Source organism: Sphaerodactylus townsendi, linkage group LG09, assembly GCF_021028975.2.
Source record: "Sphaerodactylus townsendi isolate TG3544 linkage group LG09, MPM_Stown_v2.3, whole genome shotgun sequence".
Lineage (NCBI taxonomy): Eukaryota > Metazoa > Chordata > Lepidosauria > Squamata > Sphaerodactylidae > Sphaerodactylus > Sphaerodactylus townsendi.
This window is the reverse complement of record NC_059433.1, coordinates 13,151,640-13,439,997: the sequence shown is the minus strand read 5'-3', so window position 1 is coordinate 13,439,997 and position 288,358 is coordinate 13,151,640. Positions and strand designations below refer to the sequence as shown.

Below are 288,358 nucleotides of genomic sequence, written 5' to 3'. Positions count from 1 at the left end.
ACAGGGTGAAATAATCTGGATTCCCCAGATAAGCCTCCACAGCTCAGGTGGCAGAGCTGGGAATCAAACCTGGTTCCTCCAGATTAGATACACGAGCTCTTAACCTCCTACACTACTCCTACACTACTCCTCTTAACCTCCTACACCACAGTATCTACACTATGAAAGTGTAGATACTGTCCAAATTCTCTGGCTACTTTGACAGCTTAATTAGGCAATGCGGGGCAATGATATATCTAGACTTTAAAATATCTTTGCAGTCTCCCTCTTGGCTACTCCTGGTTGACCAAAGTGGTCGTGCCCTCACTTGGTGATTAATGCTGCAATCTTAAGCACATACACATGAAGTTGCTTTATATTGAATTACACTACTAATCCTTCCATCAAGGTCAGCATTGTGCACTCTGAGCAACAATGGCTCCACAGTAACAATCACCTAGTTCCAGGCCAAATCAGGATAGGGGGTTTAAGAGGTCCCCCAGGCAATGGTCAAAGAGGGGAGGGCAATGGCAGGAGGTGGAAGAGGCTGAATTGAACAGCAGAAATGGCTTGTTGGGCACTGCATGCCACGTTATCCCAGTTGGGCTGCTGCAAGGAGATGGGGGAGGATCACTTGCCCAGTAGAGAAGGCTAATGGTGGAGTGCACACATCCCATTCCCCAAGTAGGCTGCTGCTAGAAGGTGGGGGAGGCTCAAATGCATGGAAGAGATGGCTTGTTCTGGAGCACACGTGCCCCATTGCTCCAAGTAGACTGTGTCAAGAAACCGAGTCCCTTAATACAGTTCTCTCCTACATTGGTCCAGGCTTCAGGCCTAAAATGGAATTAAGTTGAGAAATACTTGCGCTACTGTTTGGGATTCAGCAAAGCTTTGACCTTTTGCAACCAAAATAAAAACCCAGGTGCTGGGAGGAGGCAGTATTTACCCTGACTCTCCTCTAGGGCTCCAAGGTTGAGAACAGAGCCCTTAGGGCAGTGGTGGCAAACCTTTGGCACTCCAGATGTTATGGACTACAATTCCCATCAGCCCCTGCCAGCATGGCTAATTGACCATGCTGGCAGGGGCTGACTGGAACCAGTCCTGGAGATCCATAAGTGCCAAATGCTCCCTACTGACATAGAGAGAATGAGGGCAGTATATACCAAATCTAAGAAAGAAAGAAAGAAAGAGAAGAAAGAAAAAAAAAAGAAAGAAAAAAAAGAAAGAAAAGAAAAAAAAAAAAGAAAAGAAAAAAAGAAAAAAAAAGAAAGAAAAGAAAAGAAAGAAAAGAAAGAGTAGAAGCATACATTTCCATTTAATTCAGCAAATGGAGCTCCTTGAAAGATCTTGACACCTGAGAGATATGGGCGGGTTTAGTGGCTGATAGGCTTTTCCATCTCACCCTAGGGGTCACCTGCTTAGCAACAGGGTTACACAATTAGTTGACATCACCAGCCATGAACTTGATTGGTCAGATGAGCTCAGGCCAACTTAGACCCTTGGCCATTTAATTAGGCATTTTCAGTCTAGTTTTGTTCTTGGCGCCTTATTTATGGCTTCTTGATCCAACTTTTGACCTCTTGATTCTCTATCTGCTTTGTGGGTTAGAAATCACATACCAATGCATAGTTCCTTATTTCTCTTTTCAGAAACCTTGTGGTTGATTTCCGAATCATCTTTCAAGATTATTGGGTTTTTTAACCTTTAAGACCTTACTTGCAGCCTGGGACCCCTCATTACCATCGGGACCGCATTACCCCATACATGTCCCGGTTCTGACCTCTGGCGTTCGGCAGAGGCCAACTTTATTGGAGATCCCTGGCACCTTATAATGGATGTGGTTGGCCTCCCACTGAGCTTCGACAGGGCCTTCACGAGAAACAGCTTGGTTCCCTGCCTGAGTGGGAACCACTTCCTCCAACTGTCCAGGGCCCTGCAGGTTTCTTGGTGACTTCCATAGGAGCTCTTGTAAGACTGAGCTTGTTCCACTGGGCCTTTGGAGAGAGACCAGCTCGGCTGAGTGTGCCCCCCCCACTATTCTCTGGATCCCTCCAATGTCATCAGGGACTCATTACCTCCCCCTCCTCCTCCTTTGGCAAGTAAGGCTTTTCGTTTAAAGTGGGCTTTTTTTGGAAACAATTATTGTTTTAAGCGTTTTTATGGAAATTGTATACATGCTGACTTTATATATACTATTTTATGTTGTACACCGCCCAGAGCCCTTCAGGGAGGGGTAGTATACTAAATCAAATAAATAATAATAAAATAATTCCACAGGTTAGAAAAGGCAGCACCCAGTCCAAAAGAAAGCCACCATGGTTAAATAAAGAGAGGTTGAGGAAATTATCAGAAAAAAAAAGAAAATGTCTTTTAGAAAAATGGAAGTCCCTAGTTTGGCTGATATAAGAAGAATATGAGAGGGAATCACAAATGGTGGCAAAAGAGAAAGCAAGTTAGCTGTAAGGGGAGGCTAAAAAGATTATGAGGGAACGCATGGCTTTCTGCGAACATCAAGACCAGCAAACAAGTAGTTCTTCAAGTACATCAAAAGCAGGAAGCCAGCAAGGAAGCCGTAGGCCCGCTAGATGACAAAGGAACAAAGGGTGTGCTAAAGATGGCAGGGAGATTGGCAGAGAAGCTGAATGAATTCTTTGCATCTGTCTTCACTCCAGAGAGGAGAGGCAAGGTGAGGAACATTCCTGCACCTGAACCAAGCTTCTTGGGAGGTGAATCCGGTGGAACTAAGCTAAGATAGTGGTAGACAAGGAAGAAGTTCTGGCAGCCATTGATAAACTAAATGGGGTTACCAAATCCTATTGGCCCAGATTGCATTCTCAACCCAAGGGGACTCTTAAAGAGTTCTCAAGCATGAGAGTGCTGATCATTCTACACTTTAATATGCAACTTATCCCTGAAATTCAGGCTCCATCCCTGAAGACTGGAAGATGGCCAATGTCACACCAATCTTTAAGAAAGGATCTAGGGGGGACCGAAATTCAAGCAGAGCCAGTCAGTTTGACATCTGTTCCTGGTAAATTAGTAGAATCCTATCATTAAAGATAAAGAGTATAAAACATGTGAAAAGCAAGACCTGCCTGAGAAAGAGTCAGCATGAAAACTTTGCAGAGTGCAACAAATCCTAATATACAAACTTACTAGAGTTCTTTTTGAGGGTGTAAACAGGCATGTGGGATGTGAGGGTGAACCCAAAGTGGACATTGTCTTTACTTTGGATTTTCCAAAAGGCTTTTGATTGGAAAGTTCCTCACCAGAGACTGTTGAGAAAACTCAGCAATGAAGGAACCAAGAGGGAAGTCCCTCCTATGGATTAAAAAACTGGTTGAGAAGAATGCAGGGGAAACAAAAAGAGTGGGTGTAAATGGGAAGTTCTCTACAATGGAGAGAGATGTCGAGAATTGGTGCCCCCAAGGATCCGCTTTGGGACCCTCAGTGCCTTTTCTTTAACCTATTTATAAAATGACAAGAGAAATAGGGGCGTGGAGTAGCGTAGGTGTAGGGCCAAGTTTGCAGATGATACAATTATGTAGGGTGGTGAGAACCACAAAGGATTGGCGTAAGAGGCTGCCAAGGGACCTTGATTAAATTAGGTGAGTGGGCTCAGAAATGGCAAATGCAGTTCAATGTAGCCAAATGTAACAAAGTGATGCAACATAGGGGCAAAAAAATCCAAACTTCACATACTGCGCTACAGGGTCAGTGCTATCAGTCTGTAGACCAGGAAAGGGATTTAGGGCGTCTTGGTTGATAGTTCCATGCCCAGAATGTCAACTCAATGCATGGTAGCTGTGTGAAAAGGGTGCAAACTCTATGCTGGGGATCTCATTAGGAAAGAGGTTGTTGACCAATAAAACTGCAAAGATTGTGTCATGCCCTATATACAAAGCAGTGAGATGCTGACCGCGCACTTGAGTACTGTGTCCAGTTCTGGTCGCCGCATCTCAAAAAGGATCTTGAGGAGATAGAAAAAAGTGCAGAGAAGGGCAACAAGGATGATTGAGGGACTGGAGCACCTTCCCTATGAGGAGAGGAGCTGCAGCGTTTGGGAATTCTCTTTAGTTTGGTGAGGAGAGGAGGCGGCTATTGAGAGGGATATGGATTGAAGTCCTACAAAATTATATGCATGGGGTAGAAAATGTTGACAGAGAAATTTTTCTCTCTTTCTCACAATACTAGAACCAGGGGGCATTCATTGAAAATGCTGGGGGGAAGAATTAGGACTAATAAAAGGAAACACTTCTTCACGCAGCGAACGTGATTGGTGTTTAGATATGTCACTGCCTGCCACAGGAGGTGGTGATGGCCACCTTAACCCTGGGATAGCTTTAAAGGGGCTTGGACAGATTTATGGAGGAGAAGTCGATTTATGGCTACCAATCTTGATCCTCTTTGATCTGAGATTGCAAATGCCTTAACAGACCAGGTGATCAGGAGCAACAGCCGCAGAAAGCCATTGCGTTCACATCCTACATGTGAGCTCCCAAAGGCACCTGGTGGGCCACTGCGAATAGCAGAGAGCTGGACTAGATGGACTTTGGTCTGATCCAGCTGGCTTGTTCTTATGTTCTTATGTTCTTAATAATTTATCACAGTTGAATCTAGTTCAGAAGTGGACTCAACTGCTTAAGGAGGCCATGAGCTCTCCCTCACTGGCCGTCTTCAAGCAACGGCTGTATGAACACTTACCAGGGATACTCGAAGTTGATCCTGCATTGAGCAGGAGGTTGGCCTATATGGCCTGTATGGCTGTACAAGACTGCTGGTTCATTCACCCTCTTCTCATGAGTTCCCAAAACAACAAGAAACTCAGTCAGGGGGCACAGCAGTTCAATTGCCGAAGTCAAACTGAAAGCCTCTCCCCATCTAATCTTCTTCATCAAGGGATTCGTAAACAGGGACCTGTACAAACACAAAATCGCAGCTCCAAACACCATTGGCCAAACAAAGTTCAAAGATTTACTGGCAAAAATCCCTGAGGTTAAATAATCAACTCCCCATATATCAAATCCTAAAAAGGATGGCAAATACAAAATTAACATTCCAAACCATAGAGGCTTAGGGGGCAGAAAGAAAACACAGCCTCCCCTTCTCTTACTTCCTGGCTGTTTTAAAAAGTCACATGACTCCCTCAAGGATGAGCTGCCCCTCACTTGCAGAGAGATACAAAGGGAATACATTAGGCCACTAGAAAGTAGTTCAGTAGAGAATCAACCATAGCGTGAAAGGCCTCCAGGGCTGGGGAGAATGGTTCACACTTTACAGCCAGGAAGAAGGAATTTAAAATTAGCTTTAACCAGCACAACATTGTATCTTCTTGTGTGTTGTGTGCTGCCGCTGAAACAAAATGCTGGGAATCATCGGAGAGCTTTGCAGTATAGTTTGCAGTACAACAGTATTTTAGAAACGTGTGCAAACCTGACATATTATTGCCATCTTTGGACACTGCCAAACAATTTGATCACATTATATGTCAAAGGGGTTAGGACTTGGGGGGGAGGGGTGATGTGAATAATTGAAGGAAGTGTCAGCAAAGCTACATAATCTAAAAATAGTTTGCCCAATCGCTGTCCTGCACCGTCTTCATAAGTGACAAGGGGAGGCCAGCAAAGAGGTCTGTCTCTCACACACAAAATGAAACAATCAGCCAGTGAGAAATGCATTTCCATAACAGTCAGGATACTTGGGAGAGATATTCTGCTCTTTGGAGTTCTCCACTACAGCCACAGTCTCAGCCAACGGCTTGTGGTTTCATATCAACTATGTTAACTCGCCTAACTTGGCCATATTGTTTTTCTGAGCAATTAACATGACTACCAAAAGGAGTAAGTAATAGGGGATTGCTATTTCTATTACTCCTGTTCTTCCTTGTTGATTTTGTGACTCAATAATGAACAAAGAAGCGTTTGCATTTATCAGATGTTACAGTAGCTATATTAAAACATCTTTTCTATTTTCAAAACATAACAAATACTTTAATCCCAGCTCTGTAATAATCTAATTTGTTTGACTAAAGCTGCAATCCTATACACATTTACTAGGGAGTGAGGCCCACTGAATAAGTGATACTTCTTCTGAATAAATATGTTTAGGATTGTGCTGTAAGAAGACTTTGGTTGGGTTTTTTTTTAATTACTGTATTGTGTTGCCTTTTTTAACAATACACTTAAATGTGTGGAATTATTCATTCCCAAGATATCAAAAGGAGGTCAGAAGCCCTTAACTTTATAGTGCTTTCTGTGATAGGTATTTACAATGTTTTAATTTGTTGCAAGGCCAATTTATCCGTTATTGGAAATGCTAAGCAAGTGGAATTTACCGTTTTGCAGTGGCGTTTCTCCATAGGGACGAGGGGTACCCCTTGTCCCCGAGCGCAACAATGGCGGTCACGTGGGGGGCGCCAAAATGTCGGGCGGCGGGCCCCTCCCCCGCCTCCCCAGACTGCACCAGATCATGTGAAGCCAAGCAAAAGGCGCCGGCAAGTTGCTTTACATAGCAGTCGGCAGCCTGCCTTAGCCACGCCCACCCTGGACGGTAGCCTCTCTGGGCCAGTCCCACCATTCCAGACAAAGCCACCAGAGTCGAAGGCTGCGGAAGCTCCGCCTCCCTTTGACCTTGAAGGCAGCGTGCCTTGCCTCCTTCTCCTTCTCTCAAGCATGTGGTCGGAGGTTGCAGGCAAAACCTCCTCCCCTGCTGAGGAGTGGGACTGTCAGCAGCGCATAAGGGAAGGAGAGGTGAGAGAAGGCCTGGGAGGGAAGGCAAAGCAGCTGGCAGCAGCAGGCAGCACAGGCAGGGTGGCAAAGAAGCCGGGCTCGAGGCTTTTGCCTTCAGAGTCCCTGCCAGTGCCGAATTCTAACAGCCTGTGTCCCTCCTCCTAGTCGCAGCCACAGGAAGCAGGTTTGTTTCTTCATCCGTCAGCCCATTGCTCCCCCTCCCCTGGCATAAGCAACAACTGGCCTTAGAAGAGGCTTAGGAAATGGGAGTGAGGGAGAAAGAAGCGGGGTTGCTACAGCTGGCTGGGTGCTGGAGGCGCCATCTACGGACCCTTCGCCGTGCACCCCTTGCGGGGAGGGATGCGGTCACTTCACACAGCCTCCCTGCGTTCTGAGCAGAGAACAGGGGGCTCCGAGTGGCTGCACGCTCATCCTATGACCAGTAGGTGCCGCGCTTTCAGCTCCTTTCCTGTGTTTAGAGGCGCCTAGAATAGGTGGAGGCATGGAGGGGGGACTCCAGTCCCTTCCAGGGCTTGTTGCTTCTCCCTCGAGGGAGGTTTGTTGTGAGTTTTCCCTAAGTGGGCTCATTGCTCCCCCCTCCCCCTGGCATGCTAACGACTCACTCAAGGCCTTTTAGGAAGAGGCTGAGGGAGGGAGAGAAAGAAGGGGGGTTGCTGCTGGCTAGGAGCCTGGAGGTTGCCATCTACGACCTCATGCACTGCAGCGGGGGGGGGGAGGATGCGGCCGCCTCACCACGGCCTCTCCCTGTTCTGAGCAGAGAACGAGCGGGCTGGCACACTCTCCAGCTGGGCCGTCGGTCTGCGCGCTCGCCTCGCTTCGCCGCCAGAGGCGGCCTCTGGCTGGGAGAGTAGGGTGGCAAGTAGGACGCTCATGGGGGGGCGAGGAGCAGCTCTGAGTCGGGGCTCCCTCCCTGTATTTAGAAGCCGCCCAAATAGGCGGGAATGGGAGGGGGACTCCCAGTCCTTGCAGGCCGCTTGTTGCTTCTCCACCAGGAAGGTTTGAGTTTAGTGTCAGTCCTCAGAGGCGGGCCTCCATTGCCTCCCCCCCTCCCCCCTGGTGCATAAACAACTGGCCTTAGAAGAGGCTTCTAGGAAGGGAGTGAGGGAGAGAAAGAAGGGGGGTTGCTGCTGGCTGGGTGCTGGAGGCCTATTTGGCCCACCTCGTGCACTTAAGTGGGGGGAGAGGGATGCAGCCGCTTCACACGGCCTCCTGTTCTGAGCAGAGAACTAGAAGGGCGGTGACAGCGCCAGAGGGCCTCTGGCTGGGAGAAGGGACTGGTGGAGTAGACGGCAAGCACACGCTCCCACGGGGAGTGCGCGGGTGCATGCAAATGGCGGGTGGGGGGCGCATGAGCGGGTTCTGGTCAGCTCCCACTCCCTTTATTTAGAGGTTTCCAAATAGGCGGGGAAATGGGAGGGGACTCCAGTCCCCTAGCTTGGCTTTGTTGGTTCTCCACCAGAAAGGTTTGTTTAGTTGGCTTCCTCCGTGGGCTCCATCGCTCCTCCCGCCTCCCAACAGGCAGTTTCGATTCCCTTCCTGTGGCTGGTGCCAGGCACTCTGTGGAGCAAGTAGTGGTTAGAGCGGGTGCAGGTAGTGATACCGCAGAGACCCCAAGAGAAAACTTCAGAGGGTGGTGGGGATGCCAGCCTCGGCTCTCTTAATGATGAGGGGGGGGGGGAGCTGGGACAAGGAAGGACCAAAGTCCCTGGCAGTAGGAAGTTGGCAGGCTGGAATCCCTGGCGGGACACAGGCTGGCAAGGTTGCCCCACCCTGTACCAAACTACAGGAGTCTTCCTAGGGGGGGGCACTTTGTAGGGGACACCCTGCTAGGAGGGGCTCAGACAGGCAACAGGAGATAGCCGCTAGATTGCCTTTGGCTACTGATCCCCAACATATCCTAGTTTAAAAAAATTCAAATAGTGAAGTGCTTAAAAATTACGTGGATGGAACTGTGGTTGCCCTCTTCACCTCTTCCTTCCAGCCAACCCTCTTCCCCAGCCCTCCTTGTAGGAGAGTAAGCCCCAAAGCAGCCCCCAGGTGAGGGGTTGCTGGCTTGAGCAACCTCTCCTTTCCAAGGAGGCTTTCGCCCAGCTGGTTGGGAAAGGATCCAGTTGTTAAAAAATTAGAATCCCACCAACTGCTTCTTCCCCATTCCCAGCCTCACAATGAGGCCATTTAGGAAGGCTCAGTGAAAGTGTGGTACTCACCAAAGATCTGGCTCCAGCATGATTTCTGAATTTCTAGCTCTTTATAACTCTGCAAAGAATAAAAGTCTATTGAAGGGGTGTTAATGAAAGCTGAGAATTCAGAGAGGAGATCATGGCAAAGGGATTTTTTAGAAACTTCAAGTGCACACTTTTGGAATACAAATCTGAAGAGAACATTCCATTGAGTTGCAACTGACTCCACGCGACAATCCCTTTGCATGGAGCATTCCAGGCAAAGAAACAGAGGTGGTTAGCTATTGCTTTCCTTCTGCATAGCTTTACCTGGTCTTCCTTGGTAGTTCCTCCTCCCTATCCAAGTAGTGACCATGGGTGACCCTTATCTCTAGCCTCTAAGTTCTGACAACCTTGAACCCAACCTGGGCTACATCAGGATGGTGTGATAAAGCAATAGCAACAGCCAATGTTTTTTTAAAAAAAAAGCACTCTAGTGATAATTTTCGCACCTCAGAGTGAATGCCTGAATGCTGGGGAAATAATGGGTGACTCTCTGATGGATGCAGCTTCACAGATAATTAAATCTCAGATTAATCAGTTACCAATAAATGCTGTGTGTGTGTGTGTGTGTGTCTGTGGGGGGGGGGCGACTCTGTGCATGCCCACAGAGAGAGGGAGTTTCTCTAGGAGGCCAAACCTCCTGGCACCGATCAGTGGTGTAAGCCATAGGTTCACGCAACGTCACCCACTGCCTATACAAGCAGAGTTTCTCCTCCAATCTAAGCCCATGGGACTCAGCCTGTATATGAGCCTGGCAAGGAAGGTGGTGGTGGTGACACCACTCATCCTTGGACAGCTTGGAGAGTAGAAGCCTGTCTAGGGGTGATTTTTTTGAGAGATTTTGTACATTGCTTAATACCCGACTTTGCACTGGCTGGGGGCTGTTTCTCAGGCTAACAACCCACCTCATAGGGTTGGTACACAGTGAGGGACAAAATTAGGGAAAGACATTTGATTGGGGAGAGAGCCATGTATGTTATGCTGGGGCTGGGAGGGTGTTTTGTGAGAGATGACGCTGACATTCTGTTTGGCATAAATGTTTTGCTGGGGGTGATTTTGTGAGAGGAGATTTTACATGCTTACTTGCACTGCCTGGCTTGGAGGGATGTGGCAGCTACTTTCCCTTCTGCCTAGGGACGACTGCTGTAGTAAAACATTTTGAAAGCATTTTGAAAAAATTGTCTAAATGTTTGATTTTTGCTGAGTGGTATAGACTATTGCTGTGTTGGGGCATGTTCTATGGTGATTTAGAAATGACCTGGTGCAAAAAATCATTGTTTGGTTGTGGGGGGGGGGGAATGGCCACCCACACGGGGGTGGGGGCGCCAAACTCAAGTTTTGTCCCCGGGCTCCAGTCTACCTAGCTACACCTCTGCCGTTTTGTTAATAAAATGTTTTCTTAATACAAAAAGAAAGAAAAGGATGGGCTGCCCCTCTCATCACTAAAGCCTGTGATAGCTATTTTCAGGTGTCATTAGGCAAAGAGCAAGATTGCAGGAGACTGTTCATCAGGTAAAGTTAACTCTCATATAATGGCCTCTTCCAACTTTATGATTCTGTATCTGGACATGTCACCAACATCACAACTATCAGCTGTTTCTTATTGCTTCATCACAAAACCACCGCCAGTGGTGGGATCCAAAAAATTTAGTAACAGGTTCCCATGGTGGTGGGATTCAAACTGTGGTGTAGTGCCAATGGGGCTGGGCGGGGCACGACAGGGGCGTAGCCAGGCATTCTGGGAGTGGGGCATTCCTGGGCAAGGCTATGGCAAAGACGAATGCACGCAGGTGCAGGCTGCCACGCACGCCAGTGCACCTCCTGCTAGACTGCTTCAAGTTCTGCGTGCTACTGCTGAGAGGAAGGGTGTAACTAAGGCAAAAATCACGTGGCAAAATCACCAATTAGTAACCCCCTCTCGGCACACACAAATAATTAGTAACCTACTCTTGGGAACCTGTGAGAACCTGCTGGATCCTACCCCTGACCCAAGATTCCTTGGAGGAACAGCCAGACAATTTCTTTCCAGACCAGTTCACATTTGGAGCTCAAGCGTAACCCATGCCATTTTAGTATTTGTGATTGATTAGATCTTAGGGCCCAGGGAATAAGAACTCAATGAGCACGTGCAGTTGATAAGTTTACTTACATATTACCAACTGCAAAAGTCCCATCCTCCTCAGTTGGTCTGGCCTGCAAGAGGAGAAGGAAGGCCCACAGCTCAATTGAGGGAATTGTTTATTTTTTTACAGGCCCAAGTTGAAGAAAGACCTTCAGCAGCTATACCAGAGGTGGGATCCAGCAGGTTCTCACAGGTTCCCGAGAGTAGGTTACTAATTATTGGTGTGTGCCGACAGGGCGTTATTAATTGGTGATTTTGCCACGTGATTTTTGCCTCCTCTCAGCAGTAGCGTGCAGAATTTGAACCAGTCTAGCAAGAGGTGCACCAGCGTGCATGGCAGCCTGCACCTGGGTGCATTTGTTTCCCGCCCAAGGACCAATGCAGCGGCTGCATCCTTGCCACAGCCCCGCCCAGGAATGCCCCGTCCCTGGAATGCCCGGCCACGCCCCCTTCGTGCCCCGCCCAGTCCCATTGGCGCTACGCCACAGTTTGAATCCCACCACCATGGGAACCTGTTACTAAAATTTTTGGATCCCACCACTGAGCTACACCCTATGGAGAAGAACAGATGGGATAAAGAAGCCCTGCTTTATTAATAGTTTGGACTTTCTTGCTTTTCTTTATTTACTGGTCTGGGTACTGTTAGTAGTTATCCCTGTTTGAGTGCTTTTCTTAAAAGGCACTGAAGCTTTTGTATAATGGAGTTGTTGGCAGGTTACCAGCTGATCTGTTCCTTCTCACACTTTGTAAATCTGCTTTGATATATGTAAAGCTGTGATCCGTATCCGCTCGGACTCAATCTTCTGGTAAAGTCACATCCGCACTGAGGATGCTACATGAATAAATAAAAACCTCGACATGTATTTTCTTGGTCCTATTCTTCAAATGATCTATACAAATCCTGAAGCACAACAAATGAATATTGACAAATAAAAGCCGAGCTACTGAACATTCATGTGCTAATCTTTATTTTATTTATTTATTTATTATGGGATTTATAAGCCGCCTCACCCCCGAAGGGCTCACTTTCCCAGCAAAAGATTACATCCCACCCATAGGCCCACACTATGGGTGAAAATCTGACAATAAGCAACATTATGCTCTTCTATGCCTGCTGTCTTGAATGGACTCAGAAGGGTGTAACTGTTTAGGATTGGATTTGTTAGTACAGTGGAACACTTGATGATTTGAAAGCCATGCTGGAACTCCTTCCAAAATGTTATGTCGGGGTAAAAAACATGAAAGCTCTTCCTTACTGTTTTTATGAACAACAACAGAAAACATCTGCTAAGATGAATGACAAAGTTATTTTTCAGTAATTTCCATAGACTTCTGATTAGTCTTTAGCAGCAAAGGGCTTCAAAAGAAACCCACATGTGTGCGTGCACCCGTGGTTAAAACCCCCCATTGATAATATTAATCTATCAATTGTGGTAACGATGTTGGATTGTGGTTCTGCAAGTGTATTGGAAGCGCTGGCTAACTTTTTGTGCTCTGTCATCAGCAAACGGTTATAACTGTACTGGAGATTGTATCATTACACTGAGGTCGCCATTTTTCTGGTATATTGCTGCTGTTTTAATTATGCCATTAAAGGTTTATATATATATATATATGTGTGCGTGCGTGCGTGCGTGCATCCGTGCGGTCGTGCGTGCATGCGTGCGTGCATCTGAAAATACACAGATAGAAAAAGGGGTAAAGGCAGAGGTGGGATCCAACCAGTTCTCACCACTTCTCTAGAAGTGGTTACTAATTTTTTCTGAGTGCCGAGAAGGGGTTACTAAAGCAACCTTCCTGCCCAATAGGGACTGGAGGTGCGTGTGTGCAGCGGCACCACTGTTTGAATCCCACCACCATCGGAACCTGTTATTAAAATTTTTGGATCCCACCACTGGGTAAAGGCCAGATGCAAAGGATGATGCAACCATTATATCTGTATTGCCTATACAGGAGAAGAGTATTTCTGAATCCTCCATGGAAACTACATTTGGCACATTTCTCTTAGCAAGGCAACTATTGAACATTGTCGGAGCTCTTTCTACTTTTGCACTAACACAATTAATATTCTTCAGAAAACCTGGCCGGGGGGGATGGGTTATCATTTCTTTCCTTCTGAATGTTTCTGATTGTGGGAAGGGAGTGTACATGGTGACATGAGTAGACCCCGTGCATGCAAGCCAGAACTTCTGTGGAAGCAGAGGCAGAATCAACATGGAGCGGCAGTGGCGTAGTGGCTAAGAGCAGGTGCACTCTGATCTGGAGGAACCGGGTTTGATTCCCAGCTCTGCCGCCTGAGCTGTGGAGGCGTATCTGGGGAATTCAGATTAGCCTGTGCACTCCCACACACGCCAGCTGGGTGACCTTGGGCTAGTCACAGCTTCTCGGAGCTCGCTCAGCCCCACCTACCTCACAGGGTGTTTGTTGTGAGGGGGGAAGGGCAAGGAGATTGTAAGCCCCTTTGAGTCTGCTGCAGGAGAGAAAGGGGGGATATAAATCCAAAACTCTTCTTCTTCATTCCCTCCCCAGCCTTCAGAGACAAAGACAAAAGAATGGGGGATGGGCAGTTGGGGTCTGTTTCCATCACCACAGCACTCTCCTGATGGGACCTATGTGGGGGGTTATTCAGCTGCCTCATGTAAGGACCAGATGTCCTAAACTAGAAAAGCCCAGAACTCCAATAGCTCCCCAACCAATCAGGTGGGTTCTCTGCTTGTGGAGCCTTTTTTCCCCTCTTACTCTGGCTGTTGCTAAGGCCTTCTCCATTAGGCCTGTTGTACGCCAGCCCTTCAGGGCTGACTCTCCCTGGAAACCCAAATGCCTAATGTGGGCATTCGTCACACCCCACAGCTTAACTTGATGAGTTTAATGCTGGGCCAGAGGTGAATGGCGCATCAGTAGAACCACCGTCAATAGCCTGGCGAACCTTGGGTTCTCAGCATATAACGGATTACACTTCTATCAGCCCCCCTGCCAACATGGCTAATTGGCCATGCTGGCAGGGGCTGATGGGAATTGTAGTCCATAACATCTGGAGTGCCAAAGGTTCGCCACCACTGATAGCCCTCTAGTGAAAGAAGAAAGGAGGGTATGACAACTCCCCCCTGCCAATGAATAAAATGCGTGTATATATATTCAAACCCAGCCAAGGAAGCTGAGGAACTAAAAAAAAATCCACTGTTAGTATACGTCTGAATATGACACATGAATGGCTGATATGAATTCTCAACACGTTAGCTGTTTTATTTTGCACAGATGGGGAAATGGTCAAATCAGACTGTTAGGGAGGTTTCAGGTTTAAACTTGGCAGGTGAAAAGGCAACAGGAATTAGGGAAATTTTGTATGAATTCATACAACTAGAGAGAGTCAGAATGATGTAGTGGTTGAAGTGTTGGACAAGGATCTGGCAAAGTCGGGTTTGAAGTGGCACTCACACTATGCAAACTGGCTGCGTGACCCGGGGACAGTCACTCTCAGCCTCGACCATGGCAAGTATTTGGATGGGTGGCCTCCAAGGAATACTGGGGTGTGAAGCCAAGGCAGGCAACAGCAAATCACATCTGAACATCTCTTGGGTTAAAAACCCTACAGGGTAAAAAAATTAAGAGATTTTGGGTCAAAGGTACATAAACAGATGCAAAAAATCTTGGGATTACAATTCAATATGGAACCAGAAATTTATTTAAATTCAAAGACCTTTAATAGGCATCAAGAGAAAATACAGATAAAACTGTGCAGTAATATGATCCTGAGTTGTACGGGGTAAAACAACTGCTCATAGTTCATACAGTACAAACTTCAAGAAAATAAGTAAATAAAAAGAGAGCCAGAAACTTATTTTACAATATCGAGCAGGAACTTAGCCACCATTTTCAACTGCCTGGGATCCTCATTGTTCAAGAGGCGGTTCAATTTGGAATATGGAGGGCACAAGTCAGTTGGTGTTGAAAAGAACAAGCTAGGTCTGAGATCTATGAATTTCAGGCAGACTAATAGAATATGCTCCAAAGATTCCTCAGAGGTTGAGCAATGTGGACATGTACGCTTTTTCTGTGAGTGTGCCATGAATCTCTCCGGGGAGAAGGTGAGAGGGAATGTGTTTGTTCTTGCTCTGGTGAATAACCACCAGAAATTTATTTATTAGGTTTATATAAAGATAGGAAATTAACACCACATACGAAATGAATTACTTATCTTACAGCTGCAGCAAGAATGTTAGTCGCTGCGGAGTGGAAATCTCCTGTAATAAAGTGCCAACTTTGGGAGATTGGCTAGAAAAAAATCTATACATTCATTGATATGGATTATATTTTTTTATCTTTATAGGTAGAAGATACAAGGAGTAAAGGAAAACACCTGGCGCACACTCTGCCAAACCTCATCTTGTTTGTGAACTTCTCCACCCAAAGCATAGCTAAGCAACTTAATGGGGGAACCAAAATGCTCTACCATTGTTGCAATGTGGGAAATAGTTCTAGGGGCACCCTGTAAATGAAAGAAGCCTAAAGTTTCTTCCAGTGGGCATTTTGTTATGTGAAAGTTGCAAGGCAGGTTATGGGTGCTATTTCTTCATTTCACGGTTTTATTTGGAGCACCGAATGCTATATCAAGCAAAAGAACCTGACCTCGCTGGAGACAGTGAGATATTGACTGGACTTGTGCCCTGCTCACTCATGGTCTTTGGCTGAAACTGAATTCTCACAGAAGGTAATATTAGATTTCTCTCTGACGTTGTGGTCTGGAAAATGACTGGCATCGGCTGTTTTTCATCCTATCCAAAGAACAAGCTATTCCATGGCTGTGAGGAAAAAGAACTCAGGTCATGACTGTTACAACAATACCATCATTTCAACTTCTTCCATGTTACCGCTCTCTGTGGACCAGTTTAATGATGTTTCCCTCATAAAAACACAGGTTGAAATCAGACTGTATTCAGCAGATAATCCAATTCTTTGATTCACAAAGAGTTTAAATGTGATTAATTTATATTGTTACATAGGGGCATGACTCTGGCTCCTGTTTTCTTTTAATCCAATATACATCCTAAACAATGAAGCAAGTGAGCAGACCTGAGGCATGGGTCTGTTATCTGGAGGTTTTCTGTTAAGTTGGTGCTGGAAACAAATTGGCGGGGAGGGGGGCAGACTGTGGAAATATTTTTTTCTAAATCTTGGGATGTTCCCTCAAGGGATTCTGTACTTATTGTGAGAAATCGCACTGCAAAAATCAGTAGCAGTGATACGAAGCATCTGTCCTTTCAAGGGATTTGATCTTGCAAGCTTTTCCCCAGGCATTAAAGGGAAAAAAGATCCTTTTTTGATCCCCTCCTCCCCGAAGGCTATCTTAAGGCCGTTTCCCCACTTTTAAAATGACATCTGTTTCGTCTGGTCCAGGACCTTTTTAGCGCGAGGGTCAATTCCCTGGGCTTCCCCACTGCCCCGCGCCCTGCGCGGGGTCATCAAAAGGCGCCGTTTTGAGCAGCGCCAGAATGACCCGCGCTGAGGGGGCGCAAGAGCAGCAGAGTCGGGGCAGCTGCGTTGTAGCCGCCACTGTAGTCGGGAGTGCAGTTGGACCCCGCACTACTCGGCGAGAGTAGCGCGCAGCAAACAGTGAGTGGGGAAAGGGCCTTAGTCTTTGTGGACAAAATCTTACCTAAAGCAGCCTCACAAGTTGACACAAAGCCCCAGAAGGCTCAGAAACAGGCCCGGGGGTGGGGGGTGGGAGACAGTCCTGGGAAACCGCAAACACCTAAATATTTCCAGGATTTTTTGGACCCAGTTTTTAGTATCCCAGAAGACCCTGGATATATTTGGGAGAAGCAATTATATTTTAAAAAATACAAATAATGTATACTTACTAATGAGTATTAATGATAACTATTAATATACTTATTAACATTAATAAGGTATCATTATTGGATGTTCCTGCATAGCAGGGGTTTGGACTAGGTGGCCCTTGTGGTCTCCTTCAACTCTATGATTCTATGACCTCCCAGCATAGCCCTGTTAACATGAAAACACAATACTCCCCTGGCAATCATCTTATTTCAGGAGTGAAGCACTAGCCCACTGGACAGATTACTTAGAGAGTTCAAATTGGGTCAAAATCTGACCTTTTATTTAGTTTGTCTTTGCTATATTTAACCTTTCAGGAGATAATATTCCAAATGCCTGGCTGGGTGGAAGACCGATTACACTTTAGAATGCAGATTACACTTTAGAATGCATTTGGAATATGCTGCCACAGGAGGTGGTGATGGCCACTAACCTGGATAGCTTTAAAAAGGGCTTGGACAGAGTTATGGAGGAGAAGTCGATTTATGGCTACCAATCTTGATCCTCCTTGATCTGAGATTGCAAATTCCTTAACAGTCCAGGTGCTCGGGAGCAACAGCCGAAGAAGGCCATTGCTTTCACCTCCTGCATGTGAGCTCCCAAAGGCACCTGGTGGGCCACTGCGAATAGCAGAGAGCTGGACTAGATGGACTCTGGTCTGATCCAGCTGGTTTGTTCTTATGTTCTTATCCCCCTGAATTGCAAGCAAAAGAAGCTTGATTTCATCAAGTCCATTAACTGGGTTCCTGACATTTTATGTCATATTTTCATACTCCTTTTTTTCTTTCATTACTGCTTGGCATGCCATGATGGATAGTTCAGTATTTGATGCTAAACATTTGGTGATGTTTGATCCCCTAAATGTGTTTGATGCTTGGACTCAGGAATAAATACTTAACCATCCCCAGCATGCTTTTATCTACATCTGTTGCAGCGTGGTTCTGTGTGAAGCGATGCCTGCAGGGATTCATTAAACAGGAGTGGGCATGTTGATAAAATAAAGCACTCCTTGGTGCACCCCCCAATAAGCAAGCCAGAGCTGTGTAACGGAAATTGCTTTTGTCTTTTAATACTTTGGTAGCCTTCGATTTAGTTCAGCTGCATTTAAATTAGGACGGCACCATGACATTTGCTTATTGGTTTGCTTGTCTAGAGCATTTATATGTTGCCTTTTGGCTTTCTCAAGGCAAAACAAATCAAAATCAAAATTACAGGGTCAATTTTTTTTAAGATGACCGATAACAGTGAAATAGTAACCGAGTGCAGAGAAACAGCGGACACTGATTTAGTTGAAAATCCGTTCAGAATGTAATGGCTCCAAAAGACCTGTGGAGAAGACATCCTCAGTTGACCTTCCAAGGCAGGGAATTCCAAATTGTCAAGGAAGCTCTGAAAAAGATGCTCTCTCATCAAATCTTTGATTATCTCACCACTGATGAGAATGATTCCTACAAGAAAGCACCATCAATCTCAGCGCTCATGCAAATTGAGAGGGATGAAATTGACATTTTTGAAATAGAAATTTGGCATAAAAACACCAGTCTGCACTGGTCACTGCTGACATAACCTTTTGAGATTGTGCCATTGTGAGCTTTAAGAACATAAGAACAAGCCAGCTGGATCAGACCAGAGTCCATCTAGTCCAGCTCTCTGCTACTCGCAGTGGCCCACCAGGTGCCATTGGGAGCTCACATGCAGGATGTGAAAGCAATGGCCTTCTTCGGCTGTTGCTCCCGAGCACCTGGTCTGTTAAGGAATTTGCAATCTCAGATCAAAGAGGATCAAGATTGGTAGCCATAAATCGACTTCTCCATAACTTTGTCCAAGCCCCTTTTAAAGCTATCCAGGTTAGTGGCCATCACCACCTCCTGTGGCAGCATATTCCAAACACCAATCACACGTTGCGTGAAGAAGTGTTTCCTTTTATTAGTCCTGATTCTTCCCCCCAGCACTTTCAATGAATGCCCCCTGGTTCTAGTATTGTGAGAAAGAGAGAAACATTTCTCTCTGTCAACATTTTCTACCCCATGCATAATTTTATTGACTTCAATCATATCCCCCCTCAGCCATCTCCTCTCCAAACTAAAGAGTCCCAAACACTGCAGCCTCTCCTCATAGGGAAGGTGCTCCAGTCCCTCAGTCATCCTTGTTGCCCTTCTCTGCACTTTTTCTATCTCCTCAATATCCTTTTTGAGATGCGGTGACCAGAACTGGACACAGTACTCCAAGTGTGGTCGCACCACTGCTTTATATAAGGGCATGACAATCTTTGCAGTTTTATTCTCAACTCCTTTCCTAATGATCCCCAGCATAGAGTTTGCCTTTTTCACAGCTGCCATGCATTGAGTTGACATTCCCATGGAACTATCAACTAAGACGCCCAAATCCCTTTCCGGGTCTGTGACTGATAGATTGGAAACACCAGAAGTACAAATGGACACAGAAGCCCGAAGATGCTTACCAACAACCTTTTCTCTAAGAAGGAAATGGTTTGTTATAAGGTTTCCTGTAACATCATCGAGAAACCTGTTTGCAATCTTTAAAGGCTTAGGTCTCTAAGGCCTGGTCACCAGTTGAGTGAGTTCTGGCTCTCTCCTGGGTCCTGATTCTATGGTAACTTGCTTACAAGGTTCTCATTATCTGAAAGTGCTGGTCTTTTCTGTCCTTCCAAAACCTGTGTTCTGACCGCTTTCTCTCTCTCATCCTGCTGTCACACAGAAGTCTCTTCCACCTCCTTCATGGATGACCCTATACTTCCCTCTCCCTTTGATGTCGGCCTCTGGCTCCTCTGTCAGCAACTACCAAAAATTGTATTAGGGTTTTTCAGGCTTCCAAATTATCAGAAAGCCTGAAAAAAAACCAAATAACTGATTTGGAAAACCCAAAAATATACCCCAAAAAAGCAGCAGTGGGGTAGGAGGTTAAGAGCTCATGTATCTTATCTGGAGGAACCGGGTTTGATTCCCCGCTCTGCCGCCTGAGCTGTGGAGGCTTATCTGGGGAATTCAGATTAGCCTGGGCACTCCCACACATGCCAGCTGGGTGACCTTGGGCGAGTCACAGCTTCTCGGAGCTCTCTCAGCCCCACCTACCTCACAGGGTGTTTGTTGTGAGGGGGGAAGGGCAAGGAGATTGTCAGCCCCTTGGAGTCTCCTGCAGGAGAGAAAGGGGGGATATAAATCCAAACTCTTCTTCTTAAAAAAAAATCCTACGGGGAATTTTTGGCATTCTTGCAGTTTTCTGCCTGTAAAGGGAGCGTCGTTCAAGGAAGCAGCCCCAAACCTGCAGGATGGTTTTGGGAGTCTCTCCTAATGAGGCCACCCAAGTGTGGTAAAATTTGGTTCAGGGGATCCAATGTTATGAGCACCCAAAGGGGGTGCTCTTGTCTTCAATTGTTTCCAATGGTTTCTAATGGGAGATGGGGGCTACCCTTTTGATGTCTGTGATGGATTTGCCCACCCTGAAGGGTTGGTGTGTGTATTTTTATGGCCTTGTGTGACAGGCCTTGGCAGAAGCCAGAGGGAGTCAGTAAACAGCCCACTCCATATATGGAAGCCCTACCTGATTGGCTGGCAGAAAACACAGTTCGCCTGGTGCCACAGGTAGAGGGAGCCAAAAGGGCGGAGCATTTATAGGCAGGGAAGAGCCAGCAGTTCCGTGCAGTTCAGAGAAGATCAGTTCTGATTCAGATTCATAGTCTGACAGTCTGACAGAGAGATTCTGACTTTGCTGTGTGCTGACAGAAGTCAGAGAGCTCAAAGCTGTGAATGCTTTTGAGTGTGGATGGTTCTGTACCTGTGGAAGGTGACCCGCAGTACAGAGTCCAGGAAGCTTGTCTGTCCAGACCTAGTGTCTGTCCAACCCCAGTTCCAAATCCAGTCTGGGAAGCCAAGTCCATAGGGGCAGTTTGGCCTATCAGGGGACTAAAGGAGGGAAGGTGGCTTGTGTATGCCAGGATCCTTCTAGACTCAGACGTGGGATTGTGAGGGAACAAGAAGGGTGTGTGGATCACTAGTTGAAGCTAGTGTCTGTGTATAACTACTAAGAAGCTGAAACCAGTGTATGTAAAAGCTTAAGTAACTGAACTTCTTTAAGAGTCAGGCGGTTTCTGCACAGGCTGAAAGCAACGGCTTCAGCCCGGTAAAACACCGTTTGGGTGGGGACCCTTCGCACAGGCACCGCTGCCAAATTGATGCAGCAGCGCTCTGTGCCCGCCAAAACGGTGTTTTCAAAACTCACTTGGGGAGCGAGTTTTCCTGCAAACGCCAGCTTTCATCCGCTGCCATGCAAACGGCAGCAGGTGGAAGCTGGTGTTTCCGCCTCCCTGGCCCCAAACACCTCCTTACCTTCTGCTGGCAGCCATCACTCTGTTGTTGCTCTGAGGAGGAAAGGGGACATACGCCCTGGTCTTCGGTGCTTCAGCTGTTGCTCTGGCCATGGGGGCATGTCCCCTTCCCTCCTCAGAGCAACGACAGAGCAACGGCTGCCAGCAGAAGGTAAGGAGGCATTTGGGGCCGGGGAGGGGAATAAGCGGCTGTGCGGAGCTTGCTCCCACAGCTGCGCATCCCATGGGGCCATTTGTGCAAACGGCCCCAGAGCCTGCATTGGCATGATTAATGCCAATGCAGGCTCTCTCCCTTGGCTGTGCAGAAACAGCCTAAAAGTGAAGTGGCCACCTGTGTGTGACCCAGTATTGATGAAACTGACTGAAACATCCTCTCAAGTATAAGCTCTGACTTTCTGCGACCACAAGCGTTTAAACCTCTCTGTGCCATCTGAGAAGCCAGTTCATTTCTGTAACTAATAAAGTTAAATTTGATTTCACATTACCACAAGTGCCAGTCTGAATCTGTGTGCCAGAAAGGGGGAGTGACTGTCTGCAGTTAAAGCCAAAACCCTCTCTGACAGAGTTTCCCTCCATTTTTGTTAGAGGCTCTGGTGTTTACTCCCTCAGCCTTTGGGAGTGTATAAGGAGGGGTGTTGGTGGGCCTGTGACCAGTACACATATTGGTGGCCCGAGGCTCAGCCGTAATCAGTGACTGTTAGTATAAAATTGGTGGCAGCAAAAGAGAGTGTCGTATGTGTCAATGTCCCATAAAATTGTCCCCCCAGAACCAAACTTTACCAAACCTAGGAATTCTCTTCAAGAGCACCTTCCAAATCTGCCCTGCAAGTTTGGTGCCACTACCTTGAAAAATGCACCCCCTATAGAAATGTCCAGAAATCCTTCAGATTCTCCTATTACAAACTGAGTTGGCTCCTTTGTAGTCAATGGGGAATTTCTGACTGTGTATGCCAGGAGCATTTTCAAGATAGAGGTGCCAAACTTTCAGGGAGGCTCCAGAAGACCATCCTAATAAGAGCGCCCAGGTTTGGTGAAGTTTGGTTCAGGGGGGTCCATGGTCTATGGGTCCATCCCCATTGCCCCCTGAACCAAACTTCACCAAAATTGGGTGCTCTCATCAGGAGAATTTCCCAAAAGCCAATCTGCAAGTTTGGTACCTGTACCTTAACATGCATGCCCATGTTACACATCCAGAAATTCCCCTTTGGCTACAATGAAGCCAAGTCAAAATCAAAGAATCTGGCAGGCTTCATCAACTATCTGAGACTGGGGGGGGCAGGCTGTGGGCAGAGGGAAGTGGTCCAGGGCAAAGCTGTACTCACTGGCAAATATGCCCACCAGAGGCGTTCCTCCCATTGGGCAAAGTGGGCAGTTGCCCAGGTTCGTTTGTGGGATTTTTTTGTATTTTCAGTGTTTTTTCTATTTTTGGCCAGCAGGGGGTGCAGTTTTTAGGCTAGCAGCACCAAAATTTCAGGAATGTTTTGGAAGACTCTCCTGATGCTATCACCCAGGTTTGGTGAGGTTTGGTTCAGAGAGTCCAAAGTTATGGACACCCAAAGGGGGTGCCCCATCTCCATTGTTTCCAATGGGAGCTAATAGGAGATGGGGGCTAAACCTTTGAGGGTCCATAACTTTGGACCCCCTGAAACAAACTTCACCAAACCTGGGAGGTATCATCAGGAGAGTCTCTTACTGACACCACCAAGGCTTTGTGAAGTTTGGTCTAGGGGGTCCAAAGCTATGGACTCCCAAAGGGGGTGCCCCCATCCCCCATTGTTTCCAATGGGAGCTAATAGAAGCTGGGGGCTACACCTTTGAGGGTCCATAATTTTGAACCCCCTGAACCAAACTTCACCAAACCTGATGGTATCATTAGGAGAGTCTCCTAAAGATACCCTGAAAGTTTGGTGCTGCTAGCTTAACAATTGCACCCCTGACAGCAGGCACCTTCCAAATTTCCCCAGATTTTCCTTTAACCCCCTTCCCTTTGGCATGGATTTAAAGGGAGAATCTGAGGTCCCCAGTTTAAATATTGAAAGTGATGCTGTCTCAGGGTGTGGGAGAATCCTCCCCAAAACAGCATCACTTTCAATGTTGTTTAAACTGGGAACCCCAGATTCTCCCTTTAAGGTGGATTTAAAAGGAGAATCTGGGCTCCCTAGTTTAAACACCATCGAAAATGATGCTGTTTGGGGGTGGATTCTAGCATCACTTGTTTAAACGAGGGAGCCCAGATTCTTTAAACGAGGGAGCCCATGGTTCAGATTTGTGAGTTGGGGCATGTTCTATAACGTGATGGTGACTTTGAAACGACCTGGTGGAAAAAATCATTGTTTGGTCATGGTGGGGGAGGGTGGCTGCCCAGGGGGGGGCATCAAACTCAGGTTTTGCCCAGGGCTCCAGTTTGCCTAGGTACGCCACTGATGCCCACTCTGGCTGTGAAGCAAAAAGTGAAGCCATGCTAGAAGTGGTCTCGCTTGCAGGGAGATAAAAAATTGAAAGCAGGGCTGGAGGAAATATGTCCATTCAAGGAATCTTGCAGCGATGCACATTTGCCCCCATCACACAGCGGATGCTTTGTGCATATTTGGCCACAGATTAAAAATTCTGGTGCTCTACCATTGAATCACATTGCCTCCCCCCAAAAGAAAAATGTGAATTGAAGTGTGAAGAAGAATCCCTGATATTCGCCATCAGTATTTAGTTAGAACCTCCAAGTATCTCAATTCAGTTTAACCATTCAAAACTTTACATCTTGTCTTTCTCTTCCCACAAAGAATGGCAGCTGTCAGAATGGAGGAGCTATTCTCTATCATGAGAGATGCATTACATTAATTTATTCCTGTGTGATATTTGAAGAGTTCTAGGATATTGACATTTGAGGATTCTATATTGTAAGTTCTAGCAACATTTGAGACTCCAATTTAAGTGTTCAAAGTCAATGAAAAGCAAAATCCTGACCATCTGTGTTATACACAAATCTTTCAACGCAAAGCCTCATTTCTTCAGATGAATCTTCCCCCGGCATTATTCACTCACATTTAATGGGGGGGGAAAACAAGTATCCGTCTGATGTATTTTTCCAACACTCTTAATCAGAGAAATAGATTATACAGAGTGAACCTGTTTCAACATTGCAGAGGCTCCTGAGATCCAAAGACTTTTTCTTTACTTCTGGTAGGAAGGAACAAATTATTTTCTGTTCTTTCAGACTGAGTTTGTCTGTAAATGTGAAATCATTAAAGTAGAATTCAAAAAGCTTTATTCAATCAAGCACCAGTGGATATAATAATCTACCTCCAAATGCTGAAATCGTTAACAGGGTTAGCAAATAATCCGTCTCTCCCTGAAACAGAGAAATACATCTAAGCAGGTGTTGATGACAAATATGGGATTCTCCCTGAAGGAGAGAGATAACATCAATAAGTTAGAGTTAACAGCAGAACAGACAAAAGGGAAAGTAATTTGAGACACAGAACATTACCCCAGCGATTCATGGATCGTCATTTGTAAGTTGTCGGCGATTAATATGCATGTTATCCCTGGAAATAAATAGCAAGATAATGCAACACATGAGTGTTGTGGGTGCTTACAAAGATTCTGGGTAGACCAGAAAAGATTTCCTTTCCCCATCAAGTTGCAACTGAATTATGGTGACCACATATGACAGTGATGGCGAACCTACGGCACGGGTGCCAGAGGTGGCACTCAGAGCCCTCTCTGTGGGCACGTACACACAGAGTTCGTCATGTGGGGGGTGGAAAATCACACACACACACACACACACATACATCTAGGCTGGCCTGGGCCACTGAGCATGATGTGCACGCACCGCTGTGAGCAGGGAGGACTCAGCTGGCGGGCCTGGTGCCTGTGCTCCAGGTGGCTGCTGCCCAAGGGGGGGGGGGGCAGAGGAGGCAGAGATGCTAGAGAGGCACAGAGCGGTGCGTGCAGGACTTGCTGGAGGCTAGAGCAGGCTGGCCCCTGCTCGAGCAGGTGGGGCAGAGAAAGAGGGAGCCAACCTTTTTTTTCTAAACTAAAACCTCAGCATTCAGGTTAAATTGCTGTGTTGGCACTTTGCGAGAAATAAATGGGGTTTGGGTTGCAATTTGGGCACTCGGTCTCAAAAAGGTTCGCCATCACTGACATATGAGGACCACAACAGAGGCTGGTTCTGCGCTGTGCAAACAGAATGTCTTCAGGACAGGGGGAGGGGGAAAGCATTGTAGGGAGGAACTCTGCACAGTTTTTCCCCCAAAATATTTTGAAAATGTTTTATTTGTGCTCAAAACAGGGTGTGTGTGTTTTTGAAACACTAAACTAGTGATCTTTTTTTTCTGAGACGTTTGGAAAACATTTCTGCTTGCTGTGCAGAAAGCAGGAAACATTTCAAAGTTTCAAGCTTCCACTTTTGTTTTCTCTACAGCTTGTTTTTGCCATTTTCTGCCACTTCGGGGCTTTTCCGTGCCGTTAGTTCAGTGTGTCCCCATGGATGTTTCCTCAGCTAGCATCATGGCTGCCCATTAGTTCAGTGTTTCAAGTACCTGAATAAACATAGTAAACCCTCCACCCATCCCCTCTGTATCCCCTCCCACCCCCACCCCGGACTTCCACTCTACATTCCTTGTATATAACATTTCTATAGTTAAAACAAAAAGTTAACATTTTATTAAATCTCCTATCTTAAACCATTAATATCAAGCTGGATATGTTGTCATGTCGTAAGTTTCTAAAATATAGTCTGACCATGGTTGCCATATCAGTTTATACTGTTCTAAATTACCATTTTTTAATTGAAATGATATTTGGTCCATAATGTACGACTGCTGCATCTTATGTATCCATAGGTCCATTGTCGGGATTTTTTCGGTTCTCCACATAGTTTTGTCAGGCATTCCACAAAAATCCCATCCTGATCAACGAAGCGAGCTGTGGTGCTCTTATCCCCCTTCCCGGTGAGCCTTTTCAAGTGTCCATCAAGCTGGGGGTTGGGGGAGTCAGCCATTTTGGAACTTCAAAAGATGCAAGCTGGGAACAGCAATGCACCAGCCAGCCGTGCCACGGACCCGCATAACATTTTAACATGTATTCTTTTTAATGGTCAGAATTGTGGATGCCACCATGTCCAGTGTGGTCCAAAGCCGGCTGATTTGGCAGGGTTTAGGACTCAAATGACCGTCTCCTTTGCTGCCTGCCTGGTGTTCTGTGCAGAAATAGAATAGAATAGAACAGAATAGAATAGAATAGAATAGAATAGAATAGAATAGAATAGAATAGAATAGAATAGAATAGAATCTTTATTGGCCAAGTGTGATTGGACACACAAGGAATTTGTCTCCGGTGCATCTGCTCTCAGTGTACATAAAAGAAAAATACATTTGTCAAGAATCATAAGGTACAACACTTAATGATTGTCATATAGGTCGCTGCTCCGTGATCCGGACTGTAGTGTGAGGGTAGAGTCCAAAAGAAAAGGAATATTTTAATCAGGGATGAGGTTAATTACTGAAAGCAGTTATTGGGGGGGGGTTGTCTGTGGGCATGCAGTGCCCTTTGAGGGCAGGGGAACATCATACTTGGAGTCCGTAGGGTCTTGGGATCCCAAGCCCAGACACTGTTCCCTAATGCCAGTGACTTTATTTACAATACAGATGCCTGAAGGCAGAGGTGGGATCCAGCAGGTTCTCCCAGGTTCCCGAGAGTAGGTTACTAATTATTTGTGTGTGCCGAGAGGGGGTTACTAATTGGTGATTTTGCCACGTGATTTTTGCCTTAGTTACGCCCCTCCTCTCAGCAGTAGTGTGCAGAACTGGAAGCAGTCTAGCAGGAGGTGCACCGGCGTGCATGGCAGCCTGCGCCTGCGTGCATTCGTTTCCCGCCCAAGGACCAGCGCAGCGGCTGCGTCCTTGCCACAGCCCCAATGCCCCACCCCCGGAATGCCCGGTCACGCCCCCATTGTGACCTGCCCAGCCCCATTGGCACTATACCACAGTTTGAATCCCACCACCATGGGAACCTTTTACTAAAATTTTTGGATTCCACCACTGCCTGAAGGTGTGGTTCAGGGTTACACAGAAGAGCAACGAGGCTGTAGCCTGCCTCCTTTTTCTGCCTTTTTCTCCTGCCAGAAGTCTCCTCCCAGTTCCCTTTCCTTCCTTTTTTATGGTCCTGGCTTCATACCTTGAGTTAAGCCCCTCCCTCTTCTCCTCTGTCCCAGCCCTGCCTTAAACCACCTGGGCCCAGAGAGCCACTGTTCCTCCATCCAGCCTTGCTCACGGCCATCCCACTCTCTGAGCTTCCCTGGACAAACTGTAAAGACTGCCCTCTAGCTGAGGCTATGCTGACTTCACCGTTCTGCCCTTGGTCCCAACCCAGGTGAGTCTTGCTGCGGGACCCAAGGGTCTATCCTGCCCTTCCAGGCAGGTTGTTTCTGGGCAGCCAGCCACTGGCCGTTTCCGCACGGCCCAAATACGACGCCTAAGGCGCCGTTCGCACAGGCGGCGCTGCTGAAACGCAGCAGCGCCAATCTGGCTTCCCTCCACCTCCCCCAGAGCGGCGTCAGGCTGCCCCAAAAAACCTCCCTCCTGGAGGGAGGTTTTTTAAAAACAGTGTGTTCCCGCCAGCGTGGTGCGAACGGCACCGCCAGGAACACACTGTTTTCCCATCCCCCCCTCACCTCGTCATCCTGCGTCGGTCTACTGGACTGCTGAGACCCTCCCTCGCTGTCCTCCGACCCCTGGAGGTCGGAGGGCAGTGTGGGCAGTCTTAGTAGTCCAGCAGGGCGACGCAGGATGACGAGGTGAGTGTGGAGGGATGGGGAAGAGGCGGCTCCATGCGGAGCCACCTCTCCCGCGCCAGCCTCTGCGGGGGCCGTTCGCACGGTCCCGTGAGAACGGCCCCCACCCCTCCACCGGCAGAATACCTGCCAGTGCAGGGGCACCCTTTCCGCAGTGCAGTGTGTGCTATTGCTCAGAGGATTCAAGTCATGCAGTCCTTAAAAGGCAATGAAGAAAGGATACACATCAGACTATGAGATGTTTTTCGTCTGCAATACCAGTGAGGTCTCTGAGGACCCTGGTGGGGCTCAGATACTGCCACAGTAGCAATTACAATAACAGAAGTACAAGTGAATACTGGCAGAGAGATAATTAGATTCGTTTCCAGACATAGATTAGTTGTTTACATTGCCTGTTTTCCCCGGCTGAACAAGAATTTTGTCGGCCTTTACAGACAGCGGGTCTCATTAAAAATAGTCACTCGGCAATGCGTTTCATACCACTTCTTTTCTTATAACCAGACGGAAGGAACATTCTCAAGGTAAACTTCAACAGCAGTTTGAATGAGATGGGGGGGGGGGTTCATGCGCCCTTGTGAACGACGGCATGTTCCTCTGCAAAGACCGTTTTAATTGGAAATGGAATCTTAAGAATACCAATAAAAATTACCTTATGCTACCCTATCCATTCTGTTTCACTCATTTTTTTTGCTTATGAATTTGCTGCACAGAGTAGGAGAGAAACTCTTTTCCAAAGTTCCGCATTGGATCCAGACCGTCGTTTCCACGCCTGCCAGGATTTTGGCCCACAGACCATGATTTTTCTTCATTTCTCCTTCTGTAGCAGACCAGGGTAAGGGAAGAAAAACTGAGCTTCTTGAATGGAAATCATCGTGTCCCTTGAAAAATCAGACTGTATCGGCACAGGCCCACTGGCCTTATCCATGGTGCTGAAGGACGTTTCTCTTTGGCTGCATTCAGTAGCATGATGGTGATGCTTCCTGCTCCATTCTTTTCCAAAGGGATCAGTCTGTTGTGGCAAAAAGAAGAAGAAGAAGAGTTTGGATTTATACCCCCCCCCCTTTCTCTCCTGCAGGAGACTCAAAGGGGCTTACAATCTCCTTGCCCTTCCCCCCTCACAACAAACACCTGTGAGGTGGGTGGGGCTGAGAGAGCTCAGAAGAGCTATGACTAGTCCAAGGTCACCCAGCTGGCGTGTGTGGGAGTGCACAGGCTAATCTGAATTCCCCAGATAAGCCTCCACAGCTCAGGCGGCAGAGCTGGGAATCAAACCCGGTTCCTCCAGACTAGATAGACGAGCTCTTAACCTCCTACGCCACTGCTGCTCAACTCAATTCAGCAAGCAGATTTTAGGGCATGCACAACCAAGTGGAACCGTGGCTCAGTGGCCCAGGATTTGATTTGCTCTTTGGCAGCGGCTTTTCAACATGTTTGGAAGTCTATAGGAATTGAGGCTGTGATAAACAAATGAGCCCCTAAGGGTAGAACAAGACGTAATGTGGGTCATGGGGTTGCTACCAAACACAAAAGCCCAATAGAGGGACTCGCTAATAGAGGCCCCGCTAAGAAAGATTAAACCGAGGTAGATATAATCAGTTACATTTAAAGGACAAAACAGTCAATATTTTCATTTATAGGACCCAAGATCAATATTTAGAACACATAACATGAAAAAACAAACCAATATTAAGTCTGCGTGGTATCTCCTCCTGTAGATAAAGTCCATGCATTAAGCTCAGCTTATAGCAAGTTCAAGGATTTGTTATAAGGTGTGAGGTTGCTGTTTTACCCCACTCGTAACAAACCCTTGAACTTGCTATGAGCTGAATTTAATGTCTGGACTTTATCTGGAGCAGCAGTGGCGTAGTGGTAAAGAGCAGCTGTACTCTAATCTGGAGGAACAAGGTTTGATTCCCAGCTCTGCCGCCTGAGCTGTGGAGGTTTAACTGGGGAATTCAGATTAGCCTGTACACTCCAACACACACTAGTTAGGTGACCTTGGGCTAGTCACAGTTCTTTGGAGCTCTCTCAGTCCCACTTACCTCACAGGGTGTTTGTTGTGAGGGGGGAAGGGTAAGGAATTTGTAAGCCCCTTTAAATCTCCTTGCAGGAGAGAAAGGGGGGATATAAATCCAAACTCTTCTTCTTTTTCTTCTTCATCTACAGTGGGAAATACCACACAGACTTAATTTTAGTTTGTATTTTCATGCTATGTATTGTAAATATTAAGAACATAAGAACATAAGAACAAGCCAGCTGGATCAGACCAGAGTCCATCTAGTCCAGCTCTCTGCTACTCGCAGTGGCCCACCAGGTGCCTTTGGGAGCTCACATGCAGGATGTGAAAGCAATGGCCTTCTGTGGCTGTTGCTCCCGAGCACCTGGACTGTTAAGGCATTTGCAATCTCAGATCAAAGAGGATCAAGATTGGTAGCCATAAATCGACTTCTCCTCCATAAATCTGTCCAAGCCCCTTTTAAAGCTATCCAGGTGAGTGGCCATCACCACCTCCTGTGGCAGCATATTCCAAACACCAATCACACGTTGCGTGAAGAAGTGTTTCCTTTTATTAGTCCTAATTCTTCCCCCCAGCATTTTCAATGGATGCCCCCTGGTTCTAGTATTGTGAGAAAGTGAGAAAAATTTCTCTCTGTCAACATTTTCTACCCCATGCATAATTTTATAGACTTCAATCATATCCCCCCTCAGCTGTCTCCTCTCCAAACTAAAGAGTCCCAAATATTGATCTTTTGTGATATAAATTAAAGTGATATCTACCTTAGTATAAACACTGAAGCCACACATCCTGTTCTCCTTTCTTTCCATGTCGAGAGCCAGCGTGGCATAGTAGTTCAGAGCAGTGGAGTCTAATCCAGAGAACCGGGTTTGATTTCCCTCTCCTCCACATAAGTGACAGCCTGTCAGGAGGCCTGTTAGAATTGGGGATTTGCTTATGCTGCTTTCTGTAAGATGGGTGGTGGTGGAATGGGTTAATTGCAATACTGTCTGCCTTTTGCCTGTTTCATTTATATGATTTCACTTCCCAGGTGCTGCCCAAGGTCAGGGGCTGGGCATCTTCACTGTTATAAGGTGTGAGGTTGCTGTTTTACCCCACTCATAACAAATCCTTGAACTTGCTATGAGCTGAATTTAATGTATGGACATTATCTGGAGCAGCAGTGGCATAGTGGTTAAGAGCATGATTGACGTCTATGATTGAAGTCTAAATATGATTGAAGTCTATAAAATTATGCATGGGGTAGAAAATGTTGACAGAGAGAAAATTTTCTCTCTTTCTCACAATACTAGAACCAGGGGGCATCCATTGAAAATGCTGGGGGGAAGAATTAGGACTAATAAAAGAAAACACTTCTTCACGCAACGTGTGATTGGTGTTTGGAATATGCTGCCACAGGAGGTGGTGATGGCCAGCCTAGATGGGGGGGGGGCACTCTGTGTGTGCCCACAGAGAGGGCTCTGAGTGCCACCTCTGGCACCCATGCCATAGGTTCGCCACCACTGGCTTAGCTCAACACTAGGTTGTTTCAATCATTACAGATGCAGTACTTGTTATAGCCAGAAGTTGTTACAAACCTTTGGAAACATTAAACACATATTCGTGCTAGAGATGTGCTCACTCACTAGAAATAGTAGTAGCACAGATTGGGATACCTGTATTTGACTTCTGGCTTAGGACATCCTGCTGTATAAATTAGTAATAATAATAATATACGTACAGCTTGATTTTGATCAGCATCTTCCTGTTTTGAAATTTTTTTTGGATAAGTTACATCCTGTCCTGAAAAGGACACGTTTGCAATGAGAAAGTTTAATATTTTCACCAGCTATAAATTAAGAAGGGTGGTGAAATAGGGAATTAAAACTACAAATCTTCTCAGCTCCTTGGGAGCATGGGAAAATAAATGCCAGCAACATATTCAGGGTCATAATAAAACCAGAAATTCTTTAATTGTAGCCGTAGCTCCATTGTCTTGCAGCAGAGCAGAGTTATGACATTCTGGGGACTCCAGAAGTTTAGCTTTATATGTGAATGTTTAAAAAAACATGAACATTAATAGTCATTTTTCTGTGGTTAAATGCACGTTTTTAAAACAAACGCAGTGCTCTTGGAATGCATATCCCTTTGGATGCAACAGCCAGCTTTAAATCAATCATAATATGATAGGTATGGGAAAATATAAGGGGTAGAGGAAAATAAAAATCCTTTCTGAAATATTTAACAGAGGAGGGCGGAGTTACCAGCTCAAGAAGCTTTCACGTCACCACTTGAGCTGACTGACAGTGATGCCAGCAAGAAGCTTTCGAGACAAGTGAGAAGAAGAGAAGGTTTTTCACTGCCTTTTTCTGCCATCTTCCTTGGAGGTCTCCCGACAAGTACTGGCCCTGCTGAGATCCTGAGATTGAGCAACACCGTGACTCCTTCCGCACCTGCAGAACGCTGCACTTTCAATTCACTTTCAGAATTGTTTGAAAGTGGATTTTGCTATTCCGCGCAGTAAAATCCAGCTGCAAAGTTCATTGAAAGTGGACTGAAAGTGCATTATTCTGCATGTGCAGATGGGGCCCATGCCACCTTCCCTCCCATTCAAAAGGTAAAGAAGTGCCTAGTTTACAATGAAGAAGAAGAAGGAGGAGGAGGAGGAGGAGAAGGAGGAGGAGGAGTTTGGATTTATATCCCCCCTTTCTCTCCTATAGGAGACTCAAAGGGTCTTACAATCTCCTTGCCCTTCCCCCCTCACAATAAACACCCTGTGAGGTGGGTGGGGCTGAGAGAGCTCCGAAAAGCTGTGCCCAAGGTCACCCAGCTGGCGTGTGTGGGAGTGCACAGGCTAATCTGAATTCCCCAGATAAGCCTCCACAACTCAAGCGGCAGAGTGGGAAATCAAACCCGGTTCCTCCAGATCAGAGTGCACCTGCTCTTAGCTTCCTACGCCACTGCTGCTCCCTGAAACCTTCATAAGCAGGGAGTGGGTATTTCCTCGGGCCTTTCAGTTGTTTATGAGTGGTTTGGGTCTGCCCAGTGGATTGCTTTCAGTGCTATTGATTTCATGGCAGGTTCTTACTCCGCCTGATGGGGATCCTATTTCCTGTTCTCCCCCCCCCCCCGATTTGTTCTTACTGCGCATCACAGGAGTCAGCAAACCAGCTATTATAAATACACGGCATTCTTTAAAGCAGCCTGTGATTAGTCACTAGCAATTGGCATTGTTTTCACCAGCTTGATTCTATTTTAAAAGTTTATACCAATAAATATGACTTTTAATCAGCAGAAATGGGAATTTAATTGGTCTGTATGCATAATTAGGACTATGCTTACATCACGGAGCAGGAATTTAATTTAGTGTATCTGATTAGTAAGATTGTTATCCTAATATTAAATTTTAAATTCAAATGGTAGTTTTGTCATTTTAACATTAATATTTATGAATGTAAATCCCTTTGATATTAATCTGGTCAATGACTGCCAATAAATATTCATTCATGAACACACACACACACACACACACACACACTATTATCGATGCTATTTTGCACAGGCTCATTTTCCCACACACTTAAAGCAAAGCAATTAAAAAAAATAGAGCTGAAAGGAACTTCAAGGGTCTTCTAGTCCAATCCACTGTACAACACAGAAAACGTAATTAACTACCTCCCCTTCCACCCCACCACCCCCCAATGACCCCTGCTCTGTGCCCAAAGGAAGGAAAAACCCCTCCAGGATCACTGGCTAGTCTGTCCTGGAGGAAATTTCCTTCCCAACCCTCCAGTGGTGATCAGCAGCATTACCCTGGGCAACAAGGAAGGGCCAAAAGAGCTAAGCACTAACTTACATTTTCCTGCCCTCTCTCTTGTGATCTAAGTTCACCCAATTATCGTTGCTGTCAGTTGATGGCCATCTAGCCTTTGCTTAAAAACCTCCAAAGAATACTTATGGGAGTTGGAGTCCCCAAACCTCTTGTAATTTAGCTACTTGACCCAGCCATCTATAATCCTTGTATATACTATGCAGGTGCAACATTGTTGAAACACAGAAGAGACACACCCACCATAGGAAAGACCTTAGTCTTTATAGATACAAAGAATATATACGTCACAGTTCATCCCCATACCCACGTACATAATCCATACCCCTCTCACGTGCGATAAGCATGAACCTTAAAATCCCATTGGATAGTTTGCTTCTTTCTGCTACGTGTCTGATTCCTTCTGTTACACAAATGCTGCATGCTATTTGCTCACGTCCCTCTGCCCATACACAGAAAGAACCATAAACTGAAGTCTGTCTTTTCTTGTTTTCAATCAGATTACTAGTTTCCAAAATTCCTAAATTTGTTCTTAGATACAAAAATACCTCTCCAGGGCATAAATATTTTACATACATTCTTTTAGATCATAAAACTTCCCTTTTCCCAGTTTGAAATGATTTTACTTTAACAGATTATACAAACATTGATTCTAACAATTATACCATTCGGTTCTAATACAATAGAATTATAGTAAAATACCAGTAAATATGAATCTCTCATTATCATTTCTGTGTTCATTTAACAATATATATAAAAAGACTTTTTTTCCATTTAACTAATCACATTCATTTCTATTCTAACCTCTGATCTCTTTTATGATTCGGTTTATTCATGTAGCTATCCCCTATAGCTGGTTCTAACCAAAAACAAAGTTATAAATGTACATGTCTTCTGTCACGTATTAACCTTTAGTGACAAGATCTTAAAGATGTTTATCTTTACTTGCCAGCATAATCACTGACAAGCTTCTAACATGCAGACCTGCTGGTCTCTATACAGAAACCCCAATTTGATTCTTAGAAATCTTTGGTTCATACAAAATCCATATTCCTTGATCAAACACAAACACCAGTTCCCACAATGGTGATAGGAAAGAATCTTCACTGTGTTTGCTCTAGTTTTTTAAAGCAAAGCTTGGTTTTCACTCCTCCTGAACGTCTCGTTTCTGTACCTATAGCATAATAGAAAATAGATGGTGATGGCTCTGCTACAGTTGAGACAGCTTTGTGGGTTGGCGAGAACTGGGCTGCTATAGAATCTTTTTTATTTGTTTATTTATGCTAAGACAACACTAACCAGATGTTTAAAACGCAGATGGCGATAAAATGTCCCCCTCTACTCCCCTCACTCCCCTCCCCCACTCCCTCCCCTGCCCCCCCCCCCAGGCTGAAAGAAGATGACAATTACTTCCTTAATGACAATTACTTCCTTAAATCTGGCTGGCTAGATGGGAAAGACCTGGTGGAACTGCCACATTTTACAGGCCCTCAGATGTCTGTTTCTGATTATTCAGCCTACAAATCATTACGATACAACAACCTTTATTAGGCATATTAAAATAGGCTCCAGAGCGTTACAGACATTTCTGAAGTACAAATCACAAGTACATTCAAAACACAGACAGATAAACTGTATGTAGCATTGGACATTACTTAGAAAGTTCTGTCACTTGTAAAAGAAATTTTGCTACTTTTTCCAAGAGCACGGCCTCTGTGTTATTTAACAAAAGCTCCACAACAGAGTTGTCAGAGTCTCCTTCAGGTTTGTCTAAGACCCGCCCAGGAGAGAAATTCCTAATACCCACATATCTCATACAGTCAAGTATAATGTGAGCAAGAGTCTCCACTTGGTTTTTACAGTGTGGACAGACCCGATCCTGGAGAGGGATAGATAGGTAGCGACCCTTTGTAATGGCCGGTGGGAAAGTATTGCATCTGGCCCTTGTAATAATCCATCTCTGTTGGGGTTCAGTTCAGTTCAGTATAAATCATTCAAAAACCTAAATGGCAGACTTCTGATGCTGCAGGGGGAGATGTGAAATGGTCCTCCTAGCTTCCTTTAAAAAAAATCACAATGACGTGAGAGTCCTACAGTGCAGCATCCAGCCTACAAAGAGTTAAATACGAACTGTGAACCTGCTAGGGTTGCCTGGTCACCAGCACAGGATGCAGGGTAGGACGGCCAGATCTAGGTTGGAAAGCGTGTTGGTTACACCATGTGTAACAGACTTCCCTCTGTGATGCACCTCTGAAGATGCCAGCCGCAGATGCAGGCGAAACGTTAGGAACAAGATCCACCAGACCACGGCCACGCAGCCCGGAAGACCCACCACAACCAGTTGAATCCGGCCGTGAAAATTCCTGGAGATCTGGAGATGAAACCTGAGGAGGACAGGGATCATCCATTTCCTTCAGTGAATCTGATCTCAATAGTCTAGAGATGAGCTGTGTTTTAGTATTAGATTTATGGCAAAGTTGATTGTACTAGTCAGTGTTTTTAATCGTGTTATGTATGCCGCCCTGAGCTCCATTTCAGCTGGCAAGGGAAGGATGTACATTTTGTAAAATAACAAGAACATAATTCAATTAGACAAAAAGAAAAGCCCGTCGACACACAGTTCTGTACATGCTTGTCTAAATTAGACATCTTCTTCCGGATAACCCCCCTTATAGCTTACAGGATGCGCTGAGAACTTGTTGCATGTATGAAGATAGCATGTCGTTCGCTAGAAGGGTATTTCCTCTTAGGGCCAGTGGTGGGATCCAAAAATTTTAGTAACAGGTTCCCATGGTGGTGGGATTCAAACAGTGGCGTAGCGCCAATGGGGCTGGGCGGGGCACGACGGAGGCATGGCCGGGCATTCTGGGGGTGGGCCATTAATAATTTCTCTGTTACTGTAAAAAACTCTTACTGTAAAAAAAAGTTCCTAATTTCCAACTGGTATCTTTCTGTCCATAATTTAAACTCATTATAGCAAGTCCTATCGTCTACTGCCAACAGAAACAACTACTTCTCCTTTAATTGACTGCCTGTCAAATACTTAATACTTTCAAATACTTAATTTTGTTTCTAGAAATCAAAAGAAGGATACTTTCCTTGAACAAGGAACTTTACCATATTTCTAAAACATGTTTTTAAAACAGCCCAACGGGGAGAATTATCCCGTTTTCTACCTTCGCTAACCAGCCACATAGGAAACAACAGGACTTTATGATGTTTGGACCTAATGGAATTTCTAATGGAAAAGCAGACCCAATTAGTAACCCCCTCTCGACACACACAAATCATTAGTAACTCACTCTCAGGAATTGGTGAGAACCTGCTGGATCCCACCTCTGCTTGGGGCACTTTCTGTGTAATGCTCTACTACCGCCACCACCACCACCTCCCCCCCTCCCCAAGGCATGCCTGGTTCATAGTGTTTGTCAGGGAAGTTTGGAGTTTAGGAAATGAGCAGGGGGGGCCCCACACAGTACACCATTGGAAATAAAACAGCACCTCCCCGATAGTTGTGCCCCCCCACCCCGCAGCCAGGGTGAGTGGAGACAGCCAATGTCCCATTCTGCAAACGAGCAGGCAGGAGTGAGGGTGGAATCAGCAGCAAGTGTGGAAGAAGCAACCAGCAAGCAGGCAGGAGTGAGAGAGCCGGTGAGTGGTGGCAAGTGGACAAGTGAGTCGTGGGTGAACGAGCGAGAGGCAGCAAGTGGCAGGAGGGAAGGGGCAGCCGAATGCGCCTCCCACATGACATTGTTGGGTGGTGCCTGGGGCTGTGCTAGAGAAACGTGTCTACACCAGAGGTCTGCAACCTGTGGCTCTCCAGATGTTCATGGACTACACAAAGCAGAAGGTTCCCCTCTGTCTCCCCCCCACACACACACACACAGATTTGATGTTGTCTTGCTGTCTGGTTTCAATTTCTTGAGCAGCAGAAGGTGAAAAAAGAAACAAGGGAAGAGGGTGGTTCAGTATCAGTACATCTATGAATGCCAGTAACATAATTTGTGTGACAGGAATGTCTAATGGAAACATTAGATGAACTGCCTGGACTTGATCCTCCCAGTTTGTATTTTTCGGTTTAAAGTTCCCCGCTTCTCACCAATTATTGCTATTTCTTAAAGACTTTGGGAGAACTTTGGAAGTTGTCTGACCCTTTGTAAACCAGAACAGATTTTTAAATTCATTATTTCGTGTATTATTTTCTCCCACCCATGTGTCCATCCTTAATTGCTTCTGTTCCTTTTGTATCTCTGCAGTATTGGTTTATGTCTTCCATTGCACACAATATTTTAGTGTGAGTTGTTCCTCTTGATTCATCACCATAATTCATAGAGTGTTTATATATCTGTGCAAACAAATTTTTTGCCCCTGTTCTATATACTTCTTCCTGGCTATCTTGGGACTCTCAATCAAGTAAGTACACCATTATCAGTGTTGCTTTGATTATTTTGTCACTGTTGCAAACAGGAATGTTTGTCACAATAATTTTGTTAACGGGCATTTCAAGCTTTTTAACTTCTATTTGTTGTTTAAATAATTGCTCTGGATGAATCTTTGGGTACTGGAAAGAAACAAAAATATTATAAACAAACGAATGATGGGCATTACCCACTTGGTATAAGCCCCATTAAAATGAACGAGTGCCATTTTGTTCCAAGGTGTTTGGCCTGACTCTGCTGCCTGGTAGGTTAGGCCTCGTTCTGGGAATGAAAATGTTGTAGACACTTTACCCTCTGAAAAACCACGTATTTAAGGATTGGTGGTGACTCAGTTTCCTTGTTCGGGTCATCTGCTACTGAAGGGTAAGTGAATCTGTAATGACCCTTGTCTTTTAAGGCCAGGTATCTTCATTGCTGTTTTCACTGACATGTTTGGATTTTATATCATCTTTAATGTGATCTTATGTATTTTAATAGTGCAATTTTGCATTCAAAATTTGGTTGCATCATCACCTTAGGTATTTCATCCAACTCTCATCTTCTTGATGAACTGAGTAAACAGATTGGACTAAGATCTGGGAGACCCAAGTTCGAATCCTACTTCTGTTATGGGGACTTGCTGGGTGACCTTGGATCAGTCACACACACTCAGCCTAAACTACCTTGCAGGGTTGTCGTGAGGAGAAAATGAGGACAGGACAGTGATGTGAGCTGCTGTGAGTCTCACTGAGGAGAAAGGCAGGGCATAAACAAAGTAAATAAATGTAGGAACATACACGAAAGTTGCAGGTAGAACCTGTTAAGTCAGCATTTCGACTCCTAAAACAAGCCCATTTAAAATAACTAACCCACATTTCTGCTTACTTGATTATGTGTAATTCAGTGTGGTTTACTTATTAGTAAACCTATTGTGAAGCCCATTGAAAGCAGTTGGGATAAAGTTCGTTCTGTCTCCTTCATTCCCTTACTTTCTATAGGAATTCTTCAATGGTAATATAAACCGAACTGGGGCTGTTGTCTAAATATGCGACGCACATCTGAGCTTCACATTCCACAAACAGAATGCTTTGAACACTCTCTTCATTACCTCGAATTAATTTTAACTGAAGCATGTCTACACAATACTTCTGATCACTTTTAAATGGAATGCGTCTACGCAAAGCATCAACACGCTTGTGTTTTGGAACACCCATGGGTGAAGGAAACCCTCTTTAGAACGACGTTGCATGCATTTTATGCTAAGCCAGTCGTGCACACCCTAATCTTCAGCAGAATTCTATTAATATCTCATGAGTATGAAAAATATCATGACATTTCCTTTTAATGGCTTCCTGTTGAGACATTCCAGGCCGCTTTAACATTTAGAAGAAACACACATGCAGTCTGACAGCCATAAAGCAAGGAAAGGGAATACAATTAACAACAATTGAAAAACATTCATTGTTGTTCATGTCGTCCAGAGTCTCCTCGGAGCAGCACTGGAGGAGGCATCAGTCTGAACGGAAAGTGCTTACGTGCAGTCGTTTATCAATGTCCACTCAGTATTTACTGGAGAAATCCCACATTCCTCTCAAGCTACAGCAGCACATAATCTCCCTGAAGGTTTTCCTCAGCTCTTGGCTCCGGAACGCATAGATCAGAGGGTCGATGATGGAATTGCACATGATCAGGATGAGGTACAGGTTGAAATGGGACATGAAACAGATGCAGTACGGATTCCGAGGGCACGAGATGTAGAAGAGCAGGTGGAGAAAGAGCGGCGCCCAACATACCACAAAGACGCCTATCAAGATGGTCAGCGTGATCGCCCCCTTCATGTTGGCCCCGCGGCGAATCGGGCCCGTCCTGGGGAGAATGGCGATCTTTTTAATATGCAACCGGGCCATCATGAACATGTGGACGTAGAGGGAGGCCATGAGGACCAGCATGGTGAAGAACATGCTGATGAGGCAGACGATGACCACGCTGCTGTCGGAATAAATGATGAACAGAACCCCCAAGACGGTGCACGCAGCCCAGATGCAGGTGATGATGACCCCCACCCGCCTCACCGTCATGATGTTATGGTACTGGAGAGCATAGAAGATCGTGAAGTATCTATCCACGGCGATGGAGAGCAGGCTACAGATGGAGGCCAGCAAGGAGCTGCAAATCACCGAGTCGATGATGTTGTTGATGCTCGTGGTGAAACCTCGCGCGTCGGCGTCCGCGTTGTCCAGCAGCACGATGAGAATGGTCTCCGAGCCGTTGGAGACGCTCACCAGCATGTCGGCGGCGGCCAAGCTGCAAATGAAAAAGTACATGGGGGAATGCAAGTTCTTGTTCTTGGCAACGGCAGCGATCACGAGGACGTTCTCTAGCAAGCTGACCAAGCCCAGAGTGATGAACACTTCGGGAGAGATGAAAAGTTGCTCGTAGCACCCTTCCAGGGCATCACCCTTCCCGACTGATCTGTTCGTGCCTCTGCCGGGTAGTCCATAGCTATGATTCCGGAAGGTCAGAGGCTGATGAACTCCATGGGGATATGTGATGTTCATGGTCCAAAGCGCTGGTCCAAAGCAGGTGGCGCTCTCCCGGCTTGCTGCTTGTTTAATCCGCCGACGCCTAACTTTTCACCCTTTGAAGGCTCTTTGAGGATTTCACCGGGTCGGCAGCTTTACAGTGAACCAGCAATGTGCAGTTCCGAACAGTAGCATGGGACAGAACATCAGAAAAACAGTCTCCACTGTGTGAGACGCTGTGTTCAGACATCACTGATAGCTTATCCAGTTCGATAGTCACCTGAGCCTATTTGATGATGTAGCTGCATGCTGTTCCTCTTTCAACGCCGCCCAGAGTTTCAAATGATGCAAGAACAACTTTCTTTGCTATTCTCTGCGAGAGTAAATCCACAAGGCGAAAATGCCCCAGCCCCTGCTTGCAGCATCATTTTAGACTATAAATGTATACTTACTCTCTCAGGCAGTGCCTGCTCGCTATTGATACTTATGCTGTGTTGGGGAGGAAAGGTAGTCAGAGGCATGCCCCGCCTCCAGTCTGATGATCAGCCAATAGGGAGGAAAAGGCCTGTGTGAGTGGCAGAAATGTTGAATGCATTTCGGAATTCTACACAGCTTGCTGGGGTGGCGGGGAAGCTTCAGACGCTGCAGAGTGTCCAAGAGCTAAACACGATACAGGCGGCATAGCAGCAGGCTGTATTTCCTTCGTCAGGTTTCTCTTCTCCAGAGATTTTGTGACGTTGTCAAGATCACTTGCTCTCCCTCAAAGCTGCTGGTTACATCATAGAAAAGAAACCCTTTAAGTATATAGATATTACGATCTGTCCCTTCCCCTCTTTTCTTTGTTCTTTGTTTCAGTGATGAATGCCAAGACCACACCGTGAGCGGTGCCGTGCTGAAGTAGCCGTTCCTCAAATTGCACCTGCCTCCTCTTGCTCACCGCTGTGTTCTCAAACAGGCAATTCCATTGCTCAGTTGTTTGCCTCGTAGCAAACTCAAGTGGGGGAAATCCCCAAAATGAAAGATAACAGAGACTCAAATTAGGGCTGAATGTCCCGAACCATGAAGTTATTCAACTATAAAGTTTAATACTTCAATCGACTGATCAACTTTAGAAGAGAAGAAGAAGAGTTTGGATTTATATCCCCCCCCCCTTTCTCTCCTGCAGGAGACTCAAAGGGGCTTGCAATCTCCTTGCCCTTCCCCCTTCACAACAGATTTCATATTGTCATTTGAATTTTAAAATGACAACATAAAACCTATTAAGCAAATCTGTTTATTGGGAACATCTTAACCTCAGTTCTTTCCCCCAAAACTAGAGATTAATGTTCAGCGGGCGTTTGCTAGCTATATTTGCTTCTCTGCAAATCAAAATAGGCATGGGGGGAGGGGGATTGTCCATTTTTTCCCTGTAACTTAATATACTCCCTTTTAATTCAATTTTTTTTATTGTACAGCTTTTTAAAACCCACCTTTTGACTTAAAAAGTAGCACCAGTGGCTTATAATGTTAAAAACAAAATTAAAAGTAGCATATTTGGTACAAACATTGATTCACCAGTTTTAGCAAGCACACAACAGATGCCACTGATATATAATAACTGCACAAAGCAAACTGAAATGGAAAAGAATAGGCTGAAGGGAAGAATATAGATTTTAGTTGCATAGATCTATTCATGAGGCTAAATGAAAATTGTTGAGCAAGTGAGAGCAACAGGCGTATCTGACGTGACTCTGGGAAAAGGAAGTCTTTTTTCATGAAAAAAGAAACTTTGATAAAGCCTTAAAAGAAATGGAACATCCTCAGGCTTTCAGTAGATGTAGATTAATGAGAGTCATGTCAGATGTGCCTGTTGCTCTCCCTTGCTCAACAATTTTCATTTAGCCTCATGAATAGATCTATGCAACTAAAACTGATTGCCATGCAAAGCCATCTACTTTGTTATTCATAATTGAATGCAATCACTGATGGGAACTCCATTCTGTCTCAATTATCCTTAGCCCCTCCCACAGTATCCTCTGGACAAAGATGATTTGCTATGCAGCACTGTGATGTCATTTAGTAAGATACCATATTTATTCAAATGCAAGACTTGTTTTTCCAGATACGTCACCAAAAAAGAAAAAAAAATTGAGGGGGTCATCTTACTTTGGCATATAAGTTACAGTTACGACCAATACTGAAAATCTTTTGGAGTACAATATTTGGGGAGGGGGTTGTTTTCCATGCAGGGTCTTCTTTTTGAGTAAATATGGTACGGGATCTCTGATCTGGATGGACTACTTGCACAACTAAAATGACAAAGAACCAGCAACTTGGGAACCAATGGGAACAAACGGCATACTTAAAATGTGAATAGTCACATGAAGTTTATTTCAGTCACACAGAAATTGCTTTTTAAAGTTCAATTCAATTGTTCAGTTCTATTGAAGTTTTTTCATATTTATTTAAGTATTCAAGTACAATCTACACAGATTTCATCCTTATTTATTTCTGGTAGATTTTTTAAATTACTAAATGATTTTCTGGTAGATTTTTTATTATTACTAAATGTGGCTGGAGGATTGGGCACTGAATGACATTTCTGTTTTTTAAGAGGACTAGTTTTTCTGTTCTGTGTGTGTGCATATATGCATGTGTGCGTGTGTGGGGGAAGCATGAATGTGTACATACATATTTATAAATATATATTCATAGACACACACATCTTTGATTCATGCCTGCCTGTAGTATTTTACAAATTATCAAGCCAAAAGATTCACAAACATGAACTTTTTGTGACTTCCTGTAAGCATGCACTTGGTCACATTGTGAGAAGACAAGGGCCACCGGAAAAGACATTAATTCTAGGAAGTGTTGAAGACAGCAGGAAAAGAGGAAGGCCCAACATTAATTGGACTGACTCTAAAAAGGAAGCCATGACCCTCAGTCTTTAAGATCTCAGCAAGGCTGTTAATGATAGGCTGTTTTGAAGGTTATTAATTCATAGGAGCACCAGAAATCAGAAGAGACTTGATAGCACATAACACACAGGCACGCAAGGACATGGATAAGGGGGGCAGGTTTCTCGGGTTCAAAACTCCCCATTGCATGTCTGAGGCTCCAACCCCTCCCCCCCATTTGTGGTTTTTTTGGTATTTTTTAGTGTTTTTTTGGTTTTTGGCCTGCAGGGGGCACAGTTTTTACGCGCTTTGAGAGACTCTCCTGCTGATACCACCCAAGTTTGGTGAGATTTGGTTCAGGGGGTCCAAAGTTATGGACTCCCAAAGGGGGTGTCCCATCCCCCATTGTTTCCAAGGGGAGTTAATAAAAGATGGGGGCTACAAAGTTGGGAGTCCATAACTTTGGACCCCTTGAACCAAACTTCACCAAACCTAAAAGGTGTCATCAGGAGAGTATCTTACTGATACCAACCAGGTTTTGTGAAGTTTGATCCAGGGGGTCCAAAACTATAGACACTCAAAAGGGGTGCCCCATCGTCCATTGTTTCCAATGGGAGTTAATAGAAGATGGGAGCTACACATTTGGGAGTCCATAAGTTTGGACCCTCTGCACCAAACCTAGAAGGTGTCATCAGGAGAGTCTCTTAATGATACCACCCAGGTTTTGTGAAGTTTGGTCCATGGGGTCCAAAGCTATGGACTCCCAAAGGGGGTGCCCCCATCCCCCATTGTTTCCAATGGGAGCTAATAGAAGGTGGGGGCTACACCTTTGAGGGTATATAACTTTGAACCCCCTGAACCAAACTTCACCAAACCTGGGTGGGATCATTAGGTGAATCTCCTAAAGATACTCTGAAAATTTAGTTCTGGAAGCTTAACAATTGCACCCCTGACTGCAGGCATACCCCAAATTTCCCCAGATTCTCCTGTTAAATCCACCCCCTTCGGCATGGATTTAAAGGGAGAATCTGAGGTCCCCAGTTTAAACATTGAAAATGATGCTGTTTCAGGGTGGGGCACCTGGTGGGCCACTGCGAGTAGCAGAGAGCTGGACTAGATGGACTCTGGTCTGATCCAGCTGGCTTGTTCTTATGTTCTTATGGATAGGCTCTTTCCACACATGCAGAATAATACACTTTCAATCCACTTTCACAACTGTTTGCAAGTGGATTTTGCTGTTCTGCACAGTTGCAAAGTGCATTGACAGTGGATTGAAAGTGCATTATTCTGCATGTGCGGAAGGGGCCATAATCCACCCCCAAACAGCATCACTTTCAATGTTGTTTTAACTGGGGACCCCAGATTCTCCCTTTAAGGTAGATTTAAAAGGAGAATTTGGGCTCTCTAGTTTAAACACCATTGAAAGTGATGCTGTTTGGGGGTGGATTCCAGCATCACAGCGGCAGCCCATGGGTCCCCCCCCCGCAAAACTCAGATTTTGCACGGGACTCCATTTTCCCTAGCTACGCCTATTCCCAGAGGGGAGGGCAGAAGGGGCTGCCAGCTTCTGGCTGGGAGCCCAGTTGGTGGGGGGCAGGGCAGGGCGGGGTGGGGCAGGGGAGTCTGCCATACCTAGCCTCGAAGAGCTGCTTTCATAAGCACTGAGGCCAGGGGTGGGGCTTGGGGAGGCATGGCCATACCCCCAGGGGCAGGAGGGGCGTAGTCCCACCCCCGAATCCCCCATAAAAAATCTATACCTACGTCCCGGCAGGCACGTACTATCATAACTTAAGGCCCTTTCACACATGCAGAGTAATGCACTTTCAATGCACTTTGCAGCTGGATTTTACTGTGCAAAATAGCAAAATGCACTTGGAAACAATTGCGAAAGTGGATTGAAAGTGCATTATCCTACAAGTGCGAAAGTGCCCTTACAGACAAAGAACCAAGTGCTGGGGAAAAAATGAAACTATTTTCATTTATAGGAAACAGCCAAGAAGAAATACTACCTCTATTGCTGTGAAGCTCATTGCTGTGAAGCTTACACTTTTATGTGTTTTGTTTAGAGTTATTTCCTTTTGATCGATATGTTTATCTGTTTTTTATTTTGACCAGTAACTGCCATATGTCCATCATCAGCCTTAGGAAACAAGATGTAACATACTGTTGCAGGTTTTCTAAGCTGTGTTGTTGTGGCCTGGTGTTTTTGCTCCTAATGTTTTGCCAGGAAAAAAACACACAAAAACAGGCAGCGCACAACAGACCACAAAATATGGAAATAAAATGCTGAGTCTCGGTATGGCGTCCAAAGATGTGCACTATGATTGCTTAAAAGCCAAAGCTTATTGTTTTGATTAGAATTACAAAAGCATACAGTTGTTTGTCCAAACACCAGAAATCCTCAACTGACTCATGAGATGGAAAGAGCAGTGCTGCTGGCAGCTACCTTAAAGTAACAGTCTCTAAGGTTGCCACTGCTCCATAAATTATTCAGCGGGCTTACAAAACAGAAAAGGCATTTATGCTGGGCCTGTTGCTCTGCTGATTTACAATTTGACTTACTGTGGATGCAAATAACATAAACAGAACTGTTGGCTCTTATCAATTGTCTTAAAGGCACACTACTCCAAAAGTCCCCATACAACAGAGGATATAAACTGCAAATAAAGTTCACACTCTATCACATTTGTCAGAATAGAGATCTTGTTGAGATATATACACAGATAGAGGTCTGGTTATCTTCCCTGTTCCTCCATGAGCCATTCTAAGAGGCAAAGCAAAATATAATTCATCTAACCATCTCCATTTAATCTAGTAATCTCTATTACATAATATTCTCCTAGCGTACCTCTGGGGTATATTAGTTCACCTACTTACTGGGCATACACGCTTAAGCACACTTACGACAATTCCTCCTTTCTTACAGCCTCCCGAAATGCAAGCTGCATGCCAAGTAATGAATAAAATCCAACAAAGGGCACTCTGCTTATCCAATTCGAGGAACAGAGAATGTTTACAGGTGGTACCGATTACACTGTGGGAATCTCACATCACTTAAAGGAAACATGCATAATCAGACTGAATGTTTAGTCCCTGTGGGGCCATGGGGTCAAATAAGTGAATAAATTTTACTTCCTGCCTTAACAAAATTTATAATTAAGCTTTCCGTGTTGAAGTACTCAAAGGACCACAAATCTCTTGTCATTATGAGTGCGACCTGCAACTGAGCAATAATGGCTGACTAGAGGAGCATCGGTTATTCACTTTTCACTGTTCAAATAAGAGGCTCAGCACATATAACTTGGGATGGATAAGTTCTTGACTGTCAGCATCACATTTCAATGGGTTCTTCAGTGGCTGTCAGACCCCTGAAAATCACTTGATTTATCTTTAATGTCTTGTGTTAAACGTGCACATGTGAACTCTCCTGATGGATCTGAGGCCATTTCTGCACGACTGCAAAACAGCGCCCTAGGGATGGTAAAAACACCCAGCCCTGGGGCACTGTTCACACAGCTGCCACTATGCAGCAGTGCCGTGCTTGCGCCCCCCCCAAACCGGCGTGAAAACACCTCTTTTGAAACTCGCTCCCTGAGCGAGTTTTTTTAAAGCGGCGTCTTCCCTCCAGTGCAGTGTGAAGTGCACCACCATGAGGGTGGTGTTCCTGTTCACCTACCTCTCCTTCCTGCGTAGCTGGAGAGGTAGGTGAACAGCTGGACAGCTGGAGAGATACGTCCATGCTGCCCTTTGACCCCCAGACCATGCGAACAGTCTTGTGCGTCCACCGGCATTAATTATGCCAGTAGACAGCCATTTCTGCCATGCAGAAATGGCCTGAGATGCTCAGTCTTCCGACTCATTCTGACAAACACATTTTATTGGGGGGGGGGGTTGTATCACCCCCTGACTGTACTTCAAAGTTTTGCAGCTGCCTTAAACAATCGGCAACAGAATGCTCTTAATGCGTTATTAATTAAGCTTTCAGATTTGAAATCAAGCTTGTGGCTTCACAGCTGTAAAGGTCCCGGAGACGGAATGGATCGTTGCGGAAACACAAAGCATTTGCAAGAGAGAGAATTTTATTCTGCTTCCAGCAGACTCCAGTTTCAGACACACAAGCATTCATTTGTGGAAGTGAAAGCTTAATTAACAACTCATTAAGAGTTTTCATGGCTGGGTGTAGATGGCACGTTTGCCAAAAAATGTGATGCGCAGCATGCTGACATACATCGAAAACACAAACGAGATTTTTACTCCCACAGCTGCTTTTTAAAATGCTAGGTCTTCACCCAAAGATGAAAAATATATGTATCCTATTCTTCAAATGTGAGAATTACCAGAATATGCATTTTGCTGCTCAGCCCACAGCAAATGCATCTCCCCCACCCCAAATATCATGACTAAAGCGCTTTCTGCACAGCAATTGTACAATGGGTTGCAGTCGGGATAAAGGAACCCTTTTTTCCTGTTTTTGCATCTGTGCAGGCAGTAATTGGAGCCCACGGAAATAATCCAGGTTGCTGTCGTGCCTTTGCACAGAGACACATCTATTTTTTTAATCACTTCCCACCCATGCGTATCCCCCCCTACAAATGAACCCCCACAGCCATACCGATGTCCTAAGATATGATCATCTGCACTTGCACAGCTATGTAGATGCAAGCCACAACATGTTTTTTTTAAAAAGAAAATGGAAAATGGAAGCAAATAAAGCATTTCCTGCCTGGCCGTACCCAGGATTTTTTGAAAAGGATCGCTTCTTTAGTGATTTTCAAGAAAAACACAGGGCAGACTCATTTGGGATCTGTGCAAAGCCCCCCCCCCCCGAATAAATAGGTTATAAAGAAGAAGAAGAAGAAGAAGAAGAAGAAGAAGAAGAAGAAGAAGAAGAAGAAGAAGAAGAAGAAGAAGAAGAAGAAGAAGAAGAAGAAGAAGAAGAAGAAGAAGGAGCAGGAGGAGGAGCAGGAGGAGGAGGAGGAGCAGGAGGAGGAGCAGGAGCAGCAGCAGCAGCAGCAGCAGCAGGACCAGGAGGAGGAGGACCAGGAGGAGCAGGAAAAAGAGGAGGAGGAGGAGTTGAATTTATATCCCCCTTTCTCTCTTGCAGGAGACTCAAGGGGTTTACAAACTCCTTACCCTTCCCCCCTCACAACAAACACTCTGTGAGGTAGGTGGGGCTGAGAGAGCTCAGAAGAACTGTGACTAGCTCAAGGTCACCCAGCTGGCATGTGTTGGAATGTACAGGCTAGTCTAAATTCCCCAGATAAGCCTCTACAGCTCAGGTGGCAGAGCGGGGAATCAAACTGGGGGAAACAAACCTGCTGTTAACCACTATGCCACTGCTGCTCCTACACCCTTTAACATCCTACACTCGTGTTTATTGGCCCATCTGGAAGGGGCCAAATACTTTTTTTTCAGTAAACAAAATAGGGTTTTTTAATGACTATGTCCCTTTGAAAGGCAAAGGAAAATGTAGCCAGGAGTGATCTTTGGCACAACTAAACTGCAAACTTGGTATGATGCTCAGAACTGTGGCATGAAGGGGAGGGGCTCCTACCTTTTCCCCATTTAGTTTTCCCAAGGTAAAAGAGCTCTAGGAAGGAGTTATTTCCCTCTTTTTTGCAGCTGTACTTGCACATGCAACTTTGAAGTCAGGCAGATTACTCCTCCCGGGGTTGTTTCAGCTGAGGAAAATAACCCAGGGTGAAGGCAGGAACCCCTTCTACCCCCTACACCATGTTTCCAAGCTGAATTGGGTTCCCATCTATTCTTAAAATGACATTTCTCGCAGCTGCTGTGTGGCTGTCGGAAAGTGAGTTTTTAAAATGTGTCACATCTAATTCGGTCCCAACCTCCTCTGGGTTCTATGGTTGCAATATTTATTTGGCAAATGCTGGGCTACAAGTTGCAGAGTTGCAACTGAGAGCATCATGCTTTTGTCTATGAAAATCACTGACAAATAGAAAGACACGTCCAACCTTCCTGTGGCTTATGCTCATTCCCTTGTGTGCCTCTTCTCTTTTCTGCTATAACAAGGATGAGTCCAGAGAGGAGGTGGGAGTAGATGACTTGCCATCAGGGAAGTAATAAGTTGGAAGAGCCTTCAGCAGATTTTTTTTTAATGTTGCTTGGACAGTGGTTTTAAAGAAACACAGCAGACACACATATTGCACCCTGGCAATCTAGCTGAATGGGTGCTGTCAAAGAAAGATGAGAATGGCAATTACCTAAGAAAGGGGGAAAAGACAGGTGCCTATTGTTAGATTAATGATGTTAATTTAAGATAGTTTAGAGTGTTCAAGCCAAAGTCGTTCATGAGTCTTCCAGAAGTTTTCTTCACTGACTAAGTAAAAGGGTGAATTTAGAGGTATTCTCGATCATCATGTTGTATGAATGCAAAAGATTGCTGAGTCTATGACTTTGATAGCAGAATAATTAACCTCCTGGACAGCCTTCCAGTGAAAGAAATGAAACTAGCCTACTGGCTATTGTGGATTTTCCAGGCTGCCCGATAAGTGGCAAACAACTAAGCATGATGGGAAAGTTCAAGATGACAATGTCAGGGCATGTATTTTTTTATTTCCTTTATACTCCACGTTTCTCCCTGGAGATGAGAGGACCCAAAGCAACTTGTGACAGTATTCTCGCTATCACCACAACAGTCCTGGGAGATAGGTTAGGTTGCAGTAAGCTTGCATGGTTGAGTTGTGTGCACTGTTCTCTGCACTCAAGTTACTGATACAAAGGATGCTGGCTATGCTTTGGGGAACTGGAGATGCAAGACTTACATTTCCAAGCTGCTCCTCTCCCCTTGCTGTGTCTCCGGGGGAGGATGGGAGGTTTGTATCTGCTTGTAGTTTATGTTAGAGCTTTGCTATGTAGGACCGCACAGGTTTATTGCAACACCTTTCCCAGGCTGGGTGTGTCTGGACCAGTGGTGGGATCCAAAAATGTTAGTAACAGGTTCCCATAGTGGTGGGATTCAAACAGTGGCGTAGCACCATTGGGGCTGGGTGGGGCACGACAGGGGCATGGCCGGGCATTCCAGGGGCGGGGCATTAATAATTCCTCTGTTACTGTAAAAAACTCTTACTGTAACAAAAAAGTTCCTAATTTCCTGGTATCTTTCTGCCCATAATTTAAACTCATTATAGCAAGTCCTATCGTCTACTGCCAACAGAAACAACTACTTCTCCTCCAATTGACTGCCTGTCAAATACTTAATACTTTCGGGGATAGGGCGGTATAAAAATCTAATAAATAAATAAATAAATAAAAATAAATACTTAATTTTGTTTCTAGAAATCAAAAGAAGGATGCTTTCCTTAAACAAGGAACTTTACCATATTTCTAAAACATGTTTTTAAAACAGCCCAATAGAGAGAATTATCCCGTTTTCTACCTTCGCTAACCAGCCACATAGGAAACAACAGGACTTTATGATTTTTGGACCTAATGGAATTTCTAACAGAAAAGCAGACCCAATTAGTATCCCCCTCTCGGCACACACAGATAATTAGTAACCCACTCTCGGGAACTGGTGAGAACCTGCTGGATCCCACCTCTGGTCTGGACTATTATCTAGAAGCAAGGCCCTGGGAGAGGAGCCGTTTAGGAAAGGTCGATGGACAGTAGAGGGGAAACTGCTCCCTAGTAACAGGGTGCAGAGAGGGAGAGCACAGCAACCCTTATTGGGATAGCTTGGTGGGAAAGCTTTAGTCTTGGCAATGAATTCCTGACATGTAACCCGATGAACTCTAATCAATAAAGTGATTTCAGTTCTATCTGAGCCTGTTTATTGGGAGGATCACGGAAGATGAGGACACCTAGCAGTAGCAGACCCGTTGATCCAGCAAGGTGGTCCTCTCAGGCCTCAGTTTCAGAGAGATGGGAGTTAACTGGGCCCGGCTATACTACAGGCAGGTTTTAGAAATCCAGAGACTGAGCTGTGTTCTGGCCAGGATCTTGCAAGGCAGTAGTTCTGTCAGAGCCCCTTTGTAGATCCACAGAGGGGTCACGCACAGGAAGTCTGGCACTTTGCCTCCATTGTGCTATCTCAGCCTGGCCTTCTGTTGCTTCTGTGCCTACAGAGTTGGAGCTGGTCCTGGTGTGCTATGGGCCCAGGCTGTGTCCCACCCAGTGGAGGTCCAGTCACTGTCTCAGAGGCTGATGACATGGGCTCTGGCAGTGGCCCCTGGCACTAATAGCCCATGGTCAGTGGGGCCTTTGTGGCACTGGGCCTTCTCTAACCCCCCTCAGTTATTCCCCTTGACTCCTCAGGAACTTCACCTGAAGACTCCAAATCTGAATCACTGGGCTTTTCAGAGGAGGTCATGACATCAGGTTTGTTACCCAGCTTAACAGTGTACGAACTTATTTTTATAGAGCAATGGGGAATTACTCGGCTTGGCAATGTGAGAGGCAGGCTGGGACTATGTGTACCAGAAACGGCTTGAAACGTATCCGCAGAGAATTCACAAAAGAAACCAAATTGTAGTTTAAATATGTTTATATAAGTTTTGGTTGCAAACAATCACACAGTGAGACGTTAAGGCACATACACACATTTCCTAAGTAAAAAATAGGGAGGAAAAGATAGGTGGGATGATAGAATGGGATTTGGGGAAGCAGGGGACTTATACGTTACCAAAGATCTGCAGATAAGTTCCAGAAGAAGGCAAGGATCTCTATGCCAGCATAGGGACCCAAGCGAAGGACAATATATCGTGTCTCACACCAACTTGACCAAGGGAGGTTCAGGTTAGAAATGAGCAATGAGCTTAAGGTGAGCAGGACTTTTATAGGGTGGGTCGCTAGTTTGGCGGGAAAGTGACCCTTTGCATTAGGTTTCGTTTCTTGCCTCTATGCTGGTTGCAGGGCTGAGCTAATTAGCAGCTCTATCTATTGATCTACTTCCCAGGACAATGGGGTCAATTGGTCCTAGATTACATCAGTAGCTCTGAAAGGCTTTATGCAGAGGTACTTCCTAAAGTCTCTGCCTTAAGTATTCAAATTTAGCTGAGGCTTGAGTGATTTAGGAAAGGGTCTTGTTGTTAGGGAGATTGTATCTGAGAGGTGGGGGGAAATGCAGGGAAGAAGCAATTGTTTGGGAAATGTTTTTTCAAAGGCACAGTATCAGGAGCTTCCAAAGAAACGGTTTAGTGAAATGTGGTGCTCAGGAGTTCTACAGACTCCATTATGCTAAAGTAGTATCCTGGCAGGGTGAGATAATCAAAGATGCATGTCCTTATTTTGAGACGTCCAGATAGTATTGCCTGGAGTAACTCATAGATTTGCACACAGATTATTTTGCCTTAGGCTTGCCCTCAGCTTGAACACTCTGCTATCCACCCATAAAAACATGGAAATGGGCATTATGCAGCACACAGTGCAAGGAGTAATATGAAAATCCAATATTTCATAAGGCAGGGTATGCAGGGCAGGGTTACAGGTTTCACAGCCAAAACATTTACCACTCTGGATCTCACAAGTCAGTGCTTGCGTGACTGAAGATGGAGACATGAGTTGCTACTTTTCTCCTCACAACAACTGTATGAAGTAGATTAGACTTTAAAAAAATGAACTGAATGACCTCAGGGAGCTTTGTGACTGAGTGAAGACACAAGGTCTTATTGGTCGGAGTCTAACCCCTGTTGGTAGAGCACCACCTTGATTCTTCTGTTCAGTCCTGTTTTTCTAAAAAAAAATTAAATCTGTGTTAAGAGAGATTTTCACAGACCAGCAAATACAATTAAAATATCTAGTAGGTAATGGCCACGGCAAGTAACATTCCTTTCCTCGTCCCCAGAGGTTTAACTGCCATGTACTTCATGAAATGGTTTCCTAGAGGAGAAGAAAGACAATCTTGGAATGCAAACAGGAACTTTATAGAAAACCTTGTCCAAAACCGAATGATGCCCCAGCCTTAATCGAGATGCCTGCAACACATACTATGATCTCGATGAGAGGTTGTTGATGCAGAAAGGCTGGTGGTGAAGGATTAATTAAACTATCAAGAGGAGAAGAGGGATAATAGCTCAGCCAAGAGTAAAGACTGTGGAGAGCATAATTATTAATTGAATTAGCAGAAAAATGTTTGATAAGCTTGTGCCTAGGTAAAAAAAAAAGAGGGACAGATATGCAATTCTCGTTGGGAAATGTTGAGTCGTGGGAAATCAAGACATAAGAGGGCTTTAGGCCAGTAATGTGAAATTATGCCAAGACTTCATCCTGTAAATTGGGGGACTGAGATGTACATTCAGTGGTGGAAACAAGCTGAATAGGTTTCATTCCAGACTCCTGAAGTGGGCAGTGCCTGTTGACCAGTGGCACCCTGGAGTGGAAGTGCTCCCTTCCCTACATGTTGATCAGCAGGAAGACCATGATGTTACCTGTGTTTTGAAATCCTGTTTGTATCACAGCTGCCTGCAGTATTTGGTCACTTGGAAACGTTTCCCTGTAGGGGAGAATGAGTGGGTTGATGCTTCTGATGCTCTGGTTTGGTGTTGGAGTTCCGCAGAGGTGGGATCCAGCAGGTTCTCACCAGTTCCCGAGAATGGGTTACTAATTATTTGTGTGTGCCGAGAGGGGGATACTAATTGGGTCTGCTTTTCCGTTAGAAATTCCATTAGGTCCAAAAACCATAAAGTCCTGTTGTTTCCTATGTGGCTGGTTAGCGAAGGTAGAAAACGGGATCATTCTCCCCGTTGGGCTGTTTTAAAAACATGTTTTAGAAATATGGTAAAGTTCCTTGTTTAAGGAAAGTATCCTTCTTTTGATTTCTAGAAACAAAACTAAGTATTTGAAAGTATTAAGTATTTGACAGGCAGTCAATTAGAGGAGAAGTAGTTGTTTCTGTTGGCAGTAGACGATAGGACTTGCTATAATGAGTTTAAATTATGGACAGAAAGATACCAGCTGGAAATTAGGAACTTTTTTTTTACAGTAAGAGTTTTTTACAGTAACAGAGGAATTATTAATGCCCCGCCCCCGGAATGCCCAGCCACGCCCCCGTTGTGCCCCGCCCAGCCCCATTGGTGCTACGCCATTGTTTGAATTCCACCACCATGGGAACCTGTTACTAAAATTTTTGGATCCCACCACTGGAGTTCCATCATAAATATCCTCACTATCTTGGGGGCCCCCTGGGTTGTCTTCTCATTTTCCCCTCCCTGCTGTGCTTATGTTTTTTCTCTTTGCTTCTCAGACCTTATCAGCTCTGTTGTAGAACTGTCAGTAGTATGGAATGTGGGGGGGGGGGGTTACCCTGGGGGCAGGGAGGTTTCTTCTTCTTTGGACCATGGGACTAGGTGAGATGCCATCCCTCCTTGGGAACTGGTAGTCAGATGTGGAGTAATGTGACATGGGAGCGATGTGGGGTATAATGGTGGCTGTAATGCTGGTTATGTTTGGTTGTGGCAATAAAAGTCTAAACGCTTATTCCTGATGCTGTTTCATAATAAAGAAATCAACCAGATATGGAGTCTTTTTATTGAACAGTCCAAGGGCACAACAATAGGATCGTGCATATCCATATTCACAGCAACTGTATAGCAATTTCATCCCTCCGATGATGCTGTTCAAATCCTGCTGCATGATCACGTTGGATTTTTTTTCAAGTACATAAACAGGAAGTATAGCTTCACCTGGAAATACCAAGATCCCAGAGATCTGAGCAGCATTTTCAAAGACGAGAAAATTTTGGAAATCATAATTATTCATAAAGCTGTGTATTTCCAGTTCACACAAAAGTGTCATCATCCTACATACAAGCAGACTGAAGGACAATTGCCTTGTAGAATTCAGTGGCAACGTTGCACATTTGGGCCAACACTACGAGGTTGAAGATATTCTACTTCCTTCAAGGGTCTCACCTTTAGGTCTTCAGCCTATGTTGAACGTCTGCTCATCTACACTCTGTAGTCAACACAAGTTGCATAGCCTCTATATGTTCGTGCTTATTTGTGTGTAACAAAGAAAACAATAGGGTTTTCAAGGCAGGAGATATTCAAACTCCTATTTATTTGTTAAATTTGTATTTTTGAGTTTTGAAGGTAGGGTAGGAGAGTCATTTATCAGTAGAGTTGTTAGGTCCCCTTGGCCACTGGTGAGGGATCGGAATGAAGAGTTGCAAATCCAGGAGGTTGGTGAGAGGGGGAAGGCAGGAAAGTTCCATTACACCATTGGAAAATGGCATCTGCATCCAACCCACTATATCTAAGATACTTTGAGTTCAAAAAGGATGTGGACAGCATGGAGCAGATGGAGAGGAGAACAATAAGGATGATCAGAAGCCTAGAGCCCAAGCATTATAAGGAAAAGCCGAGGGTCTTGGGAATGTTTAGTCTGGAAAACAGGCTGTGGTGGGGGGGGGGGAGAGAGATGATTGGCTAAGAGCAGTGGCAAAGAGCAGGTGCACTCTGATCTGGAGGAACTGGGTTTGATTCCCCGCTCTGCCGCTTGAGTTGTGGAGGCTTATCTGGGGAATTCAGATTAGCCTGTACACTCCCACACACACCAGCTGGGTGACCTTTCAGAGCTCTCTCAGCCCCACCCACCTCACAGGGTGTTTGTTGTGAGGGGGAAAGGGCAAGGAGATTGTAAGCCCCTTTGAGTCTCCTGCAGGAGAGAAAGGGGGGATATTAATCCAAACTCCTCCTCCTCCTCCTCCTCCTCCTCCTCCTCCTCCTCCTCCTCCTCCTCCTCTTCTTCTTCTTCTTCTTCAGTATTTGAAAGACTGCTACTTAGAGGAGGTGAGAGAGCTGTTCCTGTTGGTGGCAGAGGATAGGGTTTACAATAATGGGTATGACTTACAGGCAGAAAGGTACAGGCTAGATGTTAGGAAAAAAGTTTTTACAGTGAGAGTAGTTCAGCAGTGGAATCAGCTACCTTGGGAGCTGGTGAGGTTCCTCTCAGTGGGCCCCTCCGCACAGCAGAGGCAACTAGGGTTCGACTTGTGTCTTCGGAAATCGTTACCTGAGCTCGACTCCTCTGTTACTCCGCATAACAGCTGACTTGTGTCTCCAGAGCCGAATTCAGAGGGCGGGATTACCTCCTCACATCTTTCGCTCTTCATTCCTGATTGTCTGCCGTTCTATGGCAGGAAACGTGAGTGCGCGTCCCTTTTTTTCTTTTACCAATGTAGGAGCTACGTAGAAGGATTTTTTAAAAGGCACACTTCTCGCTGCCACCATGAGTCTCCCATTCTGCCCATGGCCAAAATACTGCACTGTGATTGGCTGGCTGGCAGAGTCGAGGTGAGGGAGATTCCGCACTCCGCTGGCTTCGGCTTGAGTGCAACCCGAGTTCTCCAGGAAGTTGTACCTCCCAGTTGAGCTCAAAAATTTAAAGGTGGGGGGGGAGCCGAGACAGACACGAGTCGAACGCTATGGCTGTGTGGAGTACCCGGGTCGGACCTACGTCGAACTAAGGTCGAATCCTACAGTGCGGAGGGGCCCAGTGACAGTCTACAAGCAGTGGCTGGACAGACACTTGCCAGGGCTATTTTAAGCTGATACTGTGTTGAGTAGAGAGTTAGACTAAATGGCCTGTATGCCCCTTTCCAATTCTATGACTCTTTCATTATTAAACCTTATTCTCTATACTGCAGTTTAAAATATGCAAAAGATTGCAGATTTTACACATTGTCTCTTCACAGTTACTCAAGGTGGCTCATTAACAAAGTAACCCTAAGCAGAGTTGCACCCTACTAAGTTAAGTTAAGTCAATGTACTTCTTCAGAATGCCAGACCTCTGTTGGGCGTAACTGTGCTTATGTCTGCACTGTAAATTGCGTAAAAGATGTAAATAGATCATAAGAACATAAGAACATAAGAACAAGCCAGCTGGATCAGGCCAGAGTCCATCTAGTCCAGTACTCTGCTACTCGCAGTGGCCCACCAGGTGCCTTTGGGAGCTCACATGCAGGATGTGAAAGCAATGGCCTTCTGCGGCTGTTGCTCCCGATCACCTGGTCTGTTAAGGCATTTGCAATCTCAGATCAAAGAGGATCAAGATTGGTAGCCATAGATCGACTTCTCCTCCATAAATCTGTCCAAGCCCCTTTTAAAGCTATCCAGGTTAGTGGCCATCACCACCTCCTGTGGCAGCATATTCCAAACACCAATCACACGTTGCGTGAAGAAGTGTTTCCTTTTATTAGTCCTAATTCTTCCCACCCATCATTTTCAATGCATGCCCCCTGGTTCTAGTATTGTGAGAAAGCAGAAAAATTACTCTCTGTCAACATTTTCAACTCTTACGCATACTTTTATAGACTTCAATCATATCCCCCCTCAGACGTCTCCTCTCCAAACTAAAGAGTCCCAAACGCTGCAGCCTCTCCTCATAGGGAAGGTGCTCCAGTCGCTCAATCATCCTTGTTGCCCTTCTCTGCACTTTTTCTATCTCCTCAATATCCTTTTTGAGATGTGGCGACCAGAACTGGACACAGTACTCCAAGTGCGGTCGCACCACTGCTTTACATAAGGGCTTGACAATCTTTGCAGTTTTATTATCAATTCCTTTCCTAATGATCCCCAAATCAGTCTACAAAATACCAAGCTAAAGTAAACCATCTCAAACCAGGAAAAGATTATTCCTCCCTCCACCTAGCTGAAGGGTTCTTGGAACAACTGCCAGTGATGATAACATCTAAGAGTCAGGAGGCAAGAATACCAGTAAAGTTCTTGAGGGAGGCTGGGGCCAATTGCTGAGAAAATACTGCTCTTTGACTACTAACAATTCAGATTCCCCAGTAGAAACACTCAGAGGGCTTTTGACAATGACTTCCAAATATGTGTGGGTTTAAGCACATCAAAGTTCTTTAGTGGATGCGGATGATTAGCATACAAATTTTTTCTGACTTGGAAAATAAACCACTGTACAAATTACTCTCTGGGAAAATTACCGCTTGAAAGCAGGTGTTATGAAAATTATCGCTTATCACCAGTTTGCAGGGTTAAATGAGTTTTTCAACATCATCCCTCCTCCTTCCGGCAGCCTATGTTGGTTGCATTTGATGGATCGCTGTCAGTCCAAAATCCAAGTTATTCATTCCCCCTTTTTTATTTATTGCAGACGCCTGAGCTGGAGTGGGGGGGGGAGGGGACTTCCACTTCCATTCTTCAGTGGTTTTGGCAAAATGAGTCTCTTACCCTCTCTTCTCTGGGAAGAAATCTGTTAGACAGGAATGGATTGATTGATTTGTTCCATTTATACCCTACGCCAAAGTCCCACGGCAGCTTACTCAGTAGTTCACATTCTTCTTTTCGTCTGAGGCTATCTTTTTTATTCTTTTTCAGAAATGCTTCGCGTATGCTGACGCTTCCAAACTTTTTATATATGCTTTCCAAAAAGGCAACTACAACATAAAATAAATGTAGACATGACTAAGAAATAATAAGATCAACTATATATTAAATAAGCAGTAAACAAAAGCATCCATAATCAGTGCTAGAGCTGTCATATGACGCAATTCATGATCCGTGGTGAAAATGTAGATTACAAAATTAATGGGTGGGCTTTTTTTCTCTAAGTGAATAGGTATTGTGGCTGTAGATAATATATTTGGCTATCAGTTTAGCAGTGGAAATTAAGTAAGGGAAAGTAAAAAAACAACCCAAAACCATTTTAAATGTAGCATTTTAAAATATAGAATTTTATATTTATTGTATTTTTTGCTTTATTGTATGTTTGTTTCCAATTTTTGTATCTTATTTTTGATATTTTCTGTTCTCTGTTTTATATTAATGAGAAAATAAAACATATTAAAAAAGCAACATTGCCCCAAATTTCAACCATGATGGTGACTAAGAGTTAAGATTTTATTAGGGTACCCATCAAGGGTCCCACTATAGCAGTGGTGGGATTCAAATAAAAGCTTCTCCCTTTCAACCAGATGAGCCAGGACCAGCCATACAAATGCAATTTCAAAGATGCCATTTATTATAGTTAACTAGTTACAATGGCGTGTAACAAGAGTGCTTCATATCTCTCCGGAGCTAGAGATGGCGAAGGTAAAACAGAATTGTATCAGTTTGAAAAAGATTGCTTCTATTTAAAAATTACATTATCGGCAAAGGAACTGCCGTGTTTCCCCATCTGCCCTTGAAAACTTCTCTGTAGAAGAGTCACTCAGATGTACATTCATGATTGGAATCTAGACATTCAGATATTTGAGGTTCATTTCCACTGATAGTATTGCCAACTCTGTGTTGAGGAATACCTGGAGACTTAGGAGTGGAGCCTGAGGAAGGCAAGGTGTGGGGTGGGGAGAGGTATAATGCCACAGGTGCCATTTTCTCTAGGTGAAATATTCTCTGTCACCCGGAGATTAGCAAGAAACATCCAGCCACCACCTGAAAATTGGCAACCTGACCCACTGATAAATTTATTCCACACACTCTACTCTTCTTCCTTCCTTGAAGATGTCTTCCCGAACTCTCAGTCTGGGGGGCGGGGGGGGGAGAGCATGACAGTTATAAGCTTCTTTAGACAATTTCTTTACTCTGTGCTGTCTTTCTCTTGTCATTCAGACTACTTTCACAATTGCCAAATGTCACTGAGGGTCAGAAGAATAGGAGGACTGGGCAGGTGAAGATGGACCGGGGATCTAAATGTCAACCACTTATCCTCTGGGACTTTTTAAGAATAACCCAAAGAGTCTTCTACCTAACAATAATTTTCTTCCTCATTCCACCAATACAAAGGTGTATGCATCAGAGATTTATGTTCTGGGGAATGGCTACCATTATTAATTTAGAGTACAATAAAAGCTGGAGAACGAAATCATAAAATCGATGCAAACAGCTGGCTGTATTATCACCACCACCCCAACTTTTTGGTCGCACGCTCTCCATAAGATGTTGGTATGATAAATTGCACAAAAACAAGGGTACCAGATGAGATGGGGGCACTTTATAGGATAATAAAAACCACCACCAAGAAAAGCTCTCTGCATCTCAGTGTAATTATACTGGGGATGCTATTGAATCACACTCAAGACTAGCTGTGATGTATGTTCCATTAAATAGGATTGTACCCCTGGCACACCTGATGTTTATTAAGCCCGGTGTTTTATTATGAGCCAGTTGTTGCTGTCTTGTAGTTCTTGTTCTCTGTTTATGTTCAGAGACTTTGTGTCTGCAGACTTCTCTCTCCATTAAACTCTGCTTCTGTCCTATGAGCGTGTCTGGGGTTTGCTGGGTTTGCTGCAACTAAGAGACATTACATGGAATAAGAATATGGACTGTTTTTGACCCTCGCGTCCTCTTGTGTTGCAAGGCAACTTGGCTGAAAATTGAAAGCGTTTGGGAGCAAGCCTTTCGACTACATCTGATGACAGCTGGTGTTGATAATGTTGCAGAGAAATGGCAAGCAGCTATTTTGTTGGACTGTGTGTGAGAGGAAGTAACGTTGGTCTACAATACATTTGTTTTTTTTTCTGATGACCAGCCAAAGAATGTGAAGGAAATTCTTGAGCTGTTTAAAAAGTACTGCACTCCTCAAAAGAATGCAATATTCGGACATTATTCTTTGTAATGCATGACCAATTCAGGCCTGCGCTTGGATTGACTATTACACCCAGATGTTACGATGCATCATGGTCAATCCAGTCCCTTTAGAAATATGTAGTGCAATGGCAATGTGGCCCCCTGTAACAGAATGTGAGGATAGGGCCATGGACGTAAGTAAGGGGGGGGGGTTTCTCAGGTTCAACCCCCCCCCCGCATTGCACGTCCAAAGCTCGTATGCTTGTTTGTGTGTTTTTGCAATTTGTGGTGTTTTTTGGTTTTTGGCCTGCAGGGGGCGCCGTTTTTAGGCTAGAGGCACCAAAATTTCAGGGTATGTTTAGGAGACTCTCCTGCTGATACCACCCAGGTTTGGTGAACTTTGGTTTAGGGGGTCCAGAGTTATGGATCCTCAAAACGGTAGCCCTGTCTATTATTAGTTCCCATTGGAAACAATGGGGGATGAGGGTGCCCCCTTTGGGGGTTCATAGCTTTGGACCCCCTGAACCAAACCCCACTAAACCTGGGTGGTATCAGAAGGAGACTATCCTGCTGATACCACCTAGGTTTAGTGAATTTTGGTTCAGGGGGTCTAATGTTATGGACTCTCAAAAGGGTAGCCCCATCTACTATTAGTTCCCATTGGAAACAATGGGTGATGGGGCACCCTCTTTGAGGGTCCATAACTTTGGACCCCCTAAACCAAAATTCACCAAACCTGGGTGGTATCAGCAGGAGAGTCTCCTAAAAATACCCTGAAATTTTAGTGCTGCTAGCTTAACAATTGCACTCCTGACAGCAGTCACCCTCCAAATTTCCCCAGATTCTCCTTTTAAATCCACCCGTTTTGGCATGGACTTAAAGGAAGAATGTGAGGTCCCCAGTTTAAACATTGACAGTGATGCTGTTTTAGGGTGGGGAGAATACACCCTGAAACAGCATCACTTTCAATGTTGTTTTAACTGGGGACCCCAAATTCATCCTTTATGGTGGATTTAAAAGAGGAATCTGGGCTTCCTAGTTTGAACGGCATTGAAAGTGATGCTGTTTGGGGTGGATTCCACTGGAGGCGTTTTGTGAGAGATGATGCTGACATTTGTTTGGTAAATGTTTCGCTGGGAGTGATTTGCGAGAGATTTACATGCTTAATACCCACTTGCACTGGCTTGGAGCTGTTTCTCAGGCTAAGAACCGACCTCATAGGGTTGGTGTGAGGACATTAGGAGAGTTGGTAGGGAGAGAGCCATGTGTGTTTTGCTGGGGGTGGGAGGCATTTTGTGAGCTGGTGCAAAAAATAATTGTTTGATCATGGGGGGGGGGCGCCAAACTCAGGTTATGTCCTCAGGCTCCAGTTTGCCTAGATACGCCTCTGTTCTGAGGCTGGGGGCGGCAGTCTCTTGTGGCCTCCCTGGAGGGGAGGACAGAAGGAACTACCAGCTGGGAGCCCAGCTGGTGGGTGACTGGGGGTGGGGGTGGGTCAGGGTGGATCCAGGCAGGGGCAGAGCTGAGGAGCGGGCCTTGAGAAGGTATGTGGGTGTGACCCCACCCCCTGAGCCCTGCCCCGGAACCCCTGCACTATTGGCACTCCTGATTGCTTCCTGATAGAACAGACGGTGAAAATGTTGTGAAAGCACAATTCTGAAGATCAGGGAAGAACACAAGACCATTACAAAAAACCCAAGTTGGAATATTTGCACAATTTTGTTTGAATGCGATCCTCTATTATCAGTTACACCTGAAAATGCAATGCTTTGGGTTGAATCCCACAACTCCTTAAATAAAAACTGGACACTACAACTATTCTTTTCAGTCTTTTCTAAGGGAGGTAGACATTCTCTAATAGAGAAGGATTGCATTTTTTTTCTGTGAAAACAGTCTATTTTTCCCTTGCGGGAAGTCTCTCTCTCTCTCTCTCTCTCTCTCTCTCTCTCTCCTAGAAAGAAGTGAGCCTTCAAGCTAGTACTTGCCTGTAAACATAACACCAACCTCAATACAAACTTTAGTTGATCGTATGTTCACACATAAATATGATACTAGCTTTGTAATTATAAGCAATTCATTTAGACTGACCTGAGGATCTACTGAATTCCATTTGGAATTCAAGTTATGATGAGGTGATCGTGAATCATGAAATATTTATTGCTCAGAAGAATTTATATAAATGTTTGGCTTATGTACCATGGTGTATATATGTGTGACAATATTTGACTCTTTTTCATAATATGTGCTTCCGGCATCTTTCCGCCTCTAGAGGTTCCACCCCTTCCTAACTCATCCTATTGCTGTGTAGGGGTTTCATAAACAATGGGGTGTTGGGTGGTTTCTGGGCTTTATGGCCGCATTCTAGTAGCATTTTTCTCCTGATGTTTCTCCTGCATCTCAACGCTCTTTACTGGCTAAACATCTGGTCTAGTTGGTTTGAGACACGATATCGTCCTTTGCCTGGATTCCCATGTTGCATAGGAATCCTTGCCTTCTTCCAGAACTTCTTCAGCTGAATTTAGGTAACGTATGAGTCCCCCGCTCCCCCTCCTACTCTATCATCCAAACCTATCTGTTTCCTCCCTGTTTATATCACTTAGGAACTGTGTGTATTCTTCTCCATATCTTACTGTATGATTGTTTGCAACCAAAATTTATATAAAAATATTCAAATTACAATTTGGTCTCTTTTGCATTCTCTGTAGAATGTTTCACAAGCCAATTCTGGTATAGCTGTCTAAAAGATCCCACCTATCGCATCACACTGCCAAGCCGAGTTATATTCCCCATTGCTACTTTAAAAGGTTCTCATACTGTTAAGCTAGGTAACAGTAGTCTGACATAGTGGTTGTCAGAGTGGTCCAGAATTTCTGTATTTTCAAAAAATATTCTGTGCCCAGCTTGGTTTATCATGTGTTCTGCTATTGCTGATTTTTCTGACTGAATTAGTCTGCAGTGCCTTTCATGTTCTTTGATTCGTGTCTGGGTGCTGTGTTTGGTGGTCCCTGTGTAGACTTGTCTACAGCTACATGGTACGTGGTAGACTCCTGCAGAAGTTAGAGGATCCCTCTTATCCTTTGCTGAATGTAGCATTTGTTGAATTTTCCTAGTGAGTCTGTAGATTGTTTGTAGGTTATGTTTGTTCATCAGTTTCTCTATATGGTCAGTGATTCCCTTGATGTATGGTAAGAACACTTTCCCTCTAGGTGGCTGTTTATCTTCATTCCTGTGGTTTGTTCTTGGTCTTGCAGATCTTCTGATGTCTGTAGTAGAGTAACCATTAGTCTGTAGAGCCCAGTTTAGGTGATTCAGTTCGTCTTGAAGGAGGTGGGGTTCGCAGATTCTTTTTGCATGACCCACCAAAGTTTTTATTGTGCTCTTTTTCTGTCCTGGGTGATGATTGTAGGTTTTATGTAGATCAGTGCGTGTAGGCTTTCTGTACACTGTGTGGCCCAATTGTGGGTTTGGTTTGTGGATGACTAAGACATCTAGAAATGGCAGTTTACTACCAAACTATTACAGACCCCCAAGCCAGACTGAAGAGTTGGATGATGCCTTCCTGGAGCAGATGACCAAACTTTCACAAAGAGAAATAGTAGTCATGGGAAATTTCAATTCTCCGAATATTTGCTGGGAGTCAAACTCTGCCAAGACTACCAACAATTTCCTCACTTGCCTTGCAGACAATTTCATGGTCCAGAAGGTGAATGAGGTAACAAGAGGATTGTCTATTTTAGATCTCCTAACCAACAATGATAACCTGATTAATGGGGTGGAAGTGGTAGGGTCTTTAGGTGGGAGTGACCATGCTCTCCTGGAGCTCGTTATACAATGGAAAGGGAGTGCCAAGTCTAGTCAGACACGCATTCTAGACTTTAAGAAAGCTGATTTTCAGTAAACTTGAGAAACTACTGGGTGTGATCCCATCAAGAATGCTAAAAGAGAAGGGAATACAAGATGGATGGGAGTTTCATTAATGTGAGATCCTGAAGGCACAATTTCAAACAGTTCCAATGAGGAGGAAAAAAATGGAAGGTGTCTGAAGAAACCAGGACGGCTGTCCAAAGAACTCTCAAGCGAGCTAAGATATAAAAGGGACATGTACAAGAAATGGAAAAGGAGGAAATTACTAAAATGGAACTCAAACAACTAGCCAAGACATGTTGGGAGAAAGTCAGAAAAGTTGAAGCTCACAATGAGCTCAGACTTGCCAGAGATGTTAAAAAAAGTTTTTTGGTTATGTCCATAGCAAAAGGGGAAAAAAGGATATGATAAGGTCACTGCGTGGAGAAGATAGTGAAATTATAACAGGGGACAGAGAAAAGGCAGAACTACTGAACACTTCCTTTGCCTTGATTTTTTTCACAAAAGAAAAACAGTGCTCAATTGGGAGGGGAATGAATCAGAAGACACAATAGGGGAAATTTAGCACAGAATAAAGAGCTAGTGCAGGAATACCTGATTACTTTAAATGAATTCAAATCGTCAGGGTCTGATGAACTACATCCCAGGGTATTAAAAGAACTGACAGAAGTAATATCAGAACCACCTGCTATAATCTTTGAGAACTCCTGGAGAACAGGAAAAGTCCCAGTGGACTGGATGAGAGCTAATGCTGTCCCCATCTTCAAAAGGAAGAAAAAAGAGGACCCAAACAACTTCTGCCCAGTCAGCCCGACTTCAATACCAGGAAAGATTCTAGAGCAGATCATGGGAATAATGTGGTCACTGAAAATCAACAAGTCATGCCAGACTAACCTTATTTCTTTTTTTGGTAGAGTAATAAACTTGGTAGATGAAGGAAATGCTGTGATTTTAGTAAGGCCTTTGACAAGGTTCCCCATGATATTCTTGCAAGGAAGCTGGAAAGACGTGGACTAGACTACCCAACTGTTAGATGGATTTGTAATTGGTTGATTGGTCGAACAAAAAGAGTGCTCATGAATAGCTCATTTTCATCCTGGAGAGAAGTGAGTAGTGGGGTTCCACGGGGTTCTGTCCTGGGCCCAGTGCTATTCAATATTTTTATCAGTGACTTGGATAATGAAATAGAGGGCATGTTAATCAAATTTGTGATGATAATATATTAGGAGGGGTAGCTCTGGAGGACAGAGGCAGGATTAGAGAGCTGGGCCAAAACTAACTGAATGAATTTCAACAGAGATAAATGTGAGATTCTAAACTTAGGCAGAAAAAATATAGGATGGGTGATACTTGACTTGACAACAGTACATGTGAAAGAGATCTGGGAGTCCTACTAGACCTCAAACTAAACATGGGTCAGCAGTGTGATATGGCAGCCAGGAAAACCAATGCAATTCTGGGATTCATCAATAAGAGTTTAGTGTCTAAACTGAGCGAGCTAAATGTACCACTCTACTCTGCATTGGTCAGGCCTCACCTTGAGTACTATGTTCCATTCTGGGCACTGCAATTTAAGAAGGATATTGAGAAGCTGGAACATGTCCAGAGGAGGGCAACCAAAATGGTAAAAGGTCTGGAATCCATGACCTACAAAGAGAGGCTTAGGGAGCTGGGGATGTTTAGTCTGGAGAAGCAAAGGTTAAGGGGGGGGGGATATGATAGCTTTGTTTAAATATTTAAATGGATGCCATGTCAAAGAGCAAGCAAGCTTGTTTTCTGCTACCTCAGAGACTAGGACATGGAGTAATGGATTCAAGGTGCAGAAAAAGAAGAAGACGACGACTTTATTTACAGTCAATGACCAAATATTGCAGGAAAAGAGATTCCACCTAAACATTAGGAAGAACTTTCTGACAGTAAGGGCTGTTTGACAGTGGAATCCACTGCCTCGGAGAGTGGTGGAGTCTCCTTCTTTGGAGGTTTTTAAACAGAAGCTGGATGGTCTCACACCAGGAGTACTTTGATTGTGTGTTGCTGCATGGCAGGGGGTTGGACTTATGATTCTATGTTTTGTTGAGTGGAAATGCCGTAGTTCCTTTTTGTGAAAATTAAAACAAACACACATGTGTTTTTCACTGCATGGGTGATAATTGCATTTCGCACAAGTGAGGATATCTTGTAGAAACTGTAAAGTTTAAGAAAAGGTGACATAAAAGGGTTTATCCTCAGGGACAAAGGCATCTACAAATAAGAACATAAGAACATAAGAACTAGCCTGCTGGATCAGACCAGAGTCCATCTAGTCCAGCACTCTGCTACTCGCAGTGGCCCACCAGGTGCCTTTGGGAGCTCACCTGCAGGAGGTGAAAGCAATGGCCTCCGCTGCTGCTGCTCCTGAGCACCTGGTCTGCTAAGGCATTTGCAATCTGAGATCAAGGAGGATCAAGATTGGTAGCCATAGATCAACTTCTCCTCCATAAATCTGTCCAAGCCCCTTTTAAAGCTATCCAGGTTAGTGGCCATCACCACCTCCTGTGGCAGCATATTCCAAACACCAATCACACGTTGCGTGAAGAAGTGTTTCCTTTTATTAGTCCTAATTCTTCCCCCCAGCATTTTCAATGAATGCCCCCTGGTTCTAGTATTGTGAGAAAGGGAGAAAAATTTCTCTCTGTCAACATTTTCTACCCCATGCATAATTTTATGGACTTCAATCATATTCCCCCTCAGATGTTTCCTCTCCAAACTAAAGAGACCCAAACACTGCAGACTCTCCACATAAGGAAGGTGCTCCAATCCCTCAATCATCCTTGTTGCCCTTCTCTGCACTTTTTCTATCTCTTCAATCTCTTCTATGGTGACATGACTAGCTTCTCTAGTCATATAAGCATAGCTTCACAGACAACTAATGACCTATTCTTAAATCAATCTGAGGTTAGCCTCCAACTACCCTGACCTGGATATGGTAGGTACATTTATCCATATAAATGCATTTGGTTGACAGCATTTATCCAAATTGAGGACCCATATAATAGCTGAGACGCAACCTTTGCATTAAATACCTTGAGTGCTGCAGAGACTCAATTGTCTCTGTACCTCAGTTGTACCTATTGTCTGTATTAAAAAAGAAATGGGAGACTACTCTGGAACTGTTAGAAGCCATGGTTAAAGTCAAATTGCAGTGCGGGTGCCAGGAGAGGTTTTGGAAAATATAATTCCTAACTATTTAAATTGCTTGACCTGCTCCAGGCTAATGTTATTAACTTCCCACTTATACACCTTCAATTGTCTGGAAAAAACTAGGATATTTGATTTATTATAAATAACCTCCAGCTTGTTTGATTTACAATACTCTATGCATTGCTTTATTAGACAAAGGAGGCCCACTTTGGAACGTGACAGTAAGACAGCATCATCTGCATGAAACATTAGTGAGTTTAATTTGGGAGGATGGCTATTTGTTTCCAATAAAGTAGACGCTAAGTCATTCAGAAAAACATTGAATAAAGTGGGGGCTAGAATGCAGCCTTGCTTAACGTCTTTCATGATGGTAATATTTTTGTTAATAGGCCCTCTTGAGAGCTTTTGACTAGGCAAGATGTATCTGTACAGAGTTGTTTAATCAGATAGAGAAGTCTTAAATCAATTTTTAAAGCAAGGAGTTTCTGTCACAAAAGTTCTCTTGAGATGGAGTCAAAGGCTCCTTTGAGATCAATAAAAGCTGCATATAGCTTGCTCTTTCCTATATTTACATTCTTGTTCACTAGATGGAATAATAGGAGGTTGTGATCTAGGGTTGTTTTTCCTTTGCAGAAGCCAATTTGCTCAGCACCAAGGATTTGATGCTGGGCTAGCCAAGCTTCTATTTTATTTAGCAAAAATTTTGTGTAGATCTTTCCAGCCACTGATAGGAGTACATCCAATTCATCCATCAAGGTTCATTTAGCGGCTATTTCAGCCTTTCATATTGGGGTGGATTAAGCTACATTGTCTTCTACATTGTCTACATTGCCTTTTTGCTGCAGGCTCCTTAAGGGCTTAACTAATATTTACCCTCAAGTTACTGCTCCTTTACCCCTGTGGAGCCTTTCTTCAGTACTGTCGTATTAATGGGCAAGCCATTTGAGCCTTTGGCCACTGCTGATTTGACCTTGCTCAAATCAAGCATTTCGATGGCATTCTGCCAGGGGGTGTTAATGATCTTCAGGCCATGCTCTGTGACCCCCCCTCCCTTTTGAAATTCCATCAGGATAAAGTAGTTTTGCATCCCAATTTAACATACCTACCCCTTCCATATGTCTCAGGATATTGCCCTCCCAGTTTTTCATTCTAACCCCTTGACAGATGCTGAGTGGCCGCTTCATTCCCTCGACCTCAAGAGGGTCTTGCTTTTTTTATCTGGACAAGATCAGATCTGTTAGACAGGATAATAATGTATTTGTAGCCGTTTTGGGGGCCCACAAAGGTTACAAGGTTTCTTAGACTATGTCACACTGGTTGATGAAAGCTATTTTGAAAGCATACTCCTTTGTGGGTGTGAAATACCTTATTAAAGTCTGTGCCCATTCCACCAGTGCCCAGGCTTTGTCTACTGCATTTCTTGCTACAGCCAGCATCAAGGATATCGGCAAATTGGCAGCTTGGTCTTCCTCTGCAACATTTGTGCAGCATTAATCTATGGACATTGATTCCAGGCTCAGCAGTGGGGAAAGCTGTTCTGCAAAGCCTGTTCAAATAAACTGTGAACAGGAGAAGTCTCTTATCTGGCTTTTGTTGGTCAGTGTGAGCTTCCTTTGCAGCCACAATCCCACCTCCATCTACTGAATCCAGCTTGCTACTCTCCCATGTGGGTCTGCACAGAAGGCCATGACAAAGAACCATGTTGCATTTACCTGTAATTATTGTTCATTGAGTGGCCTTCTATGCAGGCCCACATCTCTCCCTCCTTGCCCACTGTTGGCTGCTTCATTTGCTCCCTCTGATTGTGTGGGGCTCGAGGTAGTGCTGTGGCAGTGACTGGAAAACTGAGGGAAATGCTTGCCCCTCCCCTCTGCACCTTGTGACTCATGGGTAGGAAATCTTCCCACTTTGGTGGTGGGAAGTGTTTGGGAGTGTTTGGGAGAGCTCTGGATGGTTCTAGGAAGCTTGACAGTCTTTGCCTGCAGTGGGCCTGCATGTGTGCAGACCCATATGTGCCTGCACAGAAGAGGAAGAGGAAGAGGAAGAGGAAGAAGAGGAAGAAGAGGAGGAGTTTGGATTTATATCCCCCTTTCTCTCCTATAGAAGTCTCAAAGAGGCTTACAATCTCCTTGCCCTTCCCCCCTCACAACAAACACCCTGTAAGGTGGGTGGGGCTGAGAGAGCTCTGAAAGCTGTGACTAGCCCAAGGTCACCCAGCTGGCGTGGGTGGGAGTGTACAGGCTAATCTGAACTCCCCAGATAAGCCTCCACAGCTCAAGTGACAGAGCAGGGAATCAAACCCGGTTCCTCCAAATTAGAATGCACCTGCTCTTAACCACTACGCCACATTGAAAGTGATGCTGTTTCAAGGTGGGGGATAATCCACCCCAAAACAGCATCACTTTCAATGTTGTTTAACTAGGGGCCCCAGATTCTCCCTTTAAGGTGGATTTAAAAGGAGAATTTTGGCTCTCTAGTTTAAACACCATTGAAAGTGATGCTGTTTAAGGGTGGATTCCAGCATCACAGCGGCTGGAATCCGGGGGCGGGGTGTGTGTGTGTGTGTGCATAACTCAGATTTTGCACCAGGCTCCATTTTCCCTCTATGCCCCTGCCCAGAGGGGAGGGCAGAAGGAACTGCCGGCTGCTGGCTGGGAGCCCAGCTGGTGGGGGGCAGGGGAGGGCAGGGCAGGGGAGTCTGCCGTCCCCGGCCTTGGAGAGATGCTTTTATAAGCGCTAGGCTGGGGGCAAGGCTTGGGGAGGCGTGGCCATGCCCTAGGGGCGGGTAGGGGTGTGGTTTACAATCTCCTTGCCCTTCCCCCCTCACAACAAACACCCTGTGAGGTAGGTGGGGTTGAGAGAGCTCTGAGAAGCTGTGACTAGCCCAAGGTCACCCAGCTGGCATGAGTGGAGTGCACAGGCTAATCTGAATTCCCCAGATAAGCCTCCACAACTCAAGCGGCCGAGCTGGGAATCAAACCCTGTTCCTCTAGATCAGAGTGCACCTTCTGTTAACCTCCTACGCCACACTGCTGAAGACCACTCAACGAACAACGAACAACATAAGTGCAATGTTGTCCTTTTCCGTGCAGTGCTAATCAAATCTTTCCATAAGTATACAAATTGCTACATGTGTCTAGACAACACACCCACACAAGCACAAAGATGTCAACAACTGCAAGTGAGTTTGTCTGAGTCCAGCTGCTGCCCCCCAGAAGACGATGTTACAGAGCAACACAAAATGCAGACAGCTTGCTTGTATTACCAATTTGTTCCCACAGCTGCTTCCAGCGAATATCCAATTATTGAATTATTTAACCGAGCTTCTCTCCATTTGTGAACTCTGGGACCTTGTGCTGCCAACTCAATGGCCCTGAAGCAAGTGGATGTGGCAATTCTTTGAAACAAGATGAAAAACCAGGCTCACACAAGAATAGGACAGACTTTGGAGAAGCACCTGAAATGTGTCTGAGTTGCACAGTATTGCAAGGAATCTCTAGTGGAAAGAAGGAGACGAGATGATTTAAGGTCTTTGCAGGCTGACGATTCCCCAGTTTATCCACCATAGCAACCATCAGACTGCGTTTGGACATCATGATAAATCACAGTTTATGATATACTGTTATGCCTGAATCTGTGGTTTAAGGTGGATTTAAAAGGAGAATTTTGGCTCTCTAGTTTAAACACCATTGAAAGTGATGCTGTTTGGGGGTGGATTCCAGCATCACAGCAGCTGCCTGGGGGCAGGGTGTGTGTGTGTGTGCAAAACTCAGATTTTGCACCAGGCTCCATTTTCCCTCTATGCCTCTTCCCAGAGGGGAGGGCAGAAGGAACTGCCAGCTGCCGGCTGGGAGCCCAGCTGGTGGGGGCAGGGGAGGGCAGGGCAGGGCAGGGGAGTCTGCCATCCCCGGCCTTGGAGAGCTGCTTTTATAAGCGCTAAACTTGGTTTTAACAAGCACTGGGCTTGTAAAAGTTGAACTCTGTTCTAGCTCATTCTGCTCCCTATTTGCATAGTATCAACATTCAGCATGGTATAGTGCCGTGGTGGTGAACCTTTGGCACTCCAGATGTTATGGACTACAATTCTAATCTAATGGGAATTGTAGTCCATAACATCTGGAGTGCCAAAGGTTCGCCACCACTGGTATGGTGGTTAGAGTGTCAACCAGGGATCTGGTGGACCCAGGGTTGAACCCCAACTCTGCCATGGAAACTTACTGTGCGACCTTGGACCAATCACACACACTTAGCATCGCCCACCCCACAGGGTTGTTGTGAAGATGAAGTGGAAGAAAACAACGTGAGCTACTTTGGGCTATCATTGGGGAGAGAGGGAGGGTATAAATTAAGCATGTAAGAGAAGAATCGGACACCCCTCTTATCTTCTTGCAGAGAGAGAAGGCCCAGAAGAACAGAAAACTCTGCCTCACGAGTTCCATTTTCAGCCATCAATAGTAGTTCGTCTCTCTGCCCACAGCCCACTCCCTGCTAGGAATGACTCAACCGTGCATGAATGTGCTTTAAAGGGAGAGGCAGGAGATGGTTAGAAGGGAAGAGTAGGCCGGGGGCTGTAAAAGAGTTTTGTCTCAGAGTCAAAAGATCAGTAATTCAGGGAAATAATTAGGCAGAAAACAGGAGGAGGAAGACTGAGGATCTTCAGCCCAGAGGGAGAAGCAGTGGGCTAGATTTGATCTGGGCTTCATTCCCCCATCCACCCCCTGCAGCTAAACAAGCAGGCTACATATGTAGCTGGGTTTTGTCAGCAACCCAGGGAGCCTTGGGAACGCAGGATATCCACATCTTCCCCGGAGGCAGGAAAGGAAGCCTGGTACAAGACAGCACATTTATTTTAACATCTGAATGCAACTGTAGACCACCCATGAGTGCTCGCATGTAGGTTCTACAGGATAGAAGAACTGAAAATACCCAGTTTTTAGCAGTGTAAAAATGCAACAGAGTTCAAAAAGGAATCGTCCTTTATTAGGATTCTAGCTATAAAAATTAGGCTACAAAATATATGCAGCAAAAAGAAGACAAAAAAAAAATAACGTGCAAAAATGCACCAGCAAGCAAACATAAGAACATAAGAACTAGCCTGCTGGATCAGACCAGAGTCCATCTAGTCCAGCACTCTGCTACTCGCAGTGGCCCAACAGGTGCCTTCGGGAGCTCACGCGCAGGATGTGAAAGCAATGGCAAGTAGCGCACAGCAGAAGGTAAGTGGGGAAAGCCCCAATGTAAATCCAATTCATCCATTCTAGGCACTCCAAAAAACATGCCAAAACCACATTTTTTTGGTGAATAAACATAGTGTTTAATGCTGAAAACAGTAACAAACAATAACACTAGGACCAGCTTCAGAGCCAGCGAACCAATGTCGCACCAGAAAGCTGTCCAAAGAGGTCTGTCTCCGATGCCTCTTTAAGATTTGTCTGAAACTTATTGTCATTAAACAACTGATTGTCATTAAACAAGTTGCAGACACGGCCTGCAACCAGTGTTGTCCAGGTGATTTTTCTCCACAAACCCCTACACTTTACTGTGAATCGATGAAAACCGAGGCAAATGGATGAAAACGAGACCAATTTTTCACTGAAAAAATCGAGGAAAACCGAAACCGATGGAAACCGAAACCGATGAAAACTGAAACCGATGAAAACTGAGGTTCCACTGTACTTGGACAGCCTTCAAATACCAGCATACCAGCATGACTTTTCCTTTGCTGTGGGGTAGCTGTGAAATGTGTAGGGATGCTATTACCATATGGGTGATGCTGATTATGTCGCTTCTTCTGCCTGATTGGCACACTCATGCTACATCCGTTTGAGAAAGCACAACAGGCAAAGAGCTTGTTGTGTGCATGAAGAAGGTAGCATAGAGGGGTGGGCGTAGAGACTCTTGAAATGGGCGTGGCAAAATGCCAGGATGTCACTTCTGGTCATCAATGCTCTAGGAATTTTCAAAAACTCTGTAGGTTTTACCATAGAGATGGGGACACAACAGGGAGGCAACATCATGCTTTGCATGATGCCGGTTTCCCCCCTTCTTTGCATTTGCCACTCCACTGAGCCCACAGTGTGAAGGTAGGATATTGGTTAAGAGGCAGCCTAGATACAGACATTTGCATTCAGTTAAAAAGTTTTGTTTTATTTTATTGACTACTATTCAAATATAAGATAGCTGGCAAAATATCGAAATCACTCTCCCTCTCCTTTCAAGGGAGTGTGCAGAGCAGGGATGTGTACTCTTATGTCTTTAAATTAGTTTGAGAAAGTAGTTCAGTTCTCCCACTCATCGTTTTTAGTTTTATAGTTCTGCAGTTTTAAAGATCTCTGTAATTGATTGCAGATTTTCTCTTAAGTATCTTGAATTATTTTTGGTTGTCTGATTGTGGCTCTGTTGTCTCTCTTTCCTCCCAGCCATCTGCACAGGGGGTCGTTTTTCTTTTCATTATGAGTAGGAAAGGGGGGGGGGTTGAGCCAGTTTATACTCCTGCTCTCAAACCCAGTGAATTGAACTCTTCTAAAAATCTTGCTGTTAGAGAATAGATTCCCCCCCACCCCCCATTAGCTGGTGGGGTTGAAGATTCACAATTTATTGAGGAGACAAGCACTGCAAAGATCTCAAAATCTCCAAAATGCCAAAGAAATCTCCTTTGGAACTTTCAGAAAACAAGATGAATGGTTCTTCTACCTCATGCTGTTTTTGCTCTTCAATCACAAACTGATACACTTAAGCTGGCTTCACACACTTTTGCGATAGCAGGGAGCCTTCGAAAGACTTTAAATAAAATTAACTTACTATCTCTGTTTCTCTCTAAAGACCACCTTAGACTTAGAACATAAGAACATAAGAACAAGCCAGCTGGATCAGACCAGAGTCCATCTAGTCCAGCTCTCTGCTACTCGCAGTGGCCCACCAGGTGCCTTTGGGAGCTCACGTGCAGGATGTGAAAGCAATGGCCTTGTGCGGCTGTTGCTCCTGAGCACCTGGTCTGTTAAGGCATTTGCAATCTCAGATCAAGATTGGTAGCCATAAATCGACTTCTCCTCCATAAATCTGTCCAAGCCCCTTTTAAAGCTATCCAGGTTAGTGGCCATCACCACCTCCTGTGGCAGCATATTCCAAACACCAATCACACGTTGCTGTGAACTGAAGTAAGGTTGGGCACCTTTTATTAGTCCTAATTCTTCCCCCCAGCATTTTCAATGAATGCCCCCTGGTTCTAGTATTGTGAGAAAGAGAGAAAAATTTCTCTCTGTCAACATTTTCTACCCCATGCATAATTTTGTAGACTTCAATCATATCCCCCCTCAGCCGCCTCCTCTCCAAACTAAAGAGTCCCAAACGCTGCAGCCTCTCCTCATAGGGAAGTCCCTCAATCATCCTTGTTGCCCTTCTCTGCACTTTTTCTATCTCCTCAAGATCCTTTTTGAGATGCGGCGACCAGAACTGGACACAGTACTCCAAGTGCGGTCGCACCACTGCTTTATATAAGGGCATGACAATCTTTGCAGTTTTATTCTCAATTCCTTTCCTAATGATCCCCAGCATAAGAGTTTGCCTTTTTTCACAGCTGCCATGCATTGAGTTGAAGCATTCCCATATACGAACTATCAACTAAGACGCTAAAATCCCTTTCCCCCTGGTCTGTGATTGATAATCTCTTTGACCCTTGTAGCTTGTATGTGAAGTTTGGATTTTTTTTGCCCCTATGTGCATCACTTTGCATTTTGCTACATTTAACTGCATTTGCCATTTCTTTGCCCACTCACCTAATTTATCAAGGTCCGCTTGGAGCTCTTCGCAATCCTTTGTGGTTCTCACCACCCTACATAATTTGGTATCATCTGCAAACTTGGCCACCACGCTACCCACCCCTACTTCCAGGTCATTTATGAATAGGTTAAAGAGCACTGGTCCCAAAACGGATCCTTGGGGGACACCACTCCCGACATCTCTCCATTGTGAGAACTTCCCATTTACATCCATAGGAGGACTTCCCCTCTTATTCCTTGATTGCTGAGTTTTCTCAATAGTCTCTGGTGAGGAACTTTGTCAAAAGCCTTTTGGAAATCCAAGTAGACAATGTCCACTGGTTCCCCCTTGTCCACATGCCTGTTTACACCCTCAAAGAACTCTAGTAACTTTAATTTAAGGAACCCTTTTAAGGACCCTATTAGAATTTTGCAAACAGTAGCAAAAATATGTCTGGCCCTTGTCCTTTTCCAGCCTCAAGATTGGACCTCTATAAGGTTTCTCCGGCTGCTCTGCCTCGCAGCAAGGAAACATTTCCTTCAGGGTAGAGATTTCTGTACAGATCCCAATGGCCTGGCAGTCAGTAAGAGTTGAGAAACACCATTGTTTTCCCTTGCCTTGGGGTTTCTGCTCCTTCCAGGCTCCCGCTCACCCACTCCTTATGGACATTTCTGGGGGATCTAAAGCAAGCTTTTGCAAAAAGAATAAGGATATTGATATAACACACAAACATTAATATAACATAGAAATACTGATTTAAAACTTTTAAGGGTAAATGAGGGTAAGCAAGTGGGGAGCCTCCTTGCGTGTAAACAGAGAAATGTAAGGAGAGCTCACTGACCCCGCGGCAGAGCAAAGAGTCCTGAGGAAAACACTCCACACATAACGGACCTCTTTCTATCTGCCTTTTTCAAGGACCTATTATAACCTGGGCCAGTGAAAGGTATATCAAAAGAACTCTTAGCTTTCCCCCCCTAAAATGTTTTAGAGAGATATTGATTTGAAGTTCTTTGAAACATTTCCTGGCTTTATAGAGAATAGAGAATTGCATTGCTGTGACTTTTGTATTCCTCTCGTATCCCTGCATTTATTTTAGCAAATCAGAGACAGTTTACTTTCTATGAGATATTCCCACAAAGTTGTTTTAATTCTTCGTCTTGCATGCCTCTCTTTGTGTCGAAGCATCCAACTACAAATTGGTCTAACCGTGCAGGGGTTCTCAACCTTTCTAATGCCGTGACCCTTTAATACAGTTCCTCATGTTGTGGTGACCCCCAACCCTAACATTTATCCATTTTACAGATGGAGAACACTGATGCAGAGAGTCTTAGGCAACTCCTGTGAAAGGGTTGTTCGACCCCCAAAGGGGTTGTGACCCCCAGGTTGAGAACCATTTTTATTTCACTTTGCAATGCCAGCCTCCAAGTGGGACATATCCTGGATCCCCTAAAATTACAGCTCATCTCCAGACGACAGAGATGAGTTTCCCTGGGTGCTTTGGAGGCTGGACTCAGATTTTGGCACAATAAAATTGGGTACCATTGGGAAACTTAGTTGACAGTATATAAATTCATTTTCCATTTAGTTTATTCATTTTTACTGATGATTATAATGCTCGGATGGAGCATGATAAGACCAAAATTAACTAAACTAAGGGCTAAAACTGAAATAAACCCAAGGACACCTTTATAGTATTATGTTTGAGGTCACTGCTGTTGAGTAGGGAGAGCAAGGGAGAATACTGACTAGTCAAAGATGTCCCAGGAGTTATCGTCTCATCATCCAGTTAGTGAATCATCCTGAGCTGCAATGACAAGGAGGTCAACCATGAAGCAAGCTGGGTGAATAAATCAATAGCGACAAGAACAGTAGATAAACAGGATGCGTTTTGTGTTCTCCGGTATGGCAGAACTTTTGAGAGATCGCCCTGCAGATTAGGCCATGCGGTCAGATCCTGCTGAGATCAAAAGTCAAATCATCATCCAATTTAGCTCACATCAGAACAGGGAGGCTACATCTGAAGCAGTCAAATGATTTCCAGAATGGCTCCCACATCTTTTAACACTGGGAATTAAGAGAATCTGCCTATTTCTTTTTTTAAAGAAATGTTTATATGAGGATTGTTAACTCTGGATTGGGAGACACCTGGAAATGTGGGGGGTGGAGTCTAGAGATGATGTAACCTCTAACTGTGGGTTCTGTGGGGCAGAACCTGGAATGAGTTTGCAACAACAAAATTTAAAAACAAAATGGTTTACTTTCTTAATATATAACATCAACATCAACATTTAACATCACACTTCAAGGTCCTGTTCAAGTCCTTCTAGTTACAGTCTACTGATACTGCCAAGTCCAATTTTTCTTTGCAAGTGGGTTGGCTCCTGAAGACTCCAAGGGCTTGATGAAGAGGATTCAACATGATGAAGATTTCCAGGAGAACTCTCACCCATTACAACCACAAAAGAAACCCTTAACAAGGTGTTAAGGGCTTATACAACCAAGGTCCAAGTCTGGTAGCCTTGTCTCCTCCAAACTACGTGAGCTCTGCAGCCTCTTGCTGCTTTGAGTCTCCACCCCTTACTGGGTCAACCCATTCTGAGCATGGGGGTTACAATGACAGTCTGTAACACTATGAAGTCCACACTCCAAAGAAGCCATATTCTCCAGAGAAACTCTTCTTGGGAGATCAATTAAAATTCCAGGAGATCTCCAGACTCTGTTGCCTGGGCAAGCCATAGCCAGACAAGGGGGCCATTTCTGAGTACCATACCAGTGCTAATGTTGACATTATAGACCGCCCAGACTAATGCAGCAAAGCAAGGGTAAGATGGGCATCAATCTGAATTCAAGAGCTTGATACCAAGAGGGGTTTCCTGACACATGGCATCTGTCTTTCCCCTCCCAAATTAAACATGCATAGCTTCAGACAGTGCCTTCCCTGATGGCTCAGGACTCACATCTGGTTCACAATAGCCCAACCTTGAGATTATGTGCCTTGGCTCTGGCTTCACAAAGAACTTGCAACTGCCCCTATTTTGATTTCACTAGCAGGAGAAATTGCTATTCCTGGACATACAGTCTGGTCTTTAGACAATGGTACATCTCCGTGGCGGTAAGCATACGAAGAGACTCCCATGAGAAACCAAAGGAGAAGATTTCTTTTTCAATATGAAGCCACTACTTCGAAAGCTGACGCTCCCCCATTTCTAGCAAAGATAAGTAAAATGTAGTTATGCCTTTAACATAATGCAGTCAAATGCAATATAGAGTTTGCAAACAGGTCTAGCAAGTGATTTTAAACTATTTAAAATGTTCCATTTGAGGCCAAAGTTTAACAACAAGCTGTCTGCTAGAATGCAATTCCCTTCTAACAGCTCCCTTCGTAAGCGTCTCAGGACTATTCATTATCAAGTTTGATGCCGCTTTCCTACTTCCCCACTGAAACACAGAGTTTGCTTAATAGTGTCTCCAGTTAATATAGCCTGCCCCTTGGAGTGTTACTTTTGAGTGCTGGCTATTCTCAGCTGGCTTCATTACAACTAAGTGTTCATGGCTGCAGGATGTAGTACATTTTCCTGCGGAAAAAAGGCCCATGACGACGAGAGGAATTTACTTTCAGGTAAATGTGATTTGGAGCAGGTTGAAACAGAGAGAGGAAATGGAGAGATGCCGCCCTTCTCCCTCGCACAGAAAGGATAGCATTTTAATGTATTGTCGAAGGCTTCCATGGCCGGAATCACTGGCATGCTGTGTGGTTTCCGGGCTGTATGGCCGTGTTCTAGCAGCATTCTCTCCTGACGTTTCGCCTGCACCTGTGGCTGGCATCTCCTCTGAAGATGCCAGCCGCAGATGCAGGCAAAACGTCAGGAGAGAATGCTGCTAGAACACGGCCATACAGCCCAGAAACCACACAGCACCCCACCGATAGCATTTTACTTTTGCATTTGGGCTGCTGTTCTCTTTTATGGACAGATGTGGTTTCTCACAGTTGTGCAACCGCTTTTGATGACATGGAACCTCTGCTGGGAAAGAAATGACAAGCCCATGCAGAGGTTTAATAACCCAGCAACATTCATCTGTCAGCCCCATCAATCTTGCTGGTACAGCTCCTGGATCTCTAGCAGCAAAGTATAGAAATGGAGTAAGGCTGCTTCTAAGTAGTGATCATTCTCCAAGCAACATCAAACAAAAATCCCCCAGCCCAAAACGGCGATACGCTACCTGAAAGGTCATTCCAAAAGGTAACTCTGAGCTCTGGGCCACAGTGTTCCCAGCCACGAAGAAGAAGAAGAAGAAGAAGAAGAAGAAGAAGAAGAAGAAGAAGAAGAAGAGTTTGGATTTATATCCCCCCTTTCTCTCCTGCAGGAGACTCAAAGGGGCTTACAATCTCCTTGCCCTTCCCCCCTCACAACAAACACCCTGTGAGGTAGGTGGGGCTGAGAGAGCTCCGAGAAGCTGTGACTAGCCCAAGGTCACCCAGCTGGCGTGTGTGGGAGTGCATAGGCTAATCTGAATTCCCCAGATAATCCTCCACAGCTCAGGTGGCAGAGCTGGGAATCAAACCCGGTTCCTCCAGATTAGATACACGACCTCTTAACCTCCCACGCCACTGCTTTCACAAAGCCCGGGTGAAAGCTGAGTAAAGTCATCTCCACCCCCCAAAATGACCCTTCCTGCTCCCCCTGCACCAGCATCCATTTGGACACCAGCGTAGCTCTCTGCCAGTGCCCACTTCCAGATTTCGCCACTTGAGGGCACCTGGACACTGGAATCTGTGCCCTCTCCACTGGCGGGGGTGCCCCTTAGGCAGTGGTGGGATTCAAATAATTTAACTACAGGTCCTGTTCTGGTGGTGGGATTCAAATAATTTAACAAATGGTTGTTTACAAGCACCATTTTAACAACCGGTTCTGTCGAAGTGATGCGAACCGGCTGAATCCCACTGCTGCCCTTTGGCCCCCAGAGGGAGCAAAGATGCTGGTATAGCCCTCTGCTTCTCCCAGAAGCTACCCCCACCCCAAGATTGAGTCATTAAAGTTGTACAATTCCTCATTAGTCATTACTGTCAACTCCTTGATGTTCAGCTATAATCTTTCTTTGGCACTTTCTGCTTCACTTTTCATCAGGAGTCGTTTCTAGCATTCACTGTTTTCCGCCAGTAATGTGATGTCATCTACGTATCATTGCTTGCACCCATTTTCATTGCCCTTTCATCTAAATCTAATCCAGTTTTCCTGGTGACATGTTCTGCGTACAGACTAAGACATCAGTCGATAAAATACAACCTCGTCTAACATCCTCCACACTTTTAAAAGCAGTCTATTTCTCAGTATCCTGCCCTGAGAGTAGCCTCTTGTCCAGAGTACAGGTTGGGCATCAAAATAATCAGCTGCGGCGGCACATCCATTTCCTTTAAAACAAGCCGTGAGTGTTCATGAACCACGCCGTTAAAAGCTTTGATGTACTTTATGAAACACAAGCTATTATCTTCTGAAATTCTCCCAGATGTTCCAGTAACCCATTAGCTCTCAGTTTCTTGTCACCTCTTGATGTCCCAGTTGTTCATTTTTATTTTTAACTTTTCTACAGAAGGACAAATTACAGTGATCATGTGACCTCCTTAAAAACAAGGACATATAAACCGGTCCCCCCCCCCACCCCCCCCCAAGATATTCCTCCTGCTTTCTGGGCCAGCCACCACAAATTAGTAGTGGTAGTGCTTCAAAACTGAAAACTAACAATGCCATCCTAAGAACATTTTCCTGGGAGTAAAACCCACTAAATATACTTTATTGGGGTTCTGAGTACAAATTGTTTAGGATTACTCCGACCTGGGTGCCCAGCAGAGCCTCAGCCAAGGTAAGTTAAAATGGGGAGGGATTAAAATGTAATGGCCAGCCTCATGAATGGACTTTAAATTTTGGGAGGGAGGATTTTAAAATATTTCCCCCTGTGCTCTTACATTAACTGTGGGAGAGTCCAAATGCCATGTGGGTGGTGGTGGTGGTGGTGGTGGCTTTCAGCTTCATCTAGATTGTTGATTTTTTTTGGCCAAAAAATCTGGAGAACGCCTTTTTTCCCCCCACTCTGCATATTTGAATGCACACCCCGAATCTAGAATACTTGGAAGTCTATTGAATTAAAATATTCAAAGAATTTTAGAATTCAGCATGTGTGTATGTGGATGGAAAGAAAACTACTCAGAGGTAAATGCAACCGAATATTTCATTAAAAACTTTCACATAACTAGTGATATGTCAAGTTGTATTTGAAAACTTTTTCTCATACTGGTATGCCATAACATTTCCAGCTGTCAGACCAAAATTCCCATGTCACACAAGCTTACGGTTACCATGGTAACAAAAAAAATACTAGGAGAACCTAAAGGGCATTTTTAATTTATGTGTGTAATTCAAGAGTATCCTATTTCAGAGCACCATTTGAAGTTGAAGAACGTGGTGTGTAACTTGTTGGGTAATTTTCTTTAAAAGGGGCAGCTGTCAAGAATGACTTTACATGACATGAATAGCAAAAAAGCAGCAGTTAGGCGAAGAAACTCTGTTATCTGCAGGGATACTTCTTGCAGAGAAAGTTTAACCAGGGAGAAGAAGACACCACTGCAAAAGGTGCTCCATTTTTCTTCCCACGATATGCTTAGACATGTTTAAGTATGCCTCACTTCAATACTGCTATTTGTGCAAAATTATTTCTTGCTTCTGTGCTCAGTTGTTTATGAAAAGCTGGTTGGAGCCAGGAAAAGAATACTAAACCATGGACATAGGGCAGTGATGGTGAACCTTTTCGAGACCGAATGCCCAAATTGCAACCCAAAACCCACTTATTTATCGCAAAGTGCCAACACGGCAATTTAACCTGAATACTGAGGTTTTAGTTTAGAAAAAATGGTTGGCTCCGAGGCACGCGTTACTCAGGAGTAAGCTTAGTGAAGCAACCGTGCAATGATTCAAATGGGTGAATCAAGATCCTAGGAGGATTTACTCAGAAGCAAGCCCCATTGCCAGCAACCGAGCTTACTCCCAGGTAAAGTATCATGCCCAGGCCAGCCTAGATATGTGTGTGCATGTGGGGGGGGGGGGTGATTTTCCATCCCCCTCCCACATGATGAACTCTGTGCGCGAGTGCCCACAGAAAGGGCTCTGAGTGCCACCTCTGGCACCCGTGCTATAGGTTCACCACCACTGACATAGGGTATTGTGGTGGGATAGCCAATAGGGTATAGTGGTCAAAAGCAGTGGACTCTAATCTGGAGAAGCAGGTTTGATTTCCCACTTCTCTGTATGAAGCCTGCCGGGTGACCTTGGGCCAGTCACAGTTCTCTCAGAACGCTTTCAGACAATGGCAAGCCACCTATGAATATTGCTTGGTTTGGAAACCCAATAAGGTTGCCATAAGTCAGATGTGACTTTGATGGCACACAAACAGAGATGGGATCCAACCAGTTCTCACCACTTCTCTAGAAGTGGTTACTAATTTTTTTCTGAGTGCCGAGAAGGGGTTACTAAGGCAACCTCCCTGCCCAATAGGGACTGGAGGTGCGTGTGTGTGGCGGCGCCACTGTTTGAATCCCACCACCATCGGAACCTGTTATTAAAATTTTTGGATCCCACCACTGCACACAAACATGTATGCTTGTGTACTGGCTGCAGTACAGGATTTAAGTTTGAGCAAAGTTCTACCTGCTGCCTATTAGGCTGGACAACTTGAGGTTAAGTAGGGCTTCGAAGAAATGTTTATCTGTAGTTGAATTCTAGATTTTTTCTTCCCTCGTGACTCCCTTTTCTTCCCTCAGAAGTCTCCTTTGGTTCCCTCTCAGGGACAAAATACCTCCCCCGCGACTCCAACATAGGGCCAAACCCACAGGATTACATGTGCAAGGCTCAGGATGTACAAATCAGAAAATGGCAGCATCTCCCCTATGTCTTTTAAGGGCAGATAGGTAAGTGGTCATTTCCCCACTTACCTCGCCCAAAGGTTGCTGCGCGCTACTCCCAGGGCGCGTCATTTCTGGCGCGCTCCTGGGCTTCCCCACATTTCGAGAAGCGCCAGGAATGATGCTCGCTGAGGGGGCTCGACAGCGGCAGTGTTGGGGAATGACTGCGTTCATTTACGCCCCAGTGGTGGGAGAGTGCGGAGGGACCCTGCGGCTGCAGGGAGAATGGCGCTTAGCAGCAGGTAAGTGGGGAAATGACCACTCTTTTGTTCATACTGATTTTATTCATTACTTCTTCACCATCCCCCTCAATTCATGAATTTTTAAAAGAAGATTTAGCATCCAGATTTCTTTTTGTCTGTCTCTCCACTCTAGTTTTATCCTAAGGTTTGTTGATTTACCTCATGAACGGAATGGCTCATTTATGTCAGAGCAACCCATCTGATGCCTGTAGCTTTAGCACAGACAAGGCTGTACATCATGTTGGTAGTCTGGATCAAAGTAATTAGATGAGTGTACATTGATAGATGGTTATTTTTAGCTATGGGAGACTCTTCAATTAATCGTCGGAAATTTTAAGGATAGTAATAATCAAGTGAAGAGAGAAAGTGCATGCTTTTTTTTTTAAGATCAGACTAACCCCTTAAAAATTAATAGCTTAATAAACGGAAATAGTTGAGTTAGGGAAAAACTACTTTAGAAACTGTATAAAAAGCCATGGGAAGGTGAATTTGACATCATAAAAACTTAAATTACTTAGCAAAGAGAGAGAGAGATTGAATTATTTCAAGGACTCTGCAAATAACTAATAGAATTGCAATCCATTGTTATTGTGTTTCACCATCATCTCAGCGGCTGTCATATTTTTTGGCAACCAACGGAATGGGTAAACTCTTTTTAAAAGAGATTTCGGTTTTTCTGAAAAAATAAACCCAAAATTGGTTCCATTTTAAGAAAATGTACTTATTGATTTCAGGTCAGTACCTGCGCAAGATACACAGTGTAAGTATGTCAGGTTTCAGTTATTACCGTTTTTGGTGAATCAGTGGGCTGAAACTATACCCTTTCCTCTTCCTTTCCACACAACCTCTGTGGCTCAGCTACTCCAGATGGCTTCTTCTGTGTTCATGTTCCTTTATTTTGCAATTGCAGGTATGGGTGATAAGGACAACTTTAACCCTTTCTTCCACTGCTGTTTTCTCACTGGGAAAGCTATCTTTGTATCACTTTTATATCTGCTGGGAAAACTTGAAGAGTATTCAAAGCTGGCTGCAGTTAACCAGGGATATCATACATACATAAGCCTTTATTGGCATAGTCAAAAAAAGTTACATGAATCAGGAACAATTGCATGGATACATGATAGATAAAAGGCCCCACGGGGAGGACAACAAATACGTTCTACTGGGAACTCTCAACTATCTCCGCAATGAAATTGGCGATCTCTTCACAAAGACCGGGGTCCAAGTTGTTTAACAATAGAGATAACCTAGTCAGATCAGGCAGCCCAGATTGGAAGAAAAAGTGTAGGTTGGTATATTTAGATCTGATGTTATCAAATCTGGTGCAGTGCAAGAGTTGGTGAGTCAGGGTTTCAACCACATTAAGTTTGCAACTGCATAACCTTGCGGATTTATCTAAATTGCTGAACCTACCCTTTAACGCTCTACCTCCAGCTACACGGGCCCTGCGGGATCTTAATGAATTTCGCAGGGCCTGCAAGACGGAGCTGTTCCACCGGGCTTTTGGGGAGTCCGGCCGCTGATGCCCCCCCTCCTCCTTTTCATAACATCTGTGGACCCTGCTGTTCCCTCTCTCCCCTTCCCCTCCCCCCTTTTTGTTAGGGGATTTCTAGTAGGACGCCATCAGTATATTTGATTAGGATGCTGCATTTTAATGGGGTTGATTTTAACATATAGAGCCATATTTAATGATTATTTACTGATTTTATCTGTGCTCTATCTATTTGTTTTGTTCACCGCCCTGAGCTCATTGGGGAGGGCGGTTTATAAATACAATAAATAATAATAATAATAATAATAATAATAATAATAATAATAATAATAATAATAATAATAATAATAATAATAATAATAATAATAATAGGGCAGAGGGCATAACGTTAAAACGCGCAAAACCAGGGATATCATGGTCCCTCAGTATTTCAAGTTCAAACCAAGTTACTATAGATACCATATTTCAAAGCAAACCACTGAGCTACTCCTTGGGCCTCTGTCAGTTCCTAATAGATAAATCAGAGACACAACATGGTTTTAGGGAGAAATGAAAGGCTAGGCACTGGGTAAGACTGACAGCTGAGAAAACAACATCATCTTCGCCCAATGAAAAATGTTGCAGTTTCATGAGAATCGGCCCCATTATTCTAACTTTTGTCTGGGAAACAATATTCCCATGACATGCCTCTGAAAATGCCATCCATAGTTGCGGGTGAAATGTTAGGAACTAAATGGTCGGAACTGAACGCTAGGAACTTAAACTACCAGACCACCCAGCCCAGAAAACCCACAACAGCCCATTGATTCCGGCTGTGAAAGCCTTTGACAATACAACATTGCGTCTGATCTGGCTCTTTAGAGAAACAGAGACTCTCTCAGATCCTCGATTCTTATAAAAGCTTTATGGAGGGACTTTGAAAGATGATCCTTCTTAACAAGATATAAAAGATGCTTCTAAACCACCAGAAGGATTAACAAGATATAAAAGATGCTTCTAAACCACCAGGGTCAGAAGGATTATGTGGAATATATAGGGGGATTGGCAGTGGTGGGATCCAAAAATTTTAGTAACAGGTTCCCATGATGGTGGGATTCAAACAGTGGCGTAGCGCCAATGGGGATGGGCGGGGCACGAGGGGGCATGGCCGGGCATTCTGGGGGCGGGGCATTAATAATTTCTCTGTTACTGTAAAAAACTCTTACTGTAAAAAAAAGTTCCTAATTTCCAGCTGGTATCTTTCTGTCCATAATTTAAACTCATTATAGCAAGTCCTATTGTCTACTTCCAACAGAAACAACTACTTCTCCTCTAATTGACTGCCTGTCAAATACTTAATACTTTCAAATACTTAATTTTGTTTCTAGAAATCAAAAGGAGGATACTTTCCTTAAACAAGGAACTTTACCATATTTCTAAAACATATTTTAAAAACAGCCCAACAGGGAGAATGATCCCGTTTTCTACCTTCACTAACCAGCCACATAGGAAACAACAGGACTTTATGATTTTTGGACCTAATGGAATTTCTAACGGAAAAGCAGACCCAATTAGTAACCCCCTCTCGGCACACACAAATAATTAGTAACCCACTCTCGGGAACTGGTGAGAACCTGCTGGATCCCACCTCTGGGGACTGGTGTTTGTGTATGGGTGTATGGGGGAGGTCTATTAACAGTGCTAGGGAATATATGAACTGCTTGGGAAACCAGAGATCTGCTTCCTTGTAAGTATTATGAAATTATATTACGCTAGAGACTAATGGTGTTGTCTTTTGGAAAGCTGTTATAAAGACTCTGGTGTATTTGTTTTCCTGCTCATTGCACCTTATGGGATTTATTGGGCTTCAGAAAAAATCTTCAAAATCAGAGGGATACAGTTTAAAAAGAATGAAGTGAAGGTTTAGTTAAACTTTGGGCCATTGGAATGTCAGTGATTTAATAATCCATTGCTATAACTAATAACTAACCATGCCATTCAGTGGTGGGATCCAGCAGGTTCTCACCAGTTCCCGAGAGTGGGTTACTGATTATTTGTGTGTGCCGAGAGGGGGTTACTAATTGGGTCTGCTTTTCCGTTAGAAATTCCATTAGGTCCAAAAATCATAAAGTCCTGTTGTTTCCTATGTGGCTGGTTAGCGAAGGTAGAAAACGGGATAATTCTCCCTGTTGGGCTGTTTTAAAAACATGTTTTAGAAATATGGTAAAGTTCCTTGTTTAAGGAAAGCATCCTTCTTTTGATTTCTAGAAACAAAATTAAGTATTTGAAAGTATTAAGTATTTGACAGGCAGTCAATTGGAGGAGAAGTAGTTGTTTCTGTTGGCAGTAGACGATAGGACTTCCTATAATGAGTTTAAATTATGGACAGAAAGATACCAGCTGGGATGGAGGACTGGTCTTCAACAAAGTTGACGAAGTTCTGAGCAACAACAGAGTCAACAAAGTTCTGAGCAAAAAATAAATAAGGCGGCAAAAATGTTCCTGCCGCTCTCGTTTGCAAAATAATTATACAACAGGGGAAAAAAATTAACATTTCACACTTTTTGATATATTATTAATTACTTAGGTGGCTAATAATGCACATGCGAAATAAAACCACAGCATTACATGTCATCAAATCTACGAACATGATCATAGCATCAGCAGAGTGAAAAACAAAACAAAACAAGTCAACAGCAATTTTCTTAAAAGCCAAAAAGCCTGCAAACCAATTAAAATTTGATTAGTAGCATAAGCAAGTAAATATGTCAGAATTGCTTGGCAGGATAAGCCACAGCGAACAAATATAGCTTGCATAAAATCGTGAGAGGGTTAGAAAACTAATACCCCCCCCTCCCCAAAAGCTCAGCCTCAAAGCAACACTGAACTTAAAGCTAAAGACGTCTGGGCCAAAAGATGCCTTTTACCTGTTCCCAGACACTCCTTAGGGCAGGTTCCAGGTGCTTGTCTGTGGGGAGGGCATTCTACAGTTGTGAGGCTGAAACAGAGAATTCCCTTCTTTTGCAGCTGCCCTCGTTCGTGTGTTGAACCACGGGCTCAACCTGGCCGGGTCCACAAGGACTTCAGAAGCAGAGCCCACAGGTGATTGCTGGACCTGTCCAGGCTGCAAGTAAAAGGGGAAGCAGAGTGAAGAGAGTTCTTTCTTTCTTTCTTTCTTTCTTTCTTTCTTTCTTTCTTTCTTTCTTTCTTTCTTTCTTTCTTTCTTTCTTTCTTTCTTTCTTTCTTTCTTCTTTCTTTCTTTCTTTTCTTATTTCTTGTTCTTCTTCTTCAGTCTCACATCCGTCTGTCCGTCCGTCCGTCTCATTCACCACTGGCCGTGGCGGACTGAACAGGAAGCCTTAAAAAAAAATGCTAATTTTTTTTTTGCACTTTTTCAGGATCCCTTTTTTTTTTTGGCTCCTTTTTCTTTTCACCTTTTTTTTCTGGGAGAAACTCCCCGCCCCCAAGAATACCAACAACATATTCTCCCCCTTGTTCGGGTTCACTGAAGGCCCACCCCTATCAGCAAAAGGGCAAAGAGGTCAAGCTTTTCCCTGATTCTGCCTCCTGGCCACAGGCATTCAGAGATTGACTTCCTCTGAATGCAGAAGTTTCCTTTAGCCCCCATGGGTAATAGCCACTGAAGCTTACATTTTCTCAGATTTTAGCCTAGAAAGATAGGCCTAGGATAGTATTGAATCCCCTCTAGCCCTAATTCTCTCTCTCTCTCTCTCTCTCTCTCTCTCTCTCTCACTCACTCACTCCATTAAACTGAAAGACAAGGCTGCCTACTGAGCAGAGAATGCAGTGGTTAAGAGCAGGTGGACTCAATATGGAAATAGGGTTTGATTCCCCACTTCTCCACATATGCGGCAGACTCTTATCAGGTAAACTGATTTTGTTTCTTCGCTACTCCTCGTGAAGCCTACTGGCTGACCTTGGGCCAGTCACAGTTTTCTCAGCACTCTCTCAGCCCCATCTACCTCCAAAGGTGTCTGTTGTGGGGAGAGGAAGGGAAGGAGTTTGTAAGCCACTTTGAGACTCCTTGTGGTTGAGAAAAGCAGGCATAAATCAATACTCTTCTTCATGGCTGAGCCAAAGTTTGCAATTGGCTGTTGCTAATCTAAGACCAACACTTCAAATAATATCATACCAGAGCTGTCTTTGCCCTGAGCTTTTAAAGTCACAGTGCCTCGGTCAGAAAAACTGGAAACTCTGTTTACTCAGCAACTCTCCTTTCCCCTCATCTTACTTGCAGGACCAGCATGTACCAACATGAATGAACACTCTAATTCATGGGACCTGGATGTGATTGTATTTTCTTGCCAGCACATGAGGACAGCTATTCAGGTGTCCCATATAATAGGATGAAATGAACTCCTGGAATACTAGAATGGCTCCAACTTTGTTGCATATCCAGAATAACTTCATAGGGTCTTTTCAGCCCAGGGCTAACTTCATTGGTGCCCGTTTGGCAACCGGACTCTATGGTGGTCGTTACCATTTGGTCTGAAGTGTGGCTTTTCAACATGGCGGTTCTAACTGTGTCACTGTGAGAAGATGCAAAACGTCTAGCAGTTTGTCAAACTGGGCTTCATGTCCGTAAGTTGCTATGTAAAGTATACATCCTTGACCATCGCGTACTGCAAAATTAAATTGCTCTCTCTCGCTGCCCGTGTTTGTGCAGTTTTGTTTTTCTTGAGCAAATTTTCTCGGCTAGTCTTGTGTATCACCTAAGAGAAGAAGAAGAAGAGTTTGGATTTATATCCCCCCTCTCTCTCCTGCAGGAGACTCAAAGGGGCTTACAATCTCCTTGCCCTTCCCCCCTCACAACAAACACCCTGTGAGGTGGGTGGGGCTGAGAGCTCCAGAAGCTGTGACTAGCCCACACGCCCAGCTGGCGTGTGTGGGAGTGTACAGGCTAATCTGAATTCCCCAGATAAGCCTCCACAGCTCAGGCGGCAGAGCTGGGAATCAAACCTGGTTCCTCCAGATTAGATACACGAGCTCTTAACCTCCTACGCCACTGCTGCAAGAGAAAACAACTTGCCTACTTAGATATGCTTGAGAAACTTTGTTTAAAAAAAATCTGTCCCAAATGGACTTACACATAGCTATCATTTGGCCTGCCAGCAGTTGGATGGTGTGCTGAGTTTGATAGGGAGGCTCACAAGTATAGTGTTCTTTACTTCGCACAATAGAGAAAGTATCTCCGAAGTGCAGCTCCCACGCTCGCTTTTGAATACGAAAAGATCATAAGCATCTTTTCTTCCCCTTTTCAACACATAAACAATCACGCTTGTACAAACCACCCCATCTAGTGAACAGCTAAGAAAATGCAGTTGATCATTTTGAAATTTGAAGCCTTTCGAGATTTATCTCTCTGCCCCTGCCTTCCTCTGCCCCTGGTAGTTCACCTCCCACAAAGTAGGGAGAGGGGGCCACCATGACGTAGGACTCGATTTGTACCGTTTCTAACATTAGTAGACATAGTATACTCTTGGGCTGGGGGAGAGTTTCAAAAATCTTTAACCAGGGCTTATTATTCAAACGACAATCCTGCTGATGGACAGGGCTTTTGGGGGAAGCTGTTGGTTATTTGCCTTCAAACTAATTTATTTTTTTTTTATTTCAATGACAAAGGGCAGCTTTAAAGAAATCATATCAGCCACCCTGTGTTTAAGTTATACTGTTTGGGAACGATATTCCTTCCAATACCTACGGGCTGCCTCACTCCCACGCCCCGTCGTATGCAATCTGCTGGTGGTCCCTGCCCTCCATGATGGTTGGAGTCACGCGGGCCAGGGCATTTACTGCCCTGGCCTCTGCCTGGTGGAACACTCTTCCCCCAGCAGTTAGGGCCCGGCAGGACCTTGGAGAGTTCCGCAGGGCCTGCAAAACTGTGTTATTCTACCAGGCTTTGGGGGGGGGGGGTGGCCGCTGAGCCCGCCCCTCGTGGGCCATCTGCCAACCCCCTTCCTTCCCAGGGTTTGATCATTGGGGCTGGGTACCAGACGTCTTCTATTATTAATTAATTATTTATTGAAGGCTACTGCTGCTATAGTTTTATAGTTTTAAGATTTTGTATATTTTAATTGGGGCTATTTGATTTGTTTTATTGTATTGCTATTTGTTGTACACCACCCTAAGCCCTCTGGGGGGTAGGACGGTTTATCAAATTGAATAAATAATAATAATAATAATAATAATAATAATAATAATAATAATAATAATAATAATAATATAACAATAATAATATTTCATCATGTCTGTAGCCTCCAAGATTATTATACTCCTCTTCAGCTTGTGAAACAAATTTTCAGTTGCTAGACCGACACTCTAATTTACCAGGAGAGGTGCAAAGGGCACGTCCCTATAACCCCGTGAGTGTATTTTGTCCAAAGGGCATTGGTTGATATTTGGCTGACAGGTATTTTCATGTGTGCATGGGAGGGGGTAGTTAAGTGTCTATGAGATTAATCATAAATACCTCTGCCTTCAGTGGCAACAAAGGTGGAGACCTGAGGTGTGGGTTTTTCCAGTGGTGGCTCCAAGACTGTGGTACAGTCTCCACCCGCAGGTGCGAAAAGCGTCTTCCTTATGTGCATTAAAAAATCTAGTAAAGATGAACCTATTTTCCCAGGCCTTTGGCTGAAGAGATAAGTTTCCCCTTTCTAACAATATGAATTTTTAAATAGGCTTTATGAACTTTTAAACATGTTTTTTATGGATTGAAATAGGTTTTATGAATTTTGGTAGGTTTCAATAAGTTTTTTAAGGATTTCAAATCAGTTTTAATATTATATTGTAATTTTCGGTGGGTTTATCAATCATTAATTACTTTCATCTTATGTGGAAACCTGCCCTGAGATCTTTGAATCATAGAATCAGAGCTGGAAGAGTCTACAAAGGCCATCAAGCCCAACCCCCTGCAATGCAGGAACACACAATCAAATCATTCCTGACATATGCTGATCCAGCCTTTGTTTAAAAACCTCCAAAGAAGGAGACTCCACCACTGTGGATTGAACAGTGAATTCCACTGTCAAAAGCCCTGACGGTCAGGAAGTTCTTCCAAATGTTTAGGTGGAATCTCTTTTCCTGCACCTTCAATCCATTACTCTGTGCCCTGGTCTCCGAGGCAGCAGAAAACAAGCTTGCTTCCTCTTCAACATGACATCCCTTCAAATATTTAAACATGGTTATCATGTCACCCCTTAACCTACGCTTCTCCGGACTAAACATCCCCAGCTCCCTAAGCCTCTCTTCGTAGGGCAAGGATTCCAGACCCTTTACCATTTTGGGTATAGGGCAGGCTGAAAGTATAAACAAATAAATAAGTAGGTCTGCTCAGAAGTAAATCCCCGTGCATTCAACAGGGCTTACTCCCAGGAAAGCATTCTTAGGTCGATTCCGCACTTGCATTATCGACCTACGTTCGCTGCCGAATCCAGGTCTCGCACAACCACTGGGATCGACGTGGTTTTGTACCAGTTTTGTACCAGTTTTGTCAAATTTCCGACTCCAGTTGGGAACTACTACTTTTTCAGGGAACCACGCTTGAACTCAGCTCGATTCCAGTAAAGTGCGGAATCTCTGGTGCCAGGAGTCCCCCATTCAGCCAATCACAGCTGAGTGTTTCGCATGTGTACAGCTGGCCAATCAAAACGCCACCTTCGGCCCCTCCATTTCCTGTGGCAGTTTTTTTTATAACGTGTGTGGGGATAGACGGAACATGGCCGTAGAACAGTAGCCAATCGGAACGGAGCGGCGAAGAGGCACAGGATGATCCCGCCCTCTGAGCTGGGATCAAGCTGGTTGCAGTGGGGAACAACAATGGCTTCGACCTAGGTTAGTACCCTTCTCAGGGAACTGGGTTGAACCTATTTTACTCATGTGCGGAATCGCCCTTACAATAACAGCCTTGGGCTAGTTTATGATTTCAAGCCGATATTTGTGGAATGATCAGTAATTTTTTTTGTTTGCAAATTGTGTTCGCGTCTCTTTGCCACCTTGAGTGTTTGGAGGAAAATGAGATTTACAAACAATTAAACATCCGAAGACGTAGCATAAACAACGGATGTACTTTAAATAAGTTTTTTATTAAGCAGTTGAAGAAATGGGGGTCGAAAGCAGGCTGCCAATAGCTTCATTTAACTTCTTTGGAGATATTTAACATGATCAAAATCAACATTCACTAGGTTACCAACTACCTAGAGAAAAAGGGCCCTTTTGTGTTTATAAGGTACAGTTCAAAGAGAGTTTAAAAAACCCCCAAACTGTTGGCATGTACTTTAAAACAACTGGATACTTCTCAAACCCCCATTCCCCACCCCATCCCAATGGAAGAAAAAGCATGGGCATCCATGACTGGCTAGTGCAGTGGTGGCGAACCTTTGGCACTCCAGATGTTATGGACTACAATTCCCATCAGCCCCATGCTGGCAGGGGCTGATGGGAATTGTAGTCCATAACATCTGGAGTGCCAAAGGTTTGCCACCATGGGGCTAGTGGCTCTCAGCTTAATTTTAAATTTTTTTAAAAAATGGAATATAGAGTCTTTAAAGCTTTTGACATTTTCCCCTAAACCCCTAAGAATCAGGTAAAAAAAAGGTTGTTGCATGGTTAAAATAAGGTTGTTAAGCAGAGACTGCAAACTGAGGATTTTAACGGCCCTACTTTTATGTCACGTAGGGGCTGGGGATTTCTATAAATAAAAGGAGGTGACAACATGCAGCTTGAGATGCCAACAAATAGGGCTGTTCCCACCAAATTGGGCCTTTTAAGCAGCAGGTCAATGTAGGCATTCAGTTGCTGAAATGTTTCCTAGGAGGGAAGGAAACGATGTGTAAAAAAGCTCCAGGTGGTATCTGGCATAAACAATTAAATTCCAAATTAAAATGAGAGCCAGGTAGGGGTTAGAATGTTACGTGAAGGACTTTAAGGTCGTTCTTGCCCGCGGAACTGATGGTAACCTAAAATGGGATTAAAATCTACGGCAAAAACCGTGACGGAAGACAAAAGTGCCCCAGATGATTGAATAAGACGGAACAGCAGAAAGAACAATTTGTGAAAACAACGAGTAAACCCTGAAGCAACACTTCCTGCCACCACGAATCGCTTGAAAAAAATATCGATTCAATAAAACACAACCTGACCCCCCTTTCTCAAAAACTCTGCTGAAGAGACGGAAAATGAGTCTTCTCTCTTCTTTCATGCAAATCACACACTCAAAATAGCAATGCAGAGTTTCAGTTACAAACTGGAAGAGTTCAGGTCGAAAGCATCGAAAACAGAACGGCACAAACACAACCCAAACTCCTGGCAAACCCTTTGCATCTGTATTGAGGCTACTGCATACAGACAGAAAAAACGGACAAGAAAAACATTTCCAGTGTACAAATCACCCTGTGGATGAACATTCTTCTCCATCAGGGGTGAAATCTTCCAAATATTCTAAATGAACATCCAGTGTGCCATATACGGAGCGCAGGCAATTCAAAACCTTCTCTTGTATCAGCTCCACTTGATCTGTGGGGCAATAGTCATCCAAGCTGGACCTGTAAACAGAAAACCATGCTTAAGAACTGTGTTTTCACAAACAGCAGAGCCGTAGGTTAAAAAGAGATTGCAAAGGCCTTAGCAGACCAGGTGCTCAGAAGCAGCAGCAGCAGCAGAAGGCCATTGCTTTCACCTCCTGCATGTGAGCTCCCAAAGTTAGTTTAGTTACCTTCAGATAGGGCAAACATATTCCTGGTCACCATATCTGGGCAAAGTGTTTGAACCCAGAACAAAGGAAAAGTTCATCTTTTACAGTTTTGTTGTTGTGACACCCCCCCCGCCCCCCATCCAGAGTTATGAATCCTGCCCCTTGCAGGATCTGCTGGGGGGGCGGGGGTGAATTAGGACTAATAAAAGGAAACACTTCTTCATGCAACGTGTGATTGGTGTTTGGAATATGCTGCCACAGGAGGTGGTGATGGCCACTAACCTGGATAGCTTTTAAAAGGGCTTGGACAGATTTATGGAGGAGAAGTCGATCTATGGCTACCAATCTTGATCCTCCTGGATCTGAGATTGCAAAGACCTTAGTAGACCAGGTGCTCAGGAGGAGCAGCAGCAGCCGCAGAAGGCCATTGCTTTCACCTCCTGCATGTGAGCTCCCAAAGGCACCTGGTAGGCCACTGCGAGTAGCAGAGTGCTGGACTAGATGGACACTGGTCTGATCCAGCAGGCTAGTTCTTATGTTCTTATGAGGTATAATTATCACAAACAGCAAATTATACCTATATTTAAAAATAAGCTAGGGTTTCAGTCAACACACACATATTCCCTGCTCCTCTGGACAACTTGGGGATTGAGGCCTCTGCTCTTCCAAATTTTTTATTATGGCTAACACACTAATGTGGGGGAGGGTGGGGGGTGGGGGAGACGGCAGCTAGTGAGTCAGTGTGGTATAGCTGTCCAGAGCGGTGGACTCTAATCTGGAAAACCAGATTTGATTCCCCACTCCTTTCACATGAGCAACAGATTCTAATCTGATGAACCAGGTTTGTTTCCCCACTCCTACACATGAGGGCTGCGGGGTGATCTTGGGCTAGTCACAGTTTTCTCAGAACTCTCATAGCCCCACCGACCTCACAAGGTGTCTGTTGTGGGGAGAAAAAGGGAGTTTTTAAGCCCACTTTGAGACTCCTTACGGTTGAGAAAAGAAGAAGAGTTTGGATTTATATCCTCACTTTCTCTCCTGCAGGAGACTCAAAGGGGCTTACGAACTCCTTCCCTTCCCCCCTCACAACAAACACCCTGTGAGGTGGGTGGGGCTGAGAGAGCTCCAAAAAGCTGTGACTAGCCCAAGGTCACCCAGCTGGCGTGTGTGGGAGTGTACAGGCTAATCTGAATTCCCCAGAGAAGCCTCCACAGGTCAGGCAGCAGAGCTGGGAATCAAACCCGGTTCCTCCAGATTAGATACACGAGCTCTTAACCTGCTACGCCACTGCTGCTCCAAATCCAACCCAAATCCAACCCATCTTCTCCTTCTGACCTTGGCCAAGTTGCAGCTCTCTCAGCCCCACCTACCTCACAAGATGCCTGTTATGGGGAGAACAAGGGGAGGAGTTTGTAAGCCACTTTGAGACTCCTTACGGTTGAGAAAAGCAGGGTATAAATCCAAACTTCCTCTTCTAGTTCATTGAGTTTGGAAGGAGGAAACAAGAGATTCAAAGCCAACCCTGGGCGATGGCGTCACTCCCATTTTCTCGGCTGTAAGACCAACTGCTGTTGATTTGCTGAACGCAAATCAAAACGGACACTGGGATCAGTGTCTTCAAACTTGATTATCTTCTTCATTTTTGTACCCTCGCTCCCCTGACCTGCACATACTCCACGGAATCAGGAACCTGGGCAGATGTCAAACAATGTTCTAGGGCACAACGTGAGCCTGCTGAACTTCACTGTTCAACAGGAACCAGGAACATTTCATAAAAAATGTCCAAGAATTGGCTCGCCCTCCCTCAACCCTGCAGGTGGGACATGCCGTCTCCTATTGAACTTACCTGCCATTGTGTTTCTGCAGGTGTTTTTTTTTTACCTTAAAACTGATTGAAAGTGATGAACAACAGAACGCCTGGAAACATATAAAAATTCTTCTCTGAAAAAAAACAATCCAGGCGTTTTGCTTCTACCATGGTGGGACAAGTTCTTTGTCAGAGGCCCCTTCCGCACAGGCAAAATAATGCGTTTTCAAACCACTTTCACAACTGTTTGCAAGTGGATTTTGCTATTCTGCACTGCTTCAAAGAGCACTGAGAGCAGTTTGAAAGTGCATTATTCTGCATGTGCGGAATGAGCCAGAGTTTTTGGTGGGACATAAGCGTTGTTCGCTGCTGTGCTTACTGAATATCAGTTCAGGCCATAGCCAGTTGTACATCCATTGCAAGTTCTCAATAAAATGAGATTTCGCTAACCCGCAAGTCTGCCCTACTGAGGAAGAGCACGGGCACGACATTTTGCCAGAACTGATATTCAATAAGCATAGGAGTGAATATGCGACTAAGCTAAAGCCTCCTGCCTCCCTGGCTTCTCCAGCCCAAAGCGAAACTGCTGATGGAAACAATCATCTCCAAGGTCAGGGGATGAGATAACTACATTTCCAGGTGCAGAGGAAAACGCCAAAAAAAAATGGTTAGCAAAGCGCGCCAAGCAGGATTTACAAGGTGTCAACATGTTCCAGGATATGTAGAACAAAAACAACCTACCACATAAATGGCTATTATCAAAAGTATATTGCATGTAATATTCTGAAAGTGGAATATAAAGTAAATAAAGAGCAAAGAATCACAATAATAGGAAAAGAAAAATAACCACTAAGATGGTTTGCCACTGATAAAGCAGACGTGCTTCTGCGAAATGGGGAAGACCCGGAAACGTCCCGTTTGATTGTAGAAAACGCTGCACAGTTTCTGGAGATGTTGCTTTTGCTTGGAGTTATTATTACAAAAATATTTGCACAAGTTTCCGGAGAAATTGTTACTTACCTGAACTTACCTGGGCCATGGGACCTGTTTATCTCCTGTCACCGTGCTTCCTTTGCAGCGTATCTTCAGTGTGTTATTGGGTGGTTTGTTCTGCTCCTTGTTTGCTGTTATTGTTCTTGTCTTGTCCTTGTGATTCTTTACTCTTTATTCACTTCATATGCCACTTTCACAATATTACACACAATAGACTTTTGACAATAGTAGTTTAGGGGGCGGGCTGTTTTTGTTCTACCTATTTTATTCCACCACATTTTCCTCTTGTTTCAGTTTACCAACATTTTCCAGGAGACATGATAAGACTGCAGGGCAGGCCTTGACCATAAGATACAAACCGTTAAGAATTACTGACCTAGAAGACACTTGGTCTGCTTCAAGACCTTCCCCACAATGCTTACCACCCAAAGCAGAGTACGCTCTTTTAAAAAGTTAAACCACTGGGTCCTTATTGACCCACGGGGTGACGTCACATCATGTTACTAGGCAGATTATGTTTAGCACGGCCTTCCCCATCTTCTATCAGTGAGCTTGGAAGTGTGTAACTCTGCTCAGGATAGCCCTGAATGTTCCAGTATCATCACTACATCATAAGAAGGCAGGGCATAAGATACTCTTCCAGACTACACTCCCTGTAAGCTCTGCGCAGCCACCATATTGGTGCCCTGCAGATAAGGGACCACCCAGCAGGGAGAGCTCTTTGGAAGTTTCGCGTAGCAACCAGGAACGCTTAAGCCTTAGAGCAGTGATGGCGAACCTATGGCACGGATGCCAGAGGTGGCACTCAGAGCCCTTTCTGTGGGCACACGTGCACAGAGTTCATCGTGGGGGGGGGGGCGGAAAATCACCCCTCCACACACACATCTAGGCTAGTCTGGGCACGATCCTTTACCTGGGAGTAAGCTCGGTTGCTGGCAATGGGGCTTGCTTCTGAGTAAACCCTCCTAGGGTCGTGATTCACCCATTCGAAGTGTTGCACGGTTGCTTCACCAAGCTTACTCCCGAGTAACGTGCGCCTCGGAACCAACCGTTTTTTCTAAACTAAAACCTCAGTATTCAGGTTAAATTGCCGTGTTGGCACTTCGTGATAAATAAGTGGGTTTTGGATTGCAATTTGGGCACTCGGTCTCAAAAAGGTTCGCCATCACTGCCTTAGAGGAACTACTGCTTCCAGGTATTTACTAAGTATTCATTGGGAATTCCAATTCAAGTAAAATCCTTTTAAAACAATTCACTTGCTTTTTAAAAAAGCACACATCCAGACTGGCTTCTTAAGCTATTGCATGGACACATGCTAACTGAATGAAATGTACCGAACTTAAAAAAAACCCACAACAACTTTCAGAGCTGCAGCAGTCTTCAGCACAACTTGCACTGAGACAACCAGGAGGACAACCCAGGCGAGGTGTGGCAGGACACAATCCCACCGGAACTTACCGGGCTATTGTCACAAGAGTGGGCTTTGGCAGATTCCTCAAGAGATGTTGTACAGACTGCACCAGATCCTCTATTTCTTCCTCAGTGCTGACGTGGTGGGGGATTTCCGAGTAGTCGCAGGTGAGCCCAGCTTGATGAACCTGAAAGGTGGTTACGCAGAGCAGTTCACCATTGCATGGAGCCGCGTGGCTCAAATTCAAAAGGAGTTCCCACCCAGCAGCGTCGTCTGCTTCTCCCATTAATTTTTCTATCACGATCCGAGAATCAGAGCGCATTACGGGCACATATGCAAAAGGTGCACCGGGGAAGTGCAGAGACATCCCTAGCTATACATTTTTATCCCACCCTTCCTCCAAGCTCAGCACATCCACCGAAGATATCATGGACCGGAAACAAAGAGACCTTGGAATCTCATATCTAGACTGACATGATGCGGAGAATTCATTCAGGAGTGGGGGGAGGATTAGCAGGTGGGACAGCCTGACCCTTGGCCGCCTCCTCATCTTGTCAACCATGTTAAGATTTCAGATGCTGTGACCTGGACTGCCCAGGCTAGCCTGATCTCATCAGATTCTGGAAGCTAAGCAGGGTCGGCCCAGGTTCCTACCTGAATGAGACCACCAAGAAAGCCCAGGGGTTCCTGTGCTGAGGAAGGCAGTGACTTTTTAATTTAACACGCCTTCATTGGCATGCATAACAAAACAGTATAAAATAAATATGCTGCCACAAGAGGTGGTGATGGCCACTAACCTGGATAGCTTTAAAAAGGGCTTGGACAGATTGATGGAGGGGAAGTCGATCTATGGCTACCAATCTTGATCCTCTTTGATCTGAGATTGCAAATGCCTTAACAGACCAGGTGATCGGGAGCAGCAGCAGCAGGCCATTGCTTTCACATCCTGCACGTGACCTCCCAAAGGCACCTGGTGGGCCACTGCGAGTAGCAGAGTGCTGGACTAGATGGACTCTGGTCTGATCCAGCAGGCTAGTTCTTATGTTCTTATGTTCTTAAAGTTAGGAATAATAAAATAAAACTTCACAATGGATCATGAGTTCAATTTACACACCTCAGCCAGGAACTTTGCCACTGTGAGATAGCAGTTAAAATCACTGCAGTTTAAAAGCATAGCTGCTTTATCTAGCTCTGTGTAGGTTTTCATAGGGTCAATAACCTGTGATAACAAGCTGGATCTTAATTTCTGATAAAATGGGCAGTGGAGGAGAATGTGCGGAATGGAGTCCAGCTGCCCTGGGCTGCAGGAGCAAAGCCTCTTATCACTCGAGTCTTCCTCTATGGAGCGGGGATGGCATAATGTTAAATCTAGCCAGCATGTAGCCTCTCCTGTATGTGGGTTGGTAAGCACTACCATATAGCAGGCTAGGTTTCCCTGTACAAGTGGGATTGCCACGTTCATTGGTGAGCAAGATTTATTGGCCAAACTCTGTAATTGTTGGTAATCCATTTCTAGTAGCCGCTCCTTAATGAGGGCAAATGTCTCGGTGAAGGTTAGCATGTTCCAGGAGTCACTATCGTAGCCCAGTTCCCCAATCTTTGTTAGAACTGTTGTACACCATTCAGAGTGGTGGAGTTCGCTCAAGGTGAGTTGGGTCAATGAGTTGTCGGAGCTTTGATAATGGATATGCAGCCAAAATTTTATGATGTTTAGCCAGATAGTGGCCTCTATGGAATATTGGCCCGATTCTAAACATAGAACTGCATATGAAACGCAGTTTGGCACACCAAATAATTTGTGCAGAAATTTAGAGTGGAATGATCTAAAGGCACTGTTATTGGGGTTTAGCCAAATAGGAGGAAAGGCAGTGACAAACCACCTTTGTTTGTCTCCTGCCTTGAACTCCCCGTGGGGTCACCATAAGTTGGTGCCAAGTTGATGGGACTTTCCACCACCAAGAGATCAGACTTGTTAATCTTCCCGAGTGAAAGATGTACCAGCGATCTCACTTGGTGACACTTAAAAGTCTTTCTTTCCAGCTAGCCTCAAGTACCGTAACTGTGCAGAGGTTCCCAAGGCCACATGGAAGGTAAAAATGCCATACTGGACACAGTTTTAGTTTAACAATCCTGAATGCTGCCTTTCAGCTTCTTCTAATCGTGGTTCAGAAGTATGGAACACGGCAGCCTAAAAGCTCAGCACATATCTTGCATTAGAAGTTCCTGAGGCAAGTGTTATGGTCTCAGTTCAGTGGTGGGATCCAAAAATTTTAGTAACAGGTTCCCATGGTGGTGGGATTCAAACTGTGGTGTAGCGCCAATGGGGCTTGGCGGGGCACAACGGGGGTGTAGCCGGGCATTCCGGGGCGGGGCATTCCTGGGCAGGGCTGTGGCAAGGACGCAGCCGCTGCACCGGTCCTTTGGCGGGAAACAAATGCACGCAGGCACAGCCTGCCACGCACGCCAGTGCACCTCCTGCTAGACTGCTTCAAGTTCTGCGCGCTACTGCTGAGAGAAGGGGCGTAACTAAGGCAAAAATCACATGGTAAAATCACCAATTAGTAACCCCCTCTCGGCACACACAAATAATGAGTAACTTACTCTCGGGAACCTGTGAGAGCCTGCTGGATCCCACCTCTGTCTCAGTTTACATTGGGAAGCAACGCTACTTGCTCTCTTTGGAAACCTCAATCAAATTATAACAAACAGAACTTACCAGTTCATAATTAGGAGTTAGCAGCCGGTTTTTCAGACTGTGTATAAGAGGGATTAGAGGCGCCATCCTGCGATTAAACATACACACCATTACAAAAGTTGCTTTAAATGAACAACTCAATGCAAAACGTTATAGCTAAGGCCAAGAACACTGAGCAGCTAGATCCAGGATCTCATAGGCTGTGCACCATTCTGCAAACTGGGATTTCCCCCCCTAAACTGAGGGATATTGCGGGCATTGTTATGTTATGTATTAATTGCTGCATTTTAATTTATATTATTTAGAGATTAACTTATATTTGATGTTTATGTTTATCTGTATTTGAATGTTATGTTGTTCACCGCCCAGAACCCTTCGGGGGTTGGGCGGTACATAAGTTGAACGAACGAACGAACGAACAAACGAACGAACGAACGAACAAACAAACGAACAAACAAACAAACAAACAAACAAACAAACACAGCCACTGCAGATAAGCCTGGTGTAGCGGTTAGCATGGTGGACTAGAATGTCAGAGGCCCGCATTCAAAAACCCCTTGCTACGAAACTCATTCAGTGACCCTAAGTCTAGTCGCCCACTCTCTGCCTAACCTACCTCACAGGACGATTGTGAGCATAAAATGTAGAAGAGGAAACTGATGTAAATTATCCTGAGTTGAGAGAGAAGAGCTGGCTAGAAATGTAGTAAATAAATAGAGCTGGCTTGCAGAAAAATCCCGTGCAAGGACTAGGCCTTAGCCTCCAAAATTACTTCACAGATACAAAAAACCAGTTTTTTCAACAAATTTTGGGGGGTGTAGAGTTATGACCTGGGGTTGATTCAAAGAGCATATATATTACTTCATGTCTTGCCACTGAAGGTGAGATCTGTCCAGAGGTGGGATCCAGCAGGTTCTCAAAGGTTCCCGAGAGTAGGTTACTAGTTATTTGCGTGTGCCGAGAGGGGGTTACTAATGGGTGATTTTGCCACGTGATTTTTGCCTTAGTTACGCCCCTCCTCTCAGCAGTCGTGTGCAGAACTTGAAGCAGTCTAGCAGGAGGTGCACCGGCGTGCGTGGCAGCCTGCGCCCGCGTGCATTCGTTTCCCGCCCAAGGACCGGCGCAGCGGCTGCGTCCTTGCCACAGCCCCGCCCAGGAACGCCCCGCCCCCGTAATGCCTGGCCATGCCCCTGTCGTGCCCCGCCCAGCCCCATTGGCGCTACACCAGTTTGAATCCCACCACCGTGGGAACCTGTTACTAAAATGTTTGGATCCCACCACTGGATCTGTCCCTCTCAGGGGAAAAAAACCTGTGTTTGAAAGGCTGAGACACACACAGGAACTTCACAGGGTTGTCCCTCAACTGACATTCTGCTCCTTGTCCAAAATGTATCCTCGCCAGGCCTGGTCTTTGCTAGGTTTTAGATAGTTAAATAATAAACGGAGTTTTCGTTTCAAAAGGCCTTCGGACAAACTCTGGTGCTTAACAGACCTTCTGGGTGTTGGTTTCCCAATTTTGTTTCTTTAACATATTTATATCTTACTTTAACTCCGTGGTGGCGAACCTTTGGCACTCCAGATGTTATGGACTTCAATTCCCAATTGGCCATGCTGGCAGGGGCTGATGGGAATTGTAGTCCATAACATCTGGAGTGCCAAAGGTTCACCACCACTGCTTTAACTCTTTACACTCAAGGAGGCTAACACCAGCACAAGATGCAGGTGGGCGAAACAACAGAACAGTTCATTAACAAGATAGAAACGTGCCCTGATTAAAGCTGTCAAACCAGTTTACTCTCCAAATTAGTGCTCTGAAACAGAACTATTTCACATGCCTGTGACCTCATCAATGTTAGAAGACAGTTACCTATCCAATTGATATAGAAAAATTCTTCATATGATTAAATCCATTGGAATTGACCTCGACCTTTTCCTTCAGGACAATCAATTGAGGACAATTTTGCAAAGGACAATTTTACAAAGAATTTGTGACCATGAAACTGCAACATTATTTCCTCACGGCCCAAGAATCTGTTCTCCCCAATTCTTAGGCATTCAGTTCAATTCCAATTCCAATTAATCTTCTTTTTGATTCTGAATCACCCACATACAGATGCGTCTTTATGATGACCGGGCTCAATTCCTTCTCATCATCCGTCCTTTCTGGGAGATTCCTCCGTGCGTGCCGGGGAGAAACGCCAGACTCTGCCTCCACATACTCTTTGATTGTCAGCTTTATAAGGACTTATGGGAGAAATTTATTGCCCCAGTGAAATCTGTAGAAACTATACAACGTATGCTATTAAAATACCCCCTCTATGAGGAGGTAAGGGAAAAACGCCTGTCATATCTGCTGCGTAATATGACATATTGTTTTGCTAAAGTTTGTTGCAATAAATTATTACAAGATAAAAAGGGGACTATCACTAAACAGGAAGCAAAATTGTGCTTATTCATTATGAAAAAGAAAAAAATGAACGAATTATGGCACCCCATTTAGCTATTTCTGGTGTTTGGTATGCTTACATTAAATAATGATATGTATATAATATGTAATTTTAATTTCAGATACACCCATTAGAAGCCTCAAAGAACTGATGGAAGTTGTTTGAACATACTGGCATACTGAGGAAGACGCACGAAAAACGTTCTATATGCGCAAGACATTTCTATGTAGAACCTACAGAATTGATACATGGACTATATGGAACTGAAGTTTTGTTTCTGAATAGAGAATTGAATGGACTAAGTGATTATTTATGTTTAGTTATAAGAGTTGGAAGACTTAAGCTCTATTTTTAAGAACCTTGTCAGAGAAATAAGGAAATGTAAATACAAATAGAAGTGTTGAGTTGTTCAATTATATATAAGACGAATATATAAGATTAGACACAGCCAGAGTGCAACGTGTGTATTTTTGAGTTTATTTGGGCTAATGTATATAATATGTACATGGAAAACAGTTGCGGAGCTTCAACGGGGTGGGGAGGCGCTGCACCCTGGGTGTGCGCCATTGGGGTCACGTAGGGGGCAGAAAATCGCCCCCCACACCCCTCCCCCTTTCCCCACCCCACCCCACCCCACCAGGCCTGGCAGCCCGGAGAAACCTGCTGGTGCTGCTGGAGCGGAAACCACACAGACCCTCTTCCCACACCTCCAGAGAGGCCTCTGCAGGAGTTGGTGCTTGCAAGGTCTCCTGGGAAGTGTAGTTCCCACCCCCAGCCCCACTTACCTTAGTTCAGCCAGCTGAAAAAGCAGCAGGGTGGAAACTAAACTTCCCAAGAGATCTTGCGAGCCTCACCCTCCCAGGGAGGCCTCTGCAGGAGTTGGTGCTCCCAAGGTCTCCTGGGAAGTGTAGTTCCCACCAGGCTGCTTTTCTCAGCCGGCTGAACTAAGGTAAGTGGGGTGCAGGGCGCGGCCTGTGCAGGGCGCCCCAGCGGGGTGGGAGCAGGCGCCATTTTGTTCCAGGCACCATTCCCCCCCCCCCCCCACACCACTGATGGAAAGTGCTAGAGTATTGGGGAGTGATTTGCATTTGCTGTAGATGTCTTTTGCTGTACTGGAGAACTGTATTATATTTGGTAATTGACTATAAATAAAGCGTACTTACTTAATTATTGCCCCAGTGGCCAGGTCAACACAACTCAAAGCAAAAAAGGGACAACTTGCTCTCCTCCTCCCTAATAGAGGCCCACATCTTACAAACTTGGTTGCTCAGTACTTCTCACAGATTTTAAAAATAAAAAGTGAAATTAAATTATTTAAAAATTTTTAAAGTGAAGACCTGTACGAATTATGACAGAACCTCTCGTTTGACCTCTTTATAACATCAATTTTCACCATAACTACCATCATTTTAACCTATACATCTTTCTGACTACATGTATATTGTAATTTTATGCCAATAAAGGTATTTGCACCTCGTACCTGTGACCTAACTTGTTCTATAGACAGGCCCAAGTGTTACTGATCACTGAGGCAACACAGATGGTGAAAGAGTTTTCCAGAGCAACACTGTACATAGGATTTCTGTGGCAAGGTGATAAACGTACAGTAATAAGGCTGGAGAATCCAATTCTAATGAAAACTGCACAGAAACAGGTCAGAATCAAACTATGGTCACAAAGACCTTGAGTCAGAGTTAAATACAAACCACCAAATCACCACAGTGGGCTTTAATAACAAGGTTCCAATAGGAAAACCTGCAGTGAAAAAGTTGAATGCAGACTTTTTGGCTGCATGTTTCCACACTGTCTCTTCACGGTTTTCATTAGAATTTGGTTACAGCTGAAAGGCAACACTGAACACTGAACACGCATGCAGAACTCTAGCCGTTCAAATTCCGCCTGTGCCCATAAATCTTTTCTTCCACATGTTCTAATAGCTCAGAGGTGGGCAATTATTTTTTCCATGGGGCCGCATGAGAAACAGAAAATATTGTGGAGGGCCGGGCCAAAAGGCAGGGGGGCGAGGCGCTTTTGAAAACCCCGCAGAAGCCGGCAGCCAAGGCAACCGGCTTCTGCGGGGCTTTCAAAGGCGCCTCGCTCCCCAGCAAGGCAGGGGGGCCAGTCAGGGTCATCCGGCGGGCGGGATGTGGCCCGCGGGCTGTATAATGCCCAGGTCTGTAATAGCTGGTTGGAGCGAAAGGAAATATCATTTAGACACCACTGAGATCCTCACCCAGGATTTAAAGCCCATCTTTCCAGAATCTCATCGGAGTCGTCGTCACAAAGGTCCGCAAACACGGCTTCAAGATCTTCCAACTGATGGACGCGATTCTCAACGCAGTCCAGCAAGTCCTCCTTTAAACATACGCATAGAAAACACGTGAACAGCAGCGGCCAATGGGAGTTCAACAAGTTCCGCTAAGGGTAGCTCAGTCCAAAAAGGGCACAACGCAAAGAAAATTACATGCTCCCAAGTCCCACTGCATCTACACTGAAATATTAACAAGCGTCCCTTTAACTTTTGTGTGTGTAATGACACATGATTGGGTGTCAAACCTGTTACAGCAGGGTAACGGGTTCAAAATATTTAAGCCAAAAAGCTTAAGCCAACAAAGGAATAAAATCAGATAAATATTTTATTCACGCCAACAGACGGGCAAAACAGCATCAGGGGAATCACACAAAATGACAGTGTGTTCTTACTTTTATAGGTTACATCAGAATAGCAGTAAAAAGAATACACCCCAAAGTTCATCATCATCAATCAATCATAAAGAAAGGTGGAGATTTTCCCTTTCCCCAAAACGTTTGGAGTTGTCCAAGACCCTTACTGGAAGATGTCAGCACCTGGTTCTTTGACGCAAGATGAACTAGGGCCCTGTTTCTTTCTAATCTATATTGTCTTTTGTTGCCCTTCTCCTTAGACAAAGAGCCTAAACATTTTCATGTTTCTCTCTTCGGTCACTAGAAGAAGGCCAAATCCAAGGTATCTGTCTGGGAGCAGTAAGACCTTAAAAACAGTTGAGTTTGCACATTCTATATAACTCTAAACAAGGGGCATTCTGCTGGGCTATCAAGCTTGCCTAGTAACAGAAAAAGGATAGATTTTCAGGCCCGCATTTTTCTTTGTTCAGCTGCATCATGGTTGCCAACTACCCATTACAGAAAGAAAGTAATGGGGGGCAAAAAGAAAACCTTTGCTTTTTCAGAGTATATTCCTCTTATGCCTTCTGCGCCTACATACCCAAAAACTGTGATCTGGTGGACAATGAGCCCACCCTAGTGAAAAGATGACTGACATTCGGTCTGACACAGTGGCGTATCACCACTTTGGTCCAACCCCCACTGCCAAACTCCCCTGCCCCCAAACTCTCCCAGCTACCCCCTCCCCCGTGTGTTGCTGGCTGGTGCTGCTTGGAAGAGGAAAAAGTTTGTTGGGAGGCTTTGGGGGGAAGTTGGGGGGCTTTGGGGGAGGGTCGGTGGTGGGCTGAGCGCAGGGGGGAAAAGAGGAGACACGGGTCAAAATGCGCCCCCCGCGTGACCCGGGCAAATGGAGCCTGGGTCGTCTGCCCTCTCTTCCCCACCTAATTCCACCAGTGGTCTGACAGGAATAGACACCACAGTACGTTAAACCAGAATATGGGAGGTTTGCATTCATATATCCACCAGGGATACCGAGATCCTTTCAGGCTCATAGCCAGATCTTAAACCAGACGAACAGATCCAAACCATTGGCTTCATTTAGGAATCTCTGAAACTGGCCCGTCACCACTTATTCAATCGCCTCGCTCAAGAATGGTGCAATTGGGATTGGATGTTTGGTTATACTGCTGTCCTGGGTCCAGAGAACGTTTCTTAGGTGGAGGAGGTACTACTGCCCACTACAAGGCAGGAGTGAATATACTCTTTGCCAGGATGGGGTGGGCGGGGGTGGCGGTTTACTATCTCCTGGACCCAGTTTGCCAGTTCTGCCCCCCACCGGCAGATTTAAGATGCCAGGGAGGACAAGGGTCGTACAATCAAGTTATAGTATCAGACATCCCAGAATCCTGCCCACCTCTTCACACTGTACAAGCTGAAAGACAATTCACACACGTTGACAAATGGGCACCGAAGGATACGCTGATCCTGCTATTCTTAATGCAGAAGAAAAAGAAGAGTTTGGATTTATAACCCGCCTTTCTTTCCAGTAAGAAACTTTGACCTTACCCAGATAAACAAGATGAACTGGGTATCACTTCTCCAGTTCATGGGAATCACATACCTCTGAGGCATTGCTGTTCGGCTTCTTAAAATTATAAAGTTCTTGCAAAAGCTTGTACTCCTCCTGTTTACAAGGAAGGGAAAAAAATACAGTATGTTAATGATTTCTTCAATGGCAATCCTTCCTCCGATTTACAGAATTGCTTCCCAACACAGAATTCAAACGTGTCCACCAAAGTAACAAGAATATTTCAATAGGAATAAAGCATTCAAAGTAAGCTACGTTCCAGCTCAGTTTGAGGTAGTATCACAGAAGGGCTGTACCACATTTTCTCCCCGAGATCCAGGAAGACTGTACCACAGCTCATGATGAGAAAAATCCACACTCTGGACCTCTAAATAACGAGATGCTGGAAGAATGGAGCACTTTTATACTTTAACCGTAACTCAGTAGTTTCAGGCAGTGACTTACTTGACATTTTCTAACTTTTTCTTAGCTGACGGGTCAGTGCTGGACAATTTCTGGGCACCTGGCCACAAAGAGGCTGGTAACGGTCATTCCAAACATGGCTTGATTTTCAGTGCTGAGCGGGTCTTTAGACAACATCCAATGCTGGGCGGACATCAGTAGTCCCTCCAACCATCATAGGGAACTGAACGAAAGTTCCCTACCTCTGAACAGAAGTGAGCTGCCTGTGGGAGCTCCCCCTGCTGGTGGCTTCCAGAACTGCATGACACCAATAGAGTGACACCAATAGGTTTTCAGGGAATGTTGGCTGGCCCCCAAGATGTAGTCACCAACTGTTTTAGAATGTTATTATAATTTACAATTTTAAATGAGTGATATTTATTGTATTTTAATTGATGTAAGCTTCCCAGAGACTGTAAGGGGAACAATAGACTATAAATATGTTAATAATAGCACATATATACATATTCACTCTCAACTAAATTTATTTAGGATTAGGGATGGGCAAATAAATTATAATTGTCCGTCCCTGATCCTTAATAAATTTAATTGAGAGTGAAAGCCAATTCATACTTGGTGGTAACCCCTACAAATGGCTATGCACCCTAGATTTTTCCCTTCGCTTTTGAACCCACATTTGGAAACTCACTGATGTATAAGCCTGTATCCACATGTTGTGCTACTGCGATCATTTGTGACCACATAGACAAGAGAATCAAGTTGTTATCAATCAACTGTGATGCAATGATCAACCAATATCCACTGTAATGCAATGACTCAGTGAAGAGAAAGGGATACAACGTGACCTCTACATGATCCATACAGTGTGTGGATGACCACAGTTAATCTGCAAAACAGATACTCGTGTATAAAAGAGAAGGCGGTCCGGCCTGTGCTACTAAGCCTACATCCAAAACTTCTTCAATTACAGGAAGCATTTGTTGTGCCTCAGATGATGAGTGCACTTCCTCTACTGGAGTGATAAGAGGAGAGAAACATAAACCAAACATCAGGAAAATCTTTTTCCCAGGGAAAATTCAGTTTCTGGGTACTGTAGCACACTTATTGCCTTCTACAAAACTTATGCGTGAGAGCTCCCTGTAGCTTAACTACCCTGTTTCCCCGAAAATAAGACATCACCAGAGAATAAGACGTAGTAGAGGTTTTGCTGAAATGCGAAATATAAAGCATCCCCCGAAAGTAACATGTAGCAAAGTTTTTGTTTGGAAGCATGCCCATCGAACAGAAAACCAGAGCAAGCAGCTGTGGAGCGGAAAAATAAGACATCCCCTGAAAATAAGACATAGAGCATCTTTGGGAGCAAAAATTATTTTCGGGGAAACATGGTATCTTCCCATATTAAACAGTAATTGGTTGTCTGATTAGAATTACACGTGTGTCTGTGACTTCGTATATGCTGTTTTTCACATGTGATCACACCGTCACTTCATCAAATCTCACTGTTGGTAATCGAGAATGGGCTGTTGTTTTCACCTTGCAAACAGGTAAGCGCAACAGTCATATTCTCTGTTGTGGCCACCACCTTGAGGCATGGCTTGTCTGAAAAGATGACAAAGACTCTCCCATAGTTCTATCATTCTGCAGAACGCACACAATTGAATTGGAACGTCACCTTTATCAATGGGATAGTATTTTTGCTCTAAATCATTTCAATTCTGTCGCATTGTAGCGTTTACTGTATCGTTCCTTTTAAAATGTATAACCCACCTTGAGTGTGATAACCCACCTTGAGTACAAAGAAAACAGGCTACAATTGAACGAAGGAACTAATAAAAACAACAGATAGACCCAAAGGCGGTCATCTGATAAAATAAATCTTAGTTGATTACTCTTATGAGTTTAACAGACCAAATCAGCACCAGTTTCTTTGTGAATAACTGAATGGTTGAAGAAAGGGCATTTTTCTTCGTTTATATTTGATAAAGTTGAAGCTTCAGGCTCTGTCTAATCAAGAATAAATGCTCCTCATAACAGGGCATTGAGCATTCACAGCCTTCCTAGATAGGAGTAGTGGCATAGGAGGTTAAGAGCTCGTGTATCTAATCTGGAGGAACCGGGTTTGATTCCCAGCTCTGCCGCCTGAGCTGTGGAGGCTTATCTGGGGAATTCAAATTAGCCTGTACACTCCCACACACGCCAGCTGGGTGACCTTGGGCTAGTCACAGCTTCTCGGAGCTCTCTCAGCCCCACCTACCTCACAGGGTGTTTGTTGTGAGGGGGGAAGGGCAAGGAGATCGTCAGCCCCTTTGAGTCTCCTGCAGGAGAGAAAGGGGGGATATAAATAAAAAAAACCTCTTCCTCTTCTTCTTCTATTACCGGAGATAACAATTTTAGTGCTCTGCCCAGCTTTTTGACATATAGAAAGGTTTAAACAAAATTAATCTAAGACAGGGGTGTCCAACTCTGGTGCTTCAGATGTTCCTGGACTAATTCCCATCAGCCCCTGCTAGCATGGCCAATTGGCAGGGGCTGATGGGAATTGTAGTCCATGAACATCCGAAGCACCAGAGTTGGACACCTCTGATCTAAGAAATCAATGCCTTTATCTGGACCGCCCAGATCAGCCCGATTTGAGAAGCAAAGCGTGTCTGCCCTGGTTAGTACTTGAATGGGAGACCACCAAGAAAGCCCAGGGTTGCTCTGCAGCGGCACACAATGGCAAGCCGTTTGCCCGTGCCGTCACCATAAGTCGCCTGCAATTTGACAGCAAACAGAAACGATCAACTGACAACAGGACATCCAGGCAAGTTACCTGAGTGTACATTTCTTTGAAAGGATTCTTAACTGAAAAAAAATCCAAGTCAACATCTAAAACGTAAGCAGCGTCCTTCTGCAACGCCTGGAGAACGTCTTTAATAAGCTCTGTGGTTCGGCAAGTGTGGTTGCCAAAGGAGCACGAGGCCGAGGGGCCCTGGAAGTCACCTGCTGTCTCTGGCGCCGGGTTACTCTGTTCTAGTCCTTCCGGCGGGGTGTCCAAAGAGCCAAGGAGAGGAACATCCGTGTCCTTTGACGAAGAGGCAACAGCCGCGTCTGCTGTATCATCGCTTAACTTGAGCCTCTTAGCAGAAGACAGAGCCCGGCTTCCCTCCCAGTTGTCCGAGGTCTTGGTGGGATTCACAAGGTGGACACTCAGGTGCAAAGGCTTCTTGTTCTCCAGTTGATCGGCCGGAACATACAGACCGTCAGAAAGGAAATAGCTCTCGGTGCTTGTAAGCCTGGAGTAATAATACCATTTATTATCCAATAATACTTCTTAGCATTCACTTTGCCTATTTCAAAGAAGATCATCTGCACTGCTTTGTTCTACCCAGCGGTGGCCAGTGAGATACTTTGGAAAGTCTACAAAATCAGCACAAATGGCCTGTTTATTGATTAGTCATCCCATTTACTGATTACATCAGTAACTCAGGAGTATACTGGCTCGATGGGTGATCCTCACTGTGGGTGCCCTGGTCCTTCCCATGTATTCCCTGCTGCCCACTTTATTCTACCCCCAAAGAACTGGGCTTTCTTCCATCTCAGAGGAGAAGGGTTCTTCACAAGAACCCAGGAGACATCAACTCTGGCTCATTCCACACATGCAGAATAATGCACTTTAAAACTGCTTTCAGTACTCTTTGAAACTGTGCGGAATGGCAAAATCCACTTGCAAACAGTTGTGAAAGTGGTTTGAAAACGCATTATTTTGCGTGTGCGGAAGGGGCCTCTGTGTCTACCCACAAAAACTCAGGAAATGGAAACAAGTGCTTCTTTTCTAGAAGGAAATCTAGAAGGAAATCTTGAAATCTCAAAATCCCTAAAACACCCACAGCTTCAACAAGATTGACAGCGCAATCCAGATCTGGGGGGCGGGGGCTACACTGTGTCCAGAGTCAGCGCCATGCCACCTCCAACGGGACTTTGGGCGACTAGAAGAGCCACACAGAGGAAAGAGATTTACAGTATGCCACTGTGTTTTTTGGCCAGGGGCGGAGTGAGGGACACGCATGCATCCCTGCCACGCCCCATGTTGCCTCGCCACGCCCCTTGAACGCTCTCACCATGCCCCCGCAGGGGTGTGCACCCGGTGCGTTGTACACCCCACGTCCCCTTGGCACTACGCCACTGTTTGTGGCTTACATCGGAAGCGTTCCTGGTGTGAAAACCTGGTTGAAGCGGTCTCAAGTCGGCTCCACCCACAGGAATGCCCCCAGCTGTGCCAGCACACAGCTTCAAGCCAGTGCGGCTCTGCCGGGCGCAGGCTCTTCCCAACTGGGCACTGTGGAGTTCCGTGGTGCCCGGCCGCCTTCCAGTTTGTCCTCCCTCGCTGGCATGGTTCTGCCCTGGCTCCAACAGCCGATCCCCCCCTCCCCCCAAGACTGGACTGTGAGCAAGACAATGACGCATTCTGATAGAAAAATCATTTGGCAGGAGCCGCCGATGGGAACCTGCTCAGACAGAAGCCGGCAAGCGCAGGGAGGAACTGAACCCGCCACTCTGTTGACGTGAGCTGCATGTCTACAAGGCCCAGGCTCTATGGTTACCTGATCGTGGTGGTTGAGGTGTCCTTGCCCACTAAAAAGTGGTGGGTTCCTTGTTCGATCTGCTGAGCCCAAGACGGATGGAGCCAGATCACTTGTGAAAAGTGACCCGCGTAAACGGCCGGCATGATCCAGTTCTCGATGCTGACCTCGCTTCACAAACGCACGCAAAGAAAACGGGATTGAGAGGGATATTGCCGTTTGAGAAGGCAGGGGGGAAATGTCCACCCTAACAAAGACATAACTAATACAGCAAGTAGTTAAAATACAGAATAGTTTAAACCAGTGGTGGCGAACCTCTGGCACAGGTGCCAGAGGTGGCACTCAGAGCCCTCTCTGTGGGCACACATACACAGAGTTCATCATGGGTGGGGGGTAGAAAATCACCCCACACACAGACATCTAGGCCAGTGATGGCGAACCTTTTTTAGACCGAGTGCCCAAATTGCAACCCAAACCCCACTTATTTATTGCAAAGTGCCAACCCGGTAATTTAACCTGAATGCTGAGGTTTTAGTTTAGAAAAAATTGGTTGGCTCCCTCTTCCTCCGCCCCACCCGCTCGAGCAGGGGCCAGCCTGCTCTAGCCTCCAGCAAGTCCCGCGCGCACCGCTCTGTGCCTCTCTAGCATCTCTGCCTCCTCTGCGCCCCCCCCCCCTCGGGCAGCAGCCACCTGGAGCACAGGCACCAGGCCCGCCAACCGAGTCCTCCCTGCTCACCGCGGTGTGCACATGCCATGCTCAGTGGCCCAGCCAGCCTAGATGTGTGTGTGTGTGTGGGGGGGATTTTCCGCCTCCCCACATGATGAACTCTGTGTGTGCGTGCCCACAGAGAGGACTCCAAGTGCCACCTCTGGCACCCGTGTCATAGGTTCGCCACCACTGATCTAGGCTGACCTGGGCTGTGGGGCATGACGTGTAGGTAACCCTGTTAAGTGCTGTTAAACCCCACTGATTTTCATGCGAAGAACTAAAGTGCAATCCTTTACCTGGGAGTAAGCTCGGTTGCTGGCAATGAGACTTGATTCTGAGCAAACCCTCCTAGGGCCATGATTCACCCATTCGAAGCATTGCACAGTTGCTTCAAAGCAAAGCCACTGACTACCACCAAGCTTACTCCCGAGTAATGCTTCGAAACTAAAACCTCAGTATTCAGGTTAAATTGCTGTGTTGGCACTTTGCAATAAATAAGTGGGTTTTGGGTTGCAGTTTGGGCACTCGGTCTCGAAAAGGTTCGCCATCACTGGTTTAAACTGTAAGTAATCGAGGTTACATGCTTAACAACCCAATCTGGAGCCGATGGGAAGATGGGGCAGTGGCGCTTTAGAGTCGCCCCACCCCTTCCCAAAGGGCTTTCCCACGGAGCAGGAAGCCCGAAAAAGTTAGAACAAAACACCCCCTGGATTGGGCCGCTTGTGCAATCTTGCATCTTAATAATCTAATTTATGGAGTGTTGTGGGTTTTCCGGGCTGTGTGGCCATGTTCCATTAGCATTTTCTCCTGACGTTTCGCCTGCATCTGTGGCTGGCATCTTCAGTGGAGTATGAACTTGCTTTACTACCATCAGATCCTCTGAAGATGCCAGGATAAAATGGGTGTAATTCCTTGCCAGGAGAAAATGCTACTGGAACACAGCCATACAGCCCGGAAACCCCACAACACTCCAGTGATTCTGGCCGCGAAATCCTTCGACAATAAAACTAATCTATCTTTGATAAAAATTCAGGTTCTGTACATAGATTAATGCATTGCACGTATTTGTACACGGTTGCTTAGTTTACAGCTCAGATCCTGCTTTTCGAATTCTGAATCTCAAATAAAGTCAGGAAATCAAGGGGTAGAATGGAATTGAGGGAGGGAAATACAAAGCCTTGGAGAATTTCCAATCTCAGTATGTGCAATTCTAATATGCAAAGATAAGTAGTTTTTTTTATTTATAGCAAGCCTTTATTGGCATAGACAACAGTACAACAATAATAAAAAAAGGATTAAAAAGCAAATACAATACAGGAAATAAATGTTAGGTCGAAGGAAATCTACTGGCGTTTAGTAATTTCCAGGAGAAAGTCTGCCACTATCATACAGAGAGAAGGATCAGGTTTGTCCAACAAGTAGTGTAATCTAATTAAATCGGGGAGATGGGGTAAATGTAAAGGAGTAAGATTCACATACTTGGATCTGATTGGTGTTTGGAATATGCTGCCGCAGGAGGTGGTGATGGCCACTAACCTGGATAGCTTTAAAAGGGGCTTGGACAGATTTATGGAGGAGAAGTCGATTTATGGCTACCAATCTTGATCCTCTTTGATCTGAGACTGCAAATGCCTTAGCAGACCAGGTGCTCGGGAGCAGCAGCCGCAGAAGGCCATTGCTTTCACATCCTGCATGTGAGCTCCCCAAGGCACCTGGTGGGCCACTGCGAGTAGCAGAGAGCTGGACTAGATGGACTCTGGTCTGATCCAGCTGGCTTGTTCTTATGTTCTTATATGATTTCCTTGAATCTGAGACAGTGAAGTAATTGGTGGGCCAGAGATTCAACTGAGCCATCGTTACATGGGCACAATCTTTTAGCCTTTTCTTGCAAAGAGAAGTAGAAAACTGACTCTTCTATACAGGCTTAAAGAAACAAGCAATTTAACCGGATGCAGACATAATATTTACCTGTATCATCCACTGTCCATGTTTGATTTTTACACTACGGTCATTGAGTGTACTGGAACTGAAGGACTGATGTTGGGTTTTTTAGTACTAACTGAGCCCCGTGGCACAGAGCGGTAAACTACAGTACTGAAGTGAAAGCTCTGCTCACGACCTGAGTTTGATCCTGACAGAAGTCAGTTTCAGGAAGCCGGCCCAAGGTTCACTCAGCCGTTCATCCTTCCGAGGTCGGTAAAAGGAGTCCCCAGCTTGCTGGAGGGAAAGTGTAGACAACTGGGGAAGGTAGTGGCAAATCACCTCGCGCCCAGCGCACGATCTTACCTGAACAGAGTTTCTTTGTCAAACACAGTATCTGCAGGCAGGTTCACTGGAATCAGAAGATCAGGGTGGGAATCCAAGTGGATGAAACTGATGTTGCTGGCAGGAAGATGCTTCGAACCGATGGCTCGATAAATGAAGGGAAGGACCTAGAACGGCAAGGAATTACACCCATCACGTTTGAGGCACAAAGTCACAATCAGGGAAGACAGTAACTGACCCACGTCCATCCCTTATGGTTTTACAGGGCACCAGGAGCAGAAATCCCCAAAGAGGCAGAGATGCCGACCAACAGGATGGTGAGGGGTGAGAACGTGGAAGTGGTTGGCCTGTTTATTGGGTGACCATATGCCAGTCAAGTCTCTCAGGCTAGCAAGGTGAGAGCCAGCAACAGAGAGTACCTAAGAGCAGGTGGGCTCTAATCTGGAGAATCGGGGTTGATTCCGCACTCCTCCACATGAGCAGCAGACTCTTATCTGGGGAACTGGATGCGTTTCCCCACTCCTGCACATGAAGCTTGCTGGGTGATCCTGGGCTAGTCACAGTTCTCTCCAAATGCTCTCAGCCCCACCCACCTCCAAATGTGGTTGTTGTAGGGAAAAGAAGGGAAAGAAGTTTGTAAGCCATTTTGAGTCTCCTTACATAAGAACATTAGAACTAGCCTGCTGGATCAGACCAGAGTCCATCTAGTCCAGCACTCTGCTACTCGCAGTGGCCCACCAGGTGCCTTTGGGAGCTCACCTGCAGGATGTGAAAGCAATGGCCTTCTGCTGCTGCTGCTCCGGAGCACCTGGTCTGCTAAGGCATTTGCAATCTGAGATCAAGGAGGATCAAGATTGGTAGCCAGAGATCGACTTCTCCTCCATAAATCTGTCCAAGCCCCTTTTAAAGCCATCCAGGTTAGTGGCCATCACCACCTCCTGTGGCAGCGTATTCCAAACACCAATCACACGGTGCGTGAAGAAGTGTTTCCTTTTATTAGTCCTAATTCTTCCCCCCAGCATTTTCAATGGATGCCCCCTGGTTCTAGTATTGTGAGAAAGAGAGAACAATTTCTCTCTGTCAACATTTTCTACCCCATGCATAATTTTATAGACTTCAATCATATTCCCCCCCTCTTACAAGTAAGACAGGGGGTATAAATCCAAAATCTTCTTCTAGCCTAACTTATAGGTTTGTTGCCAGGATAAGAAAGAGGGTGGGAGACCGATTCACCTTCCATCAGCAGGTAAAAGCTTTTTTAAAAATGTTTTGCTGGCATTCGCTCAGTGATTTCCTGCTTTTCCGTCCACTATTTTAATTGTTGTTTTTATGTTGTGCATATATTTTAGTTCTGGCTTTAATTGTTTTTCTGTGGGCGGGTTGGTTGGTTTCAAAATGTGATTTCACTAAGTGCGTTAGCGGTAACACCAGAAGGGCAGGATAGAAACCCGGTAAAATAAGATAAAGTAAAATAAGTGTACGCCACTGAGAGTTCCTCGGAGAAAATAATGGAAGAACAAAATGCACCAAATAAGTAAAACAACCGCTTTGCCCACATCACTGACTGGCATTTTCAGAGACGCGGCGCGATAAGGTGTGTTTCCATAAGATGTGTCCTTCTCCGTGGCACAGTGTAGAACGACTGTGTGGCAGGGAATATATTTTGTCCGCCTAACAGGCATGTTTTTGTAGGTGTTTGAGTGGAGTTCAATGACAGCTGATTTTGCCTTTGTAATCACAAAAACAGTCACCGCACAACACACAATTCCTCCCTGCTGTGCCACGGAGAGGAACACATCTTATAAAAACGCATCTCACCGTGACATGCCTCTGAAGATGCCGGGCATAGCTGCGGGCCAAACTTTAGAGGTAAAAACTACCAGCCGATGGCCACGCAGCCCATAAAATCCACACCAGCCAGTCGATTCCGGCCGTAGTAGCCTTTTGACAGCGCAAGACAAATGAACTTTTAGCATGCTCAATGCCACACGTGCGGAAAAAGCGCCCTTTTCGGGCAATGCCACCCAGCAGTTCCCAAGCAAAACTGCAAGCCCAGGCACTCTTGCTAGCAAACAGGCCCCTTTCTGTAATGCTACCTTTGAATCCGAATTGCTGCCTCTGCAATCCGGATTCTACACACATGGGGAGCAGAGATGCGAACTCACATCGTGGTGATCCTCCACCACCCAGACGGGCAGCGTCGGGTAAGTGCGGAGGGGGCCGGTCCCACCTCTTGGTTCGGAGTCGCCCATGTTACCCCCCGCAGTGCGCCCGTGGAACGTTCAGGCCCGCAACGTTCCAACCCCGAACGTCCGGCGCCGCAGCGTTCCACGGCTCGGAGGCCACCGTTCGGAGCCCGGACCAGCTGCCGGAAACCCGGGCGGACCCGTTCACACGTGACACACGCGGGCATGGTGGGAAAGGGAGGCGGAGGAGGGGCATCGCAGGCGTTCCGCAACTAGGGTGGGGGGAGGGGTGCAGGTTCTGGCAAGGCGCCTCCCGGATCTTGCACGGGCTTTGCATAGCCGGACTGGGAACCACGAGCCGGGCTGCGCGCCCCGGGCCGTCCGACAGTGTTCCCCGCTTCCGCTTTGCTGCAAGCAAGCACCGCCTCTCCGCGAGTCGCTTCCGCCGGCCCGGGTTTCCCTTGCACCTTGCCGGATGGCTGGGGCTGGATGAACCCTTTGCAGGTAAGGGAGGTGGTTTGCAAAAAAAGCCGGCGGGGTGGCGGGAAAGGGTTACCCCATAAAGGTCCCGTGTGGATCTGGGCTTGCTTGCTGATGCGGTTTTGCACACCTCCCCGTGGTTGCATGCTCCCGAAAGGGTGGAATGCAGCCCTGGGAACTCGCTCAGGCATGCGCAGCAATAGCCAGCAACACCCCCTCTCCCCAAGCACCCCCCCGGGGGGGGGGGGTTGCTTTCCCTTTTCGAAGGTTTGTTTGGGAGCCGCCCCTGAAGTCCGTGAACCTGACATCTGAGTTTGCATGACCCGGGATGAGGGTGCCGTTTGGAGAAGACGACCCTGGCTGGCGGCTCCCCAGTTCTTACGCTCCGTTGCTTTTGTCATTCAGCTTTGGGTGATGCCCAAAACTGTGTGCACAGGGCAGATGTTATCCTGTAGATCAGGAGGGTCCCATTCTTGCCCATCAGATGTCCATGGACTGCGATTCCCATTGCCTTCATCCAACTCTGGTCCTCCAGATGTTCATGGACTACAACTCCCATCAGCCCCAGCTGGAGGGCCAGACCCAGACCCCCCCCCCCCTATTTCAGATGTTCCCATTTGGTTCTGGAGGTCTCCACCATACTCCAAGTCGTGAAACAAATTTATAATAAATAAATAAATGTCATGCGTCTTCAACACATGAGATGGCAGCACCTGAAAACTATTGCACTTTGTCCCAGTGTCAGTCAGCTAGGGATGCCAACCTCCAGGTGGGACCTGGGGATCCCCTGGAATTACAACTCACCTCCAGACTATAGAGATCCATTCCACTGGATGCGTTGGAAGGTGTAGCCTATGCAGTGGTGGGATTCAAATAATTTAACATCTGGTTGTTTACAAGGACCATTTTAACAACCGGTTCTGCCGAAGTGGTGCGAACCGGCTGAATCCCACAACTTAGTCTATGGCGTTGTGCCGCACTGCGGTCATTGTCCACCCCAGACTCCATGCCCAAATCTGGCAGCCCTATTTCGCTATTCACTTCTCCCGAAAGAACCTGAAGTCTGTCTAGTACAGTGATGGAGAACCTTTTCGAGACCGAGTGCCCAAATTGCAACCCAAGACCCACTTATTTTTTGCAAAGTGCCAACACGGCAATTTAATCTGAATATTGAGGTTTTAGTTTAGAAAAAAACGGTTGGCTCCGAGGCATGCGTTGCTCGGGAGTAAGCTTGGTGGTAGTTGGTGGCTTTACTTTGAAGCAACCATGCAACTCTTCCAACGGGTGAAGGGTTTGCTCAGAAGCAAGCCCCATTGTTAGCAACCAAGCTTATTCCCAGGTAAAGGATCGTGCTTTAGTTCTTCGCATGAAAATCAGTGGGGTTTAACAGCGCTTAACAGGGTTACCTACACTGATTCCCCAAAACTAGGTCTTAGGTTTAATGCTAACAATCGAGCCCATATCAACCTAGATGTGTGGGGGGGGGGGCAACTCTGTTTGCGTGTGCCCACAGAGAGGGCTCTGAGTGCCACCTCTGGCACCTGTGCCATGGGTTCGCCACCACTGGTCTAGTAGATGCGGCGGAGGGGTTTGGGAAGGTAAAATAGCTGAATGGTAAATGTTGGCTCACCAGCTGCCTTCACTACTGGCAGTGGCAATACAGGAGGTAGCAGCTGGCTGGGTTGGAGCTACATGACCCCTGCAGTGTTGGCCACTCTGCTGGAACTTCTTTCTGCTTGCTTCTGGGAGCCATCTGCCCTCCAAGGGCAGCATCTACTGGGAATTTTCTCTAGGTATTTTAAATGGGTAGTTTGCTCCTGACAAAGCATTACTTTACAGCGCAGTCCAGAGGTCCAGGGGAGTGCTGCGGTGGCCAGGAAGGTAATGCTGTGCCACCTTGAAAGGGGCTTCAGGTGGCGCAGGCGGGAGGGAAATTCAAAATCCCTCCTGCCCAAAGAGCCCCATCAGAGGAACAGACTTACGCCACTGTTTTTGGTGGGGCCACTCTCTGGGGAGCATTCCCAGCACAGACATCTGGTGGAATGTCCCCAGCCGTCCCAGTGTCCAGGAGGACTCCACCGCACCTCGAGGGGCCAGCTGCCTTCCAAGCCTGGCACTGCGGACTACCCAGTTTACTCTTCCCACTGGCATGAGTGCCACTTATGCCGGTGGGGTGGGCAAACATGTCAGAGCAACGTTGCACCGGCTCCTAAAGCCGCATCCCCCTGGCCACACTCTTGGCATTCCCATCTCCCAACATTAGGCAGGATTTGTTTCCTGTCAGTTTTTGAAACCCCTCCCCCATCTGTGTTCAGGGCATCACACATATAGTAAAATCCTGTTAAAAAATTCATGCAGCTGCTTAAAGATCATTAGCTTCTGCCAGTTCTTAATCAACCCGCCGGTAACACTCTTAATATCACCGCTTGATTAACCAAAATACGGGGGGGGGGGGGGAGTTTTTAAAACTCCTTCTCGTGATGGAGAGTCCACTAGATTAACTGTCCTTGTTAAAATACACCCAACGATTGCGTATGTCAATTTTAAAAATACATAAAAGTTCAAACGCGGAGGAGTAAGAAAAAGCGCTGGCTTACACACTTCACCAGAACCGGAAACCCCTTAAGACCATTAAAATGCATTTGCAGCTGTAAAAGCGTCCTCTATGAGCAGAGGTGGGATCCAGCAGGTTCTCACAGGTTCCCGGGAGTAGGTTACTAATTATTTGTGTGTGCCGAGAGGGGGTTACTAATTGGTGAGTTTGCCACGTGATTTTTGCCTTAGTGACGCCCCTCCTCTCAGCAGTAGCGCGCAGAACTTGAAGCAGTCTAGCAGGAGGTGCACCGGCGTACATGGCAGCCTGCGCCTGCGTGCATTCGTTTCCTGCCCAAGGACCGGCACAGCGGCTACGCCCTTGCCACAGCCCCGCCCAGAAATGCCCCGACCCCGGAATGCCCGGCCACACCCCCATCGTGCCCTGCCCAGCCCCATTGGCGCTACGCCACAGTTTGAATCCCACCACCATGGGAACCTGTTACTAACATTTTTGGATCCCACTACTGTAAATGAGTTTGCATCCCCATGGCTATTTCTGCGCATCTGCTTCATGCGTACATCACATGGCGTTTATTTCCTGCCTTTGAGCCCCCTTGTTCTTTCGCAGCGTGTGGGTAGGAAAGGTTTCCAGCATGACCTCACCCAATGGTGGGGCTCAAATAATTTAACAACTGGTTGTTTACAAGCACCTTTTTAACAACCGGTTCTGCCGAAGTGTTACGAACCGGCTGACTCCCACCACTGACCTCACCCATGGTATAGATTTTCTCTTAGGAGAAGGTTCCGATCCAATGCCTTTATTGGCATCTAGGCTATAAAGTGTTAAATAATATGCAAAAAATTAAAATCTGCAGAGATTTAAAATAGATTAAAAAACCGCACAATACAACATTGCATGAAATTGAAAAGAGAAGAGTTGATACAATTGTGAGAAGGACTGGAGTAAGAATTAGCACACTTTCTTTGGAAGGCTGCGCTCTAATGGCTTTCGACCCTCTCGCACATTTGTAAGATGGGGCTATTTGATAAGACAATCAGCTTGGAACTATCAGAAAACTTGGTCTTCTGTCTTAAAATGAGGTTTGTGTTCACTTGAATTTCATTGTAGAATGGGCAATAAAAGAAAGTTGCGCTGTACAGTTTCGGGGCAGGCCAGCTTATGGGGTCATAGTCTTTCTACATAAGCGACATTTTGGACTCTCCCATAGAGAAGAAGAAGAAGAGTTGGATTTGTATCCCCCCTTTCTCTTCTGTATGGAAAGGGGCTTACAAACTCATTCCCTTCTCCCCTCACAGCAAACACCCTGCGAGGTTGGTGGGGCTGACAGAACTCCGAAGAACTGTGACTAGCCCAAGGTCACCCAGCTGGCGTGTGTGGGAGTGTACAGGCTAATCTGAATTCCCCAGATAAGCCTCCACAGCTCAGGCGGCAGAGCTGGGAATCAAACCCGGTTCCCCCAGATTCACCTGCTCTTAAACACTACGCCACTTCTGCTCTGGTGGCAGGCGTTGAATCTGGCCAGGGAAACGGCCAGTGGTGGGATTCAGCAGGTTCGCACCACTTCGGCAGAACCGGTTGTTAACATGGTGCTTGTATGCAACCAGTTGTTAAATGATTTGAATCCCACTACTGGAAACGGCCCTTCGGTGATTTGGATTTTGAAGAAAGTAATGGTAATCAGCCATTTGACCAAGTTTAATTGGACTCCCCCAGCCCAACGGAGAACAGGTTTTAAATGCTGCAGTGTAAAAAGTGTGTGCTTCTGATTTCAAAAATCTAAATTTGATTGCTTTAATTAGGAGAAGGTTAGAGAATTGAAAAGCAGATCTCTTCAGCCTTTGCAGTGAACACGTCAGAAGTGATGGGCAGACACTAAAATATCTATTGCAGAACCTGAGAGCTCTTTGGTGCGCGTCCTCAGGGGAATGGAAACGCACCTGTGTCCATCAGGTGTGCATTTAGTGACAAAGCATTCCACCTTTCTAATGCTATTTGAATGATCAAAGCAGTTCATGTACATTACACCTGTAATCTTCCAGATGACCTGTAATCTTCAAGATGATCTTTATTATGACCAAGATGAGACTTGAACTGTCAATTTCCCTGCCGTTGTTCTTAACCACTGTGCTTACGTTGGCTCTCTGTGTGTTGATCACGGTGCCGATAGGATGATTGTTTAAAACAGCTCTTCGGAAAATTGTTCCCTGCTAGCAACAGGTGGTGCTTATCTGTGATAATAATTTGGAAATGAATTGCATATCCAGGATTCATCGAGAGGTCTGCTAGTCCTTTGTTCTGTGGTGCGTAACATGTGCTTTTATTTATTTTTTGTTTTAAGGTGAACAATGTCTTTTCATGCCGGACGTGGGTGTCCCCAGGGCCGTGGAGGAGCTGCCATAAGGGCTTCGACCCAGACTTTTCGCCCCCAAAACTTGAGACAACTCCATCCTCAGCAGCCTTCGGTGCCCTTTCAGTATGACCAGCAACCTGTGACTCCGTCTGCCTATCCAAGTCCTCCTGCTGCAGGCTATGTGCCGCCTAGGCCGGATTTTGTCCCGTATCCACCACCCATCCCCCCGTCTCCCCAGAGCACCATCAGCCAATGCCCCCCGAGGCCACCCTTTATGGGCCACCAAGTGAGACAGAATTTCCCCCTCCCTCCTTGCTTCCCTCCGGCTCCACCCCCTGTCCCAAACCCCGGCAACCCCCCGGTTCCAGCAAACGCAGCCGGGCAAAACACGTTTCCTTACATGATCCCACCTCCGTCCATGCCACACCCCCTTCCTCCGCCAATCATTCCTCAGCAGGTCAATTACCAGCCTGTGTACTCTCCAGCCTATTCGCAACAGACCTTTCCCCCTCCCAATTTTAACAATTACCAGCATAACTCAAACTCTTATCAAAGCAGCGGCAGCAACACAAACAGCGGCGGTAACGCCAACACCAATTTCCGGCACTCGGGTCAGTATCAGGTAGAGAAGTCGCCGAACGAACGAAGGTCACCCGAGAGGGGGAAACACTATGAAGAGCATCGCCACAGAGACCACTATCACGGGCACGGAGATCGGCATCGGTCCGCCAACCACGTAGAGCGGCGCGATCGAGGGAGGAGCCCAGACCGGAGGAGGCAAGAAGGTAGTCGGCACCGGTTGGATTACACCAGGGGGAGAACTCCACCCCGCCACAGAAGTTACGAGTGGTGTAGGTGAGCTGGTGTAAATATGTTGAGGGCTCAGATTTGTCCGTTGCCCAGTTGGCCAGGTAAACTCTGGGGGACAAAAGTGTAAGGTGAACTATTTTCCACTGCAGAGCCTTGCGAGGTGCGATAGAAAATGACATTCACACAGCTAAACAGAGATTTTGATACTGTGTCTCTCCAATCAAAGTTTGTCACACTTTCTACAGTACCATACTGGTTTTCATCTGCAAGTCCCAAACAAATAGAGATATTTGCAGAGGGGAGTTGTCTTAGTCTGTTGCACCCAAAACAAACAGGAATCATATACCATCTTGAAGATTAACAAAAAATTGTTCCAGGGCTAGCATTTGTGGACTAGTACATACATTTTTGTTAATATTAAAAGTGTCACAAGGTTCCTGTTTACTTTGCGAACTGGCAAAGTTTTTCAAAGATATATGCCCTCTAGGCCTGAACGTAACATCTGACTTTTTGAGTGGAGATTGACATTCTAAAACTATTGTATTTTTAAAAGTTTCTAGCCCTCATGGTGGTAGAAGTGAGTGACGGGATTTCACTGTTTCCGACATTGACTGGGAGAACTAAATCACGAATTGTGATATTCTTGAGAACTAACCATTTAGACCACAGGTTTGTAGTAAGCGTTGCTCAAGTCTTTTCACAATAATTTTCAAATATTAGCAGTTGTGAAGTAGTTCACCTTCCTTAATAGTGGAAATCGCTAGCTAGTCGCTGTGACTGGATTGAGAATTTTTGTTATCTGCTTTTCTAATTTGAGGCAAAATCCGTCTATGCCAAACTTATCCATTGCACCTCCACCTTACCTTATACTTATTAATTTATTCAAAAGATTTGCATCCCCCTTTTCAACACCAGAAGAGTTTCCAAAACAATTTGCAAGATCGCAATGTCTATAAACCTGTGAAAAATATAGAATCACGCCAAAGAATGAACAAGATTTGATCAGCAATATGTTAAAATCCTTCAGAAGTCCATTTATAACATCCATATAAAATAGAATATATCACAGCTGTCCAAAAGTTCACCAATTAGTTTAATCAAATGAGTAACCATGAACTTTTATTTTTTTCTTCAAAAATATTTACATAGCAAATATAAATAGCAATGTTAACCATTCTCCTTAGCAAAACGTCTAGGATAGTATTGATCACAAACACATACCTTTATACAGTTCTGATATGAAAACACGGGATCATTCAATCAGGACAATTAAACTGTTTATCATGGTAAAAGAGAAGAAGGCAAGCAGACCTCTTGGAGAAGTGTAATCTACCACATCCCTGTCTTGTGCTGCCACCTACTGGCAAATAGAGGCTGGTGCAACGGTTCCCTTCTGATTTAACAGGAGCGCCTCTGACATATTGCTGTACCTGATATATTGTCGCATCAGACAATGTATTATGTCCTGGAATTATTGCATGGTGGTTTTGTGGTAGGGATAATATCAGAAGAAGTAGCCGACGGCATTATGCAGACAAAATGTATAAAAGACGGATGGGACCCCAACCTGGTTGCCCAGGACTTGTTGAAAGTTCTTTCTTGGTGTTTGCTGTCGTCCATTTTCTCTTCCATTTTCACACCGAAAATCTAAATAGTAAAAGCCTCCAAATTTCCTTTGGAGCTGACTGAAAGTAGTGATTTCCCATGGGGGTCAATGGTAGAGCTGCTGGTTTGGAGGCAAGCAGGCATTCGATGTAGGCCAAGAGCAGGATCAGTGGTTGAGATTGAGGAGGAGGGTGGGAGTGGGGAAGATTTACGGGACTAGAGGCCCCGTTGTGTCGAGTGGAGCCTCCTCAGTTGGTAGCTGCAGAATGGCTCTCTGTTGGGGTAGTGCTGCTTAAAACCAAGACCAAGCAACTGTAGCCCCCACCTTGTGAGGTAGCGGGCCTGAGAAGGTGAAGAAGAAGAAGAGTTTGGATTTTTATCCCCCCTTTCTCTCCTGCAGGAGACTCAAAGGGGCTTACAATCTCCTTGCCCTTCCCCCCTCACAACAAACACCCTGTGAGGTGGGTGGGGCTGAGAGAGCTCCGAGAAGCTGTGACTAGCCCAAGGTCACCCAGCTGGCGTGTGTGGGAGCGCACAGGCTAATCTGAATTCCCCAGATAAGCCTCCACAACTCAAGCGGCAGAGCTGGGAATCAAACCTAGTTCCTCCAGATTAGATACATGAGCTCTTAACCTCCTACGTGACTGCTGCAGGCTTCCACTTCTCTTGGCTTTCCACAAACTATCAAAACTGAATTGTTCAAGAGGGTTTTTCAATCCAGGAAATGGGGCAGCCCTGTTAGAAAAGGCTTCCCAAAGGTCCTTGGATAAATTATGGGGGCCAATTGCCTTAGGACTATGGACCGCTTACTGTGAGTGGCTTCCCGTGGTGTAATTTTGCACCATTTCATGTGTCACGTTAACACTTATGCCAGTGGTGGGATCTCAAAATTTTAGTAACAGGTTCCCATGGTGGTGGGATTCAAACTGCGGTGTAGCGCCAATGGGGCTGGGCGGGGCACGACGGGGGCGTAGCCGGGCATTCCGGGGGCGGGACTGTGGCAAGGACGTAGCCGCTGCGCCGGTCCTTGGGCGGGAAACGAATGCACGCAGGCGCAGGCTGCCACGCACGCCGGTGCTCCTCCTGCTAGACTGCTTCAAGTTCTGCGCGCTACTGCTGAGAGGAGGGGCGTAACTAAGGCAAACATCACGTGGCAAAATCACCAATCAGTAACCCCCTCTTGGCACACACAAATAATTAGTAACCTACTCTCGGGAACCTGTGAGAACCTGCTGGATCCCACCTCTGACTTACGCTTTGCTTCAGTTCTGGGTTTTTTTTAGACTTCTGGTTGGATTTACAACCTAAATCGGTTTCGTTGCTTATTAAATGTCCCATCTTGTATTGACTCACTCTGTGTAATCCACCGTGAGTCCCAGTGAGAAACGTTAAACAACGTTAATGAGTAAATCTGGCAACATACTTTTGTAGCGCACAGAATAAGGTACTTGAATCCTTGTTACTTGTTCTGAGACCTTGGCACCTTGCAGGCGAGGAGGTTAAAAATATGGAAAGCAAAGAGAAGTTCCTTGTTAGAGACTTTTATACGCTAGTCAGAGAGTTTCTTTTTTTAAAAAAAAAAGCGTGGTTAAAAATTACTACCTTTTAGCTCCAGAATCCTTAGGCTTATAAACATATTTGGTTCTCCTCTTGTTATTTAGAGACAGAATTTACCAAAACAGAGAACCAGAATGTTAATATTTTTTAATTTAAAATCTTAAAGGGACCGACAGAGAGAACGACACCGTCACCGTGACAACCGACGGTCACCTTCTGCAGAGAGATCCTACAGAAAAGATCACAAGAGAACAGGAAGGTAAAATAAGTCCCCTCAGAGATGCTGTTGGGGAACGGTTGGTTGTTTGGTTTCGGAAGAGAAACACAAGCTTTTTCAAAACCGCCTTCCTATTAGACAGCGCCCCTTGACTGGGAAAGTGGTAATAAGCAAAAGGTGTGCTCTGGCTAATTCACTTAAGAAGAAGAAGAGTTTGGTTTTATATCCCACCTTTCTCTCCTGTAAACAGACAGTCTGTAAGCACTTAGACGAGAAAGCTATAATCACTAAAAGTCAGCATGGGTTTCTCAAAAACAAGTTCACGTCAGACTAATCATCTCTCTCTCTCTTTTTTAATTGAGTGACAAGTTTAGTAGAGGAAAAGAATTCTGTGGATGTAGCATACCTTAATTTCAGTAAGGCCTTTGACAAGGTCCACCATGATATTCTTGCAAGCAAGCTAGTACAGTGTGAGCTAGACAAGGCTTCTGTTAGATGGATTTGTCATTGGTTGACCGACTGATCCCAAAGGATCCTCACCAATGGCTCATCTTCATCCTGGAGAGAAGTGACTAGTGGAGTGCCACAGGGTTTTGTCCTGGGCCCAGTGCTATTTAATATTTTTATCAGTGACTTGGATGATGGCATAGCACAGGGGTGGCCAGCCTATGGGGCTCCAGATGTTCATGGACTATTATCCCCATCAGCCCCTACTCACATGGTCAATTGGTAGGGCTGATGGGAATTGTAGTCCATAAGCATCTGGAGTGCCATAGGTTGGCCACCCCTGGCATAGAGGGCATGCTAATCAAATTTGCAGATGACACCAAATTAGGAGGGGTAGCTACTACTGCAGGGGACAGAGTTAGAATTCTAAATGAACTGGACAGATTAGAGAGCTGGGCCAAACTAACAAAATGAATTTCAGCAGGAATAAATGAAAGATAATACACTTAGGCAAAAAAATAAATAATGAAATGCACGGATTTAGGATGGGTGACACCTGGTTTGACCATAGTAGACCACAAACTGAACATGAGTCAACAGTGTGATGTGGCAGCCAAGAAAACCAGTATAATCATGGACTGCATCATGGTCCAGAATAGTGTCTCGATCAAGGGATGTAATAGTATCTCTCTTGTCTGGATTGGTCAGACCTCACCTGGAATACTGTGTCCCTTTCTGGGTACCACAATTCAAGAAGGATATCGACAAGCTGGAACAGGTCCAGTGGAGGGATTGTCAAAATGGTAAAAGGTCGGGAATTCATGCTGTGTTGAGGAGTGGCTTAGAGAGCCAGGTGTGTTTAGTCTGGAGAAGAGAAGGTTAAGGGGTGACATGGTAGCCATGTTTCAATATTTGAAGGGAAGTCATGTTGAAGATGGAGCAAGCTTGTTTTCTGCTGCTCCAGAGACTAGGACAAGACGTAATGGATTCAAGATACAGGAAAACGAGATTCCACCTAAACATTAGGAAGAACTTTCTGATGGTAAGGGCTATTCGACAGTGGAATACACTGCCTCACAGTGTGGTGGAGTCTCCTTTGGAGGTTTTTAAACAGAGCCTGGATGGCCATCTGTAAGGAGTGTTTTGATTGTGACTTCCTGCATGGAGGTTGGACCGAGTGGCCCTTGTGGTCTGTTCCAGCTCTACGATTTTGTGATGAGATCAGGCTATACCAGTGGTGGCGAACCTTTGGCACTCCAGATGTTATGGACTACAATTCCCATCAGCCCCTACCAGCATGGCCAATTGGGCATGCTGGCAGGGGCTGATGGGAATTGTAGTCCATAACATCTGGAGTGCCAAAGGTTCGCCACCACGGGGCTATACCTTTCTCAGTATAAAGATGACACCAGCTTTGAGAATTCACCCGCCATTCCCTGGGCCATCTTGGTTCTAGAATGCTTCATTGGGGTCCTACCTAGTTCTGTCCCAAGCGGAGCATTCTAAAATAGAGACAGTCCAGGAAATGGCAGGTGAATGGTGTCATCTTTATCCTGGAAAGATATAGCCTGGGCCATCCAGGTCACGGCTTCCAAGTGATATTCTAGGAAGAAACACAATAAAAGGTGGGTGGGGAGAATAAGGAAATCAACACTTTGGGGGTGGAGTGGGGGAAGAAATCCTCTTCCCTGCTGCTGTCATCATAAACCAGTGATGGCGAACCTTTTCGAGACCGAGTGCCCAAATTGCAACCCAAAACCCACTTATTTATCGCAAAGTGCCAACACAGCAATTTAACCTGAATACTGAGGTTTTAGTTTAGAAAAAACGGTTGGCTCCGAGGCGTGCGTTACTCGGGAGTAAGCTTGGTGGTAGTCGGTGGCTTTGCTTTGAAGCAACCGTGCAACTCTTCCAACGGGTGAATCACAACCCTAGGAGGGTTTACTCAGAAGCAAGCCCCATTGCCAGCAACCGAGCTTACTCCCAGGTAAAGGATCACGCCTTAGTTCTTTGCATGAAAATCAGTGGGGTTTAACAGCGCTTAACAGGGTTACCTACACTGCTTCCCCAAAACTAGGTCTTAGGTTTAATGCTAATAATTGAGCCCAGCGACCCAGGCCAGCCTAGATGTGTGTGTGTATGTGGCGGGGGCGACTCTGTTTGCATGTGCCCACAGAAAGGGCTCTGAGTGCCACCTCTGGCACCCATGCCATAGGTTCGCCACCACTGTCATAAACCATCTCTTCCTCTTCTCATTCCCAGTTTTCTTGGAAGTGTAAGCTTAACATGGGAGCTTCTGATTGAAAACCTTTGTTGTATTGTTACTGTTACATATTTAACTAAAATAAGCGTATTGTTTGAACAGGGGGCCAAGCTATTGGGTCTACTCATGTTCTGTTTAAAAAACTGTAGAAGTGTGCTTTTAACTCTTTTGGATTCTATTGTACATTTTTAAAATATAGAAATAATTGACACTCTAGAACAGCTATGCTTAAATTTATATCTCATGTCGGCTGCAGTATCAACTTGCTATTTAAACACACACACACACACACACACACTCACACACACATATATAAAAACGAGTATTTAATTTGCATCTGTATGCATCTGTATTTAATATATATTTACACGTCTATATGGATTTAAGGCAGACTGTTTCTCAGAACCATGCATTATTTATTTGATATGTTTCCCAACTGGAATCCAGCTCAGAGAATCGAATAGCAGTTTAAATATGTAATTTTTGTATGTAAAGAAAAATTGTATTATTTTTTTTTGTCGAATAAGGACCCAGTTTTCACCAGCGGCATTTCTAAATCGCTATCACGGATACTAAAAACGAAGTCTTGTTAAAACGAGAAAATGGCAGAGCTACTTAACCCCTAATTTTATTTCTTTCTACGGCCTATTAATTTTGGCGCTTTAATGATTTTAACTTATTTTTTATGTGCCAATAAAGGTATCTGAATCTGGATATGCAATTTTTATATATCTGCCTATATAAAAGTCAAGGCGTTTTGGCGACCAGTCACTTTTTAAAGAGGTGCTCTGGCACCCAAGCGAAGAGGGTAGGTTGTTCTGATGTGATCTCATGAAAGGCATATTGGCGACGACTCTCAGTTTTCTAGAGCCCGTTGCATTTTGTCGTACAACGGGCTTTATTGCTAGTACACGTGTAAAATGTAACAATTTGAGAAATAATCTGTCTTAGGCTCATTCCGCACATGCAGAATAATGCACTTTCAAACTGCTTTCAGTGCTCTTTGAAGCTGTGCGGAATGGCAAAATCCACTTGCAAACAGTTGTGAAAGTGGTTTGAAAACGCATTATTTTGCGTGTGCGGAAGGGGCCTTAAATACAACAGTGAAGACAACAAAACAGCTGGAGAATCGTTGTACTCGGTGGTATTTCTTCATGAATGAAGTGGGCTCAGTTCTGCCACCAATGTTGGGTCTTTATTTACCTTTCAGTCGGTCCCCCAGCCAAGACCGAAAAAGGCCTCGCTGGGAAGAGGACAGGGACCGGTGGTCCGAAAATGCCACCAGAGAGAAGAGCTACACCTCCATCAAAGACAAGGAGCCCGAAGAGGCTGCCGTTGAAAAGACCGAGGAAGATGACGAGGACCTGCTGAAGCCCGTGTGGGTTCGCTGCACCCATTCGGAAAGCTACTATTCCAGCGACCCAATGGATCAAGTGGTAGGCGTTTCTGAATGGCTGTGGCAAATGATCCGTTCCTTGCTTTCGGCAGTCGGGGTTGATTTAAAGATGCAAAATGTCACATTGAATGATAGATCTATGTTTCCAGAAGTAAGGGCTGGTAAGCCACCTAAGAAATAAAGATCCCTTGACAGCATCCTGGGGAGAGGTAGACATCTCGTGACATAGAAAGTGAACATCTTTGCTGTTTGTTCTCTGTAAGTGATTAAAAAGGCTGTCAGGTTACAGCCAATTTATGGCAAACCCAACAAGAGGTTTTCAGGGCACATGAGAAGCAGAGGTACCCAGTGGTGGGTTAAAATCGAAGCCAAACTTAATGAGTTGGGCATTTCCTTGGAGGACCTGCTAATGTTAACAGAGCAGGAGGTCTATGGGGCTATCAAGAAGAGACTTCTTGATAGAGAGTTTCAACAGATGCTAGAGGAAGCGAATAAAACTTGTTCCCTGATCTCTCTGGGAATACCTGTGGATAGATTAATTGTAGCCCGGTACCTTTATCTCCTGGTTGAGGCCCGGTGGCGTAGAGCAATCACCTTAGCTAGGTGTAATGCCCTGCCTTCTTCCTTTAGCCTTGGACGCCACCTTGGAATTCCACATAAAGAAAGGAAATGCCCGTGTGGCATGGGTTCTGTGGAAACAGTATCTCATATGCTGTTGAATTGTCCTTTTTATGAGATAGATAGGAAGAAGCACATAATCCCCTTCCTGCATGGAAGTGAAGGCATTACAGATAAACAGAAGGTTATATATCTTTTAAACAGCCACAACTACAAGCTGTTGGAAGCGGTGGCTAAATTTTTAAACGGTGTTATTTTAACTCGTCAGAAGTTGTAAAGGCTGTTATTACCTTGCAATGTTAATGTTAAACTATTTATATGCCATTAAAGCTATTCGAAATCGGATCGCAATCGAGAAGCAGAGGTAGATTGTCATTGCATTCCTCTGCAGAGTCATCTTTTGTGGTCTCCCTTCCAGATACCGTCTGCTTATCTTTCCAAGATCTGATGAGGTCCCGCTTTACCAGGCTGCCTTCCTTCCTGCAGTTGGTTCTCCATACTCCAAATATTGATAATTTCCCCGATAATAAATACAATAGGTGACCAGTGATGCCCTCCTAAGCAGAGTTATGGGTCCCCTTGCTGGGATTGCCAAAAGCCAGATGTGACTTGACAGGACTTTATGCAATGAGTTACACACTTCTAGCCTTTGTGATTGGTTTACCTGTCTTCTGCTTGGGTGGAGTGGGGTGTGTATGTGTGTGTCAAGTTTTTTCCACTATCTGATGACTGATGAGAATGCCCCTAACTTTCTGTTTTCTACCTGCTCCGATCGTAAGGGAGATTCCACCGTGGTTGGAACGAGCCGACTGAGAGATCTCTATGAAAAGTTTGAAGACGAGCTGGGGAAGCGACAGGAAAAGGCCAAAGCTGCGAGGCCTCCGTGGGAGCCACCAAAGACCAAGCTGGATGAAGATGTGGGTGGGTACCACGTTTGATCAGCGCTTCAGAATCCCTGAACAGATTGTGGCACTTCATAGTAGGGATAGACAGCAGAGAACAAATCCGACCAATTATTCCCTCCTGCACCATTAGGCACCTCGACGGCTGTATTCCATGTGGAGACACGAGCTAAAGTTTCAAATCCCTCTGAAGTAGGATGAACCGCAGGAAGGGCGTTTCCCATTCTTCTTGCTCATTACGCCCCCTTCTGGTGGTTCTTATGGGATAAACTCTGTCGATACCTTCATTGTTATTAACACAAGGATGATTCCATTGTCCATCACTGAAAGGAAGGGTGGAATTGCAGCCGTCTCTTTGGAGATCATCAAAGAAGGGCGTCGTGGCTGCCATTTGCTGCACGGCCACCAAACGGATAGCACAATCCAGCGCAGGTGGGGAGGGCGATGCCCTTCACCAGTTGCAAATTCTGGTATCTGGTGTTTTGCCTACACGGTGCTGCTTGTGTGGCCCAGTTGCCTCCCTCGACGTGCCTCAGTGCCCTCCAGCAAGGCCACTATATGTGTCTTCGGTGACTCTCATTGGTGGGAGCTGCCATCCCGCCTGTGATCTACCATGTGAGCAATTGCTAGACCTCTCCCCCCCACCAATACAAATGTGCTTCGTGTGCATTCTAAGAACAGTGCACTGTGAAACAGCAGTAGCACAAACTCTAATTTGTGCTGTAATCTGTGCCTGTGATCTGGCTCATGTTGGAGCCCGTGTTCATGAACCAGCCAACATACACAGGTTCGAGTGTCAAGCGCAAACCATAAACGAGAAAGCCAGTGAACCCGACAGGAAAGAAAGACTTTGGCATTTTAATAAATCTTAATAGCGCTAGAGCAGTGTTTCCCAACCTTTTCGAGGTCAGGGTACCCTTGACCTCACTCTTCATATCTCACGGTGCCCCTGCCGCCACCCTCCACCTTCCCCTCCCATTGCCCCTGCTTGCCACACACCCCACCTTCCCCTCCCAGGGTGAAGGGTAGCACTGAGGGTGGTGGTGGCTGCTGACCTTGTGGCTGGCCCTGCCCCATGGGCCAGCTCCATGTCCTTGCTGGCGCTGGTGGGAGACACCACAAAAATGAGGGGGGGCGGTAGTGTTGCCACGGTACCCCTGGGACATGCTCACGGCACCCCAGGGTACCAGGGAACCCTGGTTGAGAATGGCTGCGCTAGAGAATTGCCCAGACTAAGCTTAGCCTGGTGGAGTTTTACACGCATTTAATTACAAATTTGCCAAAAATAAGCGCAGAATTAAAATTTACAAGAAAGTTGACGAAGGGGTTAAAGACCCAGTGAAACAAGAAAACTCTTTTGAATTGGGCGCTACGCTGTACTGAGAGTGATACTGTTTTGCATGGACGAACTCAGAACTTAGCATGTCATTTTGTATTTTGCATCTCTAGCCATCGACAGTAGCACAAGCATGTTTGTTTGTGGCTGCACATGTGATTGTTGTCTTTACAGCACCCACAACATGAGGGTGTGCCATTTGTTTATTAAAATGTGCAAGTCTTTATTTCCTGTTGGGTTCTTTGTGCTTTCCCGTTTATGGTTTGTACAGCCAATGTTGCCAGCCCTTGCTCAATTCATTATGCAGCCGCCATTAAAGATTGGTGGTTCACCATGTTAAACCAGAGAAACACATCCTTCTACCTACTAGTTGCTGATAATGCAACTGTTCAGAGTCTGTGGTGTTATCCAATCTAGTGTCTGGGAATCATGTTGTCTTACGGTGGGGCCAGGAGGACAAGAAATCCCCTCTGTACTAGCCTTCTTCTGTCTACAAAAAGACGATTGTGGGTTCAATGTCTGGCATCCATATAACAATAAGGGTGAATGAGGAGCGAATTCTGAGGTAACGTTTTTGGGCGTTCTGGGATTTAGGGACCTCCAGCGATTCTGATTGTGACTCAGATGACGACAGCTGTTCCAGCAGTTCGGATTCTGAAGTGTTCGACGTCATTGCCGAAATTAAGCGCAAGAAGGCTCACCCGGACCGTCTGCATGAGGAGCTTTGGTACAACGACCCTGGACAGGTATTGTGTTCAAAGAGGGAACCCGTCTGTTTACATTTGGCCTACCTGGATGACTGAATGACGGCTCACGGACTGCCTGCCGGATGCATGACCACTCCCTTTATTTTTGCACTGCCTGGCCGGCAGCAGTGACTGTAGCCCCCAGCTGGTTGCTGTATTTGGCCGGTGGATTGCCTTTCACCTTGATGCGGCCTGGAAGTTGTGCAGCTTGGTTTGGGCTTTGGGTCTTTAAGCACCCATCCTGGAGCAGGTAATTACCAAGTCCCACTGGAAGCTGGCTTTGGTGGGACTTCAGATAGCTGGACTTGAGATTATTCAGCTGGTTTCAGTCAGATTTAAACTTGGTGGCCACTAAGCGTCTTATTGTCTCGAAGTAGGTGGATACGAGGACCAGACGCAGGAGGCGAAGTCAGTAAGCCAGTTCTAGGCCGAGCACCATTTTATCAAAGTCTGTGGTGTCAATGCCAGAGGGGGCCGTCCAAGCCCAAAGTTAGGATTGGTTCTGAGGTCAGAGTAACAGGAGTCCAAAATACGACAAGAACAAAGAACAGGAGTCCAAAATACAACAATGAGTTGTTCCCACAACAGGCCCATCTCACTGGCAGATTAAGTAGGCCATTATCTTGTTGGGATAGCAGAGCCAACTTTTGCTCACTCGGCATTTTGGTATTCCAAGCTCAGTGAGCAGCAGTGGCGTAGTGGCTAAGAGCAGGTGCACTCTGATCTGGAGGAACCGGGTTTGATTCCCAGCTCTGCCACTTGAGTTGTGGAGGCTTATCTGGGGAATTCAGATTAGCCCGTGCACTCCCACACATGCCAGCTGGGTGACCTTGGGCTAGTCACAGCTTCTCGGAGCTCTCTCAGCCCCACCCACCTCACAGGGTGTTTGTTGTGAGGGGGGAAGGGCAAGGAGATTGTAAGCCCCTTTGAGTCTCCTGCAGGAGAGAAAGGGGGGATATAAATCCAAACTCTTCTTCTTCTTCTCAATGGAGTGCATTAGTCTCATTATTGAGGATTGATGCTTGTAAAATGATCAAGGCCACAGAGGAAGATATTTGTCAGTGAAATATGCCGGGGGGGGGGGGGGGGTGTACCATTCCTGTATTTGATATGTTTAACCCAAATTATTACAAGCCAGGATGTGACGCTAGTTAAGAATCCCAGTTTGTGGCTATCCTACTAAGATAAGAGTTAGCTGACAGTCAAATGTCACTGTGTAAGCTGGAGTTTCATTAACCCGTGGTGTAGCGTGGTATCTGAATACTGCCTACATTTGTATCTAAACCAGGCTTTGAAAGTAGTAGATACATCGTGTTGGTCGTGTTGCAAAGGTCAAGAACTAAGATCAAATACAATTCTTCAGATCTCTTATTCTTCTGTTGAAAAAAAAACACAGTTGAGTTTGAATGCCTGGCTGTTTCAAAAAACGAGTATCCAGGTGAAAGTTCAAATTAAACTATGCTCCTTTTCCACGGAAGGAAACTTTTGGCGTGGGAGAGCGTTCGAGCTTGCAGTAGCCCTTCTGAAGTAGTAAGTTTTCAGACAGGGAAAATAGAATTGTTTCAACTGTTCAGCTCAGTTTTGTGTTTGTTTCTTTGACTTCCTGACAGATGAACGATGGACCTCTCTGTAAATGCAGTGCTAAAGCCAGACGGACCGGGATAAGACACGGCATCTATCCTGGGGAAGAGGTAACTAGTTATGAATGTCACCGTTGGCAGAGAAGCCATAGATCAGCATCGTTTGCAAGTAGGCCTGCCAGCTCAGACTTAACTTGCAAGTGAGAAATGTAGGAATATGGGAGAATCATTGGCCTGCTTCTATCTGTGGAATTACAAAGGCTTAAGGTTTTTTTAAAGGGATAATGATTACTTCTGATCTCCCTAGCTCTTCAGTTCTAAATTTGCCCCCCTAAAACTTTCCTGAATACGTTTTAGTGAACTGTAGTAAGACAGGGAAACAGGATAATCTTTCTTGGCTGTGGATGTCTGGATAGAGACCACTGTGTTTGGAGTAAAGTACGAGGGGCATCTGGCAACCCTGGTAGGATCTTTCTTTCTTTCTTTCTTTCTTTCTTTCTTTCTTTCTTTCTTTCTTTCTTTCTTTCTTTCTTTCTTTCTTTCTTTCTTTCTTTCTTTCTTTCTTTCTTTCTTTCTTTCTTTCTTTCTTTCTTTCTTTCTTTCTTTCTTTCTTTCTTTCTTTCTCTCTCTCTCTTCTTTTCTTTCTTTCTTTCTTTCTTTCTTTCTTTCTTTCTTTCTTTCTTTCTTTCTTTCTCTCTCTCTCTCTCTCTTCTTTCTTTCTTTCTTTCTTTCTTTCTTTCTTTCTTTCTTTCTTTCTTTCTTTCTTTCTTTCTTTCTTTCTTTCTTTCTTTCTTTCTTTCTTTCTTTCTTTCTTCTTTCTTCTTTCTTTCTTTCTTAGCTGTTATGGCCATGTCAATGTATTCCATTGGGGCTATTTTTGTAACTAATGCAATAAATGCATTTTAGGATGCTGCCAAGCCTTATGTAATAAAAGAAATGTCCAAAGCAAAGGAGACTAAAGCCATTCTCTATAGCTCAGAACAACTGAATGAGTACAGCATGAAACAGAATATATGCGTTTTTGAAGTGCTGGGATGAAGGAAGGTGGGCGACTTGTTCAACCAAGACAAACTCGTGTGGGAAGGGAAGCTCTTGACATCGCATTCTCTGTGACTCTGGCATTCTCGAACTCATGCTACATCCTAGCCCAGGCCTCTGTTTCCCAAGACAGTCTTTGCATCTGAGACAGATGCCGAAGCCTTGTGCTAAATATGAGCTACTAGGTAGAGGATTTGAGGTCTTCAGTACCTTTTTGGTCTTCAGAGCTTTCTTAGGCTCATTCCGCACATGCAAAATAATGCACTTTCAAACTGCTTTCAGTGCTCTTTGAAGCTGTGCAGAATAGCAAAATTCACTTGCAAACAGTTGTGAAAGTGGTTTGAAAATGCATTATTTTGCGTGTGCGGAAGGGGCCTTAGTGTTTCCAAAAGTCTAGCCAAGCGGGGTGGTGGGAGGGAGAGTGAAATTCTGGCAGCATTTCCAAGAATATAGCCCTTGGAGAATGAGTTGGCATAGAGCAGGCAGCCTGATGAGCAGTAGCATTTGAAGCTGCAAGAAGTTGAATCACGTTTTTGGGATCTCAGAGCTTCTTGCATGAAGAGAGTTGTCGAAACAGGGAGTAGGCCAAGCTACAGCCTTTCTTTCTCTCTGATCTTGTGGGGGTTTTTTAACCGCGTGTGTGTGTGTGTGTGTGTGTGTGTGTGTGAGAGAGAGAGAGAGAGAGAGAGAGAACATTTAGAGAGAGCAGTTGCATACTGGTTTGGGTCCCTCAACCACCTCACAATTCTGCCATTCCGTTTGGCACAGCAGGCTTTAATTTCTACTGCTTTTTGTAATTATCCCCCTTACAGGACACGCTTTAGATGTCTATTCTCTGGCTCTCCTTTTATTGGCATTTTCCCTGGCTAACTACACTTTTCTTTTTCACCACTGTTATTTCTGTAAAGCCTATTAAACCCTGTCGGCCCATGACGAACAACGGCGGAAGGTTGTATCACTACCGCATTACGGTGTCGCCTCCGACAAACTTCTTAGTAAGTACCACACGGAACAGCCGCTGCCGGCCGATCCATCTTTGCTTTCCTTTGCTTTGTCATGGGAGAATGCTCCAGCTTTTTGTCTTGTTTCTTTAGACGGACAGACCGACTGTCATAGAGTACGACGACCACGAATACATCTTTGAGGGCTTCTCCATGTTTACCCATGCTCCGCTCACCAATGTAAGCAAGCTTTCGGCTTCAAATCTGTGTGGGATTTCTTGGCAAGTACGCTGGCTTCCTCAGCTCCAAAGGTTTCAACAAAGCCAGCTGGGTGACCTTGGGCTAGTCACAGCTTCTCAGAGCTCTCTCAGCCCCACCCACCTCACAGGGTGTTTGTTGTGAGGGGGGAAGGGCAAGGAGATTGTAAGCCCCTTTGAGTCTCCTGCAGGAGAGAAAAAGGGGGATATAAATCCAAACTCTTCTCTTCTTCTTCTATATTTGTATCTTAGGCTGCTTTTTGCTGTGGGTGCCTTTTGGTTCCTTGATATTCAGACCCTGTTCACATTTAAGCTGAGCCATCAGCTGTTTCGACATTTGTGATAGTTGGATAAAAATATTGATCTATCTCTTCAGGGTTATGGTAAGCATAATGTATGAGAAGCACTTGAAGAGTTTCAAGCCTGGTTATTGATGATGTTATTAGCAGTTATTGAAACCAACACCAGAAGGAAACACAGTGTCCCCAAACAGGAAAAAAGACTAAGTAGCACCAGATGGTATCACTACAGTGGAAAGGATGTGTCAGCCAGTAAATAAATTCCTCAGACATCCTTAGAGCCAGCGTGGTGTAGCTGTTAAGGGTGATGGGGTCTGGTCTGGTCTGGTCTGGAGAACCAGGTTTGATTCCCTACTCCTCCACATGAGCACTGGACTTTTATTTGGTAAACTGGATTTGTTTCCCTGCTTCCGCTCATGAAGGCTGTTGAGTGTCCTTGGGCTAGTCAGTTCTCTCAGAACTCTCTCACCCCCCACCTACCTCACCAGGAATTCTGTAGTGGGAAGAGGAAGGGAAAGGGGTTTGTAAGCTGCCTTGAGTCTCCTTACAGGAGAGAAAGGCGGGGTATAAATCCAAACTCCTCTTCTTCTCCTAGACCAATGTTGTAAAACGAGCATAATGATTAGAAGGATAGAATTAAACTACTAAATTAAACTACTTAAAGTACTAAATACATGGACAAAAAGTGCCTCTCGATGAGCATGTACAAGTATTAATTAACATGTGCTAAATGCGTCTCCCCTGAACATCTATTGCAGGGGTCTTCAAACTATGGCCCTCCAGATGTTCATAGATTACAATTCCCATGAGCCTTCCTACTTGGCCATGCTGGCAGGGGGGGGGGGAGCTGATGGGGAATTGTGAGATCCACCTGAGGCTATCCTGGAGGGCCATGGTTTGAACTGACTGACATGTCTACAAGTCCATTAAAAGAGCAGGCAGACAGGCATCTGGGAGGCAGCCCTTTCTGAAAGTGTCTTCCTCAGAAGAACGCAGAGTTAAAAACAGTCAAATGAATTTTCAAGGGATAAATTATCATTCCCAGACGGTCAGCAGAATGCACCATGGGAAGTTCTGACTTTCTCCCATTTAATCAAAGTTTGAAGGTTCTCCTAAACTATGATGACCAGACATCCCGCTTTTGGCGGGACAGTCCCTTCTTAAAACAATTTGTCTTTTGAACCGTCCCGATTTTTGCACTGCCTTCTGGGGCGCGTCCCAGAAGGCAGTGTGGAAGCCTCTCGCACACGCAGCCGCAGGAGCGCACTGCCTTCTGAGGCGCTCCCGTTTCCCGCCCTGTCACAGGGAGTGCCCCAGAAGGCAGTGCGCTCCTGCGGCTGCGCGCGCGTGGTCAGCTGACTGGCCGGCCGGGTCCCGGTTATCCTAAAACTTTCGGGGGGGGGGGGGGGAAACTTTGTTCTGTACTGCAACCCATCTCTCTCTGGTGGTGGGGGACATCGGGCAGATTTAAGTAAATAATGATAGCTGCAGGCACATGCGCCTCGTTCAGGTTCACCCGTGTCAGCAATAGATTGGTTTTTATATCTTTGCTGAACAGTTAAACGATGTCTTATGAGTCTATACAGAAGTTCCAATTCCCAGTGAAATGCTGTTTTACTGCTATCCACTTTAGGTATAGTTCTTCATTCAGTCTCCAGCAGAGGACAGTGTTTGCTAAGTGCTTCCTGTTCATTTTCTATATAATTTATATCTATGTATGTTACCAACTGGTAGTTGCAAGGTTGATTTAAGTTCCTTTGATCATGCACCCAAAGACAGCAGAAAATACCATGAGGATGCCAAGCGTGTCTCTCTGAAAACTGAACCTGTCTTCCGTCTTTCCCCTCCACCCCTTCTGCAGATTCCTCTGTGTAAAGTCATCAGATTTAACATTGACTACACCATCCATTTCATCGAGGAGATGATGCCCGAAGTAAGTTGTGGGATTGATTATTCCAAGACGTCTGTTTGTTCAGGTATTTTAGAGGGTGGCTTGGGCGTAATTCTGCCTCGATTGTGCAACCGGGTGAGAATTAAGAAGTGTACAGGAGAGGCTGCAGCGTTTGGGACTCTTTAGTTTGGAGAGGAGGCATCTGAGGGGGGATATGATTGAAGTCTATAAAATTATGCATGGGGTAGAAAATGTCAACAGAGAGAAATCTTTCTCTCTTTCTCACAATACTAGAACCAGGGCGCATTCATTGAAAATGCTGGGGGGAAGAATTAGGACTAATAAAAGGAAACATTTCTTCACACAACGTGTGATTGGTGTTTGGAATATGCTGCCACAGGAGGTGGTGATGGCCACTCACCTGGATAGCTTTAAAAAGGGCTTGGACAGATTTATGGAGGAGAAGTCGATTCATGGCTACCAATCTTGATCCTCCTTGATCTCAGATTGCAAATGCCTTAGCAGACCAGGTGCTCAGGAGCAGCAGCAGCAGAAGGCCATTGCTTTCACACCCTCCACGTGAGCTCTCGAAGGCACCTGGTGGGCCACTGCGAGTAGCAGAGTGCTGGACTAGATGGACTCTGGTCTGATCCAGCAGGCTAGTTCTTATGTTCTTATGTACAGTTCTGGAATGGCAAAATGAAAATAGAATACAGGAAGGAGTGAAACAGGTTAAAAATCTCTTCGTAAAAGCTGGTTTGAGAGTGGTCAGGTCTTGCCATGGGGAATTGGGGGAAAGGGCTGCCAGATCCTGGTTGGGTAACTCATGGAGATTTGGGGAGAGCAGGTGCTCAGTCAAGGACAGGTGATCAGACAAGGACAAGTGCTCAGAGAGCAGGTGCTCAGACAAGGACAACAGAGTCCACCCTCCAAAAGCTGCCATTTTCTCCAGGTCAGGGGTCTGCAACCTGTGGCTCTGCAGATGTTCATGGACTACAATTGGCCATGCTGGCAGGGGCTGATGGGAATTGTAGTCCATGAACATCTGCAGAGCCACAGGTTGTAGACCCCTGCTCCAGGGGAACTGATAAGCTGTCATTTCAGGAGATCCCCAGGTCCCTCCTGGAGGTTGGCATTCCTAGGTGCAGTGGTGGGATTCAGCCGGTTCTCACCACGTCGGCAGAACCGGTTCTTAAGATGGCGCTTGTAAACAACCACTTGTTAAATGATTTGAATCCCACCATTGGAACCGGTTGTTAACGTATTTGAATCCCACCACTGCCCAGCTGGCCTTGAATTTTAGATTCTTGCTAATTCCCACACATTTCCAGCTCAGTGTTCTGCTTGGGTAGCCAGGCTCAGATCTGGAAGATCCAAGTTCCAAACCTCACTCTGCCACGGAGCCTTGCCGGATGGCTTTTGGGCAGGAACTTCCCCTTTGCCGAAGCTGCGTCAAAACAAATTTAAAATGGCCCTGTCAGAAAGTCAAAATTATATAAGGACCACAGCTATACATAAAAACCATGGCTGTAAATAAGTGCTCAGGCAATATATTAAAACAGATTGATCACAAAAACACAAACCTAGCTATAAATGCACGGCACCAAAAACGTATCAGCTTACTTTATAACCTAACAGTGTAAATATCAAATATTTCTTTAAAATGCACTGCAATATTTGGCAAAGTGCTTTGCTTACCAACTCTGCGCCCTAAAATCCAGCTTTTCCTATATTTAAATAAAAGTGTACAGAGTATTAAAATTAGCCAGATGTCCAGATGCCGGCCCCCTCCCTTGCATACCACCCCTCCCTCCCTTCCCTTCCCTTCCCTTCCATGCCACCCCTCCACCTCCCTCCCCTTCCTCTCCCTCCACTAGGGTGGGTGGGCCATGTCCAGATGCTGGGCCCCCTCCTTTGCATGCCACCCCTCCCTCCCCTCCCCTCCCTCCCCTTCCCTTGCATGTCACCCCTCCCCCTCCCTCCCATCTCCCCATGTGGTATGTTAGAAGGTAGCAAACCCCCCCCCCCCCGATGTGGCTATTACTCCCCACAGTTTTCTTGGGCTTGAAGTTAGTTGCTGGAAGGAGGGGAGAGTTGGGAGTTTGGGAATGCTTACATAGCCCTCACAGGGTTCCTGTGCTGGATCTAATCAGCAGTGGCGTAGGAGCAGCAGTGGCGTAGGAGGTTAAGAGCTCATGTATCTGATCTGGAGGAACCGGGTTTGATTCCCAGCTCTGCCACCTGAGCTGTGGAGGCTTATCTGGGGAATTCAGATTAGCCTGTACACTCCCACATACGCCAGCTGGGTGGCCTTGGGCTAGTCACAGCTTCTCGGAGCTCTCTCAGCCCCACCCACCTCACAGGGTGCTTGTTGTGAGGGGGGGAAGGGCAAGGAGATTGTCAGCCCCTTTGAGTCTCCTTACAGGAGAGAAAGGGGGGATATAAATCCAAACTCTTTTTCTTCCTCTTCTTTTCGCTTCTGGGCCTCAGCACAGCTGAGCCGTTGTACAAAGACGGCTCTCCTGAGGTAGATTTCCAGCCTCCTCTGTCCCGCATTCTCAAACAGTAGGCTCAGTGCAGGCCTCTGTCTGAGGGTGGAACGACCCAGTTGGTGGGCAACGTAGGGTTGTATCCTGCAGTTCTATTCTATGAGAAATAGCCCTTTCGCCCAATGCAAGGGCCTTCCCACTGAGAAGCACCGATGATGGGGAAGAGAAGAGGGCTCCCCACTAGCTGGAACTGATCTGTGGGATCCGACCCGTCATGTTTCCAAGCTTGTGTTTGCTCTTTAATGTCTAAATTGAGTGTAGGGACAAAATGGCTGGTTGGAGAAAATGGCTTCACCCTTCCCCAGGGAAGCACAAAGACTGGAATAGCTTGCCAACCAGGTTCTCTTCGTTGTTACTGACCCACTCTCCACATCCATGGGCCTGAGGTGGAAAGGAGAGGCAAGATTTCTCTTGTCTGGGCTGGAGTGTGAAGGGGCTACGAAGCAGTCGGAGAGACTCCTGCTGGTTCCAACTTCCTCCGGACTGCTCAGGGATGGGGGCTGGTGTACCTGCCAGCTGGGCATTCTTCTCATGAGAGCCCCCCCCTCTTGGGACAAGCAGATAGCCTGCAGTCCAGTTAAAATGGCATGGTTGTGGAAAGGCCAATCGGCCCCCTGCTTTACTCCCTTTAGTACAGTGATGGCGAACCCATGGCACGAGTGCCAGAGGTGGCACTCAGAACCCTCTCTGTGGGCACACGTGCACAGGGTTCATCATGCGAGGGGGCAGAAAATCACACACCCCCCACACACACACATACATCTAGGCTGGCTTGGGCCGTGGGGCACGACGCCCCACGGAGAGCAGGGAGGACTTGGCTGGCAGGCTTGGTGCCTGTGCTCTGGATGGCTGCTGCCCAATGGGGGGGGCAAAGGCAGAGGAGGCGGAGATGCTAGAGAGGCGCAGAGCAGTGTTCGCAGGACTTGCTGGAAGCTAGAGCAGGCTGGCCCCTGCTCGAGCGGGTGGGGCAGAGGAACTGGAGCAGCGCAGGGCAGAGCGGCGGGTGCACGCAGGACTAAAACCTCAGTATTCAGGTTAAATTGCCGTGTTGGCACTTTGCGATAAATAAGTGGGTTTTGTGTTGCAATTTGGGCACTCGGTCTCGAAAAGGTTCGCCATCACTGCTTTAGTACATCCAGGGCTGGCGTTCGATTTGGAATCTTCTGTTTGCTATGAAATGCATAATTCAGTCCTGAGCCATTGGAGAGTTGCTGCCAATCTGAAGAAACAGGAGTCGCTGCAGGTGTCTCGCTGCCACCGACACTTGTCTTGGCATCCACCCAATCTTTCTTGAAAATGTCTGAAATGGGGGTCTTGCCTTTCAGTGCTTTTGACCGACCACTGGAGATGCGATTAAAATAACATTGTTTCTGTTGCCACCGCAGTGTTGATTTTTATTCTCCCTCAATGAGTTTTTTTAAATCCCCCCTTTTCTCTACTGCACTTGGGCTTCCTCTATGTAGTTTAAGGTAACCAGATTGTCACCTTTGTAAACCAGGATCCGGGGGGGGGGGGCACACATGGCGGGAAACGGGAGCGCCCCAGAAGGCAGTGCACTCCTGCGGCCGTGTGCGCAGGAGGCTGCCACACTGCCTTCTGGGCGCTCCCCAGAAGGCAGTGCGGCAGCCTTCCAAAAATCAGGACGGTTCAAAAAACCCGCGGGACGCAGGACAAATTGTTTTAAGGCGGGACTGTCCCGCCAAAAGTCTGGTCACCATAATGTAGTTGGCTCCACTTCCTGTGGCAATCATTTTGTGTTTGGCTCCACCTCCTTGGGCAACCATTTTGAGGTTGGCTGCACCTACCATGGCAACCATTTTGTGGTTGACTCCACCTCCCGTGGCAACCGCACTGTGTCAGAATCCCAAAGGTGCCTGCAGGCCCACAAAAGTTGGGCACTCCTAGCCTAGGAGGACCAGTGGTCGGATTCAGTATAGGGCTGTTCGTAATTTCCCTACATCACCCGCCCTAGAACTGATCTTCTCCTTCCCCAATAGATTCCAGTCTGCAACTCCTTAAGTGCTTTTACTGTGCATCAGCGTTTAATCCATCTGTCTTATTAGGATGGGACTGACTGTATATATGGATGTATAAAGGGAGAAATATTGCAGGTGCAGACATTTATCTGTAACCACCCAGAGTTACCCTATTTTGTATTTTATTCCTGTCACATCTGGTTGGTGAATGTACAGTTTAATTGGAATAGTTTCTTTCCAAACCAGTGGATAGATTTTTATGACTTTGTTCCTTGCCTGTTCTAAAGGACAATAATCCCCAATTTGTGATTTACTGATTTGTGTCTGGGAGAGTGTCTTGCAACGGTACCCCGGGTAATTTATCAGTTTTTAGGTAGGGCAAGCCGGACTGGGAGAATTATGAGAGAGGGCCCCTTTTTCTCCACATATCATCTCTTCCGCTTATCCCGGTGAAAGGCTGTTGGCATGCTATAACTTAAGGCCTAGTCCTGAACTCATAATTTCTGCCTCCAGCCTGGATTTGGGCTTTTCGTCAGGATATTTCTTCATGAGCCGCATGAAACTGCCTCAGACGTGCGCCAAACAAGTGGTCTATCAAGCTCAACCTTGTCTACCCTGACTGACAGGCTGTCTGGGGTCTTTCAAAACACCTATTTAGTTGATCTTGTAATGTGAGATTGAGCCTGGGGTGTTGTGGCTTGCACAGAACCAAAGCCCCTCCCCGATGTGGCTGCCACAGAACCAAAGCCCCTCCCCGATGTGCTGAGTGTTTTAAAGAGGTTTTGCTTGGGGTCGCATCTGATGTGCCGTGGCCGTCCGTGCTTGCGGAATAGCATGTGAGTAGCTCACCTGTTTGCCACAAGTTCAAGCCCATGAAGAAGAAGAAGAGTTAGATTTATATCCCCCCCTTTCTCTCCTGTAGGAGACTCAAAGGGGCTTACAAACTCCCTTCCCCCCTCACAACAAACACCCTGTGAGGTAGTTGGGGCTGAGAGAGCTCCGTAGAGCTGTGACTAGCCCAAGGTCACCCAGCTGGCGTGTGTTGGAGTGCACAGGCTAATCTGAATTCCCCAGGTAAGCCTCCACAGCTCAAGCAGCAGAGCGGGGAATCAAACCCGGTTCCTCCAGATTAGAATGCACCTGCTCTTAACGACTATGCCACTGCTGCTCTACTATTAGGGTAGTCTATCCTCAACATCAGATTGATTCCGTATGGCTTTTTGGGAGTTTCCTGTCAGCCTAACTGAAACTCCTGCCCATTCTCTGGTGAATTTATGAAATGAGGAATTGACCCAGCTACTTAAAACAACCATCCTTAGAACAACTCTGCCTTATGCTGAGCCCCTACAGCAGTGATGGCGAACCTTTGGCACTCCAGATGTTATGGACTACAATCACAGAGCCCATTTTGAAGGGTTATGGAGTCAAGGATTCAGAAGAAGAAAAGTGGGTTTTACACCTCACTTTTTTCTAACTTTGAGTCTCAAAGCAGCTTATAACTGTCTTCTCTTTTCCTTCTCACAACAGACACCTTTGTGAGGTAGGATTGCTGAGAGATTCTGAGAGAATCAGACCAGCTCAAGGTCACCTAAGTGGGCTTCAGGAGGAAGGAATGCAACCCAGTTCTCCTGGGATTAGAGTCCACCACCTTTAACCACTACACCACACTGGCTTGAAGCAACTTTACTTCACTGTCCCCTTTACATCCTCTAGTTCACGCCCAGAGCAATTGTTTAGATCATCTCAGCCAGTGGCCCATTCCTGCAGTGGATCCTAAATGGGTAACAATTCTGGTTATTAACTCTGACCTTTTAGTGACGGATATTTTTTGGAGGAAGTCTCTTCCCTCTACTAGGACCAGGTGCACTGAGGCCACCTACTATGCTAAGTCCTGGATTCCTTCAGCTTGTTCTCCGCTGTAGATGTTGGACAGGTCCTCACTCAGGGCAGGGCGCAGGGGAACTGCACCCTCACCCCTGTAATTCCCTTGTCCACCCCTACCACCCTAGAACACTTCACGGGCATGTGCCCAGTGCATTGCACCCCCCCGCCCCCCTGACGCTACATCACTGGTCCCTGACTGAGATTCACAACATACCACCTGCTCCTTGATCCCTGTCCTTCCTAAGTGGTAAAGTTGTAAGGAGATGGTGGAAAGAACCCTGATAAAATTATTAATTTCTCCTCTCTTGGGCTCTTTCCCTCCCTCCTTTAAGGAGGCAGTAGTGATATTTCTTCTGAAGAAAACACCATCAGGCAACCAAGGCAACCGGGCTTCTCATGAAGGCTTTCAAAAGTACCAGTCAATGAAAAAAGTAGGTCAAGGGACTTAAGTCTCCCCACTTGCTTGATTGTCACAGTGGACAACTATGCAGGTAGGTTAAGCCTGTGATTCTTTGTGCCAAATAGTGTTGTATGCAGAACTGTTGCCACTGATTCCAAGTTGATCTGTGCACCTGTCTGTCACTTACCAGCCCCTATTATGCAGAACTGAGTTCAGCCTTTTGGCCCGGCCTTCCCTCCACAATATTTTCTGTTTCTTATGCGGTCCCACGGAAAAAATAATTGCCCACCCCTGAACTATATGAATTCCTGCCATTCCCTCCATCTCTCTAGTATATATGCTTGCAACAATGCTTGAGGGAAAGGTAGTAGTGTGCCTTGTTCGCCCCGAGGGGATGGAGAATATCTATAGCCTGGGGTTCCCAACATGGTGCCATGGAGCCAGCCAACATCCTTTCTGGTGCCTGCCAAGTATTTCTAGAAATTGGATGGGGTCAAGAGGGCCTTTTGCCTTGCAAGGCTTCTGATTGACTCATGGGCCGTGCAGCTTGTTAAAAACATGGTTTTGACAGCAGCTGCTACCACACCACAAGGATCGTCACCGTGCGGTTGAAGGGAAGCTTCGGCAGCCATTTTACAGCTGACGGTGCCTTCTGAGGCTTCTTTTTTGTGACCGCCATTTTGTGGCTGGACCCCCCCCCCCCCCCAAAGCTGTGTCAGAATTCTAAGGGCGGCCACAAAGGTTGAGGATTCTGATGTAGTCACAGTCCAGGACTCCTGTTGCTCCTTTTTCCAAACCAGAATACAAAATACAAATAAGCACTTGGGGGGATTTGGTTTGTTTCTAGATGTTCTTGTTTTGGAGGTGGGGGATATGTGCCCTGTTGAGCTGGTGCGTAGCTTTTTGCGTGGCTGGCTACACTATATATTTTTATTTCTTTCTTTCTTCCATTTCTATACCGCCCGATCCCCGAAGGGCTCCGGGCGGCGAACAACAAGATCCAAACAATATTAAACAGGAGCAAATCATACACAGTACACAAACACATAGGCTCCATCTTGTTAATAATCAATAAAACATCCTAAAAGCTCATATAAAGCAGCGGTTAATAATTAATAAATAAATAAGCAAGAGGCGTCCAGAAAACCCCGATTAAAACCTATCCCAAGAAGGGGGACGGCGGGCCCCTCAATATGAGGGGGACCCTGATGTCACAGCGCAAGGGCAAAGAGCAGTGAGAGGGCACACACACTCAAAGGTATACAAAGGTATACACACCCTCAAAGGTCTGTCAGGCTGTAACTTTGATATTGTCTGCCGTCAGATGGAGCATTGTTGCAATTTAGGCTTAAGAACAACTTGCCACTTCCCTTTGTAATTCTTCATCATTTGGCTGGGGGTGGGGGGCTGTGTGGGGGTGAGGAGGAACCTCAACCATGTGATCCATTATTGTGACACAGACCGTAAAGTGTGCACAATGAATTGTTAGTGTGACAGACAAAAGCGTCACCACCATGGGTGTTCGCAGACGGAAGGCAAATGGGGCTGTTGTACAATACAGTAAATTGTACATGTGTCATGTAACCAGTCTCAGGAAGCAAGCTGTCATTCGGGCTGGAAATGTTCACAATAAAAATGTATAAATCAGGTAGGCTTACGTTTTTTTGTTTCATTCAGACTTTCAGAAAAAACAAAGGATTTTTTCTTCAGAGAATTGTTGAGTTGTAGTCCGTCGCCTTTCTCTGGGAGTTTGATTTGTTTCCGAAGACTTATTTTAAGCAAATGCATCTTTTGTAAGGCTGACGAGTTTGACGATTCTGTTGTGTGCGCTTACCTCTTTGTTTTGTTAACAAATACATTCCCTCATGCCAAGTTTTGAATTAATGACGATGGGATTTTGCTTAATTTTTCTCCAGCGCAACCTAAAAGACAGAATCTAAGTGCCTTTTCTTTTTAATTTATGCCTAAATTTTTAATTGCAGTGGTAGCATAGGAATACAGCATTTTGTTTCATGTTCAGTCAGGGCTATTGTGCATTTTAAAAGAAATTCTTCCAAGGGGCAGCCTCACTAGATCGATCCAAATTATGCTCCAAAAAAACCCCCATCTGTAGCCTTTGACAATTGTCAAAATTAAATAAATTTGCATAGTGGAGTTTTGCAGATTTTTTTTGCCTGATTTATTTTGTACCAGTCATGGGGAATAACCGAAAAACTTCTGCAGGGTACAGTCCTGTGGATTTAGAAGTCTTATCAGTTCGGGATTATGTTATGAGAATTTTTACAGGTATGGTTCATATGCTTTGAAGCTCATCTCCGCAGCCATAAGGCCACAATCTTAATTATAATTTCTCTGTGCCTCTTCTAGCTTATGGCTATTCACACACGGGGTCCTAACACAGGCTTGGTACTTTTTCACTGTACCCTCACGCAGCCCTCACAGTTAGGTAAAACCCTCAAAAGCAAAACAAAACTCTCTACTGAGGTAAACTTAAAGCAAATCCCTATACTCGGACCCATTGATACACTAAGGACCTTTCTGCACTGCCCAATAAAAGCAGGGGAAAGGCAGGTTACAGAGAAAGGCGGGGTGTGGGCCTTCACACGAAGGTGCGTCTTTTTTTCTCTTCCCTGCCTGCTTGTGAAGGACTGACCCCCTGGGCCATGATACAGCCCATTTCCCCTGTGTGGCTCCACAGATGGGAGCCAGGGAAGGGTTTTGCATGAATCATGATTTTCGCGATTCTCCTGTGGTTGTTACAGCAGCTGCGAAGCATGTTAAAACAAAAGAATCATGAAAATCGTGATTCTTGAATAACCTAGGTTGAGTGGGACCTAAAGTGGATCCACGTTAGGAGTGGGATCCGTGTGAAGTCCCCTCCCCCTGACCCAGGCTTTTTACCGGTCTTATCCCAGTGTAATTGGCCTGTGCGGAAGGACCTGTAACTCTCCTCTTTTTAGAAGCAATTCTTATTCTGGTTTTTATAGCCTTCAACTTGGCTCTCCAATAAATCTTTCCCACCAGTTTATGATGTCTGTGTGTGATTGCTTTCACACAGCACTCAGTCTGATAACCTGTAGAAGAATTGGATTTATATCCTCCCTTTCTCTCCTGTAAGGAGACTCAAAGGGGCTTACAAACTCCTTTCCCTTCCCCCCTCACAACAAACATCCTCTGAGCTGGATGGTTCAGAGAGAGCTCCGAAAAACTGTGACTAACCCAAGGTCACCCTGCTGGCATGTGTTGGAATGCACAAACTAATCTGGTTCACCAGATAAGCCTCCACAGCTCAAGTGGCAGAGTGGGGAATCAAACCCAGTCCTCTAGATTAGAGTACACCTTCTCTTAACCACTACACCACGCTGGCTCTCAATCAGTCACTTTCTTTGGCTGATCTACTCCCCTCAGAGTTTAGTTTGTCACAAAGTTAAGGCAGGCGGCACTTAACATCCGCAGCGTTTCAGACCAAAAGCGCCCACAGAACGTACTGACAAGGAATTTAACCTCCTCCCTCTCTGCACCATGTAGTTACTTGCCCAGTCAGAGTGTGGGAGGCCACAGACAATCAGGTGGCTCCCCGGGGCTCCAGGCCTTTCTGTGCCTCACTCTGGAAATAAACAATATTATACTTTGACAAAACTGCCCTTTAAAATGACACATTTCTCTGTAATATGTCACAATCTCTCCCACATACCGTATTTCTCCAATTCCTTTGGATGGTAAATTCTGAGCCAAATACTGCATGTTTTGCTTGCATGATGCAACTGTGGAATGCACTGTGTCAATACGCATTATTTGCTTTACTACAATTCTGGGTTATGACAGTGACTCCTTCAATATGCTAACCTTTACTGAAACTTTTGCCCTCATCAAAGAGAGGCTGTTAGCAACGGACTATCAACAACTGCAGAGCTTGGCAAATAAATCTTGTTCACCAACGAATATGTCCATTCCTTTCACGCAGGGATACCCAGCCTATTATATTACAGCGCTCACAAATCCCATACACAGGAGAACCTATATGCTGGCTAGATTTAACATCATGCCATCTCCGCTACATGGAGGAAGACTTAAAGGTCTTCCAAGCGATAAGAGGTTCTGTACCTGTAGCATAGGACAGCTGGATTCCATCCCACACATTCTCCTGAACTGCTTATTATACCAAGAACTCTGATCCAGTTTGTTATCCCAAGCCATAGACTCTATAATTGTTTATACTGAATCAGATAAAGTAGTTACGCTTTTAAATTCTCAGGATTTTCATTGTTGCCTTATAGTGGCAAAGTTTTTGTCAGAAGTTTGTAAACTGAATGTAGGACAAACGCGAAGTTTTTTACTATCCACTTCTTAACTGGAACTGTATTTTTATACTGTCGTGTATATGCCAATAAAGGCTTATTGAATTGAATTGAATTGGATGCAACTGTGGAATGCACTGTGTGAATATTCATTATTTGCTTTACTACAATTCTGAAATAAGCCAGTCAGTGTTCCCTGTAGGTTGCATGGCTGTGCAGACACAGTCCTGGAGCTGCACAGATTGGGCAACTGCGGACGGGCAGAGTTCCCACAGTCGGCTCAATTCCGCACAGAAACAGGGAATTTCCGTGCGGTCCCCTATCGCAGTGGACGGACGACTGAAGCTAGTGAATATTTTCTGGGACTGGCCCAGGATTTTACAGCCTCTTTGACTGGCTTGGTTTTCTTCTAAATCTTGAGTGACTCGACACACGAAGGAGATCACACCTTGGACTTAATCGTTTCCACTGATCCTTTGAGAGAGGGTTTAGTTTCAGGAAGTTTGCTTTGAACTGCAGCCTGACCGCGCAAATGTGGCTCTACCTCTGACCAAAATGGCGTGCCCGAGAAGGCCCACAAATCCTACTGGAAACCTAGAATGCACGATCTGTTGAGGCCTCAGTGGAAGCGGGGAACCAAAAGCCCCTTGAAGCTGTTTTCAAGGTTGCCCTCGTTGATCCCTCTCCTCCTTGGGATGAAATCCAGTTCCCTGGATTACCACAGAGTTGCGTGGTCCGAAAAAGTTTGGGAGATGTCAAGAAACACATTGGTAGAGAAATCCTCATGTTCTTTAAGTACCGCCTGATCTCCGCTCTGAGGATTCAGTTGTATGCAGACTGTGAATATATCAGATCAACTTCTCTTGAGAGGTTACATGCCTTTTGTAAATATCCTCCATTTTTAATTTCAGGAAGTGCTTCAACTTCAATCTGACCTTATCTGCCATAACATTTCATGCTCTTCCCCCAGGCATCGTAGAGGGCTGCAGCATCTGCCCACTTGTGTGTTTGCCCCTTTGCTTCAGGGAGGCATATCCACTGGCGCAGGCCCACACCACCCCCCCAGGTCAATTCTCCCCACATCCTTCCGGATTGGACTGTCAGGCTCTTAAAGGTTTATGCCAAAAGATATTTGTTAAGTATATAAGGTGCTACTAGACTATTGTTTTGACTCCAGCAGATAAACATGGGTACTTCTCTGGGGAATTCAGATTAGCCTGTACACTCCCAAATACGCCAGCTGGGTGACCTTGGGCTAGTCACAGCTTCTCGGAGCTCTCTCAGCCCCACCTACCTCACAGGGTGTTTGTTGTGAGCGGGGAAGGGTAAGGAGATTGTAAGCCCCTTTGAGTCTCCTGCGGGAGAGAAAGGGGGGATAGAAATCCAAACAACTCCTCCTCCTCCTCCTCCTCCTCTTCTTCTTCTTCTTCTTCTTCTACTACTACTACTACTACTACTATTACTACTACTTTTCTGGAATTTGTACCAAGTAATGAGTAAACCCCTTATCTGTATTTGAATTGCTCTCCATTTTCTTTATTTAAGGTCCTTCAGCAGAAAACAGCGATGCTTCGTGTCCCCGATTTCATTTCATGCCACGTTTCGTGAGGTTTCTTCCAGGTAAGACCTGTTTGGTGTGAAAACTAGACTTTGGGCTGTTTCTCTGAAAGGTTCTAGACAGAGGTGGGATCCAGCAGGTTCTCACAGGTTCCCGAGAGTAGGTTACTAATTATTTGTGTGTGCCGAGAGGTAGTTACTAATTGGTGATTTTGCCACGTGATTTTTGCCTTAGTGACGCCCCTCCTCTCAGCAGTAGTGCACAGAACTTGAAGCAGTCTAGCAGGAGGTGCACCGGCGTGCGTGGCAGCCTGCGCCTGCGTGCATTCGTTTCCCGCCCAAGGACCGGCGCAGCGGCTGCATCCTTGCCACAGCCCCGCCCAGGAATGCCCCACCCATTGAATGTCCGGCCACGCCCCTGTAATGTATTGTATTGATTGCGAGGTACTGTATTGTTTTAAGAGTCTGCAGCTGTTGCACTGGAATTGGTAATCAGTAGGTGTGTTATATTGAGCACAGCTGCAGAGTGATTTTAGGCTATGTGTGAGTAGCAGCTTTGAAATAAAGCACCATGTTTTGTTCCTCCGACTCCTGATTCTTTGAGACATAACATATTGGCGACGAGGATAAACTTATGACGAGTCTAGCAAGTTTTTGTGAAGCAAGGACTGTGAGTAAATTATGGCTTTTCAAGGGCAGCTGGAACAGTTTAATTTGGAGTTTCCTTTGAAGTGGCAGAGTTATGAGGCCCGATTGGAATTTAATCTTCTGGCAAATGGCATAACAGACCCAGAAAGGAAAAGAGCCGTGTTTTTGAGCCTCTGTGGTGAAGGGGTGTTTGACCTCGCCTCAGCATTGAGCGCGCGAAGAGACTTAGCAGCAACCCCGCTTGTAGAGATAATTGACTGCATTAAGGAACCATTTCATTCCCCAACCGGTCAGAAATAGCTAGCCCCAGTGTTTTTTATAAACGTGATCAGGAGGGGACTGGAAAGCATTGCAGATTATGTTGCAGTCTTACGGCGGTTGGCACAACAATGTAATTTCTCCAATTTGGAAGAAATGTTAAGGGATCGTCTGGTCTGTGGCCTGAGAGAGTCACCATTGCAATAGGTGCTGCTGGCAAAGACAGACTTTACTTTTCAACTGCATACCAAGAAGCCTTGAATTTTGAACTTGCTGGAGGCGCTACTCGGGGAGGTGCGACAGGCCAGGAGCCCACAGAGATTGCAAACAGCTGGCAGTGGGACTGCAGACCCAGGTAATGGTGAAATTCAGAGACTGCAGCATGGTGCAATGAGCGATGGAGAAGACCACCACAACAGAGGTGGAGGATGTTAACAGAGAAATGTATGAGTTGTGGTGGGCCCCATGAGAGAGAATGGTGTAAATGTAAAGAGGCACAATGTTTCTGTTGTAAACGTGGGGGCATGTTGGGAGGGGGTGCAGAGCGACAAGGCATCAGGGACCAAGAAGACATGTTCCCGGCTCATCTGCTACACACTCTGTGGATGCACCTTGCTGTCCCCATGTAGCTGGCTTGACTGGCCAACCCCCACATGAGCAGTGTGATGGTGTTTACGCAGCTGATGTAATTAACCACGTGCAACCCGAGATCCAGCGTAAGTTGTCGGTGACTGTGAAGATCCAGGATGTCCCTTGTGTGATGGAAGTGGATTCTGGGTCAGCATTCTCCATCGGTTCCTGGGACACTTATAAAACAGTTTGCCCACAGGATGATTTGGACATTCAATCTTGTGACTTACCACTTCCGGATTATCAAGGACATAGAGTACCTGTGGTTGGCATGTGTAATGTCCATGTGAAATATCATATGTTTGATGGATGTTTGAAATTGTTAATAGTGGAAGGAAGGCGGACGAGCCTATTGGGGTTGGACTGGTTTGGGAGGTTGGGAATTGTAATTACTGGAATTCATGAGGTTAGCAAGTTGACATGGGAGGTGCTAGTGGGAGAATTTAAGAGTGTGTTTGCTGAGGGACTGGGGCAGTATAAGGGTCCACCTATATCATTGCATCTTGATCCTTTAGTACCCCCAATACGTCTAAAATCACAGCGTATTCCATTTGCTTTGTGCTCTAACGTGGCTGCAGAACTAGATCGGTTATTGGAACAGAATATTGGAGCCAGTGGTAAAATGCAAAATTGGAAACTCCAATTTTAACCCCCCTGAAGGCCAAAGGTGATGTACGCATTTGTGCTGATTATAAGTTCACAAGGAACAAGTCAGTTCAGAAACATCCGCCGACCCAGTGCCAGTTGTCAGTCAGTTGTTAGCAACATTGGCAGGGGAAAGGTTTTGCAAAATTCAGATCTAGCGCAGGCATACCAACAGCTGGAAGTCGATGATGCCACTGCAGAAGCCCAGACGATAGTGACTCACAGGGGCATTCAGAGTAAAGCGGCTGCAATTTGGAGTGAGTGTAGCTCCTGGATATTCCAGAGCTTGATGGAAGAAATATTAAGAAACTTGCCGGGGTCATACCATATTTTGATGATGTCTTGATAGTGGGTGCAACTGAGGAGGAACTGATGACACGGGTACGGAAAGTACTGCAGTGCTTCTCAGATGTAGGGTTGCGCGTTAAGCGCGAAAAATGCGTGTTTGGAGTAGCGCAAGTAGAGTTTTGGGATACATGGTAGATGCAAGGGGAATCCACCCGACATCAGCAAAGGTGAGGGCCATCCAGGATGCCCCAGCACCACAGTCAAAGCAAGAGTTACAGGCATTTTTGGGATTGCTAAATTTTTACCATTCATTCTTAGAGCATAAGGCCACAATGGCGGAGCCACTGCACCGTTTATTAGATAAACGGGCAGTGTGGCAGTGGACAAGTCAGCATGAGAAGGCATTCCGAGATGTCAAACGAAAGTGTATTGGTTCATTTTGATGAGAGGAAGCCATTAATTTTGACGTGCGATGCCTCCCTGTATGGAGTTGGAGCAGTGTTGAGCCATCAATTGGAGGATATGCGGGAAGCTCCAATTGCGTATTATTCTAGGACGTTGTCTACAACGGAGCGATATTACGCGCAAATTGATAAGGAGGCATTAGCAATAGTGGCTGGGGTTAAGAAGTTTCATGATTAAGTGTATGGGCGACCATTTATGATTGTTACAGACCATAAGCCGCTGTTGGGATTATTTTCCTCAGAGCGCCAGACACCACAGATATTGTCCCCTAGAATGTTGTGGTGGGCAATGTTCCTGAATGCATATGATTATGTCTTGCAGCACCAGTCGGGAAAGAAAATTGGTCATGTAGATGCTTTGAGTTGCTTGCCAGTACAAAGGGAGGAGGAAGATCACTCCCCACTCTTGGAGGTTTTGATGTTGGAATCGTTATCAGAGCCTCCAGTGCAAGCGGCAGAAATAGCAGAAAGGTCAGCCAAGGACCCAGTGCTTGCCCAAGTTTTGAATTGGGCATGGAAGGGTTGGCCATTGGGTAAGTTAGAGGAAAAATTCAGACCATTTGGAATGAGGCAGCACAAGATATCTGTCCACAAGGGGTTCGTACTGTGGGGAAATAAAGTAGTGATCCCAGCAGCTTTAAGGATTAGGGTGCTGGAGGCCTTACATGTAGGGCACCCTGGAATAGTGAGAATGAAGGCATTGGCCTGTAGTTATGTGTGGTGGCCAAAGATGGATAGTGAAATAGAAGAATGGGTGGCCAGGTGCAGGGAGTGTCAGATAACGCGACCTGCCCCACCTCAGGCCCCTATCTATCAATGGGAGTCCACAAAAAGACCATGGTCAAGGGTACATATTGATTTTGCAGGGCCTTTCCAAGGCCAGGTGTTTCTCATCGTGGTGGACTCATATTCCAAATGGCTAGAAGTAGTGCCAGTAATGTCAATGACATCACAAACAGTTATTAGGGCACTGCGTAAGTTATTTGCAACCCATGGCCTCCCGGATACGGTGGTATCGGATAATGGGACAGCGTTTGTATCCAAGGAGTTTAGAGTATTCCTGGCCACGGGAGTTATTCGCGCGGTGACCTCGGCCCCTTTTCATCCTGCTACCAATGGGCAGGCAGAAAGGAGGCTGCCTACACTGAAAGATGCATCTCAGCGAATAGCAGAGGGCGCTTGGCACCGTCGGTTGACCAATCTTTAGTTAACACAGCACATAACACCGTGCACAGCCACCGGGAGGAGTCCTGCGGAGTTGCTAATGAATCGAAACTTACAACGTTGCTGGACCGAATGCATCCCGATTCAGTTGATGATCGCCCACGGAAAGAAGATCAGGTGTTGAAAGCACCTCGGACATTTGATAGGGATGATACGGTGTATGTCCGAAATTATGGAGCAGGTCCATGTTGGGTCCCAGCAGTTGTGAGGCAGCCGACAGGGCCCTTGTCTTATAGGGTGGAAACTGAAGAGGAGCGGCTGATCCCGAGACAGGTTGACCAAGTAAGGAAGAGAGTGCCAGGTCCAACAGTAGATCAGGAACCCCAGGTCCTCGAATCTAGGGCGTTAAGGGGGCAGATGGAGCTGCAGGATGAGGAAGCAGTAAATAGTCCAATTGTCCCAGAGGAACCTGGGGCGTTAAGGGCACAGATGGAGATGCAGGATAAGGAAACAGCAAAGGGTCCAATTGTTTTGCAGAACCAGGAACAAACACAGACTCAGGAGCCAGAGTGGGAGCTGAGACGATCTCAGCGAAAGAGAATCCCACCAGATTATTACAGGAGTTAGGGGGAAGGGGTGTAATGTATTGTATTGATTGTTGAGGTACTGTATTGTTTTAAGAGTCTGCAGCTGTTGCACTGGAATTGGTAATCAGTAGGTGTGTTATATTGAGCACAGCTGCAGAGTGATTTTAGGCTATGTGTGAGTAGCAGCTTTGAAATAAAGCACCATGTTTTGTTCCTCCGACTCCTGATTCTTTGAGACATAACAGCCCCCATCATGCCCACCCAGCCCCATTGGCGCTCCACCACAGTTTGAATCCCACCACCATGGGAACCTGTTACTAACATTTTGGGATCCCACCATTGGTTCTAGACCTATGTCTTTTCTGGACTATGATAGGCTCTCATGACAAAAACTTCTCCATACAGAATAATGTCCTGATTTGCTAGTTCTGCTTGTGCATGGATTTATTGGGGGGGGGGGGCGCATATGGAATAGCATTTATTCACTGGTACTCTGTTAAGAATGTATTTAAGCTTACAAGAGTCATGATACTTCAATTCTGGTGTGCTTTCTGAGAAATGCACACTTTTATCTGAGCAGATAACTCTCTCTCCTAAAAAGCAACAATAACCAGTAAATCTGAAGGTTCACAGTAAATATAAAAATAGCTTTTATTCCTTGAAAGTACAAAATATTTGGTGAACGTAGAAATGCAAAAAACTGGAAGTGGAGTTTGTTTACTATGAAAGATTGAAACCGGAATTTAGACTGGCCTCCTACTGAATCAGTTTGTTTTTCAGTGAACTTGGACAATCCCCGTTGAGATAACATTCATTCGACTCTCCCTGATATTGATATACTGCGGTTTAGTCTGGAGCCTTTCAATTCCCTGTCCACCTGAATGCTTTTAGAGCAAATTCTTGAGATGTACTTACAGAAATCGGATGTGGGCTTCCTGTTTTATCTCAACAGTCTTACGTTCACTGTGAACCATGCAATTTTTTTATGAGTAAGAGGTTGTTTAAAAAATTAGAGGTAAATGATGTCTTCAGACTTTAAATGATGTCTTCAGACTTTCTCATTTTTGGTTTCCTTATCAATGGCATGGCATGAAGGTTTCAGTTGTAGAAGTTGATAGATGGATTAGATGAGGGGGGGGGGGAGATTTAGCAGCAAGTCTGTTTTGTAGAGCAGTTCCCGAATTTTGGAGCTTGTGAAATAAACAAGCATAACTAACTCACTCTTATGTCACAAATTGTTCTGCCGACAGCCGGTATGCTTTCCTTTGGGTTGTAAATGTAAAATGTGAGCGGTAAAACTTTGGGCATCCGTCTGAGATATATCGATTCCCAGTTGTACCTTGTGTGGGCCAGAAAGCAATAAAGTTCATACCAAATAGCAATAGAAGAGTTGGTTTTTATAACTTTTCTCTACCTTCAAGGAGTCTCAAAGCAGCTTACAAACTCCTTCCCTTCCTCTCCCTACAACAGAAACCTTGTGAGGTAGGTGAGACTTAGGGCGATTCTGCACACGAGTAAAATAGGTTCGACCCAGTTCCCTGAGAAGGGTACTGACCTAGGTCGAAGCCATTGTTGTTCCCCACTGCAACCAGCTTGATCCCAGCTTGGAGGGCGGAATCATCCTGTGCCTCTTCGCCGCTCCGTTCCGATTGGCTACTGTTCTACAGCCATGTTCCGTCTATCCCCACACACGTTATAAAAAAAAACTGCCACAGGAATGGAGGGACGAAGGTGGCGTTTTTTGATTGGCCAGCTGTACGCATGCCCGAAACACTCAGCTGTGATTGGCTGAATGGGGGACTCCTGGCACCAAAGATTCCTCACTTTACTGGAATCGAGCTGAGTTCGAGCGTGGTTCCCTGAAAAAGTAGTAGTTCCCAACTGGAGTCGGAAATTTGACCGTTACACGGGGCGAAGCTGGTAGAAAGCCACGTCGATCCCAGTGGTTGTGCGGAGCACTTAGGTCGAATGCAGCTTGAATTTAGGTCGATAACGCGAGTGCGGAATCGACCTTAGAGAGTTTTGAGAGAACTGTGACTGGCCCAGGATCACCCAGCAGGCCTCATGTGGAGAAGTGAGGAAACAAACCAAGTTCTCCAGATTAGAGTCTGTCGCTTTTAACCACTATACCCGTGGTACAACAGTCACCTCTTCAGTCTTAGCTGGTTCTGGCTGCCATCAGTCACCAGTGAGGCTGGGACTCTGCAGTGGTCACTTGGAGGCCAAAACCATGTCCATGTTGGATGACTGCAATGCATTTCACATGGTGTGAATTAAAGGGGGCAGATATTAATGACGCTTAAAGGCCTGTATTGGCTGCTAATTCACTACTAGAAACCCTCACAGGCGATCTCACGGGGACAGCTGGCAGTCTGAAATAGGCCTTCCGACGTGTTACTCTTTTATTCCTAACTCCCGTTCCTTTGGAAGTGTTTTCTAAGGCGCGTGTCTGGTTTCATTTGTTTTCCAGATGGAGGGAAGGAGGTCCTGTCGATGCACCAGATATTGCTGTACCAGCTGCGGTGCAATAAGCCCCTGGTCCCGGAAGAGGAGATTGCCAACATGCTGCAGTGGGAAGAGCTTGAGTGGCAGAAGTATGCGGAAGAATGCAAAGGGATGATCGTGACAAGTCCTGGCATGGTATTATTATTATTATTTATTATTATTTATTTAATGTAATATACCACCCTATCCCCGAAGGGCTCAGGGCGGTGTACAGTGTAAAATATCACATATAAAAACATACATACAATTTAAAACAATTATATCCTAAAGCAGATTATGTCCCAAAACAGTGTCCCACGAAACCCTTACGCAGCCCTCCCACAGTAAAAGATGTAATGGGTCCCGATGCTGTTAGGGACCCATATAGAGCAGAGTGGGTGGGTGGGCTGGGGCACCCTCAGCGGCTGGTCTCTCCAAAGGCCCGGTGGAACAACTCGGTCTTACAGGCCCTGTGGAATTCTCCAAGGTCCCGCAGGGCCTGGACAGCTGGTGGGAGAGTGTTCCACCAGGCCGGCGCCAGAGCCGTAAAGGCTGTGGCCCGAGTGGAGGCCAGCCGCATCATTGAGGGGCCAGGGACCGCCAGTAAGTTGGCCTCTGCTGAGCGCAGAGGTCGAGCCGGGACATATGGGGTAATGCGGTCCCGAAGGTACAAGGGTCCCAGGCCGCGTAAGGCCTTAAAGGTCAATACCCACACCTTGAAGATGATTTGGAATTCAACTGGTACCGCACACCTCTGCCCTAAAGAAAGAGGAGATGATTTGGCATTGATTTCACTGCTGGGGGTGGAAAGTGGTGTCGAGTCACAGCCCGTTTAAGGTGACCCCGGTCGGGTTTCCAAGACAGAGGTGGTTTGCCATGATCAGAGGTGGTTTGCCATTGCCCCTTTCTGTATAACAATCCTGGACTCCCTGGGCAGGGGGTTGGGGGTGGGGTGTCTCCCCCCCCCCAGTAGTAATTGTGCCGACTCTGCTTTATATATTTAAATGTTTGAAGAGGTGTCATGTTGAAGATGGAGCGAGCTTGTTTGCTGCTGCTCCAGAAACTAGGACAAAGAGTGATGGATTCAAGATACAGGAAACAATGATTTAATCTAAACATTAGGAAGAACTTCCTGATGGTACGGGCTGTTTGACAGTGGAATACGCTGCCTCTGAGTGTGGTGGAGTCTCCTACTTTGGAGGTTTTTCAACAGAGGCTGGATGGTCATCTATCAGGGGTGCTTTGATTGTGTGTCCCTGCATGGCAGGAGGTTGGACTTGGTGACCCTTGTGGTCTCTATGGCCCAACTCTATGATTCTATGCTTTGCTGCTGAGATCTGACAAGATCAGGCTAGCCTGGGCCGTCCAGATGGGTTATACTACATAGCTTTAATCCAAAGTCCATCCTGTATAGAAATACTGTACGGTTCCTGTTGCGTTTCTAATCAAGGAGCCATACATATGTTACCTCAGTTGATTGTGATCTGTTCTATGCAGACATGATGTTGTGGCGACACTCTGCCTGCATAATGCTCGGCCTCCAGATGTTTGGTTTCCATGGCCAAACAAATTCTACTCTGCATATTATTGAATAGCTACTTGTCTGCCAAGCCCTAGGGTGCATTAGGAGTTACCAAAATGGAATTGGCTGCAGCGTTCCCCGCACTCCCAGCTATATATTCCTTCATTATTTATTTATTTTATTGTTTCAGTTTCTATACCGCCCGATCCCCGAAGGGCTCCGGGTGGTGAACAACAAAATTGTCACATTTCTTTCTCCCTTACCCTTCAAGAAATCAAGGTGCACCATAAACACTATTCAAATTTGCACTTAATATGCTTTCTACTTTGCTCAGTAGATGCATCCTTTGCCCAAATGACCAAATTACTGGGCCAGATCTTGGCACCAAACAGTACTTCTTTGGAGCAAGTGATAAGTTGACTTTTAACTGAAGAGGATTGTAGAGACGGTGTGGAAGTTATTGTGACTGGATTTTAACACCCCCCCTCCGCCCACACACACACGCACATGCACACGCACACAAAAGAGGAAATAGATCAAGTGGAATTTGTTCTCGAAGGTTTTCATGGCTGCAGTCAACTGGGTGCTGTGGGAGCAGCAGTGGTGTAGGAGGATAAGAGCTTGTGTATCTAATCTGGAGGAACCGGGTTTGATTCCCAGCTCTGCCGCCTGAGCTGTGGAGGCTTATCTGGGGGATTCAGATTAGCCTGTGTACTCCCACACACGCCAGCTGGGTGACCTTGGGCTAGTCACAGCTTCTCAGAGCTCTCTCAGCCGCACCTACCTCACAGGGTGTTTGTTGTGAGGGGGGAAGGGCAAGGAGATTGTAAGCCCCTTTGAGTCTGCAGCAGGAGAGAAAGGGGGGATATAAATCCAAACTCTTCTTCTTCTTCTTCTTCTTCTTCTTCTTCTTCCTCTTCCTCTTCCTCTTTCTCTTCCTCTTCCTCTTCTTCTTTTTTTTTCCGGGCTGTGTAGCTGTGGTCTGGTAGTTTGTTCCATGGAGAGAAATACATCTTGCTGTGCCTCTGAAGTGGCATCCATAGATGTTCCAGACCCCAGCCACACAGCCTGGAAAACCAACATCACCCAGAAGTGCCATGGGTTATGGTGATGGTAACCAATATAAATGGCTCTGAAAGAGCATTAGACACGTTTATGGAAGAGTGGATCTTCAGTGGCAGTTATCTTCACCAATGAAATGGAGCCTCCATGTCCCGAGGCAGTAACCCTCTGAATACTAATGGAAGGGGATACGATGGGGGAGGCTTTGACCCCCATGCCCTGTTTGTATGCCTTCCGGGGACATCTGGTTGGCCACTGTGAAACCGAATGTGGAACTAGATGGACCATTCGTCTGATTTAGCAGACTGCTCTTCTCTTCTGAAGTAGCCATAGATTTGTTTTTCTCTTTGAAGGGCAGGAGGACATCCCGAGTAGGTGATTCTCAGCTGTTGGACTAAGGAGGCAGGATCAAATCACTTGTTTTGCTTCCTGTTTCCTGTCTGGGAGTCACCTGCTCCAGTTTGTCTCCTGCCTAGGCAAGGGAGAGCAGGCTCCAGAGTACGCTATGTGAGCATCCGGAAGATTTGTGGTCTTTCCCACTGTGATTTCAGAAGCAAGGTCAGCCCTGGCAGGTATTTGGATGGGAGACCTCAAAAGAATACCAGGGACGTGACACAGAGGCAGGCAGGGGCAAAGCAATTGAGAAATTCTCTTGCCTTGAAAACCCTACAGCCGATTGGCCATGCTGGCAGGGGTTGATGGGAATTGTAGTCCATAACATCTGGAGTGCCAAAGGTTCGCCATCGCTGCCCTACAGGGTTGCCATAAACCTGCTGTGACTTGAGAGCCAGGAACATGTTGGCACCATCTACAGAACATAATAATAATTGTCCGGGTGAAGGGAACGCAGCTAGAACCAGTTAAGTGCAGCTGTTTTCTACAGAGGGGATGTTAACTGTTTCAGAAAGTAGGGTACCCCTCTAGGTGCGCTGCGATAACATCTTCAGTAGAGCTGCTCTTAATTAGAGTTAATTAGAGTTAAGTGCTTGGTCTTTTTTCTCTCCCTTCACTCTAGAAGCCCAGCTCCGTTCGTATCGATCAACTGGACCGTGAGCAGTTCAATCCTGATGTGATTACCTTCCCCATTATAGTCCACTTTGGAATACGGCCTGCGCAGCTCAGTTATGCCGGAGATCCACAGTAAGCGGTTAACCATCCAATCTAGCTGGGTCGCGCTTGCTTTTCGTGTGGTGTGGTGGTAAAGAGAGGTGGCCTATAGTCTGGTCAACCGGGTTTGATTCCCCACTCCTCCACATGAGCACAGGACTCTTATCTGGTGCACTGGATTTGCCTCTCTGCTCTTCCACATGAAGCTTGCTGGGTGACCTTGGGCCAGTCACAGTTCTCTCAGAACTCTCTCAGCCCCACCAACCTCACAAGATGTCTGTTGTGGGGAGAGGAAGGGAAGGAGTTTGTAAGCTGCTTTGAGACTCCTTAGAGAAAAGTGGGGTATAAGTCCAAACTCCTCCTCCTCCTCCTCTTCTTATTTTTCGTCTCTGGTGGACAGATGCCTGAACTCACGTTTCCACTAAAATTAGGGAAATGCACTTTCTCCCGATGCTCTGGAGCTTTTTTAGGGGATGATAGATTTGTCTAAAGTTGTTTTTGTTTGGTATTTTGAATTTGCATTGCAGATGTGATCCTCCCCCCACCCCACCCCATCCAGTGATTATTTTGCATTTCACAGTAATATTTTGGGGGCATTTAAAGTGCTTTGTTTTCCCTCTGATTAGCAAGAGCACTCAGGTTCGCAGTCCTAGTATTTCATTTCAATAACACCATATCTGTTTGGTGTTTGAAAAATGCTGTCACTGTGATCCTCCCGGAGTACTCATGCCAGCACACCCCAACCTATTCTGACCAGTGGCGTAGCGCCCAGGGGACTGGGGGGGCGTTTTGCCCTGGGTGTGTGCCAGTCCAGGGGCGTGGTGTGGGCAGGGCGGAGGTGTTTCGGGGTGTGGCGGGGGCACAGGGCACACATGTGCCCAGACCCTGCCAGGAAATTCAGTCTCTTTCAGGAGTCCAACTGGGAAATGGCTAGTGGGCTGCATCTCTGCGTTGCAATTCCGTGCTGTTGCAGTCAATGATCTTCCTCATTCAACCAGTACCATCCCAGGCACCCTACTTAACATAGGCTCATTCCGCACACGCAGAATAATGCACTTTCAAACTGCTTTCAGTGCTCTTTAAAGCTGTGCGGAAGAGCAAAATCCACTTGCAAACAGTTATGAAAGTGGTTTGAAAATGCATTATTTTGCGTGTGCGGAAGGGGCCATAGAGCCAGTTATTTCAAAATTTGCAAATGATGTCCTGTCTTTTCGAGAAAAAATTTCACCCGGAGAAGAGTCTGATATTGGGAACTAAGTGAAGTCCGTTAGCTAAGGTCCCAAGAACCACACGTTCCTTTTCTAAAGCGTTTAAAATAGAAATCTGGGTGCGTGAGTCTTTATAAAGCTGTCCGTGGGGGAACGCTCTATTGCCAGTCAAAGGAGACAGTTATGACTGGGATAAACCTGCAGTCTGACTAGGTACGAGGCCGATTCGTGTGTCTGTGCTCTCTTTCTGTGGTCAGTCCTTTTAAAGACATTTTTAATGCATAAAAAAAGAAAGACTACTCCGTGGCAGAGCATAACTGTGTTAATATAGTACAGTACAGTAAACCTTTATTAGGCATAAATAATTCTACATACAGTATGTTCGTTTCATATGTGTTAATATATATTTTTGCTTTTTCTCCTCAGGTACCAAAAGCTGTGGAAAAGCTACGTAAAATTGCGCCACCTGCTGGCCAACAGTCCCAAAGTGAAACAGGCCGATAAACAGAAATTAGTACAAAGAGAGGTACGCTAAGAGTTCGTATTTGTGAATGGTCTACGCCTTTTTGTTTTGTTTGCATGGCTGCATTTTATCCAGCTTCATCAATATGAATAGCGGCTGCTTATCGCATTAGAAAGCTTTTTTTGCGTTCAGGAGCAATGTTCCATGTAAGCCACGCGTGCGCGCAGCCGCGCTGCCACCATATTGGTGCAGCATGGATAAAAAACTGCCCTACAGGAGGAACTCTCCCTGGTGGCCCAGAGTTCCACATGCCATTTTGGGAAACAGTCAGAGGGACTGCTGGTCAAGTCACATCTGACTTATGGCAACCCCTGGTGGGGTTTTCATGTCAAGAGCATAAGCATAAGCATTTTTTGTCTTTGTGCACGCACAACGAAATTTACAGCAGCATTCCTCGATGCACACAATTTCAGACTCATACCCCACCCTCACTTTCCCCTTCCTCCACCCATCCCCACACAGCCCCAAACACATCAACACGAAGCCGCGGAGTTCAGCATCGCCACAGCTCTAGAGTAGAAGCTGTCTCTAAGCCTCTTTGTCCTAGTTTTGAAAGACCTGTATCGTCTGCCGGATGGTAACAGTTCAAAAAGAGAGTGTGCTGGATGAGACGGGTCTCTCAGAATATTTTGGGCTTTTTTTTGGCTTCGGGAATTATCGAGTTCTTCCAAGGAGGGGAGAGGGCAGCCGATAATCCTCTGTGCAGTAGTGATCACCCTTTGGAGCGCCTTCCTATCTGCCACTGTGCAACTGGAGAACCATACACAGATGCAGTAGGTTAAGACACTCTCTATAGCACAGCGGTAAAAGGACACCAGGAGTTTTCCATTCAGTTGTTGTTTCCTTAAAAGTCTCAGATAGTACAGTCTTTGCTGGGCCTTCTTAACCACCGCGGCAGTCTGTATGCCCCAGGTCAAGTCCTCTTTCATCATGGCGCTCAGAAATTTAAAACTAGCCACCCACTCTACTTGATCTCCATTTATAGTCAAGGGCTGAATTTCTGAGCTATTCCTTCTATAGTCCACTATAAGCTCCTTTGTCTTGTTAGTATTAAGAACCAGGTTATTTTCCCTGCACCATGAGAGCAATCGGTCCACCTCACTCTGAGATGTTCAGAGGTGGTTTGCCATTGCCTGCCTCTGCATCACAACTCAGGTATTCCTTTCAGGTCTCCTGCCGAAATACTTACCTGGGTTGACCCTTCTTATTTTTTGAGATCTGACGAGATCAGGCTCACCTGAGATATCCAGGTCAGGGCGTTGTAAAATATTCACACAAATAAAAAACTAGATCTGCATCTACCTTCCCGCCCTAAACTATTAGGAACTTAGTATGTGTTATTTTCCTGTTCCAGTGCGATAATCACAAGAGTTACTGTGCTGTGCAGAATGCTAATGGATCCTGTAATTCTGTAGGGAATTATACTAGACCAGTGGTTCTCAACCTTCCTAATGCCGCGACCCTTTAATACAGTTCCTCATGTTGTGGTGACCCCCAACCCTTACATTTATCCATTTTAGAGGTGGAGAACACTGATGCAGAGAGTCTTGGCCGACCCTGTGAAAGGGTCGTTCGACCCCCAAAGGGGTCCCGACCCCCAGGTTGAGAATTACTGTACTAGAGCATGTTAGACCCAGGCATGTGTGTTGGACTAAGAACTGGGGTGCTGGGATTCATACTCTTTCAGTCATTTCCGAGCCAATGTGGTGTAGTTGTTAACAACAGCAGACTCTAATTTGGAGAACCAGGTTTGATTCCTCACTCCTCTACATGAGTGGCGGACTCTTACCTGGTGAATTGGATTTGTTTCCTTGCTCCTGCACATGAAGTCTGCTGGGGACCCTGGGCCAGTCACAGAACACTATCAAAGCTCTCTCAGCCCGCCTACCTCGCAAGGTGTCTGTTGTGTGGAGGAGAAGGGAAAACGAGTTTGCAAACCTCTTTGAGGCTACTTACAAGAAAGGAAGTGTAAGGAATTCCAAAGAGCAGAAATAAAAAGGCTTTTGATTATAAGTCCGTTTATTCAGACATCCTGGAAAGCACACACACACGACATGGCAGGAATGAGCATCCCCGCTCAAACAACAGGTTATAATGCTGACTAACCCATCCCCCCTGCCCCGTTCTCATGAGAACGGAATTCTACTATGCAACAGCGAGATAAGCATTCTCACAAGGTTGGTGCAGGTCCTGGCCAGACGCCCGGCCAAAAGAACCTCCGTCAAGGTCAGGTTAGGCTGCAAGGGAAACAAGAACGACTGAGATCCTTACACTCTGCCTCCCCTAAAAGAAATCTCCCCTTTTTCCCCCTCCCCCGGTTTGTCCGGAAAAGCTTGGTGAAATGCAGCAATTAAAGAGGGGGCATCGATATTCTCCTTATACACCCATTGATTATGGCCAGAAGAATAGCCAACCCATGCCACCAGATATTGTAGACGTTTGCGAAAGAAGCGAGAGTCCAGGATAGCGTCTATCTCATAATGCTTATGTCCATCAATTATAACTGGCGGGGGTGTCTCCGGAGGGTCGTGCCAGGCATCTGAAGCTGGAGCCTCCTTGAGCAAGCTGGAATGAAAGACGGGATGAATGTTACTTAGTGAATTAGGCAGATCTAAGCGAGCAGTAACATCATTGATCACTTTTGTAATCTGAAAGGGACCCACACATTTCCTGCCAAGTTTTGAGTATTTATGCACGTCTGGAAGGTTTTTAGTGGACAAATAAACCCAAGCTCCAACACGTAAGGGGAATTCTGAGCGGTGTTTATCTGCCTGAAACTTTGGGCTTCTTGAGCCTGTTTTAAGGTAGACTGAACTGACTTCCAGCCTTCAGCTAGTGACAAAATCCATTGATTGAATTCTGGTGGCTGCAATACCTCCGCCGGCAGCTGGGGCAACGGGCGGGAAGGATCGGCCAGAGACTACTAATGGGGTTTTCATGCGTACTGCTATGAATTGCATTATTGTAAGCATACTCTGCGAAGGGAAGCAATTCACACCAGTTGTCCTGATGGTAGTTTGTATAACAACGTAAATATTGCTCTAGTGTTCTGTTCGATCCGCTCACTTTGCCCGCCACTTTGAACGTGGTAGGGCGACTGCTGGTGTGGTTCCCAACAACTCCAGGAAAGCCTTCCAAAATCATGAAATGAATTGAGGGCCACGATCCGATACCACCTTCTCAGGAGAGGAATGTAGGCGGTAGATGTGTTGAATGAACAACCAGGCTAGTTTGGGAGCTGAAGGTATGGTGGTGCAAGGAATGAAATGCGCCTGTTTGGAGAAGAGATCCACCACCACCCACAACACAGTGTTCCCGTGACTGTTCGGCAAGTCAGTGATAAAATCCATTGAAATAACCTGCCAGGGTCGGGAGGCAACGGGGATAGGTTTCAGTAACCCATGAGGCTTTCCTGGTATTGACTTGGCCTCCGCACATATGGAACACCCTTTAATGTAAGACTCAACGTCCTTGCGCATAGAGCGCCACTCAAACTGGCGGGCGGGCTAGATGAAGGGTTTTCACAAACCCGAAGTGCCCAGCCTGACGAGCATCATGGCATGCTTGAAGAACCTGCTTTCGGAGGGAGTAGGAACGTACCAACAACCCCCCCCCCCTTTGCCAGACACCATCCTCCACGCGTAGCTGTGCATCTTTTTTTCCTCTGTTGGCAGCTTTTCGCTAATCCCGCCTCCTTGAGTTCTTGAAGGAAGGCGGAGACGATGGCTGGGATGAGCGTGGCGGGGGTTGACGTCGAGGATTGTGAGCGGGTGACAGCCAATCCTAGCTGTGAGGCAGAGAGAACGGTGCGTGGAATATCCCGTAGGGATGCGTCTTTCCTCCCGAGGCGGACAATGCATCAGCCAGCTTATTGCTTTTACCGGGGAAAATGGACCGTAAAGGAAAAGCGAGAGAAAAAATCAGCCCAACGTAATTGTTTAGCGGACATTTTGAGGGTGTGGAAACCGCAGCCAAATTTTTATGATCCGACCAGACTTGAAAGGGGTGCTTGGCTCCTTCTAACCAATGGCACCAAGTGCTCAATGCAAGTTTGATGGCAGCGGTTTCCTTTATCTCCGACAGTCCAGTTTAGTTCGAACCAGAAAATTTTTTTGGATAAATAAGCACATGGTACCAATTTATTGTCTTTATTTTTCTGCAAGAGGGCAGCGCCCAGCGCCTTGTCCGAAGCATCCACGTGAACGATGAAAGGAAGCTCAGGGTCGGGATGTGTCAGAATTGGCTCAGTTGTGAAAGCTGTTTTCAGCTGCTGGAACGCTAATTGGCATTCCTGCGACCAGGGGAGGGGCCGGGCTTGGCCGCTACGCCCTTTTCCTTTAGTGTGTAAAAGATCAGTGAGCGGTAAGGCAAGTTTGGCAAAATGGGGAATGAAGTCACAATAGAAGTTAGCAAAGCCTAAGAAAGATTGCAATTCCCTTCTATTGGTGGGGGAGGCCAGTCAACCACTGCGACCACTTTTAGCCGGGTCCATTTCTAGACCGTCAGAGGATATTCGATAGCCCGGGTAGTGTATGGAGGTTTGGTGAAAACAGCATTTTGACAACTTGGCAAAGAGGGAGTTATCAAGTAAACGCTTGTAAAACTTCCCGGACTAAAGCCTCATGCTCTTCCAGGGTCTGTGAGTAAATCAAAACATCATCCAAATATAATGACTACTCCCTTGTACAAGAAATGATGTAATCCTCCGCTTACGAGGGGCATGAAACCCCCTGGGGCCCCAGCTAATCCGAAGGGCATTATCAAATATTCATATTGCCCGAATTTTGTATTAAATGCTGTTAAATGTTTCGTACCCCTTCAGCGATGCGGACACGATAATAAGCTTCCGCAAATCCAATTTGGTAAAAATCCGGCCTTTGCCTAGGGCATCCAAGAGGTCCTTTATTAATGGCAAAGGATATTTGTTGGAGATGGAAACAGCATTTAGTCCACTTATAATCAGTACAAAGTCTTAACGAACCGTCCTTTTTCTTAACAAATAAAACAGGGGCGGCATGGGTGTGTTTTGTGGCTCGCCGTATGAATCCGCGGGCTAAATTTTTTATCTAAGAAGGCGCGGAGCTCCTTTTCCTCAGTGGGACTCATACGATAGATCCTACCCTTAGGTAATTGGGCTCCGGGTTGTAGCAGGATCTTGCAATCGGTATCTCTATGGGGGAAGCTGATCGCGACTCCTGTTCCTGGAAAACTCTAGATAGGTCTTGATACTTTGGGGATTTCTACAGCAAGGGGAGCCGACAGTACATTGAAAGCTGTAGCGATGGTTGCTCCCCCTCCCCTACCGATGGATCTTCCCCCATCCATGTGATCTCCGCAGGGGATCCGAGAATTGAAGGATTCGCTCCTTCCAAACGAAGGTTGGTTCGTGTAAAAGTAGCCATGGCATACCTAAAACAATGGAGTGCTTTGCAACTGGAGCAAGAATGAAACTAATCTTTTCCCAATGATCGCTGCAACGGAGAAGTACCGTTGGGTTTTGAACCGGGCCGGACCCTCACCACCCAGTGGGCTACCGGCCCATTTGGGTGAAAGGAATGGGCTTCACCAAGGGAACTTCGGTCTAAACCGAAGTTCCTCTGCCACTTGCGGTTTCATAAGACAGTGGGAGCAACCTGAGTCCACAAGTGCAGAGGCCAAAATGCTGCGTATGTTTACTGGGGTTGGCTAAGGAAGTCAAAATAGTAATGGGCGATTGCCTTCACTCACCAGATCAGGAGAAGGATTAAGATCCACGGGTGCCGCTGAAAGACTAAGCACAGTTTCTTCCTCTTCGACCTCCTCATCAAAAGTAGCTTTGGACGCATCCTTGAGTTGGCAGGCTGGATTTGCGTGGGGGCTTGGCAGACGGAGTGCGGGCCCCCGGAGGAGGCTTCTGCTTCTTCGGGCAGTTGGCAGCCAGGTGGCCAGGACCTCCTCGCAATAGAGGCACAATCCCAAACGGCGACGGGCGTTCCGACGTGGTCTCGGCCGCTACGGCCGGGCTTGGTTTTCTAGCGTCGGCGCGGCATGTTGGCTGGTTTCGCGTGGGCGGCCTCCAGCGCGGGCATAGGCAAGACGGGCAGCAACCTGCGAAGCCGAAGCTCGATCCAATCCGCATAGCCGTTGCGGGATCTGAATAAGGATCACTGTTTCACGGAGTTTAATATCCATTGCTTCGAAAAAATACTCGCATTTCATGCGCCGGGCCAGTCCGGTGGAAGTTTACTGGCCGCTGCGTGGAATTCACGGGCAAAATCAGCAAAGGAGCGGTTGCCCTGTTGGATGGATTTTACTGTACGGATGGCATCGTTTTCAGCATTGGGATCTTGGAATCGAATGCGCTTAACGCTTGGAGGAAGCCCGCCACCGCGCGGTATCGCCCCTGCAATTCATAAAGAGAAACAAACCACTCAGCGGCTACCCCATCCAACACCGACCCAATGTCTCGTATTTTTTCGCGTTCCGAACGATATAGATCATGAAATTCTTGCATACGAGCATCGAGTTGCAGAATAAAGTAAGGAAGTTTGGACGCGGTACCATCAAAACGAGCTGGGATGGGGGGTCTGTAGAACCCTCTTTCAATCGCTCTAGGTGCGTGTTGGGGTTGCTGCTGCATGTATCCTGGTTGTTGTACTGGATAGGTAGGGGCTGGAGGAGCGGGGGGTTGAGGAGGCGCCCCAGGTTGAAAAGCTGGAACCGGGCCGCGAGGCTCGCGCCTCCGTCAGGAGCGGGGGCCGCCGGTGCCGGGGTGAAGGTGTAGGCACCAACCGGGGCTCTAACCAACGTCTCATGTTGCCGTCGTAGAGTTTGCTCCCGTTCAGCCAATTCCCTTTCCTTGCGTGTTAAGGCATCTTGGTGCGCGTGCAAAGCTGCCCTCTCTCGATCCAATTTAGCTCTTTCGTCTCGTTGAACGGCTAAAGTCAGTTCATTCTGGGTTTGGATGGCTTTGATGTTGTCGCGCTGGCGCTGTAAATCCAGTTTGGACTGATCCAGCACTTTGTCATGAATCGTTAGATTCTGTTGATACTGTTGACGCAATGCTTCTCTTTCACGGTCCAACTCCATTTGGATTTCCTTGCGTTGCTTTTCACGGTCCCGTTGCAGACTTTCGCGGTCCCGTTGCAGATTCGCGCGCTCCGCCTCCGACAGTTCGCGCTCGCGCGCCCAGGCAGGTTTGGCGTCCCGCAGCATGGCCACCGCGACTGTCCCAATTTTCTTTCGAGGGCATGGGTAACGACTTCGGGATCGGGATCCAGTTCCTCCTCTGATGGTTTTTCCTCCACGCCTCCAACTGCTCCAAAGTTTCACCCATTCGCTCGTTCGCTCCTGGGTTTGGTACTGCCGAGGTGGTGTGGAACCCTCTTCCGATCATCGATCCAACCCTCGTCATCGTCCCTGCTTCCGCTGTAACTTTGGGACGAGCTCCGGTGCTATGCCACTGCTGATCTCTGGGAATGTTCTCGAAGTATTTGTCCAGGAACCTTTCAATGGATTCTTGGGTGTCAGCATGCATGGTAGATAATCCAAACTCCTCAGGGGCTGGCTGCATCTGGGGTTTGTAATCCACACGTTGCCGGGTGGAAATGAACCGGTCAACAGGCGCTCGATCCATAGATAGCGCCCCAAAACTCTCATGCATCTCCACACGATCTGACCCATGTCGATCGTCCCAAGGGAAGAGAGGCAGACTCGAACTGGACCGAGGTCGGGAGAGAGGCACCAGCGAAACCGGATCATCTCCCGGATCCTCGGAGTCTGGAAGGGAAGGCTCAAAACCCTCTATGGGGGCTATCGTGCCTTTCACATGGTCAAGAGTACTCAATCTCTGCATGTTAGAACACCAGAGATCCAAACACAGTCAAGAGAAAAAATGAGTTAGATTCCTGCCATAATGTAAGGAATTCCAAAGAGCAGAAATAAAAAGGCTTTTGATTATAAGTCCATTTATTCAGACATCCTGGAAAGCACACACACACGACATGGCAGGAATGAGCATCCCCGCTCAAACAACAGGTTATAATGCTGACTAACCCATCCCCCCTGCCCCGTTCTCATGAGAACGGAATTCTACTATGCAACAGCGAGATAAGCATTCTCACAAGGTTGGTGCAGGTCCTGGCCGGACGCCCGGCCAAAAGAACCTCCGTCAAGGTCAGGTTAGGCTGTAAGGGAAACAAGAACGACTGAGATCCTTACAGGAAGGCAGGAGACAAATCCTAACTCCTCTTCTAATCTGCTTTCTGTTAAAATGGGGATGGGAAAATGGCCTGTGCTACCGTGATAGGCTCTCTTCGGACGAAATGCGTGGTGAGATAAACTGTATGGTTAAAGAGAATATTGATCAGTAGTCCATATTCCCTTCCTTCAAAGCAATCACATTTGTTTAATAGGTTTGCTTTATAGTTTTGATCGTAGTCCAGCAATGGAGCACACTGAGCATGTGTTATTGCCTTCTGACGGGTTAAATTAATACGTTGCGCCACTAGAGCAGCAGTTCTCAACCTGGGGGTCGGGACCCCTTTGGGGGTCGAACGACCCTTTCACAGGGGTCGCCTAAGACTCTCTGCATCAGTGTTCTCCACCTGTAAAATGGATAAATGTTAGGGTTGGGGGTCACCACAACATTGTAGGCGCAGAACAAGTATTGAAAAATCTTTTAAGTTTCCATACTGATATTTTCTCTAATTGCATTGCCTTTATGATTTTATGCTTTAATTATGATCAATTAAAGATGAACCAAAGTAGACCTTTTTGCTTTCTGGCTTTTGTTCCTAGCCAGTTCAGCAAAAAGCCTGGATGAAATACCCTTTGTTCTCAATTCTACATGGGAATGTATGAGATTATGAACTAAGTTGTTTTCGAGGTCTTCTTGCCCCGGCCCGGCACCTTGAGTCTGCTCTTTTCTGATACAAAGCAAGAACATGGCTAAATGTTTAGGCTCTTTGTCTAGAAAAGTAGGACGGTAGAAAACAATAACTGATAAGGGGAAGTTGGGCCTAAGTTCGTAAGACGTCAAAGGCAGAGTACTGACATCTTCCAATAAGGGCACTAGTTTGCCCCATCCCCACCCTTTCAAATGATTGAGTGATGATGATGAACTTTGGGGTGTATTCTTTTTACTGCTATTCTGATGTAACCTATAAAAGTAAGAGACAGCAGCCTTTTTCAAGTGGCTCCCCTGATGCTGTCTTGTTGGTGTGAATAAAATATTTCTCTAATTTTATTCCTTTGTCGGCTTAAGCTTTTTGGCTTAAACATTTTGAAACCGTTACCCTGCTGTAACAACATGAGGAACTGTGTTAAAGGGTCGCAGCATTAGGAAGGTTGAGAACCACTGCAGTAGAGTAGAAAAGGTTGGAGTGGGGAGATCCAGATTCACATTCTGTTGGAGTAACCAGGGGTCAGCCACAGTCTCTCAGCAGAGGGAAGGGAGACCCATGTACACCACCCTGCTCTTCTTGGAGAAAGGGCAGGATACAAATACAATAGTTAAGTGGAGAGCTTAGTTCACATTTCATTTCTAATAATGTTAAATCCATAAATGAGCATTGGGATTCTGTCTGTAGGCGAGTGGGAAACGGCTGCTGTGTCACGGAAAACTCTGTGCTGTAATTTTGGAGAGGCACACATTTCCTCCCCTGAAACAGCCCAATTTTCAACTTTATTGAAGTCTTTCATTGCCGCAGTAGAGAATAAATGGCAGATGACATATTTTTATTTTTTTAAAAACCTCACCGGGGAATAATGAATGAGTTACTGCTAAAATTATATCAGAATGGGCTTGTGGGAAATTATAGTCTAGTACAGCAAAAAGGAAGAGCCGGGGTGGCATTTATCATTTGCTATGACAATAGATCTCTGTTTCCAGACTGTATTGCTTGGGCTGATCAGGTTTCTGAGGTAATTGTTCCTGGTTTGAACCTTGCCTCTGCCATAAATATTTTAGGTGATTTTAGGCATATCACTCTGATTCAACCTACCCCTACCCCCCCACTTCCTGATATGTGGGAAATAAAAATGACAGCCTACCTCAGGGGGTTGTTGTAAGGACAGAAACGGCCATTATGCATGTGAGAATCCAGAAGTTCAAAATATTGTTTGTCGCAGGTTGGCAGCAGCTCTCAAGCATTGTTTTACCTCAGTACTGTTCAGAATATTATTTATTAACTGCTTTTTTCCACGTCTCCTCCTCAGAAATCAGGGCGGGATAGAAATGGTTTCCATCCTTATGTGTGATTCTTATCTTATGTACAGTCGGTATTTTTATCCCCCCTTGAGGTCAGCTTGGCTGAGAGACAGTGGGTTCAATCCAACGTCGCGCAGACGGGAAGGAAAATGTACTCAGGGTAGTCCCACTTACCTAAGCTGTAGCGGGACCCCTGTGGCGAGACATAGTGCTTTGGTGTAATTCCTAATGCAATTACAGTGCCCCTGCACAGCAAATAAATAAAATAAATGATGAGTTTGCATTGGATGACTTTGTTTAACAGGGCTTTCAAACTGTATCTGAAGAAATGCCATGGTCTGCCACACTTTGCATCCCTGGAAAAGATAGTGGAATCCTGGAAAAGATTAAAAACTCCACACAAAGATGGCTAATAGCAAGCTAGGGCCCCTTCCGCACACGCAAAATAATGCGTTTTCAAACCACTTTCACCACTGTTTGCAAGTGGATTTTGCCATTCCACACAGTTTCAAAGAGCACTGGAAGCAGTTTGAAAGTGCATTATTCCGCATGTGTGGAATGAGCCTAGGTTTATTGACATGTCCGCAGACATGGAGAGAGCAATACCGTGGCACCAACTCTCTGAAGACTGTATCGCAGTACAGCTCATTTTAAGACATTTCTGAACAGACCTTTCTGACCACTTCTGGCCAATCCCGGCTGTCCACTCAGGCTCACAATCTTAACCTTTAACATGATTAGCACAGTCAGCAAAATACATTTTAAAAAGAACACATTATTTGACTTGGTTACGTATGCATCGTTTGACTTGGTTACGTATGGGGCTACATATATTTTCTGTCCAGTAAGCATAATCAGCAAAAAGCCTAACCAGTCGTTTGAACCATCTCCATACACTTCAAACCCCTAGGTCCGTGGTGGCGCACCTTTGGCACTCCAGATGTTATGGACTACAATTCCCATCAGCCCCTGCCAGTATGGTCAATTAGCCATGCTGGCAGAGGCTGATGGGAATTGTAGTCCATAACATCTGGAGTGCCAAAAGGTTCACCACCACTGCCCTAGGTCAGTGCTCACTGTTGCCCTTTCACTCATAAGCAAGTATCTGCTGGTTCTTGCAAAATAGCAAACGCGTCGGTTCTAGTAGCACTCAGTCACCGATTTCCTGAGTGCCACCGCAAAATGTATTTTCAGCTATGAATATTTCTCAACTGTGGTCTTGCAACCAGCATATCTTTATAATTTTTTGTATCACTTGTGCAAGGGTTCTTGTGAATGCGGCCATCTTGTACGGCATCCAAACCAGTGACAGGGCTTAGCTGATTCTGTATGCTTTGTGGAGAAGAGGGAAATAAACCTTCACAAATTTTCTTTTGTTTAGATTTTAGGCTGCTTAACAAAAATGTCTTTTTCTTTAAAAAAAGGAAGCACTTCAGAAGATTAGACAGAAGAACACCATGAGGCGCGAAGTCACTGTTGAGCTGAGTAGCCAAGGCTTCTGGAAAACTGGCATACGTTCCGATGTCTGTCAGGTGACTAAATACCATTTCTGTAATCCGTGGAGAGGGGAGGATGCCCATTTCGTTCACCGGCGGCAGTTTAAATCTTGAGGGAAGGAATCTTCTCCAGGTCTACAAGGGCCCCGTTATATTGCCCCTAGTAGATATTCTTTGCCATTCCTCTGGCTCTCCTCCCTTTGGAAAGAAGATGGGTTGGGGAAGGAAGGCAGCTCTGTAAATGTCTCCAACCAGACCGCCGCACTTGAATGACCCTTCCGCTCTGCCACGTTCTACCCCTGGTAGAGTTCAACCCAGTTTACTTGACTCAAAGGCCAGCAATTTTAAATGTCAATTATTTTGACTTCTTTTTATTTATTCTGAAACCTGCTTGTTCCCCATATTCTTCTATTGTCTTGATGGTTGGGCCTAGATTTTTAGATGGGTCGTCTAAAAATAATAGTGCAAGTATAAATAATAGTACAAGTATAAACAAAGGGTAAGTTAGAATAAGAACATAAGAGTGAAATAAAGGGAATTATATTAGGGGTAAAGGACAGGGGAAATAAGGAAGGGGATTAGTGATAAGAGATTAAATGTTATAGAAAATACGTTTAAGAGTCGGTAAGGGTGGAGAGAAGGTATAGATCCGTGGTGGCGAACCTTTGGCACTCCAGATGTTATGGACTACAATTCCCATCAGCCCCTGCCAAGGCCATGCTGGCAGGGGCTGATGGGAATTGTAGTCCATAACATCTGGAGTGCCAAAGGTTCGCCACCACTGGTATAGATGATAAGGGGGACAGGGTAATTTCGAATGTTCATGGTGATTTATTAGTAGGGTGTAATGTATAATGTGATATGTGATTTGTTTGTGTTTGAATGTTTATTATTAGAATGTCTAATATTTAATGTTTAATGCAATAATGTAATAATAAAACTTTTTAGACTGAAAAGGCCAGCAATGCACCCTGCACAGGCAAAACTTGATTTTCTGTCACGAGTCAGTAACCTGCCCTGGTTTTCTCGTGCATGTATGTGACATACATTCTTCTCACCGGACCGTATTCACACTTTCAGTCACGCCCTTGAAACACCTTTGCCCCATTTAACTCCTTTGGAAATAAGAGACCAGGAAATGCTAGGCAGAAATACACCGGTCTGAGCCCATTGACTTCAGTGGACTTAGATGGGTGCAACTTTGACTAGGACTACACTGTTAGGAAGAAGAGTTTGGATTTATACTCCACCTTTCTCTCCTGTAAGGCGACTCGAAGGGGCTTGCAAATTCCTTCCTCTCCCCACACAGACACCTTGTGAGGTAGGTGGGGCTGAGAGAGTTTTGGGAGAACAGTGACTAGCCTAAGGACACCCAGCAGTAATGTAAGAGTGTGGAAACAAAACTGGTTCACCAGATAAGAGTCCGCCACTCGGGCAGAGGAGTGGGGAATCAAACCTGGTTCTCCAAATTAGAGTCCACTGCTCCTAACCACTATACCAGGGGTCTGCAACCTGCGGCTCTCCAGGGCGCCTTCCGTGACCATGTTCAACCAATATTGTGTCGTCTGCATTGGCTCCCGGTTGAGTTCTGAATCATCTTCAAGGTATGGGTGCTTACCTTTAAGGCCTTACGCAGCCTGGGACCCTCATACCTTTGGGACCGCGTTACCCCATATGTCCCCACTAGACCTCTGCGCTTAGCAGAGGCCAATTTACTGGTAGTCCCTGGCCCCTCAATGATGCGGCTGGCCTCCACTTGGGCCAGGGACCTTTTACAGCCCTGGTCCCGGCCTGGTGGAACACTCTTCCTCCAGCTGTCCGGGCCCTGCGGGATCTTGGTGATTTCCGCAGGGCCTGTAAGACGGAGTTGTTCCGCCGGGCCTTTGGAGTGTCCAGCCGCTGAAAGTGCCCCCCCCCCTCTCTTTCATCCCCATGGAAATTTGGGTTCATTATCATCTACAGAACCCACCCTTTCTTCTCTCCTCTTGGGAGGGTTTAAGAAGGATTTTAACGGGCATTGTTACATATTAATTGCTGCATTTTAATTTATATTATTGAGAAATTATTGTATTTGATTTTATGTTTATGTTTATTTGTATGTTATGTTGTTCACCGCCCAGAGCCCTTCGGGGATTAGATAGATAGATAGATAGATAGATAGATAGATAGATAGATAGATAGATAGATAGATAGATAGATAGATAGATAGATAGATAGATAGATAGATAGATAGATAGATAGATAGATAGATAGATAGATAGATAGATAGATAGATAGATAGATAGATAGATAGATAGATAGATAGATAGATAGATAGATAGATAGATAGATAACAAATCCCATCAGCCCCTGCCAGCATGGCAGACCCCTGCACTATACCACACTGGCTCTCAATTACATTAGTTCCCACTAATATGACCTGAGGTCTTCATTGGGGAAATAAGCCAAACCAGCTTTCTCTGGATTGGTGCTAAAACCTTCAGCGGGGTGTAATGGTTAAGAGCAAATGGACCCTGATTTGGAGAACTGGGCTTGAGTCTCCACTCTTACACCTGAAGCATGCTGGGTGAACTTGGGCTAGTCACAGTTTTCTGGAATTCTCTCAGCCCCACCTACCTTATCAGGTGTCCGTTGTGGGGAGAGGGAGGGAAATTATTTGTAAGCTGCTTTGAGACTCCTTATGGTTGAGCAAAGTGGGGTATAAATCTAAACTCTTCCTCTTCATCCTTTTCTCATGAAAACTGGACAAAGATATTGATCTGAAGGAGTAGTTAAGATATGCTTTTCAGTTACACCAGCGTGGTGTAGTGGTTAAGAGCAGGTGGACTCTAATCTGGAGAACCGGGTTTGATTCCCCACTCCTCCACCTGAGCGATGAACTTTGGTGAACTTGATTTGTTTCCCTGCCCCTCCATATGAAGCTCGCTGGGTGACCTTGGGCCAGTCACAGTTCTTTCAGAACTCTCTCAGCCCCACCAACTTCAGAAGGTGTCTGTTGCGGGGAGAGGAAGGGAAAGGAGGTTGTAAGCTTCCTGGAGTCTTGGGTGCTGTGTGGTTTCCGGGCTGTATGGCCGTGTTCTAACAGCATTCTCTCCTGACGTTTCGCCTGCATCTGTGGCTGGCATCTTCTGAGGATCCTCTGAAGATGCCAGCCACAGATGCAGGCAAAACGTCAGGAGAGAATGCTGCTAGAACACGGCCATACAGCCCGGAAACCACACAGCACCCCAGTGATTCCGGCCGTGAAAGCCTTCGACAATACATTCCTGGAGTCTCTTTACAGGAGAGAAAGGTGGGATATAAATCCAAACTCTTCTTCTTCTCCTTCAGTTTAGCTCCAGCCTATGTTTTGTATTTTTTTTAATTCTCCAAAAGAGCCTCCCTCTGTAGACACAGCAAAGAGCATCCAGCTCCTACAACCCTGTACAGCAGCAAGAGGGAAAGAACATTTCATGTATAAAAGCCCACAAAATCACTGTCCCTTATTCCATCTCTCTTCTTACTCTCTGACTCTTTTGTTTTGGCCACCAAACAAACAAATTAATCCGGGTTTTTTTCCTCAGACTGCCTGAATAATGTTTTCTGTAGCTTTTGTGCTGGTCACAAAAGCATATTAAACGGAGAATCCAAACTGAACGGCAAATTTCTGCCTTTCTGGCAGTCAGAACAAGAATCGTTCGCTGACTCAAAAGCCCTTTTGTTCGATATTGCTAGATGCTCCAGTTCTCTTTTTATTGCCGCGAAGGACCAAATAGCAGCAGGTCCTTCTGTATTTGTTGAATCAGTCGTTTCGAGAGATATAATTCCCCGTGAGGTCAAGAGGAGACCGTGTATCGTACCAGAACGAGAGAGAAAGCTTGCTATTGGAGCTTTTTAACGTTGCTTTCCGTCAGATTAAAGAACGGCGAGGCTGGATGAGTGCAAATCAAGGCGCTGGGCAGCTTTAATGCAGAGTGATTTTTAAATTATTGGTTTGCTGTTTTTCTCTAAAGCCCGGCGGAATCAATGGGAAACTATTGGAAAGGTTGAAAGCCATCTAATAGGTTCCAATTGTTTGTTGTTGGTATAGAGCACAGTTTGAGACACAGGATTGCCGGAGCACAGTTTGAGACACAGGAGCGCAGGCCTTGGGCTCGTGTTAGCTCAAAAGGCAGCAACCAAACCCTGGTTCACTAGATGGGGCAGGTGGGATGGACCTCAGTGGGCTTCAAGGGGAAATGGTGCGCTTCCTATGAGCCCATCCAAGAAGACGACGACGACGAGTTGGTTTTTATACCCTGCTTTTTCTACCTAGAAGGCGTCTCAAAGGGATTTGCAGTCACCTTCTCTTCTCTTCCTCACACCTTGTGAAATAGATAAAACTGAGGCGGTTTCTGCAGCGGCTGAAAGCAACGGCTTCAGCCCGGTAAAACAGCGTTTTGGCGGGGACCCTTCACACAGGCGCCACTGCCAAATCGATGCAGCAGCCAGCTTCTGTGCCGCTTAAGCGGTGTATGCAAAACTTCGCTTTGGGGAGGCGAAGTTTTCCTGCAACGCCGGCTTCCATCCGCTGCCATGCTTAACGGCGGTGGGTGGAAGCCGGCGTTCCTCCAGCCCAAAAGCGCCTGGCATTACGTTCTGCTGGCAGCCAAGTCCGTCGATCGCCGCTCTGAGGAGGAAGGGGACCGCCCTGGTCTCCAGTGCTTCAGCGATGGCTGTGGCCATGGGGCATGTCCCCTTCCCTCCTCAGTGCGCTAACGATAGAGCGGCACGCTGCTGCCAGCAGAAGGTAACGAAGGCGCTTTAGCTGAGAAAATACGCTGCTTTGGCGGAGCTTGCTCCCACAGCTGCGCATCCCATGGGGCCGTTTGTGCAAATGGCCCCAGAGCCTGCATCGGCATGATTAATGCCGATGCAGGGTCTCTCCCTTGGCTGTGCGGAAACCGCCTGAGAGAGTTCAGATGACTCATGTGGAGGAGTGGGGAATCAAACCCGGTTCTCCAGATTAGAGTCCAGTGCTCTTAACCACTACACCACGCTGTCTAGGGATGCTGTCCTCCAGGTGAGACTTGGGGACCCCCCAGAATTACAGCTCATCTTTGGACTGCAGGAAATGGATGCTTTGGAGGGTGGGCTGCAGGGCACCGTGCCCCACTGAGGTCCCCGCCCTCCCCATGCTCCACCCCCAAATCTCCAGAAGTTTCCCACCCTGGATTTGGCAGCCCCTCCCCCCCACACACACACAGAGTGGTGGCCCTGGAGAACCTGACCACCCTACATCCAGCCCTCCCTCTCTCTGCCTTGCAACTCAGTTGGAGACACCCACTCACAGAGACTGTCCCCATGTCACAAATGAAATGTGAACACCCAAAACTGCTTCCTTCAGAGTCAGATCCTGAGTCCGTCAAGGTGAGTTTGGTCTACCAGGACTGACAGCTGCTCTCTGAAGCTGAGGTCTCCCACATCACTTATTACCTAATCCAACAACAACAAATAAATACAACAAATACAAAACCTTTAATGGCATATAATTACCTAATCCTTTTAAGTGTGGCTGCCAGGAATTGAACCAGGGGCCTTCTGTATGCTCCACCGCTGAGCCGCAGCCCCTCCCTTCCGCAGGTGGGCTTTTCTGTGGACCAAACAGATTCCAGCTACTTAAAACAACGGAAGCTCCAGTCGGCAACTCGGTTGTCTCTTCAAGTCATTTTTCTGCTGCAGTTGTTCAAAGCATCGCCCTGGTCTTCTCCCACCCCACCCCAGGGCTTGGGGAAGGCTTGCTGAGGTTGTGCCCTTTTCATGGATCGCACTGAGCAGTTGCGCAATTGTTTTGCAATTTCTTTCCCCAGCATGCCATGATGCTCCCAGTCCTGACTCACCACATCCGCTACCACCAGTGTCTGATGCATTTGGACAAACTGATAGGCTATACTTTTAAAGACCGGTGTTTATTGCAGGTAAGCAACAAATGAAAATTGTACACATTGCATTTTGCCCGTGTCCCGTTAAAACCCACTAGTTTTCTCCTTTTGAAAAGCTTTGCGATGTTTGTATGAGTACCAAATATTCCTGGCGTTGTATTGTCGAAGGCTTTCACGGCCGGAATCACTGGGGTGCTGTGTGGTTTCCGGGCTGTATGGCCGTGTTCTAGCAGCATTCTCTCCCGACGTTTCGGCTGCATCTGTGGCTGGCATCTTCAGAGGATCCTCTGAAGATGCCAGCCACAAATGCAGGCGAAACATCAGGAGAGAATGCTGCTAGAGCAGCAGTGGCGTAGTGGCTAAGAGCAGGTGCCCTCTGATCTGGAGGAACCAGGTTTGATTCCCAGCTCTGCCACTTGAGTTGTGGAGGCTTATCTGGGGAATTCAGATTAGCCTGTGCACTCCCACACATGCCAGCTGGGTGACCTTGGGCTAGTCACAGCTTCTCGGAGCTCTCTCAGCCCCATCCACTTCACAGGGTGTTTGTTGTGAGGGGGGAAGGGCAATGAGTTTGTAAGCCCCTTTGAGTCTCCTACAGGAGAGAAAGGGGGGATATAAATCCAAACTCCTCCTCCTCCTCCTCCTCCTCCTCCTCCTCCTCCTCTTCTTCTTCTTCTTCTTCTTCTTCTTCTTCTTCTTCTTCTTCTTCTTCTTCTTCTTCTTCTTCTTCTTCTTCTTCTAGAACACAGCCATGCAGCCTGGAAACCACACAGCACCCCATTCCTGGCGTTGTTTCTAATTGTATTGGGGGGGGGGGGTGTTTCTACATTCCAGCTTGCCATGACGCATCCGAGCCATCACTTAAACTTCGGGATGAATCCAGACCATGCCAGGAATTCCTTATCGAACTGTGGCATCCGGCAACCCAAATACGGAGACAGAAAAGTCCATCATATGCATATGAGGAAAAAAGGTAGGCTCAGTTCTCTTATGCTTCCTATCGACATTTATCATAAGGAGCTCTGGACTGTTTTCACCCGCAGTTGTCTCTTGTACATGGTCTTACACACATCTCTGAGAAGATAAAGTAAACTGGATTGTACTGCTGCAGCGGAGGGCAGGATAATATATTTGTAATTCTGTCCCAGAAAATCACCCCGCAAGAAAAACACTGGCTCGTCAGGCAAGAACAGCCCATTTCCTAATGGTTTACTACATGCAAGATTTTTATGTCCTCTCCCTTCATTATCTTCCCCCCGGTTTATTTACTTTTGACATTTTAAATCTGCCACTGCCCAAGAAAAGTCTCAAGGTGGATTAGTGTGTTCATAAAAGCCAAGGTGCAAACGGAGAGTAAACGGAGTTATTGGAGAATGAAGAACTAACTCTGACAGGATGCTAATGAGCGGCAGGGTTACTCAAAGCGAGAAAGCAGCAGTGGCATAGTAGTTAAGTGCAGGTGTACTCTAATCTGGAGGAACTGGGTTTGATTCCCTGCTCTGCTGCCTGAAGAAGAGAAGAAGAGTTTGGATTTATATCCCCCCTTTCTCTCCTGCAGGAGACTCAAAGGGGCTTACAATCTCCTTGCCCTTCCCCCTTCACAACAAACACCCTGTGAGGTGGGTGGGGCTGAGCGAGAAGCTGTGACTAGCCCAAGGTCACCCAGCTGGCGTGTGTGGGAGTGCCCAGGCTAATCTGAATTCCCCAGATAAGCCTCCACAGCTCAGGTGGCAGAGCTGGGAATCAAACCCGGTTCCTCCAGATTAGATACACAAGCTCTTAACCTCCTACGCCACTGCTGCCTGAACTGTGGAGGCTTATCTGGGGAATTCAGATTAGTCTGTGCACTCCAACACACACCAGTTTGGGCTAGTCACAGTTCTTCTGAGCTCTCTCAGACCCCCCTACCTCACAGGGTGTTTGTTGTGAGTGAGGGGGGGAAGGGAAAGGAGTTTGTAAGCCCCTTTGAGTCTCCTTACAGGAGAGAAAGGGAGGATAGAAATACAACTCTTCTTCTTCACTGATGGGGGAGGGCAAAAGGGATCTCCATGTTCAGGTACAGTGAAACGGCCAGGTGGGTGTTATATATGAACCCTCCCCTTCCTGTATAACTGCTGACCTCCAGTGCAGATAGCTGGAACAAAGGCTTCTCAAAGAGCCTGTAAAGGAGGCGTTTTGCCATTTTAACTATGGCTGATTCTGCATGGGTCAAAAACAGCAGTGAGAAAACGGTGTGAAAATGGTGTAAAAGGGTTTAAAACAGTGTAAAAGGGTTTATACTGTTTTCACACCGTTTTCACACCGCTGTTTTTGGCCCATGCGGAATCAGCCTATGTTTGTGGGTCATAACTTTTGAGTAATCCCCCCCCCCCCCATCTCCAGCCCTATGCCAGAAAGTCTCCCTGAAGATACAGCACTGGGACAGCCGAGTTAAAGACTCTGAAAAGGCCTGTCCTGATTTTTATGTGGGGATTTTTTTTTAAAGGTAGGGGGGCATTCTTTATTTTTAAAAGAATTTTAAAAATAAAATGTGATCCCAATCCCCCCTGCTCCCCGGCCTGGTTCCTCCTTCGTGTTCTTCTGCAGAGCCTGCAAAGCTGTGGGTGATGCTGACAGGAAGTGGTAGAGCGGAAGGCCAGTGAGACTTCCTTGGGGGCATGGGAGCAATTAGCTAGGCCTATTTAAAAGAATCTTGGGGGAGGCTGAGACACCTGCCTTTGGAAGCAGCAGTGGCGTAGGAGGTTAAGAGCTTGCATATCTAATCTGGAGGATCTGGGTTTGATTCCCAGCTCTGCCGCCTGAGCTGTGGAGGCTTATCTGGGGAATTCAGATTAGCCTGTACACCCACACACGCGAGCTGGGTGACCTTGGGCTAGTCACAGCTTCTTGGAGCTCTCTCAGCCCCACCCACCTCACAGGGTGTTTGTTGTGAGAGAGGAAGGGCAAGGAGATTTTAAGCCCCTTTGAGTCTCCTGCAGTGGAAGCGGTGGCTAAATTTTTAAATGGTGTTATTTTAACTCGTCAGAAATTGTAAAGTTGTAAGGGCTGTTATTATCTTGCTAAGTTAATCTTAAACAATTTATATGCCATTAAAGGTATTCGAAATCGAATCGAGTCTCCTGCAGGAGAGAAAGGGGGGATATAAATCCAAACTCCTCCTCCTCCTCCTCCTCCTCCTCCTCCTCCTCCTCCTCCTCCTCCTCCTCCTCCTCCTCCTCCTCCTCCTCCTCTTCTTCTTCTTCTTCTTCTTCTTCTTCTTCTTCTTCTTCTTCTTCTTCTTCTTCTTCTTCTTCTTCTTCTTCTTCTTCATGTATTTCTCACTCCTGGGGTAGTGGTGGTAATCCAAGACATGTTTTTGGGAGATGCAGGAATTGGGAAGAGGAGAAAATGGGTCGTCCACTCCATAACTCCCCAGCTGTGACTGAGCGCAGAGGTGCTGGGAAGCATCAGTGATGTAAACTTAGCTCTTTCTGGTGCCCGATGAATTAACTCTTCAGACAGAGGCCAGGGAATGGGCGCCAAATACCGACTGGCAGTTTCTTGCACAGATTTGCCTGTGTGAGTCTCCTCTTTTTAAACATGCTGTTTGTATTTCACAGGCATAAATACCTTGATCAATATAATGTCCCGACTTGGACAAGATGATCCAGCTCCTTCCAGGTACACAGATAATCTGGGGTTGGGGGGAGGTGCTTGACGGTGCTATCATGGGATGTCTCCCCGGATGCAGAAGCAGCCTGCTTTTCAACAAACTGGCCATAGTTTTTCAATTAAATGGTGGGGTTTGCAGGGGATCTGAACTGAGTCACAGTGTACCCTTAAGGGTCACCCCTGGTTTGCAGACTATCTACACCAGATCTTTGTAACAGGAGCGCTTTGAGAAAAAAACCATCTGGATCACTTATAACAGCTGCAGTAATTTGAATGTGTCTTCCAATCTCCTTCCAGCACCATTGTCTAGTACAGAGGTGTCCAACTCTGGCGCTTCAGTTGTTCGTGGACTACAATTCCCATCATCTCCTGCTGGCATGCCATAGAGCAGCACAACCCAGACACAACTGCCTTTGTAGCAGAAGGATGCTTGTCTTGCACCTTCCTGGCATTTTGAGGTTGGCCCCTCGTTACCCATGGTAGCCATTTTCTGATTGGCCCTGGCCCTCCATGACCCCCATTTTATGGCTGCCTATATTATCTGCAGTCACCGGCCGCAGCTCTGAAAAGTTCCGAGAAGATACCTTTCCCGTCCCAGCTGCTGAGATCTTGACTGCCAGCGTCCGGGATGAAGCCTGATATCTTCTGCATGCGGCGCGTGTGCCGTGCTGCTGCAAGACGGCTGAACGCGCGCTTGAGAAGGCTGCTGGAATCCTGGAAAGGCAGTGTAGTGAATTATTTTTGAAGCAGTAGGGATAAGCTAACTCTTCACCTCCATCTCCCTGTGCATTCCTAATGCAGTTTCACGTAAGGGTTTGAGCCTTAGAGGTTCGGCGGTTCCGTTCTGCTGTGGGGCTCTATTTTGAGAAGTTGTGCTATTGTAGCAGACCGGAATTCAGTATTTTGTTATTCTTCTATACATAAACCTATGGAGTAAAAAAAAAACCCCAAACTCCCAGGGCTGGGGGCTGGGTGGGAAATCATGTATCTGAATCAATTATGCATTCTCTTCTCCTCTCTCCCCACCCGCTCTTAATTAATTTGACAGGGAAAGTTGTACTTCTGGGATTTGTCTATTTCTGCACTTATACAAAGAGAGATTTTTTGCATTTCTACAGAGTAGGTAGAGCCATCTGGTGAATCTCCTTCCCTTTGCAAAAGGATGCATTTGTTTGCTGTGTGAAGGAAGACACTAGGGTCCAGCGGCAAAGAGCAGGGGGGGGGGGGGAAGCTTTGTTGAATTGAGCTGAGCCAAAAGGGAGCAACAGTATTCTTGATGCAACACTTCCCGACCTATTGTGTGCATTCTTGAAGTGTGTGGGATGCCCTGGTGACTAGACCCGATATGTTGGTCTTGTGGGGGAAAAGTGTTAAGTTTCCGGAGATGGTAGGAAGTGGCTGTGTCCGGGTGCGGGTGGTCTCGCCCTCCCCGGCCTCGGGCCCCGCCCTGCAACCAGCAGACGGCTCCCCGGCGGCGCGGGAGGCTGCCGGGCAAGAACAGCCCCGCCACCGCACCGACGGCTCAGGGGATCGCCCCGCTCCTCGTCCGGCCGGCGTTGGTCGGCCGGCAGGGAAGCCGGACGACGAAGAGCCCCACCGCCGCGGCTGCGAGGCAGGAGCCGCGCCAGGCGAGCGGGACCAGCTGAGCCCTCTTGGGCTAATTAGGGGAGATGGCCAGGGCCGCAGCTGCTGAGAGGCGGAGTTTTCATCCCCGGCCCCAACGAGCAAGGGGATAAAAGGGAGGAAGTCCAGGATGCGGGGGAAGAAGGAGGACGGGAAGGAGGGAAGGAGTGGGAGTGGGTGCGTGAGAGGAGAGCTGGAAAGGGTTGGGGAAAGGCAGGGAAGTGTCCTGGGGGAGAAGCCCCTGGAGGTGGAGGAGGGACGAAGGCGAGAGGGAAAGGTCAGGGCAAAGGAGAAGAGCGACGGGCAGATCGAGCAGCCCAAAGCCAGGGGGGAGGGAAAGGCTACCAAGGCAAGGGCCGGCGGGGAGACTTCCCTGCTTACCTGGCCTAGAGTTCTGCAGACCCTGGGACACCCGTGGGTGGCCGGGGCATCCTGTGGCTGAGACGGCTGTCTCAGTTAGTCCACTCCCCGGAGAACAGGAGTGAGGCCGGCGGTTCCAGCAGCCGGGCAGGGGAAGGTGGGTTGGCAGAGGGGGTCCTGGAGGGGACCCCGCCCCGGGCGCAGGACAGGCTGTTTCTGTGTATTGCCCAAATAATTGACTGACAACCCCATCCAAAGGGGGGGGGGATCTATCACTGGGAGTGGTGTGGCGGATTTGCCCTAGCCCCGTGGTGGCGAACCTTTGGCACTCCAGATGTTATGGACAGCAATTCCCATCAGCCCTTGCCAGCATGGCCAATTGGCCAGCATGGCCATGCTGGCAGGGGCTGATGGGAATTGTAGTCCATAACATCTGGAGTGCCAAAGGTTCACCACCACTGCCCTAGCCCTTCACAGCAGTGGAATGCAACACTGAATGCCACGTCAGCGTAGCAGGGATGGCCCAGGGGTGTGGCCGGCTTCCACCCAGCTTTTGCCCCGGTTACGTTGGCGGCTGCAGCTGTGAACTTATGCCACCTTTTCGGGGATGTAAGTCCATTAAGCCCAACGGGGGCTTTCCGGTGGCTTTTTTGGTGTTTTTGGCCTGCCCACAGCACAGGAAAAAAAACCCTCGGGAACGGGCGTGGCTTCGGCACCATGTCCGGGCGCCTGGCCCTTTGGATGGGGCTGTGATTCTTTTTCCCCCCACCTTAACTACAAATATATGTAACAACCACTTGATACACGACAAGCACTCAGAGCAGTTTTTTATTTTGTTTTCAGGATTAATCACAATGAGCGTTTGGAATTTTTGGGAGACGCTGTAGTGGAATTTTTGACGAGGTATGTATTGAGTTCATGCTTAACACGCCTCCCGCTGTGGAAAGTCCATGCCGAAATCACTTCTTCTTTGCTTGTTTTCTTAAAACAGCCATTTAGGGTTGTCAGGTGGCTATATCTTTTTACCTCATTAAACGTCTCTGTCAGGCACATGGGTTCCTTTCCAGTTTTGAAGAAGGGGATGCTGAACCCTTAGAGAGCAGGGCGATCAAAATTATTTTTTTCTAAAAAAACAAATTGACTGACAATTAGGACTAATAAAAGGAAACACTTCTTCACGCAACGTGTGATTGGTGTTTGGAATATGCTGCCACAGGAGGTGGTGATGGCCACTAACCTGGATAGCTTTAAAAAGGGCTTGGACAGATTTATGGAGGAGAAGTCGATCTATGGCTACCAATCTTGATCCTCCTTGATCTCAGATTGCAAATGCCTTAGCAGACCAGGTGCTCAGGAGCAGGAGCAGCAGAAGGTCATTGCTTTCACCTCCTGCAGGTGAGCTCCCAAAGGCACCTGGTGGGCCACTGCGAGTAGCAGAGAGCTGGACTAGATGGACTCTGGTCTGATCCAGCTGGCTTGTTCTTATGTTCTTAAGGTGATAGTAATGGTTTGGTTTGCAGTAATGTGCTTAGTCGGTGGTGGGATTCAAATAATTTAACAACTGGCTGTTTACAAGCACCATTTTAACTACCGGCTCTGCCGAAGTGGTGCGAACCGGCTGAATCCCAGCACTGTTCTTAGTGCTTCTACTGTGCCAAGTGGGTTGGACTCTGCATGCCAGCGAGTTCCGGTCCTGTTCGAAACCTTGGCCTGCATTTGTCAAAATTTCACCCGAATGGTCCTGAAGATTGCCTCCTGCCCCTTAATCCAAAATTACAGTTTTTTGAGGGGAAAGTCGTGGATGTTTGTGATGGGGAGTTTTCATGAGAGAATTGCACTTTTTCAGAAATGCATTAGTCAACAGTTTTTATATCATAAGGTTGTGAAGATTGGGGACCTTCCCTCAGGGCTATTTTAGGATTTCAGTGTTGTGATATATCTCCTCTCTTCCACTCTGCCTGAGTATTTCTGGCAGTGAAGGATAAGCAACCGGCAGTGGATCACCTGAGCTTTGCTTGGTCCAAAGCAGAGGGAGGTCATTTTTGAGAAGGGGGAGTTGGGCAACAGTTCAGTAACAGAGCATCTCCTTTGCATGCACATAGTGTCTGGTTCAGTTCCCAGCATCTCTAGATCAGTCCAAAGTCTGAAATACTTGAGAACCCCAAGAGCCACTGCCTGTCAAATATTTCCTGCCCAGACGATGAGGGGTGGTCCCACCTGGCTATCTTGCCCACTTTGGAAGTGAAGGGGGTGGAGCCAGCCCAGAGAGGTGACCCCTGAACTGTGGAATGCCTTTCTACTGGAAACCTGCCAGGCTCCTACTGTTTTGGAGTTTTGGCACCTAGCAGAGACCAGCCTCTTCACCTGGGCATTTGGTTGATGCCCCCTACTGCAATGGGAATGGCCTCGAGGTGTCTTGTAGACTCCACCCACCTTTGGTTGGGTTGGGAGTGTTAGAACTTGGATTTTATCTGGCTGTTTATTGTACCCTGCCCTGAGTCTATTCTAAAGTGCAGGAATAAATCATCATCACCATCACCACAGACAATGGTGACTTAGATAACCCAGGGGTCTGATTCTGTGTAAGACAGTCATATGTGCTCTATTTACTGCTAACAAACTCTAGGGTGAATGGTTGTGCAACTTCCCTTGGGTTTTTTGGATCCTTGCCGCATGTATTCTACAAAACTACTTGCATACATTCCAGCACCTAGGATGTTTTCGACTCCTGACCAGTAAATCCAAGCCAGGTGACACATGCCATGAGAAACTGAAACTCTTGTTAAGTTTATGGAAAACAAGCTTCATGTTTAAATAATTACATGATCAAGACAAGGTCCATTTATCTTATTCTTCTAGAGCACAGGTGTCAAATTTGCGGCCCTCCAGATGTGATGACTACAGTTCCCATCATCCCCTGCCAGCACGATGCTGGCAGGGGATGATGGGAACTGTAGTCCATCACATCTGGAGGGCCGCGAGTTTGACACCTATGTTCTAGAGACTAGGTAAGATTGGATTTTGTGGCTGGCTAGTAGAAAACAGAGAACCGGCGTGTTGTAATGGTTAAGGTGCCGGATTAGAATCTGGAAATTCCAGGTTCATCCCCACTTTGCCATGGAAACTTGCTAGGTGATCTTGGACCAATCACACACAGTCAGCCCTGGCTAGAATTTGGATAGGAGACTTCTAAGGAATACCAAGGATACGATCCAGAGCCAAGCAATGGCAAACCACCTCCAAATGTCTCTTGCCTTGAAAACCCCATGGGTTTGCCATAAATCAACTGTGACTTTATGGTCAAAAAGAAGAAAACAGTGTATTGTCGAAGGCTTTCAGATCCTCTGAAGATGCCAGCCACAGATGCAGGCGAAATGTCAGGAGAGAATGCTGCTAGAACGTGGTCATACAGCCCGGAAACCACACAGCACCCCAAGAAAACAATGGTTTCCGATCAAGACAGTTTGTGAACCTCTCTTTTTGCCCTCGTTCCATTGCCTCAACCCTTCCATTGGTTGGAGGAGGTAAGGACATGTGGAGGGTGTTTCCTTCAGTGTCCGCCATGCCTCCTCCGTAACTTTTAGGCCCAACTTCCTACTTACCCAATCAATTCAGTCAGTCAAATTCTTTATTGCAGTCAAAGACCAGCACATAATAATACAAACTGAGAAGTGCACTTATACACAGTCGGTGACTGTTTACTTGCGAAAAAGCAAGTAGTAGGTAAAATACATTTGATTATGACAAAAGATTAAAAAGTTAATACAACTACACTTGTAAAGTGCCTGTGCAGTCTTGCTAAAACCTATAGTGACATTACTAGAAAATTCCGGCCTCCGACCATATCTTCTAAGGATCACAATTTATTCAGTCTTTCCCTCCCTAACCCAATCAATTCCATTACTCGCCTAATCGATTTGTCGGTCGGCGATGGCAACGAATGAGTTTCTTCTCCACAAAGTTCTACGGGACGTTCAGAAGCAAGAGCAGGCTCACGGACCGTCTTGTTTTGCAGTCTCGCCCAGCCGCAGCGATTGCGTGTCCTTGTCTGGTTGGGGAGTTTCATAACACAAAGAGGCCTTAAAGTGTAATACGACAAGATTAAAAGCGGATGTCTCTGTCCCGTCAGATGTAATTTACAGTTGCTCATAACTGCCTTGGAAAATGGCTTTGAGTACAGGACGGAATGTTTCAAAGTTTATACCCAGCAAATAAAAAAGAATACATCATTTTAGAATGTGTCATCCTGTCACGACGTTCCTTAAGCTGTCTGCCTATAATCTCAAGCAAGAGGTGTGATTGCTAGTATGCTCGAATAATCCTCCCTTCCCCCCCACTACAGGGTTATTAGTCATTAAACCTGACAAGGTACGCCAGGCATTCTACCTTTCTTTAGGTAATTACACAGCCATGTTTGTATATAAGCAATTTAAAAATATAAATCACTGAAAAATTCCAGGTTAATGGAAAATTGCTCCAATTTTTCCTCAGCAGACATGCCTGTAAAAACATTGTATGTGTGTGTGAGGGGGGGGGGGGGCGACCCTACAAAAATAACATAAAATTGATTTTTTATAGCCTAGTGCAGCCATTTTCTTGATAAGAGTCATTTGTGACAGATGGCAATATTTAAAAAATGAAAAACTGGCTGGCAGATTTGAAGCCCATTTCCAGTTCTCAGGCGTGTCCACGGGTAATGGGAAAAGTAGTTGTCTCGTTTGGAGCCGGGCTCTTAGTGTTCTAAGATGTTACAGATAAAGAAAAGAAATGGCACAGACGCCTCTTTTGCGTCCCTATCTCTATTTTGGATGAGTGGCTTCGTGTTTTGTTTTGCGTTAAATTGACATATATGGGGTTTTATCCCTTAAAAATAGCTGGTGCTGAGGGACAGCAGATTTATTTAATGCTCAAAAACAAGGACTCTTCATATTTATACACACAGTAAACTTCCACAATGGATTCCTTTTACGTGCAGTCTCTTTGCGGCTTTGAAAATTGGCAATCACGAACAACTCGCCTTTCTGGCGCGATTTGGTGTGAATTGAGCTGAACGCGTCTGACAGGCTAACAGCTAAGATCCAAAGTGAGAGTGCTTAGAAGGAAGCGGGCTATAATTCTCGGCCCGCTTTTGTTGGGAGTGCATCCCTCTGAACTTGTTTGGTCCTATTTCTGAGTAAGCATTTGTAGCCTTCCACTGTTTAGGGAGGTTTGGTTCCAAGTATCGGTACTGCGAGCTTAAGGCCGCGAATCTGTCGGTTTGCGTTAATTCATTCCTTCAGAGTTTTCTGCTTCTGTTCTACTCAGATCTACCCTTATTTGAGAATTAAGGACTAGAAAATTCAAGTACTTAAAATGCCCGAGGCCTTCCCATCTAATGATATAGGAGTTAATTGAGTCCTAAGAGCCCCATGGGGCAGATTGGTCAGCTGTGAAACTGCAGTCAAAGCTCTGGCTGTGACCTGAGTTCGATTCCGACGGAAGTTGGTTTCAGGTAGCTGGCTCCAGGTTGACTCAGCCTTCCAGGCTTCTAATTCATTCCTTCAGATCGGTGAAATGAGGACCCAGCTTGCAGGGGGTAAAGTGTAGATGACTGGGGAAGGCAACGGGAAACCATCATAAACATAAGTCTGCCCCGTAAATACGTGATGTCACCCCATTACCTAGTGCTTGCACAGGATACTGTCTTTATCTTTTAATTCATTCATTAAATAATATATTGATTGATTAATTCATGTGTATCTTTAGCTCACCCTATACCCGAAGGTCTCAAGGTGGGTCACAACACAAGCTGAAGATCTTAAAATAGTGATACACCTAAAAACAATTTCAATATATCATACTATATGGATAGAACTCATTGAAAATCCATAAAACTTGAGAAAACCTACCAACATTTACCAAACATGAAAATTTATAAAAACCTGTTCAAAAATTCATAAAACCTATTTAAAAATTCCTGTTACCAGAAAAGGGAGAGTGTCTGTTCAGCCAGAGGCCGGGAAAATAGGTGTATCGAAATGAATATGAAGAAGAGGAGGAGGAGGAGGAGTTTGGATTTATATCCCCCCTTTCTCCCCTGTAGGAGACTCAAAGGGGCTTACAATCTCCTTGCCCTTCCCCCCTCACAACAAACACCCTGTGAGGTAGGTGGGGCTGAGAGAGCTCCGGAAAGCTGTGACTAGCCCAAGGTCACCCAGCTGGCGTGTGGGGCAGTGTACAGGCTAATCTGAATTCCCCAGATATGCCTCCACAACTCAAGCAGCAGAGCGGGGAATCAAACCCGGTTCCTCCAGATCAGAGTGCACCTGCTCTTAGCCACTGCTCTTAGCCACTACGCCACTCGATGCACCTCGGGGGGGGGGGGCGGGGGGAGATTGTTCCACAGTCTTGGGGCAACCACTGAAAAGGCCTCTCTTGGGTCTCCACGTTTTTTTTCGCACTGAAGGTAGCATAAGCTTTATTGGGCCATTTATTTTAACTCTTCCTCTTTCTCAACATGCAGACATCTACAGTGACTTTTCACCGACCTCACAGGGCTATTGGGAAGCTAATATCTAGGTCCATTGGAGGCCCTTAGGGGCATGAATTCAACAAATGGTGGAACATGATCCCCAGTATGAGGTCTTAATGGCTTCGTATCAACATATATTTATCCAAGCCACTTAATTTCAAACTTTTTTTAGTCGACAGAATAAGAAAGATTCCAGCATGTAGAACTTCGCAAAATCAAGAATAAGCTGTTGTGCAAGTTCATAAGTTACCACAGCAGTGTGCGAGCAGTCGCATAGCTGCAACAGGGCAGGGGTCACCCCACTCTAGGTGCGCGCCATTGGGGTCACAAGGGGGGTGGAAAGTCACCCCCCCCCCAAACACACACACCACTTTCCTTAGTTCAGCCCAGGTGGGGGGTGCAGGGAGGGTGGGGCCGGGTGCCATTTTGTCCTGGGTGCCTTTTTCTCCCCCTATACCCAGAGGTGGGATCCAGCAGGTTCTCACAGGTTCCTGAGAGTAGGTTACTACTTATTTGTGTGTGCCGAGAGGGGGTTACTAATTGGTGATTTTGCCACTTGATTTTTGCCTTAGTTTACGCCCCTCCTCTCAGCGGTAGCACGCAGAACTTGAGCAGCAGTCCTAGCAGGGAGGTTGCATCGGCGTCGCGTGGCAGCCTGTGCCCTGCGTGCCTTGGAACTTTCCTGCCCAAGGACTCCATGCAGCGTGCTGCGTCCTTGCCACAGCCCCCAGCCAGGAATGCCCCGCCCCCGGAATGTCTGGCCACGCCCCCATTGTGCTCCACCCAGTCCCATTGGCGCTGCGCCACAGTTTGGATCCCACCACCATGGGAACCTGTTACTAAAATTTTTGGATCCCACCACTACCTATACCACTGTGTGTAAGTCACTTACGATGCTATGGAAAAGAGAGTATAGTGGTTAAGAGTAGTAGACTATACTCTGGAGAACTGGGTTTGATTCCCTGCTCCTCCACAGGAGCAGTGAATTCTTATCCTCTGAACTGGATTTGTTTCCTTATTCCTCCATGTGAAGCCTGCTGGGTGACCTTGGGCTAGTCACAGTTCTCTGGAGCTCTCTCAGCCCCACCTATCTCACAAGGTGTCTTTTGTGGGGAGAGGAAGGGAAAAGGAGTTTGTAAGCCGCTTAGTGGTAGACAAAAGTGGTATAAATCCAAATTCCTCCTTCCGTAGGCTCTCCCCAGACTGCTCCAGGATTGGTTGGCCGCATGACTGCTTCTTACCATACAACCATCCCCCAGGATCCCCTGTCATTTAAAAAGTAACTAGGTATCAGAAGGTGGTAAATAGACTTTTAACAAGCAGTAGAGATTTTGGGAACAGTTCCAGAATTAAAGCCTGAGCAATCGAATTACACAGATCTAGATATGTCTTTATAGGATGTAATTTTTTCCTTAATTTAGATGCAGAGACCAGCTTGGTCGCGATCTCTTGAGTTTAACCTGCAGCCCGGTAGATGATAACAGTAGAAACCTGTCATTCTTGGAGCATCTAAGAACCAGGTTTCTTCTAATAATACACAATCAAATTGGGAAATAAAATCCATCAAATCTCGATCCTCCTGTTTCAACTTTCACCCAGCTATATTCCTAGATAGAAAATTCAAACTTGGACGTAAACCTGTGGGTTCGGTCCGTTTAGTTCATCAGCTCAACCGCTCAACTCTATCCGGAGCCCCTTCTTCAACATTTTAACTTTCAATAAGCCTTTATTGGCATACAGAACATACAATATAAATACAATTAAAATTACTAGATAAAACTTCACACTGGGTCATAAGTTCAGTTCGCAAACCTCAGTCAGAAACTTTGCCACTGCGAGACGACAGTCAAGGTCATTACAGTTTAAGAGCATATTTACTTTATCAAGCTCTGTCAGGGTTTTCATAGAGTCAATGATTTGTAATAATAAGCTGGATTTTGGACTCTGGTAAAGTGGGCAGGGGAGGAGAATGTGCGCAATGGAATCCAACTGCCCTGGACTGCAGGGGCAAAGCCTCTTATCGTTTGGTAGACCCTTGAGTCTTCCTCTATGGAGCGGGGATGGCATAATGTTAAATCTAGCCAGCATGTAGACTCTCCTATATATAGGGTTGGTAAGCGCTGCAATATAGTAGGCTGGGTTTCCCTGCACAAATGGAATTGCCACGTTCATTGGCGAGCAGGATTTGTTGGCCAAGCTCTGCAGTTGTTGATAATCCATTGCTAATAGCCGCTCTTTGATGAGGGCAAATGTCTCAGTAAGGGTTAGCATGTTCAGAGAGTCACTATCATAGCCCAATTCCCCAATCTTTGTTATAAATGTTGTGCACCATTTAGAGTGCACTTCTTCAACATAAATTACACACCCGCTCATTGATTTAACATTGTGAGAAGTAACTAGGTAGTTGGTCTCATCTATGTCATTCCTGCCTCCAGACGTTACCAGAACTGTGGGACGCAATGCCATGGGAAAGAGGTTCCTGTATGAAATATTGGATAGATTGTTGTTTTAGTAATGGTGAGCAATATTGTGCATCAGAAACGTTTGGGGATTCTTACGCTTGATAAAAGTGCCCATTAGAAGTATCAGCAGTTGGAGGCTTTAGCAGGTTATAATGCAGTTTTATTCTTTGTTTTCAGCGTCCATCTATACTACCTGTTTCCAAGCTTAGAGGAAGGAGGATTAGCCACATACCGTACCGCCATTGTTCAGAACCAGCATCTTGCCATGCTAGCTAAGGTAAGTGCAATTCCATATACATTAACACTTTGAATTAAAATGTAAACATCTGGTTTGGTGCCAGATTGGTCGACAGTGAAGTTGAACTGTTCATGCTGGTATATTTATTATAGCAGTGATGGCGAACCTATGGCACGGGTGCCAGAGGTGGCACTCGGAGCCCTCTCTGTGGGCACGCACAAACAGAGTTTGTCATGTGGGGAGTGGAAAATCACCCCCCTCACACACACACATCTAGGCTGGCCTGGGCCACTGAGCACGACATGCGCACACCGTGGTGACCAGGGAGGACTCGGCTGGCGGGCCTGGTGCCTGTGCTCCAGGTGGCTTCTGCCCAAGGGGGGGGGGCGCAGAGGAGGCAGAGATGCTAGAGAGGCACAGAGTGGTGTACGCAGGACTTGCTGGAGACTAAAGAAGGCTGGCCCTTGCTCAAGTGGGTGGGGCAGAGGAAGAGGGAGCCAACCGGTTTTTTCTAAACTAAAATCTCAGCATTCAGGTTAAATAGCCGGGTTGGCACTTTGCGATAAATAACTGGGGTTTGGGTTGCAATTTGGGTACTCGGTCTTAAAAAGGTTCGCCATCACTGTATTATAGAAAGGCATCAGGTTTTTCATAGTTCATTGGCCTTCTGAGTTTTCTCAGTTATTTAAAGATAGATTTAAGCATGTGGAAGAACAAGCCCTACTAAGGAAGAATCAGCATGGCTTCTCCAAAAACAGGCCAAGCCTTGGCAATCTCACAGAAGTCTTTAATGAGCGGCTGAGGGCAATTTTTTAGACAGTATGTAATTGGACTTTCAAAAAACAATGACGGTTCCTCAACAAAAGCTTCTGAGTCAATATAATTGTTGGGGCATGAGAGAATGGGTTAAATAGTAGAAAAGCAGGAAATGGGAGCAGATGGGTAGTTCTCACAGTGAAAGTAAGTAAGTAATATGGTCGTCTTGTGGGTCTGTTTGTTATGGGGGTTTATTTTCCTTTTTTTGCCATCTCATTGCAGTCAACCAATGATGACCCCATAGGGTTGTCTCTTTTTTAACCACTAGTCAACCCCATAGGACCGTGGTGGCGAACCTTTGGCACTCCAGATGTTATGGACTACAATTCCCATTAGCCCCTGCCAGCATGGTCAATTGGCCAATTCTAGTTTTCCTCATTGGTTGATTTCAGTTTAAGGTTTAAATCGATCCCGTACAACCCGCAGCAGTATTGAGCCCTGGTAAACGGGTAGGGGTGGGGGTGAGCAGTATGATATCAAAGCCCAAAATAGCCTATAGGAAATTCAGTTTGAAGCTCGCAGAATTCTAAACGCTCAGAGGTAGCTTGGCTCCATCTATAATTGCCGTGCGGCTTAATAGATTGTGTTCTTTATGTTGTGCAACATGTAGGGGTTTTTTTTTGCCTTTCACTGACAATTTAGTGCTGTTTTTAAAATTCTACAATTTTTATTTAGAACATCCATCTCAAATATGCTTTATTCCCACAGTCTCGCTCATTAAATACTCTCTAGGGGAATGAAGTGGGGAGTAATCTATGCTGTTCTGAAAGGAAGGCCTCCAGTGTGTACAAACGTGCTGCAAAATGTGCAAATCTCTCTCCACCCCTGTGCCTCCCACCTTTCCTTCCATGCCATTCTATCAAGTTGGAATTGTAGTCCATAACATCTGGAGTGCCAAAGGTTCCCCACCACTGCCATAGGATTTCTGAAGCAGGAGACATCCAGAGATAGTTTGTCATTGGCTGCTTCTGCAAAGCAACACTAGATTTCCTTGGTGGTCTCCCATCTAAGTACTAACCTGCTTCGCTTCCGAGATCTGATGTGATCAGGCTAGTCTGCGCTAGCCAGGTCAGAATGGGCTTGTATTGTGTATGTGAAGTGCTGTCAAGTCGCAGCCAACTGATGGTGACCCCAGTAAAGGGCTTTCAAGGCAAGTGAGAAGCAGAGGTTTTTGGTGGTTGCCTTCCCCTGCAGAGTCTTCCTTGGAAGTCTCTCGTCCAATTACCAACCTTACTTAGCTTCAGAAATCTGTCAAGATCAGGCTATACTGTGCCACCTCCCCTTCTGGGTCTGTATTAGGGCTATGCTGACCATGCTGCTTCTGAAATCAGGCTAGCCTGGACCAACCAGGTCAGGGAAGGGGGAGCCATCTATTATATATTTATCCCACCCTTCCGCAGGGGACTCAGAGCAACACCCACGGCTCTTCGTTTTATCCTCTCAGTAGCCCTTTTCAAGGATGTTTGAAAGGGAACTCTCCAAAAATATTCGGCTGACAGAAGGAAAGGGGCTGGGTGGGGACTTGAGCCTGGCTCCCCCAGATTTTTGAGCCACACAGATTCTCCGAGGCAATGCATTGTTCAGCCCCACTTTAAGAACCGTCTCTGCGAACAGACTCCCTAAGGCAGTGATGGCGAACCTTTTTGAGACCGAGTGCCCCAATTGCAACCCGAAACCCACTTATTTATCGCAAAGTGCCAACACGGCAGTTGAACCTGAATACTGAGGTTTTAGTTCTGTGTGCACCCACCGCTCTGCCCTGCGCTGCTCCAGCACCTCCACCCCACCCCTCTGCCTCTGCCCCACCTGCTCGAGCAGGGGCCAACCTGCGGGGCATTGTGCCCAGCAGCCCAGGCCAGCCTAGATGTGTGTGTGTATGTGTGTGTGTGGGGGGGTGATTCCCCCCCCCCGATGAACTCTGTGCATGCGTGCCCACAGAGAGGGCTCTGAGTGCCTCCTCTCACCCGTGCCATAGGTTCGCCATCACTGCCTTAAGGACACCCAAGTCTTTGTCCTCTGCATTGACCCAAATATTGCTTTAATTTGTTTTTTTAAACAAAATTCCATCTGAATCGAACTCTGCCTGATGCTGTGTGCCAATGCAGATTTTATTAGTTGCTGAACAAAGTAGACCAATTCTAGTTTACCTCGTTGGTTGATTTCAGTTTAAGGTTTAAATCGATCCCGTACAACCCGCAGCAGTATTGAGCCCTGGTAAACGGGTAGGGGTGGGGGTGAGCGGTATGATATCAAAGCCCAAAATAGCCTGTAGGAAATTCAGTTTGAAGGTCGCAGAATTCTAAATGCTCAGAGGTAGCTTGGCTCCATCTATAATTGCCATGCGGCTTAATAGATTGTGTTCTTTATGTTGTGCAACATGTACGGGGGTTTTTTTGCCTTTCACTGACAATTTAGTGCTGTTTTTTTTAAATTCCACAATTTTTATTTAGAACATCCATCTCAAATATGCTTGATTCCCACCGTCTCGCTCATTAAATACTCTCTAGGGGAAGGAAGTAGGGAGTAATCTATGCTGTTCTGAAAGGAGGGCTTCCAGTGCGTACAGACGTGCTGCAAAATGTGCAAATCTCTCTCCACCCCTGCGCCTCCCACCTTTCCTTCCATGCCATTCTATCAAGTTGGATGAATGCATGCATAACAGAGAAAGTGTAATAACTCTGGAATCTATTTCCATCCCGAAATTAGCAGGCAACTACATAATGCCTCTGATTTTTAGGCTTGAAGGAGGTTGGCAGATTTTCCGAGGTGAACTGCCTCCATCCGAGAGTCGAGGAAAAGCTAGGTGGAGCTGTGGAGTAACATACTAGCTACGCTCGACTTCGCTGCACGGAGTTAATATACAGAGAAATACTAAAGACTTCTTTGGAGTGGAGGAGGATTGTCTTCGGGGGCTTTGCTAATTTCCCAGATGTTTTCCGTCTTCCATTTCGTGCACCTTCCGTGGAAAACACAAAACGAATGTATAAAATACAGTTTTTTAAAAGACCAAGATTGCAAGAGAATCAGCCTGTTTATCCCCACCCCTCAACTTCACCAACAAAGCAGCAAAAGCAGCGCGGACAGCAATTCTGGCTCTTTGCAAACTGTGATTTGTAAACCAGGAGTCAGCCTTGGGAATCAGTGACCTTCCTCCTCCTCCTTTCCAGGGAGATTTTTGCTTCTCCATCCCTGATATTAACCATGGTCTTCTGTTATGTGTACCGATGCCAGCCATGGTTCCTGCAAACCCGATTCCTTCATAACCATAGTTTGCAGACCTGTTTCTGGTGCTAAGTACAACCTCCTCTTTGGGAGGGAACCGTTGTTTGCATTAACTGCCATACAGTAAGGATTTGTGGCAAACCCTGAGCAAGGCACAGAGAACTCTGGAGTAAGGAAGAATAGAATAGAATAGAATCTTTATTGGCCAAGTGTGATTGGACACACAAGGAATTTGTCTCCGGTGCATATGCTCTCAGTGTACATAAAAGAAAAATACATTTGTCAAGAATCATAAGGTACAGCACTTAATGATTGTCATATAGGTCTAGTAAGCAATCAGGAAACAATCAGTAGTAATGAAAACATAAAATGTAAAATCATAAAATAAAATAAAATGTCAGCACAGGTTATAGTCATACAGTCATAAGTGGGAGGAGATGGGTAATAGGAATGATGAAAAAAGTAGTGCAGTAATTATATAATAAGTATATAATAAATAGTTTAACATTATCGAGGGTCTCCGAATAGAATAGAATAGAATCTTTATTGGCTAAGTGTGATTGGACACACAAGGAATTTGTCTCCGGTGCATATGCTCAGTGTACATAAAAGAAAAATACATTTGTCAAGAATCATAAGGTACAGCACTTAATGATTGTCATATAGGTCTAGTAAGCAATCAGGAAACAATCAGTAGTAATGAAAACATAAAATGTAAAATCATAAAATAAAATAAAATAAAATGTCAGCACAGGCTATAGTCATACAGTCATAAGTGGGAGGAGATGGGTAATAGGAATGATGAAAAAAGTAGTGCAGTAATTATATAATAAGTATATAATAAATAGTTTAACATTATCGAGGGAATTATCGAGCTCCTGTGAGCTTCTGGGAGAATAAAAATCACTGGCAGTCTTCAAGCAACGGCTTGACGAACGTTTGTCAGGGATGCTGTAGGCCAGTGATGGCGAACCTATGGCACAGGTGCCAGAGGTGGCACTCGGAGCCCCCTCTGTGAGCACGCGCGAACAGAGTTTGTCATGTCGGGGCGGGGGGGAATCACACACACCCACACACACATCTAGGCTGGCCTGGGCCACTGAGCACAATGTGCGTGCACCACGGTGAGCAGGGAAGACTCGGCTGGCGGCCTGGTGCCTGTGCTCTGGGTGGCTGCTGCCTGAGGGGGGGCGCAGAGGAGGCAGAGATGTTAGAGAGGCACAGAGCGGTGGGCGTGGGACTTGCTGGAGGCTAGAGCAGGCTGGCCCCTGCTCAAGCGGGTGGGGCGGAGGAAGAGGGAGCCAACCGGTTTTTTCTAAACTAAAACCTCAGCATTCAGGTTAAATTGCCAGGTTGGCACTTTGCGATAAATAAGTGGGGTTTGGGTTGCAATTTGGGCACTCGGTCTCGAAAAGGTTCGCCATCACTGCTGTAGGCTGATCCTACATCGAGCAGAGGGTAGGACTAGTTGGCTTGTGCGGTCCCTTCCAACGCTGTAATTCTACTAAATGTGCATATAGAAAATACCCATCCTGGTCCTTCATGTGGGAATTCCTGTTCAACCATTTAGGTCCAGTTTGCCGGTCCTTCTTTGCATGTGTGCCCACACAGTCGTGTGGGGATGAGACTCCCGTTGGCTTGTCTGTGCATTGGATTTCATCAGGGAGCGTAGGAACAAGGGCAGCAGCATGTGCAGGGTGAAGAGCAGGCTAGTGGTGTCTCAGGCGCCAACAGGCCGCAGCAAAAGGGGAAAAAAGTCTGAGTCGTATTTAAAAGTTCAGAACCAAGAAGACCAGCTAAAATGCTGATATTCTTTGTATTTTGACTCTCAGTGTCCTTGTCCATATCCAAAGACTCGTTAATTGGCTTCCTGGAGATGACAATTTAAAAATATTCATCTCCTCAGCTACACGCAGCATTTTTGTCATATGATAGAGCGTGCGCATAGTTCCCTCAAAATGCTGAAGGGGCGGGGGCGGGGTCCATAAGGCAGTTAGCCAGAGCTGTCCCGCGAATGTTATGTTTCCAGTTGACCTTCAGGGCCAGACAAGTTGCCCGTAGCTTTCTTAATGTGCACCTGTGTCATTTAGGAGTGTTTCTGTAGTGTGTGCGTCTATGTAGTGTGTCCTATTTTTGACAAAAAAAAAATGCCTTGGTATTTTACAGAAGCTGGAGCTGGATCGATTTATGCTTTACGCTCACGGGCCTGATCTTTGCCGAGAGTCAGATCTGCGCCACGCCATGGCCAACTGCTTTGAAGCGTTGATAGGTAAAATCCCTGCACTGCATTTTGTGTATGAGAGAGACAGGTGTTCTCAGTAGGGCCAGAGGGCTATCTAGAGCATTTGGAATCATGGACCCTTGGACCTCCAACAGGACTGCGGGAAGACAAACTTCCTAAGGAAACTGATAGGGGGTTAATAAGCAGACAATTTGGAAATGTGTGTGACTTCTGCATTTGGTTATTTTCTAGTTTTCCAAAGGACGTGTGGGAAGATCTTAACCCTAATTCCAACCCACCGAAATGAATCTGCCAAATTCATGCTCCTCAACCCCTCACATTTTCTCTTGTGTGTGGGTAAAATTTACTCACGGGTAACCCATGATTACATGAAGGAAGGAAGGAAGGAAGGAAGGAAGGAAGGAAGGAAGGAAGGAAGGAAGGAAGGAAGGAAGGAAGGAAGGAAGGAAGGAAGGAAGGAAGGAAGGAAGGAAGGAAGGAAGGAAGGAAGGAAGGAAGGAAGGAAGGAAGGAAGGAAGGAAGGAAGGAAGGAAGGAAGGAAGGGGATAAAATATGAGATGGGAATTCAAACATGAACATCCAAAAAATATATAGCAGGAGAAAAATAAAGAGAAGGAAGAGGTATAGAAGAATACATCCATAGAGAAGGACCGTATGTACGAACCCATAACTAATTGGCTGATAGGAGTGAGGAATAAAGAAAACGAATTAGATGAAATCACGGCAGGAGTAACAGTATCTAATGGGGAAATCCATGATTCAGTAAGAGCGAAACAAGAAAAATGATAAGAGATAGCAAGATCATTAAGTACAACAGGCTTATTAACTGCAGAACGACAGTTTAATAAAGCACATGAAAACGCAGATGCGTTGCAAGAAATTGGAACAAGATTATCATAGCAACATTGTCGAAAAATCGGGCTGAGATTGAACACAATATACAATGGCAAGTAAAAGGGGAAATTCGAGAGATAAATTACACATCAGATACTGGGGCATAACTTGATATCAAATGAAGCATCTAAGGGAACAATGATAAAATGCTACAAGGAGTGTAAAGGAGCAGTGTAAAGGAGTGTAAAGGACCAGCAGTGGCATAGTGGTTGAGAGCAGGTGCACTTAATCTGGAGAACCTGGTTTTATTCCCCGCTCTGCCACTTGAGCTGTGGAGGCTTATCTGGGGAACTAAGATTAGCCTGTGCACTCCAACACACGCCAGCTGGGTGACCTTGGGCTAGTCACATCTCTACGGATCTCTCTCTGCCCCACCTACCTCACAGGGTGTACTTTGTGTGGGGGAAGGGAAAGGAGATTGTAAGCCCCTTTGAGTCTCCTACAGGAGAGCAAGGGGGCGGGGGTATAAATCCAAAGAACATTTGGTTAGAACCAGGGCCAGGGCCTTTTCAGCAGTGACTCCAGCCTGGTGGAACTCCCTTTTACCTGACACCAGGGCTCTGGCTTTTCCTGGGAAAGGGTGGTGTATCATATATAATTAAGATATATAACCCTGGTTTAGGTTAACCAAATGTTCTTGGGTCCAGAGGCCACCACTGAAGTGTCCTCCATGGGCAGTAAGGGAGATGCACACCTGACTGGATGTGATTCCTCTCTCCCCCACATGAAACCTGCTGGGGAATCTTGCTCCAGTCACAGTTCTGTCAAAGCTCTCTCAGCCCCATATACCTCACAAGTTGGCCGATTCCGCACTTGCGTTATCGACCTAAGTTCGAGCTGTGTTCGACCTAAGTGATCCGCACAGCCACTGGGATCGACGTGGTTTTGTACCAGCTTCGCCCCGTGTAACGGTCAAATTTCCGACTCCATTTGGGAACTACTACTTTTTCAGGGAACCACGCTCGAACTCAGCTCAATTCCAGTAAAGTGCGGAATCTCTGGTGCCAGGAGTCCCCCATTCAGCCAATCACAGCTGAGTGTTTCGGGCATGCGTACAGCTGGCCAATCAAAAAACGCCACCTTCGTCCCTCCGTTCCTGTAGCAGTTTTTTTATAACGTGTGTGGGGATAGACGGAACATGGCCGTAGAACAGTAGCCAATCGGAATGAAGCAGCGAAGAGGCACAGGATGATTCCGCCCTCCGAGCTGGGATCAAGCTGGTTGCAGTGGGGAACAACAATGGCTTCGACCTAGGTCAGTACCCTTCTCAAGGAACTGGGTCGAACCTATTTTACTCATGTGCGGAATCACCCAAGGTGTCTGTTGTGGAGAGAGGAAGGGAAGGAGTTTGTAGCCGCTTTCAGATTCCCTGTGGTTGAAAAAAGCAGGGTATAAATCCAAGCGTTTCTCTTCTAATAGTGTGGTGGTAAGGGACCAAATACCTCCTCCCTCCCTCCCTCATAGCCACCTCATAGGTTCTGCCAGCTCATCATGCTGTTTGGCACTGCTTGTGAATCCATCTTTACTAACAGGGAGGAGCGCTGGAGAGAACTGAGGGTGGTAAGAAAGAACCGGACTCCGGATCCAGCTCCCCACGAAAAGCATCCTGCCTCTCAGCCTTTTGACAAGCTTGTTACCGTTCTTGATCCTCTTTAATGTGTTTGGTCTTGCCTTGGAAAATATATTCTAGCTTTCTTTCAAGGTAACAGCTCTATGGTTTCTGCCTCGGGCTATATTCTGTTTCCTCAGATCAAGATTTTTTTTTAAAAAAAAAAAGCCTTCCTTTTAAAGTCTGCTTTTGCTCTTCACAGGCCCTTTGATGTTTAGCATTTTAAAAGAAAGCAGCGAAAACAAGCGAGAGGCTGTTTTGTGGCGCGGTTCAACTGTGCCAGCTGTTTCAGATGAGGTGGTGGCCTGGGCTGTTCTTCGTGGGGGGGGGGGCTGCTTATTGTTTGCTACATGCTGACATCTGGCCTAAGAAGGCAAAGCCCCACCACCGCCAATATTCCTACGCGGCAAATTTCAAACGCAAGACGGGGTGGGGGGGGGGTGTCTTGAGTTTGAGATTTTCTGAAGCTACTTGGCAGTGTCGTCGGATTTGTGGCCTTTTCGGTACCTCAGAACAAAGATAACATTGTTTTTGGCAAGAGAGGCGCAGATCAGCACAAGTCCATCAACCGGTGCTCCTCAAGCGTTTGTTGTATGCGAATTTGTCGCGAATACCCTCACATATTGCCCCAATGTTTCGAAATAGTTTTGCTCCAAATCTCTTGAGCTGGAAAGTACATCACAGTGCAGTACAGCGATACTGGCCAGACTCTATGAGTGAATGAGGCCCAAAAGTCATCTCACTACTGACTAGGGAGCATTGCAAGTACCTGTTGCTTGTAGCACCCCGGAAGCCACCTCAAGTCGTACACAGCACAGACCGTAAACCAGTGATGGTGAACCTTTTTGAGACCGAGTGCCCAAATAGCAACCAAAACCCCACTTATTTATTGCAAAGTGCCAACCCAGCAATTTAACCTGAATGCTGAGGTTTTAGTTTAGAAAAAACCAGTTGGCTCCCTCTTCTTCCGCCCGACCCACTCAAGCAGTTGCCAGTCTGCTCTAGCTTCCAGCAAGTCCTGCATGCACCGCTCTGTGCCTCTCTAGCATCTCTGCCTCCTCTGCACCCTCTCCCCCTCGGGCAGAAGCCACACGGAGCACAGGCACCAGGTCCACCAGCCGAGTCCTCCCTGCCCACCACGGTGCACGCATGTCGTGCTCAGTGGCCCAGGCCAGCCTAGAGGTGTGTGTGTGTGGGGGGGTGATTTTCCACCCCCTACATGAGGTCTCTGTGTGCGCGTGCCCATAGAGAGGGCTCCGAGTGCCACCTCTGGCACCCGTGCCATGGGTTCGCCATCACTGCCCTAAACCTTGTTGAGCTCCCTGTTTTGAAACAGGGTAGTGGGCACCATTACAAAATGGTTGCCATGAGACTCAACCTCCTCATCCCCTGATATTATCTGCTGACCTCCCGGCAGTGATCCACCAAAGCGCCATTAACACCCGCCATTGCCCCACTCCTTATTCTTTTATCCTCTGTTTTCATAGGCTTAGATTGTGGTTCGCCATCTTGAATTCTGTTAGATGCTGATGGATTGTTTTATGCACGTTTTTAATAAATCGTTTTAACTACGTCTGTATGCCACCTTGAGTCCAACTTAGGTCAGGGAGGGCAGGATGTAAATTTAATAAATAAATATTTTGATTTATGGATTAAGTCTTGATTTAAGTAGAACGTTTGATGAGTTAAGGCAGTGATGGCGAACCTTTTCGAGACCGAGCGCCCAAATTGCAACCCAAGACCCACTTATTTATTGCAAAGTGCCAACACAGCAATTTAACCTGAATACTGAGGTTTTAGTTTAGAAAAAACAGTTGGCTCCGAGGCGTGCATTACTCGGGAGTAAGCTTGGTGGTAGTCGGTGGCTTTACTTTGAAGCAACCGTGCAACTCTTCCAACGGGTGAATCACAACCCTAGGAGGGTTTACTCAGAAGCAAGCCCCATTGCCAGCAACCGAGCTTATTCCCAGGTAAAGAATCGCGCTTTAGTTCTTCGCATGAAAATCAGTGGGGTTTAACAGGGTTACCTACACTGCTTCCCCAAAACTAGGTCTTAGGTTTAATGCTAATAATCGAGCCTAACGGCCCAGGCCAGCCTAGATGTGTGTGGGGGGGGGGGGCAACTCTGTTTGCGTGTGCCCACAGAGAGGGCTCTGAGTGCCACCTCTGGCACCCGTGCCATAGGTTCGCCACCTCTGAGTTAAGGGGTGGAAAACGTCCATCTTTGCAAGGGCCAAGAAGGAGCGTGCCCAGCAAAGAGGAGAAGCTAAAAGAATGGCAAAAGGGACAAGGAAGGATTGTGGGAAGAGGTTGGGAAATGGGGCAGCGGGTGACTTTGTGGTGGCATTTTCACCTGCATTCCTGGGCTGAGTACATTATTTGGAGGCTGGTGTAGGGGGGGCTTAATAGAGTGCTGGATTTGGATTCCATTCGTTCCCTGGATTTCCACTGTGGGCCACCCCACAGCCTTTCTGTAATTTCTGGCGGCCTGTTCGTTTATCTGACGAACGTGTCCCAAGGACCTTCTAAGCACCAGCGTTGCCGCCTCCACAACGCTGCTGGCACATTGGCGTTGGATATTTTTCCTGATGCTCTTGCTTCTGACTCCAAGTATGAGTCAGCAGTCTGGCGCCGTTGCAAACAAAGGCCGAAGAAATTGAATGTCAGACTGAGTTGTGCTAACTAAAAAGCTGTGAATGCAGGAATCTCCGACGCAGTCATGCGTTGGCATTTATCGTTGATTAACATTTGGGTCGAGTACCGTGTCCGGTTGAGTACCATTTTTTTTGAGAACGTCAACAGAATAGGGAGTACTCAAACTCAAGTACACAGAGGATGATTTGAGTAGATGAATCAGCTAATATTTCAGATCATTGTTTAAAACTAGATTCAAGTTTAAGCAGCAGAGTGCCGTCTTTTCTTTCAAAACATCTTTATACATATAATATTGTTACTGCACTTAATTGCTTTCAGGTTTGTACGGAGAAAACGGCAAAGTTAACTTAAAATGGGCAACGGAAATCTACTTGCTAATTACGATGGGTAGTCTTTTCACATTAAATTGTAGACACCCATCTGTTTTTTGACAAGCTCAAAGCTGACTTTCTGACAATTTGCCAATTTGTTGAAATGCGGAGGATTAAAAATGATTTAATAGGTTGATGGCCCTACATGTAAGGGGTTGGGGGCCCTGAAGAAAGATGGACATATTTCATTTGGAAAAATAAAAATTTCCAGCAGGAAGCCAATCAGGTTCAAAAACGTTTTGTGACAATGTATTTTATATCATTTTGGTTATGTATTATGGAAATGTTGTGAGCCACCTTGAGCCTGTTGGGAAAGGGCAGCATTCAAGGTGAACGAACAAACGAACGAAGGAACGAATGAACGAAGAAGAAGAAGAGTTTGGATTTATATCCCCCCTTTCTCTCCTGCAGGAGACTCAAAGGGGCTTACAATCTCCTTGCCCTTCCCCCCTCACAACAAACACCCTGTGAGGTGGGTGGGGCTGAGAGAGCCCCGAGAAGCTGTGACTAGCCCAAGGTCACCCAGCTGGCGTGTGTGGGAGTGTACAGGCTAATCTGAATTCCCCAGATAAGCCTCCACAGCTCAGGCGGCAGAGCTGGGAATCAAACCCGGTTCCTCCAGATTAGATACACGAGCTCTTAACCTCCTACGCCACGAAGGTGGATAATTATTTATTAGTGTCTCTGAAGGGTGTGGATGAATCAATGAGACTTACTACAGCAAAACAGATAAAGATGAGGACACATTTTCAAAACGCAAGAAGCACTGTTATAAAGAATAAGTTGCCTATGGCTGATGTGGAACCATCCCCCAATTTTCAGAATGCCTGACATGCATCTGTGTGTTAAATCTGCGGAATCCAGTTATGATTGTAAGCTTAGACCCGGCATCCTTTCTAATGGGGTCATTAGCCTAACAAACGGAATACATTGTTCTTCCTTCCCCTCCCCCCTTCCAGAACGTGCAGGCTCATTCAGTCTCACCTGGCTTCACTGGTTTACAACAATACGTTTGCAGTTTGCAGCCCTGCAAATCCCAGGATATTAATGTCAATCTGTCTTCTGGCACCTTCTGTCATATAGGGGCTGTTTATCTGGAAGGAAGTCTTGAAGAAGCCAAGCATCTGTTTGGGCGCCTGCTCTTTAATTGCAAGGTAGGGGTTTTTTTAATAAAAAAAATATTACGGCGTGCCCACGTGTCGCAGCCTGCCTTTGACTGCGAGGACTGTTCTTCGTTTTGTTGGCGCGCATTCAAGCAAGTGATTAGGAGCAAAACTGAAGGAAAAGCGTTTTTCTTTTGAAGAACGTATTGGTGATATCTGGCCAAACGCTTGGCAATTGTACTGAAGCACATACTTAATTCTCTGAGTGCGTGTGTGTGCGTGTGCGTGCGTGCACGTGTGTGTGTGTGTGTGCGCGCATGCGCTTGTGGATGCTTGATCCTCCCTTTGTTCACAGCTTTCAGCAGCCTTGATGCAGTTGCAGAAAGGTGCAGTTGATGGCAAATGTTCACCGGAGGATGACTGGGGGGAAGTTGATAAGGGTAAAGGCAAAAAAGAACAGTGGTGTATGGGGGAGGTCAGCATCTGATCTTGGAAACATCAGACGGGCAATCATCACCAACCGTGAAACGGGTGCTAGAACGGATCACTTTACCGGAGGGCTTAGAAGAAGATACAGATCGACTTTGCTCAGAGAGGCCAACGCTAATTCTTTGTTTGTCACCCAACACTTCTCCCTCCCACCTGAGATATCCGAATCTGAGTGTTCCTCAACTCTGTGTCAGCTCCGGAAAGGAGTCCAGGGCGAGTTTAGATTGGACGTCCTGGAAACGGCATCAGTGGAGGGATCAGTTAAGCACACCTCTTCACTTTGTGGTGAAGAAGCACTAGCCAGAGTTCCCATGCTTGTGTTTGCTGCCTGTGAATGAGCAGCTCCATTGATCTATGAGGGCTATTCCTTTCAGCCTTCCAAGGCATCAAGGTGCCCAGCTGTCTCCACCAGGCGATGCACCGCTCTCCTGGTTCGTGTGACTCAGTTTCTCTCTATTATTCCTCCTTTGGTACAGTGCCACCAACTGGATATTTTGGAATTACCAGCAAGATGGCCACTATTCCCAGCTTCCTTTCCAAAGTTGCCGTTTTAAGGTTCAACTTGTGTTTATATCTTCTGCTACCCAGCGACTGATTACCATTGGAACAGCTTAACACACTTGTACGCTCCTGGGGAAATAGCAAATTATTTACTCATTTAATTAATTTACTTCATTGATACCCCACTTTTCTCCCCAAGGTGTCTAGTATGTCTGTCCTCTATTCCTCCAGTTTGTCTAATTTTGCAATGGACAGCCTCTCTTGCCCTGACCCCCTTTTAAAGTAGTGTTTTCATACCATGGAAGTCTGTGTGGTATGGAAAATAAATACTGTGTGGTACAGAAAATAAATACCAAAACAGTAAAGAGTCGGCCCACATACTATCAGCATGTCGTCCCTCATACCCTCAAGTCTCTGTGCCAGTTTCTAGGTATGGGCTGACCATTCATTGTCCCTGGCTAGGATGGTCATTAGCATTTCCAATGCTTTGATGGCTGTTTCTTGGACAGTTGACTTCCCCTTCCTGCCAGGAAGGAGAAAAACTTTTAAAACTAAAGGTGGGATTTTTGTCAGGCCCAAACTCCGACACAAAACTTTTCTCCACACAGCCGAAAGCGTGGATTGGCATGAGTCACTCCATAATCTCTGTTTAGATATCTACTACAGTCTTCCAGTTCCCTTGATTCCCCCATATCCTTCCATCTTCTTTCCTTCGCGTCTGCTGCAGCTTCTTCCAGCTTTTGGGGAGAGACAGGCGTTTTTCTACAATCAACTCTGCTTTGATTTGACCTTTGTTCCTCTTGCTGTGTGTGTCACAGTGGAGGGGCTTTGGACCTGCACAGAACTGCAATTTAAAAACTTCAGGAAGCTTTCGTATACACATCTTCAGATGATCCTGTTTGGGGCATACCGCTGTGACGCCCACAGAACACGCTCACGTTATGTCGCTACGTTTGATTGATTCATTTTCAGAAGGTTCCTTTACACAGAGGGAGGGTTCCTCGTTGGCCGAAATAGCTCTCCGAGTTTCTTGTAGTGGTGGTGTCAGCGGTCGCAACTTCACGTGTCCCCCCCCCCCCCATCTAATTGACAAAAGCTAAGTGGAAGCACTAGAGGCAATTTGCGCCGACTAATATTCTCTTTTTAAAAATTAGGTTGCGAGTACTATTGAATTTGCAATAAGCCGAGTCAGCACCTGAAACCATTTCACTTTTCTGCCGCATGACATTTCATTTAGCAATGTGGATTTTGTCGAACGGCTCCCTTGAGCTTTAAAAGTGTCTCTTGGTGTTTGCAGGACCTGAGGGAAGTCTGGCTTAATTACCCTCTACATCCTCTCCAAGTAAGTTTCTTTTTTTTAACTCACACTTTTCAAAGTGTCCTTTTATTCCAAAGGATGTGGTTTTTTTTTAATTGGTGTTCAGCTGTGTTGACATCTTAGAATGTTTAATGCGCACTGTGTCTTGGGGGATTTTTGTTGCTTGTGTGGGGCTCTCAGAGTGGGCGTGCATCTCAGACTAACTTGGTCGAGAGGCGACGTTGAACAACAGGTAAGCCAGAATGGTCAGATGGCAGGTAGATGGAAGAGCGGGAATCTGATGGCCTTCAGCAGAGTTGCCCAGATTAAGCATAAGCATAAGCATTTTATTGTCATTGTGCACGCACAACGAAATTTACAGCAGCATTCCTCGATGCACACAATTTCAGACTCATCCCCCATCCTCACTTTCCCCTTCCTCCACCCATCCCTACACAGCCCCAAACGCATCAACATGAAGCCGCGGAGTTCAGCATAGCCACAGCTCTAGAGTAGAAGCTGTCTCAAAGGGGCTTTCCGCACAACAGAAGGGAGCTAAGGTCGACTCGGTTCCCTTCAGTGGGGGGCAATTCCAGGCTGTCCGCACAGCAACTTACTTGGCCCCCTGGAACCGAGCTAAGTGGGAGGGATCATCTTGGTGCCTGTTTCGCTCCTCGATAGTGATTGGAGCGTGTGTTACCATGGGAAACAGGAGCGTTCTTTTTTTTTTACAGTTTACAGTTATATGCCCACCACAACTCTCCCATTCTGCGCATGCCACAAAAGCGGCTCCTGATTGGTTGAATGGATGAGGTGTCGTTTCGATGCGTCCGCACTTCGAAGCTTCGAAGCGGTATTGACCTTGTTCCAGCAGAAAGGTGCAGTTCATAACTGCGACAGGAATGTCGCAGTTCTGAGGGGGCGGGGGGGAACTGAGACAAAACAACGTTGAGCTCAGTTGCACTGCGGATACACTGAGGTGAACCTAGATAGAAATCAGTACAACTCTGTCAGTGCGGAAAGCCCCTAAGCCTCTTTGTCCTAGGTTTTTATAGACCTGTATCGTCTGCCTGATGGTAACAGTTCAAAAAGAGAGTGTGCTGGATGAGACGGGTCTCTCAGAATATTCTGGGCTTTCTTTAGGCTTTGGGAATTATAGAGTTCTTCCAAGGAGGGGAGAGGGCAGCCAATAATCCTCTGTGCAGTAGTGATCACCCTTTGGAGCGCCTTCCTATCTGCCACTGTGCGACTGGAGAACCATACACAAATGCATTAGGTTAAGGCACTCTCTATAGCACTCTCTATAGCACTTAAGGAAGTGCAGAAGATTTTTGATCTTTAAAGAATGCAGTGCCACAGGACAGCCCTCTTGAGAGACAGTGTGGTGTAGTGGTTAACAGTGGCAAATTGTAAATCTGGAGAACTGGGCTTGATTCCTCGCTCTTTCACTTGAAGCCTGCTGGGTGACTTTGGGCTAGTCACCGTTCTCTCTGAACTCTCTCAGCCACAAACGAGGTATAAAACCCTCACAATACAACAACCTTTATTAGGCATATTAAAATAGGCTCCAGAGCGTTACAGACATTTCTGAAGTACAAATCAAAAGTACCTTCAAAACACAGACAGATCAACTGTATCTAGCATTGGACGTTACTTAGAAAATTCTGTCACTTGTAAAAGAAATTATGCTACTTTTTCCAAGAGCATGGCTCTGTGTTGTTTAACAAAAGCTCCACAACAGAGTTGTCAGAGTCTCTTTCAGATTTGTCTAAGACCCGCCCAGGAGAGAAGTTCCTAATACCCACATATCTCAGACAGTCAAGTATAATGTGAGCAAGAGTCTCCACTTGGTTTTTACAGTGTGGACAGACCCAATCCTGGAGAGGGATAGATAGGTAGCGACCCTCACTTCTTTCTCTTCTTCCTCTTCTTTTTCTGGTGTCACCACCACCAACAACAACAACAACAACCTTCATTAGGCATATAAAATAGGCTCCAGAGCGTTACTGGTGTCCCCCAATTCTGCAGCTGTAGAGTAGCGGGCAACTCGTCAGTTTGAACTTTTGTTGGACAATGCGTTTTATTGCAGGAGTGAGACTATTCTTTTCCACCTTGGAAAAGGATCTCTTCCATGGCGGGGGAAGGCATATTTTTTACCATCTGAACTAATATATTTATATTTTGTATTTAAATTATCAGGGTCATCCTACAGGAATTTTGACAGCTATGGTAGCCACAGTACCTTTGTATAAGAGGAATCTCAGCCACACTGTCTCACTTAATTTATTTTATTTACTTATCGACTTTTATTTATGTATTGCCTTTCTTACTGAAACTCACGATGGGTTACAATGGTTTTTTTTTTTAATCAACCAGACAGCATATGATATCTAATAAGTAATGCAATAGGACTGGCGAATACGGAATTAGAAAACAAAGCAATCACAAAACTCTAATGCGTGAGATACCACAGTGATGGAAGTGGATTAGAAATGGAAACGATTTTGTAATAAAAGCACGGGGATATGCATAGTAAATATGCAGTAGGCTGCAATTTTGTTTCCATATAAAAGTATTCTCCTGAGTTGTTCTATTATATGACCCTTCTGTCCAAGACCTAAAAACTCCCAGAGAGGCCGTGGCTGAACCGAGATAGAAATAGGCAGAGTGTTTGTGGAAGATTATTCAGTTTTTTCAAGATGTCTTGATGCGGTTGTCCAAGTGTTTCCCCTTTCACGAATTTTTACCTGCTGCTCTCACCTTGTGGCCCCACCATTTTGCCCTTACCCTTTAACTAGATCTTCCTAAGAGCAGGTGCACTCTGATCTGGAGGAACCAGGTTTGATTCCCAGCTCTGCCGCTTGAGATGTGGAGGCTTATCTGGAGAATTCAGATTAGCCTGTGCACTCCCACACACGCCAGCTGGGTGACCTTGGGCTAGTCACAGCTTCTCGGAGCTCTCTCAGCCCCACCCACCTCACAGGGTGTTTGTTGTGAGGGGGGAAGGGCAAGGAGATTGTAAGCCCCTTTGAGTCTCCTATAGGAGAGAAAGGGGGATATAAATCCAAACTCTTCTCTTCTTCTTCTTCTTCTTCTTCTTCTTCTTCTTCTTCTTCTTCTTCTTCTTCTTCTTCTTCTTCTTAATATGGGGCCAATGTAGAGTGCAAGATTTCCATATAATTCAGTTTCACATTCATCCCGCTCTTCTGTGACCACAGCTAATTTGCTATTTCTCTGAAATCCCTGTGTTTTCTCCTCATTTTCACATTTCATTCCTTACATTTATGTTGAACTCTTTCTCTTGTGAATTAAAAGTTATGTACAAGGATAGGGCTGTTCTGTTTTTACGACAGTCCTGTGAGGCAGGTTTAGGCTGAGATTTGGTAGTTGGCCACATGTTTCCTTAGCATGTTTGCTTAGAAGTAAGCCCTGCTGAGCTTATGTGTGTTCAGTTGCAGCCTATAGTGCCAACCTAATCATCTATATCCTTCTAAGTCCAGTGAAGTCCACGGGGCTTATCAGCTTCATGCTAGAGTGGGGATTTCAAGCTAGATCTTCCTAGTCTTGCCTGTTAACTATTACAACACATGAATGTTGTGCTTACATTTCAACTATTTTCTGTCCCTAACAGTTCTATAACAACACACAGCTGGATGAAAGGTTCCCTGCTCTCTTTGTCTGTCTTTAGAAAGGCTAATTTTCAAGAAAACTGAACTTGTTCCTGGTAAAACGGGCACAAGTCCCTGTGCAAAATGTTAATTGTGTCCCATGACACCCTCCTCCCGCCACCAAATATGAGAATTCCAGTCCCTTCATTTTAGCGTGCGTTCCTACCAGCTTCCAGTAAAAATAATAATTGGAAAACGTTAGATGAAAATATTAAATGAAAAAGTAGACACCGCTATTAATGACATGGGAATTAACGATGAAATAAAAGCCTGATAAAATGAGAATTATTAAAGGAAGGGAAACAAATCAGGGCTGTCTTAACATTGTTGTATATTTATAATGTCCTGGGTTATACAGCATCTGGCTCTGTTAATTCTATATTTCAAATAATTATTTTTATTCAGTTATTTGTATTTTTCTAACATCCTTCCCTCAAGGAGCTAAGGGGGCATGTATCGTTCTACGCGCCTCCAGTTTTTATCCTCACAATAGCCGTGTGAGGTAAGTTAGGATGAGAGAGTTAGAGAATGACTGACCCAACTTGATTCTGGTTCTCCCCCATTTCAGTTAAGCATCCTGAGGGATTTTTTTTCCATACTAGCTGTTGATGGTTATGTCCAACCACTCTCAATCAGAGGTGGGATCCAGCAGGTTCTCACAGGTTCCCGAGAGTAGGTTACTAATTATTTGTGTGTGCCGAGAGGGGGTTACTAATGGGTGATTTCGACATGTAATTCTTGCCTTAGTTAGGCCCCTCCTCTCAGCAGTAGTGCGCAGAACTTGAAGCAGTCTAGCATGAGGTGCACCGGCGTGCGTGGCAGCCTGCGCCTGTGTGCATTTATTTCCTGCCCAAGGACTGGCGCAGCAGCTGCATCCTTGCCACAGCCCCACCCAGGAATGCCCTGCCCCCAGAATGCCCGGCCACACCCCCATTGCGCCCCGCCCAGCCCCATTGACGCTACGCCACAGTTTGAGTCCCACCACCGTGGGAACCAGTTACTAAATTTTTTGGATCCCACCACTGCTCTCAATACTTTATGGTACTAAGTTAAATGATGTTGGTTCATATTTATTGGAATGTGTAAGAGGCATGCTTTTCAGGGGCGATGACCTGTTTTTCCTCACATTTTAAATACCTTCCAATACGTTTTTAATACTTCCAAGACCCAGTTCATGTCTTCCCAAAGCAAGGAAGGATCCTTTGAAAAGCAATGTTTCTTTGTTTTGGTCATGTATTGCCTCAGTGATGAAGAGGGCCTCGAATCTTTCCTCTGAAATTCATGGCGGCCTTGCTTTTTGTTCATATTTATTTACAGCTGCAAGAATCCAATACAGACCGACAGCTGATTGAGACTTCTCCTGTCCTCCAGAAACTGACTGAGTTTGAAGATGCCATTGGGGTGATTTTTACTCACGTTCGACTTCTGGCCAGAGCTTTCACTTTAAGGACTGTTGGTTTTAACCATCTGACTCTGTAAGTTTTTTTTAAAAAGCTACTTCATGTATTTTCTTCCAGACAGGCAAGCTAAAGGTCTCCGCGCCTTGTGAGATTGGAACTGGGTTTCTAGCTCCCGTGCTCCCACCCTGCTAAGTTTTGTTAATGACGAGAGAGCATGTATTCAAATAAACCCACGACTTCCCAGATTCTATATATCTAATTCTGAACATGTCTCCTGAAATCCCACAATGGGGTCAGATACAGAAAAAGACGCATTTAGAAAAATCTGGGAAGATCAGCCAGGTTTGCAAAAAAAAAGCTTAATTTTTTTTTTTAAAGAAGGGGACAATTAAAAAAGAACAGTTTGAAATTTCAAGGGCTTGTGCGATTAACCTCATAAGATTTTGGCAGCTTATTTGGACTGTCTGGGCAACAGCAGGCATCAGAGTCATCGGCCTGTAATTTAAAGTTAAAAAATATCGTACAACGTTTAGGTAATCCAACATGGCTGCTGCCGTTTCATTTTTGCAACTTGAGGTCAATTGGCAGTGGGAAGAAATGGGCAGGCAGGAGAGATGAGAAGGAAGATTGGATGGAGAGAGGAACGAAACCAGAGTGGAGAAAGAGAGGAAAGAAACATGGAGCAAAAAAAGGGCGGGATGAGTGAGGGAAGGAAGTTGAAGCGGGGGAGGAAGATTGACGGAATAACTGGAGGGAAAGTAAAAGATTGGCGGGTGGGCAGGAGGCAGGGACAGGGGAGAAGGAGCCGGGACTGCAAGGGAAACGGAAGGGAGAAGAGAAGAAGAAGAAGAAGAAGAAGAAGAAGAAGAAGAAGAAGAAGAAGAAGAAGAAGAAGAAGAAGAAGAAGAAGAAGAAGAAGAAGAAGAGGAGGAGGAGGAGGAGGAGGAGGAGGAGGAGGAGGAGGAGGAGGAGGAGGAGGAGGAGGAGTTTGGATTTATATCCCCCCTTTCTCTCCTGCAGGAGACTCAAAGGGGCTTACAATCTCCTTGCCCTTCCCCCCTCACAACAAACACCCTGTGAGGTGGGTGGGGCTGAGAGAGCTCCAAGAAGCTGTGACTAGCCCAAGGTCACCCAGCTGGCGTGTGTGGGAGTGCACAGGCTAATCTGAATTCCCCAGATAAGCCTCCACAGCTCAGGCGGCAGAGCGGAGAATCAAACCCGGTTAATGCTTTAATATAGTTATTGTGAAATAGTTTTATGACTAATTGTTGTATTTTGAATTGTGTGTGTAAGCCACCCTGAGCCCAGATTTGGTCAAGAAAGGGTGGGGTAATAAATCTAATAAATAAATAAAATAAGCCATTGGATAATTGTGGTCCCAATCACAACATGGATTGAAACAAGACAACCTGATTCGTATTGCATTCCTCCAGATTAGATACACGAGCTCTTAACCTCCTACACCACTGCTGGAGGAGGGTATATTTATTTATTTATTTATTTATTTATTTTTGGAACTTTTATACCGCCCCATCCCCGAAGGGGATTTCTGCTGGAGGAGGGTATATAAGATTTCTCCTAACGCGTCTTCACATCTCCCCCCGCCCCATCTGCTGCTTAGTAATAAAAGGAGTAGAGGAACAGAGGACATTCGTGAACCCAAAACGTTGTCACTGTCCTGCTTTGTGTGGCGGAGAGGCTAGGGAAGAGCTGTCTTAAGTATCCGACTGCTTTCAGACCCCACATAAACTCATGAATAATTCAGAAATCTATACTGCAAAATAATAAAGCTGGAGAGTCAATGCTATCTTCATTTCTTTTTTGCAGAAGTGTCCAAACCAAGGGATCTAGAGGGCCAGAGTTAGACTCCCCGGTCTACAGTATGCTAGGTTCTGAACAGGCTCCTGTGTTAGATTTGAATTTGACGATAATTTCCTTTGGGGTGGACTCAGCTGAAGTGGTTTTGTGGCAGTCTGTTGTCTAGGTTCAAATCTCCAGTCATGCCATAGAAACTTGCTGGGTGACCTTGGGCCAGTCACACACTTTCAGCTCTGACACTGGCTAGCATTTGGATGGGAGAACTCCAAGGAATACCAGGGTGAGGATATTGAGGCAAGCAATGGAAAACCACCTCCCAGTGTCACTTGCCTTGAAAACCCTATGGCCGTGGTGGCGAACCTTTGGCACTCCAGATGTTATGGACTACAATTCCCATCAGCCCCTACCAGCATGGCCCAGGATGTATGCCGAACCTTTGGCAGTCCATGTAACATGGCCATGCTGGCAGGTGCCTGAAAGTAGTCTCGCCACCAGCCTAGCATGGCCATGCTGGCAGATGATAAGCCTGAGTCTCCCTTTATCTGGAGATATAAGACCCTCCCTGCATTATAAAGTGCGGCCCCGTGAATTGCTGGTGAAAAAAGCCCTTTTGGACAGCTGCTTACATCTTTTAAGAGAGGCAGCATGGTATAGTGGTTAAGAGCAGGTGGACTCTAGTCTGAAGAACTGGGTTTGATTCTCCACTCCTCCGCATGAGCTTTGGAGTCTTCTCTGGTGAATCATATTTGTTTCCATGCTCCTACATTCCTGCTGGGTGACCTTGGCTAGTCACAGTTCTTCACAACTCTCTCAGCCCCACCTACTTCACAAGATGCCTGCTGTGGGGAGATGAAGGGAAAGGTGTTTGTAAGTCCCTTGTAAGCGGAGAAAGGGGGGTATAAATCAAAACTCTTATTCTTCTGGTTATGTTTCCTTGTAGATTAAAACATGCAGTATTTGAACTTTTAAAAGAAGAATCTGACATTTATTCAAATAGGTAGCTGGCCGCAAAGTCCCAAAGCCCCAAGGAACCTGTTACTTCTATGAATTCTTATTTTGGTTTTGCATTATCAAAGTGAAAAGATGAAGATATAATTTTGGCGGGAAACTGACATTTCCGTAAATGTGCCATTAAAATACAAGTGGCCTTGTCAGTAAGCAAGCATCTTTTGACATTCGTGGTTCAGATTTGCATCTGCTAGCCAGGAACTTCTTTGTTGAAACCCCTTCCTGTCCCATTGACCTCTCTGGTCTGCAGTCTGGGAACAATCATATTGGTCTGCCCTTTAGCTGTGTGGTAAGGGTTATGTATGCAAAATACTTTAGATTTTATGTATTTATTTTATTTTATGTCAGCCGACCTCAGGACAGCTGGCATCGTTCATATGCATGCATACTATTCAAAGATGGTGCCTCAATCAACTATTTCACCTTAAGAAGAATGTTCCAACATGGCGGCCGTGAACCAAGAATGACAATAGGGGGCCTGCTTTAACGCATGTCAACTTCCTCCTGTCCCCCTCCCCCCCACACACACTCTCATTGCTGCATCTTCTTGTTTCATGTTTCAGAGGCCATAATCAGAGGATGGAATTTCTGGGTGACTCCATAATGCAGCTGGTGGCAACAGAATACTTATTCATTCATTTCCCTGATCATCACGAAGGCCATCTAACGGTGAGGTTTTGATCCACCACCCCTCCCCAGCGTTGGAGCACAGTGGGGGAGAAAGGAAATGCTGTGGAAATGGGGAGTGAATTAATGTTGGGTTTTGATTAATATCAGCGACTCTTGGGGGCCTCTTGCTCTTAATAACGCACAGTTAATTTGAAGAGAAGTATTGTCACATGACCAAGGACATGTTTGATTCATGTCACCCATATAAGATATTTTGTCTTCAGTTTTGATATCTACAATGATCAAGGTTTATTTATTTATTTTTGTGGTGTTAACTCACTTTTACCCCCGCTGTTTGGAAAGGTGGAGCTCTCTCCGGTTCAGAGAAGTGAACGGATGAAAATTAAAATATTCAACTTTATAGATGAGTTCCGGCACTCTTTTGGTGTGTGGGGTACAAAAAACCCTGTGATAATTACCTTTTTTCCACCTCACACTACAGGTAATAGTTGTTTACTTGCAGGCCTGGAAAGGCGGTTCATAAGGACAGATATCAACCCAACATCAACAGGGAAGTTTTATTGTTTCCAAGAAGCTGTTTTATCTAGTTATATTTACACAGCTCTAGTATGGACCTCCTTTTTTGTCTCCTGTCCTACGGAATGAACCAGGGTTAGGAATGCTACAGCATAAGATCATGCCAGACCATTCAGTCTGTACTTCTTTTTTTCCCCTTGGAATTACAGAAATCAGAGGTGGGACTATAGTCAGTATTTCTCTTCTTTTTTAACAGTCTTGTTCACTGTTGCCAGGATTGTGGGCAGATGGGATAGCAGTATGAAATTCCTACGGTCCAGGTTGCTCTGGGCCCCCAGTAGCCAGATGTGAAGTCTGTGGATCACAAGGGGTTAGAATCCCACCTGCCTTATACCCAAGAGCAAAGAATGTCCCCTATTCTTTGTTCTTCTAACAATATATACTTCTATTGTCGAAGGCTTTCCTGGCTGGAATCACTTGCGTGCTGAGTGGTTTCCGGGCTGTATGGCCGTGTTCTAGCAGCATTCTCTCCTGACGTTTCACTTGCATCTGTGGCTGGCATCTTCAGAGGATCCTCTGAAGATGCCAGCCACAGATGCAGGCGAAACGTCAGGAGAGAATGCTGCTAGAACACGGCCATACAGCCCGGAAACCACACAGAACCCAAATATATACTTGTATACACACATATACGTACATACACATATTCTGGAGGTTCTCTTCAGTTGTTCTACTCCATGCCTCTTTAAAATAAATGTATATCTGAATCAGCTTGGAGAACTGAGGTGATCCCCCTCCCTTTACTTTCTCCCTGTTTTTTCTTCAGATAACCACACAAGAAGCTTTCTAAAGTTTGACAAATCAATAGTAGAATTTATTAAAACTATTCAGGGAAATAGGATAGAAAATATATATCAGCTGTAAGGAAAGAAGCAGTTTTATATGAAAGTATGAAGATGTTTTCAACGTTCAGTACAGATGTTTTTAGCTGATAAGATTTCAGTTGGTCAGAGGTTTTTTTTTTAATGCTTTAAAATACGATAGACTGTTAAGATGTTTCAAAGGTTTACCACAAGCTGGCACTCAAAGGTTCAGGTGTTAGCTCTGGTGCCTGTAAACGTTATGGAAAGGAGTGTTCTTCCAACCTGCTTTCCCTTCAAACGTTCCAAACTTTATGATCACTTCACAGCTTTTGAAGTGAATCCTTTTAAAGAACTTGGGGTAGAAATCTTTCTCCCACATCGTGTAAATTGCCCTCTCTCTGACACAAACTCTTTCCTCAGTTCTACCCACTCTGTTCAGGAGACAAACTAGCTCTGCTCTCAGAACCGGGGCTACAGAAAGATTGCTTCTTTAGCTAGAGCAGGGTCCCTTTTCCCACTTCTTCAGCTAGAGTAGGGTCTCTTTTCCCCCAATACTGTCTTCCTGCCAACACCACAGGTTTTTCACAGACGCTAAACACATCTGTTCTCTCTGGATCTCAGAGCTGAACTACTGCTAATCCTGTCAGAAGCTCTGACTCCTTTTAAAACTCCCATCTACTCACAGTCTGTTGCTCGCACACGCAGGCTTTTGTTCCTCTGCTTGCTCCTTAGGTCTGTCATGCCAGACAGTACACCAGCCTCATTTTGCTCTGATTTAAGGACAAAGGAACAGTTGGCACAATTACTGATGGTCCAGGCTGACGGCTAAAATCTCAGGGCTTCAGTGATAGCTGAAAACCTCTCCAGGAATCCAGAAATGACTCACTGTAACCACTGGCTTGGCTTTAAACCATATCAAGAGCTCTGATGCAGCGCTATACACTTGTTACGTTTTCTAGCTAAGCAAAAAGTTAAAGAGAGACATTCTGTATTTCTAAGGTCTGTCCGGTTTGCTGAATCAAGAAAAAGTAACGAAGGAGCGGTAAATCCCATTAAGTTCCAATAAGTAGGGTTTGCGTCACTTTTCTCACTCAGCGAGCATCTTTATTGGGGCAGAGTGAACCTGTGTTGGATCTTGTCAACCCATTTACACCGCCCCATAGAACTTCATGGGACCCATTTGCAATCCAACCTTTTCCTATTTGCATGGCCCAACCCCGGGTTCTGGCATGAAGATGGAGAAAATCAGCTTTTGTGTATCTAGATTTCAGTGGCTTTTGCCAGAGTTTTCACCAATTTCCTCTCCAAATGCAACTATGGAACCTTTAAGTACTCAGTGTTGGGCAGGAGATTTATCCATCAGTATCTAGTATCCCTATCCTGTCCTGGTGTTCTGTCACATTATTTTTATTTATTTATTTATTTATTTATTTATTTATTTATTTATTTATTTATTTATTTATTGTTTAATCTTATATACCTTATACCTTAGAGACCGCAATACCCCTACTCGACCTCTGCGCTCGGCAGAGGCCAACTTACTGGTGGTTCCTGGCCCCTCAATGATGCGGCTGGCCTCCACACGGGCCAGGACCTACATACATACATACATACATACATACATACATACATACATACATACATACATACATACATACATACATACATACATACCGCCCTATCCTCAGAGAGCTCTGGGCGGTGCACAACAAAATCAAATCCTAATACAGCTAAACACAAACAAGATTAAACAATTAAAACGTCCATACAAATAAATTACCAATCCCTTTTTAAAAACAGCGGTTAAAATCCAATTCAAATGTCAGATTTCAGAAATTCAAAGGCGCCCCGCAAGCCCACTGTTAAAAAACCCTCCCCAACGGGAAGACTGCTAGCTCCGTCAATAAGGTGTAAAATATAGGCAGAGACAAGAACAGAAGGGGGGCACCATTCAACTGCTGGTTCCTCCAAAGGCCCGGTGGAACAACTCAGTCTTACAGGCCCTGCGGAATTCACCAGGGTCCCGCAGGGCCCGGACAGCTGGAGGAAGAGTGTTCCACCAGGCCGGGGCCAGGGCCGTAAAAGCCCTGGTCCACATGGAGGCCAGCCATATTAGGGAAAGGTGTGTTTCTGTTTTGTTTTGAATACAAAACCTGGTATACCTTTTGCATCTATAACCAAAGAAGCAGAGAGTTTTCCTATTTAACAAAAACTGTTTTGTATCTGACTGCATCTTTCTCTTCCCCTTTTTATCTGGAACGCCCTCGTGACCACGACCTTCTGTTTAGCATAATTTCGATTAACGTCTTCGTTTCTTTTGTCAGCAAATTAATAATCTGTGTTCCATTCCTTATCGCCAGCCCTGCCCCTCTTTCTGTTCTCTTTTATCTAATTGAGCAGAAATACACTTTAAAAGTTGCCTTTGATTTTGCTCGGGCGCCTGCTACTTTTGCGACGCGCCAGGCTGCTGGCCCCTCGAAGCCTCTGCCCGTATCTTTCCATCTTTTGCTGCAATTTTACCTCTTGGGCTGTTCACCCAGCCTTCGCATCCTATGCAAATTTCAACCCACTGCTCAGATTTGCTTGCTGAGCCATTGATTTACAGCAAAAATTTGTCCTGACAGTAAGTTACGTGCTTATTCTTTTGGAAAGTTGCTGCTGTTAATTAAAGCGCTTGGCTCCCTCTTCGTGTCAGCCTCATCTTACTTCTCGCAGTCCTTAATTCTCTGTTGCTACAGATGGCTGCATATTTTTTTTTAAATTAACACTGCTGTCCTCTTACAATGGCCACGCTGGGGACCGGCTCGTTCTGCCCAGTATCACAGAAAGGATTATAGGTCATCAAGTGTATTTGAATTAAATTGGCCAAAGTTGTAATAATAGGCCCAGGTCCAGCATGAGAGTAATAATTCTACCACACAGCACCGTAATTTTGAAAATTAGAAAGGGTTGTAACATAGACACTTCCCTCATTAAAAGTATAAGTTTTTCTCTGGCGTTGAGTCGCTCTGCGTGTTTTATGGAAATACAGTGTGCTGAATACCTAAGAGAAATGAAATTGAGGGTGATTCTTACCCCCTTCACCTTGCTCTGTTGAGGAGAGATGCGCACGGACTGGTTTGCTGTCCCTTTTCAGAACCTCTTTTGAGGCTCTTCTCCCTGGGGGGCCGAACCGAGAGAGAGGAGGACTCCCTCTCATCATCACCTTCTCGGTATCGGTCCCTCGCCAGGAGTTGCCAGGTGCCTCGCCATCCGTCACCCGTACCTGCGACCCCCTTCCTGATGTATCCCTCACCTTTTGCCTTCCTCCAACCTCTTCCCAATTCATCTCGCTCCCTAAGTGGGACTGTATGGGTCTCTGCAGCCGGCAGCCGGCCTTGGTTCCTGGAGATCGTAAGACTTCAGAAAAGACTGGCACAGCCCTAATGTTGAAAGCCACACTCTAATTTGGCAGACGCGAGAGCAGGAGGAATGCGGACTCTTTCCCTGCGTCTCTGTGGGGCAGCCCAGTGCTCTGCATCTCAGAGGAAGAGCCTCCATGCTTAAATTCTCCATCGGGCACAGAGCGTTTTGCCCATGTGCATCATCCGCATCATACGGAGAATTTCAGTGCTTATTGCCAGATGATGCTGGCAGTAGCTGGTGGTAACATGAGGGCACAAACCGCCAGCCTGGATTCCTGCTGTTGCTTGTGACACCCTTATTAAGAAAAGCACAGCGTGGCTCCCTCCTGACTTGACTAATGATATTTGTTAGCGCTCTGGCAACAGCGTTCCTGGCTCCTGCATCATAGCTCTGCCTGTTTTCGGTGTCCTTGAAAAATACCTCGTTTGCTTGTCTCACTTGTGAAGTTTCTCCGAGTGGTCACTTGTCCACCATTCCCAAACTCCACCTGCCATCCACTCCGCAATAGAATGCTGGAGATGTCCCAAGATGGTGAGATGCAACAGTTTGGTCAGTGTCCTTCGTGACCTGAACATTCACCTGAGAACGGAGGTCCCCGACAGGTTGCTTGCGGGCACCCTAACTCCTTTTCTGGTTCCCACCAAGCATTTTTAAGAAGCAGGTGGGGTCAGGGTAGAGCCGTGGTGGCGAACCTTTGGCACTCCAGATGTCATGGACTACAATTCCCATCAGCCCCTGCCAGCATGGCCAATTGGCAGGGGCTGATGGGAATTGTAGTCCATGACATCTGGAGTGCCAAAGGTTCGCCACCATGGGGGTAGAGTTTTGGCCCCAACAAGGCCTCGAATTGACTGTTGAAGATTTCCCTCCAGTGAGTTTATTCCCATTGTGGGGCTCCGTTTCTGTGGTGGAAAGTTTCCCTCCAGCGAATCCCTTCCATTTGAGGACTGCATTTTTGCAGCGGAAGGATTCCCACCCAAATGCCTGGTTTATGAATTTCTTCCTAATTTGAGAGTCCCTTGTAATATATGATCCACACATACACGTTATGCATCACTGTACAATATGAATTCCTTCCCATTTTGAGGCTCTGCTTCCTCATTGGAAAGTCCTCCCCCCCCTCGTGAATTTCTTCCCACTGGAAGCTTCGTTTCTATGATTGACCCACCCACCCCTTACCCCTCAGTTCCTGGTTTATGATTGAATATATCTGATTCACAACATGGCCAAAAGTGTAGATAATTAAATCTGTAGATTGAAGATCAGAGGGCAGAGCAGATCAAGTGTACATTGATTCCTAGAAATGGGAGAAGGAAACAGGGAAAAGTGAGGATTTGGAGACTGCCAGGAGGAGGGAAAGAGAAAATAACGGAAGGAGGGGAATATTAGAGGAAATGAAGGGTCCTCCTGCAGCTCCTGGCAGATTCTCCATCGTGCAACTGGGCCGCAGTTTTCTCAAGGGCTCATTCCGCACAGGCAGAATAATGCACTTTCAAACTGCTTTCAGTGCTCTTTGAAGCTGTGCGGAATAGCAAAATCCACTTGCAAACAGTTGTGAAAGTGGTTTGAAAACGCATTATTTTGCGTGTGCGGAAGGGGACAAGGGAGAAAACTTGAAAGGGGGCAGATAAAGGTAGATTAGCTAGAGGTGAGAATGAGACAGGAAATTGAAAGAAGCTGTAGTGCCTTCAAAGAAGGGAAAGAGAAAATAGTGGGGGGAGAGGAAGTGAGATTCCCTCTGCAAGTCCTTGCAGATCCCACTCTTATTTCTGCCTGATGTTGGCCTCTAATTCAGCCTATGAATGCTCGTTCCCCTGCTATTCATCACTAAATTATGAAGATGGGGCTGCAATGGAGAACTTCCCCTCCACTGCCCGATTACTGACATGCCTCCCCTTCGGGCTCTTTTTTTTTTGCGTTGGAAACCCACCGTCCACAACAAATTTCTTCCAGTTTTTTTTTTTTTTTGGCTTCCTTTCAATGTTGGAACTCATCAGCAACTTTGGATCTCTGTCGCTGCACAGGCAAACTCTCCCCCCCCCCCCCCTGCAGTCTGGTTAATGGCATTTTAAGCTTAGGCTGTTATTTTCATTTACGCTAATTAGAAACGTTTTCAACAACAGGGAAGATACCCTCCCTTCTCCCGTTATCTCCCTTATTGCTGGAACTCCAGCTTCAGCTGTCCCTCCCGCTGTGCCGGGTGGAATAAACAGAGGGTTTCTTCAACGGTAACAAAAACACTTGCCCCTCAATAGAATAACACCCCACCCCCACCCCCCCAAATCTCGTCTCCAAACACTTTCCCTCCTGGGCCAACAGTTCAACAAGGGCTAGAGAACTGATCCACAAGCAGAGCAGGTATTGCACCTTTGCCTTTCCAGCAGGTCTAAATGTGACACGCTGTCTTGTGTTGACAGTTGCTGCGCAGCTCTCTGGTCAACAACAGGACGCAAGCCAAAGTGGCCGAAGAACTCGGCATGCAAGAGTTCGCCATCACCAACGACAAGACGAAGCGGCCAGTGGCCTTGCGGACCAAGACCCTGGCCGACCTTTTGGAGTGTGAGTCCTAATTGTCCTAATTAACTTCCTTCCTTCGTGTAAAATAAATTGGAAGTGAGAATAACTTGTCAGAGTGTGTGGAAGAAGTTAAAATGAAGTCAAATGGTTGTTCCTGTCCTGTCTTTAATAGAGGTCCAGGGATGTAAGGTCGGGCTGAGGATAAGAACGCTTCCAATTTTATAAATTTGGTAACTTTATTTGCTCATTAGAGGGGTTTTTTTTGTTCATGGTTGATGTGTAGTCCAGATTGAATCAGCACTAATGTTTAAGTGAATTGTCTTATTGTGTACCCATCCCTATTCCAGCCATATAGTTATTATTGTTATTATCATCACCATTATTTTGATTTTGAGACTGCTCCCCCCACCCATCCACTTGGGTGGTCTTGGAGTGATTTTAAAATAGTTTCACACTAAAATAGTTATACAAATTGTCATATTTCCTTCAGTCACGGCACCTTAAGAAATAAAATCCAGCAGGACGGGATGGTCGAATTTAATTCATAATATATTTAAAAATTACAAATATCCATACAAGAAAAAGGGAAGAGATGAGGGCAAGGTTGAAAGTTGTCGCATTTTATTTAACACCCTGCTGAGGTAGGTTAACCAGAGGCACTGTGGCTGATTACGCACAAGCTGGGGTCAGATGTCTGTCACAGCAAAAGTTCTTGTAAGTTTTTCCTCGAGCCCCACTTCCACTTTGTAGTCTCCCTGTGGCAAGCGAGACCACTCCTAGCATGAATTTAATTTTGCTTCGCCACCAATGCCGGGAGATTTTCCAGCGAGCGCGTCTTTGCCCTGAACCTCTTCCCACCGCCCACAGCCAGCCTGCCTAGCTCCACCCTTCCTGCTCCTCTCACTGCCGTCCACGCCTTCCCCCTCTCTCCCCCCCATTCCACGTTGCTGGTTCCTTCCTTCTTCTGTAAACGCCCATATCAATATATCAATGTATCGATATAACAGAAAGAAATAGCACAAGTGAAATCTGTTTCTGACTCCAGCCCACCTCCCCTGCTTCCGATCATCAGGGAGGGTGTTTAAAAAACTTTTTTCCAAACAAGCCTCTTTTTAAAAACACGACTCTGTCCCATGCCAGCAGCGAAAGAGAGTCGGGGGTGGGGGGAGAGAGGAGGGGAAGGGGGGAGAGAATATCAGCTCCATAGTATTGGGACTACTGAGAGTTATGAGATCTGTGCCTTGAAGAGGGGCAGAGTTAAGAGAACCAGGAAACAGAGGCCTGTTGAGACTACCTTTCAGGAGAACTGTGCTCCCACCTTGTGTGTAAACAGGGGAGACCACACTTCAGCCCACTTCTCCGCTAAAAGGCCCGAGGTAAGTGTTTCATGAATAATGGGCCAGTGACTGTCTCTGTTGTTATCCGGTGAACTATGCCTGAGTGTGGGTGTGAACATGAAGGTATTCTCAGTTCAGTTCGAATGTTGTATCTGCGTTACCACACTAGCTATTTAGGCTAATTTTCTAAAGCTTTATTTGGCAGTGAGGGCAGATTTAAATTAGTAATTGCGTATTCACCTCATGCCTTTTTGTTTGTTTTGCTTCTAGCCTGTTAAAGATACCCTTTCATTTTAAAAAAAATGAGCAGTAGGCTTCCTTTAAAAAAATTATATCCATTTTCGATTTCCATTAAAAGTACCTGCTTATTCCAAGATTCCCCCCTACTATTTAAATGTATTTTATATTTAATCTAATTAGCATTTAAAAACCAAATGATCAGTGATAATGATAATGTCAGAGTGAATAGATGTTAATTTTTAAAAGCCAAATATATAAGGAACTAAACATTCCTTATGGGTTGATAACCTTCATTAACACAAAGAATTATAATTCTCCGAATGCTCTTAAACATTTATAGAAATGTAATAAAATAAAAACAAAAACTGTGAAGGGATCTGCGTAGACCTTAATGTTGCTTAAAGCTAAGAAGAAGAAGAAGAAGAAGAAGAGGAAGAAGAAGAAGAAGAAGAAGAAGAAGAAGAAGAAGAAGAGGAGGAGGAGGAGGAGGAGGAGGAGGAGTTTGGATTTATATCCCCCTTTTCTCTCCTATAGGAGACTCAAAGGGGCTTACAATCTCCCTGCCCTTCCCCCCTCACAACAAACACTCTGTGAGGTAAGTGGGGCTGAGAGAGCTCCGGAAAGCTGTGACTAGCCCAAGGTCACCCAGCTGGCATGTGTGGGAGTGTACAGGCTAATCTGAATTCCCCAGATAGGCCTCCACAGCTCAGGCGGCAGAGCAGGGAATCAAACCCGGTTCCTCCAGATCAGAGTGCACCTGCTCTTAGCCACTATGCCACTACTGCTCTAACAAGAATTCCTGTCATAACAGACGCTGAAACCAAGTCCAAACAATGGTTCAGACTCTTGTTAAGATGGACACCCTGCTTAGCATTGACCAGATTGAAGGCTGGTGCATATCTCTTATTTTTATTTATCCTATTGTATCTTGTAGATATGACAGTTGAAGGCCATGCAGGCCTTTGTCTGCAATAGTCAGTACCTTGAATTGAACCCGGTAACTGATGGGCAGCCACGTGTATAATATGAAACCCCATCTTGCTCTTGATAACTGAGCTAAGTCATTCTGTACCAACTGGAATCTCTGGGTTGACCTCAAGGGTAGGTACCGAGCTAGTGACGGAGGAGCCCCATAGAACAGAGTGGTGAGCCGCAAGTACTGCAACGTTCTGCTCATGTCCTGAGTTCGAACTCGATGGAAATTGGGTTTCAGGTAGGTGGCCCAAGGTTGACTCAGCCTTCCATCCTGCAGAGGTGGCTAAAACGAGTGCCCAGCTTGCTGAGGGTAAAGTGTAGATGACTGGAGAAGGCAAAGTAAATGCCTGGTAAATGTTGCGATGTGATGTTACCCAATAAGCAGAGGTGGGATCCAGCAGGTTCTCGCAGGTTCCCGAGAATAGGTTACTCATTATTTGTGTGTGCCGAGAGGGGGTTACTAATTGGTGATTTTGCCACGTGATTTTTGCCTTAGTGACGCCCCTCCTCTCAGCAGTAGCGCGCAGAACTTGAAGCAGTCTAGCAGGAGGTGCACCGGCGTGCGTGGCAGCCTGCGCCTGCGTGCATTCGTTTCCTGCCCAAGGACCGGCGCAGCGGCTGCGTCCTTGCCACAGCCCCTCCCAGGAATGCCCCACCCCCAGAATGCCCGGTCACGCCCCCATCGTGCCCCGCCCCATCCCATTGGTGCTACACCACAGTTTGAATCCCACCACCATGGGAACCTGTTACTAAAATTTTTGGATCCCACCACTGCCAATAAGTCAGTCATGACCCAGTGCTTTCTCAGAGGATCTACCTTTACCTAGTTAGCAACTGTTATTACTAACTTGTAGTACCCTGAGTTGCACCTTGTAGAAATATATGTGTTTAAATAGAGAGAGTTTGCACACGTCCTTACACCCCTGCCTTGAATCCGTGGCATGCTGCAGTTATATAACCTGTGGCATTGGCCTTGGGTGACCCACGAGAGGAAGGGGGGGCTGTATTTTACCAGGCTTAGTGATGGTGACAGAAAAGGAGGGCAAGTCAACAGCTAGTCTGCTCCTCAGGGTGACTGAGTACATGGCATGTCCATTTAATCGCAGTGGTCAGGAAGGGGTTCAAGAGCTCTGTCACGCCATCAGGACATTATAAAGAAACACAGAGCTGGGTATCTTAAGCATAAGCATAAGCATGTATTGTCATTGTGCAGGCACAACGAAATTTACAGCAGCATTCCTCGATGCACACAATTTCAGACTCATACCCCATCCTCCCTTTCCCCTTCCTCCACCCATCCCTACACAGCCCCAAACACATCAACACGAAGCCACGGAGTTCAGCATTGCCACAGCTCTAGAGTAGAAGCTGTCTCTAAGCCTCTTTGTCCTAGTTTTGATAGACCTGTACCGTCTGCTGGATGGTAACAGTTCAAAAAGAGAGTGTGCTGAATGGGACGGGTCTCTCAGAATATTTTGGGCTTTCTTTAGGCTTTGGGAATTGTAGAGTTCTTCCAAGGAGGGGAGAGGGCAGCCAATAATCTTCAGCAAGGTACAGATGATTTCTTCTAAGGGTTGTGTGTAGATTCACCTGCGTGTTGATTTGGTACGTGGGATCCCAGAAGCCTCATCAGACTTTAGTGTCTACGACAGGACAGCAAACCTTGTCTCAAGAAATAAGAACTGTTGCGACCTAAAGGAACGTAGCCAAAATAGGCATTTTTTTTTCTTTCACTTGAATAATAATGGATTTGCAATTTCATAAATGGCATTGCTTTCAAAGGTACAATAAACTCACGTACTGTGTGTGAAAAGTGTGAATCACTTTTAATATATAAGGATGGCTTGGGGTATTTCTTTTTTAAAGTTGTCCTTCCATTCCAAGTAAAATGGCCATAAATATTGAACCGAGGAAGTTAATCTCTATCCGAACCATTTTAATACATTGTGTGAGTTGAGCAGACCCCCATGTATCTTGCCAAATCCTTTTAGTAAATGGAAGTTGTTCGCAAACAATTGTGATTTATACCATATGCACTGAAAGTGTATACTTTGCAGTGATTTATTTCTAAGATGTTATAGTCTCCTGGCTAAACCACAGGATTTAGGAGTCCGCGACCTGTCTGTGCCTCTACAAAAGGCTTTTTTTGTTAATGAGTGCCGCATGTTGAAACTTCATCGACTAAGTTTCCATTTCTGTCAACAGGGAGACAGGCCGGCCACAGTATAGATGTGTTTCTCAATGACCTTTTTCTAGGCTAATGGTTTACTACATAGATATATTATTGGTCTGGCCCTCTCAGTAGGATAGCTGTATATAATCATAGGTAGACTGGTGGTTCTTGAGAATGTCTTCTCATACCCCTGCCTTTAGGATTGGATTCATATTAATGTAGGCTGACCAGACGTCCCGCTTTTGGCGGGACAGTCCCGCCTTAAAACAATTTATCCCGCGGGTTTTTACAAGTGTCCCGATTTTTGGAAGGCTGCCACACTGCCTTCTGGGGCACAAGGCAGTGCGGCAGCCTCCCGTGCACGCGGCCGCAGGAGCGCACGGCCCTGTAACAGGGCGGGAAATGGGAGCGCCCCACAAGGCAGTGCGCTCCTGCGGCCACGCACGCGCGCGCAGCCGCCCACCTACCCACCTGTCCCGGTTTACAAAGGTGACCATCTGGTCACCTTATATTAATGGTCCAGGTAGACATGATTGCTCAATCAATGATGGCTTCCTCAGCCACCCTTTCAATAGATGGAGACAGTAGTGACCAATCTTGCCAGCGCATTCAGCTGTAGGCACACCGGTAGTACTGGCATGAGATTAATCACATCATATAACAAGTTTGTGGCTCGTGATCTGGTACCTTGCTCCCAGATCAGTGGACTGAAACAGGACTTTTCGAATCTGCTTTCTCCAGTTAGCTGCTGGAAGACGCTGATGCTTCCCTCTAGCTGACTCTGTGCAATTTTGGTGTGTCTTGACTGAGCTGCAAAACTAAAGGCATGGGCATCCTTTCCGCACTCCCTATTAAATCTGATTTCAGAAGCTGAGTGCCGTGCCATCTGCGTTGCTTGGCAATACGGCAGATTGGTGCGGCAGCCCAGCATTTTAGCTTCTTTTCTTTTTCCTTTCTGGGAATCTGGCATTTGGGCAGCCTCCATGTATGCGGTGGGGCCTTCATGCTCCTGTTGCCTGTCTTTTTTATTGTATCTTTCCCTGGTCCCAAGTTGGTGTGAACTCTGCTTTCCAGGTCATCTCCCTTTCTGTACTGTATTTTTGTTCTGTTTTGTTTTAACTGTGGAAGCTCCACCATTTTGTTTCTTGACTTGGGGATGTTTGCTGTGGGGTGGAAAAGTTCGAGAGCTCTATTGGTTTGGTAGTCTTTGGAAGCGGGACTGATTTTTACCTAGCCAATGAGAATATATTGATTGATCTTTTTTATTTTAAATCCTATTTCTTCTTTGATTGAAGCCACTTTCAGAAGTTATTTAAAATTACAATAATATACAAAATGATTTTTAAAAATAGCCTAGATTTAAGAAGACATCCCTCCCCAAATACATTCGAACTCAGTACTATTAACTAGTCCCATAACAGATAATTGAGTTGGAATTATGAACCCCAGGGGCAAACTCCACAACTGTTCACTTTAGGAAAAAGCAGAGTACAGAGTGGCTAAGAACATAAGAACAAGCCTGCTGGATCAGACCAGAGTCCATCTAGTCCAGCTCTCGGCTACTCGCAGTGGCCCACCAGGTGCCTTTGGGAGCTCACGTGCAGGATGTGAAAGCAATGGCCTTCTGCTGCTGCTGCTCCCGAGCACCTGGTCTGCTAAGGCATTTGCAATCAGAGATCAAGGAAGATCAAGATTGGTAGCCATAGATCGACTTCTCCTCCATAAATCTGTCCAAGCCCTTTTTAAAGCTATCCAGGTTAGTGGCCATCACCACCTCCTGTGGCAGCATATTCCAAACACCAATCACACGTTGTATGAAGCAGTGTTTCCTTTTATTAGTCCTAATTCTTCCCCCTGCATTTTCAATGAATGCCCCCTGGTTCTAGTATTGTGAGAAAGAGAAAAATTTGAGACAGACAAAAAAATGTCCAGTGCTCTTTTTTTACATGGAATATTTTCCACCTCTAAAGGTTTATTGTTTGATAAAATTAATGTCACTGCCAATACAGTACAATGATATTAGGCAAGTGCAGCATTTTCAACACTGTAATTAATGCTTTCTGCTCATCTTTCCAAAGGGTAGAGAGCCATCACCAAAAAGCCCTTACAAACCAAATGCTTTCCTAAAAGGAAGCTAATTGCTGCAGAACATGTCATGATCTTAAACAGTCACGAAGGAGACATGGGGTCCTTTCTATATGGGGGTTCCAAGTTTTGAAGTCAATATAAAGGTCAAAACAAGGCCCTTGGCTTATACCTACAGAGTAATAGGTAATGATGCTTTTTTATTAATTTTTTTCAGCCTTTATTGCTGCTCTTTACATAGATAAAGATTTGGAATATGTCCATACCTTCATGAATGTCTGTTTTTTTCCACGACTGAAGGTAAGAATATTAGCTATTTCATTAGATGTGCCTTTTTCTATTGGCTTTTCTATTGTATGTATACTCTAGATCAGTGGTTCTCAACTTTCCTAATGCTGCGACCCTTTAATACAGTTCCTCATGTTGTGGTGACCCCCAACCCTAACATTTATCCATTTTACAGATGAAGAACACTGATGCAGAGAGTCGTAGGTGACCCTGTGAAAGAGTCGTTTGACCCCAAAGGGGTCGCGACCAGTGGTGGGATCCAAAAATTTTAACAGGTTCCGATGGTGGTGGGATTCAAACAGTGGCGCCGCCGCACACACGCACCTCCAGTCCCTATTGGGCAGGGAGGTTGCTTTAGTAACCCCTTCTCAGCACTCAGAAAAAATTAGTAACCACTTCTAGAGAAGTGGTGAGAACTGGTTGGATCCCACCTCTGGTCGTGACCCCCAGGTTGAGAACCACTGTTCTAGATCTTTGGGGAACCTAATTCTTTGGGGACCATAGATGTATGATACACACATTTTCAAAGCCCTGTTCTGTCAGATTAATACTTTTCATCATTATGTACCTGCATAAGCTCACCTAAAAGCATAATAATGTACAAAAGGGTTCCTATTGCAACCTTAAAGGGGTTTTCTATTTCCTGCTTCTGTCTCTTTTTTTCTCTAATTTTGAAGCTGTATTTTTTTTAATTCTGTCATTTTAGGAATTCATTTTGAACCAGGACTGGAATGACCCTAAATCCCAACTGCAGCAATGCTGCTTAACCCTCAGGACGGAAGGAAAAGAGCCGGACATCCCTCTTTATAAGTAAGGAGGTTGAAGCTTTGTTTGAGCAGCTCTCTCCCTTTCATCGCCGCTCTTGAAGTCTCTGTTTTCCTATGACTTGGATTAAGCATTCTCTGCCCTTCGTTTCATGCAGGAAAATTGCTTCCTGCTTCTTAAAGAGAGCCGTGTGTCTCACTTGGGGAGTTGGTCTGTGTTGGGTTTTAAATCACTGCCAATATGGACATGAGAAATTCACTGCATTTGACAAAAAATAAATGTGTTGGCTTTAAATACATGGCTTGGTAAAGTCTGATCCTAATAGATCAGTTCCGGTTTATCAGGCCACCTCTCACGGAGGGATATGGTCCCATCAGGAGTCAGGGATCTTGCTATGGTGTTCTCAATGGGGTGGACTTTAGTCGCTGTGGATTCCTGAGTCTAGAAGACAGGGCAGAGTAATAAGCGTGAATACCTGGCACATTTAACTGGCAACCCCTGTTCCCCGTGGGTGCCAAATAGCGGACCCTTTACTACATTTTGCTTAGAAACGGAAAGGTGTTAAGTAATTTACGTGGAATAAAGCAAGAAGAAGAGGAGGAGGAGGAGTTTGGATTTATATCCCCCCTTTCTCTCCTGCAGGAGACTCAAAGGGGCTTACAATCTCCTTGCCCTTCCCCCCTCACAACAAACACCCTGTGAGGTAGGTGGGGCTGAGAGAGCTCCGAGAAGCTGTGACTAGCCCAAGGTCACCCAGCTGGCATGTGTGGGAGTGTACAGGCTAATCTGAATTCCCCAGATAAGCCTCCACAGCTCTGAATCTGAATTCCCCAGATAAGCCTCCACAGCTCAGGCAGCAGAGCTGGGAATCAAACCCGGTTCCTCCAGATTAGATACACAAGCTCTTAACCTCCTACGCCACTGCAAAGAAAACATTCATCGGAAAACGTCAACTTTTTTTCCCTACTTGAAAATTCTCGCTTTTTGCAACCCCATCACTTTGCCTTGGGATCTGTTTCTTAAGTCCAAACTTGTCTTGGGTTCTGTTTCTTAAGTCCAAACTAGATTAGACAATGAGAGATCCGTGATCCGTGATCCGAGATCCGTGATCCATGAATGGATCCCCTGCCTTTATTAAATTGAATACATTGAGACCTCATTCATATCGGGGTCACAACTCACAGGAAGGGTTTTTTTGTTTTTAAAATCTCCTTCCCTTTCATCATTGTGAATCCCTGACTCTGGACTATTATTTGCCCTGCAATTCAAAGCTGTTTTTGTTGCTGTTGTTTCTAAATAGTGCAGACTCCATTTATGGATCGTTCTAGTATGTTCCAGGTCATATTAGGAGAGTTAGAAAGAGAGAGTGTTGGTGGTGATGAGCATAAAGTATTTCTACATTGTAGCTCAGAGATTTGTTCTTTATGTGCAAATTATCTACCAGTTACTCCCCCCACCCTTCAGTGGTCTTGTAGATAAAACTGTATTTTTAGCTATTGGAAAGGGCTCCGACAGCTAACTTAAAACTTCCCAGGGTTAAGCTATCTACTTATTTGTACCCTAAAAGTATTGAGGATTTTTAAAATTTACTTTGTTGATGATCCATTAAATGAACTAATACCGAGTTTGACAGCAGAGACGGATTAGATGGAAAGAGAAGCAGATTTATTGTTTGTCTGAGGAACTGTCTCTTCTTAAAACGACGGCCAGTTTATATCATGCTCTTAGGCAAAAGAGAAGCCTGCCTATTCTGTGACAGATTGAGTAACTGCTGCTCCTGATGAAGCTTTTTGTGGAGTTTGCCATTTAAAGAAACAGCATTTTTCCCCCCTATGGCCGTTCTTATATTTCCACCCTGAACGCTGGAGCTTGACCAAACGCGTATAACTTTACATCCAGCATGTATACAACTCTGTATCCAGCAAATACGACTCTATATCTTATTTCCCTGAAGTTTGCACTTTATGAAATACGAGCAGTTGTTTTACTTTGTCAGATTGTACCCGGATCATACTGTCACACAGTTTTAATCTGTATTTTTCTCCAAATGCCTAATAAAGGTCTCTGAACTGAACTCTGTATCCAGCACACACAAATATTTCACTTTTAAAACAATGATGTGTTGGCAGCGTCTTGTTAAACAACCCATAAAGCTATCCATCTACCGTCCTGCAACACTTTCCATAAACATGGTGGCATTTCTGTCAAGCGGCCGTGATAGGCCTGCTCTCAAAAGCATGTGTTTATACTTTCATTGTGTCTTTCTTATCATCTAGGACACTACAGACGGTAGGACCATCTCATGCCAGAACGTATACTGTCGCTGTGTATTTCAAAGGAGAAAGAATTGGATGCGGTAAAGGACCAAGGTATGGTGAACTAGGGAGGAGGAAAGATTATATAAATAAGAACAAGATGACCAAACAGTGATTTTGGGAGCCTTAGGCAATTATATTGCATTTCAGATGAAATACCTGAATGATAGAATCTCTGCTCACATGCATTTACAACACAAGTTTGGGTAGTACTAATTTGTGCATGGATCAGGCCTTTATTCCCAAGCATAAATTGTCTCTAGCCAGGACCCGGTTTGCACAACTTATAATTTGAAGAGGGCACAACTGATGGTTGGAACCTATGGACAAAGTATCGGTGTCCTACTTTGCCCTGTGCTGAACTTGGAAGAAAATTCGCCCTTGTGAGTTTTCTATGAAGTCATTGGGCAGCGCAATCCAAAGGTGGCTGGGGATGTCTCTACCACTGCTCCACTTTCAGAGGACTTCCAGGCAGGGTTGGGAAGGCAGAACAAAATGGAGACTTCCCAGGCACTTGAGCCATCCATAGGGTGGCATAAGTCTGAGGCCTGCATGGGATATACATCCAAACATGTCCTCTTCCTCTTCTCCTCTTCTTCTTTTTCTTCTTCTTCACCTGGGAAAGCACTTCCAGTGGGTGACATGCACAGACACAGTCCAGTCATAGTGTTATGGATCAACCTTAGGAAACCATTCTCTTCCAGCTGGGGTTTCCATTAAATAGGCAGATATTGGCCGGCTTCATTGCAAAGATAAACAAGAAGAGCTTTCTACGGCTAGTGCCAATTGTATATTTAAATAGTTTCTCATTTTAATCGATCACCTTCTTGTACCCATTGCCCATATTGATTTGAAGTATAAAAGCATAAAAATTAAACCTAATAAAACATTAAGGGGAAAGTGGCTATAATTTTGCCATTCTTTTTTCGAAGCTGTACAATTGCTTCTCTTGTTTAAAAAATCTTTTAACAAAAAGAGTTCCCAAAGTATTATAAAAGGAGGGTTTCTTAATATTAATTTTTAAAGCAACCCTGCCAAAGATGACTGCCTGTGGGTGTTTTATGGGAACAACTGACCAGTGGTTATTTGAAGAATTGGTCTCAGCAGAGCAATCGAAGTGCCCACTTCTGGGAAGCTGTAGTCTACCCCATAACACATTTGCCGAGTTATTTATTTTCTCTCTCGCGCAGCATTCAACAAGCCGAGATGTGTGCAGCAATGGACGCTCTGGAAAAATGTAAGTGGGTTTCTTGGAAACCATTATAAACAATTTTATCTTATTTCATTAGCAAGGGAGGGTTGTTGGGGGTTCATGTCAACGTGACAGGGAGAGAGAAAAGTAGTGATAAAATGAACAAATGATCATTAGCCCCGGAGTTATTGTCTTCCCGATTATTTCTCTTAGGGCCTTTTGTGCTGATAATTAGCTCTGTGAAACCCACACAGGTTTGGTTTTGTTTGTTTGCATTCAGTCGTGCGGGGGCAAGAACTGTTGTACATTTTCCAGGACAACTTTTCCTTGTTTACTTGTGAGCAAATACCTACTAGGTTCAGTGGAACTTACTGCCAAGTACGCATGGGTGGGTTTTCATCCTTTTCTTGGTGGTTGCATTGGTCAGACATTTCCTTTGTGCCGTTTATCACAGCCCTTTCTGACGGAGTTTTACTTGGGATACTGTCCAGAGCAGCCCTGGAACTTGGCTGTCCCCATGATGGCAGGTAGAATTTAAAAGCAAACCAGGATGCCTGACATTATATTGCCATTGAATGGGAATTTAAGGAAGTGCCATAAGCATAAGCATTTTATTGTCATTGTGCACGCACAACGAAATTTACAGCAGCATTCCTCGATGCACATAATTTCAGACTCATACCCCATCCTCACTTTCTCCTTCCTCCACCCATCCCTACACAGCCCCAAACACATCAACATGAAGCCGCGGAGTTCAGCATAGCCATAGCTCTAGAGTGGAAGCTGTCTCTAAGCCTCTTTGTCCTAGTTTTGATAGACCTGTATCGTCTGCCGGATGGTAACAGTTCAGAAAGAGAGTGTGCTGGATGAGACGGGTCTCTCAGAATATTTTGGGCTTTCTTTAGGCTTCGGGAATTATAGAGTTCTTCCAAGGAGGGGAGAGGGCAGCCGATAATCCTCTGTGCAGTAGTGATCACCCTTTGGAGCGCCTTCCTATCTGCCACTGTGCAACTGGAAAACCATACACAGATGCAGTAGGTTAAGACACTCTCTATAGCACAGGGGGTAAAAGGACACCAGGAGTTTTCCATTCAGTTGTTGTTTCCTTAAAAGTCTCAGATAGCACAGTCTTTGCTGGGCCTTCTTAACCACCGCGGCAGTCTGTACGCCCCAGGTCAAGTCCTCTTTAATCATAACGCCCAGAAATTTAAAACTAGCCACCCGCTCTACTTGATCTCCATTTATAGTCAAGGGCTGGATTTCTGAGCTATTCCTTCTATAGTCCACTATAAGTTCTTTTGTCTTGTTAGTATTAAGAACCAGGTTATTTTCCCTTCACCTTGAGAGCAATCGGTCCACCTCACTCCGATAGGCAGACTCATCCCCTCCAGAGATGAGCCCCACCACCATTGTGTCATCGGCAAATTTGATAATGGTGTTACTGTGATAGACAGGAGTACAATCATATGTATAAAGGGTGAACAATAAGAAGAAGAAGAAGAAGAGTTTGGATTTATATCCCCCCTTTCTCTCCTGCAGGAGACTCAAAGGGGCTTACAATCTCCTTGCCCTTCCCCCCTCACAACAAACACCCTGTGAGGTGGGTGGGGCTGAGAGATCTCTGAGAAGCTGTGACTAGCCCAAGGTCACCCAGCTGGCATGTGTGGGAGTGCACAGGCTAATCTGCATTCCCCAGATAAGCCTCAACAGCTCAGGCGGCATTGCTGGGAATCAAACTCGGTTCCTCCAGATTAGATACACGAGCTTTTAACCTCCTACGCCACTGCTGCTCCTGTGTTATGGAACCTCCACAATGAAGTGGTAGGTTTTTAAATAAATGGATAGGAAACACTGTGTGAACAGTTATTGCAGGCCTGAGAAAAAGGCCCTGGTTTTGCAGATCTTCTGGAACTGTGGAGGTTGAGGGGACCACGTTCATTAACCCTGATTTGTGTGTGCAAGTGCCCAACCTGGAATCCATGTTGGAGTGTTTGCACAACTGAGCAGTACAGTCTATACCCCATTGAATTGCAGTGTGTCAGCTGTGCTGTGTGGGGCTAGGATTGGTTTGTTATTTATTAATGTACAACACTTATATCCCGCCTCACAAGGGCCACTGAGGCCACTAACGACTTAAAGCACGCAAGGTAAAAATTACACAATGGAACCGTTAAAATCAGCCCCCCTCCCAAACATACATCATTAAAACAATTTTAAAGCTTTAAAAAACAGAGGTAAAATACATTCATTCGTTCAATTAAGTGCAGTCCTAGATCAGCGAAAAGATTAAAAATCCAAGCACAGAGATAACGTTAACGAAGGATTTGCGAGCAATTTCGAACACTGTATTGTCGAAGGCTTTCACGGCCAGAATCACTGGGGTGCTGTGTGGTTTCCAGGCTGTATGGCCGTGTTCTAGCAGCATTCTCTCCTGACGTTTCGCCTTCAGATCCTCTGAAGATGCCACCCACAGATGCAGGCAAAACGTCAGGAGAGAATGCTGCTAGAACACGGCCATACAGCCCGGAAACCACACAGCACCCCAGTTTCAAACACGTTAAAATACGTACTAAACAGTTAAAATCAGAGGTGGGATCCAGCAGGTTCTCACCAGTTCCCGAGAGTGGGTTACTAATTATTTGTGTGTGCCGAGAGGGGGTTACTAATTGGATCCGCTTTTCCATCTCCACACCCTCTCGCCTCCCCGAGGAAGGCATCCCTGCCTTTGAACGTGAAGGTTCCATATAGCAATTCGCGGACTAATAATGTAACTCCCTGAACTGGGTTAATCCCTTTCAGGTACTGCAATTCATTGATTCTCAGCCTTTCGTACCTTTTATCTCACCAGTCTCTATCAAAGAACCTGTGTGTTTCACCATTGCTGTGTTCAGATTTGTGAGTTGGGGCATTTTCTATAATGTGATGATGATTTAGAAATGACCTGGTGCAAAAAAAAATTGGGGGGCGGTCGTGGTGGGGTGGCTGCCCATGAGGGGGGCATCCAACTCAGGTTTTGCCCAGGGCTCAGGTTTGCCTAAGTACGCCTCTGCCCCCTTTGCTGAGGGGGGGCTGGCGAGGGAACCTGTTACTAAAATTTTTGGATCCGACCACTGGTTAAAATGCATGCAAAACACAAAAAGAGGAGCGAAGACTCTCCCTGGGACTCCTTGGCTGCTTAAGTGCTGTTTACATGTGTTGTTTCAGTGGGTTAGCCGGGGGGCATTTGTGAGCGAGCAAGTCCTGCCTTGAGCTCTTTGCTCCATGTTGCCCTCCTTTCGATGCAAAGGTGAGAGACAGTTTGCATTTTTGTACAGGGGTTTTCAGCGAAAAGTGTTCCTTTTGCATCTCACGTTCCCCGCTCGCCATCCTAATCCCTCAGAAACGCGCACGATATTTCAGACTCCGTTGTCAGGGCTTTGGTCAAGCCAAGTGCTGAGCTCTCTGGCCTTGGTCCAGCAAAGCACTTAAGCTCATGCTTAAATTCAGGCACACGAGTCGTTCTGTTGACATCCATGATCTAGGCATGGCTATTAAAATAAAGTTGGCGCTTTGTTCAAGGGAAGGCCGGAGCATTCACCTTGTCAGATTGATTGCAAAACCCGCCAGCCGCTGCCAAACAGGAACTTAAATCTTCGTGTCGCAACCTCAGACGATTCTCCATCTCGTTGAGATCTTTGGCAGAGGTAGATTCGCATTATGTTTCAGGGGTTGAGCTCATCTGCTTACATCAGCCAAACAGTCAGTAATCTTCAGACCCTGTCTTTAAAGGAATGGAATTCTGATATACTTCGTCAGTGTGTATATTTTGAGATGTATACTTCCCTTCTGTATACTTTCCTGACTGTTTTGTACTTCTGAGTCGCATTATTTCTTTTGTGTTAACGTATAGCATAAACACAGGTGGCTCACTCACTGTCAGGTCAAGCGTGAATCAGAAACAGTACCTAGTCAGTGGTGGCGAACTTTGGCACTCCAGATGTTATGGACTACAATTCACATCAGCCCCTGCCAGCATGGCCAATTGGCCAATTGGAATTGTAGTCCATAACATCTGGAGTGCCAAAGGTTCGCCACCATGGACCTAGATTATTCAGTCAAATCCTCCACATTGCTTCTGTTGTTATTATAATATTATTATTATTTGCCTTTCACTACAGTGAATTGAAAGAGATGATGGGGTCTGATACTAAATTCCACCCCTGTTCTACTAGATTCTGCCTTGCATTGTCTGACATTCTGTACATGAGTTTTAAAACACAAATAGAAATCAAAATAGAATACAAAAGTGAGGGGTTTTTTATGCGTGACCAACCAGGTACCAGTCGGATACTGAGAACTGTTAAAGGTTCAAGACTTTGCTGCACCGCATCCTTCATAAGGGGACGGTATCTGTTACAGGCCATTTCAGCCTACTGAGGGGACCCAAATTACTGTGGTTTTGGGGAGCCAGGATGGTTTTAAACTATAAATCTTCTCCTATTGCTGCTAATGTCTTAATGTTTTAATTTATTTATTGTTTTAATTGAAATCATATGTTGCATTGTGTTTTGTGAACCGCCCTGAGCCCTTCGGGGGTAGGGCGGTCCATTAAATTGAATGAATGAATGAATGAATGAATGAATGAATGAATGAATGAATGAATGAATGAATGAATGAGATACCGGCTGTTCTTAAGGTGGCAAGTGCATAGGAACGGGTTCACTGTGCTGAGGTAAGTTTTGTGGTGCATAGATGGAATACGAAGATGGCTGAGGCAGAATGGGTACATAAACAACAAGGAAGATTGATGGATTGACAGATTGGTTTCAAGGAACAGATCAGCAGCACAGGTCTCCAGGAAGACAAAGGAAAAAGCAGGCTGAGGCACATAAATTTAAACTAGTTATGACTTCAGAGAGCAGTTAGTATTTTTTTCATGCTTTCAAGGCATGAATATCCTCTCACACACTCAGGATCCAACTCAAGGAGCAGCAGTGGCGTAGGAGGTCAAGACCTCGTGTATCTAATCTGGAGGAACTGGGTTTGATTCTCTGCTCTGCCGCCTGAACTGTGGAGGCTTATCTGGGGAATTCAGATTAGCCTGTACACTCCCACACACACCAGCTGGGTGACCTTGGGCTAGTCACAGCTTCTCAGAGCTCTCTCAGCCCCACCTACCGCATAGGGTGTTTGTTGTGAGGGGGGAAGTGTAAGGAGATTGTCAGCCCCTTTGAGTCTCCTACAGGAGAGAAAGGGGGGATATAAATCCAAACTCTTCTTATTTATTTATTTATTTATTTATTATGAGATTTATAAGCCGCCTCACCCCCGAAGGGCTCGAGGCGGCTCACAGAATGGCTGCACATTCAATAACAATCAATAAAACATATCAAATACAAGAGTGCAGCTTAATTCATTAAAACTTAAAACTTTAAAACTTAATAGCGATTTCAATTACATACTGATTAAAATATCTTCTTCTTCTTCAAACCATCCTGTCCTTTCCCAAAATTCAGATTAAATTGTTAAACTCATCCCCCAAAACAGGCCTCACAATCGAGCTCTTTCTTCTCTTCGATCCATAGAGCTGAACTTCTCTTCCACACTGTTGGGCAGAGTTACCTTCACCCTGTCTTCTTTTTCTCCTGAGCCTAATCTGAGCTCAAGTTGAGGCAGAACTCAACTCCCTCTTCTCCTTTGCTCCCTCCAACATCTCACCCTGCTTTCCAAAGGCCTCCAAAGGACACAGGAGCTGCAGTCTAGTGGGCTTGTCCAAGTGGCTGCTTTTTCCTTGGTGTAGTGGTCAAGAGCAGGTGGATTCTAATCTGGAGAACCGGGTTTGATTCCCCTCTCCTCCAGATGAGCGGTGGAGGCTTATCTGGTGAACCAGATGTGTTTCCGCACTCCTACATTCCTGCTGGGTGGCCTTGGGCTAGTCGCAGTTCTTCAGAACTCTCTCAGCCCCACCTACAAGATGCCTGTTGTGAGGAGAGGAAAGGAAAGGAGCTTGCAGGCCACCTTGAGTCTCCTTGCAGGAGAGAAAGGTGGGATATAAATCCAAACTCTTCTTCTTCTGGGCAGGACATCCTGAGAAGTGTTCTTTGCGCTGGTACCACGGAAATGCCTGCGTTTATAGGAATGAACTTTGCTCAGAGAGCAAAAGAGGCATTCAGCAGACAAGCTCAGCACCATCTCCCTGGTCCTTCACAGTCTAACGCTGGGGTTTTTTTAGATGACCCTGATTCGGAAGCGGCTGATGCTTATGCTCAAACTTCCTCCTCCGCCTCTCGCTTCAGCTGCGCTTCCCGTGCTATACCCTAGAGTCTCATTTTCCCAAGGACGCCAGCTGTTTCCACGTCAGCACGAGCGAGTCACTCACAAACAGCAATTTGTCTCCTGGCAAGAAATCCAGCGCAGTCAATGCTCTCAGCCACAACCTTACACCTGGTGCCGCCATGGTTGATGATGTATTTGTATACTTAATTTTTGCGACACTTTTGCTGAGCTCATATTAACCGTCTTTGGCTTCTAGATTGTGTGTGTATGTTGGTTTTTAAGGGCCTAACAGCTTTTTTTAAATGCCCATTATGGAGGTAATAGGAGAGATTATCTTGATTAGCACCAGATGGAGCCTCTCTTGTCCTTGATGAAAAATGATAGCAGAGACCTAATGATAGCAGAGACCTCAACAGAGACCTTCCCCGTGTTGTTCACTGATGTGTCATACTTCACAATTATTCCACGAGGTTATTTGCCCCCCTCCTCCCATATTAAATGTTCGATGGGAGGGGCTCACAGATTGCTGAACAAGTACATGATGTAGCGCGTTCAAGTGGAAGAGAAGTGTGAACATCCCGACTGGAAGGCTTGCTGATTTTTAAAAAATATGAAAACCCGAATATGGACACTGGTTTCCAGCCAGGCATTATAATAAGGTCATCAGCAATCTCTCGTGCCTGTGCAAAACCTTGAATTATATTATTGCGTGAGGCACTTTCCACACAACCCTCACAGAGAGTCCACCAGAGTCCACCTTCTGAGTCCACCAGAGTCCATTAAAGGGCCTAACTCTGTTAATCAGAATGAGAGGAATGATTTACAATTCTCCAGTAATACTTGTGTGTAATATCATGGCCAACTCATGGCAACCCTATCAATTGATGACTTCCAAAACATCCTATTGTGAACAGCCTTTCTCAGGTTTTTCAAACTGAGGGCTGAGGCTTCCTTGACTAAGTTAGTCCATCTCATGTTGAGTCTTCCTTTTTCTTGCGGTCTTCGATTTTTCCTAGCGTTATTGTCTTTTCCAGCGTTATTGTCTTTTCCAGCGAGTCTTGTCTTCTCATAATGTGGCCAAAGTACAGTAGGCTCGGTTAAGTCATTTTCGCTTCTAAGAAAAGTTCAGGCCTGATTTGATCTAGGACCCATTTTGTTTGTCTTTTTGACGGTCCGCAGTATCCATAAAACTCTCCTCTAACACCACATTTCAAATGAATCTACTTCATTTGCAGTGGACATAGGAGGTTAAGAGCTCGTGTATCTAATCTGGAGGAACCGGGTTTGATTCCCAGCTCTGCCGTCTGAGCTGTGGAGGCTTCTCTGGGGAATTCAGATTAGCCTGTACACTCCCACACACGCCAGCTGGGTGACCTTGGGCTAGTCACAGCTTCTTGGAGCTCTCTCAGCCCCACCTGCCTCACAGGGTGTTTGTTGTGAGCGGGGAAGGGCAAGGAGGTTGTAAGCCCCTTTGAGTCTCCAACAGGAGAGAAAGGGGGGATATACATCCAAACTCCTCCTCCTCCTCCTCCTCCTCCTCCTCTTCTTCTTCTTCTTCTTCTTCTTCTTCTTCTTCTTCTTCTTCTTCTTCTTCTTCTTCTTCTTCTTCTTCTTCTTCTTCTTCTTGTCAACTTTCTTCAGTAATATCTAGAGTAGGTTACATTTTTTAAACACCTTTGTCAACAAATCCCCAAATAATCCAAATGTTATTATAGCTGTTGCTGTAAGCTACTGTGTCTTCATATATCCATTTAAAAGGAAATCCTAAACCATCAGTTGGTTCACTTTACACTGAAAGCTGAGCACGGTGTATCAATTTGTCTTAATTGTATTAGCAATTGAAAAAGGTTCTCTGATGAGGATATAGCAGAAATCCAAATCAGACTGAAGGTGACTGTACATATGCTTTGCTGAAATCAGTGGGGGGGAGACTGCTCATGGCTAACATGCCCAATTTATTTCCATAGGACTCCGAAACTACAGCCCCTTCCGCACACACAAAATAATGCATTTTCAAACCACTTTCACAACTGTTTGCAAGTAGATTTTGCTATTCCGCACAGCTTCAAAGAGCACTAAAAGCAGTTTGAAAGTGCATTATTCTGCATGTGCGGAATGAGCCTACTGTTTCTAGTTGGATGTGGGCCAGTGTGTTTAAATGGATCATCTTGTTAGGTGGCTATTTGTTTTTCAAGTGTTTCTTCATTGTTCTTGGTCAGTCTTCAAATAAGAAGTTTTGTTTTGTGGTTTGCCCCTTTGGACACTAATACAGACACTGCCCAAATATATACAAAGGGATACTTTAATTACAGTGGTGTAGGAGATCCTTGGGCATCCATTACCTTTTGGGCAAGTCTTTCTCTATATAACTTGCCTCAGAGGGTAGTTTTGAAGATAAAATGAAATAATCTGGGTAATATGCAGTGGTGGGATTCAGCAGGTTCACACTACTTTGGCAGAACCGGTTGTTAAAATGGTGCTTGCAAACAACCAGTTGTTTATTTGAATCCCACCATCGGAACCAGTTGTTAAATTATTTGAATCCCACCACTGGTGATATGTGTTAAGCTCCCTAGAAGAAAGTCAGGCTATGCATGTGGTAATCATTAAACGCTTCCCCTCTTCCTTTAGTAATAAAATAAGACCTTGATCATTTTTTTGTATCCCCGACTGGTCTTTGTTTAATACACACCATGTTTCTTCTTGTCACAGATAACTTTCCTCAGATGGCCCATCAGAAGCGGTTCATTGAACGGAAGTATAGACAAGAGCTTAAAGAAATGAGATGGGAAAGAGAACATCAAGAAAAAGAGCCGGAGGAGGGGGAAGACATACGGAAATAAGTGGTGCCTACAGAAGCAAGCTGGGACTTTGCTTCCATAATAGTAACTTTGACAGAGGTCTGTGGAAATCTCACCCAGATTTGTGTTGATGAATGAACGAAGCCTGCTTGTTGGAGATCAAAATCATGTTTGCTTTTAATTTTTTTTTAGTGTTGAGTTTTCATTCTGTTTTTAGCTATAATGTTTTGTTAAACAGCCTTTTTTTTAAAAAAAACATAATTTTTCCCCTCAAGAACTGTGTTTTTGTTTTCTAGCTTGTGCTTCTGAGACAATAAAGTGTTTTCTTTCAGAATCGTCCCCCAAAGTAGTTTTCTCTTGAATCAGGTGATCGTGGGTAATAATAAGACACATAAATGGCGCACTTGTTTTTTTGCTGCGCTAATCTTCTCATGCTACACGACAGCTAGGATGGACTGTAAGGTTGCCAGTTTCCAGGTGTGGCCTGGAGATCTCCTGGCGAGAGAGGAGAATATGGCTGCTTTTGAGGGTGGTATCTATGATATTATACCCTGCCGAGGTCCCTTCCCTCCCCAGACTCCATTTCCCAAAATCTCCAGGATTTTCCAGACCTGTAATTGGCAACCCTAATATAATGGGTTATTCTGTGCAGAGGTTTGCCATAGAAATACTACATGAATACTATGTGGCTGATCATTCCATCGGCCTGCCTATTGAATCACTCTACCTAATGTCCTACTCAGAAGCGTACAATAGGCTCAGAGATGGGCTTTTAGATCTAGAATTTGCAAATTTGCATCTAGCAGCCAAACGAACCTGCTCTCCAACACAACTCCTAGTTCCATTTGAGCAGAGGCATATGGCCTATTGCCTCCATACCTTAACGAACCCACACGCAAGGAGAGCCCTTACCATTGCGCGTTTCAACGTTACGCCCTCTGCCCTATTAAAGGGTAGGTTCAGCAATTTAGATAAATCCACAAGGTTATGCAGTTGCAAACTCAATGTGGTTGAAACCCTGACTCACCAACTCTTGCACTGCGCCAGATTTGATAACATCAGATCTAAATATACCAACCTACATCTTTTCTTCCAATCTGGGCTGCCTGATCTGACTAGGTTATCTCTAATGTTAAACAACTCGGACCCCGGTCTTTGTGAAGAGATCGCCAATTTCATTGCGGAGATAGTTGAGAGTTCCCAGTAGAACGTATTTGTTGTGCTCCCCGTGGGGCCTTTTATCTATCATGTATCCATGCAATTGCTCCCAATTCATGTAACTTTTTTCTGACTATGCCAATAAAGGCTTATGTATGTATAGGGCTGATCATCCCATAGGTTTGTATCTAACCAGCCATTTTCAGAAAGCATTGGTGGATATGGAATTCCCCCCCCCCCCCCGAAATCCCTTTTTATGGCTGGAATAATTATGACTATAGAGCCCCTCATGGACCAAACACTATGGGTATTGGGGACAGAGAGAGAAGCAACCATCGGCCAGAATTTCCTTTCTCTCTTTCCTTGGAGCTTTGAAATCTCAGGGAAGGGGAATACAGGAAAAATTCATGTGAGCTGCAGAGGCAGGTCTGTTGAATACAACTGTCGCATGTAGCATTGGGATTAGTGAGGAAAATTACATGCACCGTATGCAGCAGATGGTCCAAAACTCTGGGGAATCAAACCCAGCTCTCCAGATTAGAGTTGGATGCTCTTAACCATCATACCACGCGGACTCTATAAAGAGGAAAGTGTGAGCAAGTGGCGCCATTGGAATGGCAAGAATCTTATGAATATTTGTTTATAAGGTGTATTAAATAGTTTGATAGCAGATTGGAAGCAAAAAACGCAAACGTCAGTGTTCAAAGAAGAAGAAGAGTTTGGATTTATATCCCCCTTTCTCTCCTGTAAGAAGCAAGCCTTTATTGGCATAGACAACAGTACAACAATAATAAAAACAGATTAAAAAGCATATACAATACAGGATATACATGTTAGGACGAAGGAAATCTACTGGCATTTAGTAATTTCCAGGAGAAAGTCTGCCACTATCATACAGCTCTTCTGTAAGGAGACTCAAAGGGGCTTACAAACTCCTTTCCCTTCCCCCCTCACAACAAACACCCTGTGAGGTGGGTGGGGCTGAGAGAGCTCCGTAGAGCTATGACTAGCCCAAGGTCACCCAGTTGGCGTGGGTGGGAGTGTACAGGCTAATCTGAATTCCCCAGATAAGCCTCCACAGCTCAAGTGGCAGAGCGGGGACTCAAACCCGGTTCCTCCAGATCAGAGTGCACCTGCTCTTAACCACTACGCCACTGCTGCTCCAGATTTCATCAAGGTGGCACAATGATGAAATCTGTAAGATCACAGCATAAAAATCAAGTTCGCTGCTTCTTTTTTCTTTTAACAAAAGGAGGTGCCTAATTCCTCTGGCAGGTTAATCATAAACGTTTAATTCTAGTTTCTTACAGGGTGCATTTTTGCTAGCTTAACCGGCAAGAAATAATAGTTCAAAACACTTCTTTTAGATGTTGCAGTTTCTTTCAACCACAGATGACCCGGGGGAGGGGGGGGGGGGTATGCCATCAGCGGCTAGTGTTGCTAAAGACTATTATGAAGGTGCAAAAATGTCACCAACCGCCTGTGCCCAGCCCCCTGGTAAGTCCTATCACGGCAGCTGATGTTTCTTCCACTTTTCTTAGTCGGCATTTGAAGCTCCAGACGTCACCCGTAAAGTAACACCTTCCTATTCAAGAACTATGTTCCCATTTTGGCCCCAGGGTCCTGTCTCTTTCAATCTTTTGTTTTCAAGACGCCTTTGAGCTGATCTGCCTCTGCTTCTATTTGAACAGAACCAATTGAGTACAATGTAATAAACCACTGGAAATGAAGTCACCCACCGTCCATTGGCTGCCTATAATCATACGGCACAAATATTTATTAGCTATTTATTAGCGATTTATAGCGCAAATATTTATTAAAGTCCGGGCGTGAACTGAGCAAAAAGGTGCAAAGCACACATGTTTTCCTATACAGCATACGCAAATTGGTACAACTGCAATATAACAGGGATAAACCTGAAGTCCAAAAAATACAAATTAGCCAGTTCCAAAATACTGCTTCTAACTCAGTCATGACGTATGAAACAGCAAGTCAAAAATCACTTGTGTGATCCGCAACTCCCTTGGTCTAGGCTTGGACACATTAACCTCCTGGTCTGCTGGCAACCAACCAGTCACCCACTATAAATGGAATCAATGCACAGCGACAACGAGCAGAATGCATTTTTCACTAAACCACGTTTTCGAGAAACCTTCAGTGGTGAGTCTTGCCGATCTAATCCAGGGTTCCAAAATAGAATCAAACTCGCACATCCCTGATGAGGCTCAGATGCTGCCATTTCGTGCTCTACTTCTATTCTTGCAAGATTTGACACGTGATCGGGGCCAGAAACTTATGTTAACAGTTAACAGACTTTAAAATGTTTTAAATTACATAAACTAAGGCGCCTTCCGCACACACAGAATAATGCATTTTCAAACCACTTTCACAACTGTTTGCAAGTGGATTTTGCCATTCCGCACAGCTTCAAAGAGCACTGAAAGCAGTTTGAAAGTACATTATTCTGCATGTGCGGAAGGAGCCTAAGTGAGACTTGTGCCCCAGTTGGTTGGAAGTGCATTCCTCACATTTCAACCAGTCCCTAGCCCACCCCCTCAAGACAGGAGCAAGCCAGCCCCAGTAGGGAGGGCAGCTGAGAGCCGCCACCCCCACCTAATTCGGAGCAGCCTCCCCATTGCCTCACAACCCCCCCCCCCAAACAACAACAACAAGCTAGGTCGGCGGGAAGTGCTTCAAGCCATTTTTCATGCCAGGCTGGCCAGCCGCCCCCCCCCCCCCCGCATTGCCCTTCACCCCAAACAACAAGTCAGGCCAGGAGGAAGGGCAGTGAGAAGCCACCCTCCCCACCAGGCCCACCAGCAGCTTCCCCCTTTCCCCTCTACCCTCCCTCTCTGTCCCAAACAAAAAGCAGAACCTACCTGGCAAGGAATCAAACACAGTTCTCCAGATTACATCTAGCCAGGACTCCTTCCTGACCCAGATCAGTCACATTTAAAAGACAGAAAGAAAATTTCCAAAGACTTAAGTTTCAAAGAGAGTATTTTTACTGTTCAGATTTAGTCTCTGTACAGGATGCTCTATAGTAGAGTCACAATTTTACCAGACACAGATCTCGGTTCTTATACTTTCAAAATGCACACATCATGATTTCTTTTGTGCATACCCTCCACCATAAAATCACATTTTGCTAGTCTAACAGTTTAACACAAACACAAATTTCGATATGCTAGTTTGTTTGCCCTTTTCATAGGTCAGGCAATAAAACAATTTTCAACCTTTCAATCAAGCTAACCAGTTTCCAACATTCCTGAAGAGGGCTATGGTCCAAAGTAACTTCTTCCAGGATTAAATGATTTCACATACATCTTATTCACTAAAAACACTTAAAATGATTATAGCCATTCTTATAATCTGTGATTCAAATAGATTGCATGTTATATATTCTTTTCATGTTTCACTATCATTTCAGAGTTCATTAAAATATAGAAAACACATTTTAATTATCTAACCTTTAAACATTTGTATTTGACATCTGTATTTATTGACTTAAGTTTCTCTATTTAGCTGAAGATATATTTTGGACTCTTAGAGATGCTGTTTTTAGTCCTGTTCCAGGATGTTATAAATTCCTTAGTGTCCCAGAGATGCTAAAAACAGCATCCCTGGGGAGGGGCTCGCATGGCAGTAGTGGCAGCCTCGCAACCCACAAGCGGCGCGAAGCCGCTGTTTCTGAACCTCGCTCCCTGAGTGAGGTTTTTTGGAAACAGCGGCTTCCAACCACTGCTGTGCGAACGGCAGTAGCTGGAAGGCGCCATTCCCCCTTTCCCAAATGCCTTACCATCCCTCCGACCTTCCAGCATGTCTCCCAGGCCAGGGGACACGCCCCCCTGCCCTGCAACTCCAGAGCTGTCGTGCAGGGCAGGGGGGCATGTCCCTTTGCCTGGGCAACGCACCGGAAGGTCGGAGGGACGGTAAGGTGTTTGGGCGACAGCGCAGCCTCCGCGCAGGTTGCCCCGTCTTCCCCGCCCCTACCGGGACCATTCATGCGAACGGCCCCGGGGGTGTGTGTTGGTGTCATATATGCCGACGCACCCCCCGAGCGTGACCGTGCTGAAACAGCCTAAGATTTTCCACCAGACCTATGGCTGAGGACAGTGACTGCTCCACTCTAGCTGACCTCTCTTCCCTCGCCTTCTCTCCTTTCCCTTCCCCTGTATTCCCTCCCTTTCCCTTTCTGCTTCTACCCCTTCTCTTGTTCCTGGTTGTTCTCTCATGACCAGCAGGGTCCCCGCTTGATTTTTGAATGCGCTATCGGAAATGATTTTAAATTTCAATTTTATGCCATTGAATGTATTCATTTAAATTGTATTTTGGTGGTTGTTAGTCTCCTTGAGCTTGAGCTTGAATGGGTAGAAGTCGAATGAATGAATGAATGAATGAATGAATGAATGAATGAATGAATGAATGAATGAATGAATGAATGAATGAATGAATGAATGAATGAATGAATGAATGAATGAATGAATGAATGAATGAATGAATGAATGCATGCATGCTCTGGTGGGGGGAGAGGGTTAGGATTTCACACAAGCTCTGTAGAAGCTGCAGTAGGTGCTTGAAACATGAAAACCCTCAAACCTAGTGACAAGATAACACCTCATAGACCTCTCCTGCCCTTGAGCTGTAATCCAGCCTTATAGTGTACTGTGAAACCGAGTAACCTAATGAGGACCAGAAGACATCTAGAAATACGCTCGAACTGAATCTGACATCAAGAAACAAAGACCAGTGGAAGGCTTATGTGGTGGCTGTCTGGATTCAGTTACCATTTGTTCACTGCCAACCATTTGACCACAGGCACTGTCTTAGGACCTATAGAAAAAAGGTGTGGCCTATTATCTGGAACAAAAATTTTCCAGATTGACTCCAGACTATCCTGAATAACATATGTGCTCTGGACCCTTTTCAGTCTTTGCTTGCTTGCTTGTTTGGCCAGATGAAGGGACAGAGGCATCCCTGGTAGTCTTAATTGGCAGTCTCCATCTGCATGCAAACAAAAGCCGCAGTACTTGGTAGCTACCACTAGACCTATCTACAACTTCTGATACTGTAGTAGATTATGCAATTTTGTTAGGCATTTTGTGGCAGAATTAGGTATCAGAAGCTTTATCTTAGACTGGATGAAGCAGTTCCTCATGGATCAGGTTTGCTGTTGGAGAGCAGCTACTTTCAGTGTAGGAGCTGTCTTTTGGAGTTCTTTGGGGCACGGTCCTATCCCCCATGTTACTCAACTTCTATGTAAAACCTTCAGGAGAAATAATTTGTAAATTTGGAACTAAATTCAGAAAAATTAAAGTGATGCCCACTTTCAGTGGTATTTTGCTGACCCTTGCTGACTCAAGTTGAAACCCTAGAGCAGTGTTTCCCAACCTTTTTGAGGTCAGGGTACCCTTGACCTCACTCTTCATATCTCACGGTACCCCTGCTGCCACCCTCCACCTTCTCCTCCCATTGCCCCTGCTTGCCACACACCCCACCTTCCCCTCCCAGGGTGAAGGGAAGCACTGGGGGTGGGGGTGGCTGCTGACCTTGTGGCAGGCCCTGCCCCATGGGCCAGCTCCATGTCCTTGCTGGCGTCGGTGGGAGACACCACAAAAATGAGGGGGGGGCGGTAGTGTTGCCGCGGTACCCCTGGGACATGCTCACAGCACCCCAGGGTAACCCGGAACCCTGGTTGAGAATGGCTGCTTTAGAGAATATACTGGATCCAGAACTTCTGCTGTATGATCATGTTCATTTAATTGCAAAAAGAGAGAGAGACTTCAATCCAAATCAGTCTAGCCTGGAAGGTGACCTCCGATCTTGGCATAGCCAATGTGGACTCCTTGATCCATGCGGCAGTAACACTGAGACAAGACTACTGCAATGCGCTCTGTGTAGGCCTCCCCTCAAAGTCAGCTCAAGAACTTCAGCTGGTGTAAAAGGCCTCCGTGTAATTGTCTGGCATGAGGAGGAGCATTGGCTGGCCACCAGTGACCAGGTTCAATTCGAGGTCCTGACCATCATGGACAGCCCTTATAGCCTGCCTCCACCCTATTGGAGGGATGCCTTTTCCTCCATACCCTACCATGACAGCTTTGCTGATCGGAGCAGGGGCTTCTATAGATGCCACCTTACAAATGGGCAAAACCAACAGGGGCAAAACCAACACAAGCTTTCTCTATTGTGACCTTGCCTTATGGAACGGTGCACCCGATGAAGGCTCCAACCCTCCTAGCTTTCTGCAAATTACGCTTCACTTAATTGTTCACAAAGGCTTTTTAACACTGGTAATAGGCCTATCTATATATATAAAAAGCTAACAGTGTTTTTGTTGATGACAGTATACCTCAGTAACTGCTGGGCCAATTCCTCTGAAAATTCCCAGCCACTATAGTCAGCCAGGCGAGAGTGTTTTTAGATGTTCACATTCCTGAAATTTCACACCTGGCCCAGGTAAAACACCTTTTTCCTGGTGCTCCCTGGTGAAGGACATGCAGCTGCCTGTGTGTAACTGTCACCCTTAGAATGTTCGTGCTGCTTAGAATGTTCACTCAGATGGCCAGATATGAGCAGTGAAAACAGCACATGGGCAGTAACTCGAGTGGGAAGTGGAAACGATTACGGCTACTACACACATACACACGAGGGAGAGGGAAGGGAGCGAGAGGGAGGGAGGGGTGGTATGCAAGGGAAGAGAAGTGAGAGAGGGGAGACAGTGAGGGGTGGCATGCAAGGGAGGGGAGGCAGGGGGCCCACTATCTTGATATGACCCACCCACCCTAGTGGAGGGAAAGGGAAGGGAAGGAGGGAGAGGGTGTAAGGCATGAAGAGAAGTGAGGTGAGTGGAAGCAGGAGTGAGGGGCTTAACATGCAAGGGATGGGAGGGAGGGGCCAGAGCACCCTAGATTCCCTGAATACCCGCGGTTACAGTTAAGAAAACCAGGCATCGCATTACTCCAGGAGTAAGCTTCCCGATTGCGTACAGCAACTGCGGACATACCTTTTGAATGGCTGCGCCGCCCTCAGAGGTTTTCATCAGAAGCGACACCCATTGCCACCATACCAAACTTCTTCTACTCCCAGGTAAAGGATCATGACCAGCCAGCCTAGATGTGTGGGAGGGATGCCTTTCCATTCCCCCCCCCCCCCGCTGAATGCGGGCACACACATCACTGACATCGCACAGTATCGAGGCCAAGCGTGTTTGCATGAGCACGTACTGCTGGCCTCTGCAATTGATTTGCTGCTACAGTTCCTTTCCCATTTCACCACAATAAGCCACAGCAACGTGTGGCCGGGCCCCGCTAGTACTGCAATAAAATGTTTCAGAAAGATGCTTGGAAAGGAATAGGGACTACATGTGTAGTCCATACTGTTTAATTCTACAAGTATGACTTGACAATGTAATTTTTGTATTGTTTTGCTCTGTTCAGCTTGGTTTTAATTGTTTCCAGGTTTCTGCCATCCAAACCCTATTGCCTTGGTCACTGGAAACCCCATTCCAGTTGACTTGTTCTATGCTGGGTGGTTCATCTTAAATCCCAATGGGAAAGCAGGCTATAAATTATGTAAATAAATAAATCATAAATAAAAATAGAGGAGGAAGAGTATGGATTCTGTAAACCCCCCCCCCCCTTCTCTCCTGTAAGGAGTCTCAAAGTGACTTACAAACTCCTTCCCTTCTTCTCCATACAGCAGATACCTTGTGAGGTAGGTGGGTCTGAGAGAGTTCTGAGAGAACAGTGACTAGGCCAGGGGTAGGGAACCTGCGGCTCTCCAGATGTTCAGGAACTACAATTCCCATCAGCCTCTGTCAGCATGGCCAATTGGCATGGCAGGTTCCCTACCCCTGGACTAGGCTGAGGTCACCCAGCAGGCTTCCTGTGGAGGAGTGGCGAAAGAAATCCAGTTCACCAAATAAAAACCCTCCGCTCATGTGGACGAGTGGAAAAATCAAACCCATTTCTCCAAGATTAGAGTCCACCGCTCTTAGCTACTACACCTTGCAGGCTGGGTGTGTATATAGGGAGTGAGATTTTTGTCCTCTTGCGTATTCCTGATACCTGTTATCATTCAACTTAATTGCACATTAAACCATCTGTCATGGTTGTCTAACAGTTTCCAGACATAAGGAAAAGTAAGTTGCCATATTTTGGAATGTAATCTTCCTTTTGTAAGTTTATACATCACAACTGACATTTATAGTTGTTTATGCATTGAGTTCTGTGGGAAATGGGGGGATACGTTTTTATGTAGCCTTTAGAAATTAGAAAGGTGACCTCTCTTTGCTTTCTGTATTGGGATATGACATGCCAAGATTTGGTTCCACGTGGAAGCAAAATAAATTCTCCGCCACAGTTTCCATTGATTATATCAGCCACAGCTATAACTCAGCTTGTCATAACCAAGTTTGTATAGGAATATAAACCAGTGAAAAAGCCATTTTGAATCCAGCGGATATTAAAAATGCTAATGTTATTCAATATCCAATTACAGAGTTTCTGGAAAAGCCAATTAAAATTCTGGAAGATAAGAAGTCTCGGTGACTTCATTGGACAGGTCAGCCAAAACTGCTGTTGTCAGCCATCTGTTCTTAGACTGATAAAGATTTTCAATTGTTGTCCTGAACCTTTGGACTTTGCCATAATTATCAAAAAGTATGATTTTGATCCTGGGATTGTGAAGTCCTTGAAGACCTGGGTTATGTCTCCATTCCCAATCCCCACCCCCTTTCTCTTTTGAGTGGTATCCTCAGTTTGTACAGTTTGGGGCATTTTTGTTTTGTTTTTTAGTATTTTTTTATTTCTTTAATCACAGTGTACAATAAACAAAGAAGAAATACAAAAAAAGATACAATTTCAGGTTGTGTTTACATAATTGAAGACATATAAGGAAATTATATAAAAATATAAAGAAAGAAAAAAAATAAAGAAGAATAGTGTATTAAAGTGGACTTCCAGCTAGTAAAACATATGATACACAATCTAATATCAAAGATACATTAGTACATCTCAAGTTTCTGATTATATTTCATTTTAAGTTATAATTACATTAATTCTAACCTATTAGCTATCTCAGCCATTAATTAAGCAGTTATATTTATTACTTAATCCAGTGCTGTATCAGAGAAAATGTCCTCTTGATTATCTTACTTATAAGCTAGCCATTCTGGTCTAAAAAGAAGAGAAAAAGTTTGGGGCATTTTTGCATTTTCTAATGCACAGGTGTCAAACTTGTTATGGTCTACAGTTCCCATCATCCCCTGCTAGCATGAGCAATTAGCCATGCCAGCAGGGGATGATGGGAACTGTAGTCCATAACATCTGGAGGGCCGCGAGTTTGACACCAGTGTTCTAATGTATTCATTAGGGGGAAAAAACATATTTCAAATTCACTGAGATGGAAAAACAATAGCATATTGCCTTCAACAACTGCCCTGTCAGTTTTGTGAGCCTGTTATCATTAGGTAAGTCTTCACATTAGAATGTGCTGAACAGGGTGTATTTATTAACTAGCAATTTTGCCCTACAGGAAGCTGTTGGTGACAGTTTTATGATGTAGCAATCATGTATAAAACAGGTTTTTCTTATCTCTAGTCTTTTCTTCATAGCACTAGTGTGATAACCAGTGTGGTAGCATGTTGGACTGGGGAGACTACATAAGAACATAAGAACAAGCCAGCTGGATCAGACCAGAGTCCATCTAGTCCAGCACTCTGCTACTCGCAGTGGCCCACCAGGTGCCTTTGGGAGCTCACATGCAGGATGTGAAAGCAATGGCCTTCTGCTACTGCTGCTGCTCCTGAGCACCTGGTCTGCTAAGGCATTTGCAATCTCAGATCAAAGAGGATCAAAATTGGTAGCCATCAATCGACTTCTCCTCCATAAATCTGTCCAAGCCTGTTTTAAAGCTATCCAGGTTAGTGGCCATCACCACCTCCTGTGGCAGCATATTCCAAACACCAATCACACGTTGCGTGAAGAAGTGTTTCCTACAATTCCCATCCTGACTCAGATATTTCATTTATTTACTTATCAAAACAATCATATCCTGCCTTCCCCTTTGTTCAAGGAGGCTTACAATAATGGGTTAAAACATTTAAAGTTTGAACCAAAATAAAACAGGAAATCCCAAATCTCTCCTGCTCCCCCCCCCTTAAAAGATGCCAGCTGTTTAAATCCCCTTCAAAAACCCTGGCAAACAAGCAAGTCTTTCAGCACCCCTGGACTGGGGTGAGGGGGGTGAGTCTAACTTCTTAAGAGGGTCCATTCCACCAGACCTGGAGCCGCCACTGAAAAGGCCTTGGTTCTGTTTGATGCCAGATGGCCCACTCTTTAGTGGTGGGTTAGTCAGCCTAATGACTGTAGCCGGTGCACATATGTATGGAAGGAGACAGTTCTTCATATATGTGGGATTCTCCTGTATGGTGTAGTGTTTAAGACTCTAATCTGGAGAACCAGGTTTGATTATCCGTTCCTCCATATGGAGCCAGCTGTGTGTCCTTTGGCCAGTCACATTTCTCTCAGAGCTCTCTCAGTACTGCCTACCTCAAGAGGTGCCTGTTGGTGGAGGAGGGAAGGTGATTGTAGGCTGCTTTGAGGCTCCTTATGGTAGAGAAAAGTGGGGTCTAAATCAGCTCTTCTTCTTCTTCTTCTTCTTCTTCTTCTTCTTCTTCTTCTTCTTCTTCTTCTTCTTCTTCTTCTTCTTCTTCTTCTTCTTCTTCTTCTTCTTCTTCTTCTTCTTCTTCTTCTTCTTCTTCTTCTTCTTCTTCTTCTTCTTCTTCTTCTTCTTGGGTCCCAGGTCATGGCAAGCTTTAAAGGTCCTAACCAGCAACTTAAATGAACTCAGAAAACAGACTGACAGCCTGTGTGATTGTTTCAAAATGGGCAATATATGTTCCCAGTGACTAGCCCTTGACAATACATGAGCTGCTGCATTCTGGACCAGTTGTAGTTTCTGAGTTGTCTTCAAGAGCAACCCCACATAAAGCATGTTCTAACCATGTTCTAACCATGAGGTTACAGAGATATGGATCAACATGGCCAGATCAGTCAAGTCCAAAATTGAGAGAGTGGGAGCATCCAATGCAGCTAATAGAAGGGGATCCTGGGTACCGTGCCACTAGGTTTTTCAAAGCAGGGTCAGTTAGCACCACTACCACCCCAAGTTCAGCCTGCTCTGAAGAAACCAATGTCACTTCATTTAGGAAAAGTGGATTCAGTCCCTTGAGACCATATGTCTCTAACTCTGGCCCTTCAGATGTTCATGGACTATATGGGCTGATGGGAATTGTAGTCCATGAACAACTGAAGCGCCAGAGTTGGACACCCCTGCTCTAGACTTTCCTGACCAACATTACCTCTGCCTTAACTGGATTCAGCTTCAGTTTATTCTGCCTGACCCTAGCCTCGAAGAACCAGTACAGAACCCACAGAGATGCATCTGGAAGCTTGGATGAGGAAATATAGAGCTGGGTGCCTACTGATGACCCCTAAGCCCAAAGCTCTGGACGATCTCATTTAGGTGCCTCATGTAGACATAGATGTAATACTGTTACACCAACTCTGTATTCAAGCCAGTAGACAAGAATGAAGGAGTCAACTGTGTCAAAGGCCACTGAAAGGCCCAACAGTGTCAACAAGGAAGATTGTCCTCTTTCCAGCTTTAAATGAAGGTTGTCCAGCAGTGAAGTAAAGCCACCTCAATAACAACCAAGGCCACCTCAATAACAAACCAAGGTCTGAAACCAGATGGAAATGGGCCAGGGGCAGTTGTACCCAGTGGTGGGATCCAAAAATTTTAGTAACAGGTTCCCATGGTGGTGGGATTCAAACAGTGGCGTAGCGCTAATGGGACTGGGCGGGGCACGACGGGGGCGTGGTCGGGCATTCCGGGGGCGGGGCATTAATAATTTCTCTGTTACTGTAAAAAACTCTTACTGTAAAAAAAAAAGTTCCTAATTTCCAGCTGGTATCTTTCTGTCCATAATTTAAACTCATTATAGCAAGTCCTATCGTCTACTGCCAACAGAAACAACTACTTCTCCTCTAATTGTCTGCCTGTCAAATACTTAATACTTTCAAATACTTAATTTTGTTTCTAGAAATCAAAAGAAGGAGACTTGCCTTAAACAAGGAACTTTACCATATTTCTAAAACATGTTTTTAAAACAGTCCAACAGGGAGAATTATCCCGTTTTCTACCTTCGCTAACCAGCCACATGGGAAACAACAGGACTTTCTGATTTTTGGACCTAATGGAATTTCTAACGGAAGAGCAGACCCAATTAGTAACCCCCTCTCGGCACACACAAATAATTAGTAACCCACTCTCGGGAACTGGTGAGAACCTGCTGGATCCCACCTCTGGTTGTACCACCCAGGAAACCTGGGAACTGCTTTGCCACCGCAGATACTGGCCTATAATTGGCCAATCCATCCCTACCCAATGAAGATTTTTTTGAGCAGAGATCCAATAGTTGCCTCCTTCAAAGGCCCAGGGAGAACTCCCTCTATCAGAGAGGAACTGACAACTTTCACCAATGGCTCCAATGTGTTTTCCCAGTAAGATTTTAAAAACCAGGATGGGTGTGTAGTTCACTGGGTGGCTTTAGAGCAGTTACTCCATCCCAGGTGGTTGGAAGATAAAAATGGGGGTGATGGGGTGGGTGGCATGTCCCCTATTTGGCTCAACTTTGAGAACAGAGATCGTAAAAACAAGCAATAGCATGGCCGAGGTAGGATGGCATTGTAAGGCTTCAATTGGCAAGAATGTCTTTAAGAATTTCAGGGTCAGGTTTAACTCTCATTCCAGCTACCTGCCTCTGTAAACCCTTTGAATTTCCCCATATACAAACCAAACAATAGCTTCCATGGCGTTTGCTACTATGAAAAAAAGAGGCTTATTTGAGAACATCGTACAACAGAGGCTAAAATGGGATAAAACGTGGTTTCCATGGAGGAAGCGCAGAGATACTGTGAAACCTAAGCATTCCTTTTCTCTTTCTCTCACCACATCGGAAAGAATGGCATCTTGCCAACTAAACACAAAACAAAATCTCAGGGTGACTTTAACACTCCCACTGCCGAAATGGAAACAAAACTGTTTTTCTGCATATACTGTTCGGTGGGAGCTCTGCGTTCCTTAGAGAAACGAGGGCATAGTGTTTATGATCTTCCCTGCTGTCTTCAAGCCCTTCGTAGCTACAGGAAAAACAGGTAAATCCAAAATGGGAATCAATGCATAAAAACCAAAGCCAAGATATGGGGGATTATGAACATTAGCTTATAGCCGTGGTGGAAAACCTTTGGCACTGCAGATGTTATGGACTACAATTCTCATCAGCCCCTACCAGCATGGGCAATTGGCCATGCTGGCAGGGGCTGATGGGAATTGTAGTCCATAACATCTGCAGTGCCAAAGGTTCGCCACCACTGGCTTATAGGTTTGGTTCTGTGGTGGAATTTCTGAGTGAAGGGGACTTTGTTTTTGCTTTGCTTGGTTTTGTTTTGTGATCCCAAGGAGGGGACCACAGGAACAGTTTGAGGAAAGAGAAAGGGGGTAAGAGTGTCCTCTGTAGAGGGAAAAAATAACCTCATGAGGAGTACGAAGAGCTCTGTAGCATCTGGATATCTACAGCAGAACCACAGATGGACAGCCGAGTTGCAGGAAATACTCCGAGAGGGAACAGAACCAAAGATCATCACCTCTGCTCCCCATTTAGGAAAATGGAAGCCCATAAAATCCAGCATTCAGCAGTATCGTAAAAAACAATGCGCAAAGTTGGATAATCTCATACTACATGGGCTTGCAATTGTGTTTGGAGTGTTTCTAGGTTTGAAAAGCTTTCTGTCCCCTTAAGTTAAAATGCACACAGTATCTTCCTATTGAGTGGGAAATGGTTGTTAGATTCCTTTAAAAAAAACTAAGAACAAAATACTTCTGAGCAGGTACAGAAGGCCTCTACCTTCTCAAAATAAGTACCTAAAAAGAGAGAGAGAGAGAGACAGCTGACTGTCTTTGAACATTTGAAGAATGTTCTCCCTCTGAAGGATATCTTGAATGCACCGCTGGAAGTCAAGAAATGACAATGAAAATAGAGGTCACTTTGGTTTTTCTGGCTCCATATACTGCTGCTCTTGCACCTTGCTAGAAAGATCAAATTCTGATTCAGGTCAGTAGAATTCTAGCTGGGTGGCAACCTTAAAATAGAGTGAAGTGAACATCTTACCTATGTAAAAATAAGTCTCCGGAAATATTGATTTAAAGATACACAAAAATAAACGGAGTCAAGGAAGATTTCTTTCCCAAAACTAAGGAGCTGGTATGCTAACTTTGGGAAACCGTGCTGAAAAAGAAAAATGGGACTCTAAAATTATTAATTCATCCAAAGCTGAAATGTATTCGTTTCCTGATCCACAATCCTGGACTACGGATTTCTCCTTTTTAGTAATCGAAGTATTAAAGCGCAGACACTTTAAAAAGTTTTGAGGCTGGAAATAAAACATTTCATCTGAGGAGTTCTGCATTGTCCGTTCCCCCCCCCACCCCCAATGTTTCATTTGCAGCCTCAAAATGTTTTAATTGAATCCCCTTTTAAAACAATTCTGGGGAAAAACAGGGGAATTCAGAAAATGGTGGCTAGGAATCCTTTCAAACGGGTGAGGGCAGAGGTGGGATCCAGCAGGTTCTCACAGGTTCCTGAGAGTAGGTTACTAATTATTTGTGTGTGCCGAGAGGGGGTTACTAACTGGTGATTTTGCCACGTGATTTTTGCCTTAGTTACGCCCCTCCTCTCAGCAGTAGCGTGCAGAACTTGAAGCAGTCTAGCAGGAGGTGCACCGGCGTGCGTGGCAGCCTGCGCCTGCGTGCATTCGTTTCCCGCCCAGGGACCGGCGCAGCGGCTGCGTCCTTGCCACAGCCTCGCCCAGGAATGCCCCGCCCCCGGAATGCCCGGCTACGCCCCCATCGTGCCCCGCCCGGCCCCATTGGCGCTACGCCACAGTTTGAATTCTACCACCATGGGAAACTGTTACTAAAATTTTTGGATCCCACCACTGGGTGAGGGTAAACAAAAATTGTGTTATTTTGCAGGGGGGGGCGGGGATCCAAAATGTTTTAAAAACGTTTTAGGTGATTTGTGCAGAAACAGCCAATGAAGAGAATCATCAGGTCTTATCCGTTCAAAATCTCATTCATATATATTCTGACTTACTTCCAGGTAGGGTTACCAGCTCCAAATTGGGAAATAACTTGAGACTTGGGGGGGGGGGGGTGGAGCATGGGGGGGATGGGGTTTGGGGGAGGGGCAGGACTTCAGTGGGTACAATGCCATCGAGTCCACCTTCCAAAACAGCCATTCTTCCAGCTGAACTGATCTCTTTTGCTGGGAGTTCAAGTGTAATCACAGGAGATCTCCAGTCACCATAGAAATTGGCAGCCTGCTCAGTGGTGGGATCCAAAAATTTTAGTAACAGGTTTCCATGGTGGAGGGATTCAAACAGTGGCGTAGCGCCAATGGGGCTGGGTGGGGCACGACGGGGGCATGGCCGGGCATTCCGGGGGCAGGGCATTCATGGGCAGGGCTGTGGCAAGGACACAGCTACTGCGCCGGTCCTTGGGCGGGAAACGAATGCACGCAGGCGCAGGCTGCCACGCACGCCGGTGCACCTCCTGCTAGACTGCTTCAAGTCCTGTGCACTACTGCTGAGAGGAGGGGTGTAGCTAAGGCAAAAATCACGTGGCAAAATCCCCAATTAGTAACCCCCTCTAGGCACACACAAATAATTAGGAACCTACTCTCGGGAGCCTGTGAGAACCTGCTGGATCCCACCTCTGGCCTTGCTTCAGGAAGTGTTTTTTCGCAGGGTCCTGAAAGCGCAGCTCCTCTTGTTCTATGTTCGATCAGACAAGAAGTCTGTTCTGCAAAAACTAGAAGGCCTTTCTAGTTGGGTTGCCAGCTGTTTGGGCAGGGGCTGTGGCTCAACGGAAGGTCCCAGGGTTCAATCCCTGGCCACTCCACTTAGGAGAGGATCAGGGAGCAGGTGACGTGAAAGACTGGGAAGCAATGAAACCGCGGTGGAAGGAAAGGGGGAAGGCCAGGCAGGGACACCAAACAACTAGGCCGTCATCCCATGAAGCAATGACAAAGTAATAGCTGTTCTTTGAGTAACAGATAACTTGTACTTATGAAACACTTGCAATCCTATACATAGTTACTCCAATCTGAGGTCATTGAGAAGCAGTACACTGTAAATTACCTAGCAAAGATTGTTATTAGCACATATACTTCAGTGGAGCAACAGCCCCAAATCAACAGCATTGAGAAATAATGGGCATCTTTTCTGCTAGGTTCTGTCTCACCAAAAGATCTAAGCACTGCCAGTAGTTCGGCGGAAGTGAAAGTAGCATTTTTCTGCTATTGAAAATAGCCCCAATTCTCTAACAGCTTTAAAAATAGTTTTTAAGTGCAGCCTTCATCAAAAACATCTTTCTGTGCACTATTAAACATGGACCTTTGATAATAGAGCATGTATAGTGCATCAGATAACTATCAGCAAGACTTGCCTGTTTCTATAGTAGTGCCAGCCACTTTGAGCCAGTTTCAGTCGGCTCCGTGTTGCCGGACTCATTTTAAGACTGTCCCCAGGACTTTCCTGGGCTCACAGCTCATCCGAGGGCTATTTCCATGTAAGAAGTAGATAAAGTTTCTTTAGCCTGATGATTCTGCACACATTTTTTTCCGCTTCACCTTTTGTTTTAAATTAGCAATATCCAAAGCTTTGCAGATTGTATATTAAAACAGCAGACACTCGGAGGACTGGTCTACCTCCCATTAAGAAGCACCAGGTAGACCTGACCTCCACAGAGGGCAGGTCTTCCCACTACTTCCCATTATGAAGTGTTGGGTAGACCTGGCCTCCACAAAGGGCAGGTCTGCCCATTACTTTCATTAGCAGGCCTGCCCCCTCTTTGGGACAGAGCCAGACTTTTCTTTAGCAACTTGAGGTCCAATTCCGAATCATTTTCAAGGTGCTGGTGTTAACCTTTAAGGCCTTGCGTGGCCTGGGAACTTCGTACCTGAGGGACCGTCTTGCCCCATATGTCCCAAATCGGCCTCTGCGTTAAGCAGAGGCCAATCTGCTGGTGATCCCTGGCCCCTCAATGATGTGGCTGGCCTCCACTCGGGCCAGAGCTTTTACAGCTCTGGCCCCTGCCTGGTGGAACGCTCTCCCTCCAGCTATCAGGGCTCTGCAGGATCTTAATGAGTTCCACAGGGCCTGCAAGACTAAGCTGTTCCACCGGGCCTTTGGGGAGGCCGGCCGCTGATGGCCCCCTCCTTTTATAATATCGGTGGATCCTGACGCCCCCCCCCCTCTCTTAGGGGATTTAGTAGTAGGTGGCCGTCTGTTATGTTTGGTACTAGAACGCTGTGTTTTAATGGGGTTTGGTTTTAATATGTATACAGCCATATTTATTTATTTAATTAATTCTGATATCCATTGATTTTATCTTGTGCTCTATCTGTGTATTTTGTTGTTCACCGCCCTGAGCCCTCCGGGGGAGGGCGGTATACAAGTATAATAAATAAATAAATAAATAAATAAATAAATAAATAAATAAATAAATAAATAAATAAATAAATAAATGAATGAATGAATGAATGAATGAATGAATGAATGAATGAATGAATGAATGAATGAATGAATGAATGAATGAATGAATGAATGAATGAATGAATGAATGAATGAATGAATGAATGAGTTTGTAAGTAAGTAAGTAAGTAAGTAAATAAATAAATAAATTTGTCTCTTTTTTTTAAAAAAAACCATGGCAAAACAGAATATGAGTCAAGTCAAATGTTACCTCACTAGGTAGGCAAAGACAAGGTATTATTTTCTCAGCTTCAATTCTCTTCCCTTAAATCTGCGAAAGAAAAATGATAATATTACAGGACTGTAATAAGGATTGTTTGGATAATGCCATGTTCTCAGTCGAGCAACGGGTGAACGGCTCGTTCTGCCCAACTGACACTCAAGAAACTGGTTAGAGGCGTTGTCGCTCCATGATTCCCCAGCGTGAACAGTTAACTGAAGCTGATCTGGACTCCGATGCCCCTCAAAGGCTTAATTCCATTCGCTTAACTCCTAATTCGAGGAATGCAAGGAAAGCCCAAGCTTCTTGCTGTTCATGCTGTGGGGCAGAAGAGGTTAAAGGTTTGGGGTAGGGTTGCCACCTGGAGATTTGGGGGTTGGAGCCTGTGGAGGGCAGGGCTTGAGGAGGGGAGGGACCTGGGCAGGGTATAATGCCACGGAGGTCATCCTCCAAAGCAGCCATTTTCTCCAGGGAAACTGATCTTGGTTCCTCAGAGATCAATTCTAATAGCAGGAGATCTTTCGATACCATCTCGAGTTTGACAACCCTTCTTTATCATTCACAAAAGAAGCTGAGGGGATGGTTCCAAGCAGACGTGTACCTACCAGAGGGACATGTGGGGACATATGTCCCGGGTGCAGGCCTTCCAGTCACGTGGTGGGGGGCACAGAATAGCCCCTCATACGGTAGCAGCAATCACAGTCGCTGGCAGGCCCATGACGGGCCTGAAGGTGGTAAGCACGGCCCGGGCAGGAAAAGAGCTGCCGGGCGCCGGGCGGGTCCTTGCACCTGACCTCTCCTGCGGTGTGACCCTTGCCAGACGTCTTCTGTGCTAGGGCCATGCTCAGGGGCGTACCTAGGCAAACTGGCGCCCGGGGACAAAGCCTGAGTTTGGCGCCCCCCCCCCCGGCCTGGCATATGGGCAGCCACCCTCCCCCACCATGACCAAACAATGATTTTTTGTACCAGCTCACAAAACACCTCCCACTCCCAGCAAAACATACATGGCTCTCTCCCCACCAACTCTTTTCCTAATTTCCTAATCTCAACAACCCTATGAGGTATGTTGTTAGCCTAAGAAACAACTCCAAGCCAGTGCAAGTGGGTATTAAGCATGTAAATCTCTCACAAATCACCCCCAGCAAAACATTTACCAAACAAATGTCAGCATCATCTCTCACAAAACACCTCTATTGGAATCCACCCTCAAACAGCATCACTTTCAATGGTGTTTAAACTAGGGAGCTCAGATTCTTCTTTTAAATCCACCCTAAAGGGAGAATCTGGGGTCCCCGGTTAAAACAAAATTGAAAGTGATGCTGTTTGGGGGTGGATTCTACCCCACCCTGAAACAGCATCACTTTTGAGGGTTGGAGATTCAAATGAAACAAATAGCTGATTCAGATGGAATCTGGGCAAATTTGGGCACATTCGGACAAAAATTGTCCGATTATGTCCTGCCCAAATATGAACAAATGCGAATGCAAGGTATTTGGGTTTTTTTGGGGGGTATTTTTGGTGTTTTTTCGTCCTGCAAGGAGCTCATTTTTAAAACTAGCGGCGCCATGATTTCAGGGCATCATCCAGAGACTGCGCCATGATTTCAGGGCATCATCCAGAGACTGCCCTGATGATACCACCCGAGTTTGGCGATGTTTGGATCAGGGGCAGCAAAGTTATGGACACCCAAATGGAATGCCCCCATCCCCATTGTGGGGATGGGGAGCTAACCTGAGATGGGGGCTACCCATTTGAGGGACCATAACTTTGGTCCCCCTGAACATAACTTCACCAAACTTGGGTAGCATCATAAGAATAGTTAACAGATGATACCCTGAAAATTTGGTGTCACTAGCTTTAAAAATACAACCCTTCCAGGCACCCCAAGAAATTTGGCCAAGATTCTTTGTTTTGCAGTGACTTTGCTCCATTGTAGCTAATGAGGAATTTCTGAGGCAGACTGCACATTTTTGAAGATAGAGGCGCCAGACTTTCAAGGTGGCTCCAATAGGCCTTGAGTAATAGCATCCAAGCTTGGTGAGCTTTGCTTCTGGAGTGGGGGGGGAGTTGAGAGAGTTCTGAGAGAACTTAGCCCATAGGCTTTCATATGCAGGAACAGGGAAACAAAATAAGTCTTTTGGGGGCACATAAAATTGAACCCCCAGAAGCAAAGGTCTCTAAACCTGGATGCTATTACCAGGAGGCCCTCCTGGAGCCACCCTGAAAGTCTGGTGCCTCTATCTTCAAAAATGTGCAGCCTGCCTACACGCTCAGTAATTTTCCATTGGCTACAATGGAGCAAAGTCACTGCAAAACAAAGAATCTTGGGCAAATTTCTTGGGGTGCCTGGAAGGGATGTATTTTTAAAGCTAGTGACACCAAATTTTCAGGGTATCATCTGTTAACTGTTTGGTTTGGGCATAGTTTGGTGAAGTTATGTTCAGGGGGACCAAAGTTATGGTCCCTCAAATGGGTAGCCCCCATCTCAGGTTAGCTCCCATTGAAAACAATGGGGATGGGGTCACCCTCTTTGGGGGTCCATAACTTTGCTGCCCCTGAACCAAACATCACCAAATGTGGGTGGTATCATCAGGACAGTCTCTGGATGGTACCCTGAAATTTTGGTGCCGCTAGCCTTAAAAATGCGCCCCCTGCAGGCCGGAACGTGAAAAAACACTTTAAACATTTAAAAAGCACAAAACGACCCTAAAATGTTGGCGCCCCCCCACGTGACCAAATGGGGGGCGCCCGGGGACATAGGGTACCCCCTGTCCCTAGGCAGGAACGCCACTGGCCATGCTCATCGGCAGCAGCAACCACAAGGGGCCCTCTTGCTCCATGAAAGCGGCCGGGATGCAGCTGCCAGGCAGGAGGAAGGAGAGAGCAGGTCAGTTGGGGTGGGGGAAAGAGGATGGAGGGGAGGGGCTGTGGCATCTCTGTTCTGGCCAAAAGTGCCTCCCATGCCCTCCTAGTGTGCCCTCCTCGCCTCCCTCCCTGTAGCCCAGTTGTTAGGGTCCCCTTTGGCGGGGTCACCTAAGTCTCTCTGCATCAGCGTTCTCCATCTGTAGAATGGATCAATGTTAGGGTTGGGGGTCACCGCAACATTGTTACCGCGCTGCCTGGTAACTTTTAATAACTCCGAACTGACCAGCTCTTGTCAGCGCAGGGGAACAGAAACGGGACCCAACACAGCGAATGTAATGAAATAAAGAAGGTTTTATTGAGATGCCGACCTACGTGTTGGCACCTCCACACCACGGCAACTGCAGCCGCCTAGCAGCTTTACAGCAACTTAAATACACTTTCTCCCGCCCGGGAGTCCGGGGGAACACAGGACAGCCTACAACCATTCATTTACAGATACATGGGAACCAATTAGAGTCCAGAGGGCTGTCCCTTCTTGAATTTCGCGGCCGAAGCCGGGCGAGGCGATAATGTAAGCACAGGTGGGAAAAACACAAAAGAGTCCTTTGGGTGCTTGGGGCCAGGAAACGAAACCTAACGATGACGGCACCCTCATCAGCCTGCTGGTGGGATTAGGCAGATTGAGGCGCTTCTTCCGGGGTCCCTTTTGTCAACGTCCATCCATGGTTTTAGCAAATGAAAGGGACGTGCCCAGGTGGAGCAGGGGTGGATTCCTGCCTTGAGCAAAGGAGGTTCCATGCAGACACAAATACAAAAGATAGCTATAATTCCTATCTTCTACCTAATACAGTGTGTTCCTACCTAACTTACACAGAAATAAAACATAGTTCCATCTTTATTTAAAAGCAAGTTCAGAAATGGAATAAAATCACTTCTGACTCCGCTATCAACATGAGGAACTGCATTAAAGGGTCGCGGCATTAGGAAGGTTGAGAACCACTGCTGTAGCTGCTCCCCCCAGTCTGCATCCTTTGCTGGATCTCTCCTCCCGTCCCACCAGCAACTGTGGAGAGGGGGTGGCAGCAGCAACCACGGAGGGGAGGGCGCTCGCCAGCAGCAGCAACCTCTCTGGGCGGCGGGGGGGGGGGGGCAGAAAAATCAGGTTTTTCCACTGAGCACCATTTTCTGCCTGTTTGCCTCTGGTTCCAAGGACTGGAGAGGGGGGGTCTGCTGAACAACCGCTGGGGGGCAGATTTCTTCAGCCTGATACTTTTTGTTGGAGGACGTTCCGTCTTCCTTCTCCTAACGTGGCTCAGGTTACGTGACCACTGCACTGCAGTAAAGATTTATCTCCAAGCGAGCCACGGGAGATTGTCAAGGGCTCCAGAATGTGACGAGACTATTCAGTCCGTCATTCCCATTCACGTCTAGCTAACGAGGCTGCATTTGTTGATATTTGCTTTAATGGGGCCTCTGCTACCCCCCGAACCTATTCCAGCCTCCTCATTATTCTTCGCTCTGTGCCCATGCTTAGCCTAAACTTTTTCTTCTCCGACTTCAAAGCCCTTGCTCCTAGGTGCTCTCTCCTTGGAGTCTGAATGATTTTCCTCCTTTCCTTTCTAATTTTATCTCGAAGATGTTTCTCAGCTATGATCGTCTCTCCGCTGACTCTTTCCTCTTTTTTTTTTAACATTACAAAACTTTTTAGTACTCCGGCTTTTCTCCTGTGATCCATTATTTCTTCCTGTGCATAATATGCACAGGCCTCGTATCCCAGGACTCTAACCACAGCTTTCTATTACATTTTTGACACGGTAACTTTTCTAGCCAGCTGTTGCTTTTAGCCCAAACGCCTTCTTTTCCTTTTTCGCCATCAAGTTGCAGCTAATGTTACCGCTGTTTGTCAGGTAACAATAAGTGATTTCAGCTCAGCAACGTAATGAGGCGCAGGGAGGTTCTTTATTGGCAAGTGATTTCTTGGTACAGCTCATCAAAAAAAGGCCTTCACATGGCTGTGCATCAGCCCCTTTATACATTTCCCCAGTAACCCAGAAAGAGGGTGTAGGGCAGTCCGACCCGCATAGTGCAAAAACCAGGAAGGGGGCAGTCTCCTTCCATCTAATACAGAGAAAATATCCTAGAACACCAAAGGGAGAAAATCCCTTTGCACATGCTGATGAGATCAAATCCCAGAAGAAAAGCTTGCACCTTCTTGCCTGAGGTGGTCCCTTGGGAGTGTTAGACACAGACAAGTTTAAATGAGCCAATGAATTCTTGGATCCTGAAAGTAAGGATGTGAACAGTCCAATGAGCTTCTGGATCCTGAGAGTAAAACTTCAAACAGTCCAATAGCAAAACAGGGTGACATCCTTTGTTAGTCAAAAGGCCCTTTTGTTGGTGAAGATGGGATTACCTGGGTGTTGGTCCAAACTGAATTCCAGGACTAACTTCCTTGTCCCTTAATATCAACCTTTCTGGCCACTGCTTTGGCCATCAGACACAAATTTCAAAAATAATATTTCTAAACTCAAACGTTAGGGAAACCTTAAAGGATTAACACATGTACTTATACTTATGGGCAAGACTTTACAGATACTTATTGGCATGGCTTTCTTAAATCTAACAATAACAAAACCTTAAACTAACTGAAGAACCTACCTAAACTAACATCCTAAACTGCAGGCACATCATAAATTCAACTTAAAAGGGGCTTTTATTACATCCTAGAAAGGCATAAATAAGAGGGAAATCGTATAGCATTGGCACAAACATACACATACATTCTTTGTGAACCTTATGGAGGCTTCCGAACCACACAAGTCTCCGCATCCAGGCATGGAGCCAGTGTAGCCAGGCAACCTGACTTCAGGAAAATATTTTGTTTATTTTCCTGGCAGTAACACTAACATGGCAAACCCTGTAGGATTTTCAAGGCAAGAGATGTTTGCAGGTAGTTTGCCATGGCCTACCTCCACATCACAACCCTGGTATTCCTTGGAGGCAAAGGTGTAGTGGAAGGAAATTGTGCCTGATTTTGCCCCCCCCCCCACGGGCACCACCCCTCCCCCCGCCACGCCGACCTGGCTCAGATGAACCTAGTTGGCGTGGGGGAAGCGCAAAATCGCCTCCCACACAGCACACCCCTCGCCGATGCGGCTCAGATGAGAACTCAGCATGGGGGAGAAGAGGTAGAAAAGGTGTGTGGGGTGATTTTGCACCCCCCATGGGAACTATCCCCTCCTCCACCACGCTGACAGACAAGCTGAGTTGGCGCAGGGGAGGCATAGGGGGCACAAAATCACCCCCACATGGCACACTTCTCCTTCCCCGTGCTGACCTGGTAGCTGTGTTGGCCCAGGGGAGGAGGCATGTGGGGGTGATTTTGCACCCCCACATGACAGGATGGTGTGTGCCTGGGGACATGTGACCCCACATGTCCCTGTGGGTGCTTTGCCCCTGCTTGGAGGTCTCCCATCCAAATAAGAACATAAGAACGTAAGAACAAGCCAGCTGGATCAGACCAGAGTCCATCTAGTCCAGCACTCACAGTGGCCCACCAGGTGCCTTTGGGAGCTCACGTGCAGGAGGTGAAAGCAATGGCCTTCTGCTGCTGCTGCTGCTCCTGAGTACTTGGTCTGCTAAGGCCTTTGCAATCTCAGATCAAGGAGGATCAGGATTGGTAGCCATAGATCGACTTCTCCTCCATCAATCTGTCCAAGCCCCTTTTAAAGCTATCCAGGTTAGTGGCCATCACCACCTCCTGTGGCAGCATATTCCAAACACCAATCACACGTTGCGTGAAGAAGTGTTTCCTTTTATTAGTCCTAATTCTTCCCCCCAGCATTTTCAATGAATGCCCCCTGGTTCTAGTATTGTGAGAAAGAGAGAGAAATTTCTCTCTGTCAACATTTTCTACCCCATGCATAATTTTATAGACTTTAATCATATCCCCCTTCAGACGCCTCCTCTCCAAACTAAAGAGTCCCAAACGCTGCAGCCTCTCCTCATAAGGAAGGTCCCTCAATCATCCTCGTTGCCCTTCTCTGCACTTTTTCTATCTCTTCGATATCCTTTTTGAGATGCTGGCGACCAGAACTGGACACAGTACTCCAAGCGTGGTCGCACCACGGCTTTATATAAGGGCATGACAATCTTTGCATACTTGCCAACTCAATGCTGAAAGTGCGTGAATGACTCAAGGTCACTCAGCAAGTTTCCGTGGCAAAATGGGGATTCAGATCTGGTTTTCCGGTATCCTATTTCAACACCTTAACCACTACAATACCCTCACAGGTTATATAGCGTCCCTCGCCCATTATATTTGCTGTGTGGAATAGACCCATGTCCTTCTAAAAAGTAAAAAAGAACCACACATCTGGTGCAGATATATGATGTTCTGGCTTTTCTTGCTGCCTTCAACTTTTCCTAGTATTTTTGTCTTTTTCAGTGATTCTTGTTTTCTAATAATATGACCACAGTACAATAACCTCATTTTAGCTTCTAAGAAGAGTTTATGCTTGATTTGATCTAGAACCTACTGATTTGACTTTTTGGTAGTCCACGGTATCCATAAAACATTCCTCCAACACCACATTTCAAAGAGATGAACTTTTTTTCCTCTAAGCTTTCATTATTGTTCGGCCTTTACACCCACACATAGAGCCAGCATGGAGTAGTGGTTAGAGCAGGTGGACTGTAATCTGGAGAACCGGGTTGACTCTTCCATATGAGCAGCAGACACTTACCTGGTAAACCAGATTTGTTTTCCCACTCCTGCATATGAAGCCTGCTGGGTGACCTTGAGCCAGTCACAGTTCTCTCAGAACTCTGAACTCCAACTACCTCACAAGGTGTCTGTTGTGGGGAGAGAAAGGGAAAATGAGTTTGTAAGCTGCCTTGAGTCTCCTTACAGGAGAGAAAGGTGGGGTATAAATTAAGGTGACCAGATTTTCACCTTTTAAAAGCAGGACGCGCGCTGCCGAGGGAAGCGCATTTCAGATCAGTCTGGCGCCTCGTTTCCTTCCTGGTGACAGGGCAGGAAAAGGGGAGCGCCCCAGAAGGCAGTGCGACAGCTTTCCAAAAATCGGGACAATTAAAAAACCCCGCAGGACGCGGGACAAATTGGTTAAAAGCAGGACTGTCCCGCCAAAAGCAGGATGTCTGGTCACACTAGTATAAATCCAACCTCTTCTTTTTAATAAGGGATTCTATGGCATGAATTGTACTCATTACAAGCTGGAAAAATTCATATTGCAAAGAAAATAAATGCAAACACTGGCAGCATCATGAATATCGGTTGGGGGCCCATTGTTGCTTTTTTTGCTTCTGTTTCTCATGCATCTTCAAAGCCATGATTTGGCAACTCTACGCAACAATAAAAGAAAATGACAGGCCGGTACAGCTGCTTTTCTTTATCAGTGTCTGTGGATCCAACAGAACATTGTACTTAGTTATATTGATTTGCCTCCGGGAGCTCTTTCTGCCATATAAATCTTGTAAGAAATCTTTAAAGATTTGGCTGCAGAAGACCACTATTCCTTTCTCGGGAAAGAGGACCGGCCAGCTTCTCCCCCACCCCATTGGTGTCTCAGCTAAGATTGTCTTCTTAAAAGCATTCTTGGAATGTGCAGTTTTTTTGTAGTATTCTGAATAGAAAAATAACAGCCCAGGTTGATTTTGCTTAACCTCCTGAGCACTCAAGAGTTGGGCGTTCAGTTTTTATGCTATAATACAAAGCGTTGCTCGGAGTCTTTTCTCTTTCTTCAAAGATATGAATAACAAGCATCCTCAATTCTCTTCTGCTTCAGAGAGGCCGAACGGGGAAAAGGGTCTTGATCGTTTTTGAGAGAAGGAAAAATCCTGCATTGTAGAAACATTTTAAGTGCTGCTGAGGCTGAAACTCAGGTTGCCAACCTCCAGGTAGTATCTGAGATCTCCCAGAATTACGCATCTCCAGACTACAGAGAGCAGTTCTCCTTTTGAAAAGGGCTACTTTTCAAGGCAGTGCGGCAGCCTTCCAAAAATCGGGACACTTGAAAAAACCCGTGGGACGTGGGACAAATTGTTTTAAGGTGGGACTGTCCCGCCAAAAGCGGGACGTCTGGTCAGCCTAGCCAAGAGAGGGCAGGACTCGGGGGCGGCTCAGGGTGGTACCATGGTGGCAGGCCATCTCCTGGATTCCTGGGACAGCCTGTGCCACGATGCCCACCACTGAGCCCCGCCCCCAGCCTCCCTGCTGGCCAGCTCCTGCCCTCGCCAGGACCTGGGGAGGGCAGAAGCTGGCTTGCAGGGAGGCTGGGGGAAAGTGCTTGGCAGCGCCCATTAGTGATGTGCCACTGACAATGGCTGTACTGAGGGGAAGTAGGTGAGTCTGATGGGGAAAGATAGTGGGATCCAGCCTACTAAACACAGTAATGTTTTCCTTTTCTCCAGATTTTTTTTAAAAGGGAAAACTTTCTTGGGAGGGTAAGAATTTAAGCTGAGGAGAAGTGGAGAATCTAAGCTGAGGAGAAGAGGTCCCCATTGGCCCCCAGCAGGGGATTGGGGGTAGGGGAGAGTTGCCAGGTTGGGACCTTGGGGGGGGGTACAATTCCATAGACTCCACCCTCCCAAGCATCAGTGTTCTCCAAGAGAACTGATCTCTGTAGTCTGCAGATGATCTGTAATTCTGGGGGATCCAAAGGGCTCCCCCAAAGGTTGGCAACCCTCTCCATTTGGGTGAGGGACCATTTTATGCTTGCTTGTGGCTCCTTGCACAACCAAGGTGCCTTTCTCCTGGCAAGATAAAGAAATGGTGCCTCTCCCTTTCCCCACGGAAGCAGAAAGCATTTTGAGCGGGAAACAAAATGGTCAGAAAGGAAAGATTGATTTGCCTCATCTCTGGGGAGTCCGTCTGTTTAAATGTCCCCCCTTCCAAAGGATTCTTCCAGTTCTACCAACACTGGCCAAGTTCTACTAATTTTAAAGATTCCTTGTTTTCAGTCTTGAGTTCTTAGAATAAGTATTTCACAGTGTCAGGGTTTGAAACAAACTGTCTCAGTTTGACCCAGGAACCTCGGGCCTTCTTAACACGGATGCATTTTGACGTTGCCAGCACTCTTAGGGACAGAATGTCAGCACAGTGTCAGCCTGCAGAGAGGTTCCCCGTGGTAGAAAACAAAAATTTTGGAACTTGACTTCTTAAGAGAACACAGCCAAATGTATGGAGAGGTGTAGTCAGCAGGAGGCAGTGCGGTGGATTTCGCACAGCATATGTCTAATGGGTTGCAATCAGTATAAAGGAACCTGTTTTCCTTTTTCCCTCTCACAGGTGTGTCCTTCACCTGTTCAGGTAGCAATTGGAACCCGTGGAAACAATCTGGGTTGCTTTCCCACCTTCATACGGAGACGCTTCTGTTTAGGAAGCAAAGTTTCCTACAACACTTGCATAGCTGTGCAGGCACACAGACATGAATCCCTGCAGCCCTGCCAATTGTCCCACAAGTTGATCTTCTGTGCATGTGCAAAACGCAAAAGAAAAGAAAAAAGGACCTACCTGCAACAGCTGGGCAATAATGAACATGTTACTGTAGATCAGAGGTGGGATCCAGCAGGTTCTCACCAGTTCCCAAGAGTGATGACAACACACAAGAATCTAGTGTGTTGTCATCACTGAATGTTCCCAAATGCTTAGCAGACTCAATCCCAATTCAGTGGCTTAATATTCCAGCTCTCATGATGCTTGTTTTTTTTAATTTTTTTTACTAGCCAATTTTAATTTCCATTGTATAATTTATATATATGCCATTAAAGGTTTCATCATCATCATCAGTTCCCGAGAGTGGGTTACTGATTATTTGAGTGTGCCGAGAGAGGGTTACTAATAGGGTCTGCTTTTCCATTAGAAATTCCATTAGGTCCAAAAATCATAAAGTCCTATTGTTTCCTATGTGGCTGGTTAGCGAAGGTAGAAAACGGGATAATTCTCCCTGTTGGACTGTTTTAAAAAACATGTTTTAGAAATATGGTAAAGTTCCCTTCTGTTTTAAAGAAAAAAAAGTATCCTTCTTTTGATTTCTAGAAACAAAATTCAAGTATTTGAAAGTATTAAGCATTTGGACTAGGCAGTCAATTAGAGTGGAGAAGTAGTCGCTTTCTGTTGGCAGTAGACGATAGGACTTGCTATAATGAGTTTAAATTATGGACAGAAAGATACCAGCTGGAAATTAGGAACTTTTTTTACAGTAAGAGTTTTTTACAGTAACAGATAAATTATTAATGCCCTCTCACTTCGAATGCCTGCTAAGCACGCCTCTCTCGCTGCGGCTCCAGCACTCCAGCCCCCCCACTGACACTACGCCACTGTTTGAATACCCACCACCATGGGAACCTGTTACTAAAAATTTTGGATCCCACCACTGCTGTAGATCTATATGGCAGTCATACTTGCTGCCATGGGGAGAGAATGTGCTTGGGGGACTTTTTCCATCCATGGAGTCTCATGCGAGGAAATGGCTCTGTTTGTTGCGGTCTGTGGAGAAGACAATTGTAAAAAGCACAAGAGCTCTACGAGAAAAACAAACTGACAATTTTATGTACCGTGTTTCCCCGAATATAAGACAGTGTCTTATATTAATTTTTGCTCCCAAAGATGTGCTATGTCTTATTTTCAGGGGATGTCTTATTTTTCCTGTGTTCTGTTTGTCGGGCATGCTTCCAAACAAAAACTTTGCTATGTCTTACTTTCGGGGGATGCCTTATATTTCGCACTTCAGCAAAACCTCTACTATGTCTTATTTTTCGGGGACGTCTTATATTAGGGGAAACAGGGTAGCTGTTACGGGGAACTCTTCATGTGTGAGCTGCTTTTATAGCTCATGCAGTGCAAGTTTCCTAAATCTGGACATCCCTGCACTCTATTATAGTACCTTGCTTCATTGTCTGAAAGGTTTCTAACCGAGGGATCTTTTGTTTATTTTTTAATGAAGTTCAGATTTAAGGGGATGTTTCCTCAACTTCAAGGTGATTTCCAGTATGCTTAAAACCGTCTTGTTAGCCTGTTTCTGATCTATGCAGGATTGATTAAAAAAAAAAACCCCGAAAACAAGGGAATAGGAGGAATACGAGGAAGGTTACGACATGTAACGAAGAATCAGGATTCTCTGTGTAGGGTTGCATGTATCGAGCATCTGTGAATAGAGATGCAAGACAGACATTCCGCACCTACTGTATAATTAATGCTGGGAATCTGGGGATTTGGATTTTTCTTCTCGCCGAAACTGTGCTCATTATCCGCTGCACAGGTAGAAATGCAACATGTGCCTGATATCATTACATCTCCTTACATTTCTACCCCTCAAGCCGCTGTTAAAAATCACAGTCTCTGTGTGAAATGTGGGGCTCTGTCTCGACTGGAAAAGCAGGTCTATAGGGGGAAAAAATAACGACCCCCCACCCCCACCCCCTTGCAACTCAACAGAGCTTCTGTCAGCTTTTGTGCTGCCCCCGCTGCTGTGCCTTTATTGTATCACTTAGCAGATGAAGCTTTTTGCGGTATGGAGACAAACGCTGCCACCTGCTGATTTCTGCCATTTGAGCCACTGCAACAGGCGCAGCAGCGGGAAGAGGCTGAAAAGTTGGCAAACCTCCTTTCACTGGCTCCCGACAGCCAAAGGTCTTAGCAATTTTTTAGTGGATGGTTATTCTTCCTTTCTTAAATGGTGAAGGTCACTAGTAAAAAAAATGTGGCATAAAGAAGATTGTGTTAAGGGATGCAGTAAAAACAAAATCTTGAATTGTGTCCTAAGAGATAGCTCTTACCCATTGACGCTCCAAGAGCGATCGAGCGAGCAAGCGAATGAGCGAGGGAGAGAGAGGGGAGAGAGAGAGAATATGGTCTTGTTGAAATAGATGCTTGGAAAATGCAATTGGAAAACAGATGAATGAATGAATATTAAACAGCTGAGCTGAGTTGTGCCAATAGGGATACAATCAAAATTGGGCACTAAGTGTTGTTTTTACCAAAGTAAGTTGTCTCAGATGGATTTCATAGTTCAAGAGATCAGTTCCAGACATATGTATTTTTTTCCAGGCAATTCACATCAGAGGTCTTCATTGTGCTGTCAACTATATCACTTTCTGTTGTTGTGACTGACAGTCCTGGTGAGTAAGGTGAGGTGAGTAAATATTTATCACAGAGCCCCAGGACTGGCAGAGTATGGTTACCTATTGCCAGGGAGGGGCTAGCTCAGCAGGATTCCCAATTACAGCATTTTACTTTCCCCCAATGAGTGAATGCTGAAGGAGTTCAATGTTCATACAGAGAAATTGGGTAGGCAGGTGCAGCAAATTTGTCCTGGTGACATCAGTTCCTGGGTGGAAGGAGGGGGCAGGTTTTGACTTTCGTACAGTGATTTTGTTAACTGCAGCCCACTGCAGCAGTAGCGTAGGACGTTAAGAGCTCGTGTATCTAATCTGGAGGAACCGGGTTTGATTCCCAGCTCTGCCGCCTGAGGTGTGGAGGCTTATCTGGGGAATTCAGATTAGCCTGTACACTCCCACACACGCCAGCTGGGTGACCTTGGGCTAGTCACAGCTATTCAGAGCTCTCTCAGCCCCACCTACCTCACAGGGTGTTTGTTGTGAGGGGGGAAGGGCAAGGAGATTGTAAGCCCCTTTGAGTCTCCTGCAGGAGAGAAAAGGGGGATATAAATCCAAACTCCTCCTCCTCCTTCTCCCTCCTCCACTTCCCTCAGCACTTCTCCCTCCTCCTCCCTCCCTCCTCCCTCCCTCCTCCCTCCTCTCTTCTTCTTCTTCTTCTTCTTCTTCTTCTTCTTCTTCTTCTTCTTCTTCTTCTTCTTCTTCTTCTTCTTCTTCTTCTTCTTCTTCCTCCTCCTCCTCCTCCTCCTCTTGCTCCTGCTCCTCCTGCTCCTCCTGCTCCTGCTCCTTCTTCCTCTTCCTCTTCCTCTTCCTCCTCCTCCTGCTCCTCCTGCTCCTGCTCCTGCTCCTGCTCCTTCTTCCTCTTCCTCTTCCTCTTCCTCTTCCTCTTCCTCTTCCTCTTCCTCTTCCTCTTCCTCCTCCTCCTCCTCCTCCTCCTCCTCCCTCCCTCCTCCTCCTCCTCCCTCCCTCCTCTCCCTCTTCCTCCTCCTCCTCCCTTCTTCTTCTTCTTCTTCTTCTTCTTCTTCTTCTTCTTCTTCTTCTTCTTCTTCTTCTTCTTCTTCTTCTTCTTCTTCTTCTTCTTCTTCTTCTTCTTCTTCTTCTTCTTCTCCCAGAGAACTTGGTTTGAGACCGTGGCACTTTCCACACAAATCCCTTAAAATGTTTCATAAACATTTTCACACACACACACACACACACACACACACACACACACACACACACACACACACACACACACACACACACACACACACACACACACACACACACACACACACACACACACACACACACACATCCGCTTTACATCTCTGTATGCTGCACTCATGCTCTTGGAACAAGTCCTGGCCGCCATGATATGATTTTTCATTGGTTGTTGTTTTGTGTTGGATCGATGCTTCAATGATTCAAAACCTCATGCTGCATTCTACACTCCTTGCATACTCGATGCTTCAGAGATTGCCCCCCCCCCCCCAATAAAAGGACACACAGAAATGCTGCAAACAGGCGAGATGGAACTGAGTGAGCGCAGGACTTGGCACCGAGGATGACATTCAGGGAAACAGATGCGTGGGAAACATAGTCAATGGATTGCACAGAAACTGAAGACGTTTTCAAAACATTTTAGCCAGACAATTGTCTTAAAAGGGGATTAATTTAGAATGTTTTGAGGCTGGAAATAAAACATTTTGGGGTAAAAACAATGTGGGACTCCATGAAGGATTTTTTTTTAATTTCAAAACATTTTGTCTCGAAATGTTTTAAAAGATTTGTGTGGAAAGGGGCAGTGAGAATCAGCCTTGCTGCAGTCTTACTTGAGTTTAATGGTTACTATTGACTAAGAACATAAGAGCTAGCCTGTTGGATCAGATCAGTGTCCATCTAGTCCAGCACTCTGCTACTCGCAGTGGCCCTCCAGGTGCCTTTGGGAGCTCACGTGCAGGAGGTGAAAGCAATGGCCTTCTGCGGCTGTTGCTCCCGAGCACCTGGTCTGCTAAGGCCTTTGCAATCTGAGATCAAGGCGGATCAAGATTGGTAGCCATAGATCGACTTCTCCTCCATAAATCTGTCCAAGCACTGGTGAATGCTGGAAGAATGTGGCAAAGGCAGAGAGGCCAGGAATGGGATCCTAGTAAGATTTACATTCTCCCCAGGAATCCATTCATAGGGAATGTAGAGGTAAGAGATCCAGGATGGGATTCAGCTACTGAACAATCTGCTGAACATAGTACTTCTATAGTAATTTAAAACTACTGTCTCCATATTCGTCACCTTGCGCCTGGATCTAAATCTTCACCTTTTCTAGTCTCAAACTAATTATGCCATTAAAGGTTATTATTATATCATTATAGTCTCAAACTGAATAAAACAGGTGAGAAGCTAAGACCAGTAAAATCCGAAATGCAGAGTAATGCTGTGAATGAACATAACGGATTGCATTGCAGTGTCTTAAACAAAAGAACAGAATGGTGAGATTTGTGTTGGTCTTCTTGTAGCAGCTTTTGTGGACCATTCTTGAGTTCGTGAAAGGGCTGCTTCAGTCCTTTTATTTGATGAAGGGAGCTTTGAGGTCAGAGGCGGAGTGAGGGGAAACCGTGCCCAAGGCGCGCGTGCACCCTTTGCCCCTGCTACGGTGGCGCCCGCCCGCCCACCCACCCACCACGCCCCCTCCACATCCCGGCCACACCTCTGCCACTGCTCTGCCTGGGGCATCCCCCCCCGCCCTGTTGGCGCTGCTATGCCACTGTTTGAGGTTATATTCCAAAAACCTTGTTGGTCTCTAAGAGCCCCATCCAGAGGGGGTAGCGAATTTGCCTGTGGGAGCAGCATGCAGCAGCACTGGTGGATTTGCCCTGGTGGAGGGGCAATATTTCCGGCATGTGGCCGCCGCTGCCCCAGCACTGGAATGCGGCCCAGCATTCTGCCGCTGTCACAGCAGGGGCGGGCCAAGGGAATGGCCTCCCATCCTTTGGTGGTGTTATGCCAGTGGGCCACAGTTAGGACTTAAGCTGGCCTTTTGGCTGGTATAAGTGCATTGAAGCCCATAGAGGCTCCTTAGTGGAGGGACGGCTGTTTGACTTTTCCACCCTCCCCGTGCCACGGGGAAGCCTCCTTGGGGGGCAGCAGCCGGGGGTGGCTGTGGCACTGTGGCCAGGGCTCCACCTTGTGGATGGGGCTGTACGATGCTATTGGACTCAAATTTGTGTGTTCTTGAGTTCAACTTCCTGCAGGTCTGGACCAAGGTCCTAAATGGCCTTGTGGCTATTTGCATATTATTAAAATTCAGCTCTTCCACCTACCTGTTATGAAGTACAGGTTGAATCTGTTTGTCCTGTATTTTGTTTTATTGATATGCCTAATTAAGGTCATTTGAAGTTGAATCTGTTAGCAACCTGTATGTGTGTCACCTACGAAGAAAAAAGTCCCATAACTGTTACAGTTAATAAAGAACTTATTTGAATTAATCAGTTATAAGGGTAAAAAAATTATAGGATTATGTCAAATTTCTCACATTCTACCTATCCATGTAACGATTGGCCCCTTCCGCAAGATTGTAGACAGAGTTGACTCTTTAGATCAAATTTAATCCCACTCCGCAGTCCTCCCGCATTAAGACGAAGCCTGCTGACTCTCGGTGGTTCGATCTCGACTCAACTCACCCCCCTCGCCTTTGAATTTCTGAGCTCGACTGGGGGGTCGAGTCAACTGGCGGACTCAGGTTGCGCTCAAGCCGAAGCCGGCGGAGTGTGGAATCTCCGTCAACTCGACTCTGCCATCTAGCCAATCACAGCTCAGTATTTCGCCCATGCGAAATTTATTTTGCTGACCCCAGAAGGGGAGACTCGTGGCGGCGGCGAAAAGCTTTGGGCATGCGCAGAATGGGGGACTCAGCAACCAATCGGAATGCAGCACAGGGAGGTGGTCCCGCCCTCTGAGCTCGGCTCTGGAGACACGAGTCAGCTGCTGTGTGGAGGAACGGGAGGACTCGAGCTGAGGTACGATTCTGCCGACACGAGTCGAACCTGAGTCGCCTCATGTGTCCGGAAGGGTCCATTGAGTGGGGTCTGATACAGCTCACTCCTTCAGCTCCCACGGGTGAAAGTTTTACAGACTAGAGCACACTGCAAAATGAAGCAAAGAGTTTGGAGCAATTCAAATGAGAAATTTAAGCCATATCTGTGAGGGAAGGATTCAACCTGTTCTTAAGAACTCAGGCTAATTTGACTTGGATGAAAACTGGTTTATATCAGTTCGGTGATGAAAACAGAGGGGTGTTACTTTAACAAAGTCCTGGAGACATTGGGTAATTCCACGCAGGCCAAATATAATGGTTCAGGGGTGTGAAAAAGGCGTTATGGAGAAATTCCCCACAGAACTCGCTCCCCAAATGCCTCTAACCTGGTTTATTTTGCTGACCCCAGGTTAAATGAAAGTCGCAGAATTAGCGACTTTCCTCCTTTAACCCAGGTTTCACACACTTCCTACTTGCCTGTGGGCACTACGGCAAGCAGAAAATGTTCTGTTTTCCCCACCCTTCCACCCACTATTACGCTGGATTCTGCAGGCAGCCGCCATTAGAGTGGATTCTCTAGGTGGCTGCCATTTTGTGCTGGTATGTTTGTGAGGGGAATTCTTGGGGGGGGGGGAGTTCTCAGATGCGCCTTTCACACAATGCACAAAGCGTTTCCTGTGTGAAACATCCTGCACCTTGTCGCCTGGCTCCCAGCAATCCCGAATGCTCCCTGCACCCGCCATGCGAACAGCGAGACAGGCAACATGGGTTCATTTAACCCATTTGGGTTGCCTGTGCAGAGGGGACCATTGAGGGTTAGT

At 45.8% G+C, this 288,358-nt stretch overlaps 3 protein-coding genes across 3 annotated transcripts; 1 reads left to right on the top strand and 2 right to left on the bottom strand.

The window, feature by feature from the left end:
• Positions 1-39,627: 39,627 nt before the first annotated feature.
• On the bottom strand, positions 39,628-41,242 carry MC4R (melanocortin 4 receptor). Its single transcript, XM_048508040.1, has one exon. The coding sequence runs from the start codon at positions 40,847-40,849 to the stop codon at positions 39,851-39,853; it is 999 nt and encodes a 332-aa protein (XP_048363997.1). The 5' UTR covers positions 40,850-41,242; the 3' UTR covers positions 39,628-39,850.
• Positions 41,243-94,190: 52,948 nt separating this feature from the next.
• Positions 94,191-119,468, bottom strand: LG09H5orf22 (linkage group 09 C5orf22 homolog). The gene is made up of 9 exons (XM_048507499.1): positions 119,044-119,468; positions 116,900-117,045; positions 113,926-114,075; positions 112,155-112,617; positions 108,974-109,036; positions 106,943-107,064; positions 102,284-102,350; positions 99,615-99,754; positions 94,191-95,207 (listed from the first exon to the last, which is right to left on the bottom strand). Exons 1-9 carry the CDS (start codon positions 119,128-119,130, stop codon positions 95,051-95,053), a joined length of 1,395 nt encoding a protein of 464 aa, XP_048363456.1. The 5' UTR covers positions 119,131-119,468; the 3' UTR covers positions 94,191-95,050.
• DROSHA (drosha ribonuclease III) lies at positions 119,336-251,827 on the top strand. Its single transcript, XM_048508504.1, has 31 exons — positions 119,336-119,568; positions 124,440-125,306; positions 128,590-128,682; positions 132,561-132,786; positions 134,144-134,285; positions 136,197-136,348; positions 137,959-138,039; positions 139,875-139,961; positions 140,061-140,147; positions 142,325-142,439; positions 155,007-155,081; positions 162,173-162,342; positions 165,786-165,910; positions 167,512-167,611; positions 179,222-179,329; positions 185,122-185,229; positions 186,028-186,166; positions 188,793-188,853; positions 191,671-191,730; positions 199,978-200,077; positions 206,243-206,345; positions 212,931-213,001; positions 215,238-215,282; positions 220,223-220,380; positions 223,695-223,800; positions 230,963-231,104; positions 238,090-238,172; positions 238,867-238,970; positions 241,202-241,294; positions 242,431-242,477; positions 251,400-251,827. Exons 2-31 carry the CDS (start codon positions 124,447-124,449, stop codon positions 251,528-251,530), a joined length of 3,972 nt encoding a protein of 1,323 aa, XP_048364461.1. The 5' UTR covers positions 119,336-119,568; positions 124,440-124,446; the 3' UTR covers positions 251,531-251,827.
• Positions 251,828-288,358: the final 36,531 nt, after the last annotated feature.

Bases quoted from the DNA above. Each gene is read 5' to 3' on its own strand.
- MC4R (XM_048508040.1), bottom strand. From the start codon at position 40,849: ATGAACATCACATATCCCCATGGAGTTCATCAGCCTCTGACCTTCCGG.
- LG09H5orf22 (XM_048507499.1), bottom strand. From the start codon at position 119,130: ATGGGCGACTCCGAACCAAGAGGTGGGACCGGCCCCCTCCGCACTTAC. The intron at 112,618-113,925 runs GTAACCATAGAG...TTATTACTCCAG, and splicing joins ACCTCAACCACCACGATCAG to GCTTACAAGCACCGAGAGCT. The intron at 109,037-112,154 runs GTAACTTGCCTG...CCTTGTAAACAG, and splicing joins TCAAAGAAATGTACACTCAG to GAGGAGTACAAGCTTTTGCA.
- DROSHA (XM_048508504.1), top strand. From the start codon at position 124,447: ATGTCTTTTCATGCCGGACGTGGGTGTCCCCAGGGCCGTGGAGGAGCT. The intron at 162,343-165,785 runs GTATTATTATTA...CCTTCACTCTAG, and splicing joins TCGTGACAAGTCCTGGCATG to AAGCCCAGCTCCGTTCGTAT. The intron at 206,346-212,930 runs GTAAAATCCCTG...TCTGTCATATAG, and splicing joins CTGCTTTGAAGCGTTGATAG to GGGCTGTTTATCTGGAAGGA.